This window comes from Ovis canadensis, chromosome 12 (genome assembly GCF_042477335.2).
Source record: "Ovis canadensis isolate MfBH-ARS-UI-01 breed Bighorn chromosome 12, ARS-UI_OviCan_v2, whole genome shotgun sequence".
Taxonomy (NCBI): Eukaryota; Metazoa; Chordata; class Mammalia; order Artiodactyla; family Bovidae; genus Ovis; species Ovis canadensis.
The window spans coordinates 57296095-57570094 of NC_091256.1; the positions used below are offsets into that span (position 1 = coordinate 57296095).

At 52.1% G+C, this 274000-nt stretch overlaps 12 protein-coding genes, 2 long non-coding RNA genes, 1 other non-coding gene and 1 pseudogene across 35 annotated transcripts; 9 read left to right on the forward strand and 7 right to left on the reverse strand.

The window, feature by feature from the left end:
* The first annotated feature begins 9316 nt into the window (after positions 1 to 9316).
* DNAJC11 (DnaJ heat shock protein family (Hsp40) member C11) lies at positions 9317 to 78511 on the forward strand. The gene is made up of 16 exons (XM_069544784.1): positions 9317 to 9525; positions 34836 to 34965; positions 37731 to 37804; positions 46626 to 46727; positions 62499 to 62627; positions 63563 to 63685; positions 64575 to 64648; positions 67658 to 67847; positions 68304 to 68389; positions 68717 to 68833; positions 73921 to 74076; positions 75160 to 75229; positions 75722 to 75779; positions 75909 to 76051; positions 76719 to 76848; positions 77238 to 78511. The coding sequence occupies exons 1-16, from the start codon at positions 9454 to 9456 to the stop codon at positions 77261 to 77263; spliced, it is 1680 nt and encodes a 559-aa protein (XP_069400885.1). The 5' UTR covers positions 9317 to 9453; the 3' UTR covers positions 77264 to 78511.
* On the forward strand, positions 57729 to 57801 carry TRNAG-UCC (transfer RNA glycine (anticodon UCC)). The gene has a single exon. It is a non-coding gene; the product is annotated as a tRNA-Gly (tRNA).
* On the reverse strand, positions 68101 to 75199 carry LOC138416082 (uncharacterized). The gene is made up of 3 exons (XR_011247519.1): positions 75011 to 75199; positions 70074 to 70197; positions 68101 to 68899 (listed from the first exon to the last, which is right to left on the reverse strand). It is a non-coding gene; the product is annotated as an uncharacterized lncRNA (long non-coding RNA).
* Positions 78512 to 78874: 363 nt separating the features above from the next.
* Positions 78875 to 84912, reverse strand: THAP3 (THAP domain containing 3). The gene is made up of 5 exons (XM_069544786.1): positions 84757 to 84912; positions 82136 to 82328; positions 80271 to 80333; positions 79815 to 79919; positions 78875 to 79592 (listed from the first exon to the last, which is right to left on the reverse strand). The coding sequence occupies exons 1-5, from the start codon at positions 84828 to 84830 to the stop codon at positions 79308 to 79310; spliced, it is 720 nt and encodes a 239-aa protein (XP_069400887.1). The 5' UTR covers positions 84831 to 84912; the 3' UTR covers positions 78875 to 79307.
* Positions 84913 to 85759: 847 nt separating this feature from the next.
* On the reverse strand, positions 85760 to 94109 carry PHF13 (PHD finger protein 13). The gene is made up of 4 exons (XM_069544785.1): positions 93716 to 94109; positions 91010 to 91111; positions 88874 to 89408; positions 85760 to 88351 (listed from the first exon to the last, which is right to left on the reverse strand). Exons 1-4 carry the CDS (start codon positions 93752 to 93754, stop codon positions 88125 to 88127), a joined length of 903 nt encoding a protein of 300 aa, XP_069400886.1. The 5' UTR covers positions 93755 to 94109; the 3' UTR covers positions 85760 to 88124.
* Positions 94110 to 98466: 4357 nt separating this feature from the next.
* On the reverse strand, positions 98467 to 101272 carry LOC138416081 (uncharacterized). The gene is made up of 2 exons (XR_011247518.1): positions 100962 to 101272; positions 98467 to 100437 (listed from the first exon to the last, which is right to left on the reverse strand). It is a non-coding gene; the product is annotated as an uncharacterized lncRNA (long non-coding RNA).
* Positions 100501 to 114465, forward strand: KLHL21 (kelch like family member 21). The gene is made up of 4 exons (XM_069544783.1): positions 100501 to 102493; positions 104918 to 105323; positions 109544 to 109616; positions 111115 to 114465. The coding sequence occupies exons 1-4, from the start codon at positions 101473 to 101475 to the stop codon at positions 111406 to 111408; spliced, it is 1794 nt and encodes a 597-aa protein (XP_069400884.1). The 5' UTR covers positions 100501 to 101472; the 3' UTR covers positions 111409 to 114465.
* Positions 114466 to 116380: 1915 nt separating this feature from the next.
* On the reverse strand, positions 116381 to 124583 carry ZBTB48 (zinc finger and BTB domain containing 48). Of its 2 annotated transcripts, none has more exons than XM_069544781.1 (11): positions 124496 to 124583; positions 123208 to 123904; positions 122278 to 122519; positions 119357 to 119468; positions 118680 to 118772; positions 118275 to 118361; positions 117950 to 118104; positions 117423 to 117559; positions 117186 to 117350; positions 116833 to 116921; positions 116381 to 116741 (listed from the first exon to the last, which is right to left on the reverse strand). In XM_069544781.1, exons 2-11 carry the CDS (start codon positions 123895 to 123897, stop codon positions 116445 to 116447), a joined length of 2067 nt encoding a protein of 688 aa, XP_069400882.1. In that variant the 5' UTR covers positions 123898 to 123904; positions 124496 to 124583; the 3' UTR covers positions 116381 to 116444. The 2 variants fall into 2 exon arrangements, with proteins under 2 accessions (XP_069400882.1, XP_069400881.1); XM_069544780.1 differs by having other exon boundaries at positions 119357 to 119471; positions 124496 to 124576.
* A 285-nt stretch (positions 124584 to 124868) lies between these two features.
* TAS1R1 (taste 1 receptor member 1) lies at positions 124869 to 133011 on the reverse strand. The gene is made up of 6 exons (XM_069544378.1): positions 132821 to 133011; positions 130953 to 131259; positions 128467 to 129228; positions 127799 to 128011; positions 127366 to 127486; positions 124869 to 125980 (listed from the first exon to the last, which is right to left on the reverse strand). Exons 1-6 carry the CDS (start codon positions 133009 to 133011, stop codon positions 125049 to 125051), a joined length of 2526 nt encoding a protein of 841 aa, XP_069400479.1. The 3' UTR covers positions 124869 to 125048.
* Positions 133012 to 133993: 982 nt separating this feature from the next.
* Positions 133994 to 151987, forward strand: NOL9 (nucleolar protein 9). Its single transcript, XM_069544787.1, has 12 exons — positions 133994 to 134436; positions 135464 to 135683; positions 136191 to 136318; positions 138708 to 138843; positions 138966 to 139062; positions 139609 to 139706; positions 144458 to 144619; positions 144798 to 145095; positions 145453 to 145564; positions 147142 to 147319; positions 148136 to 148269; positions 148843 to 151987. Exons 1-12 carry the CDS (start codon positions 134065 to 134067, stop codon positions 148990 to 148992), a joined length of 2085 nt encoding a protein of 694 aa, XP_069400888.1. The 5' UTR covers positions 133994 to 134064; the 3' UTR covers positions 148993 to 151987.
* Positions 137257 to 137349, forward strand: LOC138416719 (U2 spliceosomal RNA; annotated as a pseudogene).
* A 1320-nt stretch (positions 151988 to 153307) lies between the features above and the next one.
* On the forward strand, positions 153308 to 202929 carry PLEKHG5 (pleckstrin homology and RhoGEF domain containing G5). 5 transcript variants are annotated; one of them, XM_069544793.1, is made up of 22 exons: positions 153308 to 153466; positions 174149 to 174225; positions 191802 to 191931; positions 193409 to 193511; positions 193887 to 193947; positions 194274 to 194365; positions 194761 to 194897; positions 195164 to 195309; positions 195876 to 196091; positions 196171 to 196359; positions 196692 to 196787; positions 197495 to 197545; positions 197942 to 198091; positions 198454 to 198564; positions 198712 to 198861; positions 198949 to 199086; positions 199250 to 199369; positions 200320 to 200452; positions 200583 to 200698; positions 200790 to 200977; positions 201405 to 202175; positions 202412 to 202929. In XM_069544793.1, exons 1-22 carry the CDS (start codon positions 153400 to 153402, stop codon positions 202419 to 202421), a joined length of 3252 nt encoding a protein of 1083 aa, XP_069400894.1. In that variant the 5' UTR covers positions 153308 to 153399; the 3' UTR covers positions 202422 to 202929. The 5 variants fall into 5 exon arrangements, with proteins under 5 accessions (XP_069400894.1, XP_069400889.1, XP_069400893.1 ...); XM_069544792.1 differs by lacking the exon at positions 153308 to 153466 and adding an exon at positions 173064 to 173222; XM_069544788.1 differs by lacking the exon at positions 202412 to 202929 and having other exon boundaries at positions 153332 to 153466; positions 201405 to 202269.
* Positions 202930 to 203541: 612 nt separating this feature from the next.
* Positions 203542 to 208109, forward strand: TNFRSF25 (TNF receptor superfamily member 25). 11 transcript variants are annotated; one of them, XM_069544805.1, is made up of 10 exons: positions 203542 to 203688; positions 204263 to 204380; positions 204574 to 204708; positions 205129 to 205296; positions 205386 to 205464; positions 206198 to 206253; positions 206352 to 206459; positions 206668 to 206702; positions 207162 to 207342; positions 207518 to 208109. In XM_069544805.1, exons 1-10 carry the CDS (start codon positions 203644 to 203646, stop codon positions 207838 to 207840), a joined length of 1248 nt encoding a protein of 415 aa, XP_069400906.1. In that variant the 5' UTR covers positions 203542 to 203643; the 3' UTR covers positions 207841 to 208109. The 11 variants fall into 11 exon arrangements, with proteins under 11 accessions (XP_069400906.1, XP_069400908.1, XP_069400909.1 ...); XM_069544808.1 differs by having other exon boundaries at positions 203561 to 203688; positions 205386 to 205467; positions 206181 to 206260; positions 206352 to 206441; positions 206647 to 206702; XM_069544802.1 differs by having other exon boundaries at positions 203561 to 203688; positions 206340 to 206459; positions 206665 to 206702.
* Positions 208110 to 208284: 175 nt separating this feature from the next.
* On the forward strand, positions 208285 to 213943 carry LOC138416087 (uncharacterized). Of its 2 annotated transcripts, none has more exons than XM_069544810.1 (2): positions 208285 to 208810; positions 211713 to 213943. In XM_069544810.1, exon 2 carries the CDS (start codon positions 212537 to 212539, stop codon positions 213140 to 213142), a length of 606 nt encoding a protein of 201 aa, XP_069400911.1. In that variant the 5' UTR covers positions 208285 to 208810; positions 211713 to 212536; the 3' UTR covers positions 213143 to 213943. The 2 variants fall into 2 exon arrangements, with proteins under 2 accessions (XP_069400911.1, XP_069400912.1); XM_069544811.1 differs by having other exon boundaries at positions 208481 to 208810.
* Positions 208305 to 242071, reverse strand: ESPN (espin). Of its 4 annotated transcripts, XM_069544794.1 has the most exons (15): positions 241609 to 242071; positions 237920 to 238113; positions 226110 to 226296; positions 225806 to 225988; positions 225515 to 225646; positions 222313 to 222514; positions 221128 to 221399; positions 218343 to 218498; positions 218060 to 218252; positions 216766 to 216792; positions 215492 to 215637; positions 215145 to 215408; positions 210442 to 210521; positions 210338 to 210349; positions 208305 to 209193 (listed from the first exon to the last, which is right to left on the reverse strand). In XM_069544794.1, the coding sequence occupies exons 1-15, from the start codon at positions 241900 to 241902 to the stop codon at positions 209046 to 209048; spliced, it is 2490 nt and encodes an 829-aa protein (XP_069400895.1). In that variant the 5' UTR covers positions 241903 to 242071; the 3' UTR covers positions 208305 to 209045. The 4 variants fall into 4 exon arrangements, with proteins under 4 accessions (XP_069400895.1, XP_069400896.1, XP_069400897.1 ...); XM_069544795.1 differs by lacking the exon at positions 216766 to 216792; XM_069544796.1 differs by lacking the exon at positions 210338 to 210349 and having other exon boundaries at positions 210426 to 210521.
* Positions 242072 to 247438: 5367 nt separating this feature from the next.
* On the forward strand, positions 247439 to 250591 carry HES2 (hes family bHLH transcription factor 2). 2 transcript variants are annotated; one of them, XM_069544812.1, is made up of 4 exons: positions 247439 to 248286; positions 248372 to 248467; positions 248744 to 248843; positions 248923 to 250591. In XM_069544812.1, exons 1-4 carry the CDS (start codon positions 248242 to 248244, stop codon positions 249177 to 249179), a joined length of 498 nt encoding a protein of 165 aa, XP_069400913.1. In that variant the 5' UTR covers positions 247439 to 248241; the 3' UTR covers positions 249180 to 250591. The 2 variants fall into 2 exon arrangements, with proteins under 2 accessions (XP_069400913.1, XP_069400914.1); XM_069544813.1 differs by having other exon boundaries at positions 248102 to 248286; positions 248807 to 248843.
* The last annotated feature ends 23409 nt before the right edge of the window (positions 250592 to 274000 follow it).

The window sequence follows — 274000 nt, forward strand, 5'->3', positions numbered from 1 at the left end:
ACCTCTAATCTAGTCTAACTCTCCTGATCTTTAGCGGGGGGAAAGCCAGACCATGTCTCTTTTGGGCTTCCCAGATAGCACAAGTGATTAAGAATCTGCCTGCTGATGCATGACAAGCAAGAGTCGCAGGTTCCATCCTGGGTTTGGGAAGATCCCCTGGAGAAGGAAATGGCAAACCACTCCAGTATTCTTGCCTGGAGAATCCCCTGGACAGAGGAAGCTGGCGGGCTATAGTCCATGGGGTTGCAAAGAGTTGGACATGACTGAAGCAACTGAGCGCACACACAATACTCACATCCCTTCCTGCTTAAAATTTTTCAGTGCTTGCCATTGTGGTCAGAATAAAAATTAATTTCTTGACCACCATCCTCCCCTCCATGAGCCCCTCCTCCACTAACAACCTCTCCATCTCTTCCAACTGCCCTCCCCTACCTGCACCAGCTTCATGCTTGCTGGCTCTCTCTCTGTCCCTGGAGCACACCAGACTTGTTCTTGTGTCCAAGACTTTGCACTAGAAGTTTCTTCCTTTAGGTTTTGCAAAGCAGGATCTTCCCTGTCATTCAGTTCAAATTTACATTCCCAGATAGATCTTTCATAACAAACCCAGCTCACGTGATCAACATGTGAGATATTACATTATCACATCAGTGTGATGTGATATTACTTAGCATCTGAAGTTACCTTGTGTCATCTCCCCTTCCCCACTCACTGGAGTGTTAATTCCACTAGAACAAATCGTTTCCCTCTTGCAAATTGCTGAAAGATCAATGCCCATTTCTGGATATTGCCTCAAATTTAAAGATAAGCTGAATAGAACTGTGGGGTAATGTGTAGGGTGTTATAAGAGGTGAGTATAATAAGACAGATTTTATTTTCTTGGGCTCCAAAATCACTGTGGATGGTGACTGCAGTCATTAAATTAGAAGACAGCTGTTCCTTGGAAACCTATGACAAACACTGTTGCTGTTGTTCAGTCACTCAGTCATGTCCAACACTGCAACATGCCAGGCTTCCCTGTCCTTCACTATCCCTGGAATTTGCTCACTCATGTCCATTGAATCGATGATGCCATTCAACTGTCTCATCCTCTGTTGCCCCCTTCTCCTCTTGCTCTCAATCTTTCCCAACATCAGGGTTTTTCCCAATGAGTCAGCTCTTCGCGTCAGGTGGCCAAAGCATTGAAGTTTCAACTTCAGCATCAATCCTTCCAATGAATATTCAGGGTTGATTTCCTTTAGGATTTACTTGCTGTCCCTTGCTGTCCAAGGGACTCTCAAACATAGACATAGACAGCATATTCAAAAGCAAAGATGTCATTTTGCCAACAAAAGTCCATGTAGTCAAAGCTAATCTTTTTCCAGTAGTCATGTATGGATGTGAGTGTTGCACCATAAAGAAGGCTGAAGAATTGATGCCTTTGAATTGTGGTGCTGGAGAAGACTCTTGAGAGTCCTTTGGACAGCAAGGAGATCAAAACAGCCAATCCTGAAGAGAACCAACACTTTATTTTTTTTGGAAGGACTGATGCTAAAGCTGAAGCTCCAATACTTTGGCCACCTGATGCGAAGGCCCGACTCACTGAAAAAGACCCTGATGCTGGGAAAGATTGAAAGCAGGAGGAGAAAAGAGTACCTGAAGATGAGATTGTTGGACAGCACCCCTGACTCAATGGACCTGAATCTGAGAAAACTCCAGGAGACAGTGAAGGACAGGGAAGTCTGGCATGGTGCAGTCCATGGGGTCACAAAGAGTCAGACAGGACTTAGCAACTGAACACCATCAACAGTAGGACTGCCAAGTAACACTGGTGGCAAGTTAAAGTCAGATAATGACACCAAACAGGACCCTGTGGGGCTCGTGGGCATGGAGAGCCTTTCTGTTCAGCCTCCAGGACCTTCCCTGAGTTCCAAAGGTCTGATTCCAACAGTTGCTAATCAGAGAAGAGAAGGGATGCACAGTCAAGAAAGGAATAGCCAAGAAATGGTAGTCTATCCAGCCTGGGGGTGGGGTCCTGGTTCCACCTCAAGGGATATACTTAACAATATCTTTAAGCTCTTTACAGAACTAAAATTCATTTCAGAGAACACCAGATTAACAAAACCAGAGAAACTCATCAAGAGACCACCTCTAACCAAATTAAAGGAATGCAGGCTCTGCACACACCCTAATCTTATCAGCAACCTTACCCTTGAATCATTGCTATAAAACTCCTCACCCAACGCCCCTGGGTCAGGACACACAAGTTTTCAGGTCAGGAGCCTGCTCTGTCTCCATTTGCCTGGCAAAGTGATAAAGCTACTATTTCTTTTTTGTTGTTGTTCAGTCACTAAGTCATGTCTGACTCTTTGTGACCCCATGGACTGCAGCATGCCAAGCTTCCTTGTCTTTCACCATCTTCCAGAGTTTGCTCAAACTTATGTCCATTGAGTCGATGATACCATCCAACCATCTCGCCCTCTGCTGGCCCCTTCTCCTGCCTTCAATCTCTCCCAGCATCAGGGTCTTTTCCAGTGAGTCAGCTCTTCCCATCAGGTAGCCAAAGTACTGGAGCTTCAGCTTTAGCATCAATCCTTCCAATGAATGTTCAGAGTTTATTTGCTTTAGGACTGACTGGTTTGATCTTGCAGTCTAAGGGACTCTCAAGAGTCTTCTCCAGTATCTCAGTTCGAAAACACCAATTCTTTTGTGCTCAGCCTTCTTTATAGTCCAGGTCTCACATTGGTACATGATTACTAGAAAAATCACAGCTTTGACTATACAGACCTTTGTTGGCTTTCCTACTCTTTTTTTCCCTACTTTTTCACTTCACCCAAAACTATCTCCGAGATTTGATTTGGCACCAGTGCATAGAGGCCAAAATTTTAGCATCAGTAAGCACCAACTTTATATCTTCCAGGACTTTCCTGGACTACTCTCAATAGCCTGGGAGGTGGGTAGAGAGGTAGATAAGAGAGACAAACTGAACTGGGAATGGATGTGGTGGACAGGGTCAAAGGCCAAAAGATAATGATATCACTAAGTGAAAGTGGAAGCTGCTCAGTCATGTCCAACTCTTTGCAACCCCACAGACTGTACAGTCCATGGAATTCTCCAGGCTAGAATACTGGAGTGGGTCACCTTTCCCTTCTCCAGGGGATCTTCCCAACCCAAAGGATCGAACTCAGGTCTCCTGCATTGGAGGCAGATTCTTTACCAGCTGAGCCACAAGGGAAGCCCAAGAATATTGGAGTGGGTAGCCTATCCCTTCTCCAGGAGATCTTCCCTACCCAGGAGTCCAATCGGGGTCTCCTGCATTGCAGGCGGATTCTTTACCAACTGAGCTCTCAGGGAAGCCATGATATCACTAAGCAGCTGAGAAAACAGACTGGAATGGAACCCTAGCTGGGAACTGATGGATTAGGACAGATGAACACATAGGCACCGAGGACCTGAAGAAGCAAACAGCAGGGAAAACCAGTAAGTTCCCCCAGGCACAACAAATGGATAACACTGTAGACAGAACACCGAGTTCCCAAGACAGAAGCTCTGAACCGGAGACTTTGAAGATGGCTGTGCATGCATGCTAAGTTGTTTTAATCGTGTCCTACTCTTTGAGACCCTATGGGCTGTAGCCCACCAGGCTCCTCTGTCCATAAGATTCTCTGGCAAGAATACTGGAGTGTGCTGCCATGCCCTCCTCCAGGGGATCTTCCTGGCCCAGGGATTGAACCTTCATCTCTTATGTCTACCTGCTTTGGCAGGTGGGTTCTTTACCACTAAGGCCACCTGGGAAGCCCTGAAGATGCATACTTTAAAAAATATATATATATATATTTTTTAAATGTTACTGCTTATTTGGCTGCGCTTGGTCTTAGCTGCAGCATGCAGCATATTTAGTTGCAGCATGCAAACATTTTGTTAGTGGCATGTGGATTCTAGTTCCCTGACCAGGGATCAAACCCCCGGTCCCTGAAGTGGAAGCTGGAGTCTTAGCCCCTGGACCACCAGTGAAGTTCCTGGAGATGCATACTTTGATGGGATGGTGAGGCCTAAAACTGCAGAGTCCCAAGGTCTCCCATCTGTCTGCACCCCCTGCCACCCCCACCAAGGCTGCCTCTGGGGTCAGGCTCTGCAGCCACTCAGCCACTATCTCATTCAAGCAGGTATGGCTTTTCCTCTGCCTGACTCAACCCTCCTACAATTATCATCTTGGCTAAAGAGGAAAATGACAAGTCACTTAAATGCTAAGGGGAAAGATAACATCAAGAAAATTCAATTCTTGAGTGCCTGCAGATTCTCCCTTCTTTTCCCCAGCTAACGATTTTTTTTCCTCCTTAACTCCTCTTAAGGAGGTTATCAGAGCTCACGAGGGGAAACGGAAAGCTGACTATGAATGGCTGGCAAGCAAGCAACAATATCCCCATCCAGGCTCAGTGACAAAAGAATAACCGAAAAAGTATAGGTGACTTTTCCTTCTGAATTATAGAGATGGGGGTGTGGATTCAGGCTGTTCACCTCATCTCTCCAGAGCATCTCTCAGGAAAAGGGTGCAACCAAGTGGGGCCCTGTGGGGCCCCTGGGCTGGGAGGCCTTTTTAGGTCCCCTGTTTCTTGTAGGCAAGATTCCAGCTCCCATGACCTTCCTTGAATCCCAAAGGGCAGATTCAAACAGCTGCTGATCAAGAGAGGCGTACATGCTTAGTCATTCAGTCATGTCTGACTCTTTGCCACCCCATGGACTGTAGCCTGCCGGGCTCCTCTGCCCATGGGATTCTCTGGGCAAGAATATTGGAGTCGGTTACAATTTCCATCTCCAGGGGATCTTCCTGACCCAGGAATTGAACTCATATCTCTTGTGCCTCCTATTTTGGCCACCTGATGTGAAGACCCAACTCACTGGAAAAGCCCCTGATGCTGGGAAAGATTGAGGGCAGGAGGAGAAGGCAGTGACAGAGGATGAGATGGCTGGATGGCATCATCAACTCAATGGACATGAATCTGAGAAAATTCTGAGAGATGGTGAAGGACAGAGAAGCCTGGTGTGCTGCAGTCTGTGGGGTCTCAAAGAGTCACTACTTAGCGACTGAACAACGACATGGACACTCGGGTTCTTTATCACTAGTGCCACCTAGGAAGCCCAATAGGGAGAGGAGCAGCCAAGAAATCGCTGGAGGCAGGATTAAAGGGACCAGAGAAGCTCATCAAGATTAGGAGACCCACCACCTGAGACCCTGCAGACACCCTGATCTTGTTAGCAATCTCCCCCTAAACTCCTCACCAAACTCTCCTGGGTTGAGACACATCATTTTCCAGAGCAAGAATCTGCTGTGTCTCTCTTTGCCTGGCAAAGCAATAAAGCTATTCTTTTCCACTTCATCCAAAACTCTGAGATTTGATTTGGCCCCAGTGTACAGGGAGGCTGTACACTTGGAGAAGGCAATGGCAACCCACTCCAGTACTCTTGCTTGGAAAATTCCATGGGCAGAGGAGCCTGGTAGCCTGCAGTCCATGGAGTCGCGAAGAGTTGGACACGACTGAGCGACTTCACTTTACAGGGATGTTGAGCTTTTAGCATCAAGGGGAAGGATTGTAGTGTTTCTAGCTGAGGTTGCCAGAATAAGTGAAATGTGAATTTCAGATAAACAATAAATTGTGTTTAGTATACAGCCTTTCCTGGTGGCTCAACAGTAAAAATCCGCCTGTACTGCAGGAGACTCAGGAGTCATGGGTTCAATCCCTGGGTCAGAAAGATTCCCTGGAGGAGGGTATGGCAAACCACTTCAGTGTTCTTGCCAGGAAAATCCCATGGACAGAGGAACCTGGCAGGCTACAGTCCTCAGGGTCGCAATTTGTTTAGTATATGTGTATGGTCAGTGCAATACCACTGACAAGTATTCATTGTTTACCTGAAATTCAGATTTAATGAGCATCCTATATTTAACCTCACAATCCTAATCCTACATGCTAGATGCAAGGCCTGGGGTCCAGTCTTTAAATAAAGGCAACTTCATGGATGGCTCAGAGAAGCCAGAGGATCTGGGGTCACTCTGAAGATGATGATGGTAGAGGTAAGTATCCTTGTGGTTAGAGTTAAGATGAGAGAACACAGCAACAGTCATGAAAACTCACAACTCAGGTTGGGATTTGAATCCAGCCAAAACTCAGATTTGGAACTTGAACCCACTGTCTTTTTATTAAAATCACGTACCTGCTGTAAGGACTTAATGAAGCTCAGGCTCTTTATGTCTCCATGCAGAAGGAATTCAACAAGAGGCGACGTGATAGGTAAGAAGTGGATTTATCTAGAGAGAGATATGTTCCAGAGACAGAATGCAGTCTGTCTCAAAAGGCAAGAGTGACCCTGGGAGAAACACACTCTACAGTCAGAGCATGGGCCACTCTCGGAAGGTGGGAGACCCCAAAATATGCAGTAGTTAGTTTCTAATAGGCTGGCTTCCCAGGTGGCTCAGTGGTAAAGAATCCACCTGCCAATGCAGGTGGATGTGGTTTAATTCCTGGGTCAGGAAGATCCCTGGGGAGGGCACAGCAACTCACTCCAGTGTTCTTACCTGGAGAATCCCAAGGACAGAGGAGCCTGGCAGGCTACAAAGGGGGTTGCACAGAGTCAGACACGACTTAGTCACTGATGAGTGGGAGGATTATTCCAACTATTTGGGGGAAGGGGCAGGGATTTCCAGGAATTGAGCCACCACCTGGGTCAGGAAGATCCTCTACAGAAGGGAATGGCTACCCACTCTAGTATTCTCAACTGGAAAAGTCCATGGACAGGGGAGCCTGGTGAGCTACAGTGCACGGGATCACAAAAAGTCTGACACAACCAAGCAACCCACACTGTTCCATCTGTCATGGGCACCTGTGGGTGTGTCACTTAGCTAATGAATTACAATGAGCATAGAATGAGGCTCAAGTTCCACTGCAGGGTGACTCTTCCACCATCTTGGATATAATCAGTTCTGACCAGATCTTGGTATATCCCCAACAGCAATCATTCTTTTAAAGGTTGTGTGACCTGCCCTGGTGGTTCAGTGGTTAAGATTTCACCTTCCAATTCAGGGGTTGAGGGTTCAATCTCTGACGGGGGCACTAAGATCCCACATGCCTTGGAGCCAGGAAACCAAACATAAAACAAACAGAAGCAATATTCTAACAAATTCAAGAAAGACTTTTAAAAAATTAAAAAATAAAGGTTATGCCCTCTCCTCTTCCCCCATTTCAATTTTATATACATATATAATAATACACATACATAGTTATATAGTTATGACTATATCACATAAGTATTGACATATTACGCTTTGCAACTAAGTGACAAATTGCTTTGTGACTTTACCCAATCAAAGGAAAACTAAAGTGAAAGGCAGTGAGTTAATGTGACTGAGTTCTGTCACTTGTTCTGGCATGAGTAGTTTGTTGGATGTGTGTGTTAACTTATAAATTTGTACATCTTTCAGTTTTCATTATTTTGCCCATCAGAGATTACGGTTTTTGGAGGAGAGGAACAAGAGAGCCAATCTCCAAAGTCAATATATTCTTGAGCCTGTAGTGTATCTACGTTTATTTCTTATTTGTCACTATCACTTTCCAAGTAACCAAGTAACACAAAATACCATGGACCCAAGAGAGGACAAAAGCACAGAGCATCCCTGAGTCACTATTTATTTTGTTTGAGTGGTGATAAAAATCAGGTCATTCTCAATCATAGCAACACTGACCTGGGCGTTCTGAGACATATGCTGTGTTCCGTTTCTGTAATTCCTAGAGGCAGTGTTTTCCAAAGCAGAGGAAAGATGGCAAAGAGCTCCTCTACCCAACTGAGCATTATAGCCCAATTAATGTCTACAAACGGGAGGAAAAAAAGGAATATCACAACATTCTAGTTTTCCCCCCAGCCTCTCGATAAGACATTCTTAAAAAGCAGCAAATGTCAGCGTGCAGTTTAGCCCTAATCACTGCTCTGCAACGGAGAAAAAAGGAAAGATCATAACAAAAAAATTTCTGGACTAGCTGATGGAATATGAGTGTGTGTGAAAGAAAGCTATTGTGAGGAAACCTCACACAGCTAAAGAAATAGGTCTTAATTTACAGCTCAGGCTAACAGTTTGTTCCAGACTGACTCAACACTCCAGAATAACCGGTCTCAGCACACCTAAGTGACTCATGCCAAGAGAGCCTTAAGAGGGCTGGGCAACTTGCAAGGGACTGTACACAAGCCCAGATGATGCGCATATGGTCAAAAATTAGAAGAGAAAGAAATCAATTTCTCAAATCCACAGACAGGTGTTTGGGGCTTCCCAGGAGACTGGCTTAGGAAGGGCAGCAAGGATGATTCTAAATCAATGGTTAGTTAGGGAGCAAACATTATTGAGAATTAGGGAAGAATTGGTACAAGTCGGCATGAACCAAACAGGTGACAAGACCATGGGCACTCTTGTCCACTTTCTCTTGATAACTGGATCATTTATAAGACATTTAAATTATTTAAATGATTGAAGAGGCATCTTCAACAACGCACCATGCCACAGGCACAAGGTGGAAATCAGTTCGACTCCAATGCTAAATCATAAGGTAGAAATTTACAAGAGAACAGCTCCAGGGTGGGGTCGGTAGATATATACGCCTGCCAGAAACAATTATAGTGGAAACCCAATGGCTATGAGGGGGACCTGGGTTCGACCCCTGGGTTGGCAAGATCCCCTGGAGAAGGGAAAGGTTACCCGCTCCGGCATTCTGGCCTGGAGAATTCCATGGACTATATAGTCCCCCCGGTGGCAGAGAGTCGGACACGACTGAGCGACTTTCACTTTCACAATGGCTATAGCCTCGTCATTTAAGCAGCAGAAAAATTGCCCGATGCCCCAAATATACGACAATAATAAATGAAAATGAGGGGGCCTGTCTCCTGGGCAGGGTTGCCAAGAGAAAAGTGAAAGACCACTGGAGGAACACATGCCATTCTGGAAGCTTCCTGTGCAAAGACAAATCAGTATGTGGGGCCTCCAGTAACCTCCCGTCGGAGGGGTACCGGGGTGAGAGTGGAGGTGGGGAGCTGGCCATGTAGCCCAGGTGAGGCTATATTTGGGATTCGGATGTGCCCCGCACTGGATGCCGGCGGGGGAGACAGAGGGTGTAGCAAAGGTCTGTCTCCTCGGCGTCCAGATGTGACGACCCCCGGGAGTGACCGCAAACTCGCTGTTTCTAGCCAAGGCACAGCCCCAGGGTGCCCGGGCTCGGCTTTAGGTCCCGGGACAACACGTGGAGGGACTGGGCCCGCCCTCGGCCGCGCCGGGGCGCAGAGCGCAGGCGCGCTCCTTCCGGGCTACGCGGAGGCGGCGCGACTCCAGAGCGCCAGGGGCCGCTGTGGGGCAGCTGCGCCCGCCCGCGCTATCTGGGCCGCGGACCGTCGGTCCCTCTTGTGCACGGCCTTGCCGGTTTGGCGGGGTGAAAGGTTGCGAAGATGGCGACGGCCTTGAGCGAGGAGGAGCTGGACAATGAAGACTATTACTCGTTGCTGAACGTGCGCAGGGAGGTGAGGCCTGCGGCGGGCCGCCGTCCGGACCGAGGCCGGGCCGGGTCGTTCAGGCGGGGCCAGGCTGGCAGCGACCGCCCCGTTCCCTCCTCGGGCGGCCGGACCCTGGCGGGGAGGCCGCGTGACCCCGGCTGACGTGCGCGATCGCTGGCCGGCCAGACTGTCCCCACCGCCCTGACCCTTGCGCCGGGGGTATCCTATCTGGCCTCTCCCCCAGCTCTCCGCGGCCGGTGCGCCGCGTGCACTGTGTCCCGGCAAAGCCAGAGGGCCCCGCTCCCCCAGAGGGAAACAGGGTCCCGAGGTGAAGGTGGAGTGGGTAATCCAAGTTCTCCAGGGCCAGTTGTCACTCTCGGCTCACACACCCGCCTAGGCCGAGGGGCTGTGTCATCGTCCCGCCGCCGGCAGGATGGGAAACGGAGTCCCAGGCGCCAAGGTCAAAGTCACCAGAGAACCTCCCCAGGGGTCTCTCCGGTCCCCAAGTCTTCCACGGGGACATCCCGCCTCTGAAGTGAGTCCAGGCTCAGAGGCACATGTCCTGTGTCCTCCTCCTTCCTGAGCGGCTTCCAGAAATTGAAGAAAGAGTCTCCTGGACAAATAGCCTCCATTCGGAGGCCCAGGTTAGGAATAAACTCAGGAATAAGCGAGGAAGAGTTAACGCCGCCACTTGCATCCGCGTTTCCAGACGCCAAGTGCTTATCCCTCGTTTCCTCACCGATTGAAAGATAACACTAGAGAGCCTCACATGGTGTCTTGGACATAGTGAGGGCCCAATTAAATTTCCTTTCTTGTTGACAAGTACATTTGAGGTCAGCGTGAAGGGCAGAGAGGCTTCCAAGGTCAGGTCATATTCATGAAGTGAACTCTCTCTAAACTGCTAGGTAGGGTCTTCCCACCCCTGCCATAGGATCTCTGATTCTGGCTCAGATTTTCCAGTGATCAGAACTAGCCTCGTTTGGCTGTCCTTGGCAAAACTGGTCAGGCTGTTATGTCAGTGAGCTCAGGTCTTCGTGATGTTAATAATAGCTAATGTTCTGTGAGTGCTCACTTTGTGCAGGGCCACAGTGCTGAATGGACACTTTGCTTTATGTTATTACACTTAATTACAGTATTAGCCTTTAAGGTAGGTATTCAGAGAGTTCTTGATTGATCCCTGAGGAAACAGGAAGCATAGAGAGATTAAGTAACTTGCCCAAAGCCTCACCACTAGAAATTGCAAGAGCCTAGATTCAGCCCTGGGCAGTCTGACTCTGAAGCCCCAGTTCTTGATCTCTGTGCTGTACTGCCTAGCTTACCACTCCTCAGACTCCAGAGCTGCTGGACTCTTTGGACACTCCACATGGAAATTCCTTAAATGTGTTAGTCACTATTTACTGTGGAAACATCCAGTGAAATATTTTGGTGAATTTCAGATCTTGTTAGGCTGCAGTAGGGCCACCTAGAGATTCTTGGAAGGAGTCATTGGTGAGGCTTCTTTGGCCTCTATTTCTTTCCCTTTGAATGGAGCTGTCTGGTCGTTATTCTTTTTCTCCAGTTCTCAGAAGTAAAGTGGTAAATGAAACCAGCTTTTCTGAAATCAGCCTTTCTTACCACTCATTTATAGTTCGCCTGGGGAAAGATACTAATACCTGTTCACTGAATCTTGCATGCCAAGTCACTTCAGTCGTGTCCAACCCTTTGCAACCCTGTGAGCCATAGCCCGCCAGACTCCTCTATCCATGGGATTCTCCAGGCAAGAATACTGGAGTAGGTTGCCATACCCTCCTCCAGGGGCTCTTCCCCACCCAGAGATCAAACCCACCTCTCCTACATCTGCATTGGCAGGTGGTTCTTTACCACTAGTGCCACCTGGAAAGCCCCTGGAATCTTAGGTGGCTGCACATGATCAAAAGGTCTAGAGTAGTAAGCTTGGCTGAAGTCCTAGGTAAACATTTGTCAGAGGTATACCTTGAAATTGCCAGAATGTTGGGACTTGTCGTTGTTATTAGACTGATGGGTGAAAGTCACAGAAGTATTTCTTTAAAAATTTCGCTTCTCCAGAACAGTGAAGGCACCTCCCACATTTCTGGCTGTAGGTGAAAGTCCTGTGAAACAAGTCCTCTGGCTTAAGTCATTTAGTGTTGCTGCTGCTAACAAACTCAGTATAGAACACCATCCTCTGCGGTGTGATTTTCCAGGGTTCCATTAGAAAAGAAGCTCAGAAAGTGATCTCTGGACTTGATTTTAACTAAGATTTTTTTGTGAAATTAGAAATCATCCTGAAGTTGAAAGACCATGATTTAGCTGAAGAATTAGAGAAGAAAATAGAAGTAATCTTTATCTTACATATGTGGTCAAAAGAAGGTAATAACCCCGTTGATGTTTCAGGTCTACAGCTTGATGGCATTGAAGTGTAACTAGGAGGCAAGGTCCTCTTCCCACCAGCACCCCAGAGCACTTTCAGAAGTCTCATGTTCAGGAGGTTCATGACTTTCTGCCAAGAATCTCAGATGGAAGCAAGCTGAACCCAAACCAGGGAACTCTAATTAATAAAGTTTTAACTGTATAAGCTTGATACATGATGATAACAAATGGAGTAATACAGAAATATCAGAAATCTGCTTAAGAATCTCCCTTGCCATGTTTTAAACTTTAAAATGTCCCCTCTTTAAATTGTATCCCAGAGAGTGAAGCAGGCAGCTAGATAAAGCTTCGATGATCTTTAATAATTCCCTTTCTCTAGTGTTCCTACATTGTCTATCTGCAGAGTAGAGCAGTTATCTGCTTGCCACACATTGAGGGGAGGGAATAATTTATCATTAACTAGGCATATTGAAACTGGATTGGCATCTCTGGTTTACATAGCCAGATGCACCAGCAGGGGCCCAAACTCTGACCTGAGATTTCTGAGATGATTTTCCAAAATTTATTTGGAGAAAGGATTCCTGAAGAATTAGTGAAATTTTCTTGATGTACATGCTTTTTATTGACATTATAATTGACACATTTTAAACCTAATTTATTCCTAAATAATTGAGTTTAACTCCTACTTTAACCACTGTTGTAGTTGAAAGAGTTTCATTTTTACACATAACAGTCAGAAATGTTTATAACCTGTTGTAAGATCTCTGGTCCCAATCAGTTTTAGCCTTAAAGAAGCCAGTCACCTTTTCAAGTTGTAGATACTTTTGTAAAAAAAAAAAAAAAGAAACAGTCATTAAATAAAAAATAAACTCAAGTAGAAATGTCTTTTCTTGTAGCCCACATATGGAGGTCAGTGTTCTGGGATCTTCATCCTTCCAACAAATAGCCATGAAACTAGAAGTGCAAAAATCATCACCTAAATAGAAAGTTTTCCCAAAGTCCCTGCATGTTCATTCCTTCCCTGGTATAGGGCATCTCATCCTCTCCACAGTTTTTGGTTGTCTGGGTTACTCTGGCTGCCGGTTACAGTCACAGAGTTGGGGCTGAAAAATCTGAGTTTGGACTGCAGACGAAAAGGCTAGAGCAAAAGAGGAAGGTCTACCCGTCACAGCCAAGATTGACCTTGGGGGACAGTCACCCAACCCCCAACCAGGGTGGCAGGGCCATCTGCAGAAATTGAATGTAAAAGGGTGGTAAGCCAGGGCACACATAGGTACCTAAAGCCCTAAGGTACTTATCTAACCTGATGGGCAGGTGATTAGTCTTAATGAGGGATGTGAAGGTAAGTCTACGAAGGTTTCCTTTAATGAGTTTTCTATTTGCTGTCTTAGGTTCAAAGTCTGATAGTCACACCAGTGAACCCGCTTGTGCTGAGCAAGTAGAGAGAGCCTTGGTTGTCCAGAAACCTGACTTAGCCCAGTGGTCACATTCCTAAGGCTGCCTGTCAGTGAAGAGGAGCATAGTCCTTAAGAGCAGGGTTCTCAGGCCTCTCAGGCCCCCAAGGGTAACCTTGAACACGTCATTCAACCTCAGAGTCTCCTTTACTGATAGGCAGCCAAACCATCCTCTGTTCGAATCCCAGTTTTACCCCCAGGAGGTATGTGCCTCTAGGCAGCTAGTAGTTGAATCTTTTTGCTCTCTGTTTTTTAGGGAGCTTTTCTTGAAATACAGGTTAACAGATAAAAATGTATTAATATGAAGTACTTGGTCTGAGCCAGGATGTTGTATATTGGAGCGGGAGGCTATGTATAAAGTACCTGACGCATAAGTAGGTATTTGATTAATAATGTTTATTGTTGCTCCTTCCTGGATTTTTATAAACATGAGGTTTTGCTTGTTTTAAAAAGACATACATGTACATAGAAGGCTTGGGTCTGTCTCATCCAGGCTCAGTTTACTGTTGTAGTAATAAAAAAAAAAAAACATGGTGCCAAGCATAACTTAAAATTTTATGCTACCGCTAGGTTCTAAATTCCCAAAGCTTTCTTCTTTCTGTTCAAATTACTAAGTTTTTTCTCTTCAGAGGACAGTTATCTGAACTCTTCCCGCAGGGTCATGCATTTGACTTGGGTGGCGGGACGAGTGGTCCCCAGCAGCTGGGCTAAGCTTGGGAGTGGGGTGCAGAGCCAGGGGGTGATCTAAAGAGATGGCGTCTGGGTTAGAAGCAGAGTGGGACCCACAGATCAAGTTGTTGTGAGCAGTCATCTTTGAAGGGCCTGGCAGAGGTTCTGCTCCGGCGACAGGATGACAGCACCGGTGGTCAGGACGGTGACTGGTGGAGCTCTTAGGCGTCTTCCTGAGGGTGAGGAGGGGGCCGTTAGGGTACCCCTCAAGTTCTAGTGTCACCTCGTACTGTGATTAGCAAACACCACGAGGCTGAATTTTGAAATTGTTTTCTTTAATGAACCTTAAGCTAGTTACTACCTTTCTGCTTTGGGCATTTCAAACAATTGGGTCTTGAAATGTTAATGCTCTAGTTCTACATTATTGACCAAACTACCTCTCTTTTTCCTTTCGTTTTTTTCTTAAAGGGAATTCAGTTGAAAGCTTTTCTGTTTGCTGTGAGTTCTGTAAAACAATGGAGAGGAAACTAAGGGACACACAAGCCACATGTTTTGCTTGGCTACAGAATTTTAGTGTTTACTTTCATTTTAATTTCACTCGTGTATTTTATTTACACCCTACCATGTTCAAAGAGAGGATTTAAGACAGCTAACAGAGATGAGAAGACAAAATAGCAGAAATGTTTAAAAGGGGGCACCCTCCAAAAAAAAAAAAAAGACCACTGGGAATGTTACTGCTTTCGTGGCCCCGAGTTGAATGGATCACATTCCTTTGCAGAAGCTCTTGTGGTCTGATGGCTGCGGCCTGCTTGGCTCCTGGGCTTTTGGAACCACTTCTGCCTGCAGTGGGTGCACAGTGTTCCCACCCGGGTTTGCTGCGGCAGAACATTCCTCAGTAGTAAAATGTCAACAGACATCAAACTACAAGAATCATGTGGGCATCGAGTGGGCAGGATGTAGCAGATGGGCACGGACCACAGGCAGTATAAGGTCAGGCGTGTAGGGGAAAAGAAGCCGAACCCTTGATGCAAGAGAGGATCTGAACTGTGAGTTTTGACCCAGGAAGGAACTTGAGCTCATTGCCCTCAGATGATGGCCTTTTTGTTTACTCTTGTGTCTCAAAGGCACCAAGTAAACATACAGACATAACCAGGAAGAGAAATGAAGACAGAGTTGTACGGTGGTAGGAAAGTCTCTCCTGAGCCCTTGGAGTGATCTTTAATCAAGAACCAGAATTTCTGCTCCTTTGGCCCGGCTCTCATGTGCTGTTGTCAGGAAGGGATTTGTCCTGGTGGATGGGATCCCCCTCAGCCCCACAAACCTTAAAGGTGAAAAGAGGCCGTGCCTTCCCCGCCCCCAGTATTTAGAGTTCCTGTTCTTACCAATTCCCTTGTCCTGTTTTTGAAGTTACAATGCCATCTTGGGGGTAAATTTTAAGTGTTTTTCCTTCTGTGTTAAGGAGAACCTATCTAAGTTTTCTAAGGTTATTCCTAATTGTAGAAACTTGGAATTGTTTGATCAACCTCCTGCCTTTCTGATGATTTGATTTTTTCTCTCTGAAGCCCACCTTCTCAAAATGAAAGGTCCTAAATACAGTGGTGACAGGAAGCTGACTTCCAAAATCATGAGAAATAGAATGTGTGCGTCTGACCTCCATACTCAGCAAAGGTGGCCTTTAGGGAGGGACAGCTAGGATCACTCACCTTGTACCTGGCGTGTGAGGCACCTGTGAGTGTATTGAAGATGGTTTGAAAAGGCCAAAGGTGAAGATGGAATTTCAGAAGAGGTCCGTGGCTTAAAGAACAAAGCCTTTGAAGTTTAGTCCAAGTTTGACTTTGTAGCTACCTGGGCTAAGTTCCTTAACCTCTCTGAACCTGTATCTTCATCGATAAAATCCAGAGGATAATTTTACTGTCATAGTGCTGTTGGGAGAATTAATCGAGAATGCATGTAAGTGCTTAGCATAGTAATGGGCACATTATTATGTAAAGTAAATGCCAGTATATTTTTATTAGTATCATGAGCATAAAAGTTAATAAAGAGTGCTCTCACTGATTTGTAGAAGTTCTTCACAGAATTTGGATGAGTCCTTTGACAGGTTAGTATAATAAATGTCCTTCTTGTAAATGTCCATCTACCAAAGTTTGGTTTGAGCCAGGCTACACACGAGTTCTAATTTCTGGCCAGGTTTTGGGTCAGGGATACCTAATCAGGTAAATTTCTCCATCTCAGACACGTCACTTAGTTAGCCTTTTAGATATTCACTGTTTTTATCTGAAATATGGGGGTTCTGATGCCAGTCTCCAGGCCTTTTATGAGTATTCGAATGTTAAAGGAGGAAATACTGGTGCTGGTACTTTGTTAGCTTTGCTCTGACTGCACCTCTGCCTTCTGGCCATTACGATTACATGTCCATATTACCTGCCGCCTCTGCCCGGCTGCCTCCCAATTTCATGCTCCCCTGTGCATCCCAGTGAAAAGCCTCAGATGCTCTTTGATTTTTCTTCTCCGAGTAGTATTGAGTCCCTTCTCAATACTTTGACTCCCTCATTTCTATTTTCTTCAGGTCTCTCTGTTTTCACCTTTTGTCAGTTTCAGTCAAGCTGTTGGAGTTAAAATTAACACACAGTACTGATCACGTTTCTGTAGCCAGAAATCTTTTGTCATGTCCTACTTTTTATTGGATAAAGGTCAAATTCTTGGCTCTGTTTTTAAAGCCCCTTACAAGCTAGATGTTGTCTATATTTTCTGCCCACTTTGTGCTGATGTTCTGTTTTCTTCCACTGCAAAGCAGGCTCCATGTGGGGTCAGGCACCGTGGTTGCCTGGCTCGCCACTGGGTCCCTAGCACTGTGTGGGCACATGACACATACCTGCCAGATGTTTGCCAAGTGAATGAGCAGGCGCGGGATGTCCGCGTTAATTTCTTGCCTACTTCCTGCCTTCTTTGCCTTAATGAGGCCAGTTTGTCAGTGTTCTGCCTCACCTGTTTGCTCAGGGCACTCTTTTCCCCTGAAATGCCCCAGCCTGTTGTCAATACTGAAACAAACTCAGTCTACCTTGTGCATTATTTCAACCCTACTGGCTCCATGAAGTTTTCTTTCCATTCTGACAGCCCTGAACTTCGGTTTTGTTTTTTTTTATGTGGACCATTTTTAAAGTCTTTATTGAATTTGTTACAATATCGTTTCTGTTTTAATGTGTTTTTGGGTGAAACATGTGGGATCTTAGCTCCCTGACCAGAGGTCAGACCTGCACCTCATGCGTTGGAAGGCGAAGTCTTAACCACTGGACAATCAGGGAAGTCCTATGTCTTCATTATTGTTTAGTTAAATCCATGTGTGGGGAGTTTTAGGGATTGGACACACACACTTAGTTTATAATCTCTTTGAGGGCAGGAATGATGTACTTCTTCTGTATCTCTTAGAGCAGAGTTGACATTCAGTTAACATGGTGGTTTGAAATGACAGAATATTTGCTAATGCCATACTCACCTTGTCCAGGTGCATTTTACTTTGTGGGATACCTGTATTGAGGAACATGTTGCAGTTTTGGTGACAGGTCATCCCAGAGGAATGTATTGGAAGCAGTTTGACAATTTTCAGTTTGGTAAATCTAAACTTTCCCTTAGAAAAATTGCTTAAAGTCAGGGAACAAAGGATTACAGCAAATTCATAGCTGGGGCCCCGGTTTAAGCCAAGACCTGTGGAGACTCAGTTCAAGACTGGATGCTGTGTGAGAAGGGGAAGGAATGCCTTTCCCCGCAGGGCTTGTCCTTTTTCATCCAGCAGATATTGATCATCTTTCTCTTACGTTTCTTTATTGTGATGAGAAAAGGTTACGTATTTGTCATCTTTTGTACTAGCACCAGTAATGGTATTTGTAGAAAGCTTCAAATGGATTAGATTTATTTTTGTACAGTTCTTTTTCCTTTTGTCAGTTAAACAGAGCTGAATTTTTACCATAGGCATTGGTTAGTTTCTCTTGAAATCCTGTTGTATTTGAAATGCTAGGATGGTCTGTATCACACTTGAGGGTGAGTCCACCTGCTTAGCAGTGTTCCGTCACTCAGTTGTGTTCGACTTTACTCTCAAAGCTCCTCTGTCCATAGGGTTTTTCCAGGCAGGAATACTGGAGTGGGCTGCCATGTTCTCCTCCAGGGGATCTTCATGACTCAGGGATCAAACCCACATCTCCTGTGTCTCCTGCATTGACAGGCGGGTTCTTTACCACTGAGCCACCTGGGAAACCCCACATACATTGTCAGGGTCTATTATTGTTTGTGGATGAACCCCCATGTGCAGGAACTTATTTCCAGGAACTTATTTCCAGAGCCTCCAAAGATGTCCCCATAAGCAAACAAAGAGAATAGAAGACTGTGCTGAGCAGGGAAAGTGGCTGAAGCAGAAGAGGGTAGGGCCGTGTGGAGGGCAGTTTTCTGGTCTTCTGAAGCTGCAGACTATGCGGGAACCTTTACACAACCTAGTCTCTTAGTGTGACCAGTATCTACTCAACGACACCACGTACTCTAGCGCCCTTTCTCTTCGTGAAGCGGCTCTCGCTCAGCACTAAGTACCCATGCTGTCTTGCTGTTAATTAGCTCTGAAATCTGCCTTTTCCTTTAAATTCTGTGAGCACCAAGTATCGTAAAAAAATTACAGCCTTTTATTAGCTGATGTAGTTTATTTCGATCAGATTGTCGTGGAGCATATGGGCAGTCATGAATCTCCAATTGCGGTAATTAGGCAGACTTCCCACAATCCAAAAGAACATAGTTTGTGGAGGTTTTGTTGCTGAGATACAGTAATATAGATATAGCCTGGAAGTTTGAGTTTGAAATTTATAGGCTTCAGCAATAAAAAGCCTGGTAGCTTTACTTTTTAAAATTTGTACTTATTTATTTATGGATCTTCGTTGCTGTGCAGGCTTTCTCTAGTTGTTACAAGCAGGAGGTTACTCTCTAGTTGTGGCGTACAGGCTTCTCATTGCAGTGGTTTCTCTTGTTGAGCACGGGCTCTAGAATACACAGGCTCAGTAGTTGTGGCTCACAGGCTTAGTCACTCCGAGGCATGTGGAACCTTCCTGGACCAGGGATTGAACCTGTGTCCCCTGCATTGGCAGGCATATTCTTAACCACTGGACCACCAGGGAAGTCCAGCTTTACTTTTCTTAAAGTGAAGGTCTGAGGTATCACTAAGTTGTTGCTTATATACTCTATTGGGTCTTCAAAGTATGGAATGAAATATCATTGTACTAGTTAGATGTGCTGTACACCAAACATTATTGGCTCTTAACTAGGGAGGGGCTGCACTTCCTCGTCCCCTGGTGGTTGAGTGTGGTCACATGACCAGCTCTAGCCAATGGCGTGAGTGGAAATGATGCACGTGCTGCTCAGGCTGGGGCACTTAAAGGGCAGGTGAGCGGGCGTCTTATGCTCTTCCCTCTGCCTCCATGATGGGTGGTGGTTCCAAAGGGTCTGTTTTGTCTACCTGGGACCTGAGGGCGTTGCCAAGCAGAGAACTAGCTGGCCTGAGATGGGCATGTAGTGTGAGGGAGAAATAAGCTTTTGGAATCTGGGGGTTGTTTGTCACTGCAGTGTCACCAACTCAGCAGATCTCAAGCTTTTTAATGTCAGGGCCTGTTTGCATTCTTAAATTATTGAGGGCCCCAAAGAGCTTTTGTTTATGTGGGTTAGAGCTATCAATGTTTATGAGAAAAACTTATGGATTTCAAAATAACTATGTATTGGACAATAATGAGTTAGCAGGCAGAACGAAAGATAGGACCCTGAGAATCAATTGAGGTAATCTCTGAAAACTCTTGTGTTTATAGCATAAAGCTACCACCTTACAAGCTTCTAGGAAACAAAGTATACAGGTACCCATTTCACTAGCCATCAGAACAGTGGTATCATCACACCTTATGTTACCTCAGGAAAATCCACTGTGCTTATTGAGAGAGAAGGAGAAGGGGGCAACAGAGGATGAGACAGTTGGATGGCATCACTGATTCAATGGAGATGAACTTAGCAAACTCCGGGAGATGGTGAGGGACAGGGGAACCTGGTGTGCTGCAGTCCATGGGGTCACAAAAAGTCAGATACGACTTGGCGACTGAATAACAATGCTTACGAGAGGATGAGGAAAAGGCAGATAACACCTGAGTATTATTATGAAAATAGTTTTGACCTGTCGACCCCCTGAAAGGGCCTCAGGAAGTCCCAGGGGCCCCACACCATTCTTAAGAACCGTTGACGTAGCCCGTCCAATGGATAGCCATACTGATGTCCCCACATGCTGTAGCTGACTCTGCTAATTGAAGATAGGAAATAAAAGCAGAGTGACTGTATATTCTTTGACTGTGTGCTGTCACTTTGAATGCAGAGATGGTCTCCATCACTAGAAATTAAATAAAGTGAAAATGGAGCAGTGTCTTCCGTGCCTTAATTATCTAAGGGAAGCAAATACAATGAAATTGTTATCAGGAGACTTTTCTAAGCACAATACCACAGCAGAAATCAGAAAAGAGAGCAAGGATAGGTTTGATTTTACAAAAATGAGAAACATCTCTAAAACCTTTAAAAAATTATAACCACATATAAAGACTTAAAAAGGAGTCTATATTTGATACAAAATCACATTTCCAACATATATAAGGAACTCTTGGCTTTAAAAGGGGGAAAAAGAATGAATACCCCAATAGGGAAACAATACAAAGGAAACAAGTAGAAGAAATCTGAGATGCAAATAAATTATTGGAAAAATTTTCACCCTCACTTGTAAATTAACAAATATAGGTTAAAACAAGGCTGTTTTTTGTTTGTTTGTTGTTTTGCTTTTTCTCTACCAGATTGGCAAAGTTTTTTTTTTTTTCCTTTTTAATGATAGTATTCAGCTCTGACTGATGAAAATCTGTTAGCCCACCCGGCCAGAAGACAGGAGGATTATTCCCTGGAGAAATTGAGCCAGAAAGGCTCTGGAGCCTAGACATAGACAGTAGAGGGTGAGAGTGGCTCCCTAACAAAGGCAGGGAGACATAAGTGTTTGCACCCTGCATGGTGAGGCTTCTGGCTTTTTTCCCCTTATTCCTGGGCTCTTCCCTGAAGGAACTAGCCTATAAAGAGAAAAGACTGCCAAATCAAACTTCTAGGTTCCCTTCCAGCCATTTCAGAAAGAACCTCATCAGATGACAAGACCTGTTCACACATACAGAGATTCCAAATAGCCTATTAATGTCTTACTATGAAGTGTAAATCAACTGTCAAAGAGCATCAGATGTTTGAGGGAAGCCTCCAGAGGAATTCTGAGAGATCATGCTGACAGCAAGGAGAAACTAGAAGGAAGCAGACAATGCAGGGAGTTTGGGAACTAGATTGCCTTCAGATAGTTAAGACACTGCATGTAAGAAATAACAATAAGGTGATTCATTGAAAAGAAATACTACATAAAAAAAGAAGGAGTTCTTGGAACTTAGATAACAGAAATAAAAACCTGAAAGTTAAAGATGAGGAAATATCCACAAAAGTAAATTTTAAAAATTAGAAGACCAAATTTTTTAGGTACTAACTAAAGTAAAATGAAGGGGAAAGCATTATTAAACAATTAATATGAGAAAATTTTCTCAAAAGATGTGAAAGTACAAGTAAAAAGGGCCAGTCAGATAACTAGCATAGTGGACTGGGGAGTAAAAGAACCCCATACTAAGGGAAATCATAGGTTAAAAAGGGTCCTAAAAGTTTCCAAACCAGGTTGCAAAGGATTGGAGTGTTTCTAACTGTTTAACTTGTAAGATACACATAAAATTTTGTGCAAATTTTTTCTTAGTCATTTTTAAGTATACAGTTCTGCAGTGTTAAATGGTTACATACTGTTATGCACCTGCCACCATTTACATCTCATACACTCTTCATTTTGCAGAACTCAAACTCTATCCCTATTAAACAGTGACTGCTTACTGCCCCTTCCACCAGCCCCTGGCTGCCACCGTTCTACTGTATGTCTATGATTTTGACTACTTCTAGGTACCTTACATAAGTAAACGTGTACAATATTTCTCTTTCTGTGACTCATTTATTTCACGTAGCACAATGTTCTCAAGGTTCATCCTTATTACAGCACATGTCAGGATTTCCTGCCTTTTTAAGACTGAATAACATCCATTGTCTTTATATGCCACATTTTGCTTATTGATTTATCTGTTGATGAGCATTGGGCTGCTTCCATGTTTTCAGTTCAGTTCAGTTCAGTCGCTCAGTCGTGTCCAACTCTTTGCAACCCCATGAATCACAGCACACCAGGCCTCCCTGTCCATCACCAACTCCTGGAGTTCACTCAGACTCACGTCCATCGAGTCAGTGGTGCCATCCAGCCATCTCATCCTCTGTCGTCCCCTTCTGCCCCCAATCCCTCCCAGCATCAAAGTCTTTTCCAATGAGTCAGCTGTTCACATGAGGTGGCCAAAGTACTGGAGCTTCACCTTTAGCATCATTCCTTCCAAAGAAATCCTAGGGCTGATCTCCTTCAGAGTGGACTGACTGGACCTTCTTGCAGTCCAAGGGACTCTCAAGAGTCTTCTCCAACACCACAGTTCAAAAGCATCAATTCTTCGGCGTTCAGCCTTCTTCACAGTCCAACTCTCACATCTATACATGACTACTGGAAAAACCATAGCCTTGACTAGACGGAATTTAGTCGGCAAAGTAATGTCTCTGCTTTTGAATATGCTGTCTAGGTTGGTCATAACTTTTCTTCCAAGAAGTAAGCGTCTTTTAATTTCATGGCTGCACTCCATGTTTTAGTTGTTGTGAATAATGCTGCTCTGAAAATAAGTGTACAAATATCTGTTCAAAACCCTGCTTTCGGTTCTTTTGGGTATTTACCCAGAAGTGGAATTTCTGGATTGTATGGTAAATCTGTTTTTAATTTTTTTGAGGAACAGCCATACTATTTCCCATAAAAGCTCTACCATTTTACATTCCCCCAGCAGTGCACATGGGTTCTAGTTTCTCTGCATCTTTGCCAACACTTATTTTTTTCCTGTTTTTGTTTTGTTTTGAATAGTAGCCAGCCTAATGGGTTGGAGTGATGTCTCATTGTGGCTTTGACTTATTTTTCCCTAGTGGTTAGTGATATTGAGCATCTTTTCGTATGCTTTTCGCCATTAATATATCTTCTTTGATGTACTAAGTCCTTTGTCATACTTGAATCAGATGGTTTTTGTTGAGTTTTAGGAATTCTTTATATATGCTAGTTATTAATCTCTCATCATATATACTATCTACAATTATTTTCTCCCATTCTTCAGATTGTTTTTCTACTTTCTTGATAGTATTCTTTGATTCACAAAAGTTCATAATTTTGATGAAGTCCAATTTATCTCTCTTTGCGTTCTTTTGTTGCCTGTATCTTTGATGTTACATCTGAGAAGTTGTCACCAAATCCAATGTCTTGAAGCTTTTGGTCTGTTTTCTTCTAAGAGTTTTAAAGTTTCAGCTCTAATGTTTAAATCTTTAATCAAGTTTGAGTGGATTAGCCAAAATTGTAGGATACAAAGTCAACATACAAAAACCAGTTGCATTAATTTTTGTATATGGTGTTAGGTAATGGTCTTCACTATTTTCATGTGGATATTCGGTTATCCTGGTACCATTTGTTGACAAGCCTACCCCTTCCCGGTTGAGTAGTGTTGGCACACTTGTCAAAAATAATTTGATTGCTTGAGGGTTTACTTCTGTGCTCTCTGTTCTATTCTGTTGGTCTATATGTCTAAGTTTTGTTTGTTTGTTTTTTATGCTATTGTAAATGGACCTGTTTTCTACAAAAACAAGACCAGGAGCTGACTGTGGCTCAGATCATGAACTCCTTGTTACCAAATTCAGACTGAAATTGAAGAAAGTAGGGAAAACCGCTAGACCATTCAGGTATGACCTAAATCAAATCCCTTATGATTATACAGTGGAAGTGAGAAGTAGATTTAAGGGCCTAGATCTGATAGATAGAGTGCCTGATGAACTATGGAATGAGGGTCGTGACATTGTACAGGAGACAGGGATCAAGACCATCCCCATGGAAAAGAAATGCAAAAAAGCAAAATGGCTGTCTGGGGAGGACTTACAAATAGCTGTGAAGAGAAGAGAAGCGAAAAGCAAAGGAGAAAAGGAAAGATATAAGCATCTGAATGCAGAGTTCCAAAGAATAGCAAGAAGGGATAAGAAAGCTTTCTTCAGCGATCAATGAAAAGAAATAGAGGAAAACAATGAATAGGAAAGACATTCGTTGAAGAGAGATCTCTTCAAGAAAATTAGAGATACCAAGGGAACATTTCATGCAAAGATAGGCTCAATAAAGGACAGAAATGGTATGGACCTAACAGAAGCAGAAGATATTAAGAAGAGGTGGCAAGAATACACGGAAGAACTGTACAAAAAAGATCTTCACGACCCAGATAATCATGATGATGTGATCACTATCTAGAGCCAGACATCCTGGAATGTGAAGTCAAGTGGGCCTTAGAAAGCATCACTACGAACAAAGCTGGTGGAGGTGATGGAATTCCAGTTGAGCTATTTCAAATCCTGAAAGATGATGCTGTGAAAGTGCTGCACTCAATATGCCAACAAATTTGGAAAACTCAGCAGTGACTACAGGACTGGAAAAGGTCAGTTTTCATTCCAATCCCAAAGAAACGCAACGACAAAGAATGCTCAAACTACCGCACAATTGCACTCATCTCACGTGCTAGTAAAGTAATGCTCAAAATTCTCCAAGCCAGGCTTCAGCAATACGTGAACCGTGAACTCCCTGATGTTCAAGCTGGTTTTAGAAAAGGCAGAGGAACCAGAGATCAAATTGCCAACATCTGCTGGATCATGGAAAAAGCAAGAGAGTTCCAGAAAAAGCATCTATTTCTGCTTTATTGACTATGCCAAGGCCTTTGACTTTGTGGATCACAATAAACTGTGGAAAATTCTGAAAGAGATGGGAATACCAGACCACCTGACCTGCCTCTTGAGAAATCTGTATGCAGGTCAGGAAGCAACAGTTAGAACTGGACATGGAACAACAGACTGGTTCCATATAGGAAAAGGAGTACGTCAAGGCTGTATATTGTCACCTTGCTTATTTAACTTCTATGCAGAGTACATCATGAGAAACACTGGACTGGAAGAAACAAAAGCTGGAATCAAGATTGCTGGGAGAAATATCAATAGCCTCAGATATGCAGATGACACCCACCCTTATGGCAGAAAGTGAAGAGGAGCTAAAAAGCCTCTTGATGAAAGTAAAAGAGGAGAGTGAAAAAGTTGGCTTAAAGTTCAACATTCAGAAAACGAAGGTCATGGCATCCGGTCCCATCACTTCATGGGAAATAGATGGGGAAACAGTGGAAACAGTGTCAGACTTTATTTTTTGGGGCTCCAGAATCACTGCAGATGGTGACTGCAGCCATGAAATTAAAAGACGCTTACTCCTTGGAAGAAAAGTTATGACCAACCTAGATAGCACATTCAAAAGCAGAGACATTACTTTGCCGACTAAGGTCCGTCTAGTCAAGGCTATGGTTTTTCCAGTGGTCATGTATGGATGTGAGAGTTGGACTGTGAAGAAGGCTGAGCACTGAAGAATTGATGCTTTTGAACTGTGGTGTTGGAGAAGACTCTTGAGAGTCCCTTGGACTGCAAGGAGATCCAACCAGTCCATTCTGAAGGAGATCAACCCTGGGATTTCTTTGGAGGGAATGAAGCTGAAGCTGAAACTCCAGTACTTTGGCCACCTCATGAGAAGAGTTAACTCATTGGAAAAGACTTTGATGCTGGGAGGGATTGGGGGCAGTAGGAGAAAGGGACGACCGAGGATGAGATGGCTGGATGGCATCACGGACTCTATGGATGTGAGTCTGAGTGAACTCCAGGAGATGGTGATGAACTGGGAGTCCTGGTGTACTGCAATTCATGGGGTCGCAAAGAGTCGGACAAGACTGAGCGACTGAACTGAACTGAACTTTCAGGTGGTTTATTGTTCATGTATAGAAATGCAGCTAATTTTTATGTGTTGGCTTTGTAACTTGCGATTTTGCTGAACTCATTTGTTAGTTCTAACAAGGTTTTTGTGTATGTGGAATTTTTATAGAGTTTTCTATATATGATTATATCATCTGTAAACAGATAATTTTACTTCTTCCTTTCCAATTTGGATAGTTTTTATTTCTTTTTCTTACCTAATTGCTCTGGCTAGGACCTACAGTAATACTGTGTTGAATAGAAGTGGTAAGAACAGACATTTTTCCCTTGTTCCTGAACTCAGGGGAAACACTTTCAGTCTTTCATCATTGAATATGATGTTAGCTTTGAGTTTTCTTCCTCAATTTGTAAAAGCCTCTTTATGGCTTTTGGTTTCTTTTAGTTTCCTTCTGTTGCTAGTTTGCTGAGTGTTTTTATCACGAGAGGGTATTGAGTTTTGTCAGTGCTTTTTCTGCATCTATTGAGATGATCGTATGGGGTTTGTTTGAATATGGTGTATTGTGTTGATCAGTTTTCATACATGGAACTGTCATTTCATTCTAAGAATTAATCCTGCTTGCTTGTAATGTTTATCCTTTTAATATGCTGCTGAACTCTCCTGGTACACTGTTGAGGATTTTTACATCACTGTTCATAAAGGATTATGGTCTGTAGGTTTTTTTTCTTTTTTGTGGGGTCTTTGTTTGGCTTTGGCATCAGGGTAATAGTGGCCTCATAGGATGAGTTTGGAAGTGTCCCCTCCTCTTCAATATTTTGGAATAGTTGAAGATTGCTATTAGTTCTTTAAATGTCTGGAAGAATTCACCAGTGAGTCCATCAGGTCCAGGGCACTTCTTTGTCAAGAGGTTTTGGTTACTAATTCAGTCTCCTTGGCTTTCTTTGTTGCTCAGCTGGTAAAGAACCTGCCTGCAATGTGGGGGATCTGGGTTCAGTCCCTTTGTTGGGAAGATCCCCTGGAGAAGGGAAAGGCTACCCACTCCAGTATTCTGGCCTGGAGAATTCCATGAATATGACTGAGCGACTTTCACTTTAAATCTCTTTATTAGTTATGGGTCCATGCAGATTTTCTCCTTCATCATGATTTGATCTTGGTTGGGTTTGTATTTCTAGTAATTTGTCTATTTCATCTGTTTTCATATTTTTTTGGTGCACAGTTATTCATAGTGCTCTTTTATGAACTATTTTCTATTTCTATAGAATGAATAGTAATAGCTCCACTTTCATTTCATAGTCATTGGAGTCTTCTCTCTTTTTTGCCTTCAGTCTAGCCAAAGGTTTGTTGGTTTTTGTAATCTTTCTGAATAACCAACTTTCATTTTATTTCTGTTGCATATCTGTCCTTTATTTCATTTATCTCTGCTCTAATCTTTATGATTTCCTTCTGCCATTTTTGATTGTAGCTTTTCTTTTTCTCTCATTTTTTCCTTTTATTTTTTAAATTTATTTTTATTAGAGTATAGTTGTTTTTGTTGTTTGTTGTTGAGTTGTGTCTGACTCCTTTGCAACCCCACGGAGCGTAGCCTGCCAGGCTCCTCTGTCAATGGATTTTCCAGGCAAGAATATAGGAGTGGGTTAACATTCCTCCTCCTTACCCAGAGACGGAACCCACATCTGCTGCAAGTCTCCTGCATTGCAGGCAGATTCTTCACCGCTAAGCCACCAGGGAAGCCCATAGTTGGTTTACAATGCTGTATCCGTTTCTGCTGTACAGCAAAGTGGATCAGTCATACATACACACATATTCACCCTTTTCTTAGATTCTGTTCCCATATAGGTCATTACAGAGTATTGAATAGAGTTCCCTGTGCTCTACAATAGGTTCTTTTTAGCTATCTATTTTACATATAGAAGTATGTATGTTAGTGGTAGAAAGTGAAGAGGAACTAAAGAGCGTCTTGATGAGGGTAAAAGGAGAATAAAAAAGCTGACTTGAAATTCCACATTCAACAAACGAAGATCATGGTGTCTGATTTCATGGCAAATAGAAGGGGGAAATCCCAGGGACGGTGGAGCCTGATGGGCTGCCGTCTGTGGGGTCACACAGAGTTGGACACGACTGAAGCGACTTAGCAGCAGCAGCAGGAATAATTTAGGAGAAGGCAGTGGCACCCCACTGCAGTACTCTTGCCTGGAAAATCCCATGGACGGAGGAGCCTGGTAGGCTGCAGTCCATGGGGTCGCTAAGAGTCTGAGATGACTGAGCGACTTCACTTTCACTTTTCACTTTCATGCATTGGAGAAGGAAATGGCAACCCACTCCAGTGTTATTGCCTGGAGAATCCCGGGGACGGGGGAGCCTGGTGGCTATCATCTATGGGGTCGCACAGAGTCGGACCCAACTGAAGCGACTTAGCAGCAGCAGCAGCAGAAGGGGGAACAGTGGAAGCAGTGACAAATTTTATTTTCTCAGGCTCCAAAATTACTGTGAATGCCAACTGCAGTCATGAAATTAAACGAAACTTGTTCCTTGGAAGGAAAACTGACAAACTTAGATAGCGTATTAAAAAGCAGAACATCACTTTGCCGATCAAGGTCCATATAGTCAAAGTATGGTTTTTCCAGTAGTCATGTATGGATGTGAAAGTTGGACCATAACGAAGGCTGACTGCTGAAGAATTGATGCCTTCAAACTGGTGTTGGAGGAGACTCCCTTGGACAGCAGGGAGATCAAACCTTCAATCCTGAAGAAAACCAACTCTGAATATTCACTGAAAGGACTGATGCTGAAACTGAAGTTTATAGTTATTCTATCTTCTTGCTGCACTGATTGGATGTCTCTTTGTGTCTTTATAACCTTTTCTGATTTCATGTCTTTATTGTCTGGTATTAATAATAGCCTTGCTCTCTTGGTCACTACAGTGGTTGCAAGGAATGTCTCTTTCCATCCTTCAACTCTCTACCTATTTGTTTTGGATCTCAGTTGAGTCTCTCACTGGTAGTATACAGGTGGTCATGTTTTTATCTGTTCTGCTGGTCTTTGTCTTTGATTAGAGAATTTAATCTATTGATGTTTAAAGTAGTTACTTATAAGAAGGAATAGTTTTGCTGTTTGTTTTCTGTGCACTGTTTTTTTGTTTTGTTTTGTTTTGTCTCTTGTCCCGCATTTTGTGTTAAACAGATTTTTTTGTAGTGAAATGTTTTAATTCACCTCTCATATCCTTTCATGTATATGCTATAACTGTTTCCTTTGTGGTCACATTTAACTCCTTAGATTACATTTAACATCCTAAAGTTATAATACTCTAATTTGAACTTACTCCAGTTTAACTTGAATAACGTACCAAAACTTTTATTTTGCAACTCTGTCCTACCTCTTTCAGTTATTGATGTCATAAAATTACAGTTTTACATATTGTGTGTCTAAAAAATAAACGATTATTTTTTAGAATGCATTAATCTCTTAAATTATGTAGAAACAAAACGTGAAGTTATAAGCTGGAGTTACAATAAGACTACCTTTTAGATTAATCTTTTTTTTTAATGTGGCATTGTCTGAAATCATTGAGAAAACATGATATGGAGTTACAAGTCATTTTTATAATAATACTAGCTTTTATAATTGCCCATTTATTTCCTTTTCTGAGATCTTAATTTCTTCACGTGGCTTTGAGTTACTGTCTGGTGTCCTTTCATTTCACCAAGCAGGTCCAGTATCTCACAGTAAAGGTCAAGGTTCATTTTTCCACATGTGAATATTCCTTTCTTCTGTCATCATTTATTGAAAAACTATCTTTTCTGCTTTGCACACCTGACCACATATATGGGGGTCTGTTTGTGGACTCACTTCTGGTCCACTGATTTGTGTATATCTGTTCTTTTACTGATAGCACGCTGCCTTGATTACCAGAGCAGTCTTAAAGTCCAGTATTGTGTGTCCTCCAGTTCTTCCTCAAAGTTACTTTGGTTAGTAAAACAACTGGAAAGTAAAATTTCTTCTTGCTCCATATTGTTTTTCCATATAAATTTTAGAACTGTCTTGTCAGTTTCTACCCAAAAAAAAAAGCCTACTGGAATTCTGATTGGATTGCATTGAATCTGTAGGCTGCTTGGGGAAGTTTGACATCTGAATGATACTGAATCTTCTGATACATGAAGGTAGCTTATCACGCCGTTATTTTTGGTCTTCTGTCATTTCTGTCAGCGGTGCATTGTAGCTTTCAGTGTATGGGTCTTGTAGTTGTTTACTTCATCCCTAAGTAGTTCATGTTTGTCAGTGATACCAAGTTTCAGTTTTTATTATATAGAAATAAATTGATGTTTATTGATCCTGTATCCCATGACCTTGCTAAAATCACTTAGTAGGTTTTCTAATAGACTTTTTATGATTTTCTACATAGACGACATCTGTGTAAATAGAGACATTTTAACTTTTTACTATGTTTGTCTTGAATTTCTTTTTTGTGCTTTATTGCATTTTTGTATTGTACAGCATCTAATCCAACAGTTTTAACAGACCACTAAACTCTACAGGTCTCTAGGGATCTTTTCACTATGAATTTTATGATATATAAAGATGGAATTTATATTAGATTTACTTTCCATTAAAATTATAACTAGATGATTGAGATGATGAAACTTTTCAGACTTACAGCATGATACATCACTTAATTTTATATGCAATTTTAGGAATAAGTACATAATTTGAGGTATCATTTTTAATGTTATCACATATTTTGAAATGATATCAGCATTTTTATTTTATTCATTTTTTTTGGTCATGCCAAGTGGCATGTGTGATCTTAGTTCTCCAATTAGAGGTTGAACCCATGCCCCCTGCGTTGGAAGCACAGAGTCTTAACCACTGGACCACCAGGGAAGTCCTGATATCAGTATTTTTATGATAATGAAAGAGTTTATCATTTATGAAGTATCGAACCAGTGACCTTAGCTATTCAGTTATGATAAAAGGCTCAATCTAACCTTTTATTGAATGTGATATTTATTAAAAATGAAACTTCTTGTTTCTATTACTTAATCAATAGCACGTTAAGCCATTTATTAATATGACTAAAGAAGGTATTGCAAACTAGGTACTCTACACCCTTGTCTTCTAGTTTACTTTTTACAGCCAGGAAATAGCAGTCTAACCTAAAGTCAGTCAAATCTGTCTAATCCTGCACTTGTAATTTTTATGAGATGGCTGGAAAGAACAATTAAAATTTGCAAAAAGAGACTAATTCATTGTGGCTCCTCAGGAAGGAACAAGCCCCTTTTACATCATCAGATAAGTAAACCTATCTGGAGAAGACATTGAATTTGCCACTGGTTAGCTGTTCTTTATTTGCTTAAAACATTGAAGCTTGGTGCAAGTGGCATCTTGGTAAGTGTGGCAAGGAATGTGTTGTATAATTAATTGACATAAGTATAGAAAGAAGCCTACAGTGGGAAAAAGAAAGGGGAACCGTAGAGATGGGAGCATTGAGGCCCCTGTCTTCCATGGAGTCTTATTTTGTTTTGGGCCACACTGCAGGCAGGGCATGCAGGCTCTTAGTTCCTTGACCAGGGATCAAACCCAAGCCCCCTGCAGTAGAAGCCCAGAGTCTTATCCCCCAGCCCACCAGGGAAGTCCCTGGAGTCTTGTGTTCTTATTGAAATAGAACATATGCATAGAAGAGTCCACATCATGGACATGCAGCTCAGTAAATTTTCACAAACATGGGCCTCTTCATGAATGAATGCTCCTGTCATCTTCCCACAAGGGCTGTAATTAGCCCAGTTTCCATATTGCTGCTGCCCAAAGGGTATCAAAGCTGAATTGTGGCATTAATGACAGCTATAGTGATTAAATTCCTCTCATGTGCAAGGCACTGTTAAGAGCTTGTACACATACTATTTACTCCTCAAAATAAGTGTGAGAGAGGTACTGTTGTCTACAGTGTGGAGAAAAGGCTTTAGAAGAGCTATAGAGAATAGGTTGTTGCCGTGTACCATAAGAAGCACTGTAGTCACTGTCTCATTTTATTCCCACACCATCCCTGAGCATGGTTGTCATCTGCTCTAGCAGGTGAGAAAGCCAAGGGTCAGAAAGCTCATTTGCCTGAAGCCTCTGTTCTTAAGGGCTTCCCTGGTGGCTCAGTGGTAAAGAATCTACCTGCTAATGTAGGAGACGCAAGTTCAGTCTCTGGGTAGGGAAGATCCCCTGGAGAAGGAAATGGCTACTCACTCCAGTATTCTTGCCTAGAAAATCCCATGGGCAAAGGAGCCTGGCGAGTACAGTCCATGGGATTGCAAGAGTCGGACTTGACTTAGTGACTCAACAACAACAGCAGAAGCACTCATTACTCCTGGAATTGGAAGATATTGAAAAACGGTGGAAATTACAGAAAAATGCAGTTTGGTGTCTTCTCTTGTGACCCTGATGCCTTGATCCATCACACCCCTGTGACTGCTTTCCTGTGTCCGGGGCCTAGAACTCCCGTCCTTCCTCAGCATCCTCACTGTGGACCTGGTCCCATCCTCCACCTGGAGGGCTGGCTTTTCAGGCCCCTCTGGCATGTTGTCAGTGACCCAGAATTTGCTTCTGTTGCCAAAATGGTGGAGTTGCCTCCAAAAATAAAATGTTCTTTACTTGACAAATCACCTGGACAACCTAGAAGTCCATCGACAGATGAGTGGATAAAGAAGATGTGATAGATGTATACAATGGAATATTACTCAGCCATGGAAAGGAACAAAATTAAGTCATTTGTACAGATGTGGATGAGCTTAAGAGACTCGTACAGAGCGAACTAAGAAAGAGGGAAAAAAATGTCATATGTTACTGCATATATATGGAATCTAGGAGAAATGGTACTGATGAACCTATTTGTAGAGCAGGAATAGAGACGCAGACAGAGAATAGACTTGTGGAAAGGGAGGAGGGGAGATGAGGATGGTACAAATTGGGAGAGAAGCATTGACGTATATATACATTACCGTGTGTTAAATAGATAACTAGCAGGAAGCTGCTGTATAGCACTGGGAGCTTACCTCGATGATGGCTGAGAGGGGTGGGATGGGGTGTATGTGGAGGGAGGCTCAAGAGGGAGGGGACATATGTATATATGTATGAATATGGGAGCTGGACCATAAAGAAGGCTGAGCGATAAAGAATTGATGCTTTCAAATTGTGGTACTGGAGAAAATTCTGGAGAGTCCCTTGGACTGCAAGGAGATCAGACCAGTCAATCCTAAAGGAAATCAACCCTAATATTCTTTGGAAGGACTGGTGCTGAAGCTGAAGCTCCAATATTTTGGCCACCTGATGCGAAGAGCCATCTCACTGGAAAAGACGCTGATGCTGGGAAAGATTAAGGGCAGGAAGAGAAGAAGGGGAGCAGAGGATGAGATGGTTAGATAGCATCACCGACTGAATGGTTGTGAATATGAGCAAACTTTGGGAGATAGAGAAGGATGAGGAAAACTGGCATGCTGCAGTACATGGGGTTGAAGAGAGTCCAGCAAGACATAGCAACCAAAGAACAGCATAGCTGATTCATGTTGCTGTATAGCAGAGACTGACACAACATTGTAATGCAATTATATTCCAATTAAAAACAAATCTGACAGAGCTGCCATTTGGTGTCACCTCTGATAGACTAAAAAGTTCCCTGAGGTTGATATAAAATCAGATATTGTACTTTCCCAGAGCACACCTGAGGGCCCAGCCAGAGAGGTGGTGCACGAGATGGTGTGGTGTTTGTAGAGCCTCCATGAAGACTCTTTCTGAGAAGTTCTTGGTGGCTCTGAGTCAGGCAGAGTACGAAGTGGATTTCTGTCTGCCCTCCTCCTTCCTCCCTTCTGCGTTGTTAAAACACACCCAGAGCCCGCTTGTGCTGTGTGTCATCTGTGCTCTGCTAATGGCACCTTCTCCCCTCAAACTGATTACTTGTAAGATTGGAGAGGGACTTCCCTGGTGGTCCAGTGGCTAAGACTCTGTGCTCCCAGTGCAGGGGAAAGGAAAGTATTAGTCACTCAGTCATGTCCAACTCTTTGTGATCCCATGCCAGGCTCCTCTGTCCATGGAATTCTCCAGGCAAGACTACTGGAGTGGGTAGCCATTCCCTTCTCCAGGGGATCTTCTTGACCCAGGAATTGAACCCAGGTCACAGGGCAGGGGGCCCAGGTTCAATTCCTGGTCAAGGAACTAGGTCCCACATGCCACCACAAAGATCAAAGTTCCCAGTGCTACAACTAAGACCTGGGGCAGCCAATAAATAAATAAGGAGTTGGAGAGTTGTATGTGTTCAGCCTTTGGGTGCTGTGGGTGGGGAGGCTTGTTTTTACTACAGGTAGTGAAGCATTTTTGCCTGCCTTGTGTGCCTCCTTTTAGAATTAGCGGTTGAATAGAAATGCGTTGATTTGACAATTTTATGTCTTTGACTTTTTAAGGATGAATATTCACTGAGTTTCCTTTGTCTGAAGACTGAGTAAATGCATGGCATTTCTTTCTTATGGTTTATAGCTCTTCTCCCCTTCTGAACAGTCTCTGTTGAGAGTACCTTGGCACAATCGACTTTGAATGACTTGGGTTAAAGAGCAGGCAGGTCTCTGTGACGATTCTTATTTCTGCTCAGAGCACAGAGAACCAGGGTGGAGACACATGCTTTCATTCTGATAGCGGCATTTCCCAGCAAAACACAGCTGCTTTCAATGTACATAGTTGATCGCTTTATTAACTGGAAAAAAGAGGCCTTATTGAAGTAATAAAGCATAACTTCATTATATCCTGCATGTGGACAGCAGACATGTTGGAACGTGGCTGATAGCTTCCCATTTCAAGGCTGATTCTGATCACGATAATATTTAAGTCACATTGATTGTCTTCTAATTGGATTTTTCTTCCTGCAGGCCTCTTGCGAAGAGCTGAAAGCGGCCTACCGGCGACTGTGTATGCTTTACCACCCCGACAAGCACAGAGACCCAGAGCTCAAATCACAGGCCGAACGACTGTTTAACCTCGTTCACCAGGCTTATGAAGGTCAGTGTGGGGCTTGGCTCTGTAGAAGCACCAGTGTAGAAACAACTGTCTTGTAGCAGACACTCGATTTTTAAGAGGCTTGATTTGTAGAGGATAGAAAAAGAGAGTCCTTCGAGGTGCATAAAAGAAGCAGTTAGTTTAGTGCTTTTTACTGACAGGGTCCTTTGAAAGAGTAGTATTTTGCTTTGGAAATCAATATGTGTCCAGTAAATAGAAAATGAGACCGCAGGTGAAGTAATAGTCCCGGATCTGAATTGCAGGGGGATACTCCAGTTTTAAATTGTTTCCTCGTTTTCTTCTAAAGGGAACTCTTAAACGTGAAAGGCTGATCTCTACAGACAAGCTTACTTTGTTCTCTCTTTTCTTTTGAGAAAATACAAAGAACATTTTTTCCATCTGAAAGTGGTTTTCTTGGTTCTGTAGCATTCAGTTAAGGCAAGGTTCTAACAAAAGGAAGAAAATGATGTTAAAAAGCATAATAGGAAATAGAATCAAGTAATTCAGATTTTTATACTTACCTCATATATTTCAGAAAGAAAATTTCATAATATATTTGCTTGTGAAATAGTAAAATCCCTCATAGGTACAGTTTCTGTTTGAGAGGATGAGACAGTTCTAGTAGATTGTGGTGATGGTTATACAACATAGTGAATATATTTAACACCAGTGAATTGTGCACTTACACATGGTTTAAATGATCAGTTTTATGTTGTGTATATTATAGCCACAATTTTTTAAATTAAAGTTAAAAAAATGTGATCTCACTCTTAGGATATATGCCAAGTAAAGTAAGTTATTCATTCCAGGGCCACTTGGTGATTTGCTCCTTAGTTAAACAGATCAAAAATTAGATTTTCTTTATGAAATAAAGATTTCTCATTGTGGACATAAAAGCACTTTGCTGTATTTCACTATAGGTTTACCAAAATGTTAGATTTTAATGACCAGTAAAACTGAGACTGTGGCACACCGGTGTGTATAATCAGCCTGTGTCTTCACCAGATGTAACTGTTTTGGCTATTTGTCTGGTCTGAATATAGCTTGTTCCTTTTCTTGTGTTTGGTTGTTTGAATTACCCTCATAGCTGGACTGTGTTACTTTGGAGATTTGGGGAAGAGTTAGCAGAAAAGCCTACCAGTGCTCGTGAACATGTTTAGCAGCAGGCCTGGCCCCAGTATTTGGCCTGAAGGGAGACTGAGGTGGTGAATAAATAATTCCTTCTTAAATCCTAGAGATCAGCTCAAGAAGTTTGGTTCTCAGGTTTTACAATGGTCAGCATTTCTTTCTTCCTGTTAGATTTGAATGTGGATAGAGTCATTTACACGGGCTTCCCTCATAGCTCAGTTGATAAATCATCTGCCTGCAATGCAGGAGACCCGGGTTTGATTCCTGGGTCACGAAGATCCCCTGGAGAAGGAAAGGGCAACCCACTCCAGTATTCTTGCCTGGAGAATCCCATGGACAGAGGAGCCTGGCAGGCTATGGTCCATGGGGTCACATGAGTCGGACATGACTAAACCAACCAAGAGACATTTACAGGGCTTCCCTGGTAGCTCAGCTGGTAAAAAATCTGCTGCAATGTAGGACACCCCAGTTCGATTCCGGGGTTCGAAAGTTCCCCTGGAGAAGGGATAGGCTACCCACTCTAGTATTTTGGGGCTTCCCTGGTGGCTCAGATGGTAAAGAATCCACTTGCAATGCAGGAGACCTGGCTTCAGTCCCTGGGTTGGGAAGATTCCCTGGAGGAGGGCATGGCAACCCATTTCAGTATTCTTGCCTGGAGAATCCTAAGGACAGAGGAGCCTGGCAGGTTACAGTCCATAGGGTCACAAAGAGTTGGACACGACTGAGTAACTAAGCATAGCACAGCACAGTGTCATTTACATCATTTTTTAATTAGACCTAAAAATATATGGGAATTCTCAGGGGCCAGTGTAGGGGAGAGTGGGGAGATTCAAAGGTCTTGAACAGAAGTTGGCCCAGTAGAAATAGCTGTACGGATGTTCAGTCAGTTAGCTACTGCCTGTTTACTTTTTTTAATGTAATATTTTAAAATGTTTGTTTATTTAATTTTTTCGCCACACCATGCAGCATGCAGGATCTTAGTTCTCCAACCAGGTATCAAACTTGGGCCCCCTGCAGTAGAAGCGTGCAGTCCTAACCACTGGACTGCCTGTAAAGTCCCTCTCATTCTTATTGAACAATCTTTTTCTGATGCACTTTAGGTGACATGACTGACACCATATTAACAGGTGTTTGTGCTTTTTTAAATGATTTATAAATAAAGAAGAGAGGTGAAAAAAAAAAAAGACCTTACATAGTTGGTTGTAGGAGTTAGTGAAATTCTATAGGGTAAATAAGAAGACAGATTTTTCCAGTCAGAGCCTGTCCTTAGGTTTACATTAGGCTTTATTAGAAACTGGAATTTGCTGTCTCAAGCCAAGATACTCTATAGACTGTGACAGAAACTTAAGACAGTCTTTTAAAAACAACTGGCCTTTAGTGATATAGAGTCAGCACCCCTCACAGAGTAGCTTGGACATGAAAAATGAGACATTTCCCACCTGGAGCCTCCTTTAAACATGTTCTTAGTTGGATCTGGAAGGCAAGTAGAAGGAAAGACACACCAGGAATGGCGGAGTCTCTGGGAAGATTGTGGTTGGAAGGAGAAGGACAAAGGGAGGTGGGCTTGCCTGCTGTTGGTGTGGTCAGCACTAAGCGGAGGATTCGGTGCTTTGTAAACACGTTGGGTTTTTCATTTGCAGTGCTCAGTGACCCCCAGACCAGGGCGATCTACGACATCTATGGCAAGAGAGGACTGGAGATGGAAGGCTGGGAGGTAAGAGAAGCTCTGTGCCCTGTGTCCCAGGAAGGGATGCCTCAGCAACTACAGAATAACACCCCCAAAACCCCTCAACCTGCTGTGGGCCTGTGAGAATGTCTGACGGTGTCAGAGTCCCCTTCTCACCTTATATTTTAGTTAAAGGGACTGAATTTTACACTTGGCTTTGCCACTTATTAGCTCTGTGAACTTGGGACCATTAGTCATCGAACTTGTCCTGTGTTTCCTAACCCGTCAGGGTTGAACTAGACCAGTAAGTTTTTAACCCCAGGGAGGGAACAGGCTGGTCGGGGTGATGGTCAGAGGGTGTCTGCAAGGGTACAGTTCTGTCTACACGTACACGTCCTTCCACACACACACTTCCTTCCACCCTCCAGGGTCCTGAGTGCCTCTCTTCAACCGAGGTCATAACTGCATGTGGGAATTATTTGGTAATATTAAGAGCTGTACATGTGAACAAAACGGAAGCAGAAAAAAGTTGAGAGCTACTGGATAACATTCTCTGTAATGATCCTTCCAGCTCTAATGAGCTGTACTGTTAGGATGTTATAGAAAGTAAAACGAAATAGATAGCAGTGTCTATGTAGTAGATAACCTGGGCCACTGTGCCTTGTGAGAACAGTCAGTGAAGTCCAGAAGTTTCCGTGTGAGGAGCCCCACCCACCACAGCCAGAGAAAGCCCGTGCACTGCAGTGAAGGCCCAGAGCAGCCGAAAAAAGAAGGTTCCGTCTTCTGTCACTCTGCCCCTGAGCAGTCTTAGAGCCTTGGGCCGGCCGCTTGATTGCTTCACGCTTCCAGGTTACTATCTGAAAAAGAATGATAGGCAGATCAAGTAGAGAAATTAATCTGAGAGCTGTAAAACTCTGTATTGGCTATAGGAACATGCAGGTGTTAGTACTTAATTTCATTATAGGAACTTGGTTCTGATGCCCAAGAAATTCTGGTAGATGTTAACGTTAACTGTCGTTGAGTTACTTCTTCACTGATGTGTAAACTCTCCCTTGAAGTTCTTTGTTTGTTTGTTGGTTTGTTTTTTGAAGTTCTTTTGATCTCAAACCTGTATGCCTGTCTCTTCTAATTCTGATATGAAAACCTTCTAAAGACCTTTGCATACAGACGGGAAGAGAAGCGAAACAGGGTTTCTCCACTGCCTAACAGTGGTAGCCTACAGGCCATTTTCTACATGCAGCTATGTTTTGGTTGTCCGCACAATGAACTGTAGTTGCTGACTTTAAAGTTTGGGAAGCTTCACATAGAAATGTCTTATCTTCTCTGGAAAAATCAGAAGATCTGACAACACTGTTTCTTAATTCCCCTCTGAGGCAACAGCCGATCCAGATATGAGGAGCCCTTACTGTTTGGACTGGACTGTACCATCCAGTTTGCCCCAGTCCCCACCACTCCGTATCGTGTCTAGCTCTTGACCCATCCACAGTCCCAAAGAGCTCCCAGTGAGCATTTGGTTTCTGGCTTTTGGCTCGGTGGAAGTAGCAGTGCATCATGTCACATTAGTTCATGGTAGCAAAGTGTTAGATCTAATAGCTTACAATTTTTTCATCGAAAAAGGAAAATAGAATCCTGTTGTGTTTACTGGACTTCTCCTCACACTTCATGCCCCAGTTTAAAGCTCCCTTGGGTTTTGAAGACGTGGGTTGGTTACAGTTTTTCACAGCAGCAGCTGGGGCCACTGAAAAGCCTCAGGCCTCAGGTGCGCATCCCTTCCTCGGAGTCTAGGCTTTTCATTGTCCCCAGCTAGTGGAGCAGCAGGGTGACTTCTCAGCAAAACATCATGGTTTCCTGTTACCAGACCAAAGCGTCTCCCTGTTAGAGACAAAGAAGCACCACGTACACTGCAGGGATTGTAAGAGCGTGTAGGCTAAGACTTTCCCGGTGGTCCAATGGTTAGGACTCCACACTCCCAATGCAGGGGGCCCAGGTTCAATACCTGCTCAGGGAACTAGAGCCCACATGCTGCAATTAAGAGTTCAAATGCTGCAGCTAAGACCTGGTGCAGCCAAATAAATAAATAATTTTTTAAAATAATATTAAAAATGTAGAAGTATGTAAGCACTCGTAGGTGGTAACTGGATAAGCTTTTATGTTCTCATTTTTCAGTAGACTACTTTAAGGGAATCAAGTTCTCATCCATCAGAATTGGCTTTTTTTGCACTGATATTAATACTAAGCCTTCCCTGGGACTTCCTGTGATCCTGTGGTTAGGATTTTGCACTTCCAGTGCAGGGGGTCCGGATTCAATCCCTAGTCAGGGAACTAAGGTCCCTCATGCCATGTGGCACGGCCAAAAATAAAAATAAATACTAAGCCTTCCCTGACAATAGAAGGAAAAGACAGGAAGTTACCTCGCCTGATACATATTTACAAGAGATGTATCGGTGCCTAATGTAATAGGAAGATTGACCCCACTATTCATACTGTGAAGAAGAAGTCTCACTGAACTCAAGAGCAGTTCACAGAGCTGGCGTCACCACTCCCTCGAGGAATTCTGCAGGTGGTGGTTTGTTCAGTGCAGGGGTTCTCTATGTTCCCCCCAGGGTGCTGTTGGTGTTTTTAGACTATTGAACTTTTTACTCACCGACCAGTATCCATTTGCCACACATCTGTTAGTCTAAACTCACTGGTGGTCAGGAGGGTGGAGGGCACTGCTAAAACCCCTAATGTCTAGGGCACTTTTAATCCAAAGATGTCAGAGTAGCCACTGACATGCTGGTCACTCCTGTCCCAGCAGTGGTATCATCCCCTTTCTGCCGGCGGAGGCTGGGGGTGAAATTGAGCTTTTATAGGTTGCATCAAATATTGGCTCTGTTTTCAGGCATTAGATAGGTTTGGGTCTTTTCTGTCTCTCTCTCTCTTTTTGTCTTTAACCTTTAAGAAAGTGGATCATCCTCTGGCAGCATTCCAAAAGAATAAGGTGCCGCCATTCACAGCTCATAACACCAGCCACCTGAGTCCCTAAAGTTGCAGTGTTTGTGCAGATACCCATGTTGAAAATGAAATTGGCTGCTTCTCTCAAATGGCAGAAATCCAGCTCTGAGCTGTGGAAGTGCAGTGGAAACCATACAACCCGGAGGGTGCTTACAGACCAGCTGACATTACATTTAGAGGAGCAGCCTTGGGCCTGGATCATCCATGCTTTGGTTTTTATCTGCAGTCCTTTCCATTCATCCATATCTCACTTTTCCCTACCTATTTGACATCATCCTTACAGTGTCTAAGAAGGTTCTCCTGGGGAATTGCCTCATGGTCCAGTGGCTGCGACTTTGAGCTCCCCATTCAGGGGCCGGGTTCAATCCCTGGTCTGGGAACTAGATCCCACCTGCCTCAGCTAAAGATCCTACATGCCTCAATAAAGATCGAAGATCTCGCGTGTCACAACAAAGACCCAGCACAGCCAAATAAATACATAGCCGTCTTTTTAAAAAGAGACAATCAGCCTGTATTAAGAGGTACAATATGGTCAAGATCATGAAAAAGAAGACGGAAACTCCCACAGATCAGAGGAGACTAACGAGACGTGTGATTAAATGCAATCCTGGACCCTGAATTGGATCCTAGGACGTAACTGTGATGTTAGTGGAAAGACTCGTGAAATCCCAGAAATCTGGGTTCAGTTAATAGCCTTATACTAATGTTGGCATCCTGGACTTGACAGGTGTTTATTCCTGGTTATGTAAGATGTTCACATTTGAAGGAGGCTGGGTAGATGAGAGCTTTCTGTACCATCTTCATAGCTTCTCTAGATTCATGTCAATGTATGGCAAAACCAATACAGTATTGTAAAGTAAAATAAAGTAAAAATAAAAATTTAAAGTTCTAAATAATTTTCTAAAATTATTCCAGAGTGAAAAGTTGTCTAACCAGAATCATAGAACAGACAGCACCTTGTGTGATTTTAATGCCCCAGGTGGTACTAGTGGTAAAGAACCCACCTGCCAATGCAGGAGATGTAAGAAACCTGGGTTCTATCCCTGGATCAGGAAGATCCCCTGGAGAAGGGAATGGCAACCTATTCCAGTATTCTTGCCAGGAAAGTCCCATGGACAGAGGAGCCTGGTGGACTACAGTCCCTGGGGTGGCAAACAGTCGAACATGACTGAAGTGACCTAGCATGCACACACTGTAGTTTAGAAGCATTTATAGGAGGCAGCTGAAGCTTAGTGAAGTGACTCACCTGAGTTCTCCAGGAGGTTCAGGTGGTGTCGGAAAGCCAGGGTCCTTGTCCTCCTCTCACTGCACCACCTGCTTCTGCTGGTCTCTGCATCCCCTCGTCTGCAGGATAAGTCATCAGACTAGCATAGGGTAGACCTAGCTGATAGGTGATCAGGGTGGACTGTGCAGGTGTACAGACTCATGGGCTGCATGTGATACACTTCACTGATGAAAAACACTGAAAATATCTTTCCAACTGTACTTTCCAATTTAACACACTTTTGGATGCTGTGTTCCGGGCGCGTGTATCTAAGGGTTACCCAAGGGAAGAAAAAGTGACTTGCAGCTGGCTTAGGCATCTTCCACTCTCCACCATGATGTTCTCTGTGTAGAGAAGGATGTAAACAGTAAAGGGCAGGGGCGTCCCTAGTGGCTCAGTGGTAAAGAATTTCCCTGCCAATGCAGAAGACACAGGTTGGATCCCTGGTCCGAGAAGGCCCCACATGCCATGGAGCCACTGAGGCTGTGTGCCGCAACTGCTGAGACTGTGCCCTAGAGCCCGTGGGTTCCGCAACAAGAGAAGCCACCGCAATGAGGAGCAAGAAGCACCCGTGCACCACCGCTACAGGGTAACCACTGCTCTCTGCAACATGAAGACCCAATCAAAAATAAAATAAGTAAACAAATGGTTTTTATGAAAAATAGTAAAGGGCCCCATGGGAGTCAGAATGAGATGCCCAGCCAAGGTATTTATAGCTCTAGAGTGGCCAGCCAGCTTGACTCTGCAGTTAGCTCTGATTAGGTACGAACTGTTTGCAAAACTTCTGTCAAATAGACTAAAAACAGAGTGACTTAACACCTTTGGAATATTTGCCTCTTCATTTTGTCACACAGTATGGCAGAGAAAGTCATTTGCAAAAGTCACACAGCTGGAATTGTTGAAAATAAATCTTGTTCTGCTCTGGGCCCCATGCAGGGAGCACCCTATCAGTCCAAGACGGGGTGACCCTGGGGAAGTGAAAGAAAGCGCCATAAATAGATGTGCGTGGGCACTTCCTGGCAGTCCCGTGGCTAAGACTCCATACTTTACCCGGGGCCCAGGTTCAGTCTGTGATCCAGGAACTAAGATGACACAAGCCAAGGGGCTTGGACAAAACAAAGAAAAGATGGGCAAGGCTGAGTGTTTTTAAGCACTAGAGTTGTGAGCAAGCTGCATCAGTTCAGTATCACCGAGGACGTTTTTGTGAGGTCACTAAGCAATCGTTGCTGTGCCATTTGGACTTTCAGTTCCTAGATTATTTTAATAGTGTTTTTATTTTAAAACCCCATTTAAAAGAAACACTTTCCCCTTTTTGGTAATGAACAATTTATATGGGAGAGGAGAAAATGTTTTCATTATTTTTTTCTGCTTACTTGCTGAAAGCAGTAGTGAACAGATTTCTCAATTTTGGGGGGATAGGCCAGCTCCTGTATTTATTTTTCTGGATTGCCAAATAATAAAATCAGGTTGCACAAAGGCTGTTTTTAATGTATAATTAAAATTATACATTAACTTTAATGTATATATTTTAATTTTAATGTATATATTAATTATACATGTACATATAATTATGTGTGTGCACGTATTATCTATGTACATATATACATATGTGTGTATGTAATTTTAATGTATATATTCATACATATGTGTAGGTTTTTAGGAAGATACATAAAAAATTGTTATCCTGTGAGAAGGAGGAGTATGGGGAGGGACTATACCTTTTTACTTCATATTTTTCTGTACCATTTTGATTTTTTGCTATAAGCAGACATTTTTTGAATGATTTTTGAAACTTGTGATTTCCAAGATAGCTTTCTTTCACATCACCTGCCTTTGTAGGTGTTCTCTGAGCAGCCCCTCCAGTCTCCCCTGTGTTTCTCCCACTACCACAGGGTCAGGACTGTTTGACCTTTTCCTCCAATGACCTTGGTGTTGTCTATCCTGCTCCCACTCTCAGTGTCCCTCATGGACTTGTAGCTTTTGGGGCCCTTGGGAATCACTTGGTGCAGGTTCCTATCTCACAAGAGTGGTACCCAAGACTCATGTGGCCCTTCCCAACCTGTTTGAAATCTCAGAGACTGTCTTGCTTTTGGATGAGCTGTACAGTAGGGAAAACCACTAGACCATTAGGGTATGACCTAAATCAAATCCCTTATGATTATACAGTGAAATAGATTCAAGGGATTAGATCTGATAGACAGTGCCTGAAAAACTATAGACGGAGGTTCATGACATTGTACAGGGGGCAGGGATCAAGACCATCACCAAGAAAAAGAAATGCAAAAAGGCAAAATCGTTGTCTGAGGAGGCCTTACAAATAGCTATGAAAAGAAGAGAAGTGAAAGCAAAGGAGAAAAGAAAAGATATATTCATGCAGAGTTCCAAAGAATAGCAAGGAGAGATAAGAAAGCCTTCCTCAGTCAATGCAAAGAAATAGAGGAAGACAATAGAATAGGAAAGACTAGAGAGCTCTTCAAGAAAATTAGAGATACCAAGGGAACATTTCATGCAAAGATGAGCACAATAAAGGACAGAAACAGTATGGACCTAACAGAAGCAGAAGATATTAAGAAGAGGTGGCAAGAATACACAGAAGAACTATACAAAAATGATCTTCACAACCCAGATAATCATGGTGGTGTGATCACTCACCTAGAGCCAGACATCCTGAAATGTGAAGTCAGGTGGTCCTTAGGAAGCATCACTACAAACAAAACTAGTGGAGGTGATGGAATTCCAGTTGAGCTATTTCAAATCCTAAAAGATGATGTTGTGAAAGTGCTGCACTCAATATGCCAGCAAATTTGGAAAACTCAGCAGTAGCCACAGGACTGGAAAAGGTCAGTTTTCATTCCAATCCCAAAGAAAGGCAGTGCCAAAGAATGCTCAAACTACTGCATAATTGCACCTATCTCACAGGCTAACAAAGTAATGCTCAAAATTCTCCAAGCCAGCCTTCAACAGTATGTAAACCGTGAACTTCCTGATGTTCAAGCTGGATTTAGAAAAGGCAGAGGAAGCAGAAATCAAATTGCCAACATCTATTGGATCATCAAAAAAGCAAGAGAGTTCCAGAAAAACATCTATTTCTGCTTTATTGACTATGCCAAAGCCTTTGAGTGTGTGTATTACAACAAACTGGAAAATTCTTAAAGAGATGGAAATACTAGACCACCTGACCTGCCTCCTGAGAAATCTGTATGGAGGTCAGGAAGCAACAGTTAGAACTGGACGTGGAACAACAAACAGACTGGTCCAAATTGGGAAAGGAGTACGTCAAGGCTGTATGTTGTCACCCTGCTTATTTAACTTATATGCAGAGTACATCATGAGAAACACTGGGCTGGGTGAAGCACAAGCTAGAATCAAGATTGCCAGGAGAAATATCAGTAACCTCAGATAGGCAGATGACACCACCCTTATGGCAGAAAGTGAAGAAGAACTAAAGAGCTTCTTGATGAAAGTGAAAGAGGAGAGTGAAAAAGTTGGCTTAAAGCTCAACATTAAGAAAACTAAGATCATGGCATCTGGTCCCATCACTTCATGGCAGATAGATGGGGAAGCAATGGAAACAGTGACAGACTTTATTTGGGGGGGGCTCCAAAATCACAGCAGATGGTGGCTGGAGCCATAAAACTCAAAGACGCTTGCTCCTTGGAAGAAAAGTTATCACTAACCTAGACAGCATATTAAAAAGTAGAGACATTACTTTGCCAACAATCTTGTCAAGGCTATTGTTTTTTCAGTAGTCGTGTGGATGTGAGAGTTGGACCATAAAGAAAGCTGAGGGCCAAAGAATTGATGCTATTGAACTGTGGTGTTGGAGAAGACTCTTGAGAGTCATGTGGATAGCAAGGAGATCCAACCAGTCCATCCTAAAGGAATTAGGTCCTGAATATTCATTGGAAGGACTGATGCTGAAGCTGAAACTCTAATACTTTGGCCACCTGATGCTAGGAAAGATTGAAGGTAGGAGGAGGAGGGGACGACAGAGGATGAGATGGTTGGATGGCATCAGCAACTCAATGGACGTGAGTTTGAGTAAACTCCAGGAGTTGGTGATGGACAGGGAGGCCTGGCGTGCTACAGTCCATGGGGTCGCAAAGAGTCGAACACGACTAAGCAACTGAGCTGAACTAAACTGAAGAAAGGCTGAGGTGGGATGCCTTGCCTGTTCGCAGGCCTGACATCCTTGTGTGTCCTCAAGGGCTGCTGATCGATGCCTGAGTATTGTTTATACTCCGACGATATATAGCCAATATCTCTTTTAGTCTGCATTATGGTGAGCTCACTGGAAAATTTAAACTGTGACACTTGAGGTGACATTTTCTTAGTAAGATTCCTGCAGCCTTGGAGACAAGTGACAAAAAAAAAATCACTTCAGTCTCTGCAGCGCTGAGGGAGAGCACGGACTGGGGACTGAGCAGGTGTGAAGGTGAACCTGGCTTTACTGGGAGCCACACAGTTGGACAGGAAGGTCCCCTGGTCTCACTGAGGGCGCTCATGGTCCCAGGGGAGAGGAGCGCCAGGATACAGTTAACACTCGGCTCTATTGTGTCTTCCTCACCATCTGGGTCCTCAGCTGACTTCTCCTCTCACTTCTGCCCAAAGGTTGTGGAAAGGAGGAGAACGCCAGCTGAGATCAGAGAAGAGTTTGAGCGGCTGCAGCGCGAGAGAGAGGAGAGGCGACTGCAGCAGCGCACCAACCCCAAGGTCAGTGGCTGGTTCTGGGGGGAGCAGCGGTCTGACGTGGTCAGTGCTGTGGGCTCTTACAGTGAGGCCGTGAGAATTGGGAGGAACCGAGTGTCACTTATCAGGTCTCAGAGTGGCACCTGCCTGGAGGGCCACTAGCAGGCCTGTTGGCGATGCCTGGAGAGAAGGCAAAACAGGAAACATCCCGAGTACGGGCACAGGCCAGCTGGTGAAGACCCATCCTTATAATCATGCTGTCCAAGCCCTTGACTGTAAGAATCAGCCAGAGGCCCGTGTCAAGAGAGGACAGCCGCCTGCCCGCACACTGAGGCCCAGGGCTCCTTGCAAACCAGTTAGGATACGGAGGGCCAGAGAGCCCAGACCATGGGGCATTTCCAAACCGCAGTAAGTGGGGGCTGTGTGTGCAACACCCAGGGCAAGAGCGCCATGAACACCAGGTAACAGGCTGTTTCTGTAGCCATAGGGTGACCTCTTTTACCCATCAGTCAGGTCCCTGATGGAGGCTGAGTCATATAACCCAGGGACACGCCTGAGTCTGAGAGTTACTTTTCAGTCCAGTTATGGTCTCTCTTTCCTGTGATTCATTGGGGAGGCAGATTTTTCTGCGTGCGCACCTCGGTCCCATGACACACAGGATAACTCGGTCAGTTCACGGTGCCAGTGGTACTGAATGACTGACTGCACTTGGCTCAGGGTTCCTGCTCCACAGTGTTTAATAATAAGAGAACTCGGCAGGCGGGCTCTGTCAGTGCGGCCAGAACAGCCCGGCAGGCAGCCTGAAGATCTTCTAAAGGAAAAGAACAAATGCTGGCTTGCACGAGGGAAGCTTGATATTAGGAGTTTCTGATCACATGCACTGTACAAAATGGACTTTTCTAAGACCCTACATCATTTAAAGGCCCACATATTCAGAAAACTCCCATCTCTACGAATCCTGTTATATTACAGGGTGTATTCGTAAATGCCAGGGCCTCTCCTTCCCAACCCTTGAGAGTGACAGCTTCAATAGAACAGTTACTTTGGGTCAGCCAGGACAGAGACTTGAAACACTGGCTGCACCAAGTCAGGGGCTGTGAGATGTTGAGACAGTTGAAAATCTCTGAGGTGCTCTGAACCATGCTGACAGGTTCTCTTGAGGGTCCAGCCAGCACCCCAGGGGGAGTCTGGGTAAATATCCGCATTGGCAGGTGGAGATCAGGAGTGGGGAGGGGTGCCTGGCATGAGCGGGCTGTTCCTATGGGGTCTTTGCTGTGCTGGCTGAAGTTCTGCTGCTTTCGGAGCAGTGAGGGGGAAAGAGTGTCACAGCAGCCCACGCCTCTGTGTCCTGGGATGAGATGGTCCATCTGGGTGTGCACGATGATCGTTTGTTGTGCTTCTATGGAGATGTGTCTCCAGGCCATATTTATGTGGAATGAGGAAGCACAGCTGTGACCATTCCACACGGGTATGCAGGATGTTGTACGATTCCCAATACTTCACTACTTCTATAAAGTGCTGCCGGATAAATAAAGATATTTCCTAACCAGAAGTACTGAGTGATAACCAGATGTTGGCTCTGCAGCATTTTGAAGAGAGGTTTCTAGCTGGATCTTTTATTTCATTTCCAAATGTTTTTCTTTGCAAGATGAGCAGTGAGGTTTAGCATGTCCTCATCCTAAAATGAGAGGGGTGATCTCTTTTGAGACGACCAGGAGGAGGACCCTTCTGATGACCGGGGAGGGCTTGCACTGGTTTGTCACCCGGGTCCCACAGGGGACCGTGGCTTGTAGAGGAAGGGAGGGGCAGACTGGATAATGTTCGTAGAACTGCCTCTGAAACTGGGGTGGGTGTTTCTCCATTTTCACAACAAGAGTTCACTGGGGAGGAATTTTCCAGTTGGAGTATGTACCAAGAACAAGCAAAAAGATCAAGTGGGAAAAACTCGTAGGTTGGAAATACCACCTCTGACGCAGTGATGTGGGATGCAGAGCTCACCCTTTGACCTCTGTGCAGGTTTCTAGTTTGTGAAATAAGGATGTTTATCCTAACCACCATGCCAAGTTGTTAAACGATTGAAGAAATATGACATAGATGCTCTGGAAGTGCAAAGTGGTATGCATACCGAGGTTAGGTTAAGAACTTGCTTCAGTGTCTCGATCAGCACCGCGTGGAAAGCATTCGCCTCATTCAGGTGATCCATTGCCCCCAGTAGCTGGGTTTGTTGGGAGGAAATCTGTCAGTTGGGTTCTGGAAATGGCCCTCTACAGATACCACCCCCCTGCTCCCTTGGCTGAAGTGCAGTGCCTTCCATGTGGCCAGCCCCCTGTGAGTCCTGCCTTGTGTGCGGGTGCTGCGGGGTGGGAAGGAGGGAGTGGGTGCTAGCTCCATTCAGCAGGTGCCTCCTTCCCTCTGGCCCTGTCGCCAGTGGGACCCAAGCGAGCGCACAGGCTCCACGTATGCTAGGGCAGCCTGGGGAGCCTCGCACTTGCCATCGGGGCTCTGGATTCGGACTCCACCCCCAGTTCTGGGCCCTGGGCCCAGTCACTTCTCCAGCTTTAGCTCTGTTTCTCCCTGTGTGAAATGAGAGGTTTGCCATGAGGCCCAGAGCATAGGGTCACATCCTCAGACCCCAAAATCCTTAGCTTCGTCATCTGATTGCTGTCTTTCAGGCTATGTGCCGTCAAATTCCTCTATCTGCATTTCCTGCTGGAAAATGCCAAGCTTAGGTTGTTGGGTCCCAGGGTCTCCAGGGCACTCCATGTTGAGGAGGGGAGGGGATTTATAATCAGACAGATGGTGAGGTTCGTCTGCATCCTTGAGGGTTGAGTGTGACTGGGGTCTGAGGGGACTACCCTGGCCTTCCTTTCTCCATCCTTAAGATCATACGATAGGCTTGTTCTCTGCCGTGTTCACGTCATATTGATTACTGTCATCCCTTTCTTTTGCTAATACCCGTAAATCTTCTCTCTCTGGACAGCAGCCAGTTCTGGGAGTCAGACTTTTCGCTGCCTTTTTAATGAACTTGTCCAGACCTCATAAGAAGCAAGACGTTAAGTCAAAGATTGTTTAGTGGGCTTCATTGTCTGACTTTGAGAGTATCATTTCCTTTCTTTTGGACCCTGTTACGTAAGAGTTTCGTGGAGATTGTTTCTGGGTTCCCTGGACCATTTGTTCTCCTTTCACTGTTACAGAGGTCGACATAAACTCCATGGTAATTTTATGTCTTCCTGATTTTAGAAGGGCCATCTTATCGGTGTGGTTTTCTATAATAGCTGAAAATCACAATTCAACTTTACCAGGAAAACAAAATGTAAAATAATGTGTCAAGGAAGACATGTAAGCCCAAAGTAGTTTCATAAAGTTTTTTTTTTTTTATGATGTGTTTTGGTTGCCATGCCTAATGATCATAGCCCTTGGAATGAGTCCATGGTTATAGCTTCAGTCTGTTCCATGGAAGTGACTCTGATGTCGTAAACCGAATTGACTTGGCTGACAGGATAATCATGCAGAAGAAAAGCTGTTTGAACCCATATGTTTGCTGTGCTCAGTGGCAGAAAGGGGCAATTTACCGTATGCAGAAATGGGCTGCTGTTGAAAGTGAACAAACCGGGATGGTGTCACCAAAGGAGAAGGGACCAGGTCGAAAAAGTGCTGTGATATTAAGTGGATCTTTGGCAGAGAGGCAAGGTGGCCAACTGGAGGGGTGTATAGAAAGCTCTTTTACGTGGGTCATAGCTGCATCTGCATCCTGCCAGCGAGATAGCTGATAAACCAAGTGTCAGGATTAAAGGCTACAGGGTGGGGTAGTGGGGCAGCATTGCAGTTGGGACCGAGTTTCCTTAGAAGCCCTGGTAAGTTGAGTTAAAAACTTTAAAAGCCAGCTTAAAACTCAGCATTCAGAAAACAGTGATCACCAAATCTGGTCCTATCACTTCACGGAAAATCAGTCAGTTCAGTTGCTCAGTTGTGTCCAACTCTTTGCGACCCCGTGGACTGCAGCGCACCAGGCTTCCCTGTCCATCACCAACTCCTGGAGCTTGCTCAAATTCATGTCCATTGACTCGGTGATGCCATCCAACAATTTCATCCTCTGCATATACATGTCCCCTTCTCTTCCTGCCTTCAATCTTTCCCAGCATCAGGGTCTTTTCCAGTGAGTCACTTCTTCACATCAAGTAGCCCAAGTATTGGAGTTTCAGCTTCAGCATCAGTCCTTCCAATGAATATTCAGGACTGATTTCTTTTAGGATGGACTGGTTGGATCTCCTTGCAGTCCAGGGGATGCTCAAGAGTCTTCTCCAACACCACAGTTAAAAAGCATCAATTCTTCAGTGCTCAGCTTTCTTTATAGTCCAACTCTCACATCCACACATGACTACTGGAAAAACCATAACTTTGACTAGATGGACCTTTGTCAGAAAAGTAATGCTTTTGCTTTTTGATATGCTGTCTAGGATGGTCATAGCTTTTCTTCCAAGGCGCAAGCATCTTTTAATTTCATGGCTGCAGTCACCATCTGCCGTGATTTTTGAGCCCAAGAAAATAAAGTCTATCACTATTTCCATTGTTTCCCCATCTATTTACCAGCAAGTGTTGGGACCGGATGCCATGATCTTCATTTTTTTAATGTTGAGATTTAAGCCAACTTTTTCACTCTCCTCTTTCGCCTTGATCAAGAGGTTCTTTAGTTCTTCACTTTCTGCCATAAGGGTGGTGTCATCTGCGTATCTGAAGTTATTGATATTTCTTCTGGCAATCTTGATTCCAGCTTATGCTTCATCCAGCCCAGCATTTTGCATGATGTATTCTGCATGTAAGTTAAATAAGCAGAATGGCAATATACAGCCTTGACATACTCCTTTCCCAGTTTGGAACCAGTCCATTGTTCCATGTCCGGTTCTAACTGTTGCTTCTTGACCTGCATATACACTTCTCAGGAGGCAGATAAGGTGGCCCAGTCATGGAAAATAGATGGGGAAAAATGGAAACAGTGGCAGAGTTTATTTTCTTGGGCTCCAAAATCACTGTGGACAGAGACTACAGCCATTAAATTAAAAGATGTTTGCTCCTTGGAAGAAAAGCTATGACAAACATAGACAGCATATTGAAAAGCAGAGATATCACCTTGCCAACAAAGGTCCATCTAGTCAAAGCTGTGGCTTTTCCAGTAGTTATGTACGGATGTGAGAGTTGGACCATAAAGGAGGCTGAGCACCGATGCTTTTGAACTGTGGTGCTGCAGAAGACTCTTGAGAGTCCTTTGGACTGCAAGGAGATCAAACCTGTCGGTCTTAAAGCAAGTCAACCCTGAATATTCATTGAAAGAACTGATGCTGATGCTGAAGCTCCAGTACTTTGGCCACCTGATGCGAAGACCCAACTCGCTGGAAAAGACCCTGATGATGGGAAAGGTTGAGGGCAAGAGGAGAAGGGGATGATAGAGGATAAAACAGTTGGATGGCATCATCAATTTAATGGATATGAGTTTTATAGGATACTGAAAGAGGAACTCCCCAGGTCAGTAGGTGCCCAACACGCTACTGGAGATCAGTGGAGAAATAACTCCAGAAAGAATGAAGGGATGGAGCCAAAGCAAAAACATACCCAGCTGTGGATGTGAATGGTGATAGAAGCAAGATCTGGTGCTGTAAGAGCAATATTGCGTAGGAACCTGGAATGTCAGGTCCATGAATCAAGGCAAATTGGAAGTGGTCAAACAACAGATGGCAAGAGTGAACGTCGACATTCTAGGAATCAGCAAACTAAAATGGACTGGAATGGGTGAATTTAACTCAAATGACCATTATATCTACTACTGCGAGCAGGAATCCCTCAGAAGAAATGGAGTAGCCATCATGGTCAACAAAAGAGTCCAAAATGCAGTATTTGGATGCAATCTCAAAAACGACAGACTGATCTCTGTTTGTCTCCAAGGCAAACCATTCAGTATCACAGTTATCCAAGTCTATGCCCCAACCAGTAACGCTGAAAAAGCTGAAGTTGAACGGTTCTATGAAGACCTCCAAGACCTTTTAGAACTAACACCCCAAAAAGATGTCCTTTTCATTATAGAGGACTGGAATGCAAAAGTAGGAAGTCAAGAAACACCTGGAGTAACAGGCAAATTTGGCCTTGGAATGCAGAATGAAGCAGGGCAAAGACTAATAGAGTTTTGCCAAGAAAATGCACTGGTCATAGCAAACACCGTCTTCCAACAGCACAAGAGAAGACTCTACACATGGACATCACCAGATGGTCAACACTGAAAACAGATTGATTATATTGTTTGCAGCCAAAGATGGAGAAGCTCTATACAGTCAACAAAAACAAGACCAGGAGCTGACTGTGGCTCAGATCATGAACTCCTTATTACCAAATTCAGACTGAAATTGAAGAAAGTAGGGAAAACCACTAGACCATTCAAGTATGACCTCAATCAAATCCCTTATGATTATATAGTGGAAGTGAGAAATAGATTTAAGGGCCTAGATCTGATAGATAGAGTGCCTGATGAACTATGGAATGAGGTTCGTGACATTGTACAGGAGACAGGGATCAAGACCATCCCCATGTAAAAGAAATGCAAAAAAGCAAAATGGCTGTCTGGGGGAAGTCTTACAAATAGCTGTGAAAAGAAGAGAAGTGAAAAACAAAGGGGAAAGGGAATGATATAAGCATCTGAATGCAGAGTTCCAAAGAATAGCAAGAAGAGATAAGAAAGCCTTCTTCAGCGATCAATGCAAAGAAATAGAGGAAAACAACAGAATGGGAAAGACTAGAGATCTCTTCAAGAAAATTAGAGATACCAAGGGAACATTTCATGCAAAGATGGGCTCGATAAAGGACAGAAATGGTATGGACCTGACAGAAGCAGAAGCTATTAGGAAGAGATGGCAAGAATACACAGAAGGACTGTACAAAAAAGATCTTCACGACCCAGATAATCATGATGATGTGATCACTCATCTAGAGCCAGACATCCTAGAATGTGAAGTCAAGTGGGCCTTAGAAAGCATCACTACGAACAAAGCTAGTGGAGGTGATGGAATTCCAGTTGAGCTATTTCAAATCCTGAAAGATGATGCTGTGAAAGTGCTGCACTCAATATGCCAGCAAATTTGGAAACCTCAGCAGTGGCCACAGGACTGGAAAAGGTCAGTTTTCATTCCAATCCCAAAGAAAGACAATGCCAAAGAATGCTCAAACTACCGCACAATTGCACTCATCTCACATGCAGTAAAGTAATGCTCAAAATTCTCCAAGCCAGGCTTCAGCAATACATGAACCATGAACTCCCGATGTTCAAGCTGGTTTTAGAAAAGGCAGAGGAACCAGAGATCAAATTGCCAACATCCGCTGGATCATGGAAAGAGCAAGAGAGTTCCAGAAAAACATCTATTTCTGCTTTCTTGACTATGCCAAAGCCTTTGACTGTGTGGATCACAATAAACTGTGGAAAATTCTGAAAGAGATGGGAATACCAGATCACCTGACCTGCCTCTTGAGAAATCTGTATGCAGGTCAGGAAGCAACAGAACTGGACATGGAACAACAGACTGGTTTCAAATAGGAATAGGAGTACATCAAGGCTGTATATTGTCACCCTGCTTATTTAACTTCTATGCAGAGTACATCATGAGAAACACTGGACTGGAAGAAACACAAGCTGGAATCAAGATTGCTGGGAGAAATATCAATAACCTTAGATATGCAGATGACACCACCCGTATGGCAGGAAGTGAAGAGGAACTAAAAAGCCTCTTGATGAAAGAGGAGAGTGAAAAAGTTGGCTTAAAGTTCAGCATTCAGAAAACAAAGATCATGGCATCTGGTCCCATCACTTCATGGGAAATAGATGGGGAAACAGTGGAAACAGTGTCAGACTTTATTTTTGAGGGCTCCAAAATCACTGCAGATGGTGATTGCAGCCATGAAATTAAAAGATGCTTACTTCTTGGAAGAAAAGTTATGACCAACCTAGATAGCATATTCAAAAGCAGAGACATTACGTTGCCAACTAAGGTCCGTCTAGTTAAGGCTATGGTTTTTCCAGTGGTCATGTATGGATGTGAGAATTGGACTGTGAAGAAGGCTGAGCACTGAAGAATTGATGCTTTTGAACTGTGGTGTTGGAGAAGACTCTTGAGAGTCCCTTGGACTGCAAGGAGATCCAACCAATCCATTCTGAAGGAGATCAGCCCTGGGATTTCTTTGAAGGAATGATGCTAAAGCCAAAACTCCAGTACTTTGGCCACCTCATGCGAAGAGTTGACTCACTGGAAAAGACTCTGAAGCTGTGAGGGATTGGGGGCAGGAGGAGAAGGGGACGACAGAGGAAGAGATGGCTGGATGGCATCACTGACTCGATGGACGTGAGTCTGAGTGAACTCCAGGAGTTGGTGATGGACAGGGAGGCCTGGCGTGCTGTGATTCTTGGGGTCACAAAGAATCGGACACAACTGAGTGACTGCACCAAACTGAACTGAACTGAACTGAAAAGATGGTGAAGGACAGAGAAGCCTGGCATGCTGTAGTCCATGAGGTCGCAAAGAGCAGGACAGAACTGGGCAACTGAACAACATCAATGAAACTAGTCAGTTAACTGATGTACATCACAATGTGTTTGCCTATTAAAAATTCAGATTATCAGGCTGCTACCTGGGAATCTGTGTTTTTGCAAGTCCCCACCCCAGGAATTCAGATGGGTGGCTGAATATGAGAAGAATACAGAAGAATGCAGTAGTCTACAGATGAAAGAATAAAAGGGTATATTTTTTACAGTGTTTCGTTAATGGTTAAAGAACAACGGCGGGGATTGACTTAAGGATGGATATTTGGTCATTCAGGAGGATGGTGATCCAGTGGGGTTGTAATTTACAGATTGGAATAAGTATTTACAAGTAGCAGTCGGCTACTTCCCTTTGTGTTTAGTTCATTAAGTCTTTGAATCTTAGCAGTTTGTGAATTTTATTTAGTAGCTCAAAACTTGAGAAACTAAGTAAATCAGATTCTTTTGACAACCTGTGTACTCTTATGACTGTGATCTGTTTGAAAATAGTATGGAACCATGGGGTGTGCTCCCCATGGAGTCTGTTAGCTCTGGTTGAGGCCGGGGTGGGGGGCATGGAGTGACTGTCCCACGCTCTATATTGAAACTTTCAGCCTCAGAAAAGTCACAGAGTTCTCAGTTGAACATCTGCAGCTGCTGGGTGTCTTGCAGCAGTTTTTCAGTAGTGTTGTCATTGCATGGAAAGGTCTGTACGAGACTTGTCACTGTCATTGTCCTTTGATGCTCTGACAGCAGAGTTAGGTGCCCTTGGACAAAGGTCAGCACACAGTGGTGGCCTGCTACCTCTTTCTGTCCAGCTCAGGAGCTAAGAAGAGTTACTTGTTTCAATGGCTTTTAGGAAATCAAAAGAATAATATTTTGTCATACATAAAAATAATATGAAACTCAAGCTTCAGTGTCCATAAACATAGTTTTATTGTTATATAGCAAAGCTTGTTCACTTACACATTCCCTTTGGGTTTTGCACTGTAGCATCAGAGCAGAGCATCTGCCCACAAAACGTAAAGCACTGATACCAGGCTGTTTATGGAAAAGTATGTGACTACCCTGCTGTAGGAAAATAAGGTGAAATGTGCTCATGGCAGGGAGAAAACAAAATACTTTAAAAGTTTTGTGTTTCATACTTAATAGCAAAGGTTATTTGAAAGTATTTTCCTTTGTAAACTTTTCATTTGATAAAATCTGATTTAGTACCAATTTAATAATAAAAGGATATAAACTTGCATATATTGAGTTAGTGGTTGGAAGAAGTCTAACCTAAATCTGCCTCTCATTCCTAAGTCATGTCTTCCCACTGTATGAAAAGCATATTATGTTGGAAGTGAAAATGAATTATAAGTTGCAGCCAAACCCTGTTTGACTTGTAGGGAAGTATAATTCTGGTGCTGTGACCAGTCAATTTTCAGAAGGTCGTTTTCCTGGAAACAGAAGAAGAGCAGAAAGCATCAGGACCACTCTCTGAAGTGAGGACGTGTCCTTGCAGCCTCACAGTGACCTGATCAGTCCCTGTCTGGGGCGGCTCCTCGGACATGGCTGGCACCTGAGCCTCAGGTTCTCCTCACTTCTCCACTCCTCTGGGTCATTTTTTTTCTTTTTTGGGGGGAAGGGGCGGTCATTTTTCATAAGCTTGTCAGCACCGAAGGCTGTCAAATCACAGAAGTGACCGCTCATTGGAGTTTTTTACTATTTGGGCCTTATTTAAAGAAACAACAAAATAGTTGAGAGAAAGTGATGCCTTGAGCACTGTTTTTAAACTTCTAGAGTCTGCTCTCAGAGAAGGCAATGGCACCCCACTCCAGTACTCTTGCCTGGAAAATCCCATGGATGGAGGAGCCTGGAAGGCTGCAGTCCATGGGGTCGCCATAGGGTCGGACACGACTGAGCGACTTCACTTTCACTTTTCACTTTCATGCATTGGAGAAGGAAATGGCAACCCACTCCAGTGTTGTTGCCTGGAGAATCCCAGGGACGGGGGAGCCTGGTGGGCTGCTGTCTATGGGGTCACACAGAGTCGGACACGACTGAAGTGGCTTAGCAGCAGCAGCAAAGTGTGCTCTATCCTCTGGTGAGTCAGTTGATTGTCAATATGGAGTTAACACAGATGTTTATCATTTCAGAGGTTTTCTTTGGGAAAGGAAAGAAAACCGTCTTTAATGTTATTCTGGAAGTTTTAGCCAATACAAACAGACAAATAGTAAAAGAGATATAAATATTGAAAGGATTTTCGTTATTTGCATATGGTGTGATTGCCTGTCTTTATTTACTTATTTGGCTGCATGGTGTGACATGTGGGATCTTAGTTCCCCAAGCAGGATTAAACCCATGCTCCCTGCTTTGGGAGTATGGAGTCTCAATCAGTGGACCCCCAGGAAGTCCCTGATTGCCTTTCTTTAAAGAACCAACTGAGGGACTTCCCTGGTAGTCCAGTGCTTAAGACTCCCAAGTTCAGGACTTCCCTGGTGGTCAAGTGGTTAAGACTCTGTACTTCCAACGCAGGGGATGCAGGTTCAATCCCTGGTCAGGGAACTAAGATCCTACATGCCACGCAGCAAGGCCAAAAATAAAAAATAAAATAAAAATAATTAAAAAAAAAAAAAAGACTCCCAAGTTCCCAATGCCAGGCACCCAGGTTTGATTCCTGGTCACGGAACTAAGATCCCACATGCTGGAACTAAGGGTTTGTGTGCCACAACTAAGACCTGGTGCAGCCAAGTAAATAACTGTTTTAGAAAGAAAGAGAGGCTTCCCTGGTGGCTCAGATGGTAAAAAAAGAAAAATCTGCCTGCAGTGTGGGAGAGCCAGGTTCGATCCCTGGGTCAGGGAGATCCCCTGTAGAAGGGAATGGCTACCCACTGCAGTGTTCTTGCCCGGAGAATCCCATGGACAGAGGAACCTGAAAGGCTACAGTTCGTGGGGTTGCAAAGAGTTGGACATGACTGAACGACTAACACTTTCCCCTTTCACTTAGAATAAGAGAACAAACTGAAAACTCAGGAGTTGAATGAATTGGCCAGTGAGGAAACCCACATATGTAAATCAATGGCTTGTGAATCAGTGGTTCATGATCCTGCTTCCCTCCTGGCCCCAGCACAGAGCCAGAGGAGCCGGCGGGTCAGGTCAGGTGGCTCTGCTCTGCGCTCTGGTGGCTCACGTCCTTCACGGTCAGCCAGCATCCTCACAGTGACCTGTAGGCGGGGCAACTATGCCATTCATCATCCAAATTGGGACATTTTTGAGAGTGAAAGGGATGTTTACAAGAAAGTAGCAGAAGCAGACTCATTATTCTTGGCACACGTTCACATACTTTAAGTTCTGTCTCTGGTATTCTGTGTTCTGGTTACGTATTGCTGCATGACAAACCACTCCAGAATTCAGTGGCTTGTGAGAACGATTTGATCTCCTCTCACACCCCCGTGGGTTAATGGGACTCAGCCCGATCGTGTTTGCTTGGAGTGTGCTCGTGTGCTCACAGCCGATGGCAGCTGTATCCTGTCGAAGAAGAGGCACACGGGTGGCTGAGGGTGGCCTGCCATTTCTTACATACAGCCTCTCCCTGCTCTAGGTCGGGCTTCCTCCCAGTCCAGCAGCCTAGCAGTTGCAAGATACTTGGGTTGTTACAGGGTAGCTAACTCCCCCTCAAAAGCACATCCCCAGATGAAGCTGCAGGGTCCCTTGTGACCTGGCCTTGGAGTCCGCACCATCCCGTCCACAGCATCCTCTTGGACGAAGGCAAGTTCTGGGTCCATGCAGGTCAAGAAGGGACTCTGAAGCCTGGTGTTCCTACATGCGGGATTCTCAAGGCCACACTGTATCACTGCTGTTTTTCTGAAGAATGTCTTCTCAGTGTCTTTTTTGTTTTCCTTCATAACATTGCTGACCATATTCATACAAGGAGCAAATTTATTTAGTAGATTTTGACATTTTTGGCATATTTGATTCTTCTCTGTATACTGTAATATTCTTTTTCTTTTAGTTATTTCACTTAGCATCTTTTTAAAAATTGTATAATCGATTTACAGTATTAGTTTCAAGTGTACAACATAATGACTCAAAATCTTCATAGATTGTGCTCCATTTATATTCAAGAATAATACCCTCTAGGTCCATACATGCTGCAAGTGACAAGACTTTGTCCTTTTTTATGACTGAGTATATTCCATTGTATGTATATATACCACATGCTCTCCATCTGTTTCTCTGTCAGTGGACACTTTAGGTTGCTTCCTTGTTTTTTGTAAATAATGCTGCTGTGATATAACTTAGGGGTACATACATCTTTTCAAATCAGTGTTTTCATTTTCTTTGGCTCTATACCCAGGAATGGGATTGCCGGATCATATGATAGCTCTGTTTTAGTTTTTTAAGGAGCCTTTCCACCGTGGCTATACTGGTTTACATTCCCACCAATGGTGTGGTAGGGTTCCCTTTTCTCTGCATCCTCACCATAATTTGTTACTGTGGTCTGTAAACTGTATTCTTAATTGAGAAAATACTCTCAATTTTAAATTTCTTTGTTTCAGAACATGTAAATATTTTTCACAGGTATTGTCTTTTTGCCTCCATTCAGAATACTTTTTTTTCTTTGACAAATTTCTGAAATAAATTGTTCATGGTCTTTTGAATGCTTCAAGTTGAGATGCCATAAAACTGTAGGCAAACCTTGTTAATTTCATCCCATTCCAGGAAAGAATATAAATTTAATTGAAAATGACAGCTCCACCAGACGATTCCTTCCCAAAATTGAGATGTTCCAAAATGCCATTCTGTAATTTCAAAATGCAATAAACAGAGTTCTTATTTGTTTAGTTTTTCCTTCCTTGAGAGATCAGTTTCACAGTATTCTTAGTTACACAGTTTTCAATGATTGCAGTTTCTTAAATATTTTAAAGTTGCATGATTTAAGGGTTTTTCAAAAGCAGTTCTACAAAGGTTCACACTTTCCTAATACACAGATTTAACACATGCTGCAGTTCTTCTAGTCAGAATAGGCTTCAAAAGAAATGATCTTATTACTCTGAATACACAAAAGTGTTTGTGTATTTTGACAACTTTAGCTTTATTTTCCATAGGCAGAATGTCACAGCTCATTTTAGCAAAATTATGCATCATGTACACCATAATTCTAAGACTATTTCTGCTCCATGGGTTTCTTGATTTAATTAAAACACTTTTACCAGGAGGCTGTACCTTCACCAAAATTGGTATTTGAGTATCACCACAAAAGCACACCATTTTACATTCAGTGTGGAGCTTGTTGACTGAGTGCAGTGACATTGACAGTAATGTCAGGTGTTCCACCTTCAGCGAATCAAAGCCATTTTTCACTTGAAACGTCTGGTTGACACTGATGTAAAACTGGTGCATTAGCAGTTGTGAGCTTCTGCTGATACCAACTTACAGCTATTGCTGTATCTTTCATGTGTGCCTTATGAACCTTAGCATGGAAAAGAGAGTGAAATTAACATAGAGGAACTACCTTTTGATCTAAATGAAAAGTCATTTTTCCACAGCTGTATGTAAATACCCCTGCTGCTGGCAGCCTCACTTTTGGCCGTACTTTTTAAAGAACAACTCACTATTGAAGATGCTGGTGTTTCTAAGGCAGATCTGAGGCTTTTAATTTTCATATGGCTGGAAATTGGCACTGTGGATGGTCAGTGTTGAGAAACAGTTTTTAGGGACTTCCCTGGTGACACAGTGGATAAGAATCTGCCAGCCAGTGTAGGGGACACAGGTTTGATTCCTATTGGTGATGAAAATGGGCTTCCCTGGTAGCTCAGCTGGTAAAGAATCCACGTGCAGTGCAGGAGACCTGGGTTCAATCTCTGGGTTGGGAAGATCCCCTCGAGAAGGGAGAGGCTACCCACTCCAGTATTCTGGCCTGGAGAATTCCATGGACTATATAGTGATGGTGATGAAAATACTGTTGGTGATGACATCACTTTTTAAAAAACATCTAGGGTGATTACTGAGCCAACCAAAACATCAGGGTTAAACTGTGTTATCCCAGATAAATCCCACCTGTGACGTTTCCCATGACCGCCCAGGCCCGGCAGCCTCCAGCCCCTCCTCTGCTACCTCCCTCCCACCACACTCCTCACAGGCAGATGGATACTCACTGTCACCTCGTGCATTTCCCTCACACATTTTCATTCACAAGTCCCCTTCCCCAGGAGAAAAACACATTTCTTCTAAGCTTCTTTTAGGGTGATAGAAGTGTTCTGTATAGTGATTTTGGAGATGGTTTCACAAGTGTACACACCTGTCAAAACTCATGAAATTGCACACTTCAAACAGGAGCAGTTTATATTATATGTAAATTAAACCTCAATAAAGTTTTTTTCATGCACTGCAGAGAATTTAATGAAAATGTGTGTGGAGTCATGTCTTTATATGTTGGACTAAGGTAGCTGCCCATTTGAGGGACTTCCTGGTGGTCCAGTAGTTAAGAATCTACCCTGCAGTGCTGGGGACATGGGTTGGAGCTCTGGTCAGGGAACTAAGATCCCACATGCTATAGGGCAAGTAAGCCCACACACCACAATTAAAGAGCCTGCACGCTGCAACAGAGATGCTTTGTGCCACAACTAAGACCTGACAGAGCCAAATAAAGTACTTTTTTTTTAGTATCTAATTTGAAAAGTCTTATGACAGTAAAAGAAAATAATACTGATTTCCTGAGTAAAGAGCATTTTTATCAGTCAGCAAAATTTTAGCTTGTTTCCTGAGAGAATAAGGGGTTCTGTTTCTCATAACTTGAGGCAGAATAATTTTTAAATCTCCCACTTGATATAATTTGGTTTGCACTTCTCTGTCTTTGAAGGTATTTTTTTATGTTTTAAAGAAATTTAAGGTACTTTGTGACATATCAGTGTTTAGAATTGAATATTAAGAGTGTTTCTCCCATGTAGCTAGTTTCTGGTTGTTTTCTGGATTTGTGGGTTAAATCCCTAGATAAGCAATAGAGAGCCATGAGCAGGGCAGTTTAATTTCATTTCCCGCCACTTGTCCTCGGTAAGTCACTCGCCCACTTCACGCCTGATTTTCTGACTCTAGAAGACGTTGGTGCTTGGCCGCTGTTTTTGTGAGCTGTGACATTCATGCTCTGTGGGCCAGTGGAGTCGTGAGTGCCCAGTGAATCCCGTGGCTGCTGGAGTGTGTAGTATTGTCTTTCTTCCCACAAATCCCAGGCCTGATGCTGACGGCTTGTTTTTCTGCCACAGGGGACCATCAGCGTTGGCATCGACGCCACTGACCTTTTTGATCGCTATGAGGAGGAGTACGAGGATGTGTCCGGAAGTGGCTTTCCACAGATTGAAATTAACAAGATGCACATATCACAGTCTATTGAGGTAAAGCACACAGACACATCCCCCAGTGCAGGGGGCGTTGGGGGGAGGGGGGGCTTGGGTTAATGAGGTGCAGCACAATGCACAGCTGGAATGAAAGTCTGCTCAGGGTTTTCTCATCTTTATTCATGAAAAGATGCAGTTAGCCACTTGAAAAAAGAATAGTTCCAGTCACAACCTTGTTTATCCTGCTTTCCTGACCCACATGTTAGCAGCATGAGTACGGGGTTGGGGGGTAGGGTGGCACTTAGCTTCAGGGTCTCGGGGCTCTCCAGCAGGTGGTGGAGAGCCACCACCATGCTCATGGTCTAAGGAGAAGTGGGAGCCAAAGTCATGATTTCAGGAGCAAAACCAGATCTCTGGGAAATTCCAGGAATGGGTCTTAGTTTGAAGGCACATGCTCCTGTGTGCTGAGCCCTGGGGTCACTGAAGTGTCATCTCTCTGGCCGACATTGGGACATGGCAGTGTTGGGCCATCTGCTGACGGTTACAGCAGGTCTCTGCCCCTTCAGCTTATCCACTTCTGCTCAAGTGCATCAGCCTGGAACGTGAAGTCCCAACTCAGGGAAACTCTCCCCCTCCTGCGGCTTCCCATCAGTCAATGCGGCCGCAGGCAGGACTGGGGAGTCCTGGACGTCCCCATGGGTGATGTCACCATGGAGCCTGATGCTGAGGGACGCTGGAAACCAGCATCTAGCCCTACATTGCTCCTGGTTTTTTGGAATTTGCACGTTCAAGTTTTTGCAAAACCTGACCGTGGTGACCAGGTGCCATTCAATGGCACAATGGGAGAGGGGTGCGGCAGGCCCACATCCTGCCCGCTCGAGCTGCAGACACACCTGTGCTGGCCTCACACTTAGGGCGCATTGGGCAGACTGCTGTCCTCAGCACTTTCGGTTACTTCGATTACTGTATTACTGGCTGATATCATTTCCTAGGCACCCCTGACAGCTTCAGACACAGCCATCCTCTCTGGAAGCCTCTCAACCCAGAATGGGAATGGAGGAGGTTCCATTAACTTCGCGCTCAGACGAGTCACTTCTGCGAAGGGCTGGGGAGAGGTGAGCATGCCAGCAGGGGGTCGGGTTGTCAGCCACCGAGCCCACCCTCAGAATGACCTCAGTGGCCACATCAGGTGTAACAGAGTGCAGCTGTCAAACTTGTATCAACTGACGGTCGCCACTGGAAACCTGTGTCTCACATCTGAGGGGCGCTCTGAGCCTGCCGGGCAGCTCACAGTCAGGACAGAGCAACAGGATTTCCCTGGAGCTTCCAGAAATCTGGAAACTCAGCGTCTCTGTCCCTTAAACAAGCCTGCAGGCCCTTCCCTTCTCCTGCACGATTCGGAAGGTGGGTCACCTCCGTCTCAGTGCGCTGGTTCGCTGCTCGGCAGTCATTAAACAGCCAGTTCTGCCAAGCAAATTGAGCCGTATCAAATTAACATTGAGGAGTTGCCTTGAAAGTCACCCAGACTAGTAATGAGGCAGCCAGGATCGGCTGGACTTCACGGCTGTGAGAGCAGAGCCGCTGGTGGGTTTCACGTCAGACCCCTGAGAGCCATCTCCAGTCACCTGTGAGACCTGCAGACGGTGAGGCAGAGCAGATGGACCCTCACGGGAGCCAGCACTGCGCGCGCAGGGCCGAACCCACCAGCAGAGGGCGGTGTGCGGGCGGCTCCAGCTAGGGCAACGGGGACCAGGGGCCCGTGGTGCTGTCTGGGGAGGGGCTCCTTGAGGAGACTCACCTCATTGAAACCTGCCTCCTTTGGGTCTGTGCACACAGTCCTCTCCCTTTGTCAAAGATTAGAATGAGATACTAAGAATCTTCCCGCCCCTGCTTTTAGAGGCCTGGCAAGGGCTGGTGGCTTTGAATTAAATGAAGAAATTAGACCTTGGTTACTGCTGTGAGGTAAAACACTATTAATTCTTCTTCTTTTTTTTTTTTGAACAGTTAGAATTTGGAGCTGGGGATCTGCAGGGGCCTTTATTTGGCCTGAAGCTGTTCCGTAATCTCACACCAAGATGGTAAGTATATCGAGATAAATGCCCTTTGGTGGTCTTTGTGGATTTAGACCAGAGCCTGTGTTTTTTTCTTGTCAGGTCATCTGGAGTTACCTTCTCTGACCTGCGCAGTCACTGTGGGCAGACCCTGCCATGCTGGCACGGGGTCCAGGCGGTGTGCTTGGTGCAGAGAGCACTGGATTGGGCAGTGGGGTGGGAGGGGTCTGCCCTTGTCCCAGCCCGGGGCCAGGCCCTCCATGGTCCTCAGGTTCCTGCTCTGTGGGGAAAGGCCCCTGTGTGGTCACGTGGGCTGTGAGGCCCATGATGTGAGGCACTGGAGGCAGTGCACGCTCACAGGGAAGTGGGTCCTGTTCTGAGTCTTTATCCACTAGTGGGTCATTTCTTTGTTGCAGAGAACAGTTTCAGGTTTGGAATGGGGCTTTACCAAGCAGTGAGGCAGTGAGTGAGGCGGCCTGTCAATCTGTCTCTCTGGTAGCTTTGTGTTAGGCCACAATATTAAACTGCCCCCACCCCAGCTTCATCTTTGCTTTTGCAGTGATGTTGCACCCCTAGGACTGTCCCTTATAGGACACACGTGTTCTTATTCCCCATTAGGGGTACCTGTGTGAGCTCAGGTAGAAGAACTGGGTGGAGGATAAACAGCTCGTTCATCTGGCTACTGAAACGCAGCTGAAGGAGTCCTGGAAAGGAGCACATGTCTGAAAAGAAAAGCAGGGCTTCCCTGGTGGCCCAGAGTTTGGGAATCTGACCACCAGTGCAGGGGACGGGTTCAATCCCTGGTCCAGGAAGATCCCACATGCCACGGAGCAACTGAGCTCACAAGCCACAACTACTGAAGTCCATGCTGTAGAGCCTGTGCTCCATGATAAGAGAAGCCACCGCAGTGAGAAGCCCGCACACCACAACCAGGGAGTGTGCCAAGTCGCTTCAGTCACGTCCAGCTCTTTGCAACCCTATGGACTGTAGCCCACCAGGCTCTTCTGTCCATGGGATTCCCTAGGCAAGAATACTGGAGTAGGTTACCATGCCCTCCTCCAGGGGATCTTCCCAACCCAGAGATTGTAGCATCTTTTTAAAAAAAGAAAAAATAGTATTTCATCCCCAGTCAGATGTTCATCTATGAGCCTGCCTTCAGTTCCTGGTAAAGGCAAGTGTGCCATGTGATGCACAGAATGAGTGGTGTCATGAGAGAGGGCATGGCTTCTTAACAGGTGGAGCTGGAAGCTGGTGGAGATGAGCAGAGTCCCTTGCAGAGATGAGCGGGACCTCCAGGCAGAGGGCGTAGGGTGAACTGGATGCCATGGCTCAGGGACACCCCCATGGTTTCTCTGGCCTCTGCTCTGGGACTCGGACTTACTGGGTCTTGGATGGATACAGGGATTTAGGCTTCTAACCAGAATTTCCGGTGGGTAGTATGTATCCATATCAGCGTTGTCCTAGCCTTGTCTGCTTAGGATTGTCACCACCCATGCTGAAGCTTTTGTCTGGAATTGAATTTCATCATGGTGCCTGGTTTATCAGACTTGGGATCATGAAGATTTATAGAAAGAATACTAGCTAATTAATACTCTTATCTGCTATTATGGGTGCCTGAGTCCCAGGGTCAAATTATTTCCAAGTCCAAACTGGTGACTGTTGTTGGGTGTGGAATCGGCCCAGAGCCCGGCAGGCAGCCTGTGGGATGTTCTCAGTCTCCCCAGGCAGTGCCTGCCTTATTGCTCTCTCCCCAGAGTTCGTCTCTCTCTAGGACACGCTCCATAAGAACACAAAATCAGATTACTTTGATTAAGCAGAGATCTCTTTCTTTAGGTTTTGATTTTTTTTAATGTTGCTGCGTGACATCTCAGGGTGACTTTTATCTGTTCTCTATCTGCTTGCCCCCCGACTCCAGATCCCACTGTGGCCAGAGCGGAATAATGGGGCCTCTGGCTGGTATGGCTGAAGTGTCAGATAAATGAGGGCAGGCTTGGGTTGGGGGCCCTGTGGAGAGCAAGGGGTTGGTTCCTCATTCGTCTGGTCTTGGGAAAAGTTTTGCGTGCATAGGAGCAAATTACTACTTGTATTATTATTTTAGTGGCAAAAGTGGGACACAGACACCCAGAGGAGAGTGAAAGTGAAAGTCTTAGTCACTCAGTTGTGTCCAGCTCTTTGCAACCCCATAGACTATAACCTGCCAGGCTCATCCATCCATGGGATTCTCCAGGCAAGAATACTGGAGTAGGTTGCCATTTCCTTCTCCAGGGGATCTTTCTGACCCAGGGATCAAACCCAGGTCTCCTGCATTTCAAGCAGACTCGACTGTCTGGCCAGTGGGGAAGAGCTTAGGAAGGAGAAAAACTAAACAGGCATCCTTCTAGTGAGGGCTGCTCACTGGAGACCAGCTGTTTGTTCATCTTTAGCAAAGTCCTGTGAATCCCTTTGTTACTGAAATGAAATACCCCTATTTAACCAGAAGGTGGGGCTGAATCCCTTGGAAACGGAACTTCACAGGCCTTACAGAGGACAGTTTCCTAGCTTTTCAAGCAGCTTCAGTCGTGTTGTGTGGCTGTGGGTGCACATCAGCCTCACACGGCAGCTGTGAAAACTACGCTGATGCCTGCCTGCTGCCCCCCAGAAAAATGACTCCATTGGTCTGGGGCGGGCTCTGGGTGACAGGCACTTAGACATGGCCTTACGTTAGCACCACTTGGCCAGCTTTTCCATGCCGAGCCTATAAGTCAGCACACCTGGGGTGGGAGCCTGCAGGTGGTTCTAACTTGCAGCAGGATTTGACCTGCTGGTTTAGGAATGCAGATACATGGGTGCCTCTGTGGTTGTGGCTGCGCTTGGAATGGGATGGGGTAGGGGGATAAATGGACAGAATCCCCAGATCACCCCCCTGCCCCCTTGCGGGGAGCCAGCTGGGAAGCCGTGGGAGTGATGGTAAGCAGGGGGGGTACTGGCGTAGAGGACACAGCCAAGCCTGGCAGCAAGCCCGGTGTCATCCAGGGCCCTTTCTCTGTGTATCCCCAGCTTTGTGACGACACACTGTGCCCTGCAGTTTTCGTCCCGAGGCATCCGGCCGGGCCTCACCACCGTCCTGGCCCGGAACCTAGACAAGAATACGGTGGGCTACCTGCAGTGGCGCTGGGGCGTCCAGTCAGCCATGAACACCAGCATCGTCCGGGACACCAAGACCAGCCACTTCACCGTGGCCCTGCAGGTGAGGACAGCTCGGGGGATCCTCCTCCAGTCCCTTGCCCCCCACCCCCAAGTCCACTGCCTGCAGGGCCAAAGGCAGGTTCTATCCATCCGCCCTCAGGAGCTGAAACAGGGTTGTGCTCAGGCTCCAGGGAAGCTGTGTTCCACCCATAAAGTGAGAGGTCTTTTCCGCCAAAGGCCACAGGATCGGGGTCGGGATGCCGTGGTGGCTAGGCAGGAGCTCGAGGTAGCTGCTGCCTTGTGAGAACGCATGCTCGGGTGCAGGAGTTTTTATTTTTCCTGAGAAGTCAGAAGACTGGGTTTTTAAGTGGAATCTCCCAGTTTGTAAAGATCAGCTCCAGGTGGATTTTTACACACCCTGTGGGACAAGGCCCCTGCCCCGGACAGTGCTCAGCCGCCGGGTGGAGCAACCCCCTCAGCTCGGTCTCAGCTGCCTTTTCTCCCTCCACCTCCCCAGCTTGGAATCCCTCACTCCTTCGCACTCATCAGCTATCAGCACAAATTCCAGGATGACGACCAGACCCGCGTGAAGGGGTCCCTGAAGTGAGTGCTGGCCGGGCCAACGCGGGAGTCCACCCGGTCTGTGCCATCGGGCGCCTTCTAGGGTTAATGCGCGTTTCCCTTGTGAGACCGTGGGACTTGCTATCCTGCCGTCCCACCCTGAGGAGCTAGGCGTCTAATGTCGGACTCCTCTCCAGTCATTGACCAGGGGTGTCTGTCCTGAACATCCTCCCTGCGAGTGGTGGGAGGGCGAGGGAGTTGGGGATGGGAACCTGGCCTCTGTCCTGGGTGGCGGCTGCCAGTGGTGATGGGGTTGGTGGGGGAGCAGGAGCAGGGGGCCTGGCTGGCTCACTAGTCTGCTCCTTGCAGGGCCGGCTTCTTCGGGACAGTGGTGGAGTACGGAGCAGAGAGGAAGATCTCCAGGCACAGTGTCCTCGGGGCAGCTGTCAGCATTGGAGTCCCACAGGGCGTTTCCCTCAAAATCAAGTAGGTTGGACTCGGGTCATTCTGGCCAAGAGTTGTCTTGCACCTGGTAACTCATCTGAGCTTCACCTGCATTAAGAAAGAGCCTTTGCTTAGAATTCCATTAGAGATGCGCTCACTTCTGTCTGGAGTGTGTCAGCAAACGTCGAGTCCAGAAGCCCAACATTCGGTCAGTAAGGCCAAGTCTCTGCTTCAGAAAACTTCCTGTGCCCACCTACCCCTACTTGCCGCCCCTTGCCTGAAAGGCCCCGCACATCCGCTCACCCACACACCGCACCGTTCACAGTGTGGCATGTACCTCATGGTCCTCAGGGCAAGCAGCATCGGGCTCTCTGCGCCAGATCCTCCCACCTCGGTGGCCCAGCTGGTTGCCTCTAAACGGAGGCCTCGCTGTCAGACCCTTGGCTGCTGAGACTCAGCCCACTGTGGTCTGCTCCGACCTCCTGGCTTCACATTGTTGGGCTCTGTGATGCTCACAGTGCTCAGGGTTCCAGCTCCAGCCCGTGCATCCCTCATCCTTCCCCACAGCTCTCCTGGGGGACCTCACAGCATCACAAATGTCGCACCTCCACTCCCATGCTCCCCCGCCCTCGGTCATGTGCGTCCTTCACAGCCTGCTGGGCCTGGAGTCCGCCCCCTCTCGGCACCTCAAGCTCCGTTTTTCCACCAGTTCTGGCCAGAAAGCCGGGAGTGAGTCTCCCAGCGAGTCTCCTGGTCTCCCAGCTTAACATCCTCTCCTCAGAAAGCATATCCTCAGTCTGACTGCTTCTCACAATGTCTGCAGCCACCATCTCCGGTCTGAATTACTGCTCATGTCCTCCTGACCAGTCTCCTCCCTCGGGACGCTGCTCTCCATAGACTTTTAAAATCTAAGCCAGTGTCTCACAGCTTTCTGCATAAGGCCCTCAGGGACTCTCTCAATTCAGGGCAAATTGGCCCCATCAGAGCCCACAGGATCGAGCCCCTCACTCTCCTCTCTGCCCCCCACCCGACCCTATTCACTCTGGCCTCCAGGCTGCTTCGGGAGCGCACCAAGCTCACTCCTGCTTCTAGGCTTGGCTGGCACCTGCTGCTCCCCAGTCCCCAGGAGCCGCACGGCTGATTCCTTCAGTTCCCTCAGGTCTCTGCTGACGTGTCACCTGATTGCCAGAACCGTCTCTCGTCACCCTATTAAAACTGGTGGCCCTCACCTTGCCCCGAGCTGTCCACTTCCCCTTTGCCCGTTTCTTATTCTCCGTTGTACCTTCTCCGTCTGACAAGCCATCCGTCCCCTCGCCAGCCCTCATTCAGAGCACCGTAACTCAGTCCATTTTGTCTGTTCTCTGTGCTTCTGCCACCAAGGACACAGCCAGCACTGAAGAGGGACTCTGTGAGCACATGAGCAAGAAGATGAAGGCCACAGCTCGGCTATGGAGCTGAGATCAAGGCAGGTCCCCATAGCCACAGCTGGCATCAGGCACTTCTCTAACCTGAAACGTGAAGATGCCTGGGATTTAATAAAGAACATGGTGCCGGCAGATTTCTGCATGCCAGTCCCTTCTCCTCCCCCACCTCCCACATCGGGACCTCCAGTGAGGCACCGTCCTCTGTTGTAAATGGCTCCTCCCCGGCAGAGGTCACATTACACAGTCTGAACTGAATTCCTGTCCCAAGGATGCCAGCCTGCCTCTTTGTCCATAGGCTGCATTGTCCGAGTTATATTGGTAAATATAACTGGAAGGCACTTCAGTTCAGCAATAGCAGCTGCTCTTTGCTAACTTATACTGTATTTATTTGACAAATCACACTAATCTTTGAATGTTAAACCAACCTTACATTTCCTGAGGCAAATTCCACTGGATCATGACATGTGATACTTTATATATATTGCTTGATTTGCTGATGTCTTACTAAGAATTTTTGAATCTTTGTTTTTAAGGGATGCCAGTTATAATTGTCTTTTTATTATGTATTTATCAGGTTTTGGACCAAGGTATGCCAGCCTGATAAAATGAGTTAGGAATTATGCCTTCTTCTGTTTTATGAAAGAATTTGTATGAGAATGGTCTTGGTGGTTGTTTTTTCCCCCTAGTTTCATAGAGTTTAGCAGTGAAATCAACCAAGCCTGAGTTTTCATTATAGGAAGACTTTTGATAGTGAATTCAATTTCTTTCATAAATACAGGGCTTCTCCAATTTTCTGGTTCATCCCTTTTTTTCTTCCCTTCCAGTTTTCAGTTCAGTTCAGTCACTCAGTCGTGTCTGACTGTTTGTCACCCCACGAACCGCAGCACGCCAGGCCTCCCTGTCCATCACCAACTTCCGGAGTCCACTCAGACTCATGTCCATCGAGTCGGTGATTTCATCCAACCATCTCATCCTCTGTTGTCCCCTTCTCCTCCTGCCCTCAATCTTTCCCAGCATCAGGGTCTTTTCCAGTGAGTCAGCTCTTCACATCAGGTGGCCAAAGTAGCGGAGTTTCAGCTTCAACATCAGTCATTCCAATGAACACCCAGGACTGATCTCCTTTAGGATGGACTGGTTGGATCTCCTTGAAGGCCAAGGGACTCTCAAGAGTCTTCTCCAACACCACAGTTCAAAAGCATCAATTATTCAGCGCTCAGCTTTCTTTATAGTCCAACTCTCACTTCCAGTTTTCCTGAGATATAGTTGACCAAACAGTGCTTTATAAGTTTAAGGTATATGGCATAATGATTTGACTTACATACATCATGAAATGAGTATCACAGCACATTTAGTGAACATCTACCATTTCGTGTAGATACAAAATTAAAGAAATAGAAAAAAAAAATTTGTTTTCCCTTGTGACGAGACCGCTCAGGATTTACCTGCTGTGTTTCATCTTGTTTTTTACATGTAAGTGCCATCACAGGTAGGGTGTAGAGGGCATCTCCATCGTTCCTCAAAGGCCCTCAGGCCCCTGTGTGGTCTCCCAGGCGTCAGCAGCCCTGGTGTGCCTTTGCTCCCTATATTTTTGCCTTTTTCCAGGATGCCACATAATTGGAGTCATTCAAGGTGAAGCCTCTGCTTCTTTCAGGAGCATCGTGCATTTGAGATAACCCACACTGTTGCAGGCATCAGCAGTGTGGTCCTCCTTGTTGCTGTTGGGTGCGGCATGGCATAGATGTGCCACGGTTTATGTGTTGTGTAAATACTTCACTTGCTTCCAACTTCAGGAAGTTACAAATTAAGCCAGTACAGACATTCATATTCAAGTTTTGTGTGAACACAAGTTCTCATTTCTCATGGGTAAATACCCTGGTGATCTGAGTCGTGTGGGAGGCTGTGTTTAACTTCACAAGAGAGTCCCAAGCCATTTTCCAAAGCAGCGGTCTCATCTTCCCTTCCCACCAGCAGCTCTGAGAGTTCCAGTTCATTTTTTTTTTTTTTTAAATTTCACCTCTTTTAGCAGGTGGTGTAGGTGTGTCCCGTTGTGGTCCTCTTGATTCTCTTTTATCTCCTGTCTGAGATGTTGCCTGGCTTTTCAAGTGCTCATTTGACATCCTTTTTTTTTTTTTTTTTTTTCAGTGCAGTCTCTATCCGTATCTTTTGTCTGTTTCATTATTGGGTTGTTGGAGTTCTCCTTTTAGTGTTGAGCATTCTTCATTATTTCTGGAGCTGCTTTCGCTCCTGAAGGGTCTTGTCGCTGGGTACAGGGTTCAGGGCTGATGGAGTTTTCTCGCAGTGCTCTCTCAGTGTTCTGCTCTCTTCTGGCTCCTCTGTTCCTGACAAGTCATTGGTCTTTTGAACCTTTATACTCTGATGTCTCTTTTGTTTATTTTCCCCCGGTTACTCAACTTTTTTTACTCTTGTTTCTCAGCACCTGAGTGTAGCTACACGTGATTTTGTTCTATGTCTGCTGCTTGGGGTTTGCTAAACTTCTTGCTTCTATAAATTGATGTATTTATTTATGTAGAATTATTTGCAACTTTTAGGCCATTAATTCGTTAAATGTTAAATATTTAATATACTTCTTCCCAGCTGCAGTGTTGCCCCAGACTCTGGGCTCTGATTCTTCGGTCCAGTAGGAGTGCATATTTCTTTGCAGTTTTAATCATCCTCTCCTCTCTGGGGCCGTAATTACTTCTGTGCTAAACCTCTGGTTTCTGAAGCTCTGCCCATTTGTCTTCAATCCTTTTTCTCTTTGTTCTTCACATTGGATCATTTCTACTAAATTCTCTTACTCTTCTCTCATCTCCAATCTGATGTTAAACCATCAGTGAATATGTTATGTCTTTGAGCAGAGTTTAAATAGTTGCTTTAAAATCCTTATCTGCTGGCTCCAGCATCTGAGATCGCTCTTCATTATCTTTTTCTCATTGTATCTGGGTATGTAGCATAGTTGGTATTGTATTAAGTGTTAATTTTTGTTTCCTTTTAGAAAGCTTCCTTTTAAAATTTGGGTGAAGTCTGGCTGCAAACTTGGGCTTACCCATGTAGCAACAGTCAAAACACAGCACCAGGCATCCTCTGGGGATCTCCGGCACACTGAGAACTTGGGGCTTCCCTTTGGGGGGCCCCCCCTCTTCCCAGACGCAATAGTTGCCCCAGACTCTGAACTCTAATTCTTCAGTAGGACTACAGATTTCTTTGCAGTTGTAATCATCCATTGTGGTATAGACTGAGAATTGCCTTCAGGCTAAAGGCTGTTTTTTTAAAAAGTCCAGCAGCTCACCAGTGCCAGTTGGTGCTTCTGCCCTCGGTTGCTGTCTGGTCCCCGAGGGTGTGGGTCACATTGGTCAAGAGTTCACAGTTGATGTCTGTGGGGTGACCTGGCCAGTGGGAGCCACTCAGCCGTCACTGAGAGCTGACAGGATGTCTGGAGGAGTGGCCACCCCTGCCTCCCCGGGCCATGTTTGCTCTGCTTGGGTGAGAGTCTGCTGCTTGCAGTCAGCGGGTATCGAGCCCTTTCTTCTGCCAGACCTAGAGGCCCACTCGGGGGATGACCGTGAGGCGTGCAGACTGGGTTCCGCCTCCCCAGGTCCTGTGTGTCAAGAGGTTCTTTCCTGGGGCTGGGACACCAGCGCCGCACCCCGCAGCCTTCCCTGGGAACCTGACTCACGTGGGCACTCGGCTTTGCTCTATTCCCAGGTTAAATAGGGCCAGTCAGACCTACTTCTTCCCCGTCCACCTGACAGACCAGCTGCTGCCCAGTGCCGTGTTCTATGCCACCGTGGGGCCGCTCGTGGTGTACTTCGCCCTGCACCGCCTGGTCATCAGACCCTACCTCAGGGCTCAGAAGGAGAAGTGAGTTCTCAGCACTGGCGGGTACAGGGCCGAACCACCCTGTGCCCAGCTCCCCATCTGTGATGTGGAGAGGGTAGCAGCCACCCCACAGGGCTGTGAGGGAAACCACCTAAGCTATAGGTGGACAGTGCTCACTGCGGAGTCAGTCACATCAGGTCCTCAGTGAGCATTATAGTTGATATCAGTAGTAGTAGTACTACTGTTGGCGACACTTGGGTTAGCTCCCATCTACCCACATTTCCTACTTTCAGAGAGAATTAGAGTTAGTTTACCAAACTGTTGGGACTGTAAGCCATGACCACAGAAATGAGAAGTCTTCCTTTTTCTCATTCTAACCATTTCTTTGCCTGGCATTGAATTCAAAGAGATCAGGCTCTGAGTTCCTACAAACAAGGCCCATGTTAACTACAGTCTTGGAAGTCATCTAGATGTAATTTATTTTGCAGTTTCTTAGAGATGATCCATTAGCACAGCATTAAACCTAAGAGGAGGTTTAACTTCATTACTTTACAATGATCTCATTTAATAGATCACTGAACTTAGTTGGGGAGAGAGGAGCCCAAGGAAGGCTCTTGGGGCGCCTCCAGCCTCTGATTCATTTAAATTTGGTGTCCTAATTCCCCAGCAGACTGAAGGCTTGGAGCAGAGGATGTTCTGGGCCAGGGCTGCCAGGACACGTGTGTGTTGCCCAGGTCCCCATGCTTTGCTGGGAGGAAAATACATGTATTTTATCACAAGGAAGTGTGCCTTGTCCCTGCCAAGGGTGTCCTGTGGTAATGCCTAGTTGGGGGCATCTCCTGAGATTCTCACCCTCTCCCCCTTTCCTGAGATTACTGCTGCGAGGAGTCCTCCTCCCACTGAGGTCGGGGAGAGCCATCTGGGGACCACAGGACAGCGGCGCAGGCCTGGGGCAAACAGATTTGCTTGAACTTGCCTTGGAAATAGTATTTAAAGTTCTAGAACTGGGAACACAGTAAGATTTACAGGCTGTTTGCAGGGTGCAGGTCCAGCCTGGAGCACCGTGGCCTCCCGTGCTGGTAACCCCACGTTCCTCACACGTGGCTTGTGTTTTCCTTGCCTCAGGGAACTGGAGAAGCAACGGGAAAGCACAGCCACCGACATCCTGCAGAAGAAACAAGAGGCAGAAGCTGCCGTAAGTGCTGTGTCACCGGCTCCCTTCCAGGCCTCTGCCCTGTGAGGGTCTGAGCGTGGACCTGCCCATCGTGCAGAGCACAGGCCGCACCCATGTCCCATCCTTTCTCGTCCACATTTCTTAAACCGGGGCTGTGGGGGACATGCTTCACACCCTGCAGAGTGGTCTCGGGGGACTTGGGTCTTGGGCTTTTCTTCCCCAACAGCCTCCCTGGTCATCTAGTCTTTACGTTATTGCCTGTGGGATGCAGCGCTGGGACCGTCTGTCTGTGCCCTGAAGAGTTGACCATTACCTTGCAAAGACATAACCAGGTTTTTTAAAAAGTGGTGGGTGTTGTCCTCTTTCTTCCTGTGATTGAATTGTTTTTCCAAGACTGCAATAGCAGCGATGTCCCGAGAAATGGACAAGCAGGACCGACAGGCACCAGGCATGTGGCCCTGACTCTGATGGAGCCTAGGGAGCCCTTGATAGTAGCGTCCTTGTCCCCTGCAGGTTCGGTTGATGCAGGAATCTGTCCGAAGAATAATCGAGGCCGAAGAGTCCAGAATGGGTGAGCAGGCCTGGCCTCTTTAAAGGACGGGGTGGGTGCTGGGTTCCCGCAGGAAACATGGCTCCTGCAGCCAGGCTGCACGGGGGTTGTCTGCCAAGGCTGCCCTGCCCTGACCAGGCCTGTCCTCAGGGCTCATCATCGTCAACGCCTGGTACGGGAAATTTGTCAATGACAAGAGCAAGAAGAGTGAGAAGGTGAAGGTGATCGATGTGACCGTGCCCCTGCAGTGTCTGGTGAAGGACTCCAAGCTCATCCTCACCGAGGCCTCTAAGGTGGGTGCTCGGGGTAGATGGGAGGGGCATCTGGGGAAGAGGGACCCTCCAAGGGGCCATGTCACTGCAGCGGAACCCATCATGCTGCCGCGTTCCCTGTGCGGGGTGCGGCCCAGGACCCAGGTTACAGCCACACTGGAGCGGTTGACTTCAGCCAGCCAGCCAGCCAGCCACTCGTCTGTCCATCCATTCGTTTGTCCATCTGTCCTTCCATTTATTGCCATCTGTTTTTTTGAGCCGCTACTGTGTGCTAGTTACAGCAGCAAACAAAATATACCTCCTGCCTTTGGGAGCTCACACCCTGTGCCTTGCCTGGTTCCAGAAGGAGGGGTCTGCCTGTAGTACACCGGAGGCTCGGGGGGGCCAAGGTGTGTGCCAGAGGTGAATTAAAGCACAGAGGAGCTCAGGCAGAGCGTCCTGGTCCCTGAATGGGTTCCTGGTCTTGCGTCCTCGGCAGGGCTTCCTTGAAGATGGAGAGTGTTTTAGTGTGGCAGTGGGGCAAGTCTAGGACTAAGTAGGCAGCTTGTTAAAATCCTCTTTGCTGTACTCAGGCTCCCAGGTTTGTGTCCTTCGTGGGCAGTGTCCACGCTGCCCCTCTGGGCAAATACAGACGACAGCGCCACTGGGCTTCAAACGCCCATCTCCAGTGAGAATCTGTCTGTTGCAGGCTGGGCTGCCCGGCTTCTATGACCCGTGTGTGGGTGAAGAGAAGAACCTGAAAGTGCTTTACCAGTTCCGCGGGGTCCTACATCAGGTGATGGCGCTCGACAGCGAGGCACTCAGGATACCAAAGCAGTGTGAGTAGCTACCCCTGGCTGTCACTTATCCTTGCCTACAGACAGGCCTGGGGACCTCAGTGGGGGGGCGACAACTGCCTTCCTTCCATTCTTGGCCAGGGAGCCATAGGCTTGCGTATCGTGACCTACACAGACCTGGGAAATGACACCCTGAGGGAGACGTCAGCCCTTTACCAGGTGGAATTAGTGAGCTCTTGGAAATTACACCCGGGGTGACTAGGTATGAGGCAGACCCAGCGGCTCCTCTGTGTTCAAGAACACAATGATTTTTGGCAGCTTATCCTGTGCCCAGCTGCAGGCCCAGCCTCTGGCCAGGCCCTGGTTGATCCCCGCTAAGTGCGTGGAAACAGTTGCCTTTAGAAGCACTGATTTTGTCTTTTCTTTTACAGCTCACAGAATTGATACTGATGGATAAACTACTTGAGAACCCAGATTCAAAAGGGGCTGCAAAAGAATTTCCCCAGGAGTCAACAGATTTTGGAAGCAGGGAAAAAAACCCACAATCAGATGTTTATTTTGTATTTGCATAGAAAGTGGTACCGGCTCAATTATGTGAAGGGACACACAGATGCCCCGAGGCAACCCCACCAGGACCGGAACCACAGCTGGGCCCGAGTCTGTTCCCAAGGATCATGTCCCCGCAGGGAAGGCGCGGCCCCCGGGGCCTCAGGGTCCCTCAGCCCGCTGAGCCACCCATAGCTCTCTGTCTGCCATGAGGTATTTATGAACACCTCGCCCTCATGCCTGTGACCATGAGCTACCTTTCCTAAAATCCACACTGAACACAGAAAACAAAACGGAAGGAGGGAAGCCATTCCCAGGAGCAGAGTCTGGATCAAGTGAGCGCCTGTTGAGTCACCTTCCTGCTGAAATGTGACTGCGTGAATCTGGACAGGATGGTGTGGGTTTATAAATCTGCTTTTTACCTGAGAACGAGTGGCTTTGGGAATAAGTCTCCTTCGTCCCCTCCCAGAACTTCTCAAGTCATTCCACTGGCACCTGGCTTGGGACAGAGGATGTCACTCCGGTCCCAGGAGCCACCGGTGTCCTCATGAGAAGCGCGTTGCCTCTGCCCTCCCCCACACAGCTCAGTCCAGGCGGCCCGGAGAGGTCAGAGTGGGTTCCTGTGGGCCCCCTCCCTGCTCGCTGCCAGCAGGTGGCACTGCTGCTCCCACACCAGGTCAGTCCGTCTCCTCTGGGCTGCCTGTACCCATTTGGGTGTCTGCTCCCTGGAAGCCCTTCCTTCACACGCCTCTTTTGCGGATGCAGAATACTTCAGGACCAGGCCCCTCCTGCCCAGCCTGGCTGGTGAACAGTCACCAGAGGAGCGGACGCCTGGCTGGTGGGGGTTCAGGCAGCCTCCATGCGGCTCCTGTTCAATCAGGCCTTGCTTCTGACATCGGTACCGGAGAAGTCACCCACAACCCCCTTCCTCCAGTGTTTAAAGGTAGTTCAGGTCGTCCAATTCTGTAATATTTATCTCCACTTAAAAGTTCCCTGCAAGAGCTGCTGCTCCGAATGTAAATCGTGCAATAAGTGTCAACTTAGTGGAGTCCGACCTTGGCCACAGCCTGTGCCCCTCCTGGCAGGCCGTCCCTCCTGTTGTTGAACAGGGACTGAACAGGGGACACGCTCTTACCACAATAAACCTTTCCTGAAAGCCGGGGGCAGTGTCTGTATGCGTCTATGTGTTCATTTTAGGAGCCAGCAGGCAGAGGGACTTGCCTCCTCACAGGCCTTGTCCCACCCTCTGTTCTCAGGGTTCAAACTGAGACCTGACGAGGCTGGGGGTATTTTCTCTGCCAGACATTTGCCTGACAATTTTTGGGTCCAGAGTTGAAATCACAGGCTAGGTTGTTTTTGTTTTGTTTCATTTTAATTAAAGGCAACTTCTTTGGGAAGTCAAAGATGGTCACGCCCTGCTAGCCCCTCGGCAGGAAACAGGAAGTCAGTCTCCTCAGCTGTGACCATGCTCAGGAGAACTCAAACCAGTGCTCACTCACTTCTAAATGAAGGAGGCGGCACGCGGGGTAGGAAGACACTTTATTACGTTGCTCACTCATACTGGCCGTGCAGAGAGGTACTCCTGGGACAGAGCCAGCGTCCAGGTGATGGAGGGGACACCTCGCTGCCTTAGGGTCAGCTAGCGCCCCACCTCCCCCCACCCCAACCGGGGCCCACCTGCCCCTCAAGGACATGGTCTGCCACACTGGCCCGGGGTGGTTCCAAGGACGCTCACCCAGCTTGTGCTAGAGAGGCAGCTGGGCTGTCACCTCCTGAAGGGAGAGCCAAGGTGTCCTCTTCAGGGCCCCAGCCTCCTCCCCACCTGGGGCCACCACACTCCCACCTGAGGTGGTGCTGGCCTGAGGGTCAAAGTGGGACCAAAAGGTCCACAGCCAGAGTCTGGAGACCATGGTCCCTCCTCTCAGAGGCTCAGACAACAGGGCCCAGCAGGCAGCTCAGCTCTGCTGCCCCAGCCGAGGCCTGGCCTGGAGTCCTGGCCGCCCCGCAAGGCGTGCACGCAGCTGGCTGCACATCCTCCGCATCACCAGCCTCTGGGCCTTCAGGCGCCTGCGGAGCTTTTCGTTCTCCTTCAGAGTCAGGAAGAGTTTTTTTTTAAGGGCGTCTAAGTCCAAAAGGGCATAGCTGTGATCGGACGGCTGTGTGGGGAGGCGCCTCTTCAGCTCTGGGGGGCTAGCTGGCTGACCAGGGACCCCAGAGGCTTCTGGTGTGTGTGGCGGGACCTGAGGACAGAGGTCAGTGAGGGACCAGAGCAGCGGCCAGGGACCTGAGGCCAAGGGGGCTCCCCTGACACCCAGAACTGCTGGGTCGCAGCTGTTCCGGGTAAAGTCTGAGGTCCAGGCTGGTGCTCTGGTTCGAGCACCAGTTTTCTTCATTCTGTTTGAAGCAAATCCCCTCAGACTGAGACCAGTCTCATGCTGCCTTCATGCCCAGCCCGGCCTCACCTGTGCTCCTGGGCCTCCAACCTCAGGGGGTGGCTGCAGCGCTTCAGCTTCAGTGTCCATCTTCCTCCCCAGGCCACACTCCCCGGACGCCGGCTCAGGGAGGACCTGGAAAGACAAGGCGGAGCCGGCCGTACGGCTCCTCCCCAGCTGCTACTTATCCTGCCAGGAGTCCCTTCACACTGCACGGGGGCTGCCAGGGCACCAGCAGGACAGCCAGCCTCCTACACAGCCTGGGGCCAAACCCTTAGAAACGAGCAGGAGCCAGACTTGTGACTGGCTGCCACTGCTTGATACTGAACAGGGAGGAGGCATGGACGGCTTCGGCTTCTCCTTCTCTACAAAAACAGAATCCAAACCCCAACTTGTATGGAAAGCATGATGAGCTCCAGTGGGCCAGCCTGGCGGGAAGGCGCAGCAGCTCAGTTGGGACACTTGTGACCAGTAGGGCAGACTCACCTTTCTCTCCCCAGAGGTGGCGTCTCCACTCCGGCCGGTAGGGTCCATGTTCTCCCTCACCAGCTGCAAGAGACGCAGAGCTGCTGTGGACGGGCCCCAGGGTGGGCACAGGAGATCTGCACCAGAGGGTCCATCAGGCCTCACCTACCTCTGTCCCCATGCTCAGCCCAGCCCAGCTCTCCTCTCACCATCCACCAGTGCCCCTCCTTCTCCACAGTCCCCAAACCTTGGGTCAGAGACCCACTGAAGCCAAGCACTAGAGGCAGGACCACAAACGTCTCCCTTAGGGTTAACATGTCATCACTGACAGTGGAGCAGTTTCCTACAAATGCCATGAAAGTCATCACCCTGAACAGGGCGGGTGGAGGGTTCCTGATCCACAATGGGAGTTTCAGGTCAGTGAACTGTAATTTCCAAAGACCCCTGGTGTCACATCCCTGCGGTCCACAGTACTGTGCTGCGCACTTTATGTGTGTTAAAACAGCAGATCTCAGGGTAAGTGTTCTTACCATGATAAAGTAAAACAAAAGGCCTTCCACATTTAAAAGAAAGAACCAACAGCTCCTCCCTTAAGCAGCTACTTTGTGCCAAGCAATGTTCCTGGACATGGGAATAGAAGCCATGGAGCAGAGCCCAGCCCTCCGGGAGCGTCCCCTGGGCAGATGCTCGGAGCTGCCAGAGAGTCTGAGGAGCAGGGGGGGACGTACGTTGGCAGGGACCTGGACTTGGTGAGGCTGCGTGAGCAGGAGGACGAGGATCGAGGGCAGAGGCCTAATGCCCCCCAGCCTGGAGCTCACGGCCCCCACTGGCTCCCTTCTCCCCTTCCTGACACCAGTGTGGGTATCTGCAGGTCTTCTGTCTGCTCTATCTCTGCTCTGCCTCGCAGGCTCCAGCCTGTGCCCCACTCCGGCCCTCCCTCTGGGACTCACGGCACAGTAAGGATTTGTAAAATTCACTATGGCCATCTCAGGGCTCCAGCTTCAACTGTCCTGTTGTATCATCCTGCCCCACAGACATGTCTGCCTTGGTATCCCACTAGGAAGCCAAATTCCACGTGCACAGGGCCATCTCCTCAGGGAATCAGGGACCCCTCTAGCCCCCAGATCACCTCCTTCTCAACCCAACCGGTCTCCAAAGTTGGCCTGCTCCATCTTCTCATCATGACACCCACTTTTGGCTCAGGCCACCATGACCACCCTCACCTGCGATGCCACAGTGGCCTCTGAACCAGCCTCCAGAGAGCACCTTCCGAAGTCACGTCCCTCCCCACTGGCCTCCCCCCGAAAACCCACCTCCTATCCAGGACTTCCCTGATTGCCCAGTGGTTAGGGCTCTGCACGTCCACTGCAGGGGGCAAGGGCTCAATACCTGGTTGGGAAACTGAGATCCCTGCATGTCAAGCCCTCCGCTCCTTTGAAGAAAACCACCGCCCGTCCAGGCCTGTCACCACCTGGCCCTGCACCCTCCACAGGGCCTGAGCTGCTGCTGCTCCTGAGCACGCCCAGATCCTGCCCCCACCAAGCCTCGCTCCGCTGTCCCTGTCCCCCTCCAGCACTCCACCACCATCGTCCTCCTGTGCCCGGGACAGGAAAGTCTTCACCTCCCTCGAGCCCAAGTGAGGCCCCACAAAGTGAAGTGCAGAAATAAGCTCTTGGCCCCCTCCCCATCAGCTGCTTCCGTAGCACCCATCATGAAGTGACTTGTTTATCAGGCAGCTTTGAACTGCAGATTTCCTAAAGCTCAGGTCCAGGCGGGGGCCCTGGGCTTTGGACCTAGGGGCCTGACAGTTTTCAGCCTCTGCTGACCCCGCAGATGACAGCGGTGCCCACCCCACTTCCAGGTGGGGGACCCCCACGGCCATGCACCTGTGGGGGGCCCTGGAAGGCGAACACTGTAGGCACTGCGTTGTGCTTGAGGTTCTTGCGGTTCCCAAAGGCGCTGAAGCACTCGGGCCGGAAGTGCTCGGAGCAGATGACTGTGTGCTGCTTGGGCTCGAAGTTGCCCCGGCCGATGTTCAGCACCCATTCCTTCAGCAGCTCCGGGCGGCTGAACGGGAACCTGGGGGCACAGAAAGGAGGCACAAGGGACTTGTGGGGCTAAACATACACCTTCAGGGTCCCAGGGACCTTTGGCATCCCTGCCCGGCATTTTACTGGACAGCCTGGAAAACTCAGTAGCCTTGTCCTGTGTTTTAACAGGACACATCCTTCCATGTCGGGAAGCTTCCATCGTGGCTGTTGACAGCACCCTTAGTAGGATACCTGAGACCATGAACGTGTCCAGAGCCTTAGTGAGGTGCTTCCAGAGCCACATCTGCCAGACAGGCCTCCATTCCTGCTCCTGTGTGGGGAAGCAGGAGGGGAAGTGACCCCACCCTCTTGAAACCTACAATCTAGAGCAAGGAGTCAGCCAGTACACCACACAGTCATGGACCATGCAAGAATAGAATAGGAAGTGGTTGGGGAAGGCCACCTAGGAGGCGACACTGGAGCAGAGGCTGCAGAAAGTGCGACACAGAACAGCTACACGGAAACAGAAGGAAGAGCAAGTGCAAAGGCCCGAGGGTGTGAAGAGCCAATGAGGCAGGTCTGGCTGGCACAGAGCAAGAAGAGGACGCAGGCCACTGTCGGAAGGGGCTTCCTGGAAGCTCAGGCCGAGGTGGAGCTGGAGAGGATGATGAGTGGCAGATCTGGGGTGCATCATGAAAGCCAGGCAGAGAAGTTTGCCTGTGGGCTAAGAAGCAGAGGAAGCACTTTCAAGTGCTAAGATTGTGGGGGAAGGGCAGCTTGGGGCAGCAGGTGGGGGGGGCCGTCAGCAGGTTGGTTTTATTAATATACATGAGATGTTAAATTTCAGATGCCTTTTAGATGTCCACGTGCTGAAGCTGAGTGGCAGGGGGACAAGAGTTGTCTGGAGTTGTCACCATGCAGGTATCCCCATGTAAAAGGGCCATAAGCCTGAGTGAGATGGCTGCCCTGGGGAGCCAGTGTGGACAGGGATGGGGCAGTGGCATGGCCAGCACCCTGAAGTGCTCCAGCATCTGTCTGGAGCTGGAAATAAGCAGAATCTACCCAAGAAGTCTGAGAAGGGACACTGTGACAAAGGAAAGGCCGAGAGGTGTCCCAGAAGCCAGGTGGTAGATGGCCTCAAGGGACCTGTGTCACAGGCTGCAGAGAAGGGCCGCTGGGACTTGACCGAGCTAATTTGGGGCATGGTGGGGTACAGGTGCTGGAAGACAAGACCCAGCAAAGACGCCCCAAGTCTAGTACCCATGATGGCCAAAAAACAGAGGGGCCCAAATGCCCTTCAATTGTAGAACAAGTTGGTTGGAGTAAATATACTCCTGGATCACTACACAGCAATGAAAAGGATGAACTGCTGCGGCTGCTTCGGGCCACATGAAGGACTCACAAGCACAGTGATGAGCGAAGGACAGGAAAAAGGACAGCGTGTGGCTCCACTTAGTGAGGCTCCAAAAAGGCCAAGGCAGTCCCCTCTGACAGAGGCCTTACCCTTGGGGACTGAGTGAGGGGCTGTAAGAGGGTGCGTTTCCGGGTCTCCTGGGGGCTTCGATGTTCTAAACTCTTGGCAGTCACACCGGGTGTTCACTTGGTTAAATTGTGTGCTTATAAATTGTGCACTTTTCCGTAGGCGTGTTACATATCAATAGACATACGTTAAAAAAGAAAACGCTTAAAGGAGAAGACGAAGTGTAGATGAACAGAGCGCAGCCTTTTGGAGTCACACTCTGAGCACGATGGAGGAAGGCACTGTGGCTGGAACCAGCAAGAAAGTATGCAACACTCTACCCATCGATGTGCAAGCGGCCGCGCACTCGGCCGGGTCCCACACCTGAGGTGCGCGGGGCGCGCAGGGACAGACTCCAGAAGTCCTACCATCCTCCTGCGGCTGCAGCAAAGGTCGCGCGTCCCGGCCCCGCGCCCCCACCCGCCTGAAAGTTCTCATTCCTCCACCACGCCTTTCCTTCCCGACTAGAGACCAGGAGAGGTGAGCAGAGCGCGCAGCGCACCGCACACCTAAGGGTGGTTAGCATCGCTCATCTTGCAGCAAATACTGCACACTTAACTACGTCCCAGGCTGCACAGTCCCTGGGCCGCGGAGGGGACGCATGCCAAGTCACCGCAAGGGCGCAGCGCTGAGCGCGCACCAGGCCCGCCACCGCCTCCCCCGACCCAAGAGAGGCTGTGCGGCCGCGGGCAGGTTACTCAGCCCCTCCGACCGTCTCCCTGCGTGCCGAGGCGGCCGAGGTGGTGCCGGGCTTCTTAGACCGGGATCTCGCCACTCCCCGGGGGGCCGCCGCCCCTCCGCAAAGGGCTCGGCCGCAAGTCCTCTGGCCTCCCGGCGGTCAGGCAGCGGCTCGGGTGTCCCCAAGCCTGTCGCGCCAGGCCTGGCGCTTCCGCGGGGGCCGCGGTCATCGGCCTGGGCGAGGCGGGCCCCCGCGCTCCCCGGTGCCCCCGCCCCTCACCGGTGGAAGGTGAGCTGCTTCCTGCGATTGCTGTAGCGGTTGCAGCACTGCCGGGCCGCGCACGACTTCGGCATCTCCAGACGCCAGGCCCCGCTGCCCCAAACAAAGATGGCGGCGGCGGGGCCTGCGGGGCGCGGCAGCGACTCCGGGAGGGGCGGGGTCATGGGACGGGGAGGGGCTGACCGGTGGAGGCGGGGCGTGCAGGCGACAGGCCCTCGATAGAGGGGCGGGGCCAGTAGGAGAGGCGGGGCCTCCGGGAGGGGCGGGGCTTGCAGGGAGGCTGGTGAGTGAAGGCGGGCCTGGCTGTTCCTTAGCCAGCATCCCATGCACGCAGTGCCTGCGACCGCGTCAAAGGGTGCTTCAACGCCCGGCTCAGACCGGACATCCCCGATGCAGGTTTTACCCTAGTTATGCTGAAACATCACCCTCACCTCTTTGCTCTGAGCCTCCAAAATCCACACCCACCCACCCAGTTCTGGACAACTGGAAACTAAAGGCAGGCTCACCAGCCACCTAGACCAGTATTTTCAAGATTTCAGTAGGTGTTGATTCATAGATTTCAGCTGCTCCAACGTCACAGAAGAAAGTACTAGTTGACCATTAGCTGGTCCCAGATTAGCTAGGCAGGCAGACACAGCTGACAGAACAGGCTCAGCCCCGTGGGACCCCCAAGTGGAAGGACAGAATGAGTACAGGGCAGATTCTAATCCCACCTGCATAAGCTTAGAGATGGCTGCAGCTTTTACCATGCAGGTTAACCACTCACTGGGATTTAAGCTAATGCACAATGTGAAGAAATTGTGAAAGCTATTCATGTCTCTTCATGCTGCGGTTTGTTTCTGGAGAATTTACTAAAAAAGTGTATTAAGGGCTGTGAGAATGTTTCATCCTGCTAAACCAAACTGACTCTTAACTTCCCAAGTCTTCATGTAACCATGATTTAGGGGGCTGGTGATGAAGGCTCAATCCTTCAGCACAGAACACAAACACCTAAAGCTAGACATGAACCTCAAAGTAGCAATATATTTATTTACAAAATATACAGTTTCACAGAAACAGCTTCGCTTTATACACATAAACTTTATAATTACACAGAACAATGTAAACGATGTTAAGTGTCTGGCCTGGCCAAAGCCGACGGGAGGGTCTTGCTTTGGGGATGACAAATTTCCCTCCCTTCTCCATCAGCCACCAACCAGGAACCCAGAGATGGGCCATACCTAATTTGCATAAAGCTGATTGCAGCTGCCCAGCTCAATCTAACAGAAAAACCGTGGTGTCCTGACTTCTTAAGACACCACCCACAGGGATAACTCTGTTATAGGAACAAAAGCAAATGAAGGAAACAGAAATCGAGATGAGTATCAAATGCCTTCCAGAGGCGTCACCAGGAACTGAGTCTTCTAAGAGCAATATGGTAATTGCCAGGACTGGCAGCTCCACCCTAAAATCACACCTATTCTTAAACACACTTGTAAAACTGTGGAGTTTTTTTTTTTTTAAGAGAGAAACACTTGGAAACTTTGGCTACTGTCATGGTGAAGACACAGGACAGGCAATGTCATGGTGCAGATCTTTGGCAAATTCCTCTCCAACTTTTCCTGGACTTTTGCCCTAGTCAGAGCCAGACAGTTGTCTGGGGAGAAGGTTGTTTCTAAGCCAGCTCCTATTTTTCTCTACAGTAGAACATCTCCCTTGGGGCTCTTCACAATAAAATGGATTTCAAAAACTATTTCTCTCTATTTTTGTGTTAATAGAAACAACAGAATTAAAAATAAAACAAAAAAGGCAGTTGGCTGGTCAAGCATGAAAGATACTAGGACAAAATATAGGCTCTGATCAGCCAATTACAGTTCAACCCTCCTGGTGCTTCAGTGAGAGAACATGGACACAAGTCCACCTGGTGGCTCTATACATGGGGACCATGTAGAGAAGTCCCCCTGTGGGAAGACTGAGGCTCCATCTTGATGTCAATAAATTTGCCTGACTTGGGCACCCTTCCCTCTTCATGCTTCATAAGAAATAATGTTTACGAAGACACACTCATCAATATACAAAAAAAGCAATTTTGAGAACGAGTATTTAAACTGCTAGAGTAATGTCAGTTTCGAGGAACACAGATGTCCTCCCTCTCCCTCAAGCCTGAGACCCATCAGTGTTCCGCCACATGGCCCTCCAGTGGAGGCCTGTCGGGCTTCAAACTCCCTGGCCTCTCCAGAGCTGGCCTGCACAGGGGTCGCCTCGGTCCAGGGCCGTACTTTAGATCTAAGGAACTTTGCAAAGTTCAGTGGTACTTTCCTGGAGGCCAGCGTTACCATCTCACTCACTCACCAACTCAAACCAAAAAACTGCTTCAAAAGTCCTAACTTTGCCCCGTAGAACCAGCAGGCCAGCCTGTACGAGGGGCATACTAAGAATACCCATAAGGGAGGCCTTCCTCCCCATTTTCCCTCCCCTACCCCCACTATGTGGAGAACACCCTCCCCCAGGGACTGCCTAACCTTTAATGTCGCTGCTAGAACAAAGTGAGGGGGGAGAGACAAGGAGAGAATCCAGGCGCCCCCTCACTTGAAAACAGCTTGCTGGGCACCCCCAGGCCCTCCAAAGCCAACTGGAGAGGAAGGGAACCCAGGCAGAAGTCTGCCAATACTTTTGGCTATTTCGTGCAAAAAGACAGGTTTTTTTACATCGTGCAAAACAGGAAACTGAGTTATGAACACGGGCCACCATGATCCCAACCCCCTTTCCACAGAGAAGCAGCTGCATAGTGTCCCCTTTAACAAACCGAAGAAAATGTGGGGGCTCACTAGCAAGCTCACAACCCCTGGGTGAGGCCAGGGACTCCATCCCCAGGGGAACAGGCATCCCCTAAGGCAGGGGAGAGGGGAACCACTGAGGGAGGAGTGGCTTTGATGGTTGCTGTACAGACACTTATGGTAAAAGACGGACTGGAGAAGTTCACACGTATGGCGGTTCATAAACAGGCCAGGGAAACAACATCTCCTCGCGCCAACACAGCGGAAGCAAGAGTAACAGCCAGCACTTGTTCCGATCGGGGGGAGTTTGTCAACAATGAGAGCAAAAATGCACAACGACCACACACCCTCATGTTCGGCTGGACCAAACCCGCTGCATTTGGGTGTGCAGTCCACCTCCACTGCAGAGACCACAGCTCCAGCAGCAGCTCTGGCCAACGAGGATTTTATTCAGTCACTGGCTATGTACAGTTTATACCTTGGACAGCTGGTCCTTTCGTGTAGGCACCTGAATGGCAGGGGTCTGCCCGCGCTGGAGCTAAGAGTCCTGTGCTCAACTAAGACCAGGGCCAGCAGGCCCACAGTCCCTTCCAACTCCTCGCCCTCCAGCAGTCAGTCCAGAAACAGCTTCCGGGAGCCCATTCGGGACCGGTTGGAACGGCGGATGTCAAACTTGGAGTCCCGGCACTTTTGGCAGACAAACACTTCCGGAACGTTGGACTTCCGGATCTTTGCACAGGACAGGTGAATCCAAGTGTGGCACTCGTTGCACTCTATCATGGGGCGGCCAGCAAATGGCTTCATGCAGAAGCACGTGACCAGGTCCCAGGAGTCGTCATCTGAGAACAGAGAACCACGTAAGAGCGGAAAAATCTCTCACAACACCCCCAATCAGAACCCCTCCCATCAGGAAAGCCACCCTCCAAAGGGACAGAGCAGCTGAGCTACAGTGAAACCAATTTCAAGTCTCAGGGTGATACTTCCCGCTCTGAAAGTGCACACGTGCACAAAAAGCATTGAAATGTGTGGTACGAGCAATCCCCACAAGGTGGTTATTCATGAGCTATGTTATTTTCACATTTTGAGGCCTGCTCTGGAATGTTCGCTGTCTTCAGCTGTGATCACCCCTTCCTAAACATCTCGGCATCTGCCTTCTCACACCCTTTCCCCTGAAGGTGGTGGGGTATGCTCCCCTGTCCCCTTCCAAGGAAGGAACCACCGCATTGAGACTCCGCACCTCATGGCAGGCACATGGGATCTCAGCTCCTCGACCAGGGATTGAACCCACAACCCCTGCAGAGGAAGGGGAAGGTTAGGGTCTTGAAACCCCACTCTTAGCATCCCACCTCTGGGCCACTCACCGGAATCCACCATGATGTCTTCGTCGTTTCCCGTACTGTCTTCGTCCCGGAACACCACCTGCTTGCCCTGCCGGACGATAGTCCGTTTGCCTTCAGTTTTTATTTCTTTGACCTGATCCGGTGACACCGTGGTGCAAGACCCACTGGAAGGAGTATCGGAGTCCCAGCCCGAGCAGGGGTCTCCAGCGGCCTGGGGGATATCCTGCAGAGTGGGGCTTGTGGGGGTTTCTGCATATGGGTCGGCGGCTTCCAGCTGCAGCAAGCCCCCCACATAGCCCTCCTTCCCAGGCACGTCACTGTCCCTTCGCTTCCTCTTCTTCTTCTTCTTCAGTTTGTCAGTCTTCTTTCTGTCTAGCAGGAAGTTACTAGGCTTGGCTCGCTGCAGGAGGGTGGGCTGCAGGTGGCCAAAGCAGCGGTCAGAGACCGGCAAGGGCACGGTGGACGAGATGTCGGCAAAACTGGCATCCCAACCGTCGCTGTCGATGGTACCAGCGGTGCTGTTGGCGGGGCTGGGACTGCTCCTCAGAGGGACTTCCTGAAAGGACAGAGAAAACACGGCGCTTCTGATTATTTCAACTAGTCTCCAATACCAAGAGCTGGCCCTGAGCAGAGCTTCCCCAGGACCCTGTCCCTCAGCTCTCACCTGTGCTATTCTTTAGGAACACCGTCACTAGGATTTCGTGCGTCCTTCCAGCTACAACATGAACCCTCAAGGGGGACCTCCAGCCCTGGGTGAACCCTCACCAAGAACTTAGTTGATACTCTATCCACTTCTGTGACAGGAGTGCCAAAGACACACCCTCAAGCTCTTGTCTTTCCTGATTTTACAATCTCCCCCAACTGTCCTCCCAAAGGATGTACATTTTAATTAAGTGAATGTAAATTAATGGTGAGGATGTTCTGATACTTTTCTTTAAAAACTTGGAGGCATCTCAAAATACTCCAAAATCCAAGTATGTAATTACTGTGCCCCAAAGCAGTGAGTTCAAGTCTCTGGTCCCTTCAGGTCAATCAAGCAAACTGCTACTGTTTGTTTATGTGCAAACAGTAACAGCATTCATGTAGGCGTTATCCACCTAGCTGGCAGTGGAAACAATAACCCAGTGCTGGGATCTGGCCTCCTAAAAATACTGGATTCCTTTCTCTTGAGCCTTGCACAGTATGAACCAGGCCCCTGAAGTTTGAGCACCCTGGCAGCGCTGGCCCACCTGCCCATTTCTCAGCAAGGAAAAAATGCCTTAATTTACATGGGATTCTGGCCACGAGTCCCTGAAGATTCTGTAATGACACCAACCAGGAGGCCACCCACCAGGTAGGGCAGGGTGGACTGGGCCTGACTCTTTGATCTGCTTGAACCCCAGGCTCCACCACCAATGAGACTGTACCAAGAGTAAGGAGTTCCCTCTCTGTGCCCCAGTGTCCTCATCTTTAAAATGGAAGAGAAAAAACAAATAAATACAACAGAAACAAATAGGGAATCCCCAGAAGTCCAATGATTAGAATTCAGCACTTTCACTGCTGGCCCTGGGTTGGATTCCTGCTCATGGAACTAAGATCCTACAAGGCATGTTGCACAGCCAAAATAAATAAACTACTAATGAAAAGGATATAAGTAAAAGCTCCTACTTCATATCATTATAATGGCCCAAAATAGTGCCTAGCCAGAGTAAGCTCTCGGGGATTCCCTTGTGGCTCAGTGGGTAAAGAATCTGCCTGCAATGCAGGAGACCCCGGTTTGATTCCTGGGTTGGGAAGATCCAATGGAGAAGGGATAGACTACCCTTCTGAATACCCAGTATTCTGGCCTGAAGAATTCCATGGACTGTATAGTCCATAGGGTCGCAAAGAGTCGGACACGACTAAGTGACAGTAATCTCTCAATAAACATTGGACATTAGGAAGATATCACTTAGATTATCTGTAAGCAAACTTTGAAAGTTTATCGAACCATTTCTAGGCAAGTCTACATTTTCCATCCGTTTTAGGAACCACTTCCCAGGCTCGTCTTAAGTCTGTAAGATAGATTTCTGCCTGACTATTACGGCTCAAGTCCTCCCATTCAATCCCTTCCAGACCCACCACCTTGTCAAAAACGCTGGTTTTGCTGCCAGCAAGGTCTCTGAAGTGCTGAATTACCTCCTTTGGATAAGGGATGTAGCCTGCATAGGCCAAGACAAAGGTGCAGAATTTGTTGAAATCCTCCACGGTCCTGCGCCGCTTGTAACTGGGGGAGTACTCCTGTTAACAGCGAGAAAAGGGAGCAAGTTTGGAAGTAGACACTTAACAGGTGACATCAAAGAAACAATACTAAACAGGCTGGAGCTTTCATAGTCTGCCACTCAAAACCACACTGCTAGATTTACAAATACTCTAGAAACAAGATAAGGTAAGTTTGGGTCAAGAATTAACAATTTTCAGAAGGCTGAAAGAGGAGGTATGTGATGCTATGCCAAGAATACTGGGAAACTGGTTAGGAGATAAAAGACTGTACAAAAGTCTATTTATTAGTGCTCATGTGGCGTTTTCTGACATTATCTATTAAGCTTCTACAGGCCTATTGAGAGCCCTAATAATTAACTTTTTTGCCACAAATTTTCCACTTTGAAGATAAACTGCTGCAGCTGAAGTATTTTAAGTGACTTTAGAAGTGAACTACTTTTCAACCTGCAGAGCTCAGACTTGGAATCCTGGACCTGAATCTCGCCTGACCCCTCCCCAGGCAAGGCTGCAGGAGGACCCCCTCCTCCTACTTGGCTCTCTCCTCCAGAGGAGACACTTCCTGCTGGTCCCTCTGGCTCCTTCAACACCCAGGGACAAAGCACCCCCCAACCCAAAGAACAAAGCAGAAACAATCCTGCTACCATTTAGAAAACCTAACTCTGTATATAATTACAGTCACTAAAAGCCGCCTGCAAGGCAGGAGGTTCAATCCCTGGGTGGGGAAGATGCCCTGGAGGAGGAGAAGGCAACCCATTCCAGTATCCTTGCCTGGAAAATCCCCTGACAGAGGAGCCTGGAGGGCTACAGTGCTGCAGGCTTAAGGACTTTGACAGACTGAACAACAAAACCATTTGCATACTCAAGATTAAATACTAGAAATTTTGGCTTGTGTGTCCCATCCCCATTTAATTAAGAATCGCCCTCAACTAGAATTGATTCTCTGCTGAGAAAGAGGAGCTGGGAAGAAAATGATTATTTGCTACTAAGCAAAACAACTGTGTTTTTCTTCGGTTCATTTGACTAGCGTATTTTACTTGGGTTTTCTTTAAGCACTTTATCACCCACCTCAATCCCATCTTTAGGAGTTCAGCTAACATTTCCAGAGCCGAGGGGCCCACTTCCCACTCGGATGAAAGTAGGGGGAGGAGATGACGGGGTGGGCTCCGGCTTCTGCCCCAGTCCAACCACCCCCGCCCCCTCAGTCCAGCGCGCCCAGAAAACAGCGCGGGCGGCCTGCTGCCCGCAGGTCTCCTTCCAAGGGCTCCACTTCTTTTTATTTTCTCAACTCGGTGCTAGCAAACCGCCTCTGCCCTCAGCCCTAGGCCGCCCAGACTCGGAGAGGCACGCAGGAAAGCGGCGAGGCAGAGTCCGCGCGGTACCCAGCGCTTCCAGCGCCGGGGAGACCCTGCCCCCACCCGCAGGGAGAACTGACCGCCCTCCCTCCGGCTGGGAGGTAGGGCTGCGGCCCTCAAACTCGCGGGGAGAACTTTTATTTCGGCGGGGAATGTGCTGAAGTGGGTCAGTAGCCGGGACTCCGAGTGGATGGCGGCGGTGCCCTCGGGCCCGGGGCGGGGGACCCGCGCCGCTCCTACCGCGCCGGCCGCCCCGGCCCCGCCAACGCCGCCCGTAAGAAAAGCAGATGGCGGTGCGGCCCCCTCCCCGCCCTCCCGCGGAAGCCGCTCCTCGCCGACAAGCGGCCCCGGAAGGTGCGGGGCCCATCCCGCGGGGGAGGGGGCACGAGTAGCCGGGCAGGATTCGGGGTCCGGGACTCGCAGGCCCCGCGAGCCCCCGAGGCGGCAGAGCGGCGGACTAGCCCGCCCGGCGCCGCCTCCCCTCCCCCACCCGCCGGCGGCCGGACCCGCACCCCGGACTCCGCGAGCTTCGGGAGAGGGAGGGGACCGCGGCGGGGGCCCCGGGGGATGTGGGGCGGCCGGGAGAACCGAGGGCCGATCCCCGGAAGGAGGGGGAGCCGAGGCGGGGCGAGCAGAGCTCGGGGGAGGGGGCCCTGGAGGGGGGAGGCAAACGCGCTGGGGGTGGGAGCACAGCTCAGGCCCCCGCAGGGGTGGGGACCCCGAAGGACGAGCCTCCCCCACCCTAGCCAGAGGGGGCGGGGGCCGAGCGGGAGTCAGGGGGCGGGGCGCGGGCCACCGGGCCCGGGGGGATTAGAGGAGGAGGCGGGGGCGCGCGGAGCGGAGTCCCTGTCCGAGGGGGGCCGCGAGCCCCTCTGGGAGGGGGTGGGTGATTCCTCCGGAAAGCGGGAGCGCAGGGCGGAGGCGGCTCGGACCGAGTCCCCGGGGGCGGGGAAGGGGAAGCCAGGCCGGCGAGGAGGGGCCGGGGGCGCAGACAGGTCCCCCGGCTACACAAGGCCGGGGAGAGTGGGCGCGGTGACCACGGGGAAGGGGCGCCGGGAGGACGCGGACGCCCGCGGAAGGGACGCCGAGGATACGGGGGGCGGGGAAGACCGGGCGCGGGCCCGAGTGGGGGGCGGGGTTGGGCGCCCGGGGGGCGACGAGAGATAGCTGGGGGAGGGGAGAAGGCGCTCGGCCGGCGGGGGTCCGCCTTCGGGAGCACCGGAGCGGCCTGAGGGTGGTCAGGGGCTTTCGGGGCGCAGCTCTCACTCACCTCCGGGTGGAAAGCGGCGGCGCAGGAGTCGGAGTCCATGTTCAGGGTGGGGGGCGGCGACCGCGGACTGCAGGGGCCGGGATGCGGACGCCGGGCCACGGGGCCGCTCGGAGTCGGGGGCTCCGGCGGCCGCGCAGGGCGAAGGCGGACCCGGGAGGGGTCGCCCCGACTGGAGATGATGGGGGGGTCGGTGTGTCGCGTCCTGGACACTGTACTCTCGGGCCGGCGGCTCCACAGCCGAGCAGAGTTGTCGATGCAGGTCCTGCGACCAGCGCGACTGGAGAGGCGGGAGAGTCGCTGCGGGGGGCGGCGGCGGCGGCGGCGAGCGGGAACCCGACCGGCTCCCCGACCTGACGCCCAGTTCGGCTCGTGTCTCGGGAGGGAGGGCGGGAGAGCCGCGAGGGCTGCCGGGAAATGTAGTCTGGGAGCGACGGAAAGCTCGGCGAGGGGGCGGGCGCGAGGCATTGTGGGAGTCATAGTCCTCGGCTCCGCCGCTGAGGCGCACAAAGGCCCTCTCGAGGACTCCAACCCCCAGAGAGCTCCGCGGCGGCTGCTCGGTCTATGGAGACAGTGGCTCGGGGACTTGAGACCGCCGGAGCGGGGGAGGTGCGGGGACTCGCGCCGGCTCGGCGATGGGGGAGGGGCGGAGCAACCCAGAGCGCCTCGGTCTCCGCGCGGGCGGGGGGGTCAGGGGTCGCCCCCGCGGGTGGGGGTGGGGCTGACGGCCTTGGTCGTGGTGGGCGGCGGCTGCGCTTCCTGCTTCCCCTCTGGGACTTGGGTTCTGTACCCCTTGTGGAGCTGGGGTCTCCACAGCCGTGCGGGGACGGCGGGCTTTGACGTCGCAGCCGCCCCACGGCTGACTCCCCGCGCCTCGAACCGGGCGAAGCGAACTTGTTTTCACGGCTGTATCTTTCTGGCCGGCTCCGGGGCTCCGGGACCGCCGACCGAGTCTCCCCCGTAGCAAACACTTCGAAGTGTCGGGTTACCAGCGCATTTTAAAAAACTACACCAGTGTTGCCGGTGTTTTAAAAGTGTTTTAAATACGCTTTTTTTTTTCTCCCGTTCGCCTAACCTTCACCTCAGTCCTGTTTTTTTACTTTGCATTGAATTAGTTCCTGAATGTATTCTTCGCAGGATTACAACAGTGGGTGAGGCGAAAACCCGATAGAGATATAGAGATATTTGGCATTGACATTGACTTTGTTTACTGATATTTAATTGAGTTGGCTGTACTTAAATACTGGACCGCGGAGTATTTTACAACTTTATATGTTGAAGGTTGATTGACTCTGAACACTTAGTTGAAAATTAATTGCTCTGATAAACTTGCCATGAGGAGGCCTCAAGTACTTTAATATTTTTAATAACCATTTGAAAGAGAAAAGTATATATGAAATGTAAATAATTCAATAACATTAGGCGGCTTCGAAGACAAACTGTTAAACAGGAATGACATAAAATTTTAAATTCACATCAGAAAACTGACTTATCTACATACTAAATCAGAAAGATAATTGGAAGAACCTCTAAAAAATTAGACTATTTTCCGTGGTAGTGAATGCTGCATTGATTGTCTATTGCTGTTTGGATGGTTAAGATAATTCTGATGGAAACACTTAGTGGTTAAGAGACTGATTTATCTTATAACTACTTCTCTAAGCCTTTAATACCTTAGCTATAAAATGTTTTACTTGCCTCAATAAATAGTTTACTTTTATCATTGTTGCTACTTTCTAAAATATTTCACCAAGATCTTCAAAGATTGGAGAGCTCCCCAGAAGTGATGGTAAACGGAGGTGCTTTACAAAGCTAGTAGGGTAAAAACAGACATCAGATTTAGCCTGTGAAAACATTAACACCTTCTCACAGAGTCCTCACGTTTAGGTGATTTAGCCAGATTTGCCATGTTATCTGATCTCTGTTGCCAGAGCAAAAGTCCTGAGATTTGCCAGTTTCGCCAAGAGTCATATGCACCAGAACAACTTGTTTTGCCTAAATATGAAAGGGCCAAGGACATTATCCTATTGCTAGTTTAAAGGTATAAATACCAAGAAAATAATTATGAGAGGCAAAGTCCAAATGAATAGGGGAATTTTTTTTAAAAAGATCATTATTCCCTAATAGTATACCTTTTCACATAATAAACATTAAGCCCCCCCCCCCCCAATTAAGAAACTGATATAAAGAACTTACTATAATAACGGACTTGCTGACAAAAGAACCTAGAATTCAGGGATCTATATTGGACCACTCAGTCACACTAAGAAAATCCCAAACTTAGATTGTGTCATGTGACAGTGATAACTTGCTTAGGGTAGGTATCCAATAGTTATTTTGTGACTGAGTTCTTAGTATACAAAAGTGGGCTTTCCCTGGTGGCTCAGCACTAAGGAATCCACCTGCCAACTCAGAAGATGTATCCTTCCCTGGTCAGAGAAGATCCCCTGGAGAGGAAATGGCAATCCACTCCACTATTCTTGCCTGGGAAATCTCATGGACAGAGGTGCCTAGCAGGCTACAATCCATGAGGTGGAAAAAGAGCTGGACACGATTTAGCAGCTAAGCAACAATACCACCATAAAGTTGACCAGTACAACTGGTGTATTCTGCTTGTCTCCCTACCTGCGACTCCAGTGAAATAGAAAACTTCATGGAGGAAGACCTTCTTTATCCCTCCTCCCTTTGATTCCTGTTAGAAATTTAGCTTTTTGAAGAAGATATAGATGTTAATACGTACCATCCCTTGCCTCAAAAAAGGACTATAACACCAATAACTGACCCAAATTCAATAGCATAATATATGTAGCTGCAGGGATAATAAAGTTTTCTCTCTATGACAGGCTTAGGTTTCTTCAACATATTCAATTTATTTCTCAGGTATTCTGTACTATTCTTGGGCTCCAGGGGGGTAAATCTAGAATTCCATGATTCATGCAAGAGCATCAGCCACAGTAGCCATATCTTTGTTTTCTGCTTAAAAAAAAAAAAAAAAAGAAAGAAAAGAAAACTGCTACTGAATACTAATTCTCAGATGATTATAGTTACTCAGGGAAGAGAAAGAAAAAAGCCAACATTAGCACAGGTTGTGACAAGTTTTAAAATACTAAGAATACCATGGTTTCCCAGTAAGTAACTTGAGAATGTAGTTATTTTAATTGAGTTACCAAATATAGCTTCACCTTCCTAAATCTCACTCTACACTGCATTCACTTGGGGGAAACTCAGGAATGCTTTTCTGCTGTTTTAACTCAGCCTGAATATGGTTATACACAAAAGATATATTTTTCCAGGAATTATTTTTTGGTGCTTCATCCTTTCACAGTTTAATAGGATATTTTTATGGGTTCTTAATTGATTTTCCTACCCATAGTTTTCTGCCTTTCTCACTTCCAATTCCAGGAGAGGAAAATAAGTGAAAATTCCGCAAAATTGTGTTTTGAACTTTTAGTACCTTGCCTACTGTATGAATGTGTGTGAATAATTTTTTAATACTTATTTTTATTTGGCTTTTGTTGTTGTTCAGTCACTCAGTTGTGTCCCACTCTTTGTGACCCTATAGACTGTAGCACACCAGGCTTCCCTGTCCTTCACCATCTCCTGGGGCTTGCTCAAACTCTTGTCCATTGAGTCAGTGATGCCATCCACCCATCTCATCCTCTGTGGTCCCCTTCTCCTGCTGTCAATCTTTCCCAGCATCAAGGCCTTTTCTAATGAGTCGGTTCTTCCATCAGGTGTCCAAAGTATTGGAGAGCTTCAGCATCAGTCCTTCTAATGAATATTCAGGATTGATTTCCTTTAGGATTAACTGGTTTGATCTTGCTGTTCAAGGGACTCTCAGGAGTCTTCTCCAACACCACAGCTCAAAAGCATCAAGACTTCGGCATTCAGCCTTCTTTATGACTCAACTCTCACATCCATACATGACTACAGGAAAAACCATAACTTTGACTAGATGGACCTTTGTTGGCAAAGTAATGTCTCTGCTTTTTAATACACTGTCTAGGTTCATCATAGCTTTTCTACCAGGTCTTAGCTGCTGCATGCAGGATCTTCTGTTGCAGCATGTGGACCCTAGTTTCCCAACGAGGGATGGAACCCAGGCCTCCAGCATTAGGAGCACCGAGGTTCAGCCCCTAACCAGCAAGGAAGTCCTGGTGTGAATAATTTTAAATTATTAATAAATAATTTCTAAACTGGTCTTGTCAACTTGATAATTTGTCAATAATTTCTAAACTTGTCAACATAATGATGAAAATTAGATGTGCATAGATGAATCAAGTGGATTTCTCATGTTTTGGTCTATACAGATAAAATATAAAGATTAATAGGTAACACTATGTCCCAAACAATTTAAATGTTTTTACTTGTAGCATGTCATTTTCATATAATACTACACTTAATAATTAACAGAATACTGTAATATTCCTTAAAGGAAAAAAATTATATGTAATAAGTACATTACAAACCACACCTTAGGCAGCCCAGAATCAGAAAAAAATCAGAATCTCTAATTGGGAAAAGGTACAATCTCTTTTTTACTTTATAAATGCTACAGTATTTATAAATACTCTTCCTGTCCCCTTCATGGATCACAGCCTTGTCATGGCAAACAGGCTTGTGTAATTCAATGAGGCTATGAGCCTTCTTGTATGTTCTCAAAGAAAATAAAAAGGAGGTCACAGCAGCTTTTAAAATTATCTCAGTTACCTATTGTCCTGTCTGCCTAAAATCAGAATTCAAATACCAAGTAGTTTTCATTTTTTTAATGAAATGTTTTTATTTAATTTGGTATTTAATGAAATACATACCATTATTTGTTAAATCACATTGAATTATATTATCATAAAGTTACTTAGACCAGTTTCATGATTTTAGAAGGGGTACACTTTTAAAACATTCATGACTGAAGTTTAAATACATTTTCCCACAAACTATTGCTTGTTGATTACAGTTAACACCTTCTTCACCAGAAAGTGGTGTTTGTACCACACTAGGGTGCTAGAGAAGGAAATGGCACCCCACTCCAGTACTCTTGCCTGGAAAATCCCAGGAGCCTGGTAGGCTGCAGTCCATGGGGTCGCTGGGAGCTGGGCATGACTGAGCCACTTCAGTTTCACTTTTCACTTTCATGCATTGGAGAAAGAAATGGCAACCCACTCCAGTGTTCTTGCCTGGAGGATGCCAGGGACAGGGGAGCCTGGTGGGCTGCTGTCTATGGGGTCCACAGAGTCAGACACAGCAGCAGCAGCAGCAGCAGGGTGTTGGATGATATTTGAGAATTTTAAACCCCCATATTAATACAGTTTGCTGACTGTATGCATCACACTATCATACTGCAGTGAATGAATTTTTCACATTCCCATTTTGAACTCAAGAGATTAATGAGCAAAAGAAAGGAACCAAGTAGCATGCTTGGGTTAGCAGGTTATTCAAAATTCCAAACACAGCTGATAAGTCTAAATCTGTTCCTTTCTTTTCTAACTGCATTCCTTCATTGCCTTAGATTTATACACATCTTCAAGTGCTCTCCTGTTAGGTCTAGGATATTAATAATATACTTTTTTTCCTCAAGAACTGAACTTTTTATTTTGAACTTTAAATATTCCTTGAATACCCAGGTTATATATGTTTAAAATAGGACAACAGAAAATGCAGGCAAGCAAAAAACAAAATAAACCTAGCCACCTAGAGAAAAATGTTACCTTCACAGTTTCTTGGTAGGCATATAAACACATATAACAAATGGGGGTCACACAGGTAATCAGATTGTTTGCTTGACATTATAACATGAACATCGTTCCATTTTAATAGATAGCAACATCTATTCTTCAAAGTAAACCTGAAACAGTTAATCCCTGTTGTTGGGGATACAAAAAGTAGACTCAGTTCTTAACTACAGAAACATTATTGATGTAAAGATTTGATTTATACCAGGTGGATGGGTTTTGACCTAGAGGGACTGTAGTACTTTTCCCTGCAAACATCCCACTTCCTGGCTACTCAGACTTTCTTGTCACAAAGCCTGAGCAAGTAAGCTTATTGGCCCGGCTCCTGGACCCAGGAATGCTGCCGTTAATAGCTGTGTGAACAGTCCATCTATGGGCAACAGGCAGCCGGCCTGGGTACCTGAATGTTTTCTGACTTAGGGCTGTGCTTCCCATGCTGACATTCAGATCAGATACCTTCTCACGGCAAGATGGTGAGAGATTCAGGAAGAGAAAAGAAGGCCTACAGTTCACTTCTCCGAGATGGAATAAAATCAAGATGTCTTCTCCAAAGGCTGAGTAGAATGAGCTGGAATCAAGAAATGACAGTAGCTCCTGGTATGGCCCGCCTGCCCCAGGACACACGTGGGCAGAGTGAGGCTTCCATCGGGTGTGTTTGCCAAGCTTACAGGGTGGGGTGGGGGCTACCCAGTAACAGAAACCCAGGTTTCATCTGCAACACAAAAAGCCCAATAAGGGCCTTTTCTAAAAATGAGCAAATTCATCCATTGAACTGAAAAAAAAAAAATGGCTTCCAAGTGAGGGAATTTTTTCGTCTGGTTTCTTTGAAAGCAAAGTCCTGGTATTGTATCTACCGGAACCAAAGTAAGGAAGATTTCTTTCTTCGTGGTCACCCCACATGTGATGGTGACATTGAAGAGGCACATCTCTGGTTTTTAAGGCAGTCCCATCTGATCTTGAGCTGAGAGCCCGGTTCCCTCTGGGTACCTGGCGCCCCTCAAATGGAAGAGGAAAAACTGTTATTTTTTCCCAGGAATTATATTCTGGTGCTTCAGCTTTTTGTTCAGTTTAATAGTATATTCTAACGAATTCTCAAGGATCTTTCCTACCCTGATTTCTGCCTTTCCTATTTCCATTACCAAGAGAGGAGGGGCTAGAAGGCCAGGGTAACCAAACACAGCCAGGGCAGGCCCCTCCCTTTCAGAAGGGAGCTCGGAGCCTGAAAGGGTCTCTATGACTCAGAAACTAAAACTGCGCCTTGTGTGCTGACGAAAGTTACTGACCGAGTTAGTCAAGTTAGAAACTCCTGCAGGAACACAGCGGAGCAGATTCCTGGCATCTGGCCCCGTGTCCCTCACGGATGCGCCAAGAAAACGTCACCTAAAGACTTTATACTTGTTCTTGCTTTAGTCTTGATTTGTAAAACATATTTCGTCGTTAGAAATCTGTCCCGAGATAGGGTTAACAAGCAACGCTTGGAACTAGTGGAATTCCAAAAAAAAAAAAAAAAGCCATTGTACCGAGTCGCCCTGGAGCAGTTTGGGAAGTCTGGCGCGAAAGGGATGGCTTCGTTCGCCCCCACCGGGTTTTGTTCGGCAGCCGGGCCGAGTGGGTGATGGGCAGGCTCTGAAGGCCGCGGATTCCAGTGCACGGCAAGGCCGCCCCCTCCGAAAGGACACTTGTCACCCGGTGTCCCAGCCTCCGGCGTCGGCGGGAGGCCGCAGGAAGCCCCGGAAGGGCGGAGAGAGGGAGCGGGCGCAGGCGGCGGTGACTCAGCCTGGAGCGCGGGGGCGGGAGCGCGCGAGAGGAAGCGAGTCAGCGCGCTCAGCCTGGCGGCGGCGGCGGACCCAAAGGAGTTAAGTAGGCGGTGTTGGTGGCGCCCCGCCCCCGCCCGGCCCGGCCCCCCGGAGGCCGCCGCGCCCGGTCGTATTTATTGCGGCGGCTCCCAGCGCAGAGTGTCTCTCCGCTGGCCCCGGCCGCGGCTTTCCCGAGTACCGCGAGCAGCGGCCCCGCGCCCCTAGTCAAGGCGCCATGGAGCGGCCGGCGCCCCTGGCCGTACTGCCCTTCTCGGACCCGGCGCACGCGCTGAGCCTGCTGCGTGGCCTGAGCCAGCTCCGCGCCGAGCGCAAGTTCCTGGACGTGACCCTGGAGGCGGCGGGCGGACGCGACTTCCCGGCGCACCGCGCCGTGCTGGCAGCCGCCAGCCCCTACTTCCGCGCCATGTTCGCTGGGCAGTTGCGCGAGAGCCGCGCCGAGCGGGTGCGCCTGCACGGCGTGCCGCCCGACATGCTGCAGCTGCTGCTCGACTTCAGCTACACGGGCCGCGTGGCGGTGAGTGGCGACAACGCCGAGCCGCTGCTACGCGCCGCCGACCTGCTGCAGTTCCCGGCGGTGAAGGAGGCGTGCGGCGCCTTCCTGCAGCAGCAGCTCGACCTGACCAACTGCCTGGACATGCAGGACTTCGCCGAGGCCTTCAGCTGCGCGGGGCTGGCGAGCGCGGCTCAGCGCTTCATCCTGCGCCACGTGGGCGAGCTGGGCGCCGAGCAGCTGGAGCGTCTGCCCCTGGCGCGGCTGCTGCGCTACCTGCGCGACGACGGGCTCTGCGTGCCCAAGGAGGAGGCCGCCTACCAGCTGGCACTGCGCTGGGTGCGCGCCGACCCTCCGCGCCGCGCGGCGCATTGGCCGCAGCTGCTGGAGGCCGTGCGCCTGCCCTTCGTGCGCCGCTTCTACCTGCTGGCGCACGTCGAGGCCGAGCCGCTGGTGGCCCGCTGCCCGCCCTGCCTGCGCCTGCTGCGCGAGGCGCGCGACTTCCAGGCGGCGCGCTACGACCGCCACGACCGCGGGCCCTGCCCTCGGATGCGGCCGCGTCCCTCCACCGGCCTCGCCGAGATCCTCGTGCTCGTGGGCGGATGCGACCAGGACTGCGACGAACTGGTCACCGTCGACTGCTACAACCCGCAGACGGGGCAGTGGCGCTACCTGGCCGAGTTCCCCGACCACCTGGGCGGAGGCTACAGCATCGTGGCGCTGGGCAACGACATCTACGTGACGGGTGAGTGGGCATGAGGGCTGATCAGGAGGACCCTAACCTGCTCACACCCGAACGGGGAAGCAGGCACTTTGACCTGCAAGAGAACCCGAAGTGCCTGGAACCACAGGCGGCACCTGGGTGCAGGTGAACACTTCCCCTCCCCCCGACTTGCAGGCATAGAAGTTTCTAGGGTTGGGTACTTCAGGAAGAACCCCTTTGTGTTAGTGGGACAAGTACCGTCTGTGGCTCTTGCCGGGCTCGTCTGGGCAGCCCCCTCCTTGCCCAGATGGTATTCCCATTTAGTGGCAAGACACTGCGGTAGCCTCCCTGCATGCTGCTACTAAAGCGCTTCAGTGTCCGACTCTGTGCGACCCCATAGATGGCAGCCCACCAGGCTCTGCAGTCCCTTGGATTCTCCAGGCAAGAACACTGGAGTGGGTTGCCATTTCCTTCTCCAACCCTGCACTATGAGTGCTTCCTTTTTCTCCCTAAGGAATCTGGGGACAGGCCTGGGACTGACATCCTGTGGTACATCCTTTCTACCCCGGTAGAGGGGATTTCTCCCTCCCAGCTGAGCAGCACAGTCCCCTGACTCACTCACTTGGTCACCAGTGACAGCGTTCTCTGGGGCTTGTACCTAGGGCCTGCGCTGTGGGTCACGTGGTGTTTAGGCTGCTCCCGGCCCAGCAACTGTAAACAGAGTCACATGCTAAGAGGTTTTCTTCCAATTACTTGGCCCAAACCCCAAAACACTGCCGAGTCATGCTGGGCGGGTCCCAGCCCGCCCCAGTCCTGGGCATCTCCCACATTTTTTATTAAAGATGAATCCCAGTTCAAACATGAGGCTGTCTCCATGCGTGGGTTGAGGAGGGGCGGTCTGTGCGAGGGCTATATAAGGAAAGAACCCGGCCAAGCATATGCTCAGGGCCTGCAGGGAGCTGGATTGGGCAGGGAGGCCTCAGCTGGGCCAGAGCAGCGCTGTGTCCAGCCTGGCACGTTAGTTCGGGAGAAAGCCAGCTCTGAGGTACCCGCCCTTCCCTCCAGGGTCCTGGGGGCTCTGAGCTGAGAAGTTGGGCTCAACCCAGCCTGAGGACAGGCTCGGCTGTGTGGTTGCCACTCCAGGTCCTGCCTGAGGGTGGCTGCCATTCTAGGTCCTGCCTCCCCTGGAATCTGCCAGAATGGGTCAGTTCTCAGTCTGAGGTTGGCCTTGTGTTGTTGGGGAACCAACCCCCTTCAACCCCACCCCACCCCACCCCCGACCACTGAAGTCTGGTCAGTGAACTCCCACAACTGGTCAGACTCGCCCCAACTTTGCACACCCTTCCATAAATGTCTCAGCTAATCCTTTGGGTTTGGACAGGTGGCTGGGTCATTCCCTACAGCTGCCTCTAGGGAATCTCACAGGGGCGAGGAGGCGGCTTCAGCTGCCTTTGACACAGTTCTCCTTTAGAAGGAAGAAGGGAGGCCGGGAGGACTTTACAAGGAGGCTGTCTTCTCCCTCTAAAAGCTCCGGGCTGTGAGCCGGGTAGAATGTCAGGGTGGCTCTGCTCTGCCCTGTGGCCCCAGGCTTGGGACAGGGAGGGGAATCCAACCCCCAGGGTTCTTGGGGTCCCTTCACCCTGTGAGAATCCTAATGTCCTAGGTGAGCCTGGTTTAATTTATGGCAATAGCCAGTACCACTGGGCTTTGTTTGTTTGCTTTTCAGCCCTTTTTTTGGACATATAGATGGAAAAGTAGACATCATACTTGCACAGCTTGATGACTTTTTCCAAACAAAACAAGTCAGTAGCTTGCATATAAATCAAGAAATAAACCCCAGAAGTTCACTCATAGCATCACCTTCTGTCTTGTTTCTTGCTGGCTGAGCACTTAGGTTTCCTCTTAACTTAGCCTGGCCTAGCCTTGGTTAGGGGATGCCTAGAATTTAATGAAGAAGTCCCCAGGCACCCCACCCACATATGCTGTTTTTTTCTCTTTTTTTGGCCAAGCACAGCATGCAGGATCTTAGTTCCCCAACAAGGGATTGAACCTGTGCCCCCTGCGTTGTGAGCTCAGAGTCTTAGCCACTGGACCACCAGGGAAGTCCCTCCCACCCTCATGACTTGTGGCTCCCTGGGAAAATGGACTCCAAGACCTGGTGCTCCCATCCAGTTGAGGTATCTGAGTGCAGGGATCCAAACTGAGGTTATTGTGTACTCAGAATTGTGGCCTCTGGGCCTCCAGTTGGCCCACAGAGGTGCGGTGGTGTTTTTATGGCATGAAGCTGGACCATCCTCCTGGGCAATGGTCAGCCTATACCTGGCTTGAGCCCCTGGCTCGGGCCTTGGTAACAGAGGATGTGTGTTTCATCCTTACTCTCTAGGAAGTTCAGGGAGTCACGGGTGGGTGACTCACCCTGAGTCGGTGTGGGCTAATCATCTATCTGCCCATTGTCCTCCCTGGCAGGCGGATCTGATGGCTCCCGGCTCTACGACTGCGTGTGGAGGTACAACTCAAGTGTGAATGAGTGGACGGAGGTGGCGCCCATGCTGAAGGCCCGGGAGTACCACAGCTCCTCCGTGCTGGACGGGCTGCTGTACGTGGTGGCTGCGGACAGCACGGAGCGCTACGACCACACCACCGACTCCTGGGAGGCCCTGCAGCCCATGACCTACCCCATGGACAACTGTTCCACCACTGCCTGCCGGGGCCGGCTCTATGCCATCGGCTCCCTGGCCGGCAAGGAGACCATGGTCATGCAGTGCTACCACCCAGACACAGACCTGTGGTCCCTGGTGGACTGCGGCCAGCTCCCACCCTGGTCCTTTGCCCCCAAGACAGTGACTCTGAACGGACTCATGTACTTCATCAGGTGAGTCCCCAGGGGCCAAGGCCACTGGGTGCTCTTTTTTACTAGCTAAGCACAGCTTCACTGTTCTCCCATTTCACACATGAGGAAACTGAGGCCACACTGGGCTGAGGCTGGATCTTTCTGACCTGGAGCTGTGGTTCTGCCCCTCATTCCTTAGAGTGGTTTCTGTGGCCTCTTGGGACCCAAGTGTGATGGATGGAGCTAGGTCTTTGCAGAGAACTTTTTGAGAGTCAAAGATGCTAAATCAACTATGTCTCTTTGGCTAGACTTTGCCTGTGTATCACGCTAAGTTGCTTCAGTTGTGTCTGGCTTTTTGCGACCCTGTGGGCTATAGCCCATCAGGCTTCTCTGTCTGTGGGATTCTCCAGGCAAAAATACTCGAATAGGTTGCCATTTCATCCTCCAGGTGATCTTCCTGACCCAGGGATCAGACACTTGTCTCCTGCAGTGGCAGGCGGGTTCTTTACCATTAGCGGCACCTGGGAAGCTGCTGCTGCTGCTGCTTCATTCGTGTCCAACTCTGTGCAACCCCATAGATGGCAGCCCACCAGGCTCCCCCATACCTGGGATTCTCCAGGCAAGAACACTGGAGTGGGTTGCCATTTCCTTCTCCAATGCATGAAAGTGAAAAGTGAAAGTGAAGTCGCTCAGTCGTGTCAACTCCTAGCGACCCCATGGACTGCAGCCTACCAGGCTCCTCCGTCCATGGGATTTTCCAGGCAAGAGTACTGGAGTGGGTTGCCATTGTCTTCTCCACCTGGGAAGCTGGGTCCCTCTAAAAACCCTAGTTGGTCTCATGTGGCCTTTACCAAAAGGAGCCACCTATCCTACCTTAGAGGGACTTTGAATCTTAATAAGAGGAGAGCTTTCTGGACACTTGAGTCTTTGGGAGGGGGAGCATGGCCTTGACAGACGGTTTGCTCATCAGCCGACTGGTGCCAGGTGTGAGGGACCAGGTGGATGGATTGACCTCGCCCCCTCTGCAGAAAGCAGAACTTCTGGGTTCAGTGCATCTCTGCAGATTCTGTCTCTTCCCTTCCTGCCCGGCCTGGCCCAGGGGGCTCATGAGTCTTGCTAAAAGAATGCTGTTCTCCCAGGATCCTGCCGCCACCCTGGACCAGGGAGGGGCCTGGTGCCAAGCTGACCTGGAGCTCCCTGCAGGAACGATGACCATAGTTAGCCTGTTGGAATCCCCAGTTGGGTCGAGCTCTGGGTTACCTGCTTTAAGGGCATTTTCAAGGCTAGTCCCCCATGGCTGTCTAATAAGATGACACCGCTGTTGTCCCCCTTTCACAGGTGGCAGGGACAGAGGGGTAAGGGACTTGCTCACACCTGCAGGCTTTTATGTATATGTATGCGCTTGCATCAGGTCTTAGTTGCTGCACTCAAGATCTTTAGTTGCAGCAATCAGGCATGTGGGATCTAGTTCCCTGACCAGGGACCGAACCTGGGCCCCCTGCATTAGGAGCATGGCATCTTAGCCACTTGAGCACCAGGAAAGGCCCCCTTAGACTCTAAATGGTGGCACAGGGTTAGAACCAAGAACTTCCAACCCAGGTCCCATGTGCTGACCACATCCCAGCCTCCCTGGGCGCAGCTGCAGAGCTGTGGAGCTGGGCACCCGGTAGGTCAGCATGCATTGTGGGTCTTGATGATTTGTCACAGCCAGATGCCCCCTCCTGATCGGCCAGTGGACATCCAAGGAGCTGGGAGCTTCATACCTGCAGCTCACAGCTTCTGCGTGTGTGTCACATATGCACACACGTACGTGCTTGTGTGTGTTAGTCCCTCAGTTGTATCTGACTCTTTGTGACCTTATGGACTGTAGGCCCACCAGGCACCTCTGTCCATGAGATTCTTGAAGCAAGAATACTGGAATAGGTAGCCATGCCCTCCTCTAGGGGATCTTCCCAACCCAGGGATCGAACCTGGTTCTCCTGCATTGGGAGGCAGGTTCTTTGCCATCTGAGCCATCAGGGAGCCCTATGTGCTCGTAGGCCTGTGTATCTGCCTCTCCCTTCCCTGGCCTAGAGCCTGCCTGTAGCTTCAGACCCAGAGGGAAGGGGAAGGTGTGAATGACCATCCCTCCCTCCCCATTCCATCTGGGACTTTGAATCGGGAGTCCGAGGACAGGGACTGTGTGCTTCTTGGGCCACGCCCCTCTGACCGGCTGAGCCTGCCCTCCCCCAGACCTGAGGCTCGTTCCCAGTCTTCCTGGGAGAACACAGCTGGAACCCAGTGGTGTTGCTTGTCTCATGGTGGCCAGGCCTCCTTGATTCCCAGAAAGGTCAGGTCGGCTCCGAGGAAGCCCCAGAGACCCAGCCGGCTCCCAGCCCTGTTATAAAACATCACATCATCTGACCCTTCGTCCAGCTCTCCTCCCCGAGTCGTGAAAACCTCTTCAAAGTGGGGGTGGGGATGGCTATAAATATACCTTATGAGTGTGCCAGAACCTTCCTCAGAGTGCCAGGAACTTGGCCTCAGCCCCTCATGGCAGTTCCAGGCTGCGTGCCTTTGAGAACACCCTCCTACCCCCACCCCACGGTCCTAGAACAAGATATGCCCAAGGACCAGCGTGTGGGCCTAAGTCCCCAGCACCTTGGTCCTCCTGGTCGGGGTCACTGGTCAGCTGCTAAACTGCCCCACATGCTAACCTTAGGATGCCCCTACCCCAGACCCACTGTTAGCCTTCATTTATGGTCACCTAGCCCATGGAGGGCCAGGTAGGCGGGCTTGACTCTGCTTATCACACCCACCCCCCCCACCAGAGTTCCCACCAAACTTGGCAAGAGTGTGAGTGGTCTGGAAAGGCAGCCTGTTTGTCCCGTAAGTGAAGAGTGGGGACCTGGCCTCACCTGAGCATGTGGGTGAGCCCGGGGGCCTAGGTCTTGTGCACTTGAGCGTTCATGCACCCTGTCCACTTTGTTGGGCACCTCGGCCACGTCACCCCTGCTCACAAGGCCCCCTGTGGGGATAGTTCCTGTCTAGAAGAGGCTGTGACAAGGAGGTATCCCACACTGTCTGTTGCAGCTGCCATTGGCTGTGAGCAGCGACCAGCAGCCCCCTCACCTTAGCCATGCTCCACTTTGGTCCCAGTTTCACATGGCTCCCGGGCTGGGGTGTCCCAACCGCACAGAGGCAGGAGGCAAGAGCCTTGTTCAGCCTGGCGCCTTCTGACTGCAGCTTCTGTGTTCCTGCAGCTGGGGAGGGCAGCCCAGCGGGTTCCCATGTCAACTATCATCATCTCATGGGCCACAACCTAAGAATGGTTTTTACATTCTGAAGTGGTTGGAGGAAAAAACAAAAAAAATCAAAGCGAGAGTCATACTTCCTGATGTGTGAAAGTTATGTGAAATTCAAAGCTGCGTCCATAAATAAGGTTTTATGGGAAGGCAACCAGCCCCTTTGCTTATACGTCTGTGGCTGCATTTGTTCTCAGTGGCAGTGCTGGGGACCTGCCGCAGAGGCGTCTGCTCCACAAGGCCTGAAGTGTTTACTCTCAGGCCCTTCTGCTAACCCTTGACCTGTGACCATCATCATCAACGCTACTATTTGGGAGATAGTGTTTTTTGAGGCTGTGCCTTCACATTTGAGTGAAGTCATCATGAGTGAGTCAAACAGGATTGAAGGAACCTGAGCCCAAAGTGGGGGGCAGTGCTGGTGTCCTTGGTCCTGCGATTCTGGTCACCCTGCTGGGCACCTAGGACGTAGCAGTGAACAGGGTGTGCTGGGGGCTGGCGGCGGTGGGAGGGCAGTGGCTGAGGAACAGTCCAGGGCACAGGGGGGTGGGCAGTGGGGCAGGAGCCCTGGCCTAGACTGGTCAGCCCTGGAAGGCTGTCCTGAAGAGGAGGCAGAAGTCCAAATCAGAAGAATAAGTGGAGATTGGACAGAAGGGCCATGGTCAATTTCGGAGCTGAGGCTACCATGTGACCATAGTAGGGGGGTCAGGGTCGGCTGCATTGGTGCTGGGCTGCAGGAAAGGGTTTAAGTGTGATTGTTGGGTGTGTGGAACAAGGGTGGGTTCCAGCCTCAGAGCCAAGGTGTGGGGACCTGAAGTCCACCCCCTGAGCCAGGGGCGGGGTCCCACTGGCTAGTGGGCAGCCAAACAGCATCACAGAAGTCCCCAAAGGAGGTGGGCCTCGAGGACCCTCTCTCTAGCTCTCACACCCAGGGGCTTCCTACTCACTCTGACCTGCTCTTCCTCCTCGCCCCCTCCCCAGGGACGACTCCGCCGAAGTGGATGTGTATAACCCCACCAAGAACGAATGGGATAAGATCCCGTCAATGAATCAGGTGAGTTTGCAGACTCACCAGCATTGGGAGCTCGGGCTGGTCCTGGTTCCCAACCAGTGTCAGCATAGGTGTTTCGGGGTTTAGTCCCAGCCAGCAGGGGTCTATACTGGGCACTTCCCCAGTGTTGTCTCACTGCACAGCGGGCTCCTGCTCTCTTCAACTTGTGTTTGGGGGTCACTGAAACAGAGACCTTAAATAAGATCCCAGAGTCACACAGCTTAGTTCATCCGTTCAGACCAGAGTTCACTGAGTGCCTGCTGTGAGCCAGAGAGCAGGCTTGGATTGAGTGTTCCACAGAGGGACTGAAAGTGCAAAGGGCCTGGGGCAGGCCATGCCTGATATGTTCACGGAACAAGCCCTCAGCCTGGCATGGCTGGAGCAGAGTGAACACAGGGGCAACAGGGTTGAGGTCAGACAAGGAGGTCTCTGGGGATTGACCTTGGGAGTACATTTATTGAGCACCTGCTATGTACCCACACTTCTGCTCCCTAATGGGGTGTGACTTTCTTTGCTTGTTGAGTTTCACAGTAAGATGGAACCAGGAAGATTTGGTAGCATTTGGCCACATGGACACTTTCCTTATTCCCAGACACACATCTATACCCACCTCTATCTCTATTTTCTGTCTTTCTTAATACTTCTCAACCTGGGACTTCCCTGGTGGTCCAGTGGTTAAAACTCTGTGCTTCCACTGCGAGGGGCATGGGTTCAATTCCTGGTCAGGGAACTAAGATCCTAAATGCTATGTAGCACAACCTCCCCACAGCAAAAAAAGAATTTTCCAAACCTTCTCTCTTGATAATGCTGCATGACCAGTGTCATAATTTACAATGTCAGAGTTTATTTGACATCTTTACTGTTGCCAATTATAACTTTGGTTGTCCCCATAATGAGCTACCGCACATGCGTGCTCAATTGTGTCCAACTCTTTACAACCCTGTAGACTGTAGGCTGCCAGGCTCCTCTGTCCATGGGATTCTTCAGGCAAGAATACTGGAGTGGGTTGCCATTTCCTTCTCCAGGGGATCTTCCTGACCCAGGGATTGAACTCATGTCTCTTGTATCTCCTGCACTACCAGGCGGGTTCTTTACTACTGCACCACCTGGGAAGCCCATAATGAGCTACACGTACTCATTATAGCGATTTTGGGAAAGGTGGGATAGTCCAGTCCTGTGGTTCAGAGCCCAGACTCTGGATCAAGTCCCAGCTCTGCCACTGTCAGCCAAGTGTGGCTCAGTCTTCCCATCTGTAAGATGGGGAGAACGACTGTGCCTCTCTTACGGGGGTGATGCTGCTTGGAGGCCCTTGACCACCATTGGGACCAACCATGGCATGTGACCCCTGGGCACGGAGCCCCTGTTTCCCAGCTGGGGTATAGGAAGTGCCAAGGCCACCCCCGCCAGGGGCCCCAGGCACCTTCCCCGCAGAGGGGGTGCTGTGGGGGCTCTCCCCTGCCCTGGCTGCCAGCCTCCCCTCACTGCCCACCTTGGCCCACAGGTGCACGTTGGGGGCAGCCTGGCCGTCCTCGGAGGTAAGCTCTACGTCTCTGGGGGCTACGATAACACCTTCGAACTCTCTGACGTGGTGGAGGCCTACGACCCAGAGACTCGGGCGTGGAGTGTGGTGGGCCGGCTCCCAGAGCCCACCTTCTGGCACGGCAGCGTCAGCATCTTCCGCCAGTTCATGCCCCAGACACCCCTGGGCGGGCGCGGCTTTGAGCTAGACGGTGGCAGCAGTGACATGGATGTGGGCCAGCCCCGGCCGCCACAGAACCCCGCCGAGCTGCACTAGCCCCGGCCTGGCCCGGAGAGGGCCTCAGTGCAGGTAACCTGGCACCTCAGGGGGCAGCACCCCCTTCTTTGTGCACAGGCCAGGTGGGGCCCACCGGGCGGAGTGTGGGCTCGGGGGCAGCCGAGCAAGCAAGGCTCAGGATACGATACCTGGGAGCTGCTGTGCGTTCAGTGCCTCCTGGGGCCAGGCCAATGTGCACGCTCCTGCTCCTTGGTCCAGAAAGAGCTGCCTCCCTGTCAGCAGGCCTGCTGGGACCAAGGCTGGTGTGCGTGCCCCAGCTCCTTGGTCCAGGAAGAGCTGCCTCCCTGTCAACACGTCTCAGGCTCCAGTGAATCCCCCCCACCCCAGGCCCCCACCTCACAGATGCAGGCACACCCCTCCTCCAGTCACCACCTGTGCCTACTTGCCCGCCTGCCTGCCCCTGCCCTGGGAGAGCAGAACCCCAGCACTTCTGGGTGCAAGCAGAGGGGAGTCTGAGAACAGCCTCTTCGCAGATCCTGCTATCCAGAACATGGAGAATCAGGCCGACGATGGCCCCAGAGAGGTTCCACACTCCATGGTCAGGGCTGGACAGCCGGCAGGCCAGCTCCACAGTGGAGGGGTCTGCCTGCCCAGCTCCTCAACCCTGCTGGGGCCTCGCACTGAGACATCCGCTATGGGTGGGCCTCCTGGAAGTAAGCTCAGACCTGGCGACACAGGGCGGGGAGTGGACAGGAGCATGGCCTTGAAGGGGGCCCAGCAGGACCTGCTGGGGGTTGTCTGTCTCCAGTGGACCTGGGCTGGGGCAGGTGCTGGGGTTCCTGTCCAGCCCACCTGCCAGTGTGGCCCCACATGACTTGGGGGCCTCCAGGACCTTCGTCCCAGGCTAGTGCGGGAGAGGACTAAAGGCTGCAAGTGCAAGGTCGTAGCTTCTCTCCGGGAGGCCCTGGGACTTTGTCGCTGAAGCCCCGCCAGGCAAACAGCTGTGGATGCCCTTGCCCAGGCAGCCTGAGCAGAGGAGAGGGTTGTTTCTCAAGGAACCTGGGGTGGGGCCGACTCTGTGGTTGATCACAAGGTTTCAAATGCAGTTGGCCTTTCCTTAAAGGAAGAGAGGGCAGCTAGAAGCAAGGTCTGGGTTTGATCTTTACTCTTCCAGGGCCACTGCTGAAGTTCTCTGCAGGGGGTTGGGGGGCTGGCATGTGCTTTGTGCCCTGCAGAAGCCAGAGCTTCTCTAGGTGGGTGCCTGGAGGAGCCCCTGTGAACCCCGGAGCTGGTGTCCCTGGTTCTGAGGAGTGTGAGTGTTCCAGTGGATGCTGGTCTTGGCCCCTCCAGGTCCCCAAAGTAGCCTTTGCTTGAATTTGTCATCCTTCCCTTCGAAAGGGGAGGGTGTTTGTTTTCTTCGTTGGGTGGATATTCATCCGTGCTCTCACCAAGGAAAATGTTTTCTCGTCGTTACTTCCCAAGTGGCTCTTAACAATCCTTTTATTGGGCAGAAGCTGTGGGGGGGGGCCTGCCTTCCCCCTGTGAGGACCCTGGGGGAGCCATCGCTGTCAGGTCGACCATCTTGCTCTGGAAACCCTGCTGGAGCAACCACAGCCCAGAGCCAGCCCTTCAGGTTCCCTTGGGCCCTGCCTCAGGGACCACTCCCAGGCCCCACCCCACCCAGTGTAGCTGGCACAGTGGGAAGGTACAGGGTGGGTAGTTGGCGTTTCCTGCTTTGGGCCTTGGCCAAGATAAGTGCTTGCCCTCTGCTCCCTTGGGGACCCCACCCCCTCCCAGATCACCCCTCCTGGTCTGAGTGTCCTCCCTTGTGAATTGGGGCTGGCCTGCTAGGGTGGTTGCAGCCCTAGACGCTCCCCCTCCACTGCCCTCACTTCACTCCCCAGGGGTTATTGTGACCTTTCTTCCAGCCCAGGTGTCTGCCTGGTGGGCTAAGCCCACCTAGAGGTGGTCTGGCTCCATGGAGTGGCCAACGTGGGTTCCCAGGCAGGCAAGGCTGCCCAGTGTGACGGCTCGTCTCCTGTGCGTGGCAGGGGGACAGCAAGGCTGGGGTGCTTGGGAGCCATGGAGCCCTGATTCTGTCCCAGTCACCAGTTCAGTGCCAGTCTGTGCCCTCCCAGGGGGTGTGACGTCATGCAGAGAGATGTGACACGTGACAGGTCATGGGGGTGGAGCAGGGACTCAGTTTCATGGGAAAGACTCCAGGCGCCCTTTCCAGGGCTGCCTCTGTGGAGGGCCTGGGCAGCCCACGAAGGCAGGAGGGGGATGGAAGGCAGCATGTGCCACGATCACTGGAACTCCCCCTGCCACCCCAAGCAGGCAGGGCTGTTCCTCTGTGTCAAGGGCAGGAATCTCCACAGGCAGTGGCTTATGGGGAGGCCTTTTGCTGGGGCTGCAGACACTCATGATTTCCTCCTAAATCAGCGTTTGTCACCTGACACGGCGTTCTGGTCAGCGCCGAGGGCCAGAGCCTGGGCCTTTGTCTGGTCTTTGCTGTGTTTTTGGTACTTCACTGTGTGACCAGCCATCCCACTCGCCGGTGGTGACTCAGATGATGGTTTGGGGGGGGGTGCAGTGATGTTCACTTCCTAGAAACTCCCCAGGTCCCCACCCCCAGATCCTGCCTTGGGAAGGGGAGGCACCAGCCTCAGCAACAGCAGGCTCCCGCTGGGGGTCCAAGAGCAGGGTCGACCCTTAAGTGAACCCTCCTTGCCTGCCCTCCGTGCTCCGCTGCATCACTGCACACTGACAGGCGGGGCAAGCCTGGGAGGGACTGTCTCTACGTGTTAGATGTACATGACTTTGAGTCTGTGAGGCAAGTTAAGTTATGAGAGTTCGATGACTAGTATTTAATGCTGACCTACTGTTATAAAGTATTCTATATTTATACGACTTCAGAGACTCTTCTGGACTAGCACACCCTCCCTCCAGGGTCCGACATCCAGTGCCAGCCCCCCAAGCGTGGGGCAGGTTTGCATATTTATTTGTCTGTTTGTTAGGCTTCTGTGTCTGGGATCCTGTTAAGGTTTTAGGATACCTTCAATACATTAGCTTTTTGAAATAAAAATGTTTCCTATATGTTTGGTGTCATCGCCTCCATCCTGCTGCTGCCGGGTCTTGGAGCTTTACAGGCTGAGGCCAGGCACATGGGGCAAGGGAGCAAAGGAGCACTTGAGGAGCATATTTAATACTCGTTAACGCGGCTGCCCCTGTACCCACAGGGAAGGGGGTCGAGGTTGAAGCACCCAGGACTTGTGCTGGTGGTTTTGGGGGCAAAGCCTTTCAAGCCTTTCTCGTCTCTGTCATTACAAGGCAGGAAGTAGTGGAAAAAGGAGGCTGAGCCCTGGAGGTGGGAGGAAGGCGGGTGGTGGAGGCCAAGAGCTGTTTCAGCCTCCTGACTCTACTTCAGGGCACTCTGCCCACTGCCTTGTGCCCCCTTCCTGAAAGTGGGGTCCCAAATGGTGGTGAGATCCCTATCTCTGCAGCAGGTAAACCCCGGGCCCTTAAAATAGAAGATCCCCCTAGAAGAGGCTGGGAAGCTTGGAACATTCCTCATGTCTGCAGAGCCCACTGAACCCAAGGAAGCAGTCAATGCCCAGCCAGGAAGGGGGAATCTTGAGGCCAGGTCCACCTCAGTCCCCAGGCCATCTGCAGTGGCTCATGACCTGGCTGGCAGTCACTGCACTTGATTATCTTTACCTCTTTACCTGGTGGTCAAGGAGTAACAGAAAAGACGGCCGGATGCGTTCTGGTTCTAAAACGGAGTTTCCTTCCTCAAATCTAGGGTGTTCAGCACAGGATGGGGCAGGTGCCTCGGGAATCCTCCAGTGAGGTGGTGAGTGGTGGGTCATGATTGTCACTGCCACTGACTGCACACACTGTGCTAAGCTAAACAGTGAGCAGAAGGGCGCACTTCGGGTGAGGCAGCTGTGAACGTGTGCAGGTTCCAACACCCCGAGTGGTGGGGTCCACGTTCCCTAGCCTTGAACCTGAGGAATGATGTGTGGTGACTGCCTGGACTGGCACGATGTGGCGGGGTGACACTGTGGACAGGCAGCTTTGGCCTGTTGGGACGTGTGCTCTCGGCACTCAGCTACCATGCTCTAGTGGAGCCCAGGCAACCCCTGGAGGGGCACCCGGCCCACAGCCAGGGCCACCTTCTCAGGCACACACAAATGAGCCGTCTTGAGAGCAGACCTGCCCCCCCAGCCCGTGGGCAATTCTGGGTGGTCTGTTATCCAGTCCTGAGACTGGAACAGCAGGCTCCCTCGTTTAATCCTTCTCTATGAAGCATGCACTGTCACTAATTCCATTAAAAATAAGGAAATGAAGCGCTTAGTCACTTGCCCCAGGTCACAGACATCACGAAGGAGCTGGGGAGGAATAGGTGCAGGCAACTGGCCTCCTGAGCCCATGCACTTCTTCCCACGGCTGCAGAACCTGGGTGCTACCCGGGCCTCTGGCCTCCTGGGCCTGGCCTTGCCAGTGGCTCAAGCCAGCCTCCTGGACAAGCTTCTCCCCAGGGAAAGTTCCTGCCCATAGTCTCTCCACCAGCCAGGATACAGAGTATGCTTAGCTGCAAGCCTGTCCTCCAGCCCCAGATCTGCTCAGCTGCATGGTCACTGGGTCCCCGTCTTGGCCAGCCACCATCATCAGGACCCTGGCCACCCTGTTTTGACTCCAGAGGCTGAGTGATAAATTCCACCCTCACTAGCTGGCGTTGCCGAAGCTATAGGAACGCTACTGCTCCATCTGGTCCAGTTCTAAAACCCAGACGGGAGAAAAATTAGAGTGCCCCGAGCCAGAGGCATAGCCCCAAAGCTACCAACCCACGTTTCACCCATGGGGTCTCCTAACAACCTGGGGAAGCTGCTGGCCAAGATCTGGGGTGCACAGATCAAGCAGTGCCCCACTTCTAGAGGACACGGTGGGAAAGCAGCTCCTCCCGGAGCCCAGGTTCACAGGGAACAGACCACTGGATGGGCTGGAATGGTCGAGTCCAAAGCCCTGTGGTTTATTGGGGACTGGGGCCAAGTGGACCGTGCACGGGTCAGGGGCTATGTGTCACAGTCTTCAGGGATGGCGGCCGTGATGATGAGCGAGGGCTCCATGACGCCCGCGCCCGCGAAGCTCTCCTCCGCACACAGTCTCTGGCCAGGGAGCTGGGAGGCCAGGCTGCCATGGGCCAGTGACTCCACAATGACCTCGGCTGAGCCCACCTCCAAGTCGGGGGGTGGCTGGAGCGCCACCACCACCATCTTCTCGTCCTCAATGACCAAGTTCCGGAGCTTGCGCTGCCTGGGATTATAGTTCTCCACCCGGTCATGGATCTCCATGTGCCTCCGCAGGTGGGCCTAGGGGTTAGGGGGACTCAGGCTGGGTGCAGAGGGAGGAGGGTTCAGGGGCCCGAAGGGGCAGGAGGAGGCAAGCCAGCCCCCGGCCTACCTGCCGGGTGAACTTATAGCCGCATTCGGTGCACTCGAACTTCCTGACCCCCTTGTGTCTCCTCACGTGCACGCGCAGCTGCTCCACAGCTACAGGAGGGAAGGGCGGGGGTTAGAGGAGGGAGGAAGTGGGTGGGCTTCTCGGGCGGCACCCTGAAGTCACTGCTGCCTGGGGCCCTCGGGAGCCTCCACCCACTCCCTGCTGGCAAGAGGGTTCTGCTGCCAAGGAATGTGTGACAGCCACTGCTGCGCCCGGCCTCTCCCGGGGACCCCTCCACCTCTGACCAGGGGAAAGGGCCTAGCCCTCTCCGCCCAGGGCAGGGCAGGGCGAGGGCCTAACACAGGCCCAGGTACCTTTGAAGGTCTTCCCACAGATCTGGCAAAAGTGGGGCCGGCCCTCCTGGTGGCGGCTGGCCACGTGCCTCAGCAGGGGCCCCTTCTCCGTGAAGCGCTGCTCGCAGAACTCACAGCTGAAGGGCCTCTCGCCAGTGTGGGTGCGGTTGTGCTTGTCCAGGCTGGCTGTGGGGAAAAGGAGAGGGGCTCAGCCGCCGGGCCTCAGCCCCGGGCCGGGGAGGGGCCGGCCTGCCTCACCTTGGGTGCGGAAGGTCTTGCCACAGAGGTGGCACTGGAAGGGCTTCTCGCCTGTGTGCGTGCGCAGGTGCATGTTGAGATTGGCCTTCTGGGTGAAGGCGTGGCTGCAGAACTCACAGACGTATGGCCGCTCATTCCTGTCCAGGCGGGGACACAGGCATCACCAAAAGAAGCCGTCCCCTTGGTGCCCCTGCAGCTGGGAACACACCTGATCCCAGAGCCAAGGAAACAGGCCAGGCTGAGGCCAGCCTGCCTGAGCTGTGAGAATAAACTTGGGTTCCCCGGGGAAAAGAGGGCATGAGCTCCATCCCGGGAGCCATGGGACACCAGGACTCTGCCCAGGGAGGCCCAGAGCCTTGTCCTGCCTGAAATCTCTGCCCCCAGACTGCCTGCCTGGCAAGCTGCCTCATCCCTCAGGTCCTCCCCTCCAGAAAGGCTGCAGGCTTTGGACACAGGGGCACTCTGGCTCCTGGGAGTGGCAGCAGGGCCAGGCCTAGGGAGGACGGCCCCGGGGAGGATGGTCCCACCTGTGTTTGGCCTTGATGTGCATTTGCAAGCCATTCCGGCTCGAAGCCCGGTGCCCGCACTCCTCGCACACAAACAGCTTCTCCCCACGGTGCTTGAATGCCTCATGCAACTGCAGCTCCGTCCGGGACAGGAAGCACTTGGCACAGGTGGGACACTAAGGGACAGAGTGGGCAAGGCCAAAGTGAGGAGCAGAGCCGCCCTGGAGTCCCTGCCCTGGGAAACCGCACAGCCTGCCCACTCTAGACCAGCCACACCGCCTCCCTGAGCTGGCTCCCGGCATCGCAGCGGGCCCGGCCCCCATCCTTGGCGCGGCCTGGCACTTACCGCATGGGGCTTGGGGGCTCCATGCAGCTTGATCATGTGACTCTGCAGGTCCTTCTTCTGCATGAACTGCTGGGAGCAGGAAGAGCACTGCAAGACAGGTCACAGTCACCTCTGAAGCCGCCAACACCAATGGAAGCCGGGTCACCCCAGGGCTACTGGGGCAGGAACCCGGAGGCAGGGCCCAGCCTGAGATGCTCAGCCTCGACCAGGTGTGAAGGTCACACCCAGGCAGAGGCTGAGGTTGTCCTCCAGTGACGGAATCCTGCCCAAAGACACAGGAGCACTGGGCAGGTAGGAAGGAGAGGCCCCGACACCATCCCACATGAAGGGCTAGGCAAGGCGGGTGGGGTGGAGATCCTGGGGCCGCCCCTCGGCCTCCAGCCTTGGGGACAGGCCGAGCCTGACCTTGTAGGGCATCTCCCCCGTGTGGGACACCATGTGCACCCGCAGCTCCATCCTCCGGCGGAACGTCTCCTGGCACACGGAGCACGTGAAGACCTGGCAGCGTGAGGGGCAGGCAGGGCTGGCGTCACCGGGGGGAGGGCCTCTGCCCGGGCTGCCACTCACTGCTGACAAGGGTCTGCCCAAGGGGGTGGGGGTGCTAGGGTGTGAGAGGGCAACACACAACCTGCTTGCCTGACCGTGACCATTGCTGAGTGCTGCAAGCCCACCACGCCAGGCTGGGAGTCAGACCAGGGACAAAGGCTGAATGGCCTCACCTGTGACCCCCACCCTGACTGGTGACCAGCCTCTAGGAAGCAGGGTTTAGCCCACCAGGGGAGTGGGGGCAGGTGGCCAGGTGGCCTTTCTCAGCAGTTACCCCCCTTCTCCAAACCCCAGGAACCCCAGGCAGGCAAACCCAAGATACCTCCTACAGTGTCCCTTCTGGACTTGTCCCTTCTGCCCTTGGTACCTGTGTCCCCACTGTCATACTAGGGAGGGGACCAATGACATCCAAGGACCCTGCGGCTCTCGAGTCTACAGTCCTGTCAGGCCAGTCCCCTGGGGGCCCCTCCAAGGTGGAAGAGAGACAGAAGCCAGCGTGCACCTGCCCAGCAGGACCCCGGCTGGCCCTCAGGTACCTGTTCTGAGCGGTTCATGCAGTTCCGGGCTTCATGCTCCAGGAGGTTCTCCTTCCGGAAGTAACACTTCCCACATTTGGGACACTCAAAGGGTTTCTCCCCAGTGTGTTTCCTGCTGGGAGAAGCCATGGGGTGTGGAGGCTGAGTGGACTTGCCGCCCTGCCTCACACAGGGCCCGCTCTGGCACCTCTGCTGACAGTGCTGAGCTGCCCGCGCTGACACCTGAGGCTCTCCACGTGGCTGGTGAAGCTGTGGGGTGCATCCAGAAACCCTCCTCCCTCCCGGAGACTCCGCAAGGGAGGGGACAGCTCCCCACTGTAGGGGACACCCCAGAACCACAGGCCGCTGGGAGGCCCAGCTGCAGTGTCTCTCCAAAGGTAGAAATAACCTCTGGGCCCCGACTCCCTGGAGAAACCTCTCAGCCTGCCTGGGATTTCTGTGAGCTTGGCCTTCGAAACTATGGCCACAATCTGACACCTCGCCTGGCCTCTGGGCTACCACCCAGTGCGGCTGCACCATCCCCAGGCCACTGCCTGGGCCTCCTACCTGGTCCTGTGCTCCACGCAGGCCTCCCAACAAGTTTTCACTTTAGGAGTCAGATGGACCCTTGAGGATAACCAAATCTCATCACCTTACTCAACACTTGGAATCTGGCCCTGAGAAAGGCCTGTTGCTGCCCCTTACCTTGCTGCCTCCCTCCCACCCCAGAGCCTCTGTTCCAGCTCCCCTCCAGCCCAGAGCTGCTCCCCAGCCATCTGCAAGCTTCCTCACTTCCTCTGAACCTGCTGGGTAGTCTCCTGTCTTTACAATTGCAACCTGACCCGACCCTCAACTCCCCAGGTGCTCCTCCCTAGCCCTCCTATCCTTTTCTTTTTTCCCATGGCACTTCTAGCCCTTCAGCACACTGCAGAGTCTCTTATCTGGTTGTTCAGGGTCTCACCGCCCTGCTGGAAGGCAAGCTCCACAAGGCCCCTTTGTTCTGTTCATGAAGGTATCTGAAGCACCTAGCCACCTGGCAGACAACTCACTGAATGAACTAAGTGAACCCTGACCTCAGAGCCCGGAATGGTGTGGGAAGAACACTGACAGCCTGCCACAGGCACTCTTCTCTCATCCCTGCTGATATACTGACTGTCCCCCACCCACAAGACCTCAGCTGGCACCTCAGCTGGCACCCCCTCCTAGTTCTTAGGTCAGTCCAGTGGCCTACAGCATAAGATGAGGACAGGGCTGGTATCTGCACCCAAGTTTCACACTAGGGAGTGTGCAGGCAGACAGAGGTCACCCCAGGGTGACTGGCCCAAAGGCTCCACTAGCAGCAGCTGCCTCCAGAGCAGGGAGAGCAAGGGGCCTCTGTCCTCAGTTCCAACTCCATTCAGTCACCAGGGGCCTCTGAGAGTATTGTAGTGAGAAAACATGCATGGCCCAGCCTGGCTTGGCAAGACATCTGTCTGGGGCTGAAGAGGGACAGAAGGGGAAGGTACATCGCCTAGCTGCCCTCCATGCAGGCCCTAGGAAGAGCAAGGCCACGGGAGCAGTGCCTTCCACAAGGATGCGTGGGATGATGGGAATACTCCAATGCTCCACGTCCATGCTGTGGCCTTCGTTCAGCAGCAGGGGCTGCAAGTAGCTACTGAGCACTTGAAATGAAGCTAGCATGACTTAGGAACTAAACTTATTTAATTTTAATTTCTTTTAAGTTAAAATAGCTTCCTGTGGAATCTAATTACCTTTGAGAAATGGAGTATCTCCTGCCAGATCAGTAAACAAGGATGTCACAGGCACCAGTCATTGTAGCCCTCCAAGGAGAGCCAGTGAGACCTAAGGGAACTCAGAAGAATACTTGCTATCTGCAGCCATCAAAAGGCAGCCACTTCCTGAGGTGAGCCCCAACGACACTCAAGATGTGGAAAAACACAGCATACTTGTCCCAGACGGCTGAGGTACATATCCAAGGAGTGAGTTCAGTGAGCCCAGAAGCTTACATTATTCCCATACATAAAAAAGTGCACAATTCCTTAACTTGGGATATCTCGTTTTCTATAACAATAATCTTTTGATGTTCAGACTATATACCCTTGGTTTCAAAATTTTCTATATAACCTGGCTCCTCCCTTCGCTTCCTCAGAGCAGTTCTCTCAGGGTTACTTGAGATGCTGCTGCCTCCTGGGCCTGAAGTCCTAGAAATTCCCACTGAATAAAACATAACTCTCAACTTTTAGGTTGTGATTATTTTTTAAGTCAACACCTTACTGGACACAGCAGCTTTCAACAAAGGGTCCCTAGTGCTCCGCTGACACCTGAGACTTAACCTGTCTGCAGAAACGCAGGCGGCACCCACCCTACAGATGGACATCTTAGCCCCAGGCCCATGCTGCCAGGCTTCAGTAACACCTGTGGTCAGGCCTCAGCCACAGCATGGGCCCTCAGGCTGCTCTCTCCTCCTCGGGAGAAGCCTGCTGGAGGTCAAGGTCCACAGTGAGTGGAGCCTGATGTAACAGCTGCTTCAGGCTGCTTCAGTCCTGTACTCTTTGCGACCCCATGGACTGTGGCCAGCCAGGCTCCTCTGTCCATGGGATTCTCCAGGCAATAATACTGGAGTGGGTTGCCATGCCCTTCTCCAGGCGATCTTCCGTCTCTTACATCTCCTACATTGGCAGGCATGTCCTTTACCACTAGCACCAGCTGGGTGTCCCCAGACCCGCTCCCAGCAGAGAGCTCACAGGAGGGGGAGGAAGAAGGAAGCCATCCAATGTCAGAGTCTCACTCCCCAATGGTCAGAGGATACCAATGCCAGGCACTGTGTGGGTCTGAGATGGCACCCCAGCCCCCCTACGTGGGCCACAAGTGGGGAGCGTGGGCCCCCTCCCCAACACGGGAACAGCAGATGGGAAAGGAAAATAGAAAAACAGAACGTTTACCTGTTGTGGACTTTTAGGTAATATTTGCTGAGGAACTTTTTATGACATGTGGGGCATTCAACTGGCACCGCTGTACCTTTTCTGTTCTCAGCAGGCTCGGCTGCCAGGGAACCTGCACTCCGGGCCGGCTCGGCAGCACAGGGCTTTCTGATTACATTTGCTTTCCTCTTGCTCGGCACAGTCTCAGTTTCAGAATCATAATCGCCATCCCCGTCGTCCTCAACTTGAACCACCACCTCCCACTAGAGCAGAAGAGGCAGCAGGAGGGGGTGAGGTCACCAAACTGAATCAGCAGGGGTTCTGGGGATGGGTCTACAGGGTGGCCAGCTCCATCCAGTTTCATCCCAAGTCCCAACCCAGGCTTGTCCCCGGACGCGTCCGTTCCTTCATCAGTGCCTGTTCCCTTCAAGGTCCCAGGGCAGCAGCAACATCCCAATCCCAGGTTTGAGGGCAGAAGCTCTGTTTGTGGGTAACTGGAAGTCTGCCTGGATTTCACTTCCCTGGGGAAACACCTAATGCTGCCCACATCTGCCCCAGGAAGCTGCCAACCACAGACACAACTGGCAGGAAAGTCAGCCTGAGGCTGTGGGATGGAGCTGGCTTCCTGCATTTGGAGATATCATATCCGACTCTGCAACCCCGTGGACTGTAGCCCGTCAGGCTCCTCTGTTCATGGGATTTCCCAGGCAAGAATACTGGAGTGGGTTGCCATTTCCTTCTCCAGGGGATCTTTCTGATCCAGGGATTGAACCCACATCTCCTGCCTTGACAGGCAGATTCTTTACCACTGCGCCACCTGGGAAGCCCTATATTTGGAGAAAGCCTATTCTAAACCCACAAAACAGACTGTACCTTTGGGTCCAGATTACCCCTGCAAAGTATCAGTCCCTTCTCCCCATCTCCCCTTCTCCAACACCCTGAGCACAATACCTCATTAGTCCCGCCCTGCAGCTGGACACCTTCAGCTTCGAAGGGCCTTGGGGGCACTTTGCAATCCTCAGGCTCCTTGTCCCCAGGGGGACAGAGCTTCAGGGCCTGCTTGAGTTTCCCACGGAGAAAGGACGGGCTCTCACTCTGAGCAGGGAGGCCAAGCCGGGGCCTCTGGGGGCTGAGACTACCGCTGACCTCCGGATCCCCGGGAATTTGACCCAGAGTCCTTGAAACTTCCTCCTTCTCCACACCCGCAGACTCCTTGAGGTGGCTGTTCACATCCCGGGGGGCAGGTTTCCCGAGCCCACTCTGGCCACTTGCTGGCTGTCCCACTGAGGCTTTGGGCTTGAAGCTCTGGCACAACTCCACAGCCTCTGGCACTCGCAACTCCCTGGCTGCCAGGAGCACCTGATCCCGGTTCCCCGAGGTGAGGGCGAGGTGGCCGGTGTAGAAAAAGTCCAGCAGGAGGCCAAAGATCTCGGCAAAGCCCGCAGGGAGGACGACACTGCCCCCTGAGCCATCCCCGTAGAGGCTCTGGAAGAAGTGGCTGCAGCAGGCAAGAACACTCCAGTGTGCCTTGAACACCAGGCCCCCCACATCCAGGGTGGCATCGCAGTACTGGCCCCGCTCCCGCTGCTTGTTGAGCTCCTGCAGAACCCTCACGCTGTGCTGGACGAATGAGCCGTCCATGGTCCCTCTGAAGGGAAGAAACACGGCAGTGACACTGACCAGTCCAACCCAGAGGCAGCAAGAGAAAGCCCCTGGAGCTGAGGCCAGGGTAAAGGGAGACAGATTCTATTCATTCACGTTTATTACAACCAGGACTTAGATCAAGGTTAGAAGGTGCAAGCTGAGGCAGGAAGGGACTGAGAGCCTCCCTGGGGGCGGGGTCCAAGCAAACAGGCCATATCGGGGGTGGGCAGAGTGTGGGTGACGGGGGTGCGGGAGGACTAGGTGGGGACACAGTCGCGAAAGGGTGCTGGTGGGAGGAAATCAAAAGTTTGGGAAAAGAGGCGCTGAATCAGCGCGAACTTATCAGCCTGGCACAGCGAGAGGACCGGAGGCAGGGGAGGACAGTGACTGCAGACAGGTGAGAGGAACCCACGCCGCGCCCACACGTCTCGAGCAGCCGGGCGGAAGGCGGCCGCGGTCACACTCCATCAGCAGTCTCGGCGGCCCACAGCGCCCCCTCCCTCGTCCCTTGCCCCTCACCCTCCTCACCCTGGCCTATGCTCCCTACGCCTACCCCTCCAACCCCGAGCCAGATAGCCCATACAACCCCACTGACCAACTGCCCCGGCCGTACGTGCCCGGCGAAAGTGCAGAGACGCCGCCGTCGCCGCCGCCGGACGTGACGTCAGGGCGCGCCGGCCGGGGCGGGACGCCTCGGGGGCGTAGGCCTTTACCTCTGAATCCAGCCCCTGGAGGCGGTACCACATAATAGCAGCCAATGGGATGGAGAGAGAGGCAGGACCAGTCCAGTTCCCCCCGCCCCTCGGCATTGGGCCCGCCTCCCTGGGTTGCCTAGCAACGCCAAGCGGGCCTTTCTGTCTCTGCCCTGCTGGGAGTCCGGAGGTTCCGCCTGCGGTTAGCCAGCCGCACAGCGCCCCGAGGCTTGAAGAGGCAGCGCTCTACCGTCGCCCTAGAGAGGAAGCGCTACGAAGATGCACATTTCACTTTTTTATTGGCAGCCGGCGCAGCCCGGACTGAGCCCTCCCGTGGGCTTACACTTCGCACGCCAAGGCTGAGGAGCCTCCCGGACACCCCAGGTCCTGGACGCCCCCGTTCCACCTTCGCCCCTGAGTCCGCCCCGCGAGGCTTGACCATGCCCGATCCAGTGGTCAGGTGGAACCACAGCGCCTGGTGTAGTCCTGGATGGAGGCCTGGAAGTGCTCGGTGCTGTTGAGGTCTGGGCGGCACAGAATCACGTAGCACTTGGGGAGGAAATAACCACTGAAGCCGCCACTCAAGCTGCTCAGCATCGCCAGCGCGTTGGCCGCGGGCAGATACTTGCCCTGATAGACAGTGGCCATGGTGAAAAAGGAGATCCAGGACACGAAGTTGAGGAGCAGGCTGAAGGTGACACATTTGGCCTCATTGTAGTTCTCTGGCAGGTCCTTGCCTAGGTAGCTGCAGGCAAAGGCGCTGACCGAGAGGAGGCCATTGTAGGTAACAGCCAGCATGAAGCCCAGTGAGTTAGCCTCTGTGCAGCCAAGCACCACCAGTTGAGGGAAGTGCTTGTATTCCCTGGTTGGCAGCGGGGTCCACACTGCAAGCCAAATTAGGCAGATAAGCAGCTGGATTGTTGAGCTGATCATCACAAACAGGCCAGCACCATTGTTTTGGACCCATGCACGGAAGAAGGTGGGTAACCTGGCAGAAAACTTAAAGATGAAGACAAGTTGGAAGGAGCGGACCGTCAGGCAGGACAGGAAGATGGCAAAACCGAGGGAAAAGAGGCCTTGGCGCAGTAAGCACGTGGGCAGTGTGGGCTCCCCAAAGAAGCCATAGAGGCCCCAAGTCCCCCCTGCCAGGGAGCCCAGCATGAGGAAGCACAGTCGGCCCCCAGCTGACCTCACCACGGGGGTGTCTAGGTGCCAGGCAAACAGGCCAGCAGTCCCAGCCACCACCAGCAGCAGCAGCGTATTAGCTGCCAGCAGTACCAAAGAGACTGGCTCATGCCACGTCAAAAACACCACAGTGCGTGGGAAGCAAGTCTGGCTTCTCTCAGGTGCCCACTCTTCTTTCCCACAAGGCCGGCATCTATAGGGGTCTGGAAGAGAAGGTGGAGAGGGTTCCTGAGAGCCAGGTGAGGACAGCAGGAAAGGGAGGCTGTACAACCCTTGCACTGGAAAAGCCCCTGATGCTGGGAAGGATTGAGGGCAGGAGGAAAGGGGGGCAACAGAAGGTGAGATGATTGGATGGCATCATCGACTCAATGGACATGGTGGTGGTAGATTAGTCGCTAAGTCGTGTCCAGCTCTTGCAACCTCCATCAGCAGTCACGGCAGTCTGACCCTTCCGCCCAGCTGCAAGGGTAATCTGCAGCCTGCCAGGCTTCTTGAATCCATGAGTTTGACTAACTCCGAAAGACAGAGGAAGGCATGGACAGGGAAGCTTGGCGTGCTACAGTCCACAGGGTCACGAAGAGTCAGACATGACTTAGTGACTCCACAACAACAACCCTGCAAGGTGCTGGTGGGGTTGTGGCCCAGGAGCTGGGCTCTGCCAGGTGCAGCAAGATGAGGGTAGCCCTGAGTGAGAGTCCCCAGGCCATGTGTTTCCTTAATAAGCCTGTGTTCATTACAGATCATGGAGACACTTGGGTCAGTTCTGTGTGACTCCAGATCCCAGAAGGAGTTGGCAAGCCAAGAGGTCATAGAGGGGGCCTTACCCTGTAGCTCCACCTGCACCACCCTGAGGCTGTGTTCCAGGGCAAGCAGCCAGCCCCAAAGGGAGCCCTAAAGGAAGGGCATTTTCATCTCTCCCAGGGCTCTCTCCCTAGCCAAGTCCACCTTCTTGAGCTGCCACTCTGGTTTCTCTGAGTTGAGTTGATTCCTTCAGTATGGAAGAGATGCATTCCCACTCCCACCAAGATGGTAAAAACAAAAGGCATGTGGCCCCTAGAGTCCAGCTCTGGGCTGACCCCTTAGCTACCTCTGTCTGCCCTCTGACCTTGAACTTGCATCGCGGGATGGAAGAGCTTTTTGCCCTGTCACAGACATGCTAGTGTCTGCATTCAGGCCAAGCTGTTCAAGGCACCGGGTGGCACTGGCACAGTCAATAGATGGGATTTCATACAGATAAAATGGGAAGGAAAAAGAAAAGAAAAAAAAGGACAATGTGGGAGGGTACAAAGGGAATGAGGCTCACATCTGTTTGGATAAAGATGCTGAGTTTAGGATAAAATTGTCTCTGTAGGTGCTGGGTTTGGAGCTCTCTTAAAAAGAACACAGCTAGATATGAGGCCGTCAACTGTTTCTTTCTGCTTGATCAGAACTCATGTCTGGTGGAAGGTGTCCTCCAAACTGTCCCTAACTGACAGCAAAGTGACCAGGGCCGTGGTTCTGCACACGTGTGGCCCAAGGGAGGTGCTTCCATTTGTTCTACAAGTCCTAGGAGTGCTGGTGGTTCACCCACTCATCACTGGTCACTCACCACTCTTATTGAGGAAGGTTCCCGCCTCACAGGGCACACACTCAAAGCAGCAATGGTGGAAACCTATGATCACTCTCTGGTGGCCTTCAGGACAGTCCCTGGAACACACAGACGTAGGCACCTGCAAGAAGCCATGGTGTTCTGCAGTCACGTGGAGATGCTCATGTCAAGGGACCCTCACACATGGGATGGAAAAGGGGGTCTCTGGGCATCTGCCCTCACAGCTCACTCCCAGAGCAGAGACCTTGGTCATGTGAACCAGCAGCAACTGGGCATCTGTCTTTCTGAGCCCTGGGAGCTTCCCTGGCAGGGCTGGGGAGAGCCATAGCAGACTGGTACCTGGAATCCAACCTCGTGTTCTGTGTGAGCTGTCAGCACTGCCCCCAGGCTGCCCATCAGGCAGTCATCTGGTGAGTGACCACATCCCTGTTACCTGGTTGTTGTTTCCATGCCACCGGATTTTGGTCGTATTTATGTCCAGCGACACTGAAAATGGAGAGGAGGAGCCGATGACCCTGAAGGTCCAGTTGGGGCCGCTCCAGTCCCAGGCGATTATGTCATAGTTGCTGAGGGTATTGCCATCGTCATTAAATGTCACAGCGTTTTTGTGTAAAAGGAACTTCACCTTGCGGATCTGCTCCAGAAGCTGAAACAAACAGGGATAACAGAGCTGGTGCCAATGACACCGGCTGCTCCTCCTGGGTCCTTCCAGACCCAGATGGCCCAGGAAGCAAGTGCATGGGGCCTTGCTGAACTTCTACCTGAGGCATTTCAGCCTGCCTGGGAGTTCTGGTCCCTTCCTCAACCCGCCCCCCCCCACCCCCCGCCAGGAGGCCCCTTGACCCTCCTAACCAGCCTCCTGAGTGAGAGAAGTCTCTAACAAGGCAGCCCTTTGCAAAGCTTTCAAGTCCTGGATCCGAGGCCTGGTGGGTGGGTGGAGCCGCAGCTCAGAGAAGACCAAGAGGAGCCTCAGAGAAGGGATCAGCCTCTAGGGGTCAGCCTTTGCCCTCCGCCCCCAGCATTTAGGGTGGCTGAAGAGTAATCACACTGCCTACCTTAGGAAGGCAGACAGTGGGTGCCAGTGTCTGGTAAGTGCCTTACCTGCCAGGGATAGACCCAGCCCCTCGAACAGGCTCCAGAGGAGCAGCCCAGGAGCTGGTGGAGGCCATGGGCCACAGCGTAGACAGCCTGATACGCGTTGTAGGCAGAGCTCATGGAGAACTCTGCTAGCGCAGGCATCGCCTGTGCCGTGAAAGCCCAGCATTCTGTGCACAGCTGGTTGCTGGTGCACCAGGAGCCCTGGGGGCAAGGCCTGAGAACTCCTTTGTTGGCCTGTACATAAGCCTCTTCAAACTCCTTCAGGCCAGGGACCTGCCTGTGCGGGATGGCCACGCCCAGCACTGTGCCGATGCCCTGGATCCCAGGCACACTGCTGATGTGAGTAGAGATGGCCCAGTCTTCTGTTGCGATCCACACCTTGGCAGTCAGTTTGGCCAGCACCACGGATTCAAAGAACACCCTGGCCAGCTGTTTGCCAGAGTAAACTACTACGACGGTGGTCCTGGCTTGGACCAGGCAGCGTATCATGCTCTGCATCCGCTCGTCGCCCGGTCGGGCAGAAAAAGGCACAATGTCCCTGAAGGCAATACAGATGCCCTGCCGGGTGACCTGGTACTCCAGCTCCTGTATCCCTACCTCCCCGTAGTCACCTTCGCCACCCACAATGGAGATCCAGACCCACCCGAACTTCTGCAGCAGCAGCACCAAGATGTCCACCTGGTGTTTATCACTGGAGATGGTGCGCAGAAAAGAGGGGTAGAGCCGCCTCGCGTTGAGCACCATGCTGCTGGCTCCGTAGCTGACCTGTGGAGTTCAGTTCAAGTTCAGTGGCATCAGCCTCAACTGAGGGCCCCCCAGGGCCAGCCCTGTTCTTGGTGCAGGGACAGGGGAGCGGGAGGGGAGGGAGAAGGGGGATGGAGATGAGGTCCTGGACTGGGGTCTCAAGCAGAGCACTGCTAAGTTACCTATGGATAAGGGAGCAGGTCCCCAGAGAGAATTCTGGGAGAGGAAGGAGACTCTGGCCTGTGGACAAAGTGAACGCAACCTGCAAGCAGCGAGTGAAATGGTATATGTGTGGGGCCCTCCAGGGACTTCCACTTGGCTGGAAAGCTGGAGGGCAGATCCAGGAAGGAGAGCATGAGCCTGTGTATTCCGTCAGGGCAGGAAGCCTTAGCCCCTACTTAGCCCCTACTCGGCCTAGCTGAGGTGCTAGGGCTTTACCCCAAGGCCACAGGGAGCACCTCAGGGTTTAGGCAGCAAAGTGACATCAAACTTGTAGGAGTGTATCTCTGATCAATGAGGAACCTGTTTAAAAAGGCTCAAGGCCAGAGTCAGAACTCCTAGGAGCTGATGGAATTATCTAGATGGGAGAGGATTGCAGTCTGTTAAAGCTGGGGCAGTGGCCATAGGGAAAGGAGGGACCTGGCAGTGGTTAGGGAGCCCCATGGCAGAGCCATGGTGATGGGCTAGACGTGGAGGCAGGGAAGGGAATGCAGCAGGCACTGGCTTCCTTGGAGACAGTCACTCTGGCAGACAGGCTGGGGAGGGGATGTAGGAAGACAAGAGGCTTTTGTTATGGGGTAGGTAAGTTCATTTGGGGCCCTGGTGGCTCCATTAAGTGGAGGCACCGGGTGAGCCTCTGGAGACAAAGCTGGTTCTTTGGAGATGGAAGGTGGAGATGGGAATTCAGCCAAGGCCTTTTGCTTGCCTGAGAAGGGGAGGGGTCTGTACTAGACAGTCACTTCCTTCTGGGGGGGGGGATGGAGGGGGGCACAGAATTCCCTAAAGGAAACCAAAAAGGAAGTGGCACAAGGGAAAGGGGGAGTCATAAATGCTGGGGGAAAGTGTCAAAATGGTCAAATGTGTTGGAGACCTAGTGGCCCTCCACCAGTCCTTCTCAGCAAGACCTTGCTGGTTCTGCCTTGGGGTGGTCACTTGACCCATCTCCAACCCCTACCCAAGCCACAGTCATCACCTTCAAGCACTGCTGGAAGGACAGAGCCCAAGGCCACGGAGGGAGGAGTAAATGCAAAGAGAGAAGCAAGCAGGAATGGAGACTCTGCAGAGAAGTCTCCTTGGAAGGATGAGTCAGCCAGGCTGAGAGGAGAAGTGCCCGGAGGATGGAGGGGGACAGGGCAAGTGTGTCAGCAAAGGAGGAGGCCCAGGAGAGGCTGACGAGCAGAGGAGGGGAGGGACACCACACAGCTGAGCCTGAGCCTGGAGGAACGGACAGGAGGAGGATGATGGGGTAGATGTGAAGCCTGTGGGGTGATGGGACAGCAGGAGAAGAGAGACGAGCAGACGTTTCCGAGGAGAATGGACTTTCCATTGAGCACAGAAGCAGGGAGATCTCGGAAGCAGCACCTGGAGAAGAAGGAACTCCAGGCTAGTGACTCAAGAGCAGTGACTGCCCAGGAGGTCCTGAAGTCCAGACCCACCTTGGACACAGCAGCTCCTGCACACCCACCCCAGCCCACGCTGGACTTGCCAGGAGGGGAGATGAGCGAACTCTCAGGGCCCCGGCTTACCAGGGGCACCAGGAAGGGACTCAGCAGGGCTGCAGTGGTAAGAGCGTGCTTGGTGATGTCAGGCCCAATCACCGCCACTATCGCAGGGGAAAAGTCAGCAGGGTCTCCCTGGATCTCCACATAGCGCCTCCCCAGTATGCTCAGTATGCTTAGCGTGGCATACATGTTCGCTGAGTCTGAGCACACATCGTACAGCTCGTACCCCAGGGTGACATTGGGTAGCAGGACTGTGGAGTTGTTTATCTCCTCGATGCTGAACCGCATGGCCTGGAAGAGGTGGTAGCCATGGCCATTGAAGCTGTTGGACCTGTAGGGAAAGCCAGACTGAGAGCTAAGAACCTCTGGTCTCCTGGAACCCCAGACTTGGGGGCAGAAAGGAGCCTCTGAGGTCATCTGTCCAGCCCCTACAACCATGACCTCAACATGGGCCCTGGACCACGCACACAGTTCTGCTGACAGGCCTTGGGAGAGGTAGGGGACAAATTGGAAAAGTATACATACCATGCCCCCCCCCCCCCATAAGCATATTAGGATCAAAAGGCTCCTAAGGTCTGTAGCAGAGATATCTGCTATATTAGGGTTCTCCAAAGAAACAGAACCAAGATGAGACACATATGTATACATCTCTCTAGCTAGCTAGCTATATATACGCAGAGAGAGAGGGAGAGAGAGCAAACAAAAGAGAGGACTATCTTTTCCCCGGGATCTCCATCTTTTCTCTTAAGACCTTCAACTGATTAGGTGAGGCCCAACTACACTATGGAGAGCATCTGCTTTATTGATTTAAATGTTAACCACGGCTAAAACGTTAACCACATCGCAGCAACATCTAGACGTGTTTAATCAAACACCTGGGCCACAGGCCCTAACCAAGTTAACACATGAAATTAACCACAGTACGTGCTTATACATGGTTAACTAGTACCTTTCACTGGGACACTCGTGATTGTGGTGGGGGCCTGTGTTCCCCATGGCCTCTCTGGGAAACACAAACATGGGCACGCTAGGGCCATGACTCAGCCCTGCTTGAGGAATGTGCCAGCCTGCTCCATTTCCCAGCCTCCCTGCCTCTTGGGAGGCTCCCCCATCATTCCTACCACTTCTGTCCTTGAGTCACTGGAAGGAAGTGTAGTACCTCCTGCCCACAACAGCCCTTCAGTCACCTGAACCTGGTTTTTCATGTAGCTCCTCCTCCCTCAAATTTCCTCTTCCCAGGCTCCCAACTGTAGCTCTTTGGGCCAGTCCTCCCATGCCAGGCTTTCTAGAATCTTCCTCCCAGGCTGGCTGTCAGGTATGCTACGTTTCGGGCCACTGAGCCATGAGACATCCTCGAGCTGGCCAAATCTAATACTATCCCCTTTATAAGAAAAGCAGTTGTTTTTTTTTTTCCTACCTAGACTGTCCACTTCAGGAAGGCACCAACCTAAGTCATTCAGGCTACTGAAGCATCTTCTGCTATCCGTCCCACTTCCCTCCCCCTGGAGACCTATACTTGCCATCTGAAAGACTATGGATGTGAACTGGGGAGGAGTCGGGTAGGGAAGGAGATGGAAGAGGGAAAGACGCCCTTGCTTAACCTTTGCCCTCTAGTTGTATTACAAAGCCAGGAAACAGGTGACCTGGAATTATAATACAAAGGACTCTTAACAGCCAGGACAAAAGAATGTGTTAAAAGTGCCAGGGAAAGGCTGGCCAGCCCTTAAAGGTGGTAGCTTGGCTTTAGGTTGGGTCGGGATTGCAGGCAGTCCAAATGGTCACTCCAGAGATAGAACCCACAAGGTCTTGCAGAGGCAGGCTGGCAGAGGACCCATAGGCACAGGGCCCCCCCCCACCCCAGGTGACAGTTCTGCTTACCTCCCCCGACTCACCTGTCACAGAAGGTCACCGTGGGTCTTCCTCTCGCCTCTAGAGGGGCACTGTGGAGAGGAAACATGCCTGCAAGCAGATAATCCCCAGGGAGGCTGAAGTCGGGGGAGGACGGGGTGTTGCAGCAGCTGAAAGCCCAACAGCAGGAGAGGGAGAGCAGCAGGCCGACCAGGCGCACCCCCCAGAGTGACATGCTGGCCAGACAGCCCTGCGCCTGGCATGGCCGCGCCACGCCCTGTGACCAGGTTGGGCCGTTTAAACAGAATGGCCAGCAGTTGCCCAGATGCTTTCCAGTTTCATGCAGGTCAAAGGGGGTGGGATTAGAGCCCAGTTGTAGGGCTGTTTGCCTCTGCCTTCCGGGCCTGCGGTCTCCTCAGGAACTGGGCAGGGTAAGGGCGCAGGTGCAAAGCAGGTGGCACCCACTGACCCTTCCTCTGGACGGTTGTGGGTTCTGTCCTTGCTCTGGTGCCTGTGGCATCACCTGGTTCAGAAAGGGATTTGAGGGGGGATCAGCTTCTCTCCCGGGGAGGGGGGGGGGCTTGAGGAACAGAGTGTGAAAAGTTGCTCTCAACGAGCTGCAGGTTTTATAACCGTTTACCTGGGCCTCAGTTTACCGAACGAGACAAGGCTTTGAGTTATACTTGTGATATACCCCAATCTTCAGTCTCCTGAAATTGAAATTCTGCGTAAATTGTCCCCATTTCGCCTCCTTATACACAGTTGCTCCCTTCAGCTCAAAGACAAATGCATGCAAACGGAGGGTATGCAAATAGACCGGTTTTGTTTAAAACATCAATCCTGGAGCTTTTTCAGTCACGGGGCGGGAGGGGGGCGGGAGAGGGGCGGGGGGCGGGGGGGAGCGGGCGGGGGGCGGGGGGGAGCGGGCGGGGGGCGGGGGGGAGCGGGCGGGGGGCGGGGGGGAGCGGGCGGGGAAATCCTAGCTGGATTTCCGGAGAGTGGTCATGGACTTGGGGTATCTGACTTTCCCTCTCCACGCAGCCGGGGTGAGGCTTTTGCATAATATAAATGGGGCTCTCGTTGGGACTGCCCGGCCAAGTGTCGCCCAGGCTGTCCCTAGGTTTCACCACCTCCAGTGGGCCTGAGCCACACAGGCGCCTGCGGAGGCCAGGGTGCGCCGCCAAGACCGCCGGCAGGGGGCGCCCGCCCCTTCCAGACCCTTGACGGGCCGCGGGGCGGAGCGTTGGGATCTCGCGAGATTCTCGAGCGACCGGCCCCGGCAGCCAGCATGGCGGACTCCTTACTGTTGCTCAAGAGGGTTCCCTCCCGCCACACGTGGCTGCGGGCTCGCAAGGCCCGGCCCCAGCTCATCCTCAGCCGCCGGCCCCGCCGCCGGCTCCGGAACCTGCGCTGGCGCAGCCGAAGACGGCTTCGGCGACGGCTGCTGCAGGCCCAGGCAGCCGGCGCGGACTGGCTGCAGGGCGGATGTCTGGTGTCCGGCGCCGCGGCGCTCCGGAGGCTGAAGACCTCGGCCCGCAGGCGGGCCTCCAGCCCCGAGCCGGCCGAAGACCCGGTCCCGAGTGGTCCTGCAATCCTCCCCATCCCGCCAGTGCGGCCAGCTGGCTCGGGCCGCGCTGTCTTGTTGCTGCCGCTGGGGCAGGTGGGTCTCGCCGGGGGAGCCGGGCGGGCAGCGCGGGAGGATGGGGACACAGCCCCAGGAGCTGCAGGCTGGGAGAGGCCCTTTTCCCCCTGAGGGTACTCTGGCTGCGGATCAGGCGCATTCCTCGGGCTGTGGTGCTGGACAGAGGGTAACAAGGATCCTCCTGAGGGAATTCTAGGTCTTTGGGGCTGCTGCTGCTACTGCTGCTAAGTCGCTTCAGTCGTGTCCGACTCTGTGCGACCCCATAGACTGCAGCCCACCAGGCTCCCCCGTCCCTGAGATTCTCCAGGTAAGAACACTGGAGTGGGTTGCCATTTCCTTCTCCAATGCATGAAAGTGAAAAGTGAAAGTGAAGTCGCTCAGTCGTGTCTTAGCTACCCCATTAACTGCAGCCCACCAGGCTCCTCCGTCCATGGGATTTTCCAGGCAAGAGTACTGGAGTGGGGTGCCATTGCTTTCTTCGTCTTTGGGGCTGAAAGGACTTTAATAGTAATAATAGGTTGCATTTATAGAGTGCTCAGAAATGTCAGGCTCTGTATCTGAACTCATTTAGTGCTCCATGCTCTATGGAGTCATTGCCACTAGGAATGTTTAAAGAAAGAAACAGAACATAGCATAAGTAACCTGTGGGAAAGATATAAGTGGAAGCAGAGCCAGCAGTCAAACCCTTCACCTGGATGTTGGTCTGGGAGGTCCCCCGCACTGTAGCTTTGTAAGGACAGGAAGCCTTGAGAACAGCAGAACTAAGTTCAGGGGGCCCCCTTGGGTCAGTGTGCATCAGACTCTGTCCCTTTGGTTGCTCCAGGATATGATCTTAGATTAAAAGTATTCACATTTTAATCTATTAGTTTAAAATACTACATCATTACCTACAAGTTATTCTGTTACTTAACAATTTCTCTCTCTTTTTTTTTAAATTCATTTCCTTTTGATAACCTGAAGAGCCAATTAAAATCTTAGAAGTTTTCTGTCATTGGTAACAGAATCTGTAACCTTATTTCTTCCTTTCATTTTTCATTCCTTCTAGGGCTTTACTTTTAGTGGGATCTGTCGTGTGACCTGCCTCTATGGCCAGGTGCAGGTGTTTGGTTTTACCATCAGCCAAGGCCAGCCTGCCCAAAATGTCTTCTCTACCTATACCCACTCTCGCCTGACCATCAATGCTGTTCATTATTCAGTGCATGAGAAAAGCAAGAAGGAGATGAAGAGAGAAGCCCGAGTTCTGCTCAGACCTTATCTGAACCAAGGTAATGAAGAGAACTGAGTGACTTACTGAGGATATATCATAATAAGGCAAAAACTTTTTTTTTTTTTTGTCTGCACTCTGCAGCATGTGGGGTCTTAGTTCCCTTGATAGAACCCGTGTTCCCTACAGTGGAAGCATGGAGTCTTAACCACTGGAGCCCCAGGGAAGACCCAAGGCGAATAATTTTTAGATGTTTACTATGGCCCCAAACTTGCACTCTTTATTATATGTATTTAAACCCTCACCAAGGTCCGGAGAGTGAAGCTATTTTTACCATTTCACAGATGAGGAAAGTCACCCAAGGCCACACAGTGTTTGGGTAGCAAACCTGGATTGACTTCTCCATCCAGGTGTGTTTCTGTCATGCAGTATGGCCTCCTGAAAAAGGCTCTCATACATAATTCCTAGTCTCAAAAGGTGTGGACTTTAGCAGAGGAGAGGAAAGTCCCGCAAGGCATAGTGTTTGATGGAGTTCTGTTTCTAAGGCAGCTTATGTCTCTCTTTACAGATGACAGATATTGTTTGATGAGCAGTTTTTCTCCTCTGTGTTCCATCGTGTTGCTGGAACGTCTGAAAACCTCCACTGTGAACTTCATAATCAGCCATCCAGGTTTATCTTACATTTTCGTACAAGAGGTAGAACCAGTTTTCATTCAGAGTTTTCCTCATTACTTTCACCAAAACAGTCAGATGACTATGTAGAATGCCCCTAGTCTTATCTGTCTGTCTTGTTGTGCTATAAGTCATACAGATTGTAACATGCGTGTACAGTAAAAAAGTCAATAGAAGGATATATCGGAAGAATTGTCTCTTCTACCCCACTTAGCTTCATTCCCCAGATAAAGTCACCATTTTCTGTTATAGTTGATTAAATGTTTTTTTATATTTTTTAAATGGTTATCTTTATATTTTGATTCACTAACTTGAGACAGTATGAATTTTCTCTAAATTCTGAGTAATTTCAGCATACTTAACACTTTCTCCCATCTCTCCCTTTCCTCATTTCAAATTTTTGCTGCCCTTACTATTAATTTCCTGAAGTCAGATTGGTTCCTAAAATTGTCTCCCATGAGCTAGTAAATTGAGCCAAATCTATAGGAACATCAGACTGGATGTGAGGTATGAGGAGGAATCAGGGAGCAGCAGCAGGTTTTTTGACCGGACTGTCTGTGTGTGCCAAGACATGGGGCTGTAGGAGGAGATTTAGGTCTGTAGCTGAAAGATGCCTCTTAGACATCCAACTGGAGATTCCTGCTGGTCTATTGAATTGTGTGAGTCAAATTCAGAGATGAGGTTGTGTGCATGGTTGTGTGTTGAGTCGCCTCAGTTGTGTCTGAGTCTTTGTAGCCCTATGGACTAGAACCAGGCTTCTGTGTCCATGGGATTCTCCAGGCAAGAATACTGGAGTGGGTTGCCATGCCCTCCTCCAAGGGATCTTCCTGACCCAGGGATCGAACCCGTGTCTCTCATGTCTCCTGCATTGGCAGGAGGGTTCTTTACTACTGAGCCACCCAGGAAGCCCAGAGAAGAGGTTTCAAAAGTAAATTTGGGTACTTTCAGTAGAATAGGGTTCCATCGCTTCTTGGCCTTTGGACTAAGATCAAGTGTAGTATCTGTTCTTAACAGAATAGGGTTCCAAAGTCCATGAGATGGGATAATGACACCGAGAAGTTGATGCAGGTAGAAATGAGAAGTTCAAGGTCTGAGCCTGAGGAGCAACAGAGAGACTGAGGAGTGGTGGTGCTCATGTTAAAGGAGAGCAGGTGAGTGTAATCAGGGAGCCTTTGAAGGAAGTGGGGGCACCCGACGCTGCTGATGGTGAGATGAAGCCTGAGAAGGGAATTGCGTGCAGGCTCACCTTCTGGACAGGGTGGTTTCATGGCTTTGCTGAGCAGACCAGCCTGATCGGAATGGAATCAAGAGCTGGGGAAGGAGGAGCTCAAGGGTTCAGTGGTTAGGAATTTTGCTTTTAGAGTTTAGCTATAAAGGGAAGAAAGAGATGAAACAGGTTGGAAGAGTAAGCCTAGTCGAGAGAGTTCTGGGTTTTGTTCAGATGGATGGAAAGAACCACATGCTTGAACACAGCTTGTAGGAAAAAGCCACAGAAGAGCATGCTGATAGTGCTATGGAGGGAGGGGTTCCAGTGTCTGTGTGGTCTGTTGGCCTTGGGAGCAGAGGCACTTCCTTGAAAGTGGCTGGAGGAAATGCCCAGGACAGGGATGGAGCAAGCGGAAGCTCTCTTCTGATTATTTCCTCTTACTCTGTGAAATGGATCCGGGTATTGCTGAGTGGGGGCATAGGGAGTAGGCAGGGGTTGGGGGTTTGACATGGAAGGAGAAGCTAAGAAATGCGGGCAGGATGATGCATGGGCTCCTACGGTCACGTGAACTTAGTCCAGTGCAGAATCTAGCAGCCTGGCAGGGCCACAGAGGTGGACATGGAGACCCCACCTGACACTGAGTGTTTCAGGTGCTGTGATCAAACTTGTGCCTTTTTCACTTACTTTCAGATTTTTTTTTTCCAGCAACTTACTCAAGCACCACTATTTAGATTCCTTATGATCTGTCTTGGATAACTTCCTCTGCCCCCCATGCCCATGTGTTAGTACATTCCGGAATTATATTTTCATATAAGGCAGAGAGTAACCTTTAGATTATCTCATTTTATAAGATGTTCTTATTTTGCCCTCAGTGATTGATAGTTGAGAATCAACTGAGAGGTGAGACAAAAGGAGGGATCAGAGTTATCTTTTTTCTCCTTTGTAATGTTTATTTATCTAGCCTCACCAGGTCTTAGTTGCACCTCTCAGGATGTTTAGTTGTGGCATGTGAAGTCCCAGTTGCGGCTTGTGGGATCTAGTTCCCTAACCAGGGATCAAACCCGAGCCCTCTGCATTGAGGGTATGGAGTCTTAGCCACGGGACCACCAAGGAAGTCTCCAAAGTTATCTTCTGTAGCTCACAACTATTTGAGGCTTATTAATTTCGAACCAAAGTCAAAGAAGTACATTATATTGTTATTTTCAGGTCCGGACTTTCCAGATTAACTCTGAGTATTTTGCCTTGAGATCTGTGGGTATTAGAAGAGAGAAAAAAAAAACCGGCTTGCGTTTAACGGAGAGCGCCTTTGCAGCTGTGGAAGAGTTAGTGAGCATTTCTAGTGGTGAGTGATACAGACTGATGTAGTCTAGCGTTCATCCGCTAGAGCCTCAGAGGATTACTGTTAATGATCAGAGTCCTAAAGACAACGGCTCATGTCAGGGTCAATGTTTCTTTCCCCTCCAGAAGAAGCAGACAGCTGCCCTGTCATTCTGGTTTGTGGCTGCCAGGACATTGGAAAGTCAACATTTAATAGATACCTCATTAACCAGCTGTTAAATAGGTAAGAGTGTTTTTAATCCTGTTGTGACATATTGCCAGACTTTCAGCAGGAGGTAGGATTTTTGATTTGAGAAGCTAGATGGGAATGCATCTCAGCTCCTCTGTAGAGATGACATACAACTCTGTGCAAAGCCGCTCAGCTGAGGAAGGCCTCCTGGTTGTACCGTTTGGGGGTGCAGCTATGGCACTCCCAGGTGTACCCACCTTGCCTGTCGGGGAGCTCACAAGAGCCATCAGTTGATCTCAGAATCTGTTTTTGTCCAAACTCAGAAAGTCAGAGCAGGGATAAAGTTTGTCGTATTTAAAAAATAAAGTTTGAGGAAAGGCAGAGTTGTATCCATATAGTGAATGGACACTGTAGCCAGGCCTGCATCCCGTTTTCTCTTCACTGATATTTTCTCTATGCTAGTGTCATCTTTGGAGCATTCTGCCTGCAAGGCTGTGTGAGGTGGGGTATGCCTGTGTGTCACGTAAAATCTTTATGTTCTGATTTACCTTGGACACGGTAAATAAAACGAGTTAAGATTTCTTTCTTTTAAATTTTCAGTATATCCTGCGTTGATTATTTGGAATGTGATCTGGGGCAGACAGAATTTACTCCTCCGGGTTGCATTTCTTTGCTTAATATTACAGAACCAGTTCTGGGTATGTATTCCGCATTTCTTCAATGTCTTGGTTTTACACAGTACAAAAGTAATGACACAAGAACGTCAAAGAGTACAGAAGTATAAAATATAAAAAAATGAACACATCTCCCCATGAAACTTATGGTCTTCCCATAAGAATTCCTCTGGTCTCAAAAAAAAAAAACCCCTAAAAACCCAATGATACCTTTCTAGGGTTCTATTTTAATAAATGGAACTACCGTCCATTTTATTTTATGTAAATTAGAAACACTTTCCTCTAATACGAGCATCTTACATAATGCTACACAATGATCTCAACCAAGAAATTGACATGGATATAATACTATTAACCTATAGGTTTTTTTCAAAATCCATTAGTTACCCTATTAATACCCTTTTTATGTTTCAGAATCCAAATCAGAGTTCCATGCTGCTTTTTTTAATAAAAAATGTACATAACATGTTATTTATCATTTTGACTATTGATACATGTACAGTACCGTGCCATCAAATACATTCAAAGCCCTGGATAATCATTATCACTGTCTACCTCCAAAACATTTTCCTTGTCCTGGACTGAAATGCTGTGTCCATTAAAGAACAGTGCATCCCCTTCCAGCCTCTGAGGACCTCTGGTGTGCTGCCTGTCCCTCCCTGTGAATCTGCCTGTTCTGGGCACCTCATCTAAGTGAAATCATACAGTACTTGTGCTCCTGTGTCAGGCTGTTTTCACTAAGTATAAGGTTTCAAGATCTGTTCGTATTGTTTGGTCGCTCAGTCATATCCGACTCTTTGCAACCCCATGGACTGCGGTATGCCTGGCTTCCCTGTCCTTCACCGTCTCCTGGAGCTTGCTCAGACTCATGTCCGTTGAGTTGTAGCATATATCAAAATTAACTCCTTATTGTGGCTGAAAATCATGCCAATGTATGTGTATCACATTTTGTCTATCTTTTCAACTGTTTTTATTTATTTACTTTTGATGGTGCTGGGTCTTCATTGCTACACATGGGCTTTCTTGAGTTGCAGCAAGTGGGGGCTACTCTTTGTTGTGGTGGGCAGGCTTTTTGCTTTGGTGGCTTCTCTTGTTGCGGCATACAGGCTCTAGGGTGCCAGGGCTTAGTTGCTCCACGACATGTGGAATCATCATGGATCAAACTGTCCTCTGCACTGGCAGGCAGATTCCACCACTGGACTACCAGGGAAGCCCCTGTATTGGTTCTGGTTTTCTGCCTGCTGTGACTAATGGTGCCATGAACATTGGTTACAACTATCTGTTCAAGCCACCACTTTCAATTCCTTTGGATATATATATATATATACACATACATACACACCCACGAGTGGTCATGTTTAACTTTTTGAGAAACTGCCAGACTGTTCTATAGCAGCTGCACTGTTTTACGTTCCCATCAGTAATTCACAAGGGTTCTGATTTCTCTACATCTTCAACAATACTTGTTATTTTGATTATGGCCTTTCTTGTGGATGGAAGTAATCTCTTTTTGGTCTTGGTTTGCATTTCCCTAATGACTAACAGTGTTGAGCCTCTTGGAGAAATGGCTATTTTAGTCCTTTGCTCACTGTTGAATTGGGTTCTTTGTTTTTGTTGAGTTTTAGGAGTTCTGTATATATTCTGGGTGTTAATTCTTTGCTAGATATGCAATTTGCAGATACTTTGTCATTTTATTTGCTTTTGAGAATATCCTTCAGTGCACAAAAGTTCTTAATTTTTATGTTTTTGCCGCCTATGTTTTTTGGGTCATCCATGAAGTTGTTACTAAATCTAGTCTCAAAGATTTTCCATAATGTTTTCTTCTAGGAATTTTGCAAGTTTTACCTCTAGCAATTTTGAGTTAAATTTTGTGTTTGACACAAGAAAAGGGTCTCACTTCGTCCTTATGTACAAGATGTCCAGTTTTCACTATCTATTTGTTCTTTCCACAATGAATGGTCTTGACACCCATGCTGAAAATCATCTGACCACACACCCACACATCCATGCATGCTGAGTTGCTTCAGTCATGTCCGACTTTTTGCGACCCCATGGTCTGTAGCCCGCCAGGCTTCTCTGTCCATGGGATTCTCCAGGCAAGAATACTGGAGTGGGTTGCCATGCCCTTCTCTAGGGGATCTTCCCAACCCAGGGATGGAACCTGCAGTTCTATGTCTCCTGCATTGGCGGGTGGGTTCTTCACCACTAGCGCCACCTGGGAAGCATGTGCACGCAAGGATTTTTTGTGTGTGTGCTCTTTATTCCATTGGTTTACATACACATAGACCTCAGGCCAGTACCACACTTTTAATTACTGTATCTTCATAAGAAGTTCAAAATTGGGAAATGTGGATCCTCCAGCTTTATTCTTTTTTCAAGATTGGTCATTTTGAGACCCTTTACAATTCCATATGAATATTAGAATATTAGAATAGGCTTTTTCATTTCTGGGGAAAGGGCTGTTAGAATTTTGATAGGGATTGTATTCAGTCTTGTTTTTCACTTGACTGGATGGCGAGGCATGTGGGGTCTTAGTTCCCCGACCTTGGGTTGAACCCACGCCCCTGCAATGGAAGCAGAATCTTCATCACTGGGCCACCAGGGAAGTCCCAAGGATTGCATTCAATCTGTAGATGAGGTAGTATTAACATTTTCCTATCCATGAACACAGAATGTCTTTCTAATTTTTTATATCGTCTTTAATTTCTTTAAGCAATATTTTACCTCCTTGGTTAGATTCACTTCTAAGGATTTATTCTTTAGTTATTGTAAATGCAATTGCTATTCTAATTCCCTTTTCAGATTGTTAATTGCTGGTATGTAGGAACATAACTGATTTTTATGGGATTTTGTTGTTTGTTTTTGTTTTTTATTTAAAAAGTTTTTTTGTGTGTATGTGGTATGTGTGTGGTTTTTTTAAACAATCTTTTGTTGTTGTTTTTGGCCATGCAGTACAGATTGTGAGATCTTAGATTCCCCAATCAGGGATCAAAGCCAGGCTCCCAGTAGTGGAAGCGCAGAGTCCTAACCGTTGGACTGCCAGAGAATTCCTCTCTTTTAGCTGGTTTCGTTGTTCCTCTTTTTACATTTTCTCTGTTCTATTTAATTTTTTTCCCCTTTCTACCATATTTTTAAAAACAAGGACACTGATAGATCATCATAAATAATACAGCCACCAAAATCAGGACAGTGACATTGCCATAGTGTAGTTCCTTGGTTTTGTCCATTTTGTCTCAGCCATCTGTGTAGGCCCAGTGTGCACTTAAGAATCTTGAGTCTTCTTTAGCATGGAGACTGGTATCTGGCTTTCCTGATCTTCTGTGGCCTTGCCAGTTTGAAGAGTGCGTTTGTGGGTTCTCCCGTGTTTAGATTTAGAACTGACGCTGTGCTCTCTGGGTTGTACCAACATGCTGTCAGTTTTTCCTGTTACCAGAGACGTTAGCTTTGATCAGTTGCTTAAGGTAGTGTTTTCTGACCTAACTAGGTGTGGTGTTTTCGTTTTCTTCTGGGTGTCATTGCTTCCAAAGCCCCTTGGTGGACAGTTAGGGAATATACATATACTTAAACCCATACATGTCATATATGTACATTCATAATATGTGTGCGTATTTGTGCACACATATATAAATACATATTTTCATGTCTTTGTATAGGTTTCTGTTTATTAAGAGCCATGAATTTGCACTGATCATTCTTTTCTCGGTTTTTTTTTTTTTTTGGCCAATCTCTATGGCTTTTGGGATCTTGTTTCCTGACCAGGGAACCAACCCGGTCCCCTGCAGTAGAGGCACAAAGTCCTAACCATTGGACCAGCAAGGAACTGTGATTATTCCGAGTCTAATCTCACACCCAGGGTGGATCCTAGTTAACCTTCCCCCTTCCACATTTATCAGCTCCTTTTCCAATGGTGAGAACGCTGGCTGCAGTTATTCTCAGTGTATTTACATATTTGTTCATTCCCTTTGTATTTGCTCAGTCCCCAGACCATGCAGGCCACTTTCAGTTGTGGGCTGCCCCAGGTCCCCTGACTCCAAGCTTGAGGGGCGCCTCACTGGCTCTTCCCTAGGTGGCCTCACACCAGCCACACTAACCAAGGCCCTTGTGACTGTGTTGCGACGTGGTCCTGGTCACCTGCCTGCCATGTGTGCTGGCCCTGGCCGCAGCCCCGACCAGAGGGGATGGGAAGCGACTCGGGCTGGACAGACTGCTGTTGTGATGAGGGTGTGTCCTCTCAAGCTGACTGCTTGAGTTCAAGTCCCACTGATCCCTACTAGCTGTGTGACCTTGGTCAAGGTAATCTCTTTCTCAGCTTCCTCATCTGTAAAAATCGAGAAAGTAAATACTACCTGTGTCATAGAGGTTTATGAAAACTAGAGACTTTGTGTAGCACATGTAGGACATAGTAAGTACTGTATTCCAGCAAGTGATTACTGTTGTTATTAATTATTGTGTGTAAGCCCTGTGGGGGTGTTTTTTCTGTTGACAGATGTGTCCTAAGTATCTAGAACATTGCCAGCATACAGTAGATGTCCGGTAGATGTTTGTTGAATGAATGGCCATTTTAGGACGTAGTTGGGGTTAACTGTGTATAAATGCAGGCGTGTCTCTGTTTGAAATTGAAAGCTTAGATTTCCAAAAGTGAGAGCATAGCTATTCCTAGTGGTCGGATGGGCTCAGATTTCCTGAGCAGCTTCGTCAGGGATCATGGCTGGACCATAACCCTTGCCACCTCTTAGGTTCTCATGGATTAATGACTCTCACCTTTATCTTCTTAGGACCACCTTTCACCCACCAGAGGACGCCCCAGAAAATGGTCTATTATGGGAAAACTTCTTGTAAAAACAACTTTGAAAACTATATTGAGGTAATAAAGTATGTTTTCAGCTCCTACAAGCGAGAGTCCCCTCTTATCATCAACACCATGGGCTGGGTGGCAGGTAAGTCCATGGAGGCGCATCTGGCAGAAAGGGTTGGGTGATGGGAACGGGTGCGTGTGTGGCTTTCAGACGTCAGTGCTGAAGCCCGGTCCTTAGGAGGCTCCTCATCTCAGCCTCTCATGGGTACACATCACCGCCCAGGTGCAATGACTGGGCTCTGTCGTTTACTTTCTCGCAGACCAGGGTCTCTTGCTCCTCATTGACCTGATCCGCCTGCTGTCGCCCAGCCACGTCGTCCAGTTTAGCTCAGACCGGAGTAAATACATGCCGGACCTCACCCCTGACTTCGTGGACGACATGGACGGCTTGTACACAAGACGCAGGTCCAGAGTCAGAAACAGAGGTTTCCACCTGCCTGAATTTGCCGAGAGTTTGGAGTTTGCTGACGAAGAAAAAGAAAGTCCAGTTATGTCTACAGGATACAAGCTGATGTTTGTGAAGTCGGAGTTTGTGACTGGAAAAACGTCCAGGAATAGGTAAGCAGACCATCATGGCTGGAGAATTCCATTTTCTTCAGTCTGACAAGGCCTTCTGTCCTCGATTCCTTCAAAGGGGTCAGTCCCCTAAAATCTTTCCGATCTCTGTCAGAACTACCCGTTTACAGAGAAGAGTCAGGTCTGTTCCGAATGGTTCCTTTCCCAGTGGAAATGCCCAGAATTGGCCTCCAGATCTGCTTGCCCCTCTAGGAGCTTTGACCTGAAGGATCTCCAGTGGGTTTATGGAGAGGCAAGGTCTACAGGTCCCAAGGTTGGGACGTGGGCTGTGTCAGGACAGGTGGGCCCTGTCTCAGAGCGGGAGGTAGGCCTCTCACCTTCTTCTGATTTACTTTTCAGAGAATCACATAATAGAGTCCTTCGTGAGCTGGCGGTGCTGGGTTACCTGAGCCAGTTGCAGCCCCCAGTGCCGAAGCCACTGCGTGCCTTACACGGTCTGACCCCCTATCAGGTAACCTGAGCTCTCAGGGGGATTGTCTGGCTTCCTGTGTGCCCGTCTCCCCTCTTTACACCCCTTCACTTGTGTCATCCTCAGCCCTGAGGTGTTGATGTGGCAACTGTGCCCATTTTACAGTCGGGAGCTGAGGGATCCAGTGGGAGTGGATCCACCTCCAGAGGGGCTGACCCTGGTTTCCATCCTGACCAGGAATGTTCTGCCTAATACCAGAGGTGGCCTTGTAACTACACCCTGCAGCCCAGCTCCGCCCTTCTGCTGACTGGCTGTGTGTGCCTAAGGCTGTGAGTGGTGGTGACAGGCCTCGTAGAATGCGCGTGCCTGGAGAGCGCTCGTAACGTGTTTCAGATATATTGTCACAGGTTGATTCTAGCTCTAAAGTATGTGCATCGTGGATTCCAATCTCTGAAGGACTGTTTTGGGAAGAAACCACTATAGTATTAGGGTCCCAGATGATGAAAGAATCGAATAGCATCAGGTATTATTTCTAAGTGCCCACCCTGTGCTGTGCTGTCCTCTACTCACCGAGGCCCTGTCATTGTCCCCACTTTACAGATGATGGAACTGAGGCTAGGGGCAGATTCAGCTTGCCCATAGGACATAGGAAAGTCTGGGCTGGGACTGGCTGGTGCCCAGGTGGCCTGACTCTGGACCAGAGCCCTCACTCCGCTGTATGGCCTGCGCAGTGCTGAGCACACAGTGGGCCAGACGCTCTGTTGAGCCTGTGGGGAAGGTGCTGGTACAGACCCTGCTTACAGCTAGAAGACTGGGTATAGGCAGGCAGGTGGAGATGCTGGGCAGAGGTCATACAGGCAGGGGCTGTGACCAGGGAGTGTGGGGTGGAGGGGCAGCATCATGTTGCCCAAGTCCAGTGGTGAGATTGGCCCCAGGCTTCCAAGCCCTCTCCACTGAAGAACCCAAGGCAGTTGGTTTAGTGGAGTTTTTGGGTGATTTGCTCCAGTTTATACTCATTGGTGATGCTCTGTAACTGGACTTGAAACTTATCTGGCAGTAATGTAAACTGCCATTGGTTACAAATTCACATTTGTTTTTGAAGCCTAAATAAAATGTTTAACAAAATGCTTTTCTATTTTAAAAGTTTGTAGTTACCCAGAGAGTTACATGTTAAAGGTAGTCCTTTACTGTGTGCTCCAGGAAGGTGGTCCATTTTTCTTAATTCAGTAATTCCCTTAGGGGGCTTCTCCTCACTCTGTGGATTTTTACTTTCTTCCACCCGGAGACCTGTTGGTGATGAGTTTTCAGTCTCCCTCCTAGCTTCCGCTCATGCGGGTGTCCCCGAGTTCGCATCTCATGTGTCTCTTTAGGCAGAGTTGCGGGCGTTCAATTTAGATTTCTAGCAAGTGTTGTTGGTGTGCAGGAGCTTTGTGTAAGTTTCCTCGGTTCTCAGTCTAAAGCAGTGAAACACTAAACAATTTCCATTCCATTTAGATATGTTTTGGTGGGCAGTTTGGCAGATAAAACTTCAGATAGATGACTCATCAGCTTGTAGAAACTACTAACACAAGGAGTATTTCGAGTCAGATCACTGGATGGGGTGTGTGTGTGTCCTCCAGGTCCCTTTCAATGCCGTTGCGCTCCGGATCATCCATGCTGACGTGGCCCCCACCCACATCCTGTACGCTGTGAACGCCAGCTGGGTTGGGCTCTGCAAGATCCTGGATGACGTCAGGGGATACGCCAGTGGGCCCATCCTGCTTGCCCAGAGTCCCATCTGCGATTGTGTGGGGTTTGGTGAGTCTGAGAGGAAAATCTGAGTGTAAACCTACTGAAATTGACCCACCTGAGCAGCTATAGATTGGCGGGGCTTGACCTTGTTGCTGTCGTTTGCCTGGAGTGGTCAGAGAGCTTGTCTGTCCTCTGTGACGTGGGCCCTCGGGGGTGGGAGGCAGGAAGGAAGCGGTTCTTCTTTGCTTGTCCTGCCAGCTCCTCTAAACACAGGAGTCCTCAAGGCCTGGCCGGGCCTCCCTCTCATCTGACATGTTTGCTGCGGCTCTCAGTCCATTGTAGGCTGACCTCTGTACACGCTCTCGAGCACAGCGCCAGGGCTCCAAGCTCGTGTTACCAGTCATTTTTCTGCTTAGTTGTCTCTCTGGCATCTAGGACTTCACTCCAACACTGAGGTCCTGATAGATCCATCAGCCGTTCCTTGACATTCCGCCCGCAACTCCTCCTCCTACCCTGCACTGGCCGTGAATGGTCCTTGAAAGATTCACTCTGTATTTGGGTCAGGCCCCTGTGTCCTGCGTGGCACCTCTTTGTTTCGTTCATCACAGTCCACACACCAGCCTGATGCCTTCTGGTTTCAGAGTGTCAGACTACTCAGTCTCATCTGTTCTCACCACGCGCAGGGGCTCGGTAGTTGAGGGGCGCGGGTTTAGTTGCTCCGCAGCACATGGAATCCTCCTGGACCAGGGATGGAACCCATGTCCCCTGCATTGGCAGGTGGATTCCTTTCCGCTGTAGCACCAGGGACGTTAGAAAACTTATAAGCCGTTCTGCAGTTCTGAGTGGTGGGGAGGATGATCTTGTGTGTTGTGTGTCCTCAAGGTATTTGCAGGGGGATCGACATGGAGAAGAGGCTTTACCACATCCTCACTCCCGTGCCCCCAGAGGAGCTGAGACACGTGAACTGTCTGCTGGTTGGAGCCGTGTCCATCCCACAGTGTGTTCTCAAGAGCCAGGTGTGTGCAGCCCTGGAGCTCGCTGGCCATGTCCATGGCACAGTGCGGACCTGAAGTTGGGGCGGGAGTCACAGAGCAGGTTCTTGTTTGGGAAGCTTACACTCCTTCGTAGAGATGGACAAGGCCAGGTGACATGTCCGCATGGCCTGAAGGTCTGGGGCGTAAGTCCCCGTCACCTCGGGCAGGAGCCCTGGGTGGAGCCGTCATCGCAGGCTTGAGTGTGGGAGAAAAAGGACAGAGGTAGTGACCCCAGGGTGACCCTTCCTGAAGACAGTCTTCAGAGGCTTCTGTGGGAAGGTCATGGAAAGTCACATTGGCCAAGGCCATCCGTGTGGCCCCAAACCAAACGGCAGGACCTGTAGGCAGCTGAGGAGGCAGCCGGTGTCCCCCTTGTCACCTGCTGGTTCAAGAAAGAGCCCCATCTCTTGCTGTTGGACATGTTTGGGGGGTTGAAGTGTAAGTGGGCCCTTCCAAGGAGGGGGAGCTGAGGATCTTAGGAGAGATCTAATACTGTCTTCCATCTTGGCCAGATTCTAAGTGTTCCCACATGTTTTCTCTGTGTTTCCATTTCAGGGTGGGCTCGAAGGGACCATACCTTATGTCACGACAGATTATAATTTTAAGCTTCCTGGAGCATCAGAGAAGATTGGAGCAAGAGAAAGTGGGGCAACGTATAAAGAGAGAGGACATCCCAAACCTAAGTTTTATCGAAAAACATACTGATGTTCTTAATACAGGAAGGACTTTCCTCCCAGAAAGCTTGACCATCTCCAGCCTGACATCAGTGGACGATGGGGTTCTGTGACCATGAACAGAACAGCGTGCTTACGTAGCAAACTGCAATGTTTCCTGCGTAGCTCATGGATGCATTTAGAGTACGTATACTCTTTAATCGACATGACAGAGGTTTTCCCTAGTCTTCTGTTTCGTTTTCTAAAGGAATCAAGAAGCAGGGACAAGTTTGTGCACCATTGAAACAGAACATGGTCGATTCCTCATGAAGTTTTTCAAGGACCTGGTTGCTGGTATCTGGGTAAAAATAGAGAAACCGGGCCACAGAAATGTCTCAAAGGGAAAAGCAGGACATCTGGTGGGATGGAGAGCATAGAAGGGTACAGAGTTGCCCTGTGGTCCTCTCTTCGGGGGTGCGTCCAGCCCTGCTCACTGGATGCTCCCCAGCCTCTTCCATACACATGGGTTGAGGATTATGCTTATATTTGGTGTTAAATTTATTCAAGGTTTCATAGATAAAAGTTTGCCTCAAGAGCCCTTCAATTTTAAAAATCGGATGCTGAAAACTTTTACCCTGAAAAAATGCTCTCAAAACCAGGAAGCCTGTCCTGGGGCCTCTTTAAAACTCGGTTTGTCCTGATTGACATCTTATCTGAGATGGAAAATGCTCAGTGAGCAGAGCCGGAAACCAGGCTGTTTGGACCAAGGCCGAGCGGAGCGGCTCCTGCTATTGGTTTCGGTGGTGGTGCTGGACTCCCAGGGGCTTCAGAGGAAATGGTGGGCCCTCCTTCTTCATCTTCTCCCTGGAGTCAGCATTGTTTAACCTCCAGGGTTGGAAATGGTTTGGTAAACAGGCCGGCCAGTTCACATCACATCATGTCTGCGTTTAGGACCCTGAGATGCCTACAGAAGCAGCATTTCGTCCTGGTGCTCTGAATTCCAGCTTCCGAGCAGGACACCTCGAAGGACCACTGTTAGGATGAGGGTTTTTACCGTTTACGTCCATTTAAGGTGTTGATCATCATTGTCTTCAGTGTTCTGGGGGCCAACCCCTCATCTCGTAGAGCCCTTGTCACCCTCCAGAATCCGATTTGAAGTCTAGTTTCTCAGTTGCATCTTATTTATATCTAAGTTTAACTTGTACATACAAGTTCTATCTTGGCCTCGCAGCGACTTTTGCAGTCAATCCACCATCAACTTTTTGCCTCCTTCACAAGCTCCTGTATCTTTACAGTGATGCTTAGGTCTTTAGCAGTAAGTCTTGGGAAGAATGAAGGTGGTGATCTGTCATTCACGTTTTCATTGAATCCTGTCTCGCTGATAGGCTGTTTCCTCCTGGGCTTTAAGGTTGCCGGTCAGTCCCCATTGGTAAGGAAAACAGCGTTGCCACTAGAGGGAGCTGTCAGCCATTGGTCAGCTGGCCATGCAGGGCTGGAGATGGCGGAGGAGCCCCTGGAGGCCTTTCTCAGCATTTAGAGATGCTGGAGACGGCCCTGTGGTCAGCTCCTGGGTGTGCCAGTCAGAATGGCAACCGTGCACACATCCTGGGTGTTGGCCCATTGGATAATCAGTGTTGATGGTTCAGGCTTCTGTCATTCCCACGGTGTGTGTTGCTTCAGGATGGCCAGTGAGGGCTCTGTGTTGGAGATATGCTTGACAAAAACTCCTGGGACCTCCCTAGTGGTCCATTAGGACACTGTGCTACCGTGGCAGGGGGCAAGGGTTCAATCCCTGGTCGAGGAACTAAGATCCCACATGCCGAGTGGGATGTGAAAAACCAAACAACTCTTAGTCATTTCTGTGTGATTTTCAAAGCAGTACATAACTTATTTTAAGAAAATCAAAGGAATATATGACTTAGAACATGGAAACCCTCAGACACTGAATTTGTGGTTTGTTAAAATCAGTTCTTCAGACCTGTTTTGAGGACAGGTAAACATGAAAAATTGAAAAAAATCCTCCAATTTTAGGGTTGATTTAATTTTGTGAAGAAAAGTAGTTCTGTTGTTCCCATCCATCCCCAGGTAGGTCTTGGGGACAGGAACCAGTTTGTCCTTGGAGACCCCAGTGCAGAACTGAAGATTGAGAAAGGGGAGAGGAGTAGGTGAGTTAGCCTTGGGATCAACTGGAGAGGATATGGGGGTGGAGAGGACATGTGGTGAGGCCCTAGCTGAGCCAAGGGGCACCCCCTTGCCGATACCAGGACCCCTGTGATGGGCAGGTCCTCAAATTCGCGAACACTCAGGTCTCTGCCCGGAAGATGGCGTGAGGACCAGGTGACGCGGGATGGTGGTTTTTAGATTGTTTGCTCATTCTTTCCCTTAGATTTGGGTGAGGCCGTGTGGCTGTTACCATAGCAGGCTGTGATGGTGGAGATCCAGGTCCATGTCCTGACTGGGCCACCAGCTGGCAGTGTAGCTTTGAGGGGTGTTTCGCTTGAGCCTGTGACCTTTAAGACGGGCAGGTGGTGCTTCTCTCGGGGTCCCCGCATGAGGAAGGCATGAAATGCATCCACAGCAGGCCTAGCAGTAACTCCTGGCCTGTGGCCTGTCTCTGGCTGGGTTGTAAATCCTAGCAGACAGGAGGAAGACTGTGTTCCTCAGAGTCACTTTGGGTCGGAGCAGAAACTCAGTGTTCGCGTCTGAAAACATCTCACCACGGCCCCCCAGTCAGTGGCACCGTCCTTCCTGCTATGGGTCCTGCTCAGGCTCCCACCCATCACCTGCCCCTGGGAGTTTTTCATAAGCCCCACTATTGCTTTTAAAATCATGCAGTCAGCTCACCTGTGTCGGAAATGATCCTGAAGTCACCACCGTGTTACCACTGTTGACGCTGTGACCCTGTCTCACCCAGTATTTTTCTAAATTGCACATGTGCGTTTGTATGTTTCACAAACCTGTTTGTCCAATTGTATGTATGGTTTCTATCCAGCTTTTTTCACTTATATGTGAACTTCTGTATCAATAAATATTTTTGAGAATGTAAATTTGTGTCATTTTGTTCCATATATAGATAGACCATTTTATTCTAGGAAATGGTTTGAATGCTTAGAAGAAATGGCAGAAACATTGGAAGGGGGTAGTGAAACTGGGTGTCATGGCAGGGAAGAGGGGTGGCCCCCACAAGCGCCTGCACCTTTTTCCTGTTTCGAGTGGAGTAAGCTCCAAGGGGAGTTAGCTTCATTTCTCTTTTTGGGCTCCAAGTGTTAGCCACACAGTTGTGCCTCTGCCATTCCTCTCTCCAGGGGATCTTCCCAACCCAGGATCAAACCCGATCTCCTGCATTGCAGGCAAATTCTTTACCATCTGAACCATCAGGCTCAAGGATGTATGTTACATGTTACATCACTCCTGGACTATCTTTGAGACTCTCTTAGCAGGGAAAAGAATTTTGTTCCCAGAAGAGTACAAATAGAAAGGAAGCCAGCCAGCAGGCGGGGGGTCTGTGCCTGTAACTGCCTTTTCCTGAGTGAGTGCTTGGCCCCTCTGCCCTCGGCCTCAGGGTGGGGCCTGGCAGAGGCAACGAGACTTGGCTGCCAGGCTGAGCCTGAACAGTGGCTAAGATAAATATGGGGCCCATCTGTGCAGTAGAGGAGCCACGTGATGCAGGGCCTCCAGAAAGGTTTGGCCGAGTGAAAGAGTTCCAAGGCTTTGCCAGGGAAAGAAGAGGACAGAGGGTGGGCCGCGGGGTGAGGGAGCAGTCTGAAAGGAGCCACACTTGGAGTAGAGGGGCAGCAGGTCCAGTCTGGAGATCCCGGGAGCTGAGTAAGCAGTCTTGGGAATCAGCTAACAGAGTCAAGCTGGGCAGACAATGTGTTGGGCTGGGAAGCCAAGGGTTGCCATGGTGACTGGCCCCGATGCTGCTGTGGCGCTCAGCAGACTGTGCCTGGGGTATTTCTAATGCTTTGGAGCTGGTCACCAGGCTGTGAATGTCAGCCCGGCAGGGACAAGCCACGAACTTTCAGGCCTTCCTCCCCACCGAGGAGTCCAGCCGGGAAGGGTCTTCGTGGTGCTGCTTTCCTGAAAAGAAGGGAAGGCCCCCGCCGAGGGAGCCAACAGTGTGAGAAGTGCGTTCCAGGGAGCACATGGGTACTTGCGAATGGAAAGTCCAAAGAGAGGAAACCGCCAGCAAGAAAACACGGTGCAAACCCCAGCCACCGTGTCTATACGTTAAAACATACAGTGCCCAGGGAGCCTGAGTCGGAGGAGAGGCAGATTGGCAGGGCTGAGAGTTCAGTGGTTTTCTGTGCAGACGACTCAGCTGGTGAAATTAAGATCGGGGCTGAGTTGAGGAGAAGCCCTCCAGGGTTGGGACTGCAGCCGGGCAGAGAGGGACGGAGACTGTGGGTCTAGCACGTGGCTCAAGGGCCAGGCAAGGAGCCACCACCCGAGGTCAAACATGAATTCTGTCCCGACAAAACACGGGTCTCCACCTCACAGCTGGCTCAGCCTCCATTCAGGAACCGGTGAGTATACTTTCTTCCTCTGATTCAGAAAGGAGGGTTGAAGAGGAGCGAGAAAAGGGGATTTGGTGGGTCTTGGAGGGGCTTGGTTATGACCCCTCACTTGCAGAATTCGCCTGGGCCATTTGAGAACCTTTCCTGCAGGCTGGGCGCACATTCTGTCCTAAGGAGTGATTTAATGAACTGAAAGCCTGGAAGGCAGGGTTGGCCATCAGCTCTGACTTAGGTGTAGGGAAAGGAGGCTTTCGGTTTCAGCCATCCGACCCCCGAGAGAAGAAAGAACAGGGTCCCATGTGAAGAGCTGCTCCACTGGCGGCTGCTAAGGATGGGGGCTGGGAGGGCCTGTGGTGGGGAGGCTCTCCAGCTTCCTCTTCTGGGACGTAAAGGGTAGGTGAGAAAGCAGCCCCCAGACTTGCAAACCTTCAGTTTTGTGCATTAAAGTTGGGTCCCCACTGGCAGGCTCCCGACTGTAGCTTTGTAGGGCTGCAACATTCCTCCGAAACCATCGATATTTGTAGGTTCACTTCTGATGCACGCCGTGACGCATTTTGGCAGTGGGGAATCAGGAAAGGTGTGTGTGGGCTCAAATAGGCTTCTAGCACCCCACCGTCAGAACCCTGGCCTGGGAAACACCCTGTTCCCGGCCAAAGAGAAAATGGCTTGAAGGTGTGTTAGCTGCTGACCTCTCAGCACTCACAGAAGAGCCCTCAGTCTGACTTTTGTCTGCTCACCACCCCTCCCCCACCCCCATGGCTGGACCAAGACAGATTTCGGAAGCAGACAGTGAGTCACACAGAACTCTGAGCACCCACTCGGCCTCCCTGTAGGGCCATCCCCTCCCTGGGAAGGGTCTGCACTGCTGGCACAGCCTTCCTCTAGCTCATACCCCCATGCGAAACTTACCTACCATTCTGGGGTCTCCGCTGGGGGTGGCCAGAGAGTTAAATGGACAGGTGCCTCTCACGCTAATATATGAGCCTCCAGTGACCCATGTCCAGTTTACTCAAGGTCCATCACGGCTCACTCACTGCAGGGGAAATTGTTTCCAGGCTTGTATGAGATGTGGGCTACAGCCCCAAATCATGGCTGCCACATGGACATCGGAGAATGGCCCACCCCTGCTGCTTCAGTTTGTTTGTGTCTTTTAAATTAATTAATAATTTTTTTGGCCACACCATGAGGTTAGTAGGATCTTAGTTTCCTGATCGAACCAGGGGTTGAACCAAATCCCCAACAGTGGAAGCTTGGATTCATAACCACTGGACCTCCAGGGAAGTCCCTGATTATGTCTTTAAGCCCCTTACTGATATGTTTTTGATATTGAAGGGCAACTGGTGTGAATTCCCTAGCAGTCCAGTGACTAAGATTCTGCACTTTCACTGCTGGGGATGTGGGTTTGATCCCTGGTTGGGAAAGTAAGATCCTGCAGGCCATGTGGTGTGGCCAAAGAAGGGGAAAAAAACATAGGACCACTAGTTATGCTTTAGCTATATTTCCAAGTTTTAAACAAGCTTTGACGGAATATTTACTGAACTTGTATTAATTGTTGGGCATTGCGCCAGGGGCTGGGCTGGTGGTGATGAGCAAGATAAATGCCCGTCCTTTTAGAATCTAACACTGTGTGCCAAGGACAGGAAAACAGGAAATTGAAAAGCAGTTTGATGTGTATTAAACAGAGCGACGTGACTGTGGGGTAATGGATTCATACATAAGAGAGATTCCTCTTATAACACCCATCTGGGGGATTTTTTTTAAGGAATCACATCACCGAAAGGATACAGTGGTATCAGTTGGGTAAAGACTATGGGTAGAAAGGTTTGATTTCAGGAAGAGAGAAAAGCAGGAGCTAGAAACGGCATTCTGTGCAGCATGATTTGGACACACATTGGGAAGACTGAGAGGTGGGTGGGTTCTTGTGGGTGCTGCGCGAAGGGGGGGAGTATAAAGAAATGGTGCTTGATCCAGAGAAAGAGGATGGTCGAGCATCTTACAGAATTCAGATTTCATCCTTGGGGCGATGAGCATTTAAGCATTTTTATAATAGAGTAGGTAGCATTTTCTCACTTGCATTTTAGAAAATCCTTTTTGATAGTTTGGAGAGTGGATTTGGAGGAGTATGAGGAGGAGAATATGACAGAGAATCAGGAAGCTTCATGGTGGCTCAGATGGTAAAGAATCTGCCTGCATTGCAGGAGACCCAGGTCCAATCCCTGGGTCAGGAAGATCCCCTGGAGAAGGGAATGGCTACCCGCTCCAGTAGTCTTGCCTGGAGAATTCCATGGACAGAGGAGCCTGGCAGCCTATATAGTCCATGAGGTCACGAAGAGCTGGACACAAGTGAGCAACTAACACTTTTGCAATAATGCAAGTGAAAGGTGGTCATTTAAACCATGTAAGTCAGCATATAATGTAAAAGGTACACACATGCGCACATGCACATGCACGTGTATGCGTGTATATTTTGTTCTGCTTGTGTGTGTGTGTGTCAGACTCTCAGTCGTGTCCATCTCTTTGCAACCCCATGGGGTGTCCATGGACACCTGTCCATGGACTTCTCCAGGCGAGAATACTGGAGTGGGTTGCCATTCCCTTCTCCAGGGGATCTTCCTGACCCAGGGATTGAGCCCAGCTCTCCTGCATTGCAGGCAGACTCTTTACCATCTGAGCCACCAGATAGTAAAGGGAGTATAACAGGGAAGCCCTGTTCTGCTTATGCAAGTAATATATTTTCATTATAAAATTCTCAAACAGTACATAAATGAAGCTATAAGTTCTGATTTTCTGTTATTTCCAATTGTATTTCAGATTTTTTTCTCTGAATATATACACAGCGCACATACCTAAATATGCACATATATGTAAAAATGTTGACATGAAATTGAGGAAAATATGCAGTTGCTTTTTCCACTTAATACTATATTTGGACATTAAAAACTGCAATGTATAAAAGTCCACCTCGTTCTCTTTAATGGCTTCATGATATTGATATGTATTGATATACTTAATTTTTAAACTGACCCTCAATGAGTGGACATTTGGGGTTGTTTCCAGTTTTTCACTCCTATAAGTGATGATGTAGTGAGCATCCTTATACCTGTGGACTTATGAAAAGAGTATCTATAGAATACATTTCTGGGTGTGGAATTACTGCGTGGAAGAGGATTAGCATTTTACATTTTTGAAAAATAATTTCATTTATTGGCTGTGCTGGACATTTTGCTTTTTAATAGCTAGTCCCAGGTTGTCATCCAGAAAGCCATTTGTCCCCCAGGAGCAGAGTATTTCAGCCCTTCATGTGCTTTCTATGTCTGGTCATCATCTGTTCAGAGCCTATCCCTGGCACATGAGTGTGGGTTGCTGGATGGGGTCCCCTTACACAGCCTCAGGCACTTCTCTTCTTTGTCCACTCCCATTACTGAAATGCTGTGGCCCTTGGCTGAGGGACAAGGACAGCTGTAGGCTCTGACATCATGCCTCTGAAACTTCCACAGGTGGGGGGCATCAAGGGCACTCCGTGATCCTCCTGTTGTTTAGCCACTAAGTTGAGTTTGTAAACCTCATGGACTGCAGCACACCAGGCTTCCCTGTCCTTCACTATCTCCCAGAGCTTGTTCAAACTCATGTCCACTGAGTCAGTGATGCCATCCAACCATCTCCTCCTCTGTCACCACCTTCTCCTCCTGCCTTCAATCTTTCCCAGCATCAAGGTCTTTTCCAATGAGTCGGCTCTTGGCATGAGGCGGCCAAAGTATTGGAGGTTCAGCCTCAGCATCAGTCCTTCCAATGAATATACAGGGTTGATTTCTTTTAGGATTGACTGGTTTGACCTCCTTGCTGTCCAAGGGACTCAAAGTCTTCTCCAGCACCACAGTTTGAAAGCATCCGTTCTTCGACATTCAGCCTTCTTTATGGTCCAATTCTCACATCCATTCATGACTACTGGAAAAACCAAAGCTTTGACTATATGGATCTTTGTTGGCAAAGTGATATCTCTGCTTTTTAATACACTGTCTAGGTTTTTCATAGCTTTTCTTCCAAGGAGAAAGTGTCTTTTAATTTCATGGCTGCAGTCACAGTCCACAGTGATTTTGGATCCGCAGAAAATAAAATCTGTCTCTGTTTTCACTTTGGGTGACCAACATATCCTGATTTTAAAACTAGAAGCCCTGAAACCTCCCTGCCTGGTGTCCAGTGGCTAAGGTTCTGTGCTCCCAATGCAAAGAGCCCAGGTTCCATCCCTGGTCAGAGAACTAGATCCCACATGCTGGAACTAAGAGTTCATACGCTGCAACTAAGACCCAGCACAGCCAAATAAATAAATAAAAATTACTAAAAAAGAAAACCACTGAAAGTCCTGTGTCCTGGGACTCCTCTTAGTCTGGGCAAGGCGAAGTGGACCTTGGTCACCTTAACTTCGGCACATTATATGTCCTTTCCCCAGGGCCTTTGCATTTGCTGTTTTCTCAGATGTCTGTACGACTAGCTCCTTCACATCAGTCCAGTCTCTGTTCCAACTCACCTTCCTCAGAGAGGAGTATCTTCAATAGTGTGCATACGCACTCACACACACAGATGCACACACACACTCATGGTCAGTCCCTGTCCATTAGCAGATATTTTTCTTGTGATACAAATGAACAGGACCGAGGCAGCCCCTCTCCGGGCCCAATAGGAGGCTCTTCGAGCACCAGCATTCACTGTAAGCCATTACAGCCAGCAGTTGCCCTGCCCAGAAACTGTCTGTAGGCTGGGCCTGCATCCTTGCCTTGGGGGAAAGGAGAGGTCTCTGGCCTCCATGGACCAACAGGGAGACAAAGCCCATCCAAGGCAACCTGGGTCTCTGCAGGGATGTCCAAGGGGATGGCAACAATAGTTTCCAACCATTGGGATCAGCGTTCCAACAATGGGTTAGATATTTTGAAATCCCAGCTGTCCTGGAAGTCTGGCCAGTGTTTTCTGTGGTTGGGAGCCTGGCTCAAATGCCTTTGTTCCTTGGACAGACTTGGCCCTCCAGAGGGCCCAGCCTCTCAGACTGTCTGGCCAGGTTTGAAAGCCTGCAGTGGCCAGCGGCTGGCAGCGAGAGTGGAATGTGGCCACCCTGCCATAGCCACAGACAGCCCTGGGGCAGGCCTCCATTTCCTCCTCTCCCCCCGCCCGCTCCCAGCTGGGAAAACCCTAGCGTACCAGCTGACAGGGCCTGGGTCTAGCTGGGGTCTCTACTCCTCCCACGAGCTGGCCAGGTCTGACCTCAGGCTGGGTGTCCTGGCCACCTTCACTGGACGAAGTTTTGAGGTATTCGGAAGTGGACCCTGTGAGCAATGGTTGGTTATGAACTCATTCAGTCAATGAGCAATCCCCTGGCACCTGCTCTGTTCCAGGCTGGCCTCAGTCCTGTGTTCAGGGGAGGTGGCTCAGACAGAAAAGAATATGCCTGCAGTGCAGGAGACCCACGTTCGATCCCTGGGTTGGGAAGATCCCATGGAGAAGGGAATGGCAATTCGCTTCAGTATTCTTGCCTGGAGAAGTCCATGGACAGAGGAGCCTGGTGGGCTACAGCCCATGGGGACACAAAGAGTCAGACATGACTAAAGGACTCAAACACACACACACACACAGCTGCTTCAAGGGGCTCTCAGTGCAGAAGGATCCAGGCTGCACCTTTCTGTATGGTCACCTGCAGTAGAGGCTGGATCAAAGAGTTGCCTGGCTGAGGTTGGGGGATGGCTCCACCAGAGAGAAGTGGGTGGGGACAGGTCCAGCAGGGTGTGAGTGGCTATGCCAGGGAGGGTGACCTTGTCCCACAGATGGTAGGGAGTGAATTTTTAATCAAAGCAGGGACATTTTCAGATTTGCTTTGTATTCATGCTATGATTTTTGGTCATTGTCCACTGACTGTGGAGGATGCTTTTCTGGACTAAGCCATTTTAATCCCCACAGCTGCCCTGTGAGTACCATCACTGGATAGATGAGGGAACTGAAGCCCAGAGAGGCTAAGTAAGTTGCCCAAGGTCACACAGCCAGCAGGAGCTGGGATCTCAGCCAGGTGCCAGGCTGCGTTCTGGAGGCCGACTTGGAGGGGCAAGAATGAGACAGGGGGCCTAGACACAGTGGTGATGGCCTGAGTGGGGGCCAGGGCATTCTAGAGGCAGAGCTGAGAATGGTGTGGGCAGCTGGTCCATGGCCAGCTAGCCTGAGGGTGTACTTGTCCCCAGGCTGTGGTGGGCAGACGGGTGGATGAGAACAGTCAGGCCAGAGGCTGGACAGTGGCTAGACCTCCCACCCCTTCCCTCTGGGGAGTTGCCTGGGTCTGAGGGGCCTGTTGTCTGGCTGTCACCCTCCCCCACACACTCAAGAGAGCCCAGGAAGGGACCCATATCCTTGGAGGGCTGTGATCAGTGGGTCCCAGAGTCCCGAAGCAGGGTGCATCTGGGGAGGGGAAGGACCCTGGAAAGGGCCCCCTGAGCCCCCATGTTTCAGTCCAGGGTGCTGGCAGCGATGGGTAGGGAGGGCCATGAATTGACTGTACCCTGGTAGCACGTGGAGCTTGACTATTCTGACCCTGAAGGAAGTAGTGGCACAGGGTGGAGGTGGTGGTGAGGAGACTCTCCCAGCAGCCCCCGCCCATTTCCAAGCTGACCGGGGCAGGTCTCTAGGCCCTCTTGAGCCTCCCTTCCCACTCTGGATGATGGAGAGATAGTAATGCAAAGACAGCATTGCTAAGCGGCTTAAAGGAGATCCATCTCCAGGGCTCTGGGTCCAGGACTTGGTGCACAGAGGGGTTTGGCTGGTGTCAGTGTCCCTGCTGTCTGCCCAGCTGCTGGCTGGAGAACAAGGACTGAGCTAAGGTCCCTGACCAAGTGGGAGCCTCTGCTTCTGGGGGTTAGCGTCAGAGTGCCCGGGAGAAAGATGCACAGGTTACCAGCCGGGGCCACAGGGCCCTCTTCTCTGCCTGGCCCAGGGCTTCCTGCTGGCAGGACTCTCCCCCAGCAGTGCTGACCATCCATGCACTGAGTGCTGGGACAGCCCGTCTATGGGATATGCTGCAGGGGAGCTGCCCGTGGTGCCCACCCTGGGAATGGAGCGGAAACCCACCACAAGGTCCTTCCTGCCTCAGTCCTGTGCTCTGCAAACCCTGTCCTGGGAGCCATCATGCCCCAACAGCTCACAAGTCTCTGTCCCAGCCCCTGGGTCCCCGAGAGTTTGAGAAAGGGCTATGTGGGCCCAGCAGAAGTAGGGGGAGACCCACACTGGGCCAGACTCCTTCTGGTATGGTGTGCGCAGCCTGCTCTGCTGGGGGTGGGACGCAGTAGTCTTAGGCTGCGAAGAAGTGTCTGGGGAGATGGCCTGGGGCCGGGCCTCGCGGAGGCTGAAGGGCCAGGCTGGCTGGCCCTCAGCCAAGTGCCCCGGGGCTCAGCACCTTCCAAACTGAGGGACTCACAGGTGGCTGAGGCTTCAGGCCCATGTATCCAGGCTTCGTATTGGTTTACTGTTTGTCTGTGCCACCCATGCCAACCCCCTACTGTTCATCCCTCCAGCAGGTGCATGCCTGCTGCCTGGGGAGATGGTCTCCATGCCACTCCTGGCCCCGTGAGGAGCCATCCACCCGGCCACTTTGGCCCTGGAGGGTCCTTGGCAGGGGCCTCTGGTAGGTGGGAGCAGACCCTTCTCTTCACCTGGAGCTGGAGGTCTGCTGTGTTATGTCGGGGGTGGGGACACACCTCTCGGGCTGGGGAGCGGGGGAGCGGGGGTGCTGGGGATGGCTAGTGCCAGCCCCGTGCTGTGTTATATAACGGGCCTCTGGCTGGCCGGCCAGACATAATTCCTAACAGGCTCTGCAGTCCGACCTGGGAGCACTTAAGCACGGCACAGTCCGTGAGGCCACTTCTCACGCAAGCCGCACAGCTGGCACTGGGCACCGTCCGGCAGTGTTGGCTTTGTTAGCGGCCAACCCCACCCCACCCCCTCAACTGCTGCTCCCAGACTGCTCTGGGGGTCCAGACAGGCCTCCACACACACCGGAAGGTGGAAGAAAGATGTGGTCACTTGCTCCTGGCGGGCTCCGGGGACAGCAGAGGGTCAGGGAGGACCTTGCCTGGTGAGGGGGAGGGGCAGGGCCTCATGGCAGGATGCAGGGACCACCCCCTAGGTCTTCATCCCCAGGGGGCGAGCTCTTGTTCTCTGCTTGGCCCCACCTGAGCGGGACCTTTTAGAGACAATAGTGTGTGGGAGTGGCTTCTCACCTCACTCCTTTTCACAGATGTGGAAACTGAGGCTTCAGCAAGTGTCATGCCTGGGGCTTCCCAGCCAGTGAGGCAGAGGCAGGACCCCTGGACCTGTCCACTCCTCAGGGAGTTGCCCTCAGCTTTCCTGGTGGGACGGGGTCAGCCAGGGCTGAAGAGGGAGGGGCATCTAGAGGACCCAGGGAGCCCCTGCTCTGTGAATTCAGGAAGGGAAGGTCCCCCCAGGACCAAGGTCTCTGTTGACTGTGGCTGGCTGGGAGGTGGCGGGCATGGGAGTTGACGGCCAGCTTGGGCCACCTGCTCCTCTTCCTCTTTCAGCCCCTTACTCAGCGGGCCTCCCGGGCCCCCTGCTCAGGCCCTCACGTGGCACTTCCGCTCTCAAGGAAACAGCTGCGGTTTGCCAGGGCCTTGACCCCCCTCCCCATGTCCAAGGCCATTGCCAGGAACTGGGTGAAGCAGCCTCAGGTTTCCAACTGCCCATCCTCTGCCTGTCACAGCCCTGGTCCCTGGCTGGTGGGAGCTCTTTACAATAGGGAAAAATCTCTGGGGTCTCCCTGCTTGGGACCAAGGCTCCCCACTCCAAGGGGCAAGCCAAGTAGAGGGTATGAGCCATTGGTCTCCTGGGTCCCCCGGGATCACCCTGTCCAGACGTCATGAGCTTCCAGGAAGAGCTAGGCAGAGAGGAGGACCTGGGACTGTGGGGTGGCGGGCTTCCAGCTCAGGGCCATCTTGCCTCCCTCTGGGCGCAGGGTGCCCCTTCTATACCCTATGACTGCATCATTGAGGGCCTGGCACTGTGGCCTTGCGGTGAGATCACAGCTCTAGAGTTCACCCCCATTTGTCCCCTGCCAGCTCTGGATGGCCCCTGGCCTCAACCATGACCTCTGACATGGACTAATAGTACAGGCCTCATGGGGCTGACATGAGGATTAAAGGAGATAATGTGTGAACTGTGCTCAGCATGGCATCAGGCCCATGGTGACTCTCATCACTCTGCCCATCTGGGGACAGAGCAGAGTACAAGACAGACATGGGCTTCCCTGGGGATCTAATGGTAAAGAATCTGCATGCCAATGCAGGAGACACAGGTTCGATCCCTGGTCTGGGCAGATCCCACAATTCATGGAGCAAATAATCCCTTGCATAACAACTATAGAGCTGGTGCTCTGGAGCCTGGGAGCTGCACTAACTGAGCCCACGTGCTGCAACTATGGAATCTCGTGCAGCCTGAACTCAGAAATAAGAGAAGCAACCACTGTGAGAAGCGTTCACACTGCAACTAGAGAGTAGCCCCTGCTTGCCACAGCTACAGAAAAGCATGAATAGCAACCAAGACCCAACACAGCCAACACACACACGTATATATACATACATCTATACATGTATATACACAGCCAATACACACACATGCATATATAAACAAGAAAAATGAATCCATCTTGCAATGCAGTGGACATGGGTTTGATCCCTGGTCCAGGAAGATTCCGCATGCTTTGTGCAGGGCAACTAAGCCTGTGAACCACAGCTACGTAGCCTGCACTCTAGAGCCTGGGAGCCACCACTACTGAAGCCTGTGTGCCCTTAGAGCCTGTGCTCCATAACAAGAGAAGCCACCACAATGAGAAGCCCGAGTATCCCAACAAGGAATAACCCCCGCTCGCCACAACTAGAGAATGAAGCAACGAAGACCCAGCGCAGCCAAAAAGAAAAGGAAAGGAAAAAAAAAAAAAACAAACAGACAGACATGCACACCTCAGCTCCCTCAGAGGTGGTAAAGAGCCCCCTCCCCACGTTTGTAAGCAGGGTTACTAGCTGTCTAGCTTCCTGGTTGACACCTGCCTTATGGTGGTGGTGGTGGGGGGGGCTGGTGGGCCCCCCTGGGACACTGTGGGGGCCCATTTATTAGCCTGGGTGGGTCTTCCCAGAGTCCCCGGGTGCCTCCTGCTCTCCTGCACAGGGAGGATGGAGGTCAAGCCGGGGATGGGGGCTTCCAGCCTGGACAAGAGGAGTGTGGGTGATGCTCGTGGGAACTGGGGGAGGACATCAGGCAGCAGGACTGTATGAGCCAGGGCAGGGAGGTGGGAAGCAGGAGGCACATTTGAGGACAGAGAGAACCTCTCGGAGGAGTCTGTAGGTGCCCCAGGGAGTGGGAGGGGCACAGCCAGGCCTCATCTCTGCAGCCCCGGGGCCTGAGCACCAGCAGCCCCCAAGCTAGGCCTCCACAGGTGGGTGCATGTTGTAGGGGGCTCCTTGGATTCACCCCAAAGCTGAGAATCAGAAGACATCTCCCCCAGCCCCCTGGCTGTGATGTCCTTGGAGCTCACTGCTTTGAAAACACAGCCAAGTGTAGTAGCACCTCTGGGCCTAGACTCAGGGGGGTCTAGACTGGGTAACTGCTCAGGGACCACTCTGCACTCTGCAACCCCGGCTTCTGCTGGGTGGGCCCTGAGACCAGCCGCGGCTGCCGAGAAAGAATCATCTGACTCCCCCGAGCTCGGTCTGGCACCCCCATGCTGGCCACTTGCCTGTAAACACGAGCCAAGGTGCCCCCCACCTCGTGTGGGCCCAGGCTTCGTGGGAGCCAGTGATTACAGACCAAAGGGCCCGGCTGCATTTGTCTGGCCCTGGCCCTGGGCCGGAGGAGGAGGCGGGTGGGCAGGCAGGCAGGCAGGCAGGCAGGCATATGGTTTGAATTACTTGAGCTGCCTCTTGGCACCTTATCCCTCAGCTGGGGGTATGCAGGCTCCCTGGATGGCTACCCCACCACCCTCCCACCCGCCACAGCCCTGGGGTGACCACCCCACCACCCAGAAAGTAGAGCCTTTTGCTGTCAACTCCCCCTGCCTAGGCCTTGTGCCTCTCTGTTGCCAGGTATCTGGTTGGGCAGGCGGGAGCCATCTCTGCCCCCACTCAGGCTAGCTTCTTTGGCACCCTGGAAAGTTGGGGAGCCACGGCAGGGTCACACAGAGCGGGCTCAGCAACGTGGCGGAGGCTGGCTGGGAGGCTGAGCATGGTGCTCTTTCCCCATCCAGCCTGGATCCCCATGGGGCCACTCCTTTGCTCTCTGACCACTGAGCTTCTCCCCCAGGTGGCTGTCTGGGCCCCCAAGTTGGCTTTTATAAAAATATTTACTTGGCTGCACCAGGTCTTAGTTGTAGCATATGAACTTTTAGTTGCTGCCTGTGGGATATAGTTCTCTGACCAGGAATGAACCTGGGCTCCTGCATTGGGAGCAGGGAGTCTTAGCCACTGGGCCACCAGGGAAGTCCCCCTCGAGTTGACTTTGAAGCCAGATAGTCCTATATGCAAACTCAAGTTCCGCTCCTTGTTAGCTGAGTCCCAGTTTCCTCATCTGTGCTCTGCCCCACCCAGCTCCTCCACCCCAGCCCTTCCATCTGCGCTGGCCCCCACCCCTTCCATCCTCCCTGCCCCCCACCCCTTGTGCCCACTGGACAGGGGGCTGAGAAGCTCCGTGGTGATGCCTAAAGTCCTTTGCACCCATTCAGCCTGCCCAGGCTCCATGCATGGCGCTACCATCAGTGCAGGTGACATGTTCTGAGGAGGCAGGCAGGGGCAGGTGGGCAGGCTGGAGAAGCTTGGCCAGCCCAGCGAGGGAAGGGCCCTTGGTGAGAGCCGGAAGGGCTGATTCTGGGCCTCGGCCTGGCCCACAGCTCGTGCCTTCTGACCCTTGAAGGCCTCCCCCAGTCTTTGCTCAGGGAAGCTGGGAAACGCCTTGTGCTTCCTGGGGAGGGGGCCCAGTCAGGCTGCTGAAAACAACTCTGGGCTCATTCCATAGCACCCCATGGGTGCTTCCACTCCTCATTAAGAAATCTTGTGGGGTCCAGCTGGGGCTGGGGGCTGGGGTCAGAGGTCAGGGATTGGGGGCTGGAATTGTTCCTGGAGCAGCACATTTTTCTCTTCTGAAAACTTATCTTAGCAAAGAGATCACGGAACAATTGGACTCTTTTCCGGGCCTCTGCGGTCCACAGACGGCCAGCCCATCCCCTTGGTGGGGGCTCCGAGGGGGCCGGGAAGTTGAAATTTGTAAAATGTCTGTAGGAGGGGAAGAAAGGCGCTTTGTGTGGGGCTGGGGCCTTGGCCATTGGTCAGCTCTGAGGCCCCCGGCCACTCCCAGCATGCTCCCCTCCCCGGGGACGGCCGCACTCGCCGGGCCTGAGGCCAGCCCTAGGGTCTCTGCAAGCCCTCTTCAGTCTCTACACCCACTGTGTCCAGGCCTTGGGGACCCGGGGCCCTGGGGTTACCCAGGCTCTGAGGGCACAGGCCTGGGTAGGAAGGCCTGCCCAGACCTCAGGATGTTTCTCTACTGGAAGAAGCGGGGTGCCTACGAGCTGGAGGCCCTGCCTCGGGCCCTGGCCGAGCTGGAGCTGGGGGCTGTGGAGCGCTTCTCCTGGAGCTCCACCTTGGACATCATCGAGGACCTTAGGGGTAGGTGCAGGCCCACTTTTCCAGGAGGGCACTTGTGAGGCTTGGACACCTGGTCTACCTGGCCGCCTCCCTCTGGCCAGAGCCTATGGCACACTCACCATATATGTGCCGCTGCCAGTCACTTACTGAGCAACAGTATGGGGACCAGGCCCCTCCTGAAAGCCACTGCTGGTGGAGGAGAGGTGCTTGAGCTGGAGGATCCAGGGGGGCTTCAGGCCAGGGCGGGCAGCATGGGCCCCACAGCTAGGCTGGAAGCAGGGCAGCTGGGGCTAGGGGCAGCAGTGGCCGGTGCTGTGCTTCAGGCCTAGACTCTGCCTCCACAATCCAGGCCTGGTGGTGGGATGAGTCTTTCTGGAACATTCATGTTCAAGACCCCAGGACATGTGCCATGTCTCCTATTTTCCTCATTGTGGGTGAGGAAACAGAAGCACAGAGAGATTAAGCCCCTCAAGAAGCAGCAACTGGGACCTTCCTGGCAGTCCAGTGATTAAGACTCCACACTTCCACTGCAGGGGGCCTGGGTTCTATCCCTGGTCAGGGAACTAAGATTTCACATGAAAAAAAGATAAAGACAGCATAGGCGGTGGGGGATGCTGAGCCCGACGGACTGTTTGGTGCCGAATTGATGGGGATAATGATACCTGTGGCATTGTGGGGTTGCTGAGGGGACTACCTGGGATGACACATGGAGCCCTTCAAACGCTGCCTGCCGCAAAGCAAGGGCATGGTCCTGCCCGGCTGTTATCATGATCATTTAATTGCAGCCTGGCAGAGCGTTCAGCCTCAGGCCAGCACCTCCGATTCTGTAGGGACAATTCAGTGCCCAGGACAAAGGGAGTCCAGGTCTGGCCTGCAGAAGCCAGCAGGGCATGGCGTCTCAGGCCTCAGCCCTTTTCTCTGTTGGCTTCGTCTCAGGCCCCAGGCTCTGCCCCCTTCTCCAGGTTGCAGACCCAGAGGAGCGGGAACCTTTCCCAGCCTGGCATGGTCCATCCCTGCAGCCAGAAGGCTCAGAATGTGATGGGTGGGCCTGGGATCCGCCATGGACAGAGATCATGTAGGGTGTGGGTTCAGCAGGCAGGGTGGTGCTGCTCCCAGAGGGGAGACTGGATGCCTGGTGGGCATAAATGACAGGTGTCCTGTCTGTGAGAAGCCCTGTTCAGCCAGCTGTCCTATTGGCCAAAATGGATAGGAGGATGTGGCTGCTGGGAGAGGTGGGGTGGGCAAACTGCCCACCTGGGGCCCAGGATCATAGGCACCTGTGCAGGAGGCTGGGAGGGAAGCAGGGGGAGGCGGGAGAACTGCAGGGGAAGGCTCGGGCCAGCTGGGCAGAAAGTTTACTGTCTCTTCCAGCCCAGCCGGGCACCGTTCTAGAACCAGAGCGTGGGTTGGGGGCAGTAGCACGGGGTGCAGTCTGAGTCCTGTCCCCTTGTCCTGCTTCAACTGGCAGGTTCCTATCCACAGAGGCAGGGAAGGTGGCCAAGGTCTGGCTAGAGAACAGACAGTCCCAGACACCAGCCGAGGAGGCCCAGCAGGGGCCAGATCCCCCCGCTTCTTATTGGGGTCTCTGGGTCTAGTCACTGCGGAGTGCCAACCAAGCTTTGCTGCTGTTGGGCCATCCCCAGGGCTCTGGAGCAACCTCTGTGAACCACCTCCCCTTCCCCCAGCCCCTCCAGCCAGGGCCGTCTCCAGGGTCCCACGGCTAGCATTTAGAGGGGACGTGCCCCATGCCAAGGCTTCCCTTGGCTCCTGGCATCTCCATGCCCCCTCTTTGAGGCAGGGACGATTCCTGCAGTCCCCTTTGCTCTGAAAGGGTAGTCAGCGCTCAGCAGCGTGCTGAGTGTTGGTGTCCAGATCCACAATGCCACAACTCCCGTCCTCTGCCTTGGAGCCGCAGGACCAGGCCCTGTTCACTGTCACAAACCCCTGCCTCGTGGCCCCAGCACATGGTGGGTGGGTCACAGCGTGTGAGCAGGCCTCACGGGTGAGCTGAGGCAGGCGAGTGGGAGAGCCGGGCACACAGCTGTCTGTGTGGGCTCTGTCCTCTGCATCCAGCCAGTGCCTGGCCTGGGCCCATCAGTGGTGGGCTGTGGGCCTCAGCTCCGGCTCAGCCCCGTGATGAGGGGGCGGTGGGAAGCTTATGCACAGAGCGTGACTGTCCTGAACTGGAATCTCACACCAGTTTCTGCAGTCCTGCTCCTGTTCCTCCCTCGGCCACTCTCAGTTCCTCCAAGGACCTTGGGGAGGAAGTCTGTGGTGGTGGACAAATGTGCAGGTGCCCACAGCAGCCTCGGCCACAGGAAGTGGCTGGCCAGCCCCAGGCTTGTGTGCAGGAACTGTGTGGACAGTTTCTGTGGCCTCAGAAAGGAATTCTGATGTGTCCTCCCATGTCTTCTTACTGAGTCCAGGCATGCGAGTAGGCAGGGCAGAGGATGGGGGTCTCTATTTTCAGGAGGCGACGCCATTGTTTGTTCTGGGCTATAGTCAGGAACAGCATCAGAGGCCATGGTCCAGGTTCCTCCTCCAGCTGTTCCCCACTTGACTGCCCTACCACACGAAGCTACACGGGGCTTTCTTTCTCAGGCCGCTATGATGCTCTGACCAGTATCTTCGGTTGGGAGAGGCGGGGGGTTCCTGAGATCAGTAGGCATTTGCTCAGGACACACCCCTTTGGCTCTTGGGCAGCTTTGGGTCAAATCTTGCCCTTCTGCAAGCTGCCCTGATGATGGGGTTCAGTTCTGGCCGAGCCCGCAGCAGCTGCCCAACCAGAGACAGGCTCCCAGGAGGGCTGGGTTTGCGTGGGAGGGGGCATTCAAGGCCACAGCTGCTTCCTGGGAGGGGCAGCCTTTGCCTGGCCAGGCTCGGGATTGGGAGCTGCTGGGTAGGAAAGCTCTGTCTCCTTGAGACAGAAGAGTTCATGGTGTCAGGGGAGACTTACAGGTAAGGGGCTCCCCTGAGGAATGACAAGTGTGATTTCTTGTACACTTGTCTCAGCCTAGAGCCAACTGGGAAAGGGAAAACTTATGTGACAATGAAGAGATCAGTTCACACGTGCTAAGCACATATCTGTGCCAGGAGCACCATAGGGATTGTGTGGCCTAATAGTTAAGAGTACAAACTTGGAGTTTTATGGTTCTAGGCTCAAGTTCCAGGCTCATCTCTCACAAGCTGCCTGACCTTGGGCAAGTTGCCCAATCCTCTGAGCTTCAGTTTCCTCACCTGTAAAATGGGCATGACCATCAAACCTCCCTCTTTCAATTGTTTAGAAAAGTGCTAGCCCCTAGAACTTTCATTGTTTACTTTTTTTTGGCCACATGTGCACTTCGTTTCAGTGTGCTGGCTTCTCTAGTTGCAGAGCACTGGGTCCGTAGTTATGGTGCATGGGCTTAGCTGCCCCGTGGCATGTGAGATCTTCCTGGACCAGGGATTGAACACATTTCCTGAATTGGCAAGCAGATTCTTAACCACTGAACCACCAGGGAAGTTGCTTTCATTTAGATTTTTTTTACTACTCATATTTAAAAAATACAAAACAGGGAATTCCCTGGCGGTCCAGCGGTTAAGATTCTATGCTTTCACTGCTGAGGGCTAGGGTTCCCACAAGCAGTGCAGCACAGCTAAAAATAAATAAAATAAAACATATAAATAAAAAGGCAAAACAAAAACAAGCAAGTGAAATGAATTCTAATAATACAATTTATTTAATCTAATAAATTCCAAAAACATTACCATTTCAAAATATAATCAGTATAATCAGTACAAAAAAATCATCAATGAGATTTTTACTTTCTTTTTTTTTTTTTTGCACTAAGGTTTCACATGCACAGCACATCTGTGTGGACGAGCCCCTTTGCACATGCTTAGTAGCTGCAATGGCCAGCGGCTGATTTTTAGGGTTAGACTATGCTGCAGAGGGTTTGACTCTGAAATAAGACCATGTGGGATAAGCACACAGTGCCCTATGGGTGCCCGGAAGTTAGAACTATTGCTATCGGCAGGTGTTTCTGGAGTGGTCCAGTGGGGAAGACAGGTCCAAAGTCAATTCAAAGGCCCATCCCAGGACAATGGGATTGAAGAGGGAGTAATTCATTTGGAATTTGGATGTTCTGAGATCCAGGGGCCTTCCGATGTTCTCTGTATTCGACTTGGGCCTTCGACAGTGGGCAGGGTGTCAGTAGACAGCAGACTGAGATGAGAAGGATATGGCAGGGGCAGAGGAACAGAACCAGGAAGGGCTGGGCCAGGGTCAGAAGCTCATTTCCGTCCCAGGAACCCCAGTGAGTAACAGAGGGAGGGGGTTGAGGTGAGGCGATAGGGAGTGATGGGGACTATGGAGGGTGGAAGGGTGTGCCCATCTCAGGCAGACACAATCGGGGCACTGGAGCCATCAGGAATATGGGTCCGGAGCTGCCAGGCTCCTCTGGTTTGTTCATGGAAGCCAGAAATCTGGATTTTTATGTGAAATTTGACTTTTTAAAGTTGGCAACCAAGTCAAATTCTTTTGAAGCACTGTGCTCGGCCAAACAAAACATGTCTGCCGGCCGGCTTCTGCCCAGGCGCCCTGTCGGCCAGTTGTGGTGGAGACCGTGTTGGAGGAGAAGGGAAAACGGCATCGTGTGACTAAGATAGAGGGTGGGGGATGCTGGCGTGTGGGTTGGTCTGCCTGGCGGAGGGGCCCTGACTTTCCCGAGGAGGATGGAGAGCCACAGAGCCCATGGAGGCCGGAGAGCCACAGAGCCCATGGAGGCCAGAAGGCAGCTGGGCTGTTTCAGACTGAGAAAGAAAGACTCTGGCACCTTGGGATGGGCGACAAGTTCTAAGTTCCAGGTCTGCCTGGAGATGGCTAAGGGCCCGCAGCCGGAGACCCACACAGGCTGACTCAAGTCAGAGTGGTATTCCCAGGTGGGGACCCTGAGGGGAGAGAGAGCAGGAGGTGGAGGCAGCCCCCAGGAGCTGCCCCACGGTCATAGCCTCTCAGCTCCAGGGCTGTTTCCACTGACTAGCTGCTCCTATGGGTCCCCTTGGTCTTACTCCCCATTAACAGGGACTCAGATACACAAGCAGATCTCATCTGGCTGAGTTCCCCAGACTGAGGAGGGTGCATGGGAAACTCCCCCAGAGTTGGCTGAGGCCTCCAGGTTCCTGGAAGCCCAAGTGACAAAGGGGATGTTGCTGGGTGGTGGAGAATGGCCATGCTTTCCACCCCACCCTGAAGCCAGCTACATCCTGGCAGGCAGGGCTTGGGCAGGGCCATCAGGGTCCTCCTAGGGCTGTCTCCCACCTCAGCTACCTTTGCCCCCAAGCTAGAGTCAGGACGGGCGTCCTTGGCCCTTCACACAGCTGAGGAAGCAGAGATTCCAAGAGGGATATCAGAACTGTGTGATTCTCTGAGTGAGGCGGGGCTGGCCTGAGAGTGCTGAGAGTTAGCGGGGTCCCTTCTCAGAACCCCAGGCTCACACTCACCAAGAGCAGACTGGGGGACACTGTACCATCGCTTCCCTCTCACCCTGGAAGCTTCGGGACACTGATGGGTGGAGCCCTTTGTGCAGCTGTTCTTGCACACAGCCTCCTCCTCTCGACAACCCCCTATGCTGCTTTCCAAAGGGCCTTGCTGCCCACTGGGCCCCACATGAGCTCCTCAAGGTTTGTCAGGGTCACCAATGGGTCCCCAGGGCCCAGCTCAGGGCTAGACACAAGGTAGGCCCTCCAAGGACTTACTGCATGTTTGCTGAGTGAATCCAGAGAACCCAGAAGACCTGGGATCCGTCACTGTTCCCTCCGCCAAGAGTGTGCGAGGGAAGGGGCTGGGTCTTGGTCACCCGTGAGTCCCCAAGGGTCAGTCCATGAAAGGGGGCAGACACCCTACTCCCGTTGGGGAAGGGACCAGGGTCGCCTTTGGGAGAGGGACCTGGGCCCCAGGGGAAATTTCCATACCTGGGGTTCATCTACCCAGGGCCCCCCAGCCCCACCTCCAGGTGCAGTGGGGTCTGGGCCGGCTTAGGAGCACGCTGAGTCCCTTGGGAAAGTCTTTGCAACCTCCCCAGGGCTCCATTTCTGTAGTTAAAAGTGTTTTGTAATGATTAAGATGCTATCCAAGTATCTCGTGATGCTATTTACATAAACTACAAGATCAGGCAAAACTAATCGAAAGAGAGATCAGGACCGTCCGCTCAGAGGGGAGAAGCTGACAGCCCCCACGAGGGAGACTTCCACATCGGGGCTGGTGATGCTCTGCTTCTTAACCTGGGTGCTAGTTATTTTGCACGAATACGTTTTTGTTAAAATTTTATTGAGCTGTGTACTCATGAGAGCTGCACTTTTCTATACCTATTTATTTTACACTTTCATAACGTTTTTAAAATGCTAAACACCAAGATCATAGTAATAAAACAGCATTAGTTTCCAGGTCCTCTCTACTTATGGAACCCTTACCCCATCCCTGAGAGCATCTCTAAATGAGAAGAGAGGCCTCTGCTGGGGGTGGGTGGCAAAGGAAACCGGGAGCTGTCCTGACCTGCGTGCCTGTCTACAAGAAGGCATCATTTCCACTGAGATGGTACCTTTCGGACGAGGAGAAATACCAGAGCTGTCTAAAATGCCTTCATTTCCACTTTGCAGGAGATTGAGAAAATGTCTCCCGACCACATCAAAAACAGAGGTGTTTTCTTTCGAGGTGGCTGGGAGGCTTGAGCAAGTGTGGGGAGTGGAGGGATGGCGTTTAGTCACACCCACGACTTTTCAGAGAGAGGGGGAGGGTGAGCCGCGTCCTCCCGGCTGATGCCCCGCGCCGCCGGGTGCAGGCTCTGCCCAGCGGGGCGCCGGGAGGAGGGGCGCGGGGGGCGGGGCGCAGGGTCCCGCCCCGTAGGCGGGGCTGCCACTCCGCTCCTCCCACCGCCCACCTGCCCCGCCCCGCCTCTCACAGCCGAGGGTCCCTCGGCCGCAGCGCTCCGGCCTCTCCCCAGGCACTCTGCCGGCGCCCGCCCCCACCCCCGCCTCCATCGCGCTCGCCCCCCGCGCCGACCCGCAGCGCCCCCAGCCCCTCCCGCGTTCCCGGCCTCCCCACGCCTCCTCTATGGGTGAGTGCGGGGCCCCCTGCCCGGCCTGGCCCCGCCATGCAGGCCGGCTGGCCTGGCCGCCTCCGCGCCGGCTCGGGGAGGGGCGTTGGCGAGGGGCATCGCGGGCCGGTTGGGGAGTTGGTGGGGGTAGGGGGGAGATCAAGGACAGGGCAGGACCGGCTCCTTCCCCTCAGCAGGCAGGGGCTCAGCCCGCCCCCTCCTCTGGGGAAGGCCTGCTTGAGATGGGAGGTAGACGCCGGTCTCAGAATCAGGGCTGTGGGGGTCCAAACTCTGTCCCCATGTCAGGGCGCGCTTAGTCACCCCTTCCCCTGGCCCTGCAAGCTGGCCGGGGTGGGCAGCCTCTTTGCCCCCTTTCCCTGTCCCCTCTGCTGCTGCACCCCAGGAAGAGGGGCAGCTTGGAGGGGGCCAGGTTCTGGGTCAAAGATGGACAGCTGGTGAAGGGACCACCCCAGGTTCTTGCGAGGGAGACCATCCATAGAGGCTGCAATGTGGAGGGAAGGAGTAGGAAGGGATCTGGGACCCCTGGAGTCCCCCTTTCCCCTCACTGTCTTGCAGGAATCCCCCAGGAACCCTGGGGCCCCAAGGTCACTGAGCCACCCCCCTTTCCCCTCCCCACCCCCCATCAGTGGGACAGAGAGAGGGAGCAGTTCATTTCCAAAGATGTTTTCTCCCCCTGGAATCTGGATAATTTCCCTAGGGAGCTGCAACAAGAAAAGGGCTCTGCACACAGATTCCTGTGCAGATAAGTTGGCATTTAAAAGAGAAAGGGACACTGCCCTCCTTTGAAGGGTGCATTGAGGAGACCGCCCCACCCCGTCCTCTGGTCGGGAGGCTCCTGGGCCCTGGGGAGCCAGGGTGCCTCTGCCTGGGGCGCACCCTCCCTGGGCCCCGCCCAACTAGTAACGCTCCTCTCCTCTCCTTTGCAGAGGACCGGAGCCTGGAAGAAGAGAAGGGACTGCGTTGCCAGAACCCTGACTGCATGGACAAGGGCCGGGCTGCTAAGGTAGGGAGGCTGCTGGGCCTGGGGGCCGCTGGGGCAGAGGGGGCAGGATGCTAACCACCCCCTCTATCCAGGCCCGGAAATCCATGGGGCCCTGGCAAGGGTGCAGCTGGCCTGGCCATAGTGTGGCCTGAGTTCAGGGGTGGGCAGGGCTGCTGGATGGCTGGTTTAGGAGGCAGAGGGGCTGACCTTGGTTCAGAAAGAGCAGAGTTGGGGGGGACTTCTATGAAGGCAGCAAGAGCAGGGGTGCCTCAAAGCCCTTTCTTGCCCTGCGGTCCTTAGAGCCCTGAGGTGACAGGCAGTGCTGCTCAATGACACTGATGAGGAAGCTGAGAATCAGCAAGCAGAGACACCCCCCGACCCTGCAACCAAGGTTCCGTTCCAGTGCCCCATGGGCACTCTTCCTGGGCCACCAGGCCACTCTTCAGGCCTGGGCATGGGTCAGGGACACTATGGGACTTTGTGACAGTGACTGCAGGCCTGGGGATGAGGAAGGGAAGAGGGGGCCCACTGGTCCTGGAGTGTCAGGACTTGGGAGCTAGGAGTGGACAAAACAAGAGGGATACAGATAAAAATGATGGGGGCCTTCTGCCTGGTCTGTGCTGGGCCCTGTGCCTCATGTGCTGTTTGTGGCAGCTCTGCTGGGAAGGTTGGGTCGTTGCCCTGTTTTCCAGATGAAGATACCAAGGTTCAGAGATGTCCTGTGACCTGGCCAAGGCCCCACAACTCAGGAGAGACTGAGCCAGGGTTGGAACCTGGGTTGGGCCCCTCCCCGAACACATTTGAGGGACAGTAGTGGTAACTGCCGCAACTTACCTTGTCACCCCGAGCCCTGAGGACTCTTTATCCCCTCCCTCTGGCCTTCTGACAACTGTCCCATCATTATTCTTATTTACAGTGGAGAGGTAGCGGGTCACCTGAGAATGCATCTTTAGGATGCGGGAGAGCTAAGATTCGAACCCAGAACCCTGATCTGTGTGGTGCCAGAGCCCTGTTCCTAGCCACTGTGCAGCTCAGCTCTGCAGCTGCAGAAGATTAAAGATGCCACCCCGTTACACCCTTCCACCCGGACACAGCCACTTACATTCTGTACAGGAAGACCATGGCTGGAAGGAACGTGGAGGGCTGTTCTGGGGGTGGGGAGAGGAGGGGGAGGCTTCCAGTTGCCGTGGCCACCGGCAAGGGGGCGGCTGTGATGTCAGATGCAATCTGCTGGCACGGATGGTGCCTGGCATCAGGGCTCTGGTGTTGGCTGGCTGCCTCTCCCCCATATGGGGGCTCCTGGCAACAAATTGGCCCCAGCTACCCTCAGTTACATCCTGCCAGGGGACTGTGAAGCCTTGGGGCCTCTGCCTGACCCAGAGGGATGGCAAAGGGGGCAGGCCACACTGACCCAGCCTCTTCTGTGGGCAGCCGACCCTCAGGCAGGCCCATAAGCTGCCATAGGAGGGGGCAGGAGTGAGGCCTATGACATGAGAGTTGGTGTCAGAGTGCCTGAGGGCCTTCTGCAGCTTCTGGGTCTCAACTCCAGCCCAGCCGTGGGCTGCCTGCTATTCAACATGGCTGATGTTGGCATCAGCAGCAGACAGTCACCCAGCCTGCAGGAGGAGAGCCCTAGTTCTGTTGGTGGTGGCACCCGCTTTGGGACAGGTGATACAGACTTGGCCACAAGGATGCCTGAGTGATCAGAGGCAGAAGGTCTAGTCAGGGAAGACATCTTGGAGGAGGTGACCTCTGATGGGAATGAAAAGGTGGACATGCATGCATGCTAAGTTGCTTCGGTCGTGTCTGACTCTTTTTGACCCCATGGACTGTAGCCCGCCAGGCTCCTGGTCCCCAGGAGTCCATGGGGATTCTCCTGGCAAGAATACTGGAGTGGGTTGACATTTCCTCCCTCAGAGAATCTTCCTGACCCAGGGATCAAACCTGTGTCTGTTAGGTGTCCGGCACTGACAGGTGAGTTCTTTATCACTAAGCCTGAAAATGTGGACAGGCAGAGCAGAAGCCAGGGGCAGTCCAGGAAGAGGGGACTGCCACAGGCAGAAGTGCAGAGGCAGGAAACAAGGGGCAAGAGGCAGGTCTTGCCAAGGGTAGGAGCAGGCTGGAGCAGAGGGTCAGAGGAGGTGAATGACACCCAGGTTGGTGAGAGCGACGAGCAAAGAATATCCTATTGTTGGTGATAAGAACCACCAGTGACCAAACATGTTTATGTGCCAGGCAGGTTGTCAGGTCCTCATGCTTGTTTCACTGAACTTTTGTGAGAACCTTAGAAGAAACGCATTATTATCATTCCTATGTGAAACATAAGGAAACTGAGGCTCAGAGAGACAAAAGAACTAGCCTACGTCACACAGCATGACTGGCCAAGCATAGCCTGGAAAGAGATGGAGGGCCTCGTTCTTACTGTCCTCCCCAGCCATTCTAGGAACCGCTAGCAGGATGTGACTAGCGTTTTGAAGGAGATGACATCATTCATTCATTCACCAAATCAGCCTGAAGCACCTGGCGTGCCAGGCCCTGTTCTAGGCCTGGAGATCTCCGGGGAACAAAAGTGTTCCCCTCCTGGAGCTGACCCCAGGCTCCCAGGGAGGAGGAGGGAAGTGAGGACTTGGGTTTGTCAGACTGGCCCCCCCCAGGCTGCCCTGGGGAAGGGCCATCTTTCAACCAGGCTGGACCCTTCTGCTTCCGGACCCACCAAGGTTTTTTGTGTGTGTGTTTGTTCTTTGGCTGCACTGGGTCTTCATTGCTTTGTACGGGCTTTCTCTAGTGGCAGAGAGCGGAGGGCTACTCTTTGTTGCATGGGCTTCTCATTGCAGTGGCTTCTCTCGTTGCAGAGCATGGGCTCTAGGGCTCACAGGCTTCAGTAGCTGTAGCACACCAGCTCAGTAGTTATTTGCACAGGCTTAGTTGCTCCTCCACATGTGGACTCATCCTGGAGCAGGGATTGAACTCATGTCCCCTCCATTGGCAGGCGGATTCTTAGCCAATGCGCCACCAGGGAATTCTGAGGATTTTTGTTTGTTTGTTTGGTTACATCTTTGTTTTTATTTATTTTTGGGTGTGGCACGTAGGATCTTAGTTCCCCAACCAGGGATTGAACTGGTTCACCCTGCATCGGCAGCATGGCGCCTTAACCATTGGACTGCCACAGACGTCTCCACCCTTGAGGTTTTATTTGAGCCTCTCCTGGGTGCTGGGGCTTTTGAAATGGATCAGCCACTCCACTCCTCCCTCCTGTTCCTGGAGTTCACTCTGGGGGAATGGAGATAACCAGGATGGACTTCCTGGAGGTGGCTGCTGGTGTCTAGAGAAATGAGGGCTTATTAAGATGGAAAAAAGCTGAGTGGGGATGGGGATGGATATTGGGAATGAAGAGTGAGTAGGGCTCAGAGGATGGGGAAAGGTAGGCAAAACTGAACAGGGAGCATCCTGAGGTCCAGGTGAGGTGTTTGAACTACCTGTCTTGGGGACCACGGAGGGAGGTGGTATCCCTACACTTCCCCAAGAGGAAGATGTATAGAGTAGGGGACCTTCCTGGTGGTCCAGTGGCTAAGATTCTGCACTCCCAATGCAGGGATCCTGAGTTCCATCCCTGGTCAGGGAACTAGATCCCACATGCCGCAACTAAGAGTTTGCTTGCACAGCTAAAGACCCCACATGCTACAGTGAAGATTGAAGATCCTGTGTGTCGCAACCAAGACCTGTCACAGCCAAATAAATAAATGAATATATTTGTAAAAGATGTATGGAGTAACCCACACCTGGGAACTTCAGGGTTGCAGCCTACCCCTTTTCCAACTGCAGGACCCTGGGAAAGTCAGTTTACCTCTGAGCCTCAGTTTCCTCATCTGGAAGCTGAGGCTTCTAGAGTTGTGACAAGAATTAAGAGGGCTCACCTGTGGAGTGCTTAGCAGAGAGCGTGGCTTGCTGTGGTGTTCAAGAGGATGCTAGCTGTAATCATGTGTGTATCATTTGTGCAGGGGGAGAGAACCCCTAGGCTCCCAGCATGCCCTTCTTTCCCTGAGATCTGAGATCACCTTGTTTCCATCCTAGACCTGATCAACCCCACCCAGCCAGACGGATGTTTACTGCACAGTTATCCTGTCCCCAGGGCAGGGGTCCTGTTGGGGACCCAGAGGAAGTGTTTGCTCCCTCCCTCCCAAAGGGCCAGGTGATGACCTGGTGGGTGTCCCCACCCTCCTGCAAGTTAACCACAGGGCAGAGTCCCTTGATCTGGGCATTCTGATGTAAATCTGTACAGGCACCTCAGGTCACAAGGGGACACAGAGAAGGGCTGACATTGGCCTAGGGAACTGCCTTTGAGGGGATGGAAGACTTGGGGTGTTTGTCCTGGAGATGGGACTCTCAGGGCATCATCCTTAAAGGTATCAGTTCTAGCAGCCACTGTGTTCTTAGCACCTACTGCGTGCCAGGCCCTGCCTCAGTGCTTCTCCATGGGGACCTCATCTAGTCCTCACCCCCACCCTGTGCAGCAAGGACACACCATCTCCATCAGAGACAGGACACTGAGAAAAAGAGAGGGGAAAATAACTTGCCTGGGTCTATCTCAACCAGGTCTGTCTGTCCTCAGAGCCCACCATTTCTAACGAACTGTCAGGAGGAAAGGAGCGCCTGGTGAGTTTTTCTGCAGGGCTCCCAAGCGCCCTGGCAGGGAGGTGGACTTTGGTTCAGTATAGGTAAGAGTCTCCAACAGCTGAAGCTGTTCTCTGATACATAGGTAGTGAGCACCCCATTGCTAGAGGCAGTTTAAGCAGAGAGTGAAGATTGGATTTGATGACCTCAGACTTCCCTTCCAGCTTAACATTGGGCTCTGAGCTGGCAGGGATGAGTCGGTAGGGGTGGTGTCTATGTCTGGGGGAAGGCTTGTCAGATGAAGACCTGTGGACACAGGGCAGAGGAAGGGGTGGGTCTGAAGTCCTTGTGGAGAAAGAGTGGGCAGGATGTGGTGAATAATGGAAGAAGGAGTCACTTACTCTCCTGGGCAATGGTTTGGGGGCGAGAGGTAAAGGCCAGGCACCCTTGAGAATGGCCAGATTCTGGGATCTCTGGAGGTAGCTGATTCTTACAGATGCTGGTCAGCTGTAGATCCGGGGCAGGCAAGTGTGTGACTGGAGAATGGGGCAGGACCAGGGAAGCAGTGCAAGTGGAACTTTGGGGCTTTGGCTAAGTAATTCGGAGGGGGAAAGTGAAGGTCTGGGGTGCCCCAGAGGCCGGGACAGAGGACTCACCACATGCCACCTGGCCAAGATGAGCTGCCCTGGTGTGGACCAGCCCCAGGGAGGTCAGCGCTGCTAAGGACGGTGACTCCCATTAGGAAGGGCCTCCTGTAGTCTGGAGGGGGTCTGATGGGAGTGATCTAGAGTTGGGAAAATGCAAGTAGGTCTGAACCAGGAGGCTGGGAGTCAGGGGTGGCAGTCCTGTCATGCCAGACTCCCTAGGGAAGGGGGTAGGTGTGCTTGGGGCGATGTATCCCCAGACACTACCCCTACCTCAAGTCCTGAACGCTGAATTATTCTGAACTCAATCTGCCAGGAACCACCGACGGGCGGGATGGGCCCCTCTTTCAGAACCTACTAGGCGTGGGCCAGGAAAAAAGAGGGAGGCACGGAGCTAGGCGGGTCCGTTTCTCAGGCGCCGCGGAGGGCGCAGTTCAGAATCCAGCGGAAGCCAGCCTGGCTTGGGGCGATTCCCAGGGCGGGCAGGGCCTGCGGATGCCTCCTTCTGGACCCCGGGGGGCAGCATCCTGCCGCTGGCCCTGGCCGGGGTCGAAAAGGCGAACTCTTTTCTTAAAGCCCAGGTCAAAGACTGCAGGTTTTGAACTTTCTGCAAGTCTGTAAGGGCAGCCCCCTTGGGGACAGTGACAACGGCCTCCTTACCTCTGTCCGCAGCCCGGACCCTAGGTTACCCCCAAACGCCGGCCGGCCCTCCAGCCACCCCCTGGGCCACGGGGTGGGGCGCCCGGAGCTTCCCGGGAGCGCAGCCCCTCCCCGGCACAGCCGGGCGCGCCGATGGTACGTCCCGGCCCGCCCAGGTGGTAGCGCCCGCGCCGGCCTACCGTAATTCCCCTACGACCCGCGCCCCCGCCGGCGCAGAGCGGACCGAGCCCGCCCCGCGGTTCCTGTGGCCCTCGCCCTACAGGCCCCTCGGAGCTTTGGCAGTCTTGGCCCCAGCCCTAGCCACTGGGGAGGAGACCCATGTCCCTAGGTGAGTCTCACGGGGAAGTTCAGAGGTGGGGTGGGTCCGGGAGCCAAGACTCCCCCTGAATTAATAGACAGAAGCCCGGGGCGGGGGGAGCAGGAGGGATATTGCTGGTAGGGGAGGGCAAGAGTCCCACACAGCCCTGGGCCTGCAGGTGGCCGTCGATGGGTGCCACTGGCTCTGCTTCCACTTACTTGAAGGTGGAATGGGCTCCAGCGCCCGCCCCCACAATGACTCTAGGGTGGGGTCGGCTGGGATAAATGGCCGTGAGGAGTCTGTAGGGCTCCAGCCCTGGTGTGAGGGCTGCTGGTGGGGCGAAGGGTTCCGAAGGGGATTTGGCGGGGCTTAGATACGTGGTTTCGGCGACCTCGCCGCATCTGGGCGTCCATGACTGTCCGAGGGGAAAGTCCTCTCGATGCCGGCAGGGGGCGCGAGAGTCTGCACCTCGGGCCGCCTGGGTCTGGCCTGGTCCTCGCTGGGGAGAAGGGGAGAGAGAGAGCCAGAGGACCCATGGGTCTTCTGGAGACCCAGAGGCCAGGAGAGACCCTGGGCCGCTCTGATGAAAGACTGAGGAAATGGAGGCCCAGGGGCCTCGGACCCTACCAATTCCTCCAGTTCCTTCCCCAGGCTTGGAGGGCTCTGGGAGGATTTGTTTCACTATTCTTCTGCTCCTTTGCCAGAGTCCAGATACACATTTGAACCCAGCAGCCATCCCTAGATAGAGAATTCTAGAAAACTGGCCAGTGCCATCTTTGCACAGTAGGGAAGGGTAGGAGGTAGGTAGGTGAGCCCCAGAAGCAGGTGGGCAGCCCAGGCCTGTGCCCTCTCCCTGATTCCCTCCCAAAGAGCCTTTTGTGTGGCTCTGAAACAAGAGGTGCCTGGAGAAGTTGCAGGCTTCCCGGTTGGGGGCTGGGGCTCCAGGACACATTTCTGCAGGACCAGGGCAGGGGGTAAAGTTCATGGACCACACAGCCTCTCCTTTTCCACCTAGTACCCACTGGTCCCAGCTGGTTGGCTCCCTGGGGAGGAAGAGGGCTCACTGGCTTCTGGACTTGGTGGCATGGAGCTGGCCTGCAGAGAGGTTCTCTACACCCTTACCATCTTCCTAGCACAGGGCAGGTCCTTAGAGCAGGCTCTGCCTCCGGGGGGACCCCAGAACCTGAGAACAAGCGGTGAGGCCCAGGCCTAGGGGAAGGGAGGAGCCAGATGGGCCGTTTGGAGAGGAGAGCAGCCTGGCAGAGCCGGCTCCTCCCTGGCTAACGTGCCCATGCATGCAGCCTCCATCCCTGGATTTCTGAGGTGCCAGATGGAGCCTCGGGGCTGGGAGCCTCTTAGGGGAGCTTAGCTTGGGTAGGGAGCCCCTGGGCAGGGGTGTCCCCCTGGCCAGAGAGTCCCAACTTCTGGTTCTAGGCCAGTCTCCTGTGGACAGAGCACAGAGCTGGCCCCAGACCTGTGACCTCCCCTCTCCCACTGCAGACCAGGCTGGGGCCCCAATCCACTGTGGGGAAGGGGAGGCCCATAGGCCTCTGCTTTTCTGGGGCTGGGGAGGTGGTGCAGGGCGGGAGTGGCAGGGGGCTCCTGCCTTGGAGACTCCATTATTCATCAGCCATGGCATCTGGTTTCTGGGTATCAGTTTCAACAAGCCAGTCCTGACTCATGAGCCTGGAGCTGGGGCTGGACTAGGGAGGGGCCCCCTCCTCAGGGAGTCAGGGCCTGGGACCTTTTGGGCCTGCTCACGGGCTATTTCAGCTCCCTATTTAGCGAGGCGGTGGGAACCTTGAAGCCTGCCGAGGCCTCCTCCCTTCCCTGTGCAGGGCTCCTTTCTTCCTCTGCTCCACAGGTTCCATGACCCTGCACTCTTGGCCCTGGGACAGCAGGGCCCTGGCCCTCCAAGGAGCAGCCCCAGCCCTGGATGGAGAACCCAAGCGGGAGCGTGACTCAGGGTGGCCAGAACCTGGTCACTCCAGTGACCTCCGGTGACCTGTCCTGGCCCAGTCCTGATGGTCTCCACTCAGTGCAACCTGGCTACCCCAGACTAGTGGGCTTGGGGATCTTCCCTGTCCTCAAGGGGGTGGACCTCAAGTCCCTGCTGCCCAAACCACCACTTGGCTGGTCTTTATGTCACCACGGCTTCTCTGTGCTTGAGGCTCACAGGGAGTGGTCCAGTGGGCATCTGCTGTTAGAACAAGTTTTTTTACCTTTCCAAACCTCAGTGTCTTTGTCTGTTGAATGGAGATAGTAACAGTATCTTCTCCTTATGGTCTCTGAGAAGAGTGAACAGGATTTGGCATGGGCCTGGCGCTTAGGTGTGCTCAGAGGTTGGCCTGGGGGGCAGCAGCAGGGGCAGGGGGCTTGGGCAACACCACCAGTCTTTGAGGTAGAAACTGACCTGCCTGGGGCCAGCAAGCCAAGGTCATGGATGCTGGAAGGGATGGAGAGAAGCCGTGGACAGGCAATGGAGAAAGCTTTGTTAACTGTTGGGCACCGGAAGGGGCATCCTGGCCAAGACCTTCCTGGCCCCAGTGGCCTTCTCTGGCATGAAGCCCCTCCTTCTGTCTTCATTCGTCCATTCATCATCTTAGTCTACACTGAGTACCTGTGGTGGCCAGGGCTGTTCTAAGTGCCAAAGATGAAGCATGGGCCAGACAGCCAAGACTGCTAGCCTCTGGAGAGAATATTCTAGCAGGGAAAAGTGATAATCAAGAAGTGAACAAAGAAAATAATTTCAGATCATAATATAAATAGATGCTTTGGAGAAAATGATTCAATTTAAGGGGACTGAGAGTTCTGGGGTAAGGGGGTGTTTATCTGGAGAGAAGAGTAACGGCCTCCTTGGAGAGGTAGGATTTAAACTGGGGCTCAGTGCCAGCTGTTGGGAAGATCAAGGGCACATGGTGTTCCAGAACACAGAGGAGCAGGTTCTGAGCTCAGTGAGTTGTAGGGATTGAAGGAAGCCAGCATGGCAGCCCACCCTGTGGAACCGGCCAGGGGGGCAAGGTAGGAGCCAGGCCACAGTTGGGATTTTATTTTAAGCAAGATGGGAAGTCACAGGCGGGTTTGGTGGAGGGCGGAGGAGTGACATGGGCAGGCTTCAGTTTTAAAAGATTTGCCTATGGTATGGAAAGAGGGCCACTCAGGATGTGGGAGGGGACACAGCCTTGGAAACCTCCTGACCGGGATAGGCGGATAAATTGCTGCTCCTCACAAAACCTGCAGACCGTCTTCCCCCCACAGAACCAGATTGAGGGGGAGCTGTCTAGGGGATGGGGCTAATGACAGCGTGTCTCCCTCCCCCATGAGTACTGAGGAGTGCCCCAGGGAGGCCATTCCAGAACCCGAGTCAGAAGCCTGGGTGTCCGTCCTGCCTGTGGACTTCTCTGTCACTTTACCCCCCACTTGATGAGCGAGGATAACAGTGCCCGCCTCCACCTCCCGGGAGTGAGTGTGAAAGCGCTTTGACGACCTACAGTGGGGACCCTGGCACCACACCCATTCCTGGTCTGCGTCTCTCGGGCTCTGATGAGCGCCCTCTGGCGGTAGGGCACCGGAAGCTCCCACATGGCCTTAAGCCGGGGAGGGGTGCGGGGCGGTAGGTGCCAACCTGGAGCAGCAGGGGCTTCGTGGAAATTTGAGTTGGGCTGCCGGGCTCTCCTGACGCCTCCTCTCACTCTACTCCTGGGCGCACCCCAGAGACCACCCTGTCCGCCTCGCGCACCTGCCTTCCGCCCGCCGCCTCCACTTGTGGTCATCAGCCCCACTCTGCTTCTCTGCCTGGCCTGGGTAGTGGGAGCGGGGGTCCCCTGGGCTCAGGCTCTGAGGCGGGGGTCTCTTGGATTGCGGGCCGGCACTAAGATGACCCTCAAGAAGGCCTCTGAGCGCCGGCTGTGTGGCTGGGACTGGGAAGTGGAGTCAGATATCCTCGGGCCTGGACGGGGAGCGGGGTCCGAGGACCCCTAGGGAGATGTGATGTGTCCTTAGTCCGGTCCCCCCTCTTCTGCCACCAGCATTAAGGAAGGTCCCTTGTGGGAGGGAGAAGAAGTTCTGCGGGCTCAGGCTCTGGGGCGGGCGTCCCCAGGACAGGAGGGAGGGGGTTAAGATGCCCTATGGCCAGGGGGACCTCCTATGCCCAGTCGTTCGCTTTGGGGGGGGGTCGGTGGAGGTCACAGCAAATTGAGGCGTCCGCGAGACTGGGCGGGGCCGGGGTTCTGCAGTCAAGGTGAGGGGGGTTGTCACCGGCGGGCCCCCCTGCCCCCAGCATCCAAGGAGGTCCCCGGGGCGGGGAACCCTCTGAGCCTGGGACCTTTGCGTGGGAGTGGGGGGTGGGGGTCAGGGCGGGGCTGCCGGCGGGAGGGTGTTCCCCGCCCCCCGGGGTCCCCCGCGCGCTCGGCGGGCGGGCGCTGCCGCACAATGGCAGGAAGCGGGGCTCCGCGCTTTGTCCGGCGGGCGGCGCAGACCGCCGCTTCCTCCGGCCGCCATGGGTACGGGACCCGGCGTCTCCGGGCGCCGCGCGGCCTCCAGGCCGAGCCCTGGGCTGCCCTCCAGAGACTCCGAGCCTGGCTGGGCAGGGGGTCGTGGCCGCAACTGGGAAGGCCAGGTACGGGCGCGGGGGGGCCGGGGCGGGTGCTCGGTCGCTCCTCCGTGCGCGTCTCTAAGCGGATCCGGTACTCGGCGGCCCAGCCCCCTGCCCGGGGTGCACACCGCGGGGGTGCAGGGGGAAGGAGGGGCTGGGGAGGCGATGAAGGGCTGGAAGCTTGAGATGTGTCCCCCACCCTGGCACCAAGGGGACCAAGCAGCGGAGGGGACAGCCAGACCCTGGCCTTTTGTGTCTGGGGCTGACTCCGGACACACCTGTGGGTCCCAGGCCCTGCACTGGCCACCCTCCCCTTTCCTTCCTCTGCCCAGGCCCTGCCCACACCCCTCCTACTTCTGCTTCTGAGGCCACCCTGGTGGGATTGGGAAGGCTGATTTCTCCATGCCCCATCCCTGGGCGAGTCAGCCTTGATCGTGCTCCCCAAGAGGCCCAGGCCCCTCTATTATTTGTAAAGTTACTGCCCATTCTCTGCCTTTGGACATGCAGTGACGCCTCCACTCTCTCCTCTTTGGCTTGAGTCCTGAGAACTTTTGGATTCGGACCCTGCTGTCTCTCCCTGGCTGGCAGGGTCGCTGCTGCCCTTAGAGAGTGGTTGGGGGGGGGGGGGATGTGGGGGCAGCAAGGAGGTGGGGAGTAGACCTTGGGTCTGAGAGAAGAGGCTCAAGACTCTGGCTTTGGGAAGGGGCTACACTGCTTTTGTGATGGGGAGACCCCCCCCAACCCTGGAGGGAGTTGCGGAGACCCTGGCGTTTGGAGATGGAGGAGTGAGAAGAACAGACAGTGTGGGCTGTGCCCACCTCAGCCTCAGCTTCCCTCCCTGGGGGTTCTCAATCCGCTGAATACTCACCTGCTTCAGATCCTAGCCTGACTCTCACTTCATCCTGGTGTCCCTGAGCCTGGGGGCTACTGGGAGGATGGAAAGAGGTCAGCCACCAGCTGGACTCTTGTTAAAATTAGCATTAGTATCAGTAGTAAGTTCCTCCTCCAGGGGATCCTCCCAACCCAGGAATTGAACTCTTGTCTCCTGCATTGGCAGGTGGATTCTTTACCACTGCGCCACCTGGGAAGCCCACCTATTGGTTAGTACATTCAGTTAATATTTACTTAGTGGCAATCTGTATGCTATGCAGTGGTATTGTAGGTATCATAAGTAAGAAATGGCAACTCACTCCAGTATTCTTGCCTGCAGAATTCCATGGATGGAGAAGCCTGGTGGGAGCACATTTACTGGTTAGGTTTTAAAACAAGATTGTGGCACAGAACCAAGGACTTGGACTGGAAGAGTCCCAGAGAACCACCCCCCCAAACCCAGCACACCCACAACCTAGCATGGCTCCTGCCATGTTACCCCCCTACCCACTGTGAGGCTAGGGCCTGGGCAGCTGGTCAGCCCACAGCTCCACTGCCCAGTGCCAAGCCTGGCAGCAGAAAAATGAAGCTGTCAGGGAAATCGCTAGAGGCCTGGAAGGGGTCGGCATGGGGCACCTGTGCCAGACTGACTGCCAGGCTGGACACAGAGGGCGAGAGGGCTGCCGAGCTGGCTGGCTGTGAGCCTCCTGGGGAGAAAGGACAAGCCCTTCCTCAGACTTGTTGTCAGGAAGAGATGCTCACTGCAGGGGTTCCTGTATCCGCAAAGCCCGGCCCTCTGTCAGGAGGGCCCCACTCCTCTCTCCCTGCTACCAAGAAATGGTGTGAATGTGGTGAAAATGTGGGATCTGGAGCTATGTACCCTAGGTTCAAGTCCTGACTCCACTAGCTGTATGACCTTAAACAAGTTGCTTAACCTCTCTGAGCCTCACTTTCCTCTTCTGTAAAATACAGACAATCCTAGCCCCTACCTCCTGGGATGAGGGACCCTCAGTGTAGCCCCGGGCGCAAGACAATCACATTATAAATGATCAGACATTTTCAGCTTCCTCTTCTTTCCTGTCTTTGGCGATTTTCTCTGCTGTCTAGGCCATCCTTACGCTGTCTGTCATCTTCAAAATTCCTAATTGGGGGACTTCCCTGGTGGTCTGGTAGCTGAGAACTCTGCGCTCCCAACACAGGGGGTCCAGGTTCAATTCCTGGTCAGGGAATTAGATCCCACGTGGTACAACTAAGATTTTGCATACCACAACTAAAGATCCCATGTGCGGCAACCAAGACCTGACACAACCAAATAAATAAACAAATATTAAAAGGAAAATCCCTGGGACTTCCCTGGTGGTTCAGTGGTTAAGACTTCACCTTCCATCCCAGGGGATGTGGGTTTGATCCCTGGTCGGGGAGCTAAGATCCTCCATGCTTTGGGCTGAAAAACCAAAACAGAACAGAAGCAATATTGTAACCAATTCAATAAAGAAGAAGATGCCTGATCAGGCTCTCTCCAGCCCAAATCTCCAGTGGTCCTCTATCATGCTACTTAATAATCAAACCCGTACTTATTTTTTTTTGTTTGTTTGTTTTTTTTAAATTAATTAATTAATCTATTTTTTTAATTTTAAAATCTTTAATTCTTACATGCGTTCCCAAACATGAACCCCCCTCCCACCTCCCTCCCCACAACATCTCTCTGGGTCATCCCCATGCACCAGCCCCAAGCGTGCTGTATTGAACGGCTAGGATGAAATCAGTCGGTGAAGCTGACAGACCGAAACTGCCGTCCTTGCAGAGCTGATAGGGCCTGGAGGCAACAAAGTGAGGCACACAGACTGCCTGCCCGTGGAAGGTGTTACGGAGAGAAGGCGGGGGCAGGGAGTGAGTGTGGAGGAATGAAACCTTACAAGGGGGAGATGGTGACTTTTGAGGGAAGGTCTGGAGGAAGGGAGGTAGCTGGTTATTTCAGTGTCTGGGAAAGCATTTCAGGCTGAGGGATTAGCAGATGCCAAGGCTCAGAGGTGGGGCACGTCTGAAGAAGCATGTCTGAGAAGGCAGGAGGAGGGACTTCCCTAGTGGTCCAGTGGTCAAGACTCTGCTCTCCCAGTGCAGGGGGCCTGGGTTCAATTCTTGCTCAGGGAACTAAGATCCTGCATGCCACAACTAAAGACCCTGAGTGCTGTGACTAAAGACCCAGCACAGGCAAATAAATAAATATATGCATGCTCAGTGGCTCAATCGTGTCCGACTCTTTCTGGCCCCATGGACTGTAGTCTGCCAGGCTCCCCTGTCCATGAGATTTTCCAGGCAAGAGTACTGGAGTGGGTTGCCACTTCATATTCTAGGAGATCATCCCAACCCAGGGATCAAACCTGTGTTTCTTGCATCTCCTGCAGTGGCAGGTGGGTAAAGCGTCTGTCTACAATGCGGGAGACCCAGGTTCAATCCCTGGGTTGGGAAGATCCCCTGGAGAAGGAAATGGCAATCCACTCCAGTACTATTGCCTGGAAAATCCATGGACAGAGGAGCCTGGTAGGCTACAGTCCACGGGGTTGCAAAGAGTCGGACACGACTGAGTGACTTCACTTTCTTTCACTTCTTTACCACTAGTGCCACCTGGGAAGCCCAATAAAAGGGAAGGCAGGAGGCCGGTGGGTGGGGGCAGTGTAAGGAGCTAGGAGAACAGGACAGGAGGCCCCCGAGGTCACCTGCCTTGGCAGGAGGCGGGAAGCCCTTGCAGGGTTTTGAGGAGGTCCGTGTGACTCCTCTTTGAACTGGGTCCACTGCGGCTGCTCATGGAGAACAGACTGGGGTCAAGGATGGGTGTAGGGTGACCAGCTCTGGGGCCCTGTCATCCTGCCAAGAGGCGATGGGAGCTAAGCTGGCCTGGAGAGTGTGGCCGGTTTGAAACTATGGATATTAAGGGTGGAGCCTGAAGACGCATTAGACTGCCTGGATGACGGGTAACAGAAGGATCACAGGTGACCCCAAGGTTTTTGGCCTAATATATTTTCTTGGGGCTGTCATAACAAGTCAGGGTGGCTTTAGAACAACAGAAGTTTATTCTCTCTGTTCTGAAGCCAAAAGTCCGAAATTAAGATGTGGTCAGTTCGTTCTCCCTTGGAAGTTATCAGGGAGGACTCTCCCTTGCCTCCTCCAGCTTCTGGCGCCTCCTGGGGTCCCTCAGTGTCCCGTGGCTTGTAGACGCATGACTGCAGTCCCTGCCTCTGTTGTCCCGTGGCTTCTCACTGTGTGTCCCCTCTCTGTGTCTCTTCCCTTCTTATAAGGATGCCAGTCATATGGTTAGTCCATACTTTATCCTGTGTGATTACAGACCCCATTATGACCTCAGCTTAACTAATGACATCTGTAATGATCCTCTTTCCATCAAGGGCACCTTCTGTGGTGCTGGGAGTTAGGACTGAACCTATCTTTTTTTTTTTAAAGAAAAAAAAAAGAACTACTTGCTGTGCTGCCGGGCTTGTGAGATTCTAGCTCCCCAACCAGGCCTTCCCAGGTAGCTCAGTGGTAGAGAATCTGCCTTCCAGTTTAGGAGATGCAGGTTCAATTCCTGGATCAGGAATATCCCCTGGAGAAGGAATTGGCAACCCACTCCAGTATTCTTGCCTGGAGAATCCCACGGACAGAGGAGCCTGATGGGCTACATACAGTCCATGGGGTCACAAAGAGTCGGACATGACTTAGCAAGTAAACAACAACAACAGCAGTTCCCCAACCAGGGATTGAATCCAGGTCCATGGCTGTGATAGCACCAAGTCCTAACCACTGGACCAGGGAATACCCTGAACCTATCTCTTTGAGGGACATAATTCAGCACATAACATCAGCATAGCCAGAAGGTGTTGCCAGTAATCGAAATGGGTAGAGCCATGTGGAAAATTTCAGGAGCTCATGTGAGGACCTCTTAAGTTTGAGATGCTTGTTGGGATCCAGGAGGAGGATGGAGAAGGTGGGTCCAGAGTCTTGGGCCTGGTCCCCACAGGACGGATCACCTGGGAGCCCTCCCTAGGACAGTGGGTGTGGGTAAAATGAGGAGGGGTCCACAGAGGGGAGGGAATAGGCAAGGCATGGGTCCTGGGGACCGAGGAAGAAACGGTTTCCAAGAGACCATGTCAAATGCTGGGCCCTGGGCGAACAAGCAAGAGGACTTCCAAGTGTGGATGTCAGCAGATTAGAAGAGCAAACTGGGGAGGGAGCAGAATTGATGGGAGAGGGTCTGAGAGAAAATGGAAGAATTCGAAAATCTCCGGTTGCAACCATCATAGTAATAGTTTGATTTAGGCAAAAGCCATTGGTGAGGACTAAAGTCCTGGAGTGTGCAATCACTGGGGAGCAGGCTATCCCAAAGTGTCACCCCAGGACTGCCTACTCATTGGTGGTTTAGTGGCTAAGTTGTGTCCAACTCTTTGCGACCCCATGGACCATAGCCTGCCAGGCTCCCCAGTCCATGGGCTTTTCCAGGCAAGAATACTGGAGTGGTTTGCCATTTCCTTCTCCAGGGGATCTCCTGACCCAGGGATTGAACCTGGGTCACCTGCATTGCAGGCGGATTCTTTACCACTGAGCCACCAGAGGAGCCCTGTATCGACTCACTACAGAGAGAGAATACGCCTGTCAACCACAACTAAGACCCAAATAAGTAAACATTAAAGCAAACAAACAAGATACAGTGAGATCCCCAGATGGTCTGGCACTGGGGCACACCGAGGAAGACATAGTCCACTCTCTGTCGTCCCTGCACATATGCTCATCATTAAACTATGTGAGAAGAGTTGATGCTTTTGAGCTATGGTGTTGAAGAAGACTCTTGAGAGTCCCTTGGACTGCAAGGAGATCAAACCAGTCAATCCTAAAGGAAATCAATCCTGAATATTCTTTAGAAGGACTGATGCTAAAGCGTGTGCAGATGTCATTGTGCTGTTCTTACAACTTTCTGTAGGTTTGAATTATTTTAAAACAAAACGTTGAGGGAAAAGAAAATAAAGGGTAATGGGAGGAGAGAACAGGAACTGGTGGTTATGGATGCCTGGTTTTACAGAGTTTAGTTATAAGTGGAGGGCGAGCTGGAGCTGGAGAATCGGGTTGGTTTGCCCATGGGAATGATCTGGTGAGAGGTGGGTCTCAGTGAGAGGTGGGTCTCAGTGGAAGGCTAGTCTGGGATTGGGGCAGGGTGAAGCCTCCACAGCCCAGGATGGGTGGGTGGCTGTGGTGGTTAGGGCTCATGGAATGCCTTCTGGTGGCTTCTGTATCCCTGGAAAAGTAGGCAGTGGGTCAGTGGGGCATGAGTTTGGGATGCTTAGGGGATGGAGGAGATAGGAAAGTCATCCGTGGGGGTGGGGATGAGAGCAGACTGGAGCAAATGGGTAAATCTGAGGTCACGTCTCTAAGCAACGGCCCGTGGGTCCCACATAGGCACCCAGATGCCAGCATCATTCCCTGACTCCTCCATAAGCCCCTCCACACCCTGACTTAGAAATCCAGGGTGGTCAGCTGTTCGGGGGCTGCGCAGGTCATAGAATTGAGGGCAGAGGCCCTGGGCACGGAGGACGGGGAGGCAGTCTGTTTGAAGACACTGAGTTGGGCAAACTGACAGGCAGCCCCAGCTTCACTTTTTGGGGCCCTTTCTGCCTGTGTTCCAGAAGAGGCCCTGGGAGCACCTGCTTCATGGTTACTTACTCGGCGCTGTGTTTCTTGTGGGCGGGGCTTTGCTTTCTCTACATCCCCCAGAATGGACACCTTGTAGGTGCTTGGGAAACACTTGATAGATAAATTAATAAGCACGAGCCCCTGTAGAATGTGGATGTTTGGACATGAGGAGCAGCCCCTGTAAGGCCAGGGGCCCCGTGTAGAGGGGTCTGGGTCCACCCTGCCCCCATCCTTTCCCACACAGGTATGCCACCACGCCGACTGCCAGCAGCTACACCACCGGGGCCCCCTCAACCTCTGTGAGGCCTGTGACAGCAAGTTCCACAGCACCATGCATTATGATGGGCACGTCCGCTTCGACCTGCCCCCCCAAGGTGAGCACAGGGAGGGGCCAGTCCCTAGAGCCCTTGCCTGGGGGCACAGGGTCCTGGTAATTGTAATTCTCATGACAAGGCCATGAGAAAGGACACGCAACTGTGAACAATGAAACCCAAATCCACTGCTGCCCCTTTTGTTCCACAAATGGTTTTTTTGGAACATTTATTTTGTATTGAGGTATAGCTGATTAACAGGGATTCCCAGGTGGTGCTAGTGGTAAAGAACCCACCTGCTAATGCAGGAGACAGACACAGGTTTGATTCCTGGGTCGGGAAGATCCCCTGGAGGAGGCCATGGTAACCCACTTCAGTATTCTTGCCTGGAGAATCCCATGGACAGAGGAGCCTGGCGGGCTACAGTCCATGGGGTTGCAAAGGGTCGGACATGACTGAAGCAACTTAGCATGCACGCACGCATGCATAGCCGATTAACAATGTTGGGATAGTTTCAGATGAACAGGGAAGGGAAGTATACATGTCAGTATACATGTCAGCATACATGTCAGCATACATGTATGCTCAGTCATAAGTATGCATGTATCCATTCTCCCCCAAACCCTCCTCCCTTCCAGGCTGCCACATAACACTGAGCAGAGTTCCATGTGCTATACAGTAGATCCTTGTTGGTTATGCATTTTAAATACAGCCGTGTGTACATGTCCATCCCAAACTCCCTAACTATCCTTTCCTGCCATCCTCCCCCCTGCCTGTTTTTTAATAAGAGGAAAAGTTGGGGACCGGCCCTGCTCGAGGGCTAGCCTGTCCCCTCTAGGGGCCAGGTCCTTCTCAGTGGACCTGCCCCTGCCCAGGCCAGCGTGGAGAATGTCCTTCTGTCTTTTCCTCCAGGCAGGGGATTCCTGGGCAGATCCTCCAGCCAGGCAGCCAGTGGGCAGAGACAGTGGGAGGTGGGATGAGCAGATCAGAAGGAACTTGCAGCAGGAAACAAGAAACGCCTCCTGCTGAACAGGGGTTTGCCTGGCCCACTGCCAGCTGACTGTGCTGAGGTGGCTTTGTCTCCCTCCCCAGCTGGTCAGAGGGACAAAAGGGCTGCTCCCCAGGGCCCCTGGGACTTTGGGTGTGGTCACAGTGGTGACCTGCAAGAAAGGGGAGGGGGAGGGGACACCTGCAAGAAAGAGCCATGGACTTTGGTCCCTCCCTGCAACAATCCTACAGGCAATGCTTCTTTATGCCTATTTCATAGATGGGTAAACTAAGGTGGATTTGTACTGGGCACAGGGCATCACCCAGGGTGTCATTCCAGGGCCCTTGCATCTTTTTTAGTCTGGGGATGGATAAATGATAAGCAGTGACTGATTCCTCCTCACAGAACTGAGGGGCCCTGGCTTGTTAGGGAGGCGGGGTCCCAGGGTCCATAGTCGGCTTTGGTTCCTCTGGAGACTGCCGTGTTGGAAGACTAAGGAAGGGACCGGGGACATGGAGGCAAGCACAACTCTGCTCCCACTCAACTCCACAGGCTCTGTCCTGGCTCGGAATGTGTCCACCCGGTCATGCCCCCCACGCACCAGCCCTGCCGTGGACTTGGAGGAGGAGGAAGAGAGCTGTATGGATGGCAAGGGGTAGGTGAGGGGTTGGTGGGTGGAGCAGACACCTGGGAGCTCCCAAGGCTGGGTGTCAGGTCACAGATCTAGGGACCAGAGACCCCTCCTAGCCCTGCTGCCACCCAGATTCCTGGAGGGTGAGCCTCTAGGGCTTCTGGGAACAGACTCCATGTGTCTAGGGACCCTGGGTATAACTCCTGGATTGGCCACTAGGGAGCGCACAGCTCTTGTAAGCCCCTCCCCACCTCCACCCCTGCTTGCCTGAGCCAACCTGAGTTACCTGGCCACCTACAGTCAGCAAGGGGTGGGTCACCAGCTGGGGCCTACCCACATCCCACCCTGATGAGAGCCCACCCACGCCTCCAACCTCTGCCCTGACTGGCTTCCTTGCAGGGACCGAAAGACCACAGGTCTGAAACTCTCCAAGAAGAAAGCCAGGAGAAGACATACAGATGTAAGAAGCCCCCAGGCTGGCAGAGCAGGGCCCACCCGAGCCTCTGCCCCTCCTGGGCCCTTTCCATTCCCGAGGCTGGGCCTCTCTGCTCTGAATTCCAGGACCAGGGATGGAGGGTGGAGTGAGTGTGTCTTTCTGTCACCACCCAGCCCTGCCCACCTTAGCCCAGGTGGGGGATGCTCCAGGAGCTCCTGCCTCCAGCAGGAGGGCTGCCGGGGGCCTCCCTGGGATAGAAAAGGACAGGGCAATCCCTGTGCTCACCAGGACTCTGGGGTGGGGAGAGGAGGGCGCTAGGGGTGCAGACGCTGAGATGCATGTCCGCTCAGGACCCAAGCAAGGAGTGCTTCACCCTGAAATTTGACCTGAATGTGGACATTGAGACGGAGATTGTACCAGCCATGAAGAAGAAGTCTCTGGGGTAGGGCTTGATGGGGCTGAGGGGAGAAGGGAGCTGGGAGGCAGTTGTAGCCTCAGCAGGTATGACTGTGTGTCTGTGTGGTGGCCTGTAAATGAGTGTGTCCTCCCCCATGGGCACCCCACTCGTGTGCAGTGAGGGCCTGGGAGCCGTGCTTGAATGGACATGACCCACCCCTAGGGCATGGACTGGCATGTGACAGGGTCTGCCCTGGTATGTCAACACAAACGTGTGAGAGAGAGGGTGTGTTGGCTTGTGTATACACGTGTGAACCTCCTATTTGTGTGTGCATGTATGAACCTGGGTGTGATCCCCCTGGGGTCTCCCTTTTTCTTTAGGGGGCGGGGTGGGGGTTTGTGTGATGGCCCCCAACACACACACCTCCTGTCCTGGGGCAGGGAGGTGCTGCTGCCAGTATTTGAAAGGAAGGGCATTGCACTGGGCAAGGTGGACATCTATCTGGACCAGTCCAACACGCCCCTGTCCCTCAGCTTTGAGGCCTACAGGTTTGGGGGACACTACCTGCGGGTAAAAGGTGAGTAGGGGAGCTGGGGCGCGACTGGGTCCTCTGGGGAGGGTGTTGTTTCCCAGCTCAGGTTCCCGTTGGCCATGGCCTTGAGCAGGCTCATTACCATACAGGTGTCTCTGCTGGGCGGCAGTGCTGGGTGCTGGCAGGGTGGGGCTTTGGGGGAGGGCAGCCAGGCCTTGGTTTGGATCCTCCGGTGAGAGAGAGGACTGGGGCCTCGTCCTCCACGGGCCTGGGTTTTGAGGACCTCTACTTGTCCCACCATGCCTTGCCAGCCAAACCAGGGGATGAGGGGAAGGTGGAGCAGGGGGTGAAGGACTCCAAGTCCCTGAGTCTGCCGATCCTGCGGCAAGCCGGAGCTGGGCCCCCGGCCCAAGAGCGTGTGGACCCCCAGAGCCGCCGGGAGAGCCTGGATATCCTGGTGAGGAGGGGCTGTGTCAGGGCTGGGGGTGGGGAGGGGCCAGAGGGGAGGTCACCTGGGCCCCTTGCTGCTCCTGTTGGGAGCTTTCCTCCCCCTTCTGTGAAATGGGGCTGTCTTGGGGCATATGGGGTGGATCTAACCCAGTGCAGGGGGATGGGCCTGGGGATTCTGAGTGTTCATGCACAGAGTCCGAGCATGTGTGTCCAAGCAGACATTGTGTGGGGAGCGAAGCTGTGTGTCACTGGCTGTGTTCGTGAGCGTTCGTCAGGGATCCACTTGGATGTGGGCTTCTAAGTGCACCCGAGTGTGTGTGACTCTGTGTTCTCCCATGTGCTTTATGCTGCTGGTTGGGGTTGGTGGTGGGGGGAGGCGTGGCCCAGGGGCGCCTCTCTGGACCTTCCAGCCCCCAGGGCATGCGTAGGTCTCAGGAAAGGTGGCCTCACAGGGTGGGGGAATGCAGAGACCCTCCTGCATCCCAGGCAGGTTTGAGGTCCTGGAAATGCGTGATGGGGTGGGGCCATGGAGGTCAGAGTGGACCTGCCTCTTGACTGTTGCTCCCTGGCCAGGCCCCTGGTCGCCGACGCAAGAACATGTCAGAGTTCCTAGGGGAGGCAAGCATCCCTGGGCAGGAGCCCCCCACACCCTCCAGCTGCTCTCTGCCCAGCAGCAGCAGCAGCGGCAGCAGCAGCAGCAGCAGTGGCAGCGACAGCTGGAAGAACCGGGCGGCCAGTCGCTTCAGTGGCTTCTTCAGCTCAGGCCCCAGCACCAGCGCCTATGGCCGGGTATGTGGGCCTGGGTGCCTTGGGGCAGGGCGGCTGGCTGACCCCTGACCCCTGACCCTGACCACGGGTCTCCTCTCAGGAGATAGACAAGATGGAGCAGCTGGAGGGCAAGCTGCACGCCTACGGCCTCTTTGGGCTGCCCAGGCTGCCCCGGAGGCTGCGCTTTGACCATGACTCCTGGGAGGAAGAAGGTGACGAAGAGGAGGATGAGGATGACGCCGGACTTCGGCTGGAGGACAGCTGGCGGGAGCTAATTGATGGGCACGAGGTGGGTGCCGCCCGCCTGCCCACACCTCCCCCGTTCTCAGGGAAAGGGGGGCATTATCGGCCCTGCCCCACTCCATGGGGCCCTTCCCCACTCCACGGGGCCCTTCCTAGGGTGGCAGGATGTTCCATGGGCAGCCCTGCCAAGCTGCTGTCATTAACCAGCTTTGGAGGAACTCAGGCAAGGTGAAAGTGTGGTGCACTACTTGGCTGGCCCAGAACTTGGGGGGCCTCTGTGTCTCAAATGGGAAAAAAAGGTTGCGTGCAGGACCACTCCACCTGCTCCCCTGATCTGGCCACCCTGGGGCTCCTGGAGACACCCTGCCCTCCCCACAGAAGCTGACCCGGCGGCAGTGCCACCAGCAGGAGGCGGTCTGGGAGCTCCTGCACACGGAGGCCTCATACATTAAGAAGCTGCGGGTGATCACCAACGTGAGTGTGGGACCCAGAGCCACCCTGCCTCCCTGCCCACCTCTGCCCCCACCTTGGCCTCCTCTGGGTGTCCCTGAGCAGAGTTTGGACCTTTGCAGAAGGAGCAGGTGCCAAGCAACAAAGGGGGAGGAAAGTGGGGGCAGGCCACACCCCAGCATGGAGGTGATTCCCTGGGGCCCCAGGGAATCGGGAGGGGGCTTGGGGCAAGTTTGCTGGCTTGAGCTGAGTAACACAGACCTCATCCTTTCACTCATCCACTCAACAGCTGTTTCCAAACACCTGCTGTATGCCAGGTGTCCAGCAGCCCACACAGGATGGGTAGGCACTGGGGGTGGGGGGCCGTGTAGGGACTTTGACTGGGGGAGCATCTGTCCTGGGCTTGTGGGCTCAAGGAAGACACCCTCTGGGCAGAAACCAGAGAGCCAGGGCAGAGCTGGAGGAGAGAGTTCCAGATGTGGCAGCCAGGGCAGTGTGCCAGAGCGGCTCTCCAGGTGGGGCCTGGGTAGGGGGACCCCCAGCTGGGCCATGAACTGGGTCTTTTCTCAAAGGGTGAACCCTTTCTGTCCCAGGCTGCCTGCCTCAGGGCCTCCCAGGATGGGGAAGGGGTGAAGGGAGCCTTAGAGTCTGGGTGGGGCATCGGGACAGGGAACACCACCCCCCCCCCCCCCCGCCCCCGGCTCCAGACGCAGTGCTCCTTGCCCCCACAGCTTTTCCTGTGCTGCCTCCTGAACCTGCAAGAGTCGGGACTGCTGTGTGAGGTGCCGCGCGGGGGGCCGGGGTGGGGGCGGTCTCAGGAAGTAACGGGGAGTGCGGAGGGGCTAAAGCCAGGGAGGGGCGGGACAGGGGCGGGGCTGACTTGTGGAGTGGGTGAGGGGTGGGGCTGACTGGTGGAGTGGGTGAGGGACAGGGCCTGGCACCTGATTGTGGACTTGGGATGATGCTGAAGAAAGCTCCAGGCAGGGCTAACGGGTAGAGTGAGAAGCGGGGAAGAGGATGGGCAGGGGCGGGGCCCGGCCCTTAGCGGTGGACATGGGATGGTGCTGAAGAAGGCTGGGGTCGCGGCTGACAGTGAGGGCAGGAGAGGGATGGGTAGGGGCGGGGTCTGGAATAGGGGCGGGGCCGAGCGCACCTCCACCACCAACCCCGCCCCCCAGGTGGAGGCGGACCGCCTGTTCAGCAACATCCCGGAGATCGCGCGGCTGCACCGCGGGCTGTGGGGCAGCGTGATGGCGCCGGTGCTGGAGAAGGCGCGGCGCACGCGAGCGCTGCTGCAGCCCGGGGATTTCCTCAAAGGCTTTAAGATGGTACGGGTCAGGTCGGACACATGCAGGGACACACAGGCAGGGCTGGGGCGCCAATCCCGTCTGCCCAACACCCCAGCACCCTCCCAACCGGTGGACCAAATGACCCCTGGTGGTCAAGAGGCGTAGAATTCAGAGTCGGTCGCCGTGGTGTGAAACTCCACCTGACCGTGTGCCCTTGCTACCACCTGGCCAAGGTCGATCGCTTTCGCTGAGGCTCCGTTTCCTCGTGTGGAAAACGGGGATAATAAGTTTGCCCCCTGGTGGTCGGGGAGAGGCAATAAGTGAGGAGCGAGCGCGGGGGGCCCCCTCCCACGGTGGGGGCGCGCGGTAACCGGTTCTGTGCCTGTTCCGCCCCGCGCCAGTTCGGCTCCCTCTTCAAGCCCTACATCCGATACTGCATGGAGGAGGAGGGCTGCATGGAGTACATGCGCGGCCTGCTGCGCGACAATGACCTCTTCCGAGCGTACATCACGGTGAGGGCGGGTAGGGCTCGCCGGGGGGCCAGGGCACTGTGCAATCAGCTTCCCTGGGCGGCAGGTGCCTGAGGGCCTGGCGGTAGGCGCAGCCTGGGGGCCCGGGGCGGGGCTTGCCCTGAGTCCCGCTCCGCCTCCCCGCCACAGTGGGCCGAGAAGCACCAGCAGTGCCAGCGGCTGAAGCTGAGCGACATGCTGGCCAAGCCCCATCAGCGACTCACCAAGTACCCTCTGCTGCTCAAGTCGGTGCTAAGAAAGACCGACGAACCGTGCGCCAAGGAGGCCGTTGTCACTATGGTAACTGGGTCGCGGGCAGGGTCCCTCCCTCTGGCTGGCGGCACCTCCTGACCCGGTCCTTGAACTGCCCTGGCCCGCCCTCCCTAGATTGGCTCGGTGGAGCGCTTCATCCATCACGTGAACGCGTGCATGCGGCAGCGCCAGGAGCGGCAGCGGCTGGCGGCCGTGGTGAGTCGCATCGACGCCTACGAGGTCGTGGAGGGCAGCAACGACGAGGTGGACAAGGTAGGTGCCTCCGTCTGTGTGGGGGTCCTTGGCCCTGCCGGGAGCGGGGAAGGGCCACACTGGCAGATGGGGCTATACTGGGAAACTCATCTGAGGTCTCCCAGCTGAGATGAGGGGTCAGACCTTGACCTCTCTTGGCCCCGCCCCCAACCCCATCCCCCAGCTCCTGAAGGAATTTCTGCATCTGGACCTGACAGCTCCCATCCCTGGTGCCTCCCCTGAGGAGACACGTCAGCTGCTGCTGGAAGGGAGCCTGAGGATGAAAGAGGGGAAGGACAGCAAGGTGACTCCAGGAACCTCTCCACTCTCCGGGCCCTTGCCTCCCCCTTACCCTGTGGGGTTTGAACCACCCCTTCCTTGGGACCTCCCGGGCCCTAGTCAGTGATTCTTAGCTGCCCCGTCCCTTGGGTGGCAATTTAAGAACTAGTGCCTTTATGTGAGGAATGACTGTTTTTTCTTCTTGTTTTAAAATTGTTTGTAATTGAAGGATAATCGCTTTACAATATTGTGTTGAGGGATGACTTTCTGCCTGCAGTTTACTTTTTACAAATGCAGCAGCCGGATCCTGGCCATCAGGTGCCATTCTAGCCCACCTGTTGGTGCCACAGTGTGTTCCTATTGGGAGGGAGGGGCCCATTCTGTGAGCAGGCTGGGAATAGCCTAGAGTCTTGCTACGAAGCTATGAATTTTTCAAGCATTGTGTAACCCAGAGTCTGCAAATCATGATTTTTTTTTGTAATTTATTTATACTTGGCTGTGCTGGGTCTGCGTTGCTGCATGAGAGCTTCCTCTAGTTGCAGGACTCCTCTCTAGTTTTGGTGCATGGGCTTCTCTTAGCTGCAGAGCACAAGCCCTAGTTGAACAAGCTTAGTTGCTCTGTGGCATATGGGATCTTCCCCAACCAGGGATTGTACCAGTGTCCTCTGCAGTGTAAGGTGGATTCTTAATCAGGGAAGTCCTGCCAATCATGATTTTAAAACCACCTTCCTTTCCCTCTTTAACGTAAACTTTTAACTGGCATAAGTTACAAGTAAGTAGCTGGATGAGAGAAAGTCATCTTGTTCTTCGTTTGAATGTTACTCTCAGTTCAGTGGGGGTGGAAGGAGACAGGTACTTGACACCAGTGCTCCCAAGGGAGGGTGTTGAAGCAAACAGGGGGAGGGTGCCTGCCTTGGCCCTGACCTCTGGCCTCCTGCTCTTCCTGCATTACCCCCCACCCCCTGCCATCGCCAGATGGACGTGTACTGCTTTCTCTTCACTGACCTGCTCTTGGTGACCAAGCCAGTGAAGAAGGCCGAGAGGACCAAGGTCATCAGGCCACCGCTGGTGGTGGACAAGATTGTGTGCCGGGAGCTTCGGGACCCAGGTGAGTTGGCCGGCTCCCAGCTCCTGGGTGGGACCTATGATGGGGGTGGGGGGGCGCTGTGATGGGCGGGACCTACAGTGGGCTGGGGTCTTGGTCCTAGCTAGCACTGATGCGAGCCCTTCCTAACCAGGCTCCTTCCTCCTCATCTACCTGAACGAGTTCCACAGTGCTGTGGGGGCCTACACGTTCCAGGCCAGTGGCCAGGCTTTGTGCCGTGGCTGGGTGGATGCCATCTACAATGCTCAGGTGAGAGCAGAGTGGTGGGCAGCCTGGCAGGGCAGCCTGGTGGGGGCTGCTGCTCACCAGCTGTGGGGCCCCTGTGCACCCCCATCTCCAGAACCAGCTGCAGCAGCTGCGTGTGCAGGAGCACCCAGGCAACCAGCAGCACCTGCAGAGCCTGGAAGAGGAGGAGGATGAGCAGGAGGAGGAGGAGGAGGAGGAGGAAGGTGGGGAGAGTAGCACTTCGGCTGCCAGCTCCCCTACCATTCTGCGCAAAAGCAGCCACAGCCTTGACTCCCAGCACTGGTATGTTTGCCCAGGAGCGCCCAGCAAGCTGGAGCAGAGCAGGTGCTCTGCCCCAGGATTCCTGACCCCAAGGCGACTGACACAGCGGGACCCCTTTCCCTGTGCATGGCTTTATGATATGAACCCAGTGGGCATGGGGAGGGGGGCTCTGCCTCCCACCAGCGGGGATGGCAAATGGATTTCAACTTGAGTCCCCTCTGATCTATTAATGGTAGCTGCCCAGAGCTGAGCTGAAGATTCTTAGACTATATCTGATAGCAGATACCGTGGTCATGACAGACACCATTCCTGATACCTGTGTTTCGGGCTCACGTGCTGCCTGCTTGTAGTCTGAGCCTCAGACTCAGGAGGGCAGAGGCTCTCAACTTCTGTGTCCAGCCATCTAGGCTTCCTTTAGCTGGACTGACTCCCCTCTTGGCCCCCACAGTGCCTCGGACGGCTCTACGGAAACCCTGGCCATGGTGGTGGTAGAGCCTGGGGAGTTGCTGTCCTCTCCTGAATTCAGGGGCGACCCCTTCAGCTCCCAGTCAGATGAGACCTCTCTCAGTACCACCACCTCATCTGTCACTCCTACCAGCGAGCTACTGCCCCTGGGCCCTGTGGATGGCCGCTCCTGCTCCATGGACTCCGCCTACGGCACCCTTTCCCCCACATCCCTGCAAGACTTTATGGCCCCAGCTCCCACGGTGGAGTCAGCACCCCGGCCCCCAGAGTTACCACCAGCCCCGTCACCCCCACCCTCGCCCCGCCTCCGCCGCCGCACTCCTGTCCAGCTGCTGCCCTGCCTGCCCCACCTGCTCAAGTCCAAATCGGAGGCCAGCCTCCTCCAGCTGCTGTCAGGGGCCACCACCCGCAGAGCGCCCCCAGCCCCGAGCCGCAGCCTGTCAGAAGTCTGCTTGGCTGCTACCGTCCCTGGCACGAGGACTCAGGGCTCCTGTCAGGAAGCTGGGCCCAGCTGGTATTGCCAGGGGGCACCTGGCCCTGGCCCCCAGCTGGCAGAGCTAGAGGGTAGAGCCCACTGCCCAAGTGGGGAGCCCGAAGGACCCACCAGGAGGAGCAGAGAGCTGTCCTCGGGGGCCTCGACCAGGGTCCAGTCTGAGCCTCCCCCGGGGATCTCGGCCCAGCACAGGAAGCTGACGCTGGCCCAGCTCTACCGAATCAGGACTACCCTGCTGCTTAACTCCACCCTCACTGCCTCGTGAGTGGCCTGGCCTGGGGTGGAGGACAGGTGGCCCAGTGTGCTGGGGGCACTGTCATGGCTGGGAATAGATGGCACTTGGGCACAGGGATGGGAGAGGGAGCCTGGGACCTGCCCCAGCATCTGGCGAGGACGTGCACGGTGGGCAGCGGTGAAGAAGCCTGAGAGGGTGGCCAGAGCCCTTCCGAATACCGTCAGCCAAGGAAGAACTGTCTCTTCCCTCCTCTCCACTGCAGGGAGGTCTGAGCAGAGGGAGGCCCCCAAGGGTGCCACTGACCAAGGGACAGCAGACAGCATGCCTCCTGGGGTGTGCCGGGCCCTGCTCCAGCTGCTGCCTTAATGTGCACATGGGCCAGAGTGCCCAGCCGGACACCGCCGCCATCCCCGGGGGCCCGATTTGCACTTTGCCAGACCAGATGGAAGTGGAGGAGGGCTCAGCAGAAGCCCAGGCCCAGGACCCCCTGACAGTCACCACTGTCACTAACCTGCCTGTTTCCCTATCCCCCAACCCCCAGCCTAGGCAGAGTCCTTTACCCAGTGCTCTCTGAATTCAGGACCTCCAGTCCTCTGGGCTGGACTCCAGGGCTGGGGTCCCAGGCAGCCCTTCCCTCCTCCACCATCTGGCGCCAAATGGGACAACAGTTCCCCTGCCTTTAGCCCCCTCCCCCACTTCCCAGTCCTTGGGATGGGCTCTGTGTAAAGTTGCATATTTATTGAGCTTTTGATTCTTTTATAAAGACTTGTATATACTTCACTGGAAAGAGTCCTTTGCTTTTGGAATGCCCCCTTTCTGGACTCAGGCACACTCAGTGCTCCCCTGGGCTCCTGTCCCCTCCATCTGTGGTGGGCCACCCCTGGGCGAGACTGGGAGCACAAGGGACTTCTTGGGGCAGAAATCGCCTGACCAGTACTCCCAAGGTCAGCCCTGTCCCCTGCCACAGCCATGAAGTCTACCACTAGAGCCCCCCACTAGGTGCCCTCCCCACATGGGGCCCTGGAGGGCCCTACCCCAAGCCACCCCTCTGAGCTGGTGCCAGGGTGGGCCATGGGCTCAGGCTACTGAGAGGGGCCCCTTGGACTGCCTTCCAGGGCAGGGTCATGCCCTGTGTGGGGAGGGTGGGCCTCCCACCTTGGTTCTTCTGGCCCAAGCCCTCATGGCTGAGGGTGCCTCTGAGACCCGGAGAGGAGAGATTGCCTCTCTAGGAAGAGGTAGTCTCTAGGTTGAGATAGAACCCAGGCATGGGACCTGGATGCGGCCCCTCGTTATGTGCACCTTGCCCACCAGCTGCCTCAGGTGAGCTCAGGTGAGGGCTGGGGGCTCCCTTCCCAGCAGCCCCGCCCTGGCCCCCACCCCCGAGGCGGGCTCTCAGGCGGGGCGGGCCTGAGGGCGCCGGGCTGGGCCCCACCCGCGGCGGGCGGAGCGGGGGAAGCCCGGTCAGGTCGAGGGCCCAGCGTGGCGCCCAGGGCCATGGAGCCGCGGCCGCGGCCCGGGACCTGTGCGGCGGCGGCGGCGGTGAGTAGGGTCGCAGGGGCATGACCTCGAGCCTTGAGCCTTGCCGGGGCCTGCCTGGGTCCCTGCGCCGGAGGAAGGGGACGCGGGGGGAGGGGAGAGCGGGGCGGCAGAGGAAGGGAACAGTGGATGGGAGGGTAGGGGAATGCGTGTCTTCGATCGGGCTTCCCTGGGGACTGGGTCCCTCTTCCCACCGAGTTAGAGGTTCAGCGGGGGCGGGGCCCTTCCCCTGAGAGGAAGCACCATGTCAGGGGCCAGAGGGGTCTGGGGACACCGGCAGAGAAAAATCAGGGTCCCCCACCTTACCGCAAGCACGGGTTGGGGTGGGGCTGCCTGGTTCCTGCCCGGTGGAGGGCAACATGCGGGGCTGGCAGGAAGCCTGTAATCAGCTCCTCCCAAGCCCCATCTGTACCCAGGGGAAGGAAGTCAGTCTCACTCCCCACCTATGGGCACCTCCTCTACTCAAGAACCTGAGAAATGGGCTGCTCTGAGGGCAAGCGCTGGGGTGGGAGAGACTGGGCAGAGAGAGGCCCCCGCCTGGGCAGCCAGGCCGGGAGCCAGCAGCCCCTGTTCCCAGGCTCTCCTCTTCCTGCTGCTGCTGGGTGCCCGGGCCAGCACCCCCAGCCCTCGGTGTGACTGCGGCCACAGCTTCCCAAATCGGAGTCGTCTGGGCTGCTGCAAGGGCTGTCCAGCAGGTGAGGGGCTGAAGGGGTGGGAGGGACATGGGAGGAAGTGAGGGCTGACCGCAGACAGGTGAGGGTTAGGTGGGGCTAGGGAGTGGAGGTAGGCAGGCTAGGGATGAGGGGAGGGGAGGCTGAAAGTGGAGCCAGAGATGGGGGGAGGGGAAGGTGGAAGCCCCCTTGACTGACCCCACACTGGGTTCCACAGGGCACTACCTGAAGGCCCCCTGCACAAAGCCTTGTGGCGCGGCCACCTGCCTCCCCTGTCCACAGGGCACCTTTCTGGCCCGGGAAAACCACTACGAGACCCGCTGTGCCCGCTGCCAGGCCTGCGATGAGCTGGGTGAGGGGCTGCCTAGTGCTGGGGGTGGGGGGGGTGCTTGAGGACACATCTGGCCAGGGTCTTTCTGAAGGAAGCGGTTGGCTCAAGCCCAGCCTTTGGGTAGGAGGCCCCTGTGCCCACCCCATGTCACCCCACCGCACCCCACCCCACCCCATGCCACCGCATGCAATGCCATGCTGGTGCCTCCACCCTGGTCCTGCCTCAGGATGTCTTTGTGCCCTCCCATCCTGTGACCTTCCTGTCCCTGTGCCCCAGCCTCTGGTTTGTGATGATCCCCACACTTCTCTCACTTTGGGAGCAGTCCTGTCTCTGGTCTCTGCATCTCCATTCTCCAGGGGACCTGTCCCACTTCTCTGTGGGGGTCTCTGGTTCTGACAGCCTCTGCTCTCCCTGGTCTCCCCAACCCTCCGTTCCCACCAGCCCCCCAGATGGCCCTGAGGAACTGCTCAGCAGTGGCAGACACCCACTGTGGCTGCAGGCCAGGCTGGTTCAGGGACTGCATGGTCAGCCAGTGCCGGCATGGTTCCCCCTTTCGCTGCCGCCCATGCACAGACTGCGGGGCCCTGCACCGGCACACACAGACACCTTGTGAGTACCCTCATTCTGGGCTCCCACACCCTACCCCATCCCCGCCTCCTCCTCTCCCATCCTGACCCACAGCATCTCCTGGACCATAGGTTCTAGCAGAGACACCCACTGTGGGACCTGCCTGCCTGGCTTCTATGAATATGGCAAGAGCTGCGTGTCCTGTCCCACGTAACTTCCTGGCTGCCCGGGGCTGGGGGAAGGGAGGCTGGGAACAGAGTGGGGGTCAAGGGGCAGGGAAGAGGGAACTCAGTTCTATGGTAGATGGGCCCCCCTTCAGACAAACTTTGAATGGTAAAGAGAAATCTGAATTCACCTTACGTCAGATAAGTAAGGGGGCATGTCTCTATTTTATGTCATACTTTCCTCTAGTAATCCTTCCCGCCCTATGTTAAGGATAGGATGTGTCACTTAGAGAGTCACATTAATGTAGTTTCAAAACTTGGGCTGAGGGTCAAGATCTCCCCCTGGTTCCTTGAGGCATCTTGAGCAAGTTACTTCACCTCTTCAATCTGTCGGCTCCCCATCTGAATGGGGGGGTGTTTGTAGGCTCCCCCAGGGCTATGGTTAAGGGGTGATTAGTCACTCATTTGCTCAGCAAGTTTCTTGAGTATCTACTATTTCCAGACACTGTTCCAGGTACTAGGGAAACAACAGGGAACAAAACAGGCAAATCCCAGAGTTGACATTTTAGTGCCCCTCTGTCTAGTCTGGAAGATGCTCAGTAAGCGGTGTTTGTTGCTATTGTATGAACACTGGTGACATTTCAGCAGTACTTTGGGAACATTCTTGGGTAGAGTGAGACTCTCAGAAGGCCTCCAGGGTGGAGAAGATGTTGGGTGGTCCTGAGCAGTCCTTCCTGGTGTGTACCTCACCCTCCATGCATTTCCCCCTCCCCTTGCAGGAGCACCCTTGGGAGCTGTCCTGAGCCCTGCGTGGCTGTCTGCGGCTGGAGGCAGAGTATGTGGTGAACTGGAAATGCCAGTGGGACAGCTGGGATGGGCCACGGGGAGGTCGGGGGATAGCTACCACCCGCCACCCACCAGCTGCTCTTTCAGTGTTCTGGGTGCAGATTCTCGTGGCAGGCCTGGTGGTCCCACTCCTGCTTGGTGCCACCCTGACCTACACATACCGCCGCTGCCATCCTTGCAAGGCCATAGGTCCCCGTAAGTGCATGTATGAACACACACACATTCTGAGAGGCCTGGGGTCAGGATGGGTAGCCCACAGCCCATTGGGCCTGGCTATGGTAGGTAAACTGAGGCAGACAGTGATGGGAGTGGGGTACAGAGGAACCCAAGAAGGAGCTGGGCTAACACCCAGGTTCAAGTGCCTTGCCTGATTGCTCATTAGACTCTCTGTGTCTTTCAGCAGATGACACTGCTGTGGAGGTCCTGACCCCCCTACAGGTGAGATTCTCAGTAGCTAGTTAGTGTTCTGGGAGGAGCGTGAGCAAGTCTCCTGGAGCTGAGAGGTTAGGCCTTATTATAACTCGGATCCCAGGCACTGAAGAGACCTAACAAACACATATGCCAAGTTATCAGTGAATGAGAGCATCTCTGAGTAGCTTTGAGCCTACAGGGTCCAGACAGGTAAACAGTAGTGCTCAGTTCAGTAGGATGAACAGGAGGCTTCTGCCAGGGTTGGGGGAATAAGGAGAGAGCAGCAGGGGCAGGGCATTCCAGGCAGAGGACAGGGCTCCTCTCCTGGGTCACAGTGAGAGGGTACAGCTGCCCAGAAGTGGTGGAATGCGAGATTGTCTACTGACTGAGTCAGGGGTGCTCACTCCTGCTCAGAGACCCTGACACGGGCAAGAGCCTTGCTAAGCAAGCAAGGCTGAGCTGGGGGTGGTCTCTCTTGGCTTCCAGACTACCCATCTCTCACCCCTGGACAGCGGCCCTGCCCTTCTGGTGCCACCCAGCAGCAGTGAGAAGGTGTGCCCTGTCCAGTTGGTAGGCCACAGCTGGACCTCTGGCTCTCCCCAGACCCAGGAGGCACCCTGCCTGGAGGCCACATGGTCCTGGGACCAGCTGCCCAGCAGAGCTCCTGGTAAGGGATTTCAGTGGCCTGAGAGATTGGCCCCTTCTCCTGAATCTGAGGTGATAAGCTGTGGTTTCCTGTAGACACTTGCCCATATCCCCTAATAGGACCTTCCTGCCCTATTTGGCCCCTGTCCCTTGCCTCTACCAGCACCCTCCATTGACTTTCTCTGGCCTGCTCGCAGGCCCGCCGCCCCCGCCGTCGCCAGCGCCCCCTTCAGGCTCGGCGGCCGCCACGCTCCAGCCTGGTCCGCAGCTCTACGACGTGATGGACGCCGTGCCCGCGCGGCGTTGGAAGGAGTTCGTGCGCACACTCGGGCTGCGCGAGGCGGAGATCGAGGCGGTGGAGGTGGAGGTCGGCCGCTTCCGCGACCAGCAGTACGAGATGCTCAAGCGCTGGCGCCAGCAGCAGCACGCGGGCTTGGGCGCCGTCTACGCTGCCCTGGAGCGCATGGGGCTGGACGGCTGCGCAGAGGACCTGCGGAGCCGCCTACAGCGCGGCCCGTGACGCCAGGGTCCACCCGCCACTTCGGGGCTCTTGGTGGCCCTTGCAGAAGCCCTAAGTACGGTTACTTAAGCGTGTAGACATTTAATGTCACTTATTAAGCCCCTGGCACGGCTCTGCGTAGCAGCGCCAGCCAGCCTCACCCTTGAGCGCCCCCAGGGGTCCAGTTAAGGCGAGGCAGCGCCAACGAGGATCAGGCGGGCGTCGAGGCTGCTCAGCTGTTTCTCGGCTTGTATTTGGTTGAGGCCTCAGTATTAAATCTATGAAGAAAAGCTACAGCTTGGTGTTTCCGCGCGGCTGGGGGTGTTAAGTGGCCCAGACTTGGTTTCCGAAGGGCCAGAAGTCTTGCCACTCATGGCGAAGGCCAGTGTAACCCTCATCTCAAGCCTGCCCCTCCCGCTCAGCCGTGGCCCAGTTACCCCGAGGAGAGGAAGTCGCGGTGTCGGCGAGTAAGAGTGAGCATGGGCCCCGGGCGGCTGAGAGAGCTTTAATGGTGCGAGATGGCGGGGATCGGGGAGGCAGTAGTTGGGAGACACAGCTTTAGGGTCCCTCGTCCTCCGCTCACTCCACCAGGGCAGTGAAAGGGTCCGGGGAGGTACGGGGCCTGGCTGGGGACGGCGCGCAGGCTTGAGGGTGGTGGGGCGCCCGGAGCGGCAACTCCGTTCCTGTTCCTACGACGGGCAGTTTGCAGTTTTCACCGTTTCTGGTAAACATGACTGAGAGGAAACCCTCGGCGGGGATGGGAAATGCGGCCGGGGCTGGGCCGGGCGCCGATCTGGGTCAGGAAGGGAGGAAAACCCCTTCCCCGAGCTCGGGGCCTGCCTCCGCCCAGGATGCGCCAGCGACGTGGGTTCCGGGGTGCGGGGGAGGGGGCGGCAGCCGGACGCGCGCCCCGCAGGAAAACAAAGTCATCACCCACGGAGCTTGGGAAGAGCTCTGCACACTTTGACATTCAACGAACATGCAAATATATGTAAGTAGGCATGCAAATAAGCAGCATCATTTTTGCGTCAACAGCTTGGGCACTTTTTCTGGGCGGCGCCGGCCGCGCTCCAGCGTCGCCCAGGACTGGGGATGCGGAGGCGGGGTCGGGGTCAAGGAAGGGTTTCAGCGCGGGAAGGGAGGGTGGCGCGGCTCCCAGCCTTTCCGCCCCGGGCCCGGCAGGCCGGGGCGGGTTTGGGGGCACCCCCGAGCTCGAGAGGCTGCGTCTAGTACTTAGCGATGTCCCCCTTCTTCAAAATGATCTGTCGCTGCCAGGGCGCCAGCTTGCTCTCGTCGTAGCCCAGCGTCCGCAGCTTCTCCGACTGCTCTTTCTCCCGCTGCATCTCCTCTTGCTTCTGTCTCTCCTCCTCTTTCCTAGGCATGGGGTGGGGGCAGAACCCCGGGCAAGGGTGAGAGGGTGGGCCAGGCCCCACGCGGGGTCAGCGGTGGCAAGGAGTGGGTTACTAAGGGCAGGAGTTGCTGAGGACAGAGGCACTCGTTTCATAGGTTGTAGGGGCAGAAGGGGATTGGGGACAGGGATTTGGTTAGGAGGCATGTGGGTGGGATTGCTGGGGACAGAGGGGCTTGACTAGGGGCAGACTGGGGTCACTGGGGGTGGGGGTTGAACACATAGGAGTTGGGTGAGTGAGACAGTGGCTGGGTTATTGCTGACCGGGTGTTACTGGAAACAAGCGCTGAGACACAGTGCAGCAGAGGATGAGGAGGGGTGGTTCGGGGGAAGGCATGAAATTACTGGGGCTAGGACCTGAGTTCCTGGGACTGGGGTAGGGCTGCTGGGCAGCAGAAGGACCACATTTTGGGGAGATAGGTGCTGCGTAACTGGGAAGAGGTTATTAGAACATGGCTAGACCTGCGCTGGTGATGAGGCTAAGCTTCATCTGCATCTTTGTTCCTGTTAAGAGTAAGTATGTGTGGCTGTTGAGCATTTGAAATGTTGGGACTGAGATGCACTGTAGCTCAAAATGTTCATTGCATCTTGCAGACTTAGTTTTAAAAAAGAGTGTAAGACATCTCAATTTTTATCATTACTATCACTGGGTTATATAAAATATACTATTAAGTTCACTCATATCTTTATTTTTTTCACTGTGGCTGCTAGAAAATTTGTGGCTCAAATGATACCTCTATCAGACAGCACTTGGCTAGATGACTAGGGGTAGAAACTAAAGAATTGAGGGGCATACATTTTGTTAAAAAATTGAGGGACAGATGCTCTAGGTTATTGATACCGAGGCTGGGTTAACTGCAGGGCAGAGAGGCTAGGTTAATGGGAGAGGGCTGGGTAATTGGGGGTACAGATTATTACAGCATAAGAGCTAGACTTTGGGGGGCAGTGGATAAGTTACTAATGTCTGGTGGCATTATTGGGAGCAAAGATGCTGTGCAAACAGGGCTGAGTGACAAGGGGAAATGCTCACGATAGGCCTAGATGAAGAGGCCAAAGGACTGGGACTGGCTAGGGGGAAGGGACACAGGTTGGGCCCAGCCCCACACTCACCGCTTCTGCTCCCTGGAAGAAAAAAGAGATAGCGTTGGTTGGTACCACCACCTCAGGGACACAATCAAGACACCTTGCTGAGCCCCACGTCTTTCCAAGCTCACCTCTCATCTTCTAGCTTCTTCCGCAGGATGTCCCGCCTCCAGGCAGGCATGCTGGCCAACCAGGCCTCCTCCTGCTCCTCCTGCAACACAGCACAGCATGGGCTGGGAGATGGGGGCCAGTACCCCTACCCAGGGGACCTCTTTGAGTCAGGGACAAGTTGTAGGAAGAGACCCTTCTGTAGGGCAAATGGATGAAGACTCAGGCCCCTCTGTCCTAGAGGGGGCGCCAGAGAGTCAAGAGCTGAGTGCATAAGTAGAAGAGCCTCACAGGAGATTCCCCACAGGGTTGGGTGGATAGATGGCTCTAGGCCCATGACCCAGAATCTCTGGGAAGACTTATACTTGGGCCCCCATAGTTCCTGCCAGCTCAGAGAGGCTCACACTGGTTCCTGGTGCCACTGAGAAGGAACTTCTGGGCCATGCCTATCCTATTCTGAAAGAGGGGGCGACACCAGCTCAATTGTGTGGCTGCAATGACACCGTGTGGGAAGGATCCAACACAGACAGCTTACAGCAAAGAGTTTTATTACTTGCATGTTACAGAGGAGAAAGAGTCTGGACACGTCAAATAAACACTGCACATGTGGCTCCCCTGACCTCAGCCAAAGAGGTCGCTCTGAACTCCAGTGAAAAATGAGAGCCACAGGGCCCCAAGGGGGACCCACAGTTCCCCACTCACAGGGGCTGCTGTTTCCACCTGGCTCCACATGGAGCCAGGCATTGCTGCAGAGCAAGAGGGGGACACCTGGTTGACCCTGTGCTCTGCCCTGCCGATTCCTACCAACACCCCACAATCGGCCACTAAAGGCTGAAACAGCCTGGTCCTGGACACTCTGGCTTTTCCAAGGCCATTCGTCCTGTCCTGGTTTCTTCCTGCCGCTTCTGGAGGGGATCAGACAGGCATCCACGCCCAGGTAAAGACACTTGAGGGTTAATTCCGGATCCTCTGGCTCAGATATCAAAGAGCTCTGCCTCCTTCTCCTTCCAGAAGGAGAAGCTCCGGTCGATGTACCGGCAGATGTCCTCATTGCTGAACTCGCCCATCTCAGACACCAGCTCCAGGGGGTCTTCGTAACTAGGAGGGACTGACGTTGGGGGAGGCGCGGGCGGGGGTGAAGGCGGGGGCAGCCGCGCAGGGGCCGGCGCCTTGGGCTGCCTCTCTGGCCAGTTCCCTGCCTGAGCTGTACTGGCCTCTTCCATCGGTTCCCTCTCATCCTTATCTGTCCCTTCCTTTTGCTCCTTCTCCGCCTCTTCTCCCCTGGCCGGTTCAGCCTCCAGGCTGTCTTCGAAGAACTGTCGTCTGAGGTCCTCGAATCCGTCGCTCCAGCTGCGCCGGCCGGCCTCCACTTCCTCGATCACCACGCGGTGGAAGAGACGGATGAGCTCCCACGGGTGGCTGCCCAGCCGATCGAACATCTCGTAGCACAGCAGGTGGCGGAACTTGCGCTCCTCGCGGCTCAGGCCCATTTCGAGCAGCTGGAAGTAGCCGAGCATGAAGAGGTCCAACGTGAGGCTGTCGTAGCGCCGGGGCGCGCCGCTGTCGAGGGGCGGCAGGAAGTGCTCGGGCCAGTACAAGCCGTGCGCCAGGGCCCGGCCACGGGGCTGCCGCGCCGGCACTTGCCGTAGCAGGCTCCGCCAGTGGCCCAGCAGCTTGCCCACCACCTGCCGCTGCTTCAGCAGGCGCAGCAGCCGCTCGTCCGGGCCATCGCCCGCCGGCGGCCGGGAGACAGCAGTGGCCTCGGGGCTGGGGTCGGCGGCTGCGCCCGCAGCCACCACGCAGGGCAAGAGTCTGCGCAGGCGCATCTGGGCGTGGTGCCCGGGGCCGCGGAAGGTCCACTTGCGCCAGTGCTCCAGGAAGAGGTAGACGATGCGCTCCTTGCGCATGTCAATGTAGTCCTGGACGCCGCGCAGCTCGGTGGAGGACGTCGGCCCGCGCGCCAGCTGCTCTGGCCCTGGCAGCGCCGCCTGGCGGCCCGGCGCCTCGGGCGCATCCAGGACGCCCACGGACTCGCCCGCGGCCGGCAGGCCGTTGGTGGTGGCGGCGACGGCGGCGCTCGGCTCGCTGGAGCTGGCCGCCGCGTAGTCCTCCTCGAGGATGGGCTCACGGTCCGGCGCGCTGGCAGGCAGCGACAGCTTCTGGCGCGGGCCGCGCGGGGGCTCCGAGCCCTGGGCGCGTCGCTCATACGTGGCGCGGAGGTGCCGCACTGAGACACCGCACTCGAGGATCTCGCGCGCCACGGCCTCGCGGCACCAGCTGAGCGAATGCGAGCGGCCCAGGCAGAGCGGGCCTGGCCGCCAGGGGGCGTCAGTCAGCGGCGGCAGCGGCTGGCCCGTGTTGGCAGCCAGGAGCTCAGCCGGGTGTGCTGGCCGTCCGCCCAGCGCGGCCAGGAGCGAGGCCATGCTCTTGAGCAGCACGGAGATCTTGCTGCACCAGGCGGGCAGGCTGGCGGCGCGGCCGTGCATGCGGCGCGGGTCGACGGTGAAGCGCGGTGCCGACAGGGCGGCCGAGATGGGCAGCAGCTGCTCCAGCTCCAGCTCCAGCTGCTCCAGGCGCGCCTCCAGCTTCTGCGCCTTGTGCAGCACTTGCAGGTTCTCAATTTGCTGCTCGATGCGAAGGATGTCGGCCTCGGTCATGAGTTCCCCGAAGGGCCCGAGGATGGCGTTGTGCTCTCGGGAGTACCTCCAGCCCTCGCGGGGGTAGCAGCACGAGCTGGCGGCCATCAGCTAAGGCGGGGAAGACAAGAGAGGGGAGGGGGGCGCGTCTCCCTCTGGCCGGGCTCCCGCGACGGTCGCCGGGGGGCGCTATTTGCATGTCCTGGGTGGTGTAATGGCTTCGCGGCGCTGCGTTTGCAGGGGCGGGCCGCGCCTGGCCGGCGGGCGATTACGCTGGGACGAAGCTTCGGCCCAGGCTGCCGCTCCAGGCGCTGGGCAGTGTCCGCTTTGGTCGCTGGCAGAGACACACAGCCGGGCGTTGGGCGCTGTTGCAGAGGCAGGGCCGGCGGATGGGGTCTCCACACCTGGTTTGGTCGCTCATTACACCACCGAAGGAACATGCAAAAGGCGTTGTAGCTGCGACAGACGGCAGTCCTCTCCCTCCCCATCCAAGGTCTGCGACTTGAGGCCAGATCCCAGCGAGGCCACTCCTCACTCCAGACAGATGACCCCCCCCCCAATCAAAGTCCCCTGCAGCCAAGCCCTCCCTGTCTATGCCATCGGTTTTACTACTGAATGAGAGGCTGCTAAAGAACCTGTGGCTTCCACTCTATTCCCACCCACTCTGACTCCTAGAATAACACAATTGATAGAGCTAGGCTCGCTAGGCACTTTCTTAGAGTCTCATCTGTTCCTCATTCTACACTTTTCCAGCGGGGTGGGGGGAAGGGCTGCCATCACTTCACAGGCGTCCCAATCCATCCTGGCCAGTACAGTCCCACTTAGGAACATGTTTCCCACATACAAATATGACTATGCCGCAACTTTGAAAGAAGCATCTATACATAAATCTGTGTTTTGGCTAGTTTCTATTATTAAGTTTATTTCCCTGAATTCTATATACCTGCTTCCCTAGCCAGAAGGTGAGTGCTTTAAAGGTAGATACTGTGACATGTACATGTGTGCTCCACTACTTGGCTTTTGCTTGGCACTCAATAGATACTTATTGAATAGAAGTTAAAAAAAAAAATGATGATGCCACTTGACCACTCAATCCCCCTCCCAGGCCCCCTACTGCTCTAGGAGAAAGTCCATTTTCTTCAAAGGCAGGCCTTGGTGACCTGACCAGGACTGACATCTCCAGCTCCACCCCTCGGAGCCACCACACCCGCTCTGATTCCGAGACCTCCCTTGTCCTTCCTGCTTGCTCTTTGCTCCACTCTTTTCTCTGTCCCCTTCTTCCTAATCTTCCACGTCTACCTTAGACATCACTTTCTCCTAAGCCCACCCCAAACCCAAATATTAATAGGATGGTGGGTCTCAGGCTGCCCCAGTCCTCTGCCCTCCCCATCAGAGCACCTCCTCATTTGACCTGTTTTGTCTCCCTGGGGGCATTTATCACGCTACTAAGGTGCTCTGTTTGGTTACTGGTTGACACCCCACCCCCACCCCCACCTTGAGAGCAGGCCCTGACATATTCACGGTGAATCCCCAGTGGATACAACAGTGTGCGATAAACAAGACGGCGCCCAGGGGATGTTTGTTCAGCAGATGAAGGGCAAACTATCCTGCCAGCCAGTGATGGTGACAGATGAGAAGCCTGAGGCTGGATGAGGCAGTTCAGGAAAGGAGCCCAGGGCAATCTGACTAAGACCAAAAGTCTCTTGGCTGTTCCTGCCATCCCTAGGATGAGTCAGCCTCACCTGAGTGCTTGTCAGAAGTGAAGAAGCCCAGCCCCACCCAGAGCACCTGAACCACAATAGTCATGTTAACAAGATCACAAGCGATTTGAGGGCACTTTAGAGCTCGATAAACATTGCCTTTTCGTCAAGGGACAGGCAGTTGGGAGCTGGTGGGGGTAGTGCTGGCGGTGGAGACTGGGAACACTCCCAGGAGAGGGGTGGGTGGTGGTCCAACCTTGCTTTTCCCCAAAGGTCGTGGGAGCCGTCTGAGGCTGAAAGGGCTCCAGCATGTTGGGGGATGGTGTGGGGGAGGGGAGACGGCCCCAGGTGCAGACCCCAGGGCCCTCTGGGAAGCCCTTCCCCACCCACCTTCCGCCTCTGCTCCTCCTCCTCCTGCATCTTCAGCTGCAGCTTGCGCACCATCACCTGGCGCTTCCACTCGGGGATGGGCCGGCCCTGCTCGTCGTACGTGGGGATGAGCGCCTCCACGTCCAGCTGCACGCCCGGCGCTGGGGTGGCGGGCGGCGCCGGCGCCACGCTGCCATTGAGCAATGGCTGGGACCCCACGGCCGGCGGGGTAGGGCTCCGGGCCCGTGACGGTGCCGGCGACGCCGGCGGCAGCGGCGATTCCGGCTGCGGGGAGAAGCGGCGGTGCTGAGTGCTGGGCAAACAGGAGCGAGGGGAACCGGGGCGGGGCCGCCTGTCGCGTTTCCTACCTGGGAGGCCGGCTGCCCACTGCCAGAGAACACCGTGGTGAGCCCCTTACTCTGCGGCGTGGGCTTCAGACTCTTGCCCGCCTTGATCTCAGCCAGCAGCTCCGAATTGTCGCCCGTCGGGGACATCATGTTGAAAGACTTGGTGCCTGCGCGGAGGCAGGAGAGGAGACGCTGGCCCGGTGTGGGGCCTGCACCCCCACCGCCCCCCACCTGTCCTCTGCTGCCACCTCCCCAAGTCAGGGCGGGCCCTGGCCTTCCCCTGGGCTCAGAGGGCAGCTCTCCAGGTCCTACCCCTCCACCCCGGCGGCTCTGGGGGACCCCAGAGGCGGGTCCTCCTCAGCTGGCAGCCTGTGCGGCCCCACCATCCTCCCGGCCCTACTCACAGGGTGTGGGGCCCCCACCTGGAGGCCCCTGGGAGTTCATGATGGCTCCTGGGCCGGCCCTGGCAACTCTAGTGAATGTCTCCGCCCAGCGTACTGACTGCCCAGCTCCAAAACACTACCTGGGGCCAGCCACCTGACCTTTGTCCCAGGTTCCCTGGCGCAGCCCTACCAGGGTGGAGTCTCCCATCTGACCCTCTCTGCATCAGCAAAGCCCAGTGACCCTTGGACTGAGTCACCTGGGGCTTCCCTGGCTCTAGACACTGGACCCTGGATCCCACAGCCTGGCCGGTCCCCTCCCACCCTCCCCACACACGCCCACAGACAGACACCCGCGCAGACACACTGGTTGCAAGCCCGGAGCACAGTTATGGCAAAGCGCAGCTCACTTCTGGCGGCCCCAGGAAAGCCGAGCCCTAGCTAAGGATATGGGATTGGGGGCACTTAGGTAGAAGGGCCAAGCGGATGACATGCAAATGCGTGGTGGGGAGTTTGCATTTTCCGACGAGGCTGGCGGTGGCGACCGGGGTTTGAAGAGGGTTGTTTTTCGAGCGGGAGGAGGGGTCAGGACTCGGTGAGGGGGAAAAAAAGGGGACCAACAGCTTCTAGGTCCCAGGGGCTGGGGATCCCCGAGCACAGTAGTGGGAGGGGAAAAAAAGACAAAATTTCTGAGGGGCGCCGGCTGCAGGCTCATTTCTTTAGGCTACACCATCGGCCGGCACGCGCAAGTGGGAGTAGTGGTGGTCCAGCCGGTGGCGTCCGGCACCCCTCACCTGCCAGCCCTTCGTCCTGTCCTTTCCTCGAGCCCCCAGCCCCTCCAGCCTGACTTTTCCTGAGCCTGCCCTGTGCCCCGCCCCCGCGCCTCAGCCAAGAGCCGCGCACGCAGCTACTCACTCTTCCTGTGTCTCAGGACTCTCACTTCTAGGGAAGGAGAGGAGAGAAGCGACAGCGAAGTTAGGGGAGGGAGGGGGCTGGGGTGAGGCCAGGACAGCAGGGAAAGCGGGAGGAGGGGACGGAGGGAGATGCCCAGGGAGGCCGGGGAGAGGAGGAACTTTGCGGTCCATCTGCCCCTGGCTCAGGCTGTGCTGGGGCTCCACAAGGGTGGTCTGCTCAGTTCTCAGCTTTGTTGGTGCCCTGAGAGCTGGGTTGGGCTGCCATGGGCCCTGGCCCCCCTCACCAGGGCCTCAGTCTTGGCATTGGTTGGGATAGGGCACCCAGCCCAGGCTCTGCTGCAAAGGGGTGTCTGGAGAAGCCCAGAGTCCGTTTTTCTTCTCTTCTTAGCTTCAGCCTTGCTCCACATTGCCAAGGGAAGACACTGACCCCAAAGCTGGAGGTGCAACTGATGGTAAACATGCTACCATGGCTCCAGTCTGAAGGGGCTGTGGCTCCATAGGTACCCAAGGTGCCCAGGCTGGCCCTACCTGGAATCCTACTGCAGCCTCATGTCCTAGTCAGGGAGATGAAGCTTTGGATGGTGGTTTTAACCATGATCCTGGCGCTTAGTGGCTGGGTGAGGAAGGCATCTCCGCCACCCACCAAGGCTGGAATGGAAGCATCAGCACCCAGATACCACCTCCTGGGCCTGCTGGGGCCCTGACATGCAGGGGGGCCCACATTTCAGAAAAGAAGCCTGGGAATCCTGGTCATTGGTCTAGCTGTTTAAAAAGTATGATGCTCGGGGGTGTCACCAGGAAGGGGAGGGCAGGGTATGATGGACAGCTGGCCTTGTACCCCATAGTTAGGCCTGGGATGTATAATGGCTAGCTTGGGAGAACAAGAGAAAGTGGCCAAGAGTGGAAGAGACACTCCGCAGAAATATGGGGCAGGAAGAAGTCTGCCCAGCAACCCTGCCTCCTTGAAGCTAATTCTACTTCTCCAAGCTTCCCTCTAGCACCAGCCTGCCACCAGAGCTGGGAGGCCTTCCCTACTGGGCCAGAGGCAGCAGACAGGACCAAAGAGGGCAGGGGACTTGACCCAGATCACACAGCACAGTCCTGCTCTGACAAGACCTAAAGCAACTCCGAGCCTTCCCTTAGGGTCAAGTCCTCATTGGGTAGGGGCTGCAGAAAGATCAAGTAGGTAAAGAGGAAGCACCGGGACAGTGGCAGCTGGGGGAGGGGGTGGTCTAGGTTTCCCTCCCCGTTCAGGGCCAGCGCCGCCCTCCACCCCTCAACCTGCCCCTACTCACTGCCAGTGGAGGAAGAGGAGCGACGCTGCCCGCAGCCTGGGCCCGAGCCGTCGACGGGCAGAGGCGGAGCAGGCGGCGGCGAGCTCAAGGCCTCGGGCAGGGGCGGGGGCGGGGGCGGTGGGGGCAGCTCCCTGGACGCTTTGGGGTCCGCGCCACAGCCGTTGTGCACGTGGTTTCCCGGGAGCAGCGCCGCCTGCGGGGGAGCCGAGGGGCCAGCGAGTGAGACGCAGGCTGCCAGGCCGGGTCCCGGGCGGCCGGCGGGCGCGGGCTGGCGGGCACGCACCTCCTCGCTGTGCGCCATGCCCGGGCGTGCGACCAGCGGCTCCCCCGGGTGGCGGCCCAGCTGGCGGTAGTAGTCCCCCGTGCTGGGCTGCTTGCTGAAGGCGCGGGGCTTGCGTCCGGAGTCCTGCCTCCGCAGCCCGTTGCGGCCGTCGCGGGGCTGCGGGAAGACAACGGGCGGAGTGAGCCCTGGGCACTCGTTCCTTACGCCTCCCGGCGCTTCACCTTCCGGGGGCTCACGGTCCCCGACCCTTCTGTTCCCAGAGCGAGGATTGGGGCGAAGGTACCGGGGGCCTCGGTGAAAGGGCAGGCCCGGTTGGCCGGACAGGGAGGGGTTCTGGGCGCGGGCCAAGGGGCGCAGGAGCCCCTACGGAGGCTAGAAGGGGCGGGCCCGGGGGCGGGGTGACCCAGCCCGAACGCCAGGGTGGGGGCGAAGCAGGGGTAGCTCCCGGCCTCCGCCGCACAGCGGCCCCCAGACGGGCCCCCGCGCGCCTCTCTTGCAGGGGTCCCAAGCTGAGGAAGCCCACTCGAGAGCCCGCGTTCTGGGCGTTCCTGTTTGCCCAGGGACCTCGGCGGGCCGGCCTGGGACCGCGTCTGCTCCTACCTGCGATCGTGCCCGTGGCCCCCCGCTTGTGCACCTGGCGGCGGGGGCGTTGTAGACCCGACACCTGCGCTACCTGATCCCTCCTCTCAGGTTACAGCCCGGCCCGCCTGCCCGACCGCGCCCTCCAGCGCCTAAGAGCTCTGTCGGCCTGACATCACCTAGAGCCTGCCAATCCCCGGCCGAACCCCCCAAACAGCCGGGAATGCCATGGGGAAGGGGGATGGCCAACTGCTGGGCCAAACCTGGCCGCCGCGCCTACCCCGCTGGCTAGATGTGGTCTTGCCCCCGCTGCATCTCTCTCCCTCCGCTCCGCGCTGAGCACCCCAGCCTCCATCCGCCAGAGAAAATTCTGACCTCACTGTGGGCACCCCCATGTTTGGCCCCCCGGAGTTCCGGGTCACGCTCCCGCTCTTCCCCTCCCGCATCTGGAAACCATCGCGGTCTGCGTAAGGGACACCTACAGTCGCGCCGGAGACTCGGATTTCAGGGGCGTCAGGGCGGGTTCGGGTGACAGCGTGGGCGTCCCGCCCCGTCGCAGCCGACCCCCACAAAGCCCAGCCAGGGAAGAAAGACAGGAGGCGGAGGGGCCAAAGGCCAAGTCACTTAGCAGGGGCTGTCCTCTGCCCCACCCTCAGTCCGAGCGTCCCCACGGTGGCCCCGGACCCTCCGAGCCCCACCCGGCCGGGCTCACGTTGCAAGGAAACGCGACACCGCAGGATTCGTTTTCTCGGCCGGCCTATCCCCTAGGCGCCCCCTGCAGCCCCGAGGCGCGGACGCCGCGACCCTGCTACTGCCCGCGGTCGGGGAAAAAGCCACGGCGGGGGGCGCGGAGCACACAAAGAGCCCTTTGTGGAGCGGCCCAGCGCCTGCCTCTGGGCACGCACACACCCGGGAGGGGCACGGGACCGCGCTGTCCTGGTGCTCTGGCTCGGGGGAGCGGAGGGGAGGGAGCGCAGGCCGGGCCACCAGTCCTGCGGCTGGGGGCTGAGAGCAGAGCCCACCAGCTTGGCCGGGAAAGTCCAGTGGCCCAAGGCACCCTGCAGGCCTCTCCTGGGCCCCTTCCACCTTCTGGAGATGAAAGGGGAAGCCACTGAGGGCCTGGTCTGAGGTGGCAAGAAGTGGGTAGGAGGGTGGTGGCCTTGCAGGGACTGTGTCCTTCCCTTCCCCCACCCGGTGGTTGTGTGACCTAGGTCACCTGTGGGAGCTGATTACTGAGCTTGGCTCTGGAGAGCTTACCTTGGTCTTGAGAGAGAACTACAAGGTCAAGGCTCCCACAGGACCTTAGCAGGGGCTCTATTCTTTACCCCAGACTCAGTCACCTGGGGTCTCAGGGGCCCTCCCCTCTCAGACCAGCCTGGTTTTCTCCTCTTGGGCAGAACTCCAGGGCTCCCTCTGGGCCTCCGCGCTGCCCAGGACTCTCAGAGATGTCCACGCCAGCCCTCTGTACCTTCCCTGCTCCAAAGCCTCAGCCAGGATCCTCTAGGCCCTGCATCATGGGTCCCTGACACTCAGAGCACCCCCTGAACTCAGCCCCTTCTCACTAGCTTGCTTCTCCCCAGGGAGAGACCCCATCTTAGGATCAGCTTGTCTATTCACCTGGGAGCTGAAGCCCCAAACTGGGGAGCCAGCCTCCTTATTAACCCCTGCCTCCAGCCCCCACTGCTGAGGGTGCTGAACCCTACTGGTGCGCCTTCCTGGTGCTCCCTTCCACCCTCCTCAGATCCTCACCTTCACTACTGCCTGCCTCTCCCACCTGGAAGACACTCCCTTGGGAGCCATTCTCCCCCTGTGCCCAGAGCTGGGTACATGTAGGTCTGTGGGGAGGCAGTTTACACGTATTCTCTGCCATCTCCAAGAGCACCCTGCTCCTCTGGGCAAGATGGGGTGAGGATCCAGCTCCTGAGAGGCATGGCTATCAGGGTATACGTTCCTTCATGCCTCTCCTGCTCCCCATCTCCCCAAAGGGTGGTAGCTATGTCTTCCTTGTCTCCCTGTCTCCAGCATCCAGCCCTGGGTCACCATGGAACTGAGCAGAAGTTTTGACTCCTGAACAGACCATTGGACCAGGACCCCCATCTCTCACCCTGTACTCACGAGATGGGCTAGCCGTTGGCCTCCACCATCCCCCATCAGCCCACACTCAGATCTGGAGGGAGGCAGGCTGTGTGTGGGGGGATTTCACTACCTCCTTCTTGAAGGCCTCGGTCTCCACATGTCGGAGTTTGTTCTTCGTCTGCAGGTAGATGTCAGCTGCCTGTAGCCCTTCCGGGGGCTTGGGAGCTGGGAAGCCTGGCGGGGGTGGGGGCAGCTGGGTGCCTGGGGGCGGGGGTGGTGGAGGGAATCCGGGTGGTGGCGGTGGTGCTTTGGTTTTCTCCACCTTGCCACGGGGCAGGTCTGGCTCTGGGCTCAGCATGTCCATGTAGCTCTGTATGTCTGCTGCTCTTGGGCTGGGAACCCCTGAGAGGGAGGGAAAGATGGGTTGGGGAGTTTCCAGAAAGGCTGACCCCTGGCTGGAGACCCCTCTTCTGCCTGGAAATGACCTGCCACTGGGGGAGGCTGGCTCCAGTGGAGCTTGGCATGCATGGCTCCATTGTGGGTCCACCATCACCCTGGCCCTGCCCACCCGCAGCCCTGCACTGTGCTCAGGTTGGAGGGGAGCTGGCCGAGGGTCTGGGCTCCAGGATGGGCTTACAGGGCAGAGCCACCTGGAGGGCAGAGGGGTGGCTCCTCAGGACAGATCTGGCAGGGCAGGTGGCAGGAGTCTGGACGGCCACACCCCAGCTTTGCAGGGTGACCGTCAGCTCTGCAGGCTACCACCTGGCGGCCTGAATCCGGCATCACACCTAAGCTAGGGCGTGGTCAGCATGTGTGGACATACGTGCCTGGCTTCTGCCTGTGTGCATTCATGTGTGTTCATGAATGTGTGTAAATCCTTCTTTGTACTTATGAATATGTTTGCATTAGACCTGGGGTCTATGAGTGTGTGCAGGTAGTATAGGTGCACACAGGTAGTATACACATAGGTGCATATATCATATTTATAGATTGTGTGTACACGTGTATAAGTGTGCACTCGAGTGTGGGCAGGCACGTGTAATGTCTGGGGAACTTGTGTGAACAAGGATGAATTGTAAGTGGGGTGCATGTAGCTTCTGTGGGTGGGAGGGTACCTGTGGATGTACAGGCATGTTTGTGATGGACACACACAAGCATGAGCGTCCCCTGTCCTCACCAGAAGCAGCGTCCCCTCCTGGTGACCTGGGCAGTCTCCAGTGTTAGCCACGGGCACAGTAGGTCCAGGGATGGCCCTGAGGGCCCCCTGGGCTGGCTCTCATCTGCTCCCCCTCCCACCTCCTCCAGGCCCACTCACCATGCACAGAGCGCTGGCCCTTGACGCTGGAGTGGCCAGAGGAGCAGGAGTCGTAGTTGGAGAGGGTACTGGTGGGCGAGCTGAGGTCAAAGTTCGGCGGCTGGACTGACATAGTGGTATTGGGAGAGGACATGCCTGAGTCAGGCTGCTTGGTCTCCAGGTCAGCGGATGGATCCCGGGACAGTACGCGGTGCTCCACACTCTGAGTGGGAGAGGAGGCCGTAAGGGCAATCCCGCCCCAAAGACCAGCACACTCTGGGCCAGGGTCCTGCCGTGTGACCTCGGTCAAGCCACTTGCCTTTCTGGGCTCCCTTCCTCGTCATGAGAAGGTCGCTTCTCAGGTTCTTCCAGGCTGAGATTCAAACCGAGCCCCCCAACAGCAGGACTGTGGGTTCCTGGGAAACTCCCAGCCCTGGTTGGTCTCAGCTCAGGGGTTGGGGACTGCCAGAAGAGAGGGTTGTGGGCTGGACCCCAAGCAAGGGCACCCATGGCATCAGCCTTCCCCTTTCTCATCAGCGGGCAGAGGGCCCAGGCTCCAGTGCAGCAAGGGGGCATAGGCACTGAATGGGTAAGAACATCTGAGCAGCTGGGGATAGGGGATGGGTGCAGAGCACCCACAACTTGCAGGAAAGACTGATCCCCCAGGATGGGCCAGCAACCCCCATCTCCCCCTGCTGGCCTGGAGCAAACTCCATCACCAGCCCAGTCCCAGTCTCCTCATGGAGCCCTTGGGGAAAGGTGGGGCCTGGGGTGGCCCAGCTGAGCTGGGGGAGATCAGCCTGAGCTCAGCCATCCCCCACCACTGCCTCTGCCCCTGCCCATGGCCTGACCCTCCCGCCTGGGAGCAGGCTAGGGTGGGGGCTCTGCTTACGTTGCCCATGCTGGCCCTGCTGCCGGCAAGACTGCTGCTTGTTCGCTCGCTGCCTCCTGCACAGGCCTGCTACTCCCTGCCCTGAGCCCCCTCCCTGCCTGAGAAGTGTCACAGGCCCCCTGGGAATGGTAGGCAGGCCTGGCACCAGGTAACAGCTCAGCGGCCACGCTCATTGGCCCCGTAATTAGGGGCTCTGCAGGAGTGTTTGCCTTTTCTGGGCCAGTATCCTCCATGGCTTGGATCTGTCACACCACAGCTGGGCCTGCCTAGTGAGGGGACCAGCGTCTCCCCAGCCCACCTGGTTCAGCGGGGCCAGGCTCTGTTGCCTAAGCCATGAGCCATGGGGAACCATAGGAGCTGGGCTGGGGTGGCAGCCTAAAGCTGCCAGCCTTCCTTGGCTGGCAGCAGTGGGCACCCAGCAGGGGTGCCCAGCCCTGACCTGTGGATAACAGAGGTTAGGGGCAAAGGCTTTGCAGCCTGGAGGGTGATGGTTTCAAATTTCATCTCCCCCACTTACTAGCTCCATGCATGACCTTTCTGTCCCTTGTCCTTTCTGTCTGCACCTAAAACTCTTTATCTGTAAGTGGGAATAACAGTACTTCCTGCCTCATTATATTGCAACAAATATTTTAAAAGTTAGTGAAGTGCCAGTGCATGGTAGCCAGTAAATACCATATGTGTCAACTGAAAATATTAATAAACAGTGCATATTAACTGTGATTACACTGTAAAGCACTAGGCAGGGTACCTACTGCAGTCAGAATTCAAGGAGTGGTTCCTGTTTGCTCATTGCCTGCAGCCAAAGCTTCCATTACGAGGCACTGTTCCCCCCCCCCCCCAAACAATTTCAGATGTTCTCAGTGGAAAGGAGCCCACCCCAGTGCAGAAATGCCCTTCACATTGTGCACTTCTGCTTGTACACCCCAGTGACAGGTTGCACTACCTGAAGCATCACTACTTTCCCTGGGTGGCCCTTTCTCGGTGTGGGGTGAGTTCTTCCTCGGGACCGGAGCAGTCTCTGACACCTGGGCCTTGCTGTGCTCTGAGGTCCCCAGAACCAGGGTGTCCCCATGTGCTCGAAGGCAGGGCATGCAGTGCTCTGGGCAAGAGGCCATTGACCCTCTTTCCCCTAGCCTCATTTCACAGCTCCTCTCATGGCCAAGCTGTCCCTTCTGAAGATGCCTGTGAAACCAGCCCTCTTTCCTCCCCTCCTGCACCAGATGAGGCAGAGCCCTGGACTGGGAGCCACCCACACCTGAGCTCAAGTCCCAGTGGGTTAGTTCATGGCTTTGTAACCATAATAAAATAATTTAAAAAGAGTAACACAGCTTTGCAATTATGAAGTAGCCATGCAGTGAGCAAACATGTAGAATAGTGATGAAGACCGGGATCTCCAGGTTAGGCCACTGGGTCTCCCCAAAACTCAGTTTACCCACCTGTGAAATGGGGACATTAGCATTTCCTACCTCAGAGGATGGTACGTATGTGTGGACGCACTCAGTTGTGCCCAACTATTTGCAACCCCATGGACTGTGAAGAGTCCACTGCAACCCCCGGTGCACTGTAGCCCACCAGGCTCCTCTGTTCATGAGATTTCCCAGGCAAGGACACTGGAGTAGGTTGCCATTTCCTTCTCCAGGGGATTTTGCCACTCAGGGATCAAACCCATGCCTCTTGCAATTGGCAGGCGGATTCTTTACCTCTGAGCCACCAGGGAAGTCCCTGGGGGGTGGGGTGGTGAGAGTTAAATGGATGTATGTGCATGTTAGTCGCTTCAGTCATATCTGACTCTTTGCGACCCCATGGACTATAGCCCCCCAGGCTCCTCTGTCCGTAGGATTCTCCAGGAAAGAATATTGGAGTAGGTTGCCATGCCCTTCTCCAGGGGATCTTCCTGACCCAGGGATCAAACCCGCAACTCTTACTTCTGCACTGGCAGGCAGGTTCTTTACCACTAGCACCACCTGAGAAGCCTGAGAGTTAAATGAGCTACTTAATACCTGGGGCAGGTGAATGCACTTTACTGTTCCCACTGTGAGTAAGTGTCGTTTATCCGAGCCTTGGGTCTCATCAGGATGAGGCTGGTCCTCTTTCCCCCGATATTTTTGCCTCCATCCCCTCACTCCCCAGTGGTCCTGGGCTGAGAGGTCATGTGGGGTAGTGGTCTAGGACACTTATTCCTGTGACCTCGGGCAAGGGCTTCACTTTCTTGAACCTCAGCTTCTTCCGTGGCAAAAGGGGTAACAACACGTACTCCTTAGGGAAGGTGGGGGCAGGGTGGAGGGGGGTGCAATGACACGGTGGATGGGGGGAACAGTGCCCTGGGCGTACCAGGTTCTCCACGGTGCGCAGGTAACGGGTGCAGTGGCTGTGGCCGTTGTAGTCCGCGAGGTCGGCGGCCGTGTACCCGTCGCGGTCGCGGACGTCCAGCTCCGCGCCGTTCACTACCAGGATCTGGCAGCACTGCAGGGGCGCGCAGTGAGGACCCCTGGCTCATAGCCGGGACCTCGGCACGCGGGCAGAGCTGTGCGACGAGCGTGGCGCCAGCAGAGGGCGCCCGCCCCTCCCGCTCTCGCCTGGCCTCCGGGCCACGCCCCGGGCCCGCCCGCGCCCCGCCCTCACCTCCAGCTCCCCGTTCTCGGCGGCGTCATGCAGCGGGGTCCCGCCCCACAGGTCGGCAGCGATCTCGCCGCCGTGCAACAGGAGCCAGCTGAGCACTTTGGCGTGGCCGCGGCTGGCCGCGAAATGCATGGCCGTGGCGCCATCCTTGTCTTTCTCCGACAGGCTCACGTCGGTGCAGCTCACCTGGAAGAGAGGGGGCGGGGCAGAGAGGGGCGGGGACTGGGCTCCAGCGCCCCTATCCCCGCCCCCGTCCCGTACAGGCCCCGCCTCCCCGGGCCCCGCCCCGACGTGTCCCCGAGCTCACCAGCCACACGATGACCGAGATGTGGCCCATCTGCGCTGCGGCGTGCAGCGGGGTCATGCCATCTTGGGCGCTCAGGTGCGGGTCCGCGTCGCACTCCTGCACCAGGTACTGCGTCACCTCTAGGTGGCCCTCCTGGCACGCCAGGTACAGGGGCGTGGCACCGTTCTTGGTTTGGGCATTCACTCCCCTGCGGAAGACGCAGCACCCACCGTGGGCTCTCAGCGCCCACCCCCCTCCAAAGCCTCCTTCGCCCCTTGACCGCTCCCAGGGAGCCCTGGAGGGTAACTGGAGAAGACCTAGTCGCTGGGCCCGGCCCCCCGACTCCCTCTGGACACAGTCCTGTGCCAGCCTTCCTGGGTGGGGGCCCTCTGGCTTGCTCCCCACCTACCCTTCGCAGCCTCCTTTCTACAGTGCACGTCTAGTGACTGAGCTAGTCTCTGCCCTCAGTAAACAACTCACCTTTTTACCGAGGTCTACAAGGATGCTGTGATCTGGCCTCCCCCTACATTTTCAGCCACATGGACCCACTGTCACTGAGTCCTCGCTGTATGACCTCTGTGTCTTTGATTACGTCCCCCCTCTGACTGAGGATGCTCTTCCCATCTCTCTTGAAGACTCAGTACAGGGACTTCCCTGGTGATCCAGTGACTAAGACTACACACTCCCAAGGCAGGCGGCCCAGGGTTCCATCCTTGGTCAGGGAACTAAATCTCTTATACTGCAGCTGAGATCTGGTGCAGCCAAATAAATAAATAAATACATATTTTAAAAAAGACTCAGTACAGATCCCTCCTTCACAAGGCTTGTTCCACTACAAGAACAGGCTTTTCCAGCCTCTGTGCCCCATACTGCCCTGGGTTCACTCCATGGGTCACCTGTCATGCCCAGTGGATCAAAACTTGTTTTGGCCTCTGCCGCCCCTAGAAGACTGAACTCCCAGAGGACAGAGTGGTAATGTCACCAGATAAAACACACAAAAAATCTGAACTTTGGATGTGTTTGGTCGCTCAGTCGTGTGCAATGCTTTGTGACGCCATGAACTGTATCTTGCCGGGCTCCTCTATCCATGGAATTTTCCAAGCCAGAATACTGGAGTGGGTTGCTATTTTCTTCTCCAGGGGATCTTCCTGACCCAGGGATTGAACCTGTGTCTCCTGCATTGGCAGGTGGATTGTTTACCACTGAGCCACCAAAGACAACATATAATTTTCTAGTGTAAGTATATGCCCACTGGGCATGTGGACATACATATTCTAAGCTGTTAATTGTTGTTTATCCAAAATTAAAATTGTCTTGTGGTTGTTGTCAGTCTGGCCACCCTACAGGTGAATGCCATCCACTGAGCATGTCCCATGTGCTGTGACACTAGCAAGCAGACTCGCAGTGAACACCCTACCTTAAGTCCTACTGTCATTCCCATTTTGCAGAGGGGCAGCTGAAGCTCAGGGGCTGTGACTTGCCAAAGGTCACACAGCTGGTAAGTGGTGAGCACACATCTGTCTGTGTGATGGAGGGCCAGGTGCACAGCAAGAGCCGAGGGAGTGGAGGAGGGGCCGTTTCCTGTCTTCACTCCCTCAGGCTTCCCTGGGGCCTAGCTTGCAGCTGTCACTGCCCCTCATCCCTGCTCCCAACTCCCACAGAAGGGTCTTAACTGGAGAGCCACTCTCAAGAAGTGGAGTGCTGCTGGGGAATAGGGACGCTGGCCTGGCCGCTGGCTGAGCCTCAGTTTTTCTGACTTCACGATGGGTGTGGACACCAGGGTATAGTTACCCTATATGAGCACAAGGTGGAGCCACAATCTAGGCCCAGACTCAGGAGCTCCCAGTGGGTCCAGGATGGAGGGTGGGGGAGAGTAAGAGCTAAGTCCCTCTGGGCTGGATCAGGACTCTGGGCCCAAGGAACTGCAGTTTTTCATCAGACATCATACCTTCCCACCCATATGCCTCCCCCATCTATTTGCTCATGACAATCACACACTCCACCCCCACCATCTACACCCTCCCTCCCTCATCCAACTGCCAGCCGTGTATCCATTAATGAAGGCACCAGGCCACTCAGTCCTCCTCGACCCAGGCCCCCACTCCGTCATCCATGCTCTCGTCACCCACCCATGACTTGGCCCCTCCCTCTCACATACCCCCCGGCCCCTCAGCTGACTTCCCCCGTCCCTAATCCCCCATCCCCGTCCACTTTCCTGACCCCTGCCCGCTACACAGGCTGCCCGCAGCCCCCACCAGGCACCCAGCCCCAGCTCTCTCCATCCTCCTGATGTGGGAACCTGCTCCTCAGACACAGAACTGCCACTGGCCAAGGCTGACACTCAGCCTGGGTCCCTGCCTGGCTGCCCCCCATTACCCCATGGTGGAGTGGGGGGATGAGTCCCATCCACACACCGTACCTGGAGAAGGTGCTGGCTCTCGGCCACCAGCCTCCATGCCCTGGTGCCAGTGTCCCCACCCCCACCCCCACTTGCCATTCACATGCTGGTGCTTCAGGAGGAGCCTGTTTAATATTTCATGACTAACACTCCATGGCCTGAATTATTCACCATGTAACCAAGGCACAAATTGTGGTGCTGGAGAAGACTCTTGAGAGTCCCCTGGACTGCAAGGAGATCAAATCAGTCAATCCTAAAAGAAATCAACCCTGAATATTCATTAGAAGGACTGATGTTGAAGCTGAAGCTCCAATCCTTTGGCCACCTGATGTGAAGAGTTGACTCACTAGAAAAGACCCTGATGCTGGGAAAGATTGAAGGCAGGAGAAGGGGATGACAGAGGATGAGATGGTTGGATGGCATCACTGACTTGATGGACATGAGTCTGAGCAAACTCCGGGAGATGGTGAAGGATAGAGAAGCCTGGTGACCCTACAGTCCATGGGGTCGCAAAGAGTCAGAAATGACTTAGTAGGGGCTGAACAACAACAACCAAGGCACAGCAAGTGTGGGGTCCTTGGGATTGGGGACTGGAGGGGCCACTGCCCAGGGCCCACTGGGCTCTCGAGGGAGGCCTGAGACAATGCACACAGCTCAGGGCGCTAGATCTGCCCGGAGCCTTGTTCTCCCTGTCCTTCCTGCTTGGCAGGTAACTCATGACCCACGGGTGTCCAGCCAGCCTGAGATCTCAGAAGGTCTCAGAAGCTGGCACAGAGCAGGACCTGAGCAGGAAGGGGTAGTCCAGCCCATAGCCTCCCACCAGGCCACTGGTTGACACCCCATCTAGAGGCTCTGCTACAAAGTAAATGCTCAGTAACCCATTCCAGAGTCACAGCCCCCAGCCTGGGAGACCCCAGAACATGGGGCAGGTTTGCTGATGAGCTGGGGTGGGAAAGGGGGTCCCGGCCTTATTCCCCTCTTCTACATCAGCTCAGAGGCAAGAAGAATGGGCACCCTCACTCTCACTGAGGAAAACTACAAAAATATGGATGAAAGACTTCCTTGGTGGTCCTGGGGCTGAGACTCCAAGCTCCCAGTGCAGGGGGCTCAGGTTCGACCCCTGATCACCCTGGTCAGGGAACTAGAGCCCGCATGCCATCACTAAGAGCCAGAGCAGCCAAGTAAATATACAAATAAATACTTTTTAAAATATGGATGAGCACAAGGAATGAAATAATGAGTTTAGATGGAGAGAAGTGAATTTATGTAGTAGTATACATACAAGCTTATGTGTATGTATATGTTACATACATGGTATATACATATACATAACTAGTTTATGTTATGTAGTATATGTATAAGTTATGTATAAGGATTAACACATAACAGGGATAGCAAGTACCATCCACTGAACGATTGCTCTGTGCTGAGCGTGGAAGGGAGCACAGTACACGTGTCCCCCATCTAGTCCGCCTAATGCCCTGATAGGGGAAGTGTTGGCATCGATTCCTTTTTACAGAGGAGACTGAGAGCCAGGCTCACTCAAGAGGCAGAGGGGGCCGTAGTGCAAGAAGGGCCTGGCCTGTGGGCTGCTCACAAGCAGCATCTTGCATCTGCTCTCTGTCCATGAAGTAAGGATAAAAATCGACCCTGAGACATTCTTGAAGAGCCCTCACCAAGGCCTAGCACCTTCCATGTGTTTTAGGATCCCTCTTCCCTGTGCCTCTGGTGGGGGGCACTGTGGGCCTAGGGTATCCAGGCTCCACCAAGCATGTGTCACGACGGGCAGTATTTTGACTGTGGGGAGTCACTGGAGCATAGGGGTGGGGTCTCGGGGGACCCCACCTGGTTCCAGCCCTTCGAGTTCTGGCCATAGTGGCGCCATGGGTGACCAGTCCAGTCCAAGCCCCTGCCCTTTGCCCTGGCCTCCATCCTGACTTTGCAGTTTGCAGGGCTAGGCATGTTCTTTACCTTCCCGGGCCTCAGTTTCCACATAGGACAAATCGGTATCACAGTGGTGGTCTCTTCATGCCTCTTGTGAGAGACAAAGGGGAAAGCTTTGGAAAATAGAAAGTTTTCTCCCAGGGAGGCAGGTCTTGGCTTCCGGTACCTCTGCCCCAGTTTGACCTAACAACCTCCTCAGGCCCCCCAAAGCCTCAACACCATCACCTCCACACTACCAGCCTCATCTGCTGTCCCCTCCCCCTCCTGAACACCTGCTCCTCTAGGTACCAACAAGCTCAGGCCAGGTCTTCTCAGCCTCCTTGGCTGTGTAGGCCCTGGATGGCCACCTGATCTCCAAATGTTGGGGTGCCCCAGGACCTCCTTTCTAAACACAGTCTGCTCCTGGTGAGGTCATCTATTTCCTGGGGTCAAAGGCCACCTGTACCTAATGCCTCTCATCTCTCCAGCTTGGACCTGGAGTACATGCGGCAACCCCCTCAGCCCATTCAACCATCCAGGCATTGAGCAGTTTCTTGAAATTCACATGCTTTTTTTTTCTTTTTAATTTTTAAAAAAATTTTGGCCATTTTCCGTGTATTGTGGGATCTTAGTTCTCCAACCAAGGATCAAACCCACCCCCTTGGCCATGAAAGCACAGAGTCCTGACCACTGGGAATTCACCCTTTACATGCTTCCACATGGAGCAAATCTCTCCACACTCCCTCACCCCACCCTTTTGGTCCCCATTTCAGTAAAGGACACCAGGCCACCCTCCCTTGAGTCCAAGCTCTAGGAGTCTTTGGAAACCCTTGACTTCTGTTACAAGTCTAAGTTTCCCTAGCAACCATCACACAAATCAAGATGTATACTTTTCTTCCTCTTGGGAACAAAGATAATATGGACAGACTGTAACTATTAAGTCACCCTGGATGACACAAAAGAAACATGGAATGCTTGGAAGGGTTTGTTGAAAATCTCCATCCAGGACTGGTGGCAGCTTACTGCAACTGTTGCCACGAGGAACAAGGACTGAGCTGCCCATGGAGGCAGACCCCAGTCACAGAACAGCATCTTCAGTATCCTCCCCACTGGCAATAATTTATTCCCCCAGGGAGGTCTGGCAGAGGCTGATCTGCACCCGTTTAGGTCTGGGTATGGGGCAAAGTCACTGGAACGGAAAGTCTTGGGCCCTTTGGTGGGTCTAGGTCTCTTATTCTCTGATCACACCTCTGCACAATGATCCATAATCAGGACCAGCCTGGGGAAGAAATGCAGCCCCGATTTAAGGAATATTCTAGAACAAACAGTTTTACACCAACCCATCAGCAAGCCTGGAATAAGCTTCACTGGTCTGTAATTCTCCCAGACTTCCAGGCCCTCCTGGCTCACCATGAGGACAAGTGTGACCGCCCCCACCCCCGCAGGGCCACTGCCCCGGCCAGTTCTACCTGCTATGCTCCCATGCCAGTCTTGACAGGGCAGGCCCTCTCCCACTCAGCTCTCACCTCCCAACAGAGGCCTTCCTGGGACTCCCCTGGAAGTCCAGTAGCTAGGACTCTGCGCTCTCAATGCAGGGGCCCTGGGTTCGATCCCTGGTCAGGGAACTAGATCCCGCATGCTACAACTAAGAGTTTGCATGCTGCAACTAAAGATCCTGTGTGTCATGACTTAAGACCCAGTACAGCCAAATAAATAATTTAAAAAGGAAAGAAAGAGGGAAAAGCCTTCCTGGACCCCTCATTTTACAGAAATCTCTCAACCACTGCCTTCAAACTACCATGGTCCACTCCACAGCACTTGTGACTCTTGAGTTGTCTCGGCACTTTCTTCCTTCATCCCAGGGACACCGATTAGGAGGCTTCCACAGGCCAGGACGGGGCAAACAGTGAAGACAGCAGAGCTCTGGCCTTTCAAACCTGGGTCAGCCAGGGCCACCAGGGCACCCAACGCACTGGTGCATGAACAGGAGCGTCTCTGTGTGTACACAGGCTCTTGGTCTGCCCCTTCTTTGCCCCTGGGAGTGGCCCAAGTCGGCTCCATGAAGCCATGAGGACTCACTACATCCCCAGCATTAACAGGGTGGGCACGTAGGCTACATTTGGGTGCTAGTTGCTGAGTGAGTAGACATAGGGGTGAGTGAGATGGGCAGCTGGGCCTGGAGCTCTGTGATGCCTCCTCGTATGTGGCCTCAGCTGGTGCATTTGCCCATGGGTCCCGGGAGGCCTGGAGGGAGTTCCATCTGAGGTCACAGGCAGTGAGCTACAGGCAGGGCCGGACAAGACCTGGTGGATTCCAGGTTCCTCCCTCCTTCAGTGAGTATTAATGAAGTGTCAGGCCCTTGGGATGCAGGATGGAGAGGAAGAGATGCTCTCATTACATGGGGAGACAGATGATAAGAGGACACGCTAAGATGCACAGAGAGTAATGCCAAGTAGTGGGGAGAGTGAGGAAAACTAGTAGGGAAGGCGTGTGTCTGTGTCCTGGGGGCATGACAGTCTGAGGAAGGCACAGGGAGCAAAGACTTGGAGGGGGAAGGGAGCAACCCTGGGCTCTCTGGGGAAGAGAATGGGAATGACCCACTGCTGTTGTTCAGTCACTAAGTCATGTCTGACTCTTTGTGTCCCCATGGACTGTAGCCCACCAGGTCCCTCTGTCCTCCACTATCTCCTGGAGTCTGCTCAAATTCGTGTCCATTGAGCAAAACGTGATCCACTGGAGAAGGAAATGGCAACCCACTTCAGTATTCTTGAAGTGGGTTGACCTGAGCAAAGGCCAGAGGTCAGAGGGCACCGGCCTGCTGCAGGAGCAGTAAGGAAACCCAAGAGACAGAGCAGAGTTGGTGATTAGGGAGCAGCTGCAGGTGAGGCATGGGGGGTCCAGAGTGAGGAGGGCTTCTGGACTGCTACAGGACGTGGCCTTCCCTATCAGTGATGGAGAAGCCTGTGGCCTGACCAGGGATCTGATCTGTGGTCTCAAAGGTAGGTAAAGGTAGACAGGAAGAGGGCAGAGAGGCCAATTTGGGCCTGGGTGCCATGACAGGCTTGGATCAGGAGTTACCTGTGGGCCATGATTCCATCAGGTCCCTCCTTTCTCAGAGCCTCCCGACCTGGATCAGTGTCCCCAGTGTGCCAGTGTGGGCTCCCCCAGGCTCCGTTGCCCAGGGAATCTCAATACATACAAGGGCAGACCAGGGAGTGGTAACTGAGAGTGAACTCACCCCACTGCCTGTGGTAGAAACAGATGCCTGTCAGGGAACAGCAGCCCCAGTCCCAAGCAAAGGCCCCCAGCCTTCTAAGGGGGAGCTGAGCCATAGGTCTGGGGCTCCCTAGTATGTGAGCAGCTGAGGCTTCTTGCTTGAGGTCAGGGCTGCCTGAAACTTCCAGCTGGACAGAGCTCTAGGAGCAGCCAGCTTCCATGAAACTCAGCACTACAGAAGGAAAACAGGCATCCCAGATGAACATGAAAGGCCCTAAATATTGGCGCCCGGGCCAGGAGTGGGAAACTCAAGCTCCAATACTCTGGCCACCTGATGTGAACAGCCGACTCACTTCCCCGATGCTGGGAAAGATTGAAAGCAAAAGGAGAAGGGGGCGGCAGAGGATGAGATGGTTGGATGGCATCACCAACTCAGTGGACATGAGTTTGAACAAGGAGATAGTGAAGGACAGGGAAGCCTGGCAAGCTGCAGTTCATGGGGTTGCAAAGAGTCAGGCATGACTGAGCAACTGGACAACAACAAGAGGGGGAGACAGACCCAGAGAGGAGGTGCAGCTTGGTCAAGGCCACACTGGGAGCCAGTGGGACCCCGGCCGGTCATCAGCCCCTCGGAGACACCATTTCTGTATCTACAGCCCCATGAGGCAAGGGTATTTGTTTGGTTCACTGATGTGCCCTGGGCACTTGGCCCAGAGCAGATGCTCAATAAATATGAGTTGGATGAGGGGACTTCCTTGGTGGTTCAGTGGCTAGGACTAAACACAGTCCTAATGCAGGTGGGCTGGGTTCAAGCCCTGATAGGGGAACTAGATCCCACGTGCCACAACTAAGGGTTCACATGCCGCAACTAAAACCATTATGTGTACGGCAGCTAAGACCTGGCATGGCCAAGTACATACATAAGTAAAAATAAATAAATATTTTTTAAAGGGATACTTAAGGACTTCAGGAAGGTCATGTACACACTGCTATATTTAAAATGGATAACCAGCAAAGACCTATTGTACAGCACATGGAACTCTGCTCAATGTTATGTGCCAGCCTGGATAGGAGCGGTGGGGTTTGGGGGAGAATGGATACATGTATATGTATGGCTGACTCCTTTCGCTGTTCACCTGAAACTACCACAACATTGTTAATCGGCTATACCCCAATACAAAATGCTTTTGGTGTTTAAAAAAATTAAAATTAAATAAAAAATGTAAGCCACTAGTTACGCGAGTCTGTCTGTAAAATGGGCTGATTATAGAGCTACTGCCCATGGTGAGGCTCAGACGGCTGCTTCGTGTCAGACCCCTGCAGGCACTCAGCAGGAGGGAGCTGGTTAGAAACCTTTGGGCAGACTGGTTTTCTGGCTCTCCATGACTGGTAGACCATGGCAGGGCCCCAGGGGGAAGACAAGGCCTGGAGCCCTGCCCGCCCCCTACTCCCCCCAGCTTCGATTCTCAGGCCTAAGCATCCCAGCAGAGCCCAGGGCTCTCTTCTTGTTACTCAAGCCCCCGGAGAGCACACGGCTGAGACAGAGTAAGCATGAGACAGTTCCTGGGCCCCAAGATGCTGCCGCCAGGATGGTCAAGAGCTCTGAGGGCTACCTGGTCCTCATCCCCTCTGTGGTCCCCCTCCACCAGACACTAGTGCCCTTGGCCAGGAGAGCTGACCCTCCTGACTCCATCTCCCTCAGACCCAGGGCCTGGGACAGCTCTGGCCCAGTTCCAGCCAGCCCCCATGCCGGCAGCTTAAGAACTCTTTCCCCAGGGGGCTCAGAGGGAAAGTCCCACCGCAGCGGCCGCTGAGTCGAGGTGGCAATTCCTCTTCCTCTGGGAGGACTTGCCCAGTGGACTGGGAAAGATTGGAGGAGGGGTGGGTGGGTATGGGCCATTCCCGCACTCTCCAGTCTTTCCCAGTGCCCCCAGGCACAGCCCATCTTTGGCCAGGCCCTCCCCTGAGGCCTTCCAGCCCTCCTGCTCCTCTGCAGCTTGTCAGAGCAGCCATGGCTCACGGCTGCCCACAGCCTCCTGCCCAGGATCAAGTTTCCCACTCAGTAGCAGCTCTTCCTCCTTCACCTGCCGCCAGGGAGAGCTGAGCCCTCGTGAATAATTCACAGCGTTTCACAGCAGGCTCATGAGAGCAGAGCCCAGGTGGCCTCCCCCAGAGCCAGGCTCCCTGGGTCCCCTGACTGCACCCTGCAGCCTGCCGCAGCCTGGGCCTCTGCCCCTCCGCAGCCCCCCAACTCTTGCCCTGGGGTCCCCAGCCTTGGGGAGCAGGAGTCTCTACCTCTGAGTAGGGAGTGGGTGCCAGGCCCCAAGTCATCCAGCCAGCAGGCCCCACCTCAATTCCCAGCCCTCTCCCCCTACCTGAGCCCAGTCTGACTGTCACACAAAAGTACCTCCTCATCAGCCAAGCCACACATCACTGTGGGAACAGAGCCCCAGGCCTCTGTCCACTTCCTTGAGATTCACTGGGGGCTGGTGGCTCATCGGTCCAGGCCATCTGGCCAGAGAGAGGGTGCCAGGGCCCAATCACAGCCAGCCTCACTGCATGGCCTGGGAGGGCTCTGGGTCCCTTAGGCCCAGAGTCTGCCAGGGTGCCCCCAGCATAGTCTGAGCCTTCCTAAGGCTGCAACCCCAGCCCGTGGAGGCTTGTCCTAAGCCCCAGACTTCTCCATGAGGATGGGCCCGGGGGCCAGCCTAGGGCTTCACCACCACCTCCATCAGTTCTTCTGGGGTGTGGGCCCAGAGGTCCTCAGTTCACACCACTGGAGCTAAGTTGGCACTGCCATCAAACTGGCTTCCTGGGACCCACCGTGTGCAATGGGGGAGGCTGGCAGGTGTGAGAGGATGACCACAGCCTGTCTCTCCCCTCTCGGGAACTCCGTGTTGGGTGAGGGGGTGGGGTGAGAACCACCGAGGTGGGGACAGACACAGGTACAGTGCTCCAGTCCTTACCTGGGAGTCTATCAGGGAGTCTGGGACCAGCCCCCAGGGGTGCTGACGGCTGCAGGGTGGGAGCCAACACCCGAGGGTGCCTGGGGCACTCCTCCTTGAAATCCCACTGATTTTGATGTGACCCAGACCCTGGCTTGTCTGGAGGAGGAGGGTTCACTCCAAAGTGGTACCCAGTGGCTTCTGGTGGGGATGGCTGTGAGACCTTTGCCCCGCAAGGTGCACCTGCTGGTCTCCCATTAACCAAACCAGGCGCCCTTGCTTAGCAAGAACAAGCCAGGCCCAGCCATCCTGGGCCCAGCCTGGGGGCTTTCAGCTACGCCACCTGCACACCATGTGCCTCTGCCCAAGGGGCTGCCCACTGGAGCCACCCTGCCACCCGGCTGTGGGGCCAGCCTGGCCTCCTGCCTGCTCCCTGGCGGGCAGTGGCCACCCCACCCCCTCACCCTCAGGGGTGAGGACAGGCCGTCCCACCTTGTAGCTCTCAACCTGAGGCTGGGTCCTTTATCTCCACTTATTTCCCAGGTGTCCCCTTGAACTGACAAAAGTCACCAGTGAGAGCTCCCACCTCAGGTCCCAGGGTCACTGGTGTCCCACTCCCTCTGGGTCTGGGTGGTATCCTCCCCCGGGACCCCTGCTTCCCTCCAGGTACACCTAAGACCTGGCTCCCTCCTCCCCAGGAACTCCATGACTCCCAGGATCTATACTGAACCCCATTCTGCTGCAACCCCACCCCACCCTGGGGTGCACCCAGCCTATGGCTCAGCTGCTTTCTCTGATCAACCGCTTGCCCAGGGCCCCAGGGGGTTTGAGAGCCATACCCCCCTGGTTAGTGGGAATGAGCTACTGGCCACAGGGGAGGACAAGCTGCTCTGTGATAGGCCAGGAGGCAGGGCGAGGGTCTGGGCAAAGGGCTACCTCCCTTCACTCTGGATAGCAGCCGTGGCTCCTCCTTCTTGACTAGAGTCTAGGAGCTGCCCCTATGCCCCATTTAGATCAGTCTTGCAAATTAACCCAGGCCAGAGCTAGAGGGCTGCCTGCTGCATGCTGGTAAGGATCCTGGGGAGGGGAACTGGTCTGTATGGCCATCTCCAGAGCTGGGGTGGGCTGGGGAGGATCTCCCTGCAGGGCTCGAGGCTTGTGGCTGTGGGCAGCCCACCAGGAGGGGAGAATTGTCAGCTTGCGTAGGCGTGGTCTCTGGCCAGGCCCCTGGCCATGGGATGGCCCAGAAGCAGTCATTCCCCCGGCATGCTGGAGAGGGAGACAACCTCAGGTATCCCCCAGAGCCCCCGCCAGCCCACCCAGAGCCCCCTGGAGAAGAGGGTCCTTACTCAGGGTGGGACCTGACGAGAAGCCTCAGGGAGGGGAAGTCTCCTTTGGCGGCGGCATAGTGAACAGGCAGGGCGCCGGTGTCCGTGGCCATGGTAGGGTTCCCACCGCCGTGACGCAGCAGCCAGTTCACCACCTCGGGGTGGCCAAAGCGGGCAGCCAGATGCAGGACTGTGGCACCAGAATTGTCTCTGTCCTGTGGGAGGAGACCTCGTTAGTCCTGAGCCCGGTCCTGCCTCGCTCAGACCACTTCCTGCATCCCACCAGCCACCAGGGCCCCTCTGTCCTCTGGCGCCTGACTGGCCCCCTCTGAATCTCAGTCCTCAGGGCAGCACCACGCCTTGCATGCTGGGCTCTCACGGCGCCTGCCATTGTCCCAGCAGGAGCGCCTGTCTGTCACCCAGATGCTCAGGGAATACCCAAAGGAGTCACTGGGTCAGGAAGCGTGGCTACTGGGCCTGCTCTCAGAGTGAGGAGGTACTCCCTGCACCTAACCCTGCCCCCTCCCTCGTCCCCCCTCGCCCTCCCCCTCCCCAAGTATCCCATAAAAAGAGGCCTCAGGGTTGATGTACCTCCAACACCCCAACCTCAGTGCAGAGAGCTGCCCACCCCAGCAGACTCCCTGTTCCCAGCCCCCAGGGAACAGACTGTGTCCCTGTGGAGGAGGAAGCCTCTGGCTACTGGTGGGCAGGACCCAGGCAGTTAGCCAGTGGTGGTAGGTGTGGGCTAGAGGCAGCCCCGGGGAAGGGCTTGAACAAGATCCCCTCCCAGGCACTCCAAAGGAGACAGGCCAATGCCCTGGGCCCAGGAGTGCTGATAGCATCTTCTGTGAACATCCAGGTGTGTGTGTCTGTCGTGGGAGGCGGTATGTGACCTGCAGGCCAAGGCGGGGAAACACGGAGAACCCAGGAGTCTGGACTCAGAGGCTCGGAGTTTTGGAGAGTGGGCACTGGGTCTGGAACAGAACGAGCTCCCAGCACCCAAGCACGTGGGATGCTGGAGAGGTAGGCAGGGAGCCCAGCAGGGGCACGGGGAGTGGGGTGGGGCAGGGTGGAGGCAGGCACTGTGGGAACAGGTGTGGCTGAGGCTGCGGGAACTGGAGAGACCCTGAGCTTAAAGAAGGTGCATCTCAGTTACAGGAGAACTGCTGAGGCTCCTCCAAGTGAAGAAGTGTTGGTTGTTTTAGTTGTGTCCAACTCTTTGCAACCCCATGGACTGTAGCCCTCCAGGTCCCTCTGTTCATGGGATTCTACAGGTAAGAATACTGGAGTGGGTTGTTAGTCCCTTCTCCAGGGGATCTTCCTGACCCAGGGATCGAACCCAGGTCTCCTATACTTCAGGCAGAATTTTTTACTATCTGAGCCACCAAGGGAAGCCTCTAAGAAATGCAGGAAGTGAGGGGGCAAGGGAACAGGGCCCAGGGGCACGGTGGGGAGGTCACAGTCAGACTGTGGGGTTGGGGACAAACAGACTGGCTGATGGGCTAGAACACAGGCAGAGGAAGGGGAGGCAGAGAAACAGCCCACAGGAGGCAGAGGACGATGCTGAGAGGCCTGTGTGCAGAATGCCCAAGGAGGACCAGAAGACTGGTTTAGTCTGTCCTCCTGAGCCCAGCAGCTTCCCTCATGGCTCAAACAGTACTAACACTCTGCCTGCAATGCAGGAGACCTGGGTTTGATCCCTGGGAGGGGAAGATCCCCTCGAGAAGGAAATAGCAACCCACTCTAGTATTCTTGTCTGGAGAATCCCACGGACAGAGGAGCCTGGAGGGCTACAGTGCATGCGACCACGGGGTTGCAAAGAGTCAGAGGCAACTGAATAACTAACACACTTCCTGAGCCCAGTGGACAAAACTGGCTAGCAGTGACCTGGACAGGCCCACAGTGAAATATGCCCTGCACTCCAGCTCTTGAGAAAAACCCTCCTTCCCATCGGGCCTGGGGACAGTGGGCCTGAGGGTCCAGGGGATCCTGATGGCTCTGGGCCTCTGGGTGGGGGTGGAGAGGGAGGCCCCAGGAAGGAGAGGATCACAGGCCTGTGACCTGTCCCCAAGATCTCAACAGCTCCAGAGGCCCCAGAAGCCTCACGTGCTGTGGCCTGCACCCTAAAGCTGCTTATCTCCCCAGGCTGAGCAGGGCCCAGGATCGAGGTCATCCTCCCGTACATACACACTTCCGCCCCCAGCACCCAAGCTGGCTGGGGCTAGAGGGCGGGGGACTTGATAAGCTGGGCACAAGGCCACCTGCTCCTCTACCTCCTTTCCAGTGGCTGGGGAGGCTTCCGGTCAAAGCTGGACACCGGAATCAGGGAGGCGTGCCACCTCCCAAAAGGGTGGGGAGGCGCCACACGCCAGGAACTCCTGATAGCAGAGCTGGCCGGGAGATAAGGGGCCTGGTCATCTTCCAGGAAGGGTGGGATGGGGGGCCTTGCCATCCTGAGGCTAAAAGGTGGGGGAAATGGGGCCTGGCTATCCCTACGGCACAGCCGGTCAGCTCAGAGTCACCCCTGCCTCCTCTACTACAGCCAGTTAACACAGTGGTCTCTTGCTAAGAGGAAAATGAGTTCTGTCCCTCCATCCTTGGCTTTCCCCCACAATCATAGGATCCTGCAAATTCTGAACCCAGCCTACAATCCTACAGGACCTGGCCCTGCTGGCTCCTCCCTGCCTCATCCCACTTCAGACATGCTCACCTCTTTGCTGTCCCCGTCACAGGACAGAATGTGTCCCCCTCAGGGCTTTGTACTTCCTGCTCCTTGTGCTCGGAATTCTCAGGTCATCACCTGGCCACTTCTTCCCCATCAGCCAAAAGTTCCTTCCGAGGTCACCCCTCGGAGGGGCCTTCTCTGGCCACCTTGCCCAAGCAGCTCCCTGATGCTCCCCCCACATGGCCTAGCAGTACCTGGTGGTACCTGGCTTACTCTCTAACCTGTGTGTTTGCTGTTCAGTGTCCTGATGGACTGGCAGTTCCAGGGGATCAGGAGCACACCTGGACCCCAGGCCTAGACCCTGCTGGATGCTCTTGTTTCTGGCAGGACTGAGCAGGAAAGCTACACACCAGACCTGAGCTGCCTCCTTTACGTCCCACTCAGGAGAGGCCAGACTGGCTAATACCAGCCCTGCGGCCACTGAGTGAGACCAGGTGGGGTCTCAGGGCAGGAAGACTCAGGCTAAGCTGAAGAAGCTGGGAAGTGGGAAGGTGCTGATGTCCTGGGATCCGCTCAGATTGTGGGAAGGACCCCATTTACCAACTCCCCCACTCCTTAGGGAAACATGCAACTCAACCAGAGGTAGGCTGCAAGATTTTGTGCACCACCCTTCCCAGACCTGATCCTGAGGGACATGGGCTTCTGACTCCAGGCCCTTTGTTCCCCCCGCCCACTCTCCAGGACTCCCTGGATCAGTGCGTTTCCCACACCCTCACCCTTAAATGCTATCCTGGTTGAGCCCAACTCCATTCTGGTTTATCACCTGGTAATCTTCTAGGTGGTGGCCAGCGCTTGCCAGAGCATCTGCTCGGGTACTCTCAACCCAGGAGCCCACCCTGCCCCAAGTCCTTTGGAGGGAACTCCAAATCAGGTTTGGCTCCGCGGTGCCCCAAACCATCCATTCTTGAGCCACGAGGGCTCCAAGCCAGAACTCCTTCCTGGGGAGGAAGCCCCCTCGGGGGCCCAGTGAGCGGCGCAAACTCACATGCACTCCGCAGCCTCCCTGCGAGAGCAGCCACTGCAGGCAGGCGAGGTGACCAGTGGCGGCGGCGTCGTGGGCCGGCGTGGCGCCGTTGCGCGCGCGGGCCGCAGCGGGCAGACCGGCCTCCTCCACCAGGAAGCGCAGACAGTGCAACTTGCCGGCGCGGGCAGCGTGGTGCACCGGCAGCGCGTCCAGCGGGTCGCGCAGCGAGGGCTGCAGCAGGCGGGCGGCGTGCAGGGACCGCAGCACGTCCAGGTCGCCCTGGCGCGCCGCCTGCAGCGCCTGCTCCAGGGCCATGGTGCCGCCTGCGGCGCCTCGACCTGGGCTCAGAGCGTCCCTCGAGGCGCCATACAGGGAGAGCCGGCGGCCGGGCCGTCTGGGCCTGCGGGTCGGGAGGCGGAGCGGCTGCCGGCCCGGCCTCTGTCCCGCGTTGCCTCGCCGGCTCAGCTCGGCCTCCGCCGCGCTCTGGGGCACGGGGCACCCGCGGCGCCCGGCTTAAGGCTCGGGCCTGCCCCCGCCCCCGCCCCGCCCCGCCCCCGACTCCGCCTCCGCTCCGAGCGCCGGACTGCGGCCACAGGGGCGGTGCGCCCAGGGACTTCTCTCCTAATTTATTATACCTCCGGTCAGAACGGAGAACCCAGAGGGTGATCAGACTGGGCTCGAATTCGAGAGCCGTCCAGAGCGTCCAGACGAACTCATTTATCAATCCCGTGCCAGATGGAGGCGCTGGGGACACAAGCCAGCAAACAGTGACCGTGTGATCAGAAAAAGAAAACGGGGAGCTAGGGAGTGAGTTGTGGAGGCCACGTGGGCAGGCGGGGAAGGGCCATCTGGGAAGGGGCGGTGGGCTGGGCTTTATTCGAAGGCGCACAGAGGAAAGCCCCAGGCCTGAGAGACTTGGGGAGCAAGGGCCATTCACCAGGAACCGGCCTAAAAAGTCCTTAAGGAGTTCTGGGTCTATGCCTTGGAGGGTGGCACGGGTGCTGGGTCCTCAGCCTTTCTGGGTCCCCCAGACCCTGATAACTGTCCTCAGATTTCAGATTTCCCAAGGAAGGGTGAGAAAGAAGGGGAAAAAGATGAAGGCCTGGTGTACTCTGGTTTCCAGTCCTAGAGACCCTGGGCTCAGAGACCCTGGGCTCAGAGACCCTGGGCTCAGAGAGCGCCCAGAGCTACCCTCTGGGGTGGGGGAGTCAACTGTGAGCTTGGGGCCCTGAGGCTGCCAAATAAAGAGAGACAGAGAAGCAGGCTGCAAGGGCTGGGGAGAGGGAGGGGGCCGGCACAGGGGAGGCACTCCAGAGCAGTCACCCGGGGAGCAGGCCTGGGACTCCTCTGCAAGGGTGCAGGATGGCTCTGGGAGGGCAGTGGGCCAGGAGAGCACAGGTACGCCAATCTGCCTGCCTGCTTGGCCAGAAGCCCTTCGTGGGAGCTGGAGGGAGGCCCTGCGGGCTGAACAGGAGAAAGAACTGCTGGAAGACGGGGCTGTGTAGCTGTGAGAACTCAGTCAGCACACCCGGCGGCCTTGAAACATCCAGTGTCCTTCCTCCCGATGGGACTGACCCTTCCTCACCACCTCCCCACTGGAGCCCTGTGAGTGCTCTGCCAGGGGCTGTTTTACCCAATGGCTAGTGGGACAGGCACAGGATGGTGCTGGAAATGCCTAGAGTGAAGGGGCCTCCAGGAAGAGGTGTGTGTATGTGTGTGTTTTAGTTGCTCAGTTGTGGTCAACTCTTTGTGACCCCATGGATTGCACCACGCCAGGCTTCCCTGTCCATCACCAACTCCCAAAGCTTGCTCAAACTCATGTCCATTGAGTTGATGATGCCATCTAACCATCTCATCCTCAGTTGTCCCTTTCTCCTACTGCCTTCAATCTTTCCCAGCATCAGGATCTTTTCCAGTGAGTCAGTTCTTCTCATCAGGTGGCCAAAGTATTGGAGCTTCAGCTTCAGCATCAGTCCTCCTAATGAATATTCAGGACTGATTTCCTTCAAAATGGACTGGTTGGATCTCTTTGCAGTCCAAGGGATTCTCAAGAGTCTTCTCCAACACCACAGTTCAAAAGCATCAGTTCTTCGGTGCTCAGTTTTCTTTATGGTCCAACTCTCACATCTGTACATGACTACTGGAAAAGCCATAGCTTTGACTCGACAGACCTTTGTCGACAAAGTAATGTCTGCTTTTTAATGAACAGTCGGTGTGCAATTACCTGGGGCTACCACTAGGTGGCGCCACATGCAGTGGACTTTGAGTGTCATGAGCTTAGTCTCTCAGTCCTGTCCAACTCTTTGCGATCCATGGACTATAGCGCACCAGGCTCCTCTGTCCATGGGGACTCTCCAGGCAAGAATACTGGAGTGTGTTTCCATGCCCTCTTCGGGGGCATATTCCCAACCCAGGGATCAAACCCAGGTCTCTTGCCTTGCAGGTGGATTCTTTACCATCTGTGCCACATGGTACCCTCCTGAACTGGATCTTCTGGGCCTCAGTGGCCATATGGGTTTCTAGCCACTACCACCACACCAGACCCACCTCACTCCCCCATGGGACCTGTGACTGCTGGGGTCTAGGACCCTTACCCAGTGGTTTTCAGACCAGGGGAGGGAGGAGCCTTAGGCTGGCAGCGTCAGCAATTCAGTTGGCACTTGGTGCCTGCTAGAGCAGCCCTCCTATAGCCTACACAGTGGCAAGTGTACCCTGAGTGTTAGGGGTACTTTCAGGACAAAGAACTAAAGTGGCTTCTCTTTTCTGGGGGGTGTACATCACACGGCATGCAAGATCTTCCCCAACCAGGAAACGAACTCATGCCCCCTGCATTGAGAACACAGAGTCTTAACGACTAGATCACCAGTGAAGCCTGTAAAATAGCTTATCTTGAAGGTCCCTCCCTGTGCTTTCTCCATTAAAAAAAAAATCCCTGCAATTCTTATCCTTCCTTCCAAGTGGCCCCCCATTCCTGGATACTCTCATTTATCACATGGTTTTGTCATTCTGGGGATCAGATCACAGTGATGTGCTGCTGTTATGGCACTGGTCAAGGCAGAAGAGCTGTCCCTCCCACTGCCCATAAGGACTCCTCCATAGGAGTCACCTGTGAGCACCCATCCTTGCTGACCATCTTCTCAGACTCCTTTCTGAGGATGCCACTCAAAGTCAAGCTGAGATACAGGCCTTCTCTGTCCTTTCTGGGCTGCACTGTGTCCACTGGATCCTCCCAAGCATCCCTAGAGAGCCCATAACCAGTAAGAACACATTTTTGGAAGACCTAACACTTATCAGGCATCATGCCAAGCTTCATATGCATATTTAATCCCACAGGGATGCTATGAGAGAGGCACAACACTACGCCCATTTTACAGCTGAGAAAACTGAGGCACATGGAGGTTCTTTTTGTTTTGCTTATTGTTTTGGATTTTAACTTAATTATAATTTTTAAATTTATATTTGGCTGCAGCGGGTCTTTGTTGTGGCACACAGACTTTCTCCAATTGTGGTGCACTGGCTTCTCATTGCCATGGCTTCTCTGGTTGCAGAGCACAGGCTTTAGGATCATGGGCTTCAGTGGACGTGGCACACGGGCCTGCCTGCTCCATGGCATGCAGGGTCTTCCCAGACCAGGGATCGAACCCATATCCCCTGTGTTGGCAGATGGATTCTCATCCACTGGACCACCAGGGAAGTCCTGGTTTTGCTTTTTATTTTATCTTGCTCGAGGTGACACAAATAGTAAGGGGCAAAGCTCAGAGGCAGATGCTCCTGTGCCCTTCCTTCTTCCCTCTGCCCCTAAAGTTCCCTCCGCCCAGAGCACCTCCAGTGTCCCCCAGATATCAGTCCCTCCAGTGTCCCTCCAGATATCAGTTTAGGGGCTCCCTCCCCCACCTGGAGATTCTTCTGCTGGGATCAGCATCTGCCCATCCCAGTTACTTGGAAAACGGCTGTTCAGACCCCTCTCCCCACTCAAGGGCAGGGACTCAGGTGAAATATGTTCCTACTGTACCCTAAAGTGGTCTCAGCTTCCTTAAAGACTGCATCCCCGAATTCTGTCCACTGGGTTATCTTACCTAAGTTCCCTTGCTTATAAATGACTCCTTCCTCCATATAAACCAGCAAAACCCCCAGAACTCTTCCGATGAAGGGAACAGCCATGGGGGACTAGAGGAGGGACTTTAAAATCTGGGGTAGGGACTTCCCTGGTGGTCCAGTGGTTAAGAATCTTCCTGCCAATGTAGGGGACACAGGTTTGATCCCTAGTCCAGTAAGATCCCACATGCTGCATAGCAACTAAGCCCATGTGCCTGCCACAATTACTAAGCCTGTGGTCTAGAGCTCAGGAGTTGAAGCTGCAGAGCCCACGTGCCACAACTACCGAAGTCTGCAGACTCTAGAGCCTGTGCTCCGCTATGAGAGAAGCCATGGTAATGAGAAGCCCATGTACCCTAACTAGAGAATAGCCTCCACTTGCCACAACCAGAGAAAGCTCACACAGCCATGATGATCCAGTGCAGCCAAAAATAAATAAACAAACACAATTAAAAAGAAAAGGTTAGAAAACAAACAAAACAAAACTAGGGTGACTGAAATTTCCTCACAGTCCAGTGATTAGGGCTCTGTGCTTCCACTTCAGGAAGAATGGATTCGATCCTAGGTTGGAGATCTAAGATCCTGCAGCTGCAGGACATAAATAAATAAATAAATAGTTAAAGTGAAAGTCGCTCAGTCGTATACGACTGTTTATGATCCCATGGACTGGAGTGGGTAGCCTTTCCCTTCTCCAAGGGATCTTCTCAACCCAGATATTGAAACCAGGTCTCCCACATTGCAGGTGGATTCTTCACCAGCTGAGCCACAAGGGAAGCCCAAACAAATAAAATTTGGGGGTAACTGAAAAGGGAGTTTTCTCGCCCACCCTTTAGGCTTCAAAATGGTGGTCCACAGACACGGACAGGGCTGCTCTAGGAAGAACCTTCTTCCCCAGGAGTCAGGTTCAGGGTCTCTCAGCCAGGATGCAGATGTTGGTGCAGGGAGGGGGCTGTTGGTACAAAGAGGAATGTGCCAGGTGTGTGGCCCAGGTGTGGTAGGTGGGGATCAGTGAGGGATCCATGAGGTCCTTTTCTTTGAGCCCCTAAAGAATCATTAATGACCTGGGAGGAGACCTGCTCATAGGAGCTCTGAGCTCAACGACTGGAGGAGACAGTGGCTTAGGCATCCCCAGGCCCTACTTTGCTAACTATGCTGATTTACTCTAATAGCCAGGACAGTCATGGGGTGTAAAGGAGGTGAGAACCAAACGGCCCTTAGGGTATTGCATGTATTCCACACGTGGTAGTCAGTCAGGTCTGGGCAGCACGAGCTCCCCCACTCGCCAGGTTGCTCGTCCTTTTCCTGAATGGCCCGCTGCCCTCTCAAGCCCTGCGGGGGATCACGCGGCCTGGGAACTTCGGCCAAACGTCGAAGATGGGGCTCAGAGATGCGGGTTTGGTTGGTGGAGGGGATGGGCCCCCTCCAGCACCCGGGACAGCGCCGGTCGGCTCCACCCTGTGGTTCCTCCTCTCGGCCGGGGTCCGTGGGTCCAGCCCGCCCTCCTCCCGTGGGTCGGCCTGGTGGTCCGCCGTGATGACCGTTGCGCGGCCAGCCGGTTGAGGGCGGGCAGCCTCGAGCAGATGGGCGGGGGACGCCCAGCCAGTTTGCAGCAGCAACGGCCACGCAGCGCGGAGGCGGACCCCGGGGCCGCTGGGGCCCGGGCAGGCAGGGAGAGACTGCGCCGAGGACCGCCCCGCCCCGCCCGTCACGTGAGCTCCGACTGTCCCGCGGGTGGGAGCCCGGAGGTGGAGCCAGTGAAATGAAAATAAGCTCTGAGTGCTCCTGGGTTGCCTCGTCTTCTCTGGGCCTCAGTTTCCCTATGCAAAACCGAGGACGAGGGTGTCGGGGCAGGTGGTCCCTAAGTCGGTGAGGGCGGGAGGACTCTACGGAGCCGCAGGGGTCTTAGTCCTGCCTGGCCAGTTTCCAGCCGTTGGAGCCGAAGCAAGTTGAGATCTCTTTCCGGGCCTCGGTCTCCCCTTCTAGCCCCGCAGGCCAACTGGTGGGGCGAGTCCCTCCCCGTAGTAGAAACCTGAGCTGAGTAGTAACTCCCTGACGCCGGCGACTTGAGGGTCCCGCAGCCCCGGGTCCCCTGCCCAGGCCCAGGGCGGGGCTCAGAGGAGCCGCTGATCTCGAACGAGGGAAGGGCAGCGCTGGACAAGGAAGGGCAAGGGCCTGGCCCCAACCTCTTCCCTCCAGCCCACACACACCCCCGCAGGTGCTCTGGGAGGAAGGCGCCCCAGGCCCGCGCCCCCGCCGCAGATGGGACGCCAAGGCCTGGAGCGGGATCCCGGGGGCTCCGCCGTCCCCCCTCCCGCCCCCACCTCGCGCAGGAACAAAGGCGGAGGTGGGACCCACAGGCGGCCTGACTCCGCGGGGCGGGGCGGGGCGGGCCCGTTGTCTCCTTAAAGCCGGGCTGCGGGCGTGGCTCGCGCACCACTGGCTCCCGCTTGGGTCGTGCACCGGACGTCCCTAAGGGCCTCGGTCTCCTTTCGGTGTCTGCGCGCTCGCGCGCAGGTCTCCACAGGCCGGCCCCACAGCGGCGCCGCTTTCCCGCCGAGCATGGGGCTGCCTCGGAGGGCAGGGGACCCGGCGGAGCTGCGCAAGGTAGGAGCCAGGGGACTGGCGACTGGGGACAGAGCGGCGGGGGCGGGGGCCTGGACGTAACCGCGGCCCACACGCCCGCCTGCAGAGCCTGAAGCCGCTGCTGGAGAAGCGGCGCCGCGCACGCATCAACGAGAGCCTGAGCCAGCTCAAGGGGCTCATTCTGCCGCTGCTGGGCAGGGAGGTAAGTGCTGGGGCCTCGGGGCCCTGCCAGGCGCACTGGGGCTGGGGGTAGGGGGTCCCTGGGCGCGGGGCGAGGAGGCCGAGCGGGCAGAGATCCTCTTGCCCCAGGAGCCGATAAGGGGCCAACGCGTGGCGCGCAAGCCTCGGGGAGGCCACCCACCGCCGGCCACGGCGTGCGGAGCACCCAGCTCCTGGGAGCGGAGTGCTCACGGCAGGCTGCGGGAGGTCTGTCTTGTTTGTACGTTTCTCTGTCCCTTTTCTTCGTGGCCCGGCGCAGAGCTCCCGCTATTCTAAGCTGGAGAAAGCGGACATCCTGGAAATGACCGTGCGCTTCCTGCAGGAGTTGCCTGCGTCCTCCGGCCCGACGGCGGCGCCCAGTGAGTGACCCCACCCCGTCCCTGCCCGGCCCCACGGCCAGCGCTCCAGCCCGCGCCTGACGCCGCTCTCCGTCCGCAGCACCCTCCGACAGCTACCGCGAGGGCTACCGAGCCTGCCTGGCGCGCCTGGCTCGCGTGCTACCCACCTGCCGCGTCCTGGAGCCTGCCGTGAGCGCTCGCCTGCTGGAACACCTGCGCCGGAGGGCGGCCAGCGCCACCTCCGACGGCGGGCGCTCTGGTGACCCTTGCAGCCCGCCAGCGCCTTCCCCGCCGCCCGCCCCCGCGCCCTCACCACCCGAACCTCCCCGGAACCCGGGTCTCTGGAGGCCCTGGTAGCCCCCACGGCCGTTCTACGGACCCTGCTGACTGCGTGGGACCAGGGGCCCTGAACAAACTCAGGAAGCTCTTGGAGGCGGCTCCCGTTCCCACCACGAGGGACCAGCCTGGTACTTAGAACCGGGGCAGATCCGGATGTCTGTGATCTGTGCTTGGAGACTGAAGTCCACCGAGACTCAGGAAATAAGGGGAGAGGGTCAGCCCCAGCTTGGGACGTCTGGGCTGGAAAAAGTCTCCTGCCTCAGCAGGTGGAAGGGCTCGCGAGCTGGGCCAGTCACAGCTGCCCCCGAAGCCCACACACCTGCCCCAGTGCTGGCAGCAGCCCAGGGGCTGGGCCAGGAGCTCACCTGAGCCAGGTGCAGCCATCTGCTCTGACTGGTCACTGCTCTCCCAGCCCTGCATGAGTCTGCCTCCTCGCCAACTCATCCTGGGAACCTCTGGGCAGGTGGCAGCAGCGGCCTGAAGGGCTCTGCAGGTGGGGGAGCCTTGACTTCCACTCCTGGCTTCCTGCCTAAAGCTTCCAGTTAATTATAGGGACGGGATGCCGCCAGGGCTGTGTGCCTAGACGTGGGCGCTTCCTTAGGTAGGCTCGGGAAGGATTTATTCCCTCAAGCACTAAGTTAGCACCTGTGTACCGCACACCAAGTCCGGTGGTCTTGGGATGTGAAGAGGGATACTACAAGAGTGAGGACCTGTGGCATGGAGGAAGCTTGCTGCCTTGAAGGGCCGGGCCTGGGGCCCAGCACAGAGCCAGTGCTGATGCGGTTAGCCTGAGGCAGCAGAAACTCAGAGGATGACATGGCAGGTTGAGGAACCGGAGTCCACTTTTCTCATTTTCTCTTTTGAACTGCTCTCTGCTACTGTCATGACAGATAAGTGGAAGCAACTTGTTCTTAAGACTTCTGGCTTCCCCATGAAAGCCAGAGAGACTTTGAAGGTCCAGAGGGGAGGGGGTGCTGTGGATCCCAGCAGTGGGTGTCAGGTGATCACCTGTTTCTCCCCAACTCAGTCATGTTCCCAGCATCTCCTGGGGCTTCATGGAGCATTTATGGGTCCTCACTCCCCATCCCCAGTCCCCAGTCAACAAGCCTGTGTGAGGGACTGGGGCACTGGGGGAAGAAGATAGAGCTGATGGGAGGGGTCATTAAACTGACCTATATGCCACATAAATCCGTGATGACCTAGGCACTGACTCCAGTGGCAGGTTTTGGGGAGGCTGCGGGCATCATTGAAGAAGTCAATGTTAAGACAGGAGGGTGAACTTCTGGCAAGATTGACCATCCTACCACCTGTCTGGGCCAGCTGGCTGGACTGTATGCTCCTGGAGGGCAGGGCTGGGGCCGAGTGTACCTCTTTGTCCCCAGGGAACTTGGCATGTGGCGGATGCTCAATAAACATCGTGAGCTAATAAACAGGCGATGTGACTGGTCCATGCTCTATGGAACCCCGACAGCCTGGTTTTTGACTCCCGCCCTCTGGATCCCTAACATCCCTTTGAAAAGCTGCTGCACCAGAGCCATACTCCCCAGGACAAGTGTGGGGGAGGGAGTGAAGAGGAGGGAGGGCAGTCCCTGGGAACACAAGCCTGCATGCCTGAGCACCCAGGAGCAAGTGGAGGGGGGCAGGTAATCCACAAGCCCATGTCCACTTCGTGAGTTCAGGTTTCCTCCTTGAGTCAAGGACTTCCATCCCTCGGGCACACCCTGGGCAGGCTCCTTGACCCTTTAAATAAGAACTTTCAATAGGGGTTTAAACTTGGTAAGAACTGACCCACTAGAGGCCACTGCTTTCCTCTGAGCCCATCTGTATCCCCAACTCTGTGACTCTCGTTGACCTGGCCCCAATCAAGCCATAAGACAGGCAGTCAGGGGGCAGGTGTGTTTAGGCTAGTGACTCACAGGATCAGGCATTCTGGGGTTCTGAGGCCAGTCAAACCTTGGCAAGGGGATGAGGCATGCCCAGGCGAGTGAGGTTCTGCGCCCGAGGTGAGAAGCTGGTTTCCCAGCAGGGACATGCAGGAGCTGCCTAGAAGGTCTCAGCTGGCCCTCCAAGCTGGGCTTGTGAAATAGGGACACCAACAGCTCTCCTCCACAAGGCACCTGCTGGCGCCTCCCTCAGGCAACTCCCCAGGTATTCCCAGGGCCCTGTCTCGTGGTCAAAGGTGAGCCCTGGGCAGAGCAGGCTCCTGAGGTGTGGGAGGGAGGTGGCCTCACTCAGGACCATTGAATGACCCTTACAAGGCTCACAGGGTGCCTAGCAGACAGCTCTTGCAACATTCTCTCTGCTCTGGTCCTGTGACTGAGTCTAGCTGCGTCTGGTTATCATGCTTGGTTGGAGAAAAGGCTCCCACGTCTCGAAAACCAGTGGGTGAAATGGTCCAATGACCTAATGATGGCGGGAGCACTGAGCTGTTGAGGAGACTCAGGCTGGGGCCAGGTCGCACCCAGCCTGCTGGCACCAGTTACTTTGGAGAAGGCAGGTGTGGTTTCCATGAGTGAGAGAAAAGAGCAGGTTACCAAGGAGGACTCCTCTAATAAACATTTACAAATTGCTCTGCTCTGCCTGGGAAGCCCAGATTCCAAGGCTGAGTCTTCCATGGGTTTATCTGGAATAAGATCGGAATGAACATAGCCTGTGGGGACCGCCTGGAAAAATCTGCGCCTTTGAAGAGTCCTCCCCAGAGTGCTTTGGGGTGACCACTCTGGAGATGGGTTAGCACAGAGGGGGCTGTCCCCGCAGTATGCGGACAGCCACCTCATTCATCAATAAGCAGTCATATTTACTTTTTTATTTTTAATATTTATTTATTTGGTTGTGCTTGGTCTTGTGGCATTCGGGATCTTCAATCTTCATTGTGGCATTCAGGATCTTCAACAGCTCAGTTGTGGCATGGGAGATCTAGTTCCCTGACCAGGGATCAAACCCAGGACCCCTGCACTGGGAGCAAGGAGTCTAAACCACTGGACCACCGGGGAAGTACTTACTTTTAAAATACACACCAGGTTGCTATCGCTGGCCCAGTGAACTAACTCACCCAGTGGTGTTATTTCCCTTGGTTTTACTTCTTGTCTGGCCCCCTGCCACTGTGGCCGTGTCTCTGGGGTGCATGTGCCTGTGTGTGTGTGTGTGTCCCTGAGCAGCCAGGTGGCCGCCCTGCAGAGAGCTGCCTGGGCATGCAAGGAAGGGGAGAAGGCAGCCACCCACTGAGGGTTCCCGGTGAGCAACTGGTTTCACTTTGGGTTTTGAGAGGCCCTGGCAAAGCCCCAGGCTCTTAAAGCAGCTATAATAAAACTCAATGGTTTCAGGAGCGTGAGAAAGGCACTAGAGGGCACGCCCTAGATGCACATGTGGTGTCTTGTTACAGAAGGCCCATTGGAGGGCAGTAGGGAGCAAGGGCTGGTGTCTGGTCACAGGACGACGCTTTGTGAGCCCAGGGTACCCTGGTCTGGGGCTAAGGAAGGAAGAGTTTCAGCTGATTATGTGCCCACTGCTGGTTCTGTTTGGAGGGCAGGCAGGAGAGTCCTATGTCTTGGTGCTCAGTACATTAAAAATGTCTGGGAAGGACTTCCCTAATGGTCCAGTGGTTAAGACTCCATGCTCCCAGTGCAGGGGCCTGGGTTCAATCCCTGGTAGGGGAACTAGATCCCACATGACTCAATGAAGACCTGGAGCAGCAGCCCCCCAACCCCCAAAAATCCCCAAACAAAAACCAAACCAAAAACCTTGGGGAACATAGGACAAAGTACTTAAAGAAAACCATTTTGGACTCCAGGAATCAAAGACAAATCCAGGTTTTATGGGGACTACATTTTTGAGGCCCTCTGTAAGAAAACATGTAAAATTATGAGTAAAGATTTAGGATGGAAATGAATATTCAGAACGAAAAATCAGTTGCATCAAGCTAGTGCTGCTTGCAGACTCCTGTCCTGTCCCTTTATGTTTCTCTTTAAGCAATTTACCAACCTGCTTCCGCAGGAATGCTTCCTGGTGACACCCCTCTCCCCCACCCCCACCCCTCCCCTCTACTCCTAAAACATTCTGCTACCTGTCCTTGCTTGTGGGCAGACCCAAGCTTAAGCCTCATCAGCCGCATGGTAATTCCATTTCTGCCCAGAATGCATCCTGGGTCTCCTGCAATGACAGTAATAAGATAAATACCTTCTCTTTGCAAGGTATAAAGTGGAAGTGTTAGTCACTCAGTAGTGTCCAACTCTTTGCAACCCATGGACTGCCAGGCTCCTCTGTCCATGGAATTCTCCAGGCAAGAATACTGGAGTGGGTAGCCATGCCCTTCTCTAGGGGAACTTCCTGACCCAGAGACTGAACCTGGGTTTCCTGCATTGCCAGTGGATTCTTTACAAGGTATAGATTCACACAAACATTTACATCATTCAATTTCCCCCGCCCCCTTTCACCACCTGGGAAGCTGGTGAAATGTAGATTCCTGGGTCCCACGTCCAGGGGTTCTGATTTTCTGTGTTTGAGTCAACAGATTCACACCTTTCACTTGACACAGGGTTAGTTTGACTGAGGGGGAATTCCCTGGGGGGGTCCAGTGGTTAGAATTCAGCACTTTCAGGGCTGGGGCCAGGGGTTCTATCTCTGGTCAGGGAACTAAAATCATAAACAGTGCAGGAACCATCTAGATATTTATAAGTAAAGTGTGCATGCATAAAAATGGACAAATTGTAGTTGCACAACCTGATTCATTATGATAAAATAGATATACTCATGAAAAGTGAAAAAGTGAAAGTGTTGGTCACTCAGTCACATCCTATTCTTTGTGACCCCATGGACTGTAGCCCACCAGGCTCCTCTGTCCATGGGATTTCACAGGCAAGAATACTGGAGTGGGTAGCCATTCACTTCTCCAAGGGATCCTCCCAACCCAGGAACTGAACTCGGGTCTCAATCTGAGCCACCAGGGAAGCCCATACTCATGGAAACCACTCCCTAGATCAAGACACACAACATCAGCAGCCCTCCAAAAGTCTCCTTCCTGCTTGAGCAAAGAGGCCACACCCTAGTACCGGGGATGCTGGGGGCTGGTCTGGGGGGAATGGGAAGTTAGCCCATTCAGTGGGCACAGAGTTCTCCTTCTGCAAGATAAGAAGAATTCTGGAGATGGATAGTGGTGATGGTTGCCCAATAGTGTGAATGGACTTAATACCACTGAACTGCACACAGAAAAATGGTTGAGACACTAAATCTTATGTGGATTTTACCACCAATACATTGAAAGATACCATATCTGAGACATCCTCAGTGGTCCAGTGGTTAAAGCGCTGCCTTCCAATGCAGGGGGTGCAAGTTTGATCCCTAGTTGGGGAACGAAGGTCCCACATGCTGTGGGGTCCAGCCAAAAAAAAATTTTTTTTTTTTAAGATACCACATTTGGAATTGGGGCAGCTACTCAGCTGAGTCCTTCAGGCTCCATCTGGTTTTCACCGTGACCAGTCTGGTCAATTAAATGAAGCTGTGACGCATCTCTTAGGTTTTTAAGTGTGGCAATAATTCTTGCCACTCTGGGAATCTAGGTTGTTTTGATTTACTATCTTGGTTGTGGGCTGTTTGGAAGTTTGCACTTTTTTTCAGACTGTGTTAGTAATCCAGTGACAACTTTAGCAACTTATGAATATATGTACTGTTAATTTGATATATGCTATTAATAATTATCCATCCATTCCAAAATGAGCATACTTTTAAAAAATGATACCTAAAATGGTGATGGACAGGGAGGCCTGGCGTGCTGCGATTCATGGGGTCGCAAAGAGTTGGACACGACTGAGCGACTGAACTGAACTGAACTGAATGATAGATGTATGTGATAGTGCTCTACTTCTAAACAAAGAATGACACAGAAAGGATTAAATTAATAGACATCTATTTTCCCACTATACTTTCATTAATTTTTATCATATGTGTTTTCTCTACCTTTGTTTTCTCTTTGATTCCTGCTAAAAGCATATTCTAAGGGATTTGATTTAGGTCATACCTGAATGGTCTGGTGGTTTTTCCTACTTTCTTCAGTTTAAGTCTCAGTTTTGCAATACGGAGATCATGATCTGAGTCACAGTCAGCTCCTGGTCTTGTTTTTGCTAACTGTATAGAGTTTCTCCATCTTCGGCTACAAATAATATAATCAGTCTGATTTTGGTATTGACCATCTGGTGATATCCATGTGTAGAGTCATCTCTTGTGTTATTGGAAGAGGGTGTGTGCTGTGACCAGTGCATTCTCTTGGTAAAACTATTAGCCTTTGCCCTGCTTAATTCGGCACTCCAAAGCCAAACTTGTCTGTTACTTCAGGTATCTCTTGACTTCCTACTTTTGCATTCCAGTCACCTTTGATGAAAAGGACATCTTTTTTTGGCTGTTAGTTCTAGAAGATCTTGTAGGTCTTCATAGAACCATTCAACTTCAGCTTTTTCAGCATTAGTGATTGGGGCATAGAATTGGCTTACTCTGATATTGAATGCTTTGCCTTGGAAACCAGCAGAGATTATTCTGTCATTTTTGAAATTGCACCCAAGTACTGCATTTTGGACTCTTTTCTTGATGAGGGCTACCTCATTTCTTCTAAGGAATTCTTGCCCATCAGTCAGTTCAGTTCAGTCGCTCAGTCGTGTCTGACTCTTTGCGACCCCATGAATCGCAGCATGCCAGGCCTCCCTGTCCATCACCAACTCCCGGAGTTCACTCAGACTCACATCCATCGAGTCAGTGATGCCATCCAGCCATCTCATCCTCGGTCGTCCCCTTCTTCTCCTGCCCCCAATCCCTCCCAGCATCAGAGTCCTTTCCAATGAGTCAACTCTTCGCATGAGGTGACCAAAGTACTGGAGTTTCAGCTTTAGCATCATTCCTTCCAAAGAAATCCCAGGGTTGATCTCCTTCAGAATGGACTGGTTGGATCTCCTTGCAGTCCAAGGGACTCTCAAGAGTCTTCTCCAACACCACAGTTCAAAAGCATCAATTCTTCAACGCTCAGCCTTCTTCACAGTCCAAATCTCACATCCATACATGACTACTGGAAAAACCATAGCCTTGACTAGACGGACCTTAGTCGGCAAAGTAATGTCTCTGCTTTTGAATATGCTATCTAGGTTGGTCATAACTTTTCTTCCAAGGAGTAAGCGTCTTTTAATTTCATGGCTGCAGTCACCATCTGCAGTGATTTTGGAGCCCAAAAAATAAAGTCTGACACTGTTTCCACCGTTTCCCCACCTATTTCCCATAAAGTGATGAGACCGGATGCCATGATTTTCATGCCCATAGTAGTAGATATAATGGTATGTTCATCTGAATTAAATTCACCCATTTCTGTCCATTTTAATTCACTGATTCCTAAAATGTTGATGTTCACTCTTGCCGCCTCCTGTTTGACCACTTCAAATTTACCTTCATTCATGGACCTAACATTCCAGGTTCCTATGCAATATTGCTGTTTACATCATCAGATTTTACTTCCATCACCAGTCACATCTACAACTGGGCATTGTTTTGCTTTGGCTCAGCCTCTTCATTCTTTCTGGAGCCTTTTCTCCACTCTTCTCCAGTAGCATATTGGGCACCAACTGACCCAGGGAGTTCATCTTTCAGTGTCATATCTTTTTGCCTTTTCATACTTTTGATGGAGTTCTCAAGGCAAAAATACTGAAGTGGTTTGCCATTCCCTTCACCAGTGGATCACGTTTTGTCAGAACTCTCCACCATGACCCATCCACCTTGGGTGGCCCTACACGACATGGCTCATGGTTTCATAGAATTAGGCAAATCTGTAATCCAAGTGATCAGTCTGGTTAGTTTTCTGTGGTTTTCATCCTGTCTACCCTCTGATGGATAAGGATAAGGGGCTTATGGAAGCTACCTGATGGGAGAGACTGGCTGTGGGGGAATCTGGGTTTTGCTCTGATAGGCGTTTGTGACATTGTACAGGAGGCAGTGATTAAAAAAAAAACATCCCCAAGAAGAAGAAATGCAAAAAGGCAAAATGGTTGTCTAAAGAGGCCTTACAAATAGCTGAGAAAAGAAGAGAAGCAAAAGGCAATGGAGATAAGGAGAAATATATTCATCTGAATGCAGAATTACAAAGAATAAAAAAAAAAGAATTACAAAGAATAGCAAGGAGAGATAAGAAAGCCCTCTTCCGTGATCAATGCAAAGAAATAGAGGAAAACAATAGAATGGGAAACACTAGAGATCTCTTCAAGAAAAGTAGAGATAGCAAGGGAACATTTCATGCAAAGATAGGTACAATAAAGGACAGAAATGGTATGGACCTAACAGAAGCAGAAGATATTAAGAAGAGGTGGCAAGAATACAGAGGAAAACTATACAAAAAAGATCTTAATGACCCAGATAACCACAATGGGGTGATCAGTCACTTAGAGCCAGACATCCTGGAGTGTGAAGACAAGTGGGCCTTAGGAATCATCACAATGAACAAAGCTATGGAGGTGATGAAATTCCAGCTGAGCTATTTCAAAATCAAAAGATGATGCTATTAAAGTGCTGCACTCAACATGCCAACAAATTTGGAAAACTCAGCAGTGGCCACAGGACTGGAAAAACTCAGTTTTTCATTCCAATACGAAAGGCAAGGCCAAAGAATATTCAAACTACCGCACAATTGCACTCATCTCATATGCTAGCAAAGTAATGCTCAAAATTCTCCAAGCCAGGCTTCAACAGTACGTGAACCGAGAACTTCCAGATGTTCAAGCTGGATTTAGAAAAGGCAGAGGAACCAGAGATCAAATTGCCAATAGCTGTTGGATCATCAAAAAAGCAACAGAATTCCAGAAAATCATCTGCTTTTGCTTCATTGACTACGCTAAAGCCTTTGACTGTATAGACCACAACAAAATGTGGAAAATTCTGAAAGAGATGGGAATACCAGACAACCTGACCTGCCTCCTGAGAAATCTGTATACAGGCCAAGAAGCAACAGTTAGAACTGGATATGGAACAACAGACTGGTTCCAAATTGAGAAAGGAGTACGTCAAGGCTGTATATCGTCACCTTGCTTATTTAACTTGTATGCCAAGTACAGATTTCTCAAGTTTATTGTGGTCCACACAAAGGCTTTGGAATAGTCAATAAAGCAGAAATAGATGTTTTTCTGGAACTCTCTTGCTTTTTCCATGATCCAGTGGATGTTGGCAATTTGATCTCTAGTTCCTCTGCCTTTTTTAAAACCAGCTTGAACATCAGGAAGTTCACGGTTCACGTATTGCTGAAGCCTGGCTTGGAGAATTTTGAGCATTACTTTACTAGCGTGTGAGATGAATGCAACTGTGCGGTAGTTTGAGCATTCTTTGGCATTGCCTTTCTTTGGGATTGGAATGAAAACTGACCTTTTCCAGTCCTGTGGCCACTGCTGAGTTTTCCAAATTTGCTGGCATATTAAGTGTGGCACTTTCACAGCATCATCTTTCAGGATTTGAAATAGCTCAGCTGGAATTCCATCACCTCCACTAGCTTTGTTCATAGTGATGTTTTGCAAGGCCCACTTGACTTCACATTCCAGGATGTCTGGCTCTAGATGAGTGATCACACCATCGTGATTATCCGGGTTGTGAAGATCCTTTTTGTACAGTTCTTTTGTGTATTCTTGCCATCTCTTCTTAATATCGTCTGCTTCTGTTAGGTCCATACCATTTCTGTCCTTTATTGAGCCCATCTTTGCATGAAATGTTCCCTTGATATCTCTAATTTTCTTGAAGAGATCTCTAGTCTTTTCCATTCTGTTGTTTTCCTCTATTTCTTTGCATTGATCGCTGAAGAAGACTTTCTTATCTCTTCTTGCTATTCTTTGGAACTCTGCATTCAGATGCTTATATCTTTCCTTTTCTCCTTGGCTTTTCGCTTCTCTTCTTTTCACAGCTATTTGTAAGGCCTCCCCAGATAGCCATTTTGCTTTTTTGCATTTCTTTTCCATGGGGATGGTCTTGATCCCTGTCTCCTGTACAATGTCACGAACCTCAATCTGTATGCAGGCCAGGAAGCAACAGTTAGAACTGGACATGGAATAACAGACTGGTTCCAAATAGGAAAAGGAGTATGTCAAGGCTGTATATTGTCACCCTGCTTATTTAACTTCTATGCAGAGTACATCATGAGAAACGCTGGACTGGAAGAAACACAAGCTGGAATCAAGATTGCCGGGAGAAAGATCAATAACCTCAGATATGCAGATGATACCACCCTTATGGCAGAAAGTAAAGAGGAACTAAAACGCCTCTTGATGAAAGTGAAAGAGGAGAGTGAAAAACTTGGCTTAAAGCTCAACATTCAGAAAATGAAGATCACGGCATCTGGTCCCATCACTCCATGGGAAATAGATGGAGAAACAGTGGAAACAGTGTCAGACTTTATTTTTGGGGCTCCAGAATCACTGCAGATGGTGACTGCAGCCATGAAATTAAAAGATGCTTACTCCTTGGAAGAAAAGTTATGACCAACCTAAACAGCATATTCAAAAGCAGAGACATTGCTTTGCCGACTAAGGTCCGTCTAGTCAAGGCTATGGTTTTTCCAGTAGTCATGTATGGATGTGAGAGTTGGACTGTGAAGAAGGCTGAGCGTTGAAGAACTGATGCTTTTGAACTGTGGTGTTGGAGAAGACTCTTGAGAGTCCCTTGGACTGCAAGGAGATCCAACCAGTCCATTCTGAAGGAGATCAACCCTGGGATTTCTTTGGAAGGAATGATGCTAAAGCTGAAACTCCAGTACTTTGGCTACCTCATGCGAAGAGTTGACTCATTGGAAAAGACTTTGATGCTGGGAGGGATTGGGGGCAGGAGGAGAAGGGGACAACCGAGGATGAGATGGCTGGATGACATCACTGACTCGATGGACGCAAGTCTGAGTGAACTCCGGGAGTTGGTGATGGACAGGGAGGCCTGGCATGCTGCGATTCATGGGGTCACAAAAAGTCAGACACGACTGAGCGACTGAACTGAACTGAACTGATGCCGCGTACCTCATGCAAAATGCTGGACTGGAGGAAGCACAAGCTGGAATCAAAAAGCTGGGAGAAATATCAATAACCTCAGATATGCAGATGACATCACTCTTATGGCAGAAAAGAAGAGGAACTAAAGAGCCTCTTGATGAAAGTGAAAGAGGCAAGTGAAAAAGCTGGCTTAAAGCTCAACATTCAAAAAACAAAGATCATGGCATCTGGTCCCATCACTTCATTGGAAATAGATGGGGAAACAATGGAAACAGTGAGAGACTTTATTTTCTTGGGCTCCAAAATCACTGCAGATAGTGACTGCGCCCATGAGATTAAAAGATGCTTGCTCCTTGGAAGAAAAACTATGACCACCCTAGACAGCATATTAAAAGGCAGAGACATCACTTTGCCAACAAAGGTCTGTCTAGTCAAAGCTAAGATTTTTCCAGTAGTCATGTATGGATGTGAGAGTTGGACCATAAAGAAAGCTGAGCACTGAAGAATTGATGCTTTTGAACTGTGTTGTTGGAGAAGACTCTTGAGAGTCCCTTGGACTGCAAGGAGATCCAACCAGTCAATCTTAAAGGGAATCAGTCCTGAATATTCATTAGGAGGACTGATGCTGAAGCTGAAGCTCCAGTACTTTGGCCACCTGATGCAAACAGCCGGCTCACTGGAGAAGACCCTGATGCTGGGAAAGATTGAAAGCAGGAGGAGAAGGGGACGTGATGTGATGTGATGGTTGGATGGCATCACTAACTCGATGGACATGAGTTTGAGCAAGCTCTGAGAGTTGGTGATGGACAGGAAAGCCTGGCGTGGTGCAGTACATGGGGCTGCAAAGTGCTGGACACGACTAAGCAACTGAACTGAACTGAAAAGCATATCCTACTGAGGTTCTTTTTTTTTTCTTTTTCTACTCAGTTATTTATTTTCCCAACCTTTTTTTTAAAATTATTAATGTTTGTCTGTGGTGGGTCTCTGTTGCTGTGTGGGCTTTATCTAATTGCAGCAAGCAGGGGCTACTCTTCATTTTGGCTCCTTGGCTTCTCACTGCCGATGGTTTCTCTTGCTGCAGAGCTTGGGCTCTAGAGTGTGGGCTCAATATGTGTCACATGGACTTAGTTGCTCTGCAGCTTGTGGGATATTCCTGAGCCAGAAATAGAACCCTTGTCCCCTGCTTTGGTAGGTGGGTTCTTAACCACTGGACCACCAGGGAAATCCTCAAGTTCGTTAATATGACTTTTCTATGTCTAATTCAGATATAGAAAGCTGTAGGATCCTATAATATGGATGGAACAATGAGAATAAAACTAACATAGATGGTTCACTGGTCTATATTCTTATAATTCACATGATGTAATACTGTTTCCCTATAGGTCCGGTTGTTGTTGTTGTTTTTCAGTTGCTAAGTGGTGTCTGACTCTTTGCGATTCCATGGACTGCAACACACCAGGCTTCTCTGTCCTTCACTGTCTCCCAGACTTTGCTCAGGTCCACATCCATTGAGTTGGTGATGGTACCTAACCTAACCGTCTCTTCCTCTGTCATCCCCTTCTCCTTTTGTCCTCAGTCTTTCCCAGCATCAGGGTCTTTTCCAATGAGTCAACTCTTCGCATCAGGTGGCCAAAGTATTGGAGCTTCAGCTTCAGCATCAGTCCTTCCAGTGAATATTTAGGATTGATTTTCTTTAGGATTGACTGGTTTGAATTCATTGCAGTCCAAGGGACTCTCAAGAATCTTCTCCAGCACCAGTTTGAAAGCATCAATTCTTCAGCGCTCAGCGTAGGTCAGATGCAATTATCTAAACTCCAGGAAATTGCTGACTTAGAGGTTTACACTTCATCTACCCTACTGTGTAGGATAGGTCTCGGAATTCATGCGGAGGCTGTGCTAGATATCAAGTCTCTATATTCCAGTCTTACTTTTGGGGACCAGAGAAATTACCACAATGTCCACACACTCAGTGGATCCATTGTGAGCCACACAGGACCAGGAGTCCATTTGTTACATGGCCTTCACCATGTCCCCACTCTCAGGGGCACATGTGACAACATTTGAGAGCTCCAAGGATTAGTGTGAACTCAGACTCTGTGTCCAATGGTCCTGGAAATGTTTGCACACTCACCCATGGGGTATAGTTATCTAAATAAGTGTCATACACTCCTACAAGGAAGGTTGGGGGAATCATTACTCTATATGTAGGCCTGCTTTCAGTCACAAGATCCTGGAAACCCAGGCTTCCTTCAACCAGTGGATTCTAGGTTCAAGAGTTGTCTCAGGGATGGAAGACCCACAAGGAATCATTACTTCAAAAAATTTGTTTTATTGAAGTATAGTTGATGTACAGTGTTGTGTCAGTTTCTGCTGTACGGCAGCTTGATTCAGTTGTACACACATATATATATGTTCTTTTTCGTATTCTTTTCCATTATGATTTATTATAGGATATTGAATATAGTTCCTTGTACTCTACAGTAGGTCCTAGTTGCCTATCCATTCTATATATACTAGTGTGCATCTGCTAATCCCAAATTCCCAATCCATCCCTCTCCCACCCCCTCCTCCTTGGCAACCTGCAGTCTCTTCTCTATGTCTGTGAGTCTGTTTCTATTTCACAGATAAGCTCTTTTCTGCCATATTTTAATGAAAGCATCACTTTTCCCCTTAACATATATTTGATTGAAGTAGAGTTGACTTATAATGTTTCAGGTCAGGATCAAATAGTATAATAGTGGGTGGAATAGTAGACCCTCTAAAAATTCACATCTATCTAGAAACTCAGAGTATGACCTTGTTTGGAAATAGGGTTTTTGCTGATGTAATTAAGTGAAGATGAGGTCACATTGGATTGTTGTTGTTGCTGCTCAGTTTCTAAGTCATGTCCAACTCTTTGCGACCCCATGGACTGCAGAGCACCAGGCCTCCCTGTCCCTCATCAACTCCCAGAGTTTACCCAAGTTCATATCCACTGAATCAGTTATGCTTTCCAACAATCCAATGTGTACCATACTGAATTAGGTGCAGTCTAAATTCAGTGACTGATGTCCTTATAAGAGGAGAGGAACATAGGGACGCAGAGAGAAAGTGGCCATGTGAAGATGGAGGCAGGGATTGGAGGGATGTGGCCACAAGCCAAGGAACATCTAGGGTCAACAGAAGCTGGAAGAAGCAAGAAAGGATTCCTCCCTAGAGCCTTCAGAGGGCACACCCCTGCTGACACCTTGATTTAGAGCTTCTGGCCTCAGAATTGTGAGATAAAGTGTTTCTATTGTTTTAAGCCATCTAGTTTGTGGTACTTTGTTATGGTAGCCCCAGGGAACAATACACTTGATATGCCTTTCCAGTTGTGTGTGTGTGTGCTCAGTTGCTCAGTTGCATACTACTCTTTGTGACCCCATGGACTATAGCCCGCCAGGCTCTTCTGTCCATGGAATCCTCCAGGAAAGAATACTGGAGTGGTTTGCCATGCCCTTCTCCAGGAGATCTTCCCGATCCAGGGATCAAATCCAGGTCTCCTGCATTGCAGGCAAATTCTTTACCATCTGAGCCACCAGGGAAGCCTCTAAGAAATATACACTACTATATATAAAATAAACAACAAGGACATATTATATAGCATAGAGAACTGTTTTAATATCTTGTAATAACCTATAATGGAAAATAATCTGAATATATGTGTGTGTGTGTGCGCTTAGTCACTCATTCATGCCTGACTGTAGCCCATTAAGCTTCTCCATGGGATTTTTCAGGAAAGAATATTGGAGTGGGTTGCCATTTCCTTCTTCAAGGAATATTGAATATTCCCAACCCAGGGATCAAACCCGCACCTCTTGAGTTTCCTGCATTGGAGGCAGACCCTTAACCTGCTGAGCCATCAGGGAAGCCCCATGTGTATGTGTATATGTATATATAACTGAATCACTTTGCTATACATCTAAAACTAACACAACATTGTTAATCAGCTATACTTCAATAAAACAAAAAATAAACGAGAGAATTATATTATAAAGTGATATATTCATACAATGGAATATTAGCCATATATTTAAAAGTACATACAATATGGATTCCATTTGAAAGTCCAAAACTCAGTTGTTTTTGAATCTTTTTGACCCCATTGGCCATATAGTCCATTGAATTCTCCAGGCCAAAATACTAGAGCGGGTAGCCTTTCGCTTCTCCAGCAGATCTTCCTGATCCAGGAATCAAACTGGGGTCTCCTGCATTGCAAGCGGCTCCTTTTCCAGATGAGCTACCAGGGAATCCCCAAGGATCTACCAGAGATTCCATTTATACAGAGTTAACAAACAGGTAACACTAGTCTATGATGCTAGAGGTCGAATGGTGGAACTTTAGTAAGGAGGCAAAGACTGGAAAGGTGTGAAGCTGTTCTGGCAATGTTTTGTTTAATAACTTGGGAGTGTGGAAATTAATGGGAAACCTCATGAAGATGGAGTCAGGAGGCCAGAAGGGGGAACTCTTAGGCAGTACCACTCACCATCAACTGCAGGAAGAACTGCCATTTACGGACCCCAACGGAAGAATTATCAAAAAGAGACATCAATCACAGATCCCAACAGAAAAAGATGAATATTGCATCTCTGACAAGAAATCAACTAACTGAGAAACTGCCAATGAGACACTCTGAACTGTCACTTTCCTCCAACATACTTTCCCTCAGAACAAGCCCTCCCACCTTCCTCCTTTTTCCTCTGTAATGTAACACTCCTCTCCTCTGTTTATTGGTCTTTTGTTATAAAGCTATGGCTTTTGTTATTTAAAAAAACCTATGGCTTTTTTTATAGCTTGCCTGTCCTGAATCACAAATCTCTGCTGCTCCTGAATAGACCGATTTTTGCCGCTAAAAAATAACTTTCATTTTTAAGGTCCGCAGAAGCCAGTTATATGTGTTTGTTCACTTTATGAAAATTTGTCAAAAGTACACCTAAAATGTGCACATTTATGAACACAAGTCATACTTTGATAAAAGTTTAAAATACTAGACTAGGGAATTCCCTGGTGGTCCAGTGGTCAGTACACCCTTTCACTGCCGAGGGACTGGGTTCAATCCCAGTTTGGGGAACTAAGATCCCCTCAATAAGGGATAAACCATAAACCACCACCAAAAACACAAGACTAACATGTGTCATTTTCTTATGTGTTTTTTTCCAGTTATCTTCAGCTGCAGTGTTGTAGGCACAGAAGAGGTGCTAAGTTGGATTTAACCAGGGCTGCGGTTTTATCAAGCAAGAAGTCCAAAGAAGCCAGAGAGGGACAAGGGGGCTGCGGGTGGATTCACAGGAAGGCTAGAATGACTGGCGTTGCAACAGGAGCAGGTGAGAATGTAACCAAAAGTGGGGACTGGCTGTTTGCCACTCAAGTGCCAATAAAGAAGCCAGATTGGTGGAAAGAAAAGTTTGCTTTGTTTTGGATGCCTGCAAACTGTGTGTTGGGGGAGGGTTCTCCAGTTCAAAGGTTGCCTCCCCTCCCACTGACAATCAGTGTGTAAGAGCTTTTATAGGTTAGAGGGGGCTACATGCAGAAACAGCACAGTCAGCTCTGATAGCCATTTTTCTTAATAGTCATCTTGAAATTGGTCACCAGTGGTCAGTGTCATCTTGATTGTTTCAAGCACAGTTTACCTTGAGTTCCAAATGGGGTCAATTTGTCCTCATTTCTTTGAGACCAGTTCTCGGAACTGCGGCAGCTTCTGTCATGGCTACACTCTGGTCATCCTGTAGTCAACATCTTCCACCTGGTGGGGCTTTCAGTCTCTGCAAGACAGCTCATAGGATATGGCTTGGAATATTATCTAGGGCCCTTGAGAAGGAACTAAAGGTCCTTGATTATGTTTAATGACTAAACTATTTTATTTAGTCCTGTTGGACTGTTTCAGAAAAGGCAATGGCACCCCACTCCAGTACTCTTGCCTGGAAAATCCCACAGATGGAGGAGCCTGGAAGGCTGCAGTCCATGGAGTCGCTGAGGGTCGGACACAACTGAGTGACTTCACTTTCACTTTTCACTTTCATGCATTGGAGAAGGAAATGGCAGCCCACTCCAGTGTTCTTGCCTGGAGAATCCCAGGGACGGGGGAGCCTGGTGGGCTGCCGTCTCTAGGGTCGCACAGAGTCAGACACGACTGAAGCGACTTAGCAGCAGCAGCAGCAGCAGCATTGGACTATTTTCCTTCCTTTCCGCATTTTGTCACTTCTCTGATTACATCTACACTTTGGCTAAAGTTTGTCCACAGACAAAAGTCAGACAGAGGACACGGTGGGGGCAAGGACCGTAGAGTCCCACCCCGTGTCAAGAAGGGAAGAGAGAAGGTGCGGGAGTTGAGGCCAGGGCGGAGGTGTTTGGGCTGGAGGAGTGAAGGTCTGGAGGAGCCGAGGATTACTGGAGCTGGGAGTGGAGAGCTTAGAAGGAAGATGGTGGTGGAGTCAGACAGAATGATGTCTGAGACTGAAATTTCAGAGGAGTTGTCCTCACTGGTAAAGCTAAGGTCAGGGTGAGATCTTGAGAATGCAGAGCTGAGGCAATGTGGAGGGAAGTCAGGCAGTGGGGGAAGGTTCTCGCCATGGATTAGCAATCACCTGCGCCACATGGGGAATGGGCTTAGAGAGAGTGATGGTATTCCTGGAGGAATGAGAGGCTATGACAGCTTTGTGATCAGAAGGCTGCAACAAGGAAAGGTAAGGGAGTGCATATTCTGAAGACATTAAAGTTCAAAGAAAATGGTCTGGAAGCACTGATGAGGAAGGACATGACATCTGAGAAATTCTGGATTAGGAATGTTAAGAATCCTCCTATTCACACAGGGAATACTGTATAGCAGCAAACATGGGCAGCCTGCTGCTTCGGGAAACACTGATGCCGCAGCCAGTGATCGCCTGCCCAGAGGAGGGGTGCCTATGCCTGGGGAAGAGCAGGAGGAGACTTCCGGAGGGCTGGTGATGCTGTCTATCTTGATCTGGGGAGTGGCTTCCATGAGTTTATGTATTTTATTACAATGAATCAAGCTGTGCAATTAGAATTTATGCATTTGTCTGCTTGTACGCATTGCTTATAAATATCCAGATGGTACTGTGCGGTGTCAGGTATGATGGTAAAAAGCCTGGCACACAGCCAGGTACATACTGGATGCTCAGTAAGTATTTGCTGGGTGCATGGGAATGATAATTAGTTATAATGTCAACCACCATGGACTGAGCTCTTCCTGTGGACTAGGCACTTCCCTCAATGATTTATTGCTTTACTTTTTAATATTTATTTATTTGCTTTTGGCAATGTCAGGTCTTAGTTTGTGTCACATGAGATCTTCCTTGTGGCACGTGTGCTTCTCTCTAGTGCAGGGGCCCCTGAGCGCTTGGGCTCACTAGTCACAGCACATGGGCTTGGTTGCTCTGCAGCTTGTGGGATCTTATTTCCCTAACCAAGGATTGAACTTGTGTACCCTGCATTGCAAGACGGATCACCACCAGCAGAGAAGTCCAGTAGTAAAGTCCTGACCCAGTCAATAATTTACATGTAACTCACTTAATCCTCATAAAAACTCTATTAGGCTATCTATATCTATAGCCATATCTATTTCATCCCTATGTATATATTATTATCCTCATTTTGTGGATGAGGAAACTCAAGCACAGAGGGGTCAAGAAACTTGCCCGAGGCCACACAGCAAGGATAGTCCCTTGGACTGCAAGTAGATCAAACCAGTCAATACTAAAGGCAATCAACCCTGAATATTCATTGGAACGACTGATGCTGAAGCTGCAGCTCCAATACTTCACCTGATGCAAAGAGCCGACTCATTGGAAAAGTCCCTGATGCTGGGAAAGATGAAAGGCAAAAGGAGAAGGGGGAGGCAGAGGATGAGATGGTTGGTTGGCATCACTAACTCAATGGATATGAATCTGAAGAAACTCCAGAAGACAGCGGAGGACAAGGGAGCCTGGTGTGCTGCAGTCCATGGGGTCACAGAGTCAGATGCAATTTAGGACTGAACAACAACAGAGCAAGGAGGTGTCAGGAGGTGAGTTCATGCCCTGGGGCCTCAGATCCCTTCATCTTAATCTCTTTGCCAAATAAGGCAGCCACCCCACTATCAGTTATGATCCCCCCAAGGGCATCCCCTAACATCGAATCCTTCTGGTTTACTGTACTGCTAAGGAAAAGAGCAGCCCAGGTCCCTGAGTGACCTGGACACTTTGACGTGGAGCTTCCCCCAGATCAGGCAGCAGCTTGCTTAGAAATCGGTCTTTCCCTGGGGATCCTGCAGAGAACAGGGTCATTTTAGACACACACCCCAGTTTTGGCATCTGCCAGGTGGGGCTGGCTGACGCGCAACATCATCCCTCTTCACAATGCCACATTGACAGGAAACTCAATTTAAGCATCTCTTGAAAATAAGGGCCCTTTGGCTCTTCAAACAGCAATTGATTTTTTTTTTTTTTTTGCTGTGTCAGGTCTTTTGGTGCTGCACGCAGGATCTTCACTGAGTCATGTGGGATCTTTCCTTGCGGGGCATGGACTCTCTAGTTGTGGCATGTGGGCTCCGGAACAAGTGGGCTTAATTGCTCGATGACATGTTGGACCTTAGTTTCCAGACCAGGGATTGAACCTGTATCCCGTACTTAACACCGGACCACCTGGGAAGTCTGAATCAGCAATTACTTAATGAATGAAACAAACATTTTTCTCCAGGTCCCTTCAGAAACAAGTAAGAATACTCTAGTATTTTTTTTTTCTTTTTTGCTATCATATGTGTGAGACTAGCAGAGTGACTCTGACTTTGGGTGGCTTTTGCTGTAATCATGAGGTTCCCCATAAAAATTTGGACATGGGAAAGTTCATTCTGATTTTTAGCAAGCACTAGCTGTGGGCTGAAGCCTGACAGTGTAAGGATGAAGTATGTGGGAACTCACTCAGCCCCCAGGTGCCGCTACAGAGCTCCTAACTCAGAGACCAGGCGCCTGGCTGGCTTGCCAGGCCAAAGGCGTCTGAAGGTCTCTCTCTAACCTATTAATGTGCAGGCACCAGGGCATGGCTATAATGCTAGATTTAAAGCTTGACCTACTTAAGGTCCAAGAGATGATTTCTAAATGCTTCATTTGGAAAATGAATCTACATCTATCCTTAACTCATGGTGTTTTTAAAATTTAAACATTTTTTCTCCTCTGTGTTTTTCTTTTCCATGTAATGACTTGTCTTCTTGGCTTGACTTCTCAGATTAGGGGTCCTGCTTTCAAATGCTTCCTTTATTAGTTTTGGGATTCATTGGTAGCTCAGCTGGTAAAGAATCCGCCTGCAGTGCAGGAGATCTCGGTTCGATTCCTGGGTAGGGAAGATGCGCTGGAGAAGGGATAGCCTACCCTTTCCAGTATTCTTGGGCTTCCCTGGTGGCTCAGCTGGTAGAGAATGTGCCTGCAATTTGGGGGTCCTTGGTCTAGTTCCTTGGTTGGGAAGGTCCCCTGGAGAAGGGAATGGGCTACCCACTCCAGTATTCTGGCCTGGAGAATTCCATGGACTGTAAAGTCCATGGGGGTCACAAAGAGTCGGACACGACTGAGCGACTTTGACTTTCTTATTAGTTTTAGGTTTCCTTGGAGGGTTCATTCTGGGGTCAGAGTCCCAGGGCTTCATGCTCAATTTTAAAGGTGTTAGAAATGTGGTGCACATGGGGTCGTGGGGTCTGCTCGCTAGACAGCCTCTGCAGTTCCCTTTGAGAGTCAGTCCTCCCTTTGTGAACCAGGGCTGTAGGGGTGTTGGGATAGGGGGTTGCACTTCTCTGTTTACATATTTCCTCCTGGCAACGGAGGGTTGTGTCCACTCACTTCAGTAAACAAGCACAGTCACGAAGCATCCAGCATCCCTTAAGAAACACAAGTCTTTTTTTTTTGGACTGTGCCAGGTGGCATGTGGGATATTAACTCCCTGACCAGGAACTGAACCAGGGACCCCCTGCAGTGGAAGTGCAGAGTCTTAACCACTGGACTACCAGAGAAGTCCCCAAGAAACCCAAATTTTTAGTAAAACAGCTCAATACGACCAACATTAAAAGAAACAGAGACAGGACTTCCCTAGTGGTCCAGTGGTTAGGGCTCTGTGCTTCCACTGCAGAGGGCCTGAGTTTCATCCCTGGTCTGGGAACTAATATCCTGCAGGATGCGGATGTGAGGCACAGCCAAATAAATAAATATAAAAGGAATAGACAAGCTATGTGAGTGGGGGTTGGGGGGGCAGGCCCCCCTCTCCCAGTAGCATCCTCTGCCCAGTGCCCAGGAGGACAAGCAGTGCCTGGAGAATCCTGTAGTGTCCTTCTCTAGTATGAAGCCCAGCTTGAATGAGGGGGACCCTAGTGAGAGGGCTCTGTCCCAAGGCCGGGATCTGAATCTGTCTGGTCAAACGACCCTGGGCCCAGGAATTCAGGACAGCCTGGTTCCGGGCTGGTTCACACCACTTGTGTGCTGCCCCTTCTCTGTGCCAGGTGCTCTTCCAAGTGCTTTTTTAAAAAAAGTTAATTTAATTTTCAGTTGCACTGGGTCTTTGTTGCTGTGCTTGGGCTTTGTCTAGCTGTTGCAGTGCTTGGCCTCCTCTTGTTGCAGAGCACAGCCTCTACGTGCGTGGGCTTTGGTAGTTGTAGCCCATAGGCTTAGTTGCCCCACAGCATATGGAAGCTTTCTGGACCAGGGACTGAACCTATGTCCTCTGCATTGGCAGGTAGATTCTTAACCACTGGACCACCAGGGAAGTCCCTAGTCAATTTAAAAAATAATATTCAGGTTTCTTTGTTGTTATTCAGTTGCTAAGTCATGTCTGACTCTTTGCAACCCCATGGACGGCAGCACACCAGGCTTCCCTGACCATCACCAACTCTCGGAGCTTGCTCAGACTCATGTCCATTGAGTTAGTGATGCCATCCAACCATCTCATTCTCTGTCATTCCCTTCTCTGCCTGCCTTCAATCTTTTCCAGCATCAGGGTCTTTTCCAATGAGTCAGTTCTTTGCTTCATGTGGCCAAAGTATTGGAGTTTCAGTTTCAGCATCAGTTCTTCCAATGAATATTCAGGACTGATTTCCAGAATGAGAGGGAAATAAAGTTCATTAGAGTGGGAGACGCTGTTAGAACAGCGGGCCAGCTCAAGGGAGAACTGACGTTGAACAGGGGTCCTTAGTCCACTTTTATACCCAGGGTACAAGGAATGGGATAGGGGTCTTGCGGGTCATTTGCTGATTGGATGAGGCACGTATACTGGGTGGGGGAAGAGTAGGGCAAATACCTTCTCCCTATGGGGTAGGAGGGGAGACACATTATATACTGTTCCATTAATAGTTACAACATGGGAGAGGGAAGGACAACAAGGGTCTGGTTTTTCTGTTCCTGCATTCCAACACCTTCCTTGTTTTATCTGCTCTTTTGTCCTTGGGTCACCACACTAACCAGGGACTGAACCTGGACAACTGCAGTGAAAGCCCAGAATCCTAACCGTTAGTGCCTGTGTGTGCTCAGTCGCTTTAGTTGTGTTTCTTTGTGACCCCATGACTGTAGCTCACCAGGGTCCACTGTCCACGGGATTCTCCAGGCAAGAATACTGGAGTGGTTTGCCATGTCCTTCTCCAGGGGATCTTCCCAATTCAGGGATGGAATCCATGTCTCTTACGTCTCCTGCATTGTTGGTGGATTCTTTACCTAACCACTAGGCCTCCAGGGAATTCTCCCTTATTTTCAACCTAAGTAATTATTTTCAGCTAATTTTCAAAGAGATTATACCAATTTATATTCCACCATTGGTGTGTGTGAATTCCTGTTGCTTCATATTCATTAGTCTATAGTGACATGCTGCTGCTGCTGCTGCTATGTCGCCTCAGTCGTGTCCGACTCTGTGCGACCCCTTAGATGGCAGCCCACCAGGCTTCCCTGTCCCTGGGATTCTCCAGGCAAGAACATTGGAGTGGGTTGCCATTTCCTTCTCCAATGCATGAAAGTGAAAAGTGAAAGTGAAGTCCCTCAGTCATGTCCAACTCTTAGCGACCCCATGGACTGCAGCCTACCAGGCTCCTCTGTCCATGGGATTTTCCAGGCAAGAGTACTGGAGTGGGGTGCCATTGCCTTCTCCGAAACTTTCAGGGAAAGGACTAAGGGGTAAGGCCTAAAGAGAGGCCTCACCTGTTTTTATTAAGGCCTCTCTTTAGGCCTTACCCCTTAGTCCTTTCCCTCAAAGTTTACAAGTGTCAAGTTTATATCTTTCCAAAAAATTTTGAATAAATTTTTACATGATGCTTTTCATTACAATTTGTAGACAATATTTCTGGTCCGAAGAAAGTGTGTGCAAATTAAGTAACTGCTGCTGTTATATATGATGCTGTTAGCAAACCTCTCTTGATTTATTATTATAATGTTTATTGCTTATTACGTGCTCTTCTAGGAGCTTGGAATAGCACCATGAACAAGACAGTAAAAATTCCTGCCCTCAGGGAACATTCATTCTAGTTAGGCAAGAAAAACTAAATCAAGGAATAAAATAAATATTGAATGGTATTAAGTGCAAAGGAGAAAATTCAGCCAGAAAAGAGGATAGGGAACGTGGAGGGCTTGTAACTTAGATAGGATGGTGGGGAAAGGCCTCGTTTAGAACATGATATCAAAGACTTGAGGATGTGAGGTGGTGAGCCCATGTGTGCCTGAGGAAAGGGTGGCCTGGGTGTATCTGGGGACTACGGGAGGGGTCATATCACTGGGGATGAGCAAGGGGGAGAGCAGGATCAGAGGCCACACATAGGGAGGAAGGAATGGGCAGATTCTGGAATCATAGGGAAACATCATCACATTCTAGCCATTTAAATATTTTAATTAATTTTTGGCTGAGCTGGGTCTTTGTGGCTTTGCACAGGCTTTCTCTAACTGTGGTGAAAAGTGAAAGTGAAATCTCTCGTGTTCGAGACCGCATGGACTGTAGCCTACCAGGCTCCTCTGTTCATGGGATTTTCCAGGCAAGAACACTGGAGTAGGTTGCTATTTCATTCTCCAGGAGATTTCCCCAATCCAGGGATTGAACCCGGGTCTCTGCCATTGTAGGCAGATACTTTACCATCTGAGCCTCCAGGGAAGTCCAACTTTGGTGAGGCAGGGGCTACTCTTTGTTGCGGTAGGCCGCCTTCTCATTGTGGTGGCTTCTCTCTTTGCACAGGCTCTAGGGGGTGTGGTTTTTCACTAGTTTCAGCACTAGGGCTCAGTAGCTGTGGCGAACACCTTAGTTGCTCCACAGGATGTGGAATCTTCCTGGACCAGGGATGCACAGGTGTTCCCTGCACTGGCAGACGGATTCTTCTCCACTGAGCCACCAGGGAAGTCCCAGACTTATTTTGAACATAGAGCTGGCAGGATTCACCCATGGGCTGGATGAAGGGTATGAGAGGAACTGTTAGCTTGAGCAACTGGAAGGAAGGAACTGTAATTTACCAAGATGGGGAAGACTGCAAGAGGACTAAGTCTGGGGCAGTGAGAGATGTCTATTATATAACCACAGTGAGGTATGGCCTCGGCCAGGGACACAAAAATCTGGGATTTAGGGGAGAGGTCTAGGCTGGAGACATCTGGTAAGTAGTTGTTCAATCGATAGGATTTAAAGCCATAAAACAGGATGAGCCCCCAAGAGTCCAAACATTGCTTGGGGGTTCTCCAAAGTCCTGAGAGGAAGGAATGGATGGACCAGCACAGCAAGCTGTACAGAGAGGCCAGGAGTAGGAGAGTACGTGGCAAGGAATAAGCATTTCAAGAAGGATCATGCCAGCTCCATACTGTTGAGAAGTCAAGTAAAATGACTTCTGACAAAGGATTATTGGATTTAGCA

Bases quoted from the DNA above. Each gene is read 5' to 3' on its own strand.
- PHF13 (XM_069544785.1), bottom strand. From the start codon at position 93,754: ATGGACTCCGACTCCTGCGCCGCCGCTTTCCACCCGGAG. The intron at 89,409-91,009 runs GTAATTCAGCAC...CTGTCCTTTCAG, and splicing joins ACATCCCTTATCCAAAGGAG to GAAGTCCCTCTGAGGAGCAG. The intron at 88,352-88,873 runs GTGAGTGGCCCA...CTCTGTTCTCAG, and splicing joins AGACATCATGGTGGATTCCG to ATGACGACTCCTGGGACCTG.
- TNFRSF25 (XM_069544798.1), top strand. From the start codon at position 204,131: ATGGGCACCTCCTCTACTCAAGAACCTGAGAAATGGGCTGCTCTGAGG. The intron at 204,381-204,573 runs GTGAGGGGCTGA...TGGGTTCCACAG, and splicing joins CTGCAAGGGCTGTCCAGCAG to GGCACTACCTGAAGGCCCCC. The intron at 207,343-207,517 runs GTAAGGGATTTC...GCCTGCTCGCAG, and splicing joins GCTGCCCAGCAGAGCTCCTG to GCCCGCCGCCCCCGCCGTCG.
- NOL9 (XM_069544787.1), top strand. From the start codon at position 134,065: ATGGCGGACTCCTTACTGTTGCTCAAGAGGGTTCCCTCCCGCCACACG. The intron at 135,684-136,190 runs GTAATGAAGAGA...CTCTCTTTACAG, and splicing joins CAGACCTTATCTGAACCAAG to ATGACAGATATTGTTTGATG. The intron at 139,707-144,457 runs GTATGTATTCCG...TTATCTTCTTAG, and splicing joins TATTACAGAACCAGTTCTGG to GACCACCTTTCACCCACCAG.
- ZBTB48 (XM_069544780.1), bottom strand. From the start codon at position 123,897: ATGGACGGCTCATTCGTCCAGCACAGCGTGAGGGTTCTGCAGGAGCTC. The intron at 122,520-123,207 runs GTATTGTGCTCA...CTTCTGCTCTAG, and splicing joins TGCAGGGCGGGACTAATGAG to TGGGAGGTGGTGGTTCAAGT. The intron at 119,472-122,277 runs GTAAACGTTCTG...GGCTTCTCCCAG, and splicing joins TACCTAAAAGTCCACAACAG to CAGGAAACACACTGGGGAGA.
- HES2 (XM_069544812.1), top strand. From the start codon at position 248,242: ATGGGGCTGCCTCGGAGGGCAGGGGACCCGGCGGAGCTGCGCAAG. The intron at 248,468-248,743 runs GTAAGTGCTGGG...GGCCCGGCGCAG, and splicing joins TGCCGCTGCTGGGCAGGGAG to AGCTCCCGCTATTCTAAGCT. The intron at 248,844-248,922 runs GTGAGTGACCCC...CTCCGTCCGCAG, and splicing joins CGGCCCGACGGCGGCGCCCA to CACCCTCCGACAGCTACCGC.
- LOC138416087 (XM_069544810.1), top strand. From the start codon at position 212,537: ATGGGCTCACGGTCCGGCGCGCTGGCAGGCAGCGACAGCTTCTGGCGC.
- KLHL21 (XM_069544783.1), top strand. From the start codon at position 101,473: ATGGAGCGGCCGGCGCCCCTGGCCGTACTGCCCTTCTCGGACCCGGCG. The intron at 102,494-104,917 runs GTGAGTGGGCAT...CCTCCCTGGCAG, and splicing joins CAACGACATCTACGTGACGG to GCGGATCTGATGGCTCCCGG. The intron at 105,324-109,543 runs GTGAGTCCCCAG...CCCCCTCCCCAG, and splicing joins GGACTCATGTACTTCATCAG to GGACGACTCCGCCGAAGTGG.
- DNAJC11 (XM_069544784.1), top strand. From the start codon at position 9,454: ATGGCGACGGCCTTGAGCGAGGAGGAGCTGGACAATGAAGACTATTAC. The intron at 68,390-68,716 runs GTGAGTGCTGGC...TGCTCCTTGCAG, and splicing joins CGCGTGAAGGGGTCCCTGAA to GGCCGGCTTCTTCGGGACAG. The intron at 75,780-75,908 runs GTGAGCAGGCCT...GCCTGTCCTCAG, and splicing joins GGCCGAAGAGTCCAGAATGG to GGCTCATCATCGTCAACGCC.
- PLEKHG5 (XM_069544793.1), top strand. From the start codon at position 153,400: ATGAATTCTGTCCCGACAAAACACGGGTCTCCACCTCACAGCTGGCTC. The intron at 195,310-195,875 runs GTGAGGAGGGGC...CTCCCTGGCCAG, and splicing joins GGGAGAGCCTGGATATCCTG to GCCCCTGGTCGCCGACGCAA. The intron at 196,788-197,494 runs GTGAGTGTGGGA...TTGCCCCCACAG, and splicing joins AGCTGCGGGTGATCACCAAC to CTTTTCCTGTGCTGCCTCCT.
- ESPN (XM_069544794.1), bottom strand. From the start codon at position 241,902: ATGGCCCTGGAGCAGGCGCTGCAGGCGGCGCGCCAGGGCGACCTGGAC. The intron at 216,793-218,059 runs GTGAGTAGGGGC...CTCCTTCCCTAG, and splicing joins CTCCTCTTCCTCCACTGGCA to AAGTGAGAGTCCTGAGACAC. The intron at 215,409-215,491 runs GTAGGAAACGCG...TTCTCCCCGCAG, and splicing joins GTGGGCAGCCGGCCTCCCAG to CCGGAATCGCCGCTGCCGCC.
- TAS1R1 (XM_069544378.1), bottom strand. From the start codon at position 133,011: ATGTCACTCTGGGGGGTGCGCCTGGTCGGCCTGCTGCTCTCCCTCTCC. The intron at 129,229-130,952 runs GTAAGCCGGGGC...TGAACTCCACAG, and splicing joins GTCCCTTCCTGGTGCCCCTG to GTCAGCTACGGAGCCAGCAG. The intron at 127,487-127,798 runs GTAACAGGGATG...GGCTTCTTGCAG, and splicing joins GGCATGGAAACAACAACCAG to GTGCCTACGTCTGTGTGTTC.
- THAP3 (XM_069544786.1), bottom strand. From the start codon at position 84,830: ATGCCGAAGTCGTGCGCGGCCCGGCAGTGCTGCAACCGCTACAGCAAT. The intron at 79,920-80,270 runs GTGAGTCTGCCC...TTGTCTTTCCAG, and splicing joins CCACCTCTGGGGAGAGAAAG to GTCCTCCCTGAGCCGGCGTC. The intron at 79,593-79,814 runs GTGAGGCCGGGC...CTCTGTCCTCAG, and splicing joins TTGGAGGCCCAGGAGCACAG to GTCCCGCCACACACACCAGA.